Raw genomic sequence first — 288,358 nt, forward strand, 5'->3', positions numbered from 1 at the left:
TCTGATCTCTACATGTACCAGTTTGGGTTGTCTTACTACCCAACTTGTGTAAGGACCCTTGGCTTGTATGACTGCCCGCTACATGTACCGGCCCGGCTATCCTGACTATCCAGTTCGTCTTAACCCTTGGTTTTCTGAGAAACTATTAGTGAAATCTGTCCTTTGTTGGAGCCAGGAGCCTTGCTATATCTACTCAGTACCAATACTTAACTGCTTGCTGTTGGGATCCTCTAAGTCCTGGTTTATTCCTACCGAGGGCTTCTCCATTTGTGGTCGTATTCTGGGCAAAACGAACTTCCGCGGTAAGTGCCTCTGGTGTGTGCAGACATCACAGAGGCCATCAACGATCGCCTCATAAGCTTTAAGGGTGTCGCTGAAATGATTCGATAGGTGTGCCTACTTTTAGACATTGATTTGATGGGGTAAATCAAAGTAGTTGGGTTCAAAGATGTCCCAAAAATAGGACATGGTCACTGACCGATCAGATGTTGAAATTCAAAAAATGCACACCTTCCATGCACACATATCGGGGTGTTTGATAGAGACATATTCCAGGAAAAACATACCTAAATTTTTTTTTTAACTCAGGACAAATAGTAGAATCTATTTAGCAGGTATTTTCATTAGCTTTTTGTTTTGCGCAATCAATGAGGATAAAAAAGGCAGCACCACACACAATTGTTTGATCAAGCAAAATTTTAATATAGAATTCTCACTATTCATTTGATTGCTTAGTGAGTTAAGCAATCAAATTAATCAATAGTACAGTAATACGTCATCAAGCCAAGCATTTCTCATTCTCCTAGCTGATCAACTCAGCATGGACGGGGAACCACCAAAACAGTCTTTTCGAAGAGCCTCTTGTTCTCCAAAGCAAGGACCCTGGGCTGACCGTGCACGCGTTCCGACATCACAGGAAAGGCTTCAAATTTTAATGTGTTGGCCTTAGTCCTTTATACGTATCCACGGAACCTTCAATGGGCGAGTGTTATATGGAGCAGGCTTATGTTGTGTGATGTAGGTTGATCCTTTATTTTGTCGTACTGGCCAGTTTCTTTTTGGTTGTTTACTCTTGAGTGGCGCCTTATCTTATCGATAAAGCAAACTGAACTGTTGACACCTAAACTTAGTTATAGAACTACACCTTACTAGTTAACTCTATTGTGACCTGGCCCAGTAGTCATATAATGAAATTCCAATACACTTTTGTATATCAGTAAAAGATTTTTCAAGTAAAAGTAAAAAAGGTCATTTTTTTCTCTTCTTTTCTTTTTTTGTAGATTATATGATACAATCAAAATAATGGTATCTAGGAAAGCCTTTTTGTCCCGAAAAAATATATATATATATAAATGTTAAAGCCGTTGTCACAAAGGGGTTAAACCAAAAATCACTGTTTTTCTGTACATTGCCTCACAGCAATTTTAGGCTTGTGAAAATGCTTATCAACATATTGCTATTTAATAAATGTAACCAATCTTGCAAACTACTAATGCAAAGAAATTTTTTTTCGGATTAGGACCTTTTGCCACATGGTGACATCTTCTGGAAACGCAGTAGTCACTTGGTATTAGGGATGCACTGAAATGAAAATTCGGGACCGAAACCGAAATTTCAGGATTCACTTAGCCGAAACCGAAAATGACCCCCCAACCTTTAAAAAATAAATAAATAGCCACACTTTTCTTAAAAGTAAGTAACACACCAAATTTAGACAAAAAAATCAATACTATTAATATATATATATGATTAACAGCAATCACACGCCTATCATGCCCAGGCATACCCTAATTCCAGCATGTACTGGTTCACTTGGCTTGGCCAAAAAAATCATATATATAATTGCTAACAGCAATCACACTCCTATTATGCCCAGGCAGCCAGTACATGCTAGAACCTGGGTATGATAGCAGTGTGATTACAGGCTCCCTATACCATGCTATCCCCCCACACTTACACATCCATGCTATCACACACACTCATTTACAAACATTTATATACTCACTCATTCCCTCAATCACACATACTTGCTCATACATCCTCCCCCACCCCCTAACCTGAACTGCAAATCTCCCACTCGCAGACTTCTACAGGGTCCTGGCTGTACGAGCAACTTCTCTGGCCCCACCCCCAATGGAAGAAGGAACAGAGCAGAGTCACGTGATGCGCATTCACATGACTCCACTGGGCTCCTGCTTTTCCTGGCCGGTACAAGAGACACTGCTCGCACACTGTGTGACCAACGCACAGTTAAGCAACCCAGCCCCGATTATTTTCGGACGGTTTTTTTTTTTGGTTCGCCATTTTGCAGATAATGCCCTTTTCGGCCGATATACTTCGGCCACCGATATATCGGTGCATCCCTACTTGGCATGGTATGTCATCTGCATTAAAGTAATCGAGTACGCTAATGCACGACATTTAACATTGGCATGCGTTAATTGGACCAAAAAAGATAAAGCATCGTGTCATTGTATTGGATATTAGCATAACTGAATATACTTCCATAAAGGTAAGGCTATTAGTGGTATTCTGGTGCCACCTGCTGGCATAATTTGGTTTACAACATGTATCTTGTGCCATTGTGATTCTCATGGGTATGATGGTACTGACTAGGGCTGCAACTAACAATTATTTTCATAATTGATTAGTTGGGCGATTATTTTTTAGATTAATTGATGAATTGGATAAAAAAATAAATGTAAATTTTTTGTTTATTTAAAATAATTTAATAAACAAACTGGATGTTAAAAACAAACAGAATAAAACAATTTGAGAAAAATGAGTTTCTTGTTTTTATTTCCCAACCTTCCCCCCAGTTATGCACATTTGAGCCCAGGCTTGCCACACTGCCTCCCAGATATGCCTTATATCCCCTGTATGCCTTATACCCCCAGATATGCCACTAAGCCCCCAGATTTGCCTTATACCTCCAGATATGCCTTATACCCCCAGATATGCCACTGTGCTCCCCAGATATGCTATATACTCCCCTATATGCCATAGTGCCTTCTGATATGTCTTATACCCCAAATATGCCACTCTGCCCCCAAATAAGGGTTATACCCCCTATATGCCACTCTGTCCCCCTGATATGCCACTCTGCAGCCCTCCCCAGACCTGCACCCATGCTCCAGACTCTTTGGTGCCTAATAGGGGCAGCCGGTGAATGTCTACTGCTGGCCGGCACTTTTTCTGGAGCTTCTATGACTGAGCACCGGAAGGTCACGGGACGGGTAGCAGCAGAGGTTGTCTACGTGCATCGCACAGACGCCCACCGACTGCCAGAGAGGAGGATCCAGGTCCCCTGCAGCGCTGCGGCAGATCCTCCTCTCTGGCAGCCAACGAACGTTGCACAATGCGCGCAGACAAACTCCGCAGCTGGCTGGTACTTCCGCCGGGGCTTCTATGGTGGAGCAACGGAAGGTCATGTCATGCTGGTGCTCCATCATAGAAAGCCCCGGCAGAAGTGGAGGACAGTAGCGGAGGATGTCTGCGCGCATCGCACAGACGCCTGCTGGATGTCAGAGAGGATGATCGAGGTCCCCGGCAGCGCTGCGGGGGATCTGGATCTTAAGTGATTTGTTTGAGGTTGGATTATAAAACGAGGGATTTTATTCAGAGCAAATCGATGTAACTAATCGGCAACCGTATCTCCAGAAGGAGATATATAGCCTGGAAGAAAGACGTGACAGGGGGGATATGAAAGAAACATTTAAATAATTAAAGGGAATCAACAAGATAAAGGAAGAGAGTTTATTTAATATAATACCACAACAAGAAGACATAGTCATAAGCTAGAGGGGCAAAGGTTTGAAGGTAACATCAGGAAATATTACTTTACGGAAAGGGTAGTGGACGCATGGAATAGCCTTCCAGCAGAAGTGTTAGATGTTAATACAGTAAAGACATTTAAGTAAGCATGGGATAGGCATAAGGCCATGCTAGATACAGGATAAGGGCAGGTACTAAGGCAAGTACTCAGAGGTTGGCAGACTGGATGGGCCTAATGGTTCTTATCTGCCGTCACTTTCTATGTTTCGATGCTCGTCCTTAAATGGCAGAGGACCAGGATATTGTCACGCCAGGTCTATGTGGAAGGATAAGGATCCACAACACAGTACTAGTGGGCAAAACACGGCACAGGAACAGCAGGAGAACAAGAAGAATCTTAGTCAAGTGTACCGGAGCAGGGGTCTGGTACACAGTTCACAATCTAATGGTGATGGTACATTAGGATAAAATAACTTGTGGTCAAAGTAAGGCAACTAACTGGGAACTGGTGCAGGAGAAGAGGATTCCCAGCTGTGTATGAGCAGCATTTTTTAGCAAACTGTTTCCCTCTAACACTACAGTTTGCTGACAATCTCATTGTTCCAATGTAAAGCTATCCTCATGATTACCTGACAGTAGGGTACAAATTTAGCATAGTCCTGCCACATGGAGGAGCTGTCAATCTACAAGTAGTTATTAGCACAGTGTAAAAACTTAGATTTTTCAGATTTTTTTTTTTATATATCGTAATAGACACTATGCTGATATTAAAAAATAATAAAATGCAGATATTATCCGGGCCTCCTTCAACAATTGGACCCTGGGCAAGCATGAGGAGGAGACTGTCAGAGTCAATGCAGTCTTCCCACCTTCTGACCCTAATGACCCCCACAACACTATGCTGATTACATAGTGATTCTGAAACAGAGTGCGAGTTATACATTAGGGCTGCAACAACTAATCGATAAAATCGATAATGAAATGAAAAAATCAAATATAAGATGAGGGTTTTTTGCACATTGCCCGACGTTCGCCGGCTGCGATGCGCGCAGAAAACCTCTGCTACTACCGCCACTTCCACTGAGGCTTCTATGATGGAGCACTGGCGTCACATGACCTTCTGGTGCTCAGTCACAGAAGCTCCAGCAAAAGCATCTTGGGGAGATGGCATATCAAGAGCACAGTGGTATATAGGGGGTTATAAGGCATATCGCGGGGCACAGTGGCATATAAGAGGGCACTATGGCATATGGGGGTATAAGGCATATCTGGGGGCACAGTGGCATACCAGAGGGGTTAAAGGCATATAGGGTATATAAGGCATATCTGGGTGTATAAGGCATACCTGGGGAGGGCGGAGTGGCATACAGGGGGTATAAGGCATACAGGGGGGGGGGCAGGTTGGAAAATAGAAACAAGAATTGCATTTTTCTCAAAGTTTTTTTACTCTGCTGTTTGTTTTTAACATCCAGTTTCTTCATTAAAAAATTTTAAAAAAACAAAAAATATACATTTATTTTTTTATCGAAAAAATAATCGGCTAACTAATCGATTATGAAAATAATTGTTAGTTGCAGCCCTAGATATAAGGCATATTTGGGGAGGGCGGAGTGGCATACAGGGGATATAAGGCATATCTGGAAGGCAGTGTGGCAAGCCTGGGCTCAAATGTGCATAACTGGGGGGGGGGGCTGGGAAAAAAAAACAAGAAATGCATTTTTCTCAAAGTTTTTTTTTTCTGCTGTTTGTTTTTAACATCCAGTTTCTACATTAAATTATTTTTAATAAACGAAAAATGTACATTTATTTTTGTATCCAGTTAATCGAAAAAATAATCGGCCAACTAATTGATTATGAGAATAATCGTTAGTTGCAGCCCTAGTATAACGCATATCTGGGGGGCACAGTGGCATATAGGGGGTATAAGGCATATCAGGGGGCACAGTGGCATATAGGGGGTATAAGGCATATTTGGGGGCAGTGTGCTATATCTGGGGTATAAGGCATAACAGAGGGCACTATGGCATATAGGGAGTATAAGGCATATCTGGGGCAGAGGGGCATATCTGGGGTATAAGGCATTTCAGAGGGCACAGTGGTATATCAGGGGGTTATAAGGCATATAGGGGATATAAGGCATATCTTGGGAGGGCAGAGTGGCATATCTGGGGGTATGTGGCATATCTGGGAGGCAGTGTGGCAAGCCTGGGCTCAGATGTCCATAACTGGGAGGGGGGGCAGGTTGGGAAATAAAAACAAGAAATGTATTTTTCTCAAAGTTTTTTTATTCTGCTGTTTGTTTATTAAATTATTTTAAACAAACGAAAAATTTACATTAATTTTTTTATCCGATTAATCGAAAAAATAATCAGCCAACTAATCGAATATGAAACTAATCGTTAGTTGCAGCCCTATTATATATCAAATAAATAATGCACGGACACCCTAAATTGCAGAACTCCAAAGGCCAGCCCTGGCATCCAGAGTACATCCACAGGACCGGCCTAGCAGCCACATTGAACGCATAGGACTTGCCATTGTTATCCTCAAACTGCATGTCAGCGCCACCTTTGCCCTGCGTTAAAGATGGCCCTGGATATACTATCCATCTATCTATCAGCATGCACATCACAGACCAGCTCTGTGCTTCATGCTTTTATTGTATGTTAATACAAAAAAATTAAAAAGCTTACCAGAAGAACGATTCTAAACGTGTATTGTTACCAACACCAGGTAATTTAGGACAATGGATGACTTGGTCATGTATTATGCATAGCTGAAATTAAGTTACATTTCATACCATCACAGTTTGGTGAATGAACACAAAAAAAAGAGCAGGAGAGAGCTACAAAATGTTGCTGTCCACAGTGTGACATGTAGCCGCACATAACATGTCTTTTGGTGGCTGCTGGTGTTAAAGTGCCAGGACCATCCCCAGTCCCAGCCTGCAGAAAGTCACACTAACACATGATACCCAAAAAAAGAAGTGAGATACTGGCATATAATGTTACACACAGACTCGGGGGACCGGGTGGCATGTTTCTAATACATCCCAACAGTCCTGGTTTTTCAGGTACTGTCCTGACATCTGGAGTAGCTACCATTCTGTCTCGCTTTTGCCGGTAATGGGGAGCCTGGGCCAGTTGGGGAGACCCTCTAGATCACAATACCCAAGGTGTCCAAATCTGTGTATTCTAATTCTCTACAATAGAATTCCGCTGTCAACGGAATTTGCACCTACTTCACACCTTAAAAACTGCAGATCTCAAAGTAACCTATAATATAATTACTCCAGGGGCCCTAGAATTTGAGAGACACAAAATGCCCAGATACCGGCCTCATCAATACAGGACTTCACAAGCAAAATACAATTGCTATTCTTTTCATAGTGAATCTCACAGAACATCCACAGAAGAATTTTCATTACATTTCTTATTTCCTTGGGTTGAGGGGATGGCATAAAAGTAAAATGAATATAATTACACAGAGTGGTATGTGGCTGCCAGAGTTTGATAAGAATTTACAGGCTGGATTGGGGGAGGATAACTGTCCCCAGGCAGGTCCATACACTTTAAGCAGGGCCAGCCCAACTTCTTAATATCTTATCTTCCAAGGTTGGCAAGAAACCTCCCCAATCTCTTCTCACAATACAAAGCAGCTCACCTTACCCAGGTGTTTTTTTCTGGCAAGTCCTCACTTGACCTCCTCAAATTCTGTTTGCACTCCGTTAATCGGCAACCCAGACTCCCTCAAGGGCTTCTGATGTTAAACCTTAAAGAGATAGAAGCAAAATACATGTACACACATACACTGTCTGATGTTTAGATCCCTGATGTAGTTTTTCAAATACACACACTGTAATTTTGCTGATGCTTCACCATGATTAACATGGGAGCACTTTTCTGCCACAGATTGGTTACTTCAAGTAGCCAATCACTGGCAAGAGCATGGAGGGCACCAGCTTCTACATCAGTAAGTATGTGGATATGAAAATCTACTGGTTGCCATGGCAACCTGTCAATCTACCAGACTGCAATGTGGGAGGCAATCCAAAACATTGAATAAATGTCTAAAAAAACTCCAGTGTATCTTAGGTCAATACAAGTGTTGATATTTATCGGCTAGCGGTATGTTTATTTCAGGATTTGGGGAAATCCTTATAATCAAAGGTTAATAGGTAGATTTCTGCCACTTGCACTTTATGTTGTGATAACCCTAGACATAAGCCTCCAGTTGCCCCCAGATCTGTTGACCATAAAACTAATATGTGACCTACTTATACAACACAATGTAAATCAGATTTCCAGCCTTAACGCTACTGTGTGTACTTTGGCCAATGCAATATATTCCACCATAAAATGTGCAACTCCATTTATACTGGAATCATCTGTAGGTTAGCAATGTCTGCATGGATATGCAATAAAATAATGATTCATCCCTGAACATTTCCCACAATAAATTTATATATTTCCAGTGGCCAACTGCATTAAGGTGTGGAAGTAGGTAACACAACATTGTCAAACAAAGTTTTTGTTTGGAAGCCACTGGTGCTGCCAAGAAAGCTTGCAGGTGCTTTGGACCCAACTTAGCTTATCCTTTACGGCATCCTCCCACTCAACCACACATGTGTACCTTCATTTATTATTATTATTATTATTTATGGTGGACATTTTAGTTTCTTTGTATGGACATCTGCTCACGTTTCAGGTGGGGAAGATTTCATAGAAAAACCAATCATACTGAGTTGTGATGTAAAAAATATCAAATATATGATGAGTGAATATGAATTCAGATTTATTTTCTTTTTTCATAAAGATGCATACTAATGTAATGTAAACTATTGAATGTTCTGCTGTCTTTTAATTACCACCATGTTTAGTTTGTATTTTCTACCACAGAGACTGTAGGGGAAAGGGAACTTAAACGTATGAATGCCATACCAAAGCTTACGTCATACCCCAAAACCTCCAAGAATTTATATCTTACAACTTGCCCACAACAATGGTTTGTGTTAATTCATTTTAAAGAGGGCTATTCAGAATGAAACACAGAAACATTTCACAGGCTGCCCCTTCGTGTGAATGAAACTTTTTCATCATACTGCAATATGTGAAGATCTTGACAGAAAGGAAATATATACAAGTAGAAGGGGCACTGACTGTGTCCTGACTCAATCCTGAAAAATGTCCTCCATTAAAGAGAAAAGGACAGTGAAAGAGGTTTCTCATAGATGACCCTTTAGCAATTCTGTGAATTTAATTCTATAAACAGCTTGGATTTCAGTCAGGATCTTGTCAAGAGATTGCCTGCCTTTGGGCTGAGAAGAAATGCTTCTTTCTATCTCTTAATAGCTGACAGCGCTGGATTGTAATACTTTTATGTCCTGTGTACGACATGACCACACAGTGCTCCATGGAACTCTAACAATATGCAATTATAAAGGGCAACCCATTTGTCTCTCTCCTCCATGACTCCAATTAACTCATTTAACCAACTGTGATTAAAAAAAAAGACACCCATCATTGCGCATACAATTTAATTTAGGTTGGCAGGTGTCTAGAAAACTTCGATTCATCATAATCTCATAGTACTTTCTGCCTTTTGTAAGTGGTACACATATGAACTGTGTAGCTGTGATGTCCAACATTGTCTGGACTAACCAGTTGGTTTCCATCCAGTAAGGTATGGATGGTATTTACTAGCCACATGTTACTCTAAAAACATGAAGTTGTGTGCTCTGGTTGTCCTTGTTTCTGCAGATTGAAAATACTGTTGCTGAGTATCCTGCAAATGTTCATACCCATGGCATGGCCGCTGCTCCAAAAATAAGAATGCATTGTTACCCCCTCCTACACACGCTGTCTTGATTGTACTGTAAGATTTAATCATAGGACCATAGACACCCTTCTCCTAGTTCCCAGATGAGAGGTTGGCTTCTATCTAAGGTCTCAACAGACTGTTTGATTATGTGTTACACCCAGAAGCTGTATCCCGTATGCAGCCACTTACAAACATTGTTCTCCATTTTTTTGTATCATGCCCCATTATTTTAACTGATTGGTTCCACGGTGGGAAATGCATATTTGTGTTTCATATCTCGTCTCCTGTATCAACCACAATAAGGCTGCAAAAAGAGAATACTCACTAAAAAGTATATAACAGATAGATAGTTGGCCTGTATGGAAGTTATTTTGTAAGAGCCTGTAATCCTTTATCAAAACCAACTTTTACATCCTAGGCAGTAATTATTGTGTGTACAAATGGTGTCTCAATCAAAGAACACTAAATATAGACCTCCCTTCCACAAAGGTTAGATTACTATAATTTAGCTCTTTAATGAGTGACCAAAGTACTATATTCCTGACAAAATAAGAAGCTGTCTGCTGATACATTTCTTTCAGGAAGAAGAACCACTTGAAATGTACAACCTGTAATATGTGAATTATCAGTGGTGGAGCCCTACCTGAACTCATGAAAATGGTGGACCAAGGAGACGACCATTTAGGTGGGGTTTGAGAAACACACCAGGTTTTGAAGTCAATTCTGAACAAAAAGGAGAAAATCATTAAACCCAACATCGACCCTTGAGGATCAACTATTAATCTAGAACCCCAAGTAGTTAACACAAAAATATCTGTTCTATAACAAAGTTATCTTTCACAATAACGTGTTCCAAATATAAGTTAAATTTTCTGATTTCTGATATGCAAGTGAATTGGATATAGTGGCAATAGATATAATATAGAAAATATGGAATATGGTACATGCGTGTACATCTCTGATGATGTAACACTGTGATGCATCTTTATCACACCTACATCTTGCTCATTACTTGATTACAGGGAAAGTTAGAAAACCTGCTTAAAGCTTTTGGTAAAACAGGGTTTCCTTCCCAAGATTGTGTGATTCAGGGCACCAGGATAATACATCTGCCCAATAACGTTTAACAAATTAATTGCAAAGGTCCCTTTTTTTTTTTTTTTTTTTTTAGATGTTTTTGTTGAAAAAATATTTTCAATGTTAAATTATGCTGAAATAAAACTCATAAAGTCCTAAAAGCATGGAGCTGGTATCTCCTCTGTGCGGGTGCTAAAGGCATCCACCTGATGTTAGACGTGTGTGTGGTTTACTTTTTGTCTTTGTTCTTCTGAGATTGTTGTGCTGTCATACTCCGCCATTGCTACTCCCCAACCAAAGTAGGAACATCGGCAACTGTCCATCTCTATAAAGAGCTCCATGGCTGATATATTAAAAACTCAGATGACCAAAAAACATGTGCCCTGTTGGTTCTTGCTAGTGATGGCTCCACATTTAATAGAACTAAATCAAAAGTTAAGCTGGTGCAAGACACAGCTTGTTTGAAAAGACGTGAAAGGCCCAGGGCCTCCCGTCAGTTTCTCTGGCTATCCTCAGTTGAATTAGAAAGGACGTAATTACACTAAAGATAGCCTGCCAGAGTCTGGCTCTTGCGGTCACTTAATTGTGTTATTTACTGAGTAACTTAATTAGACATTTCATTTAGTGAACAAATGGTGAAACTGCCTAGTCTAAGGCTTTGACGAGTGCCAGAATAAATGCTGCCACAAAAATAACGCTCTGCCCTGTTGTTGGTTTGGTAACAAAAGGAAAGGCTCAGACATGATGGCTACAGTAAGCATTTTAATGATTCCGCAATCTATTCTGTACCAGAGAACGCACACAATGCATAGGATGCTTACATGAAATATTATATCCATATATATAGATATATATATATAGATATATATATATATATATATAGATCTGCCCTAAGCTGGAGGGGAACAGCCCAGGAAAATTCGCAGATGTGTGTACATACAGTATATATCTGTATACTATATGAGCAAAAGTATTGGGACACCCCTCCTAATTATTGAGTTTAGGTATTTCAGCTACACCAATTGCTAACAGGCATAAAAAAACAAGCACATAGGCAGCCATCTCCATAGACAAACAGTAAAATGTCTCATTGAATGTCACCTTTGCCACAAGTCAGTTAATTAAATTTCTGCCTTAGTCCACTGTAACCGCTATTAGTGGGAACGTCTAGGACTAAAGACAGCTCAGCCGCAAAGTGGTCGACCACACACTCACAGAGCGGGGCAGTGCCACTGTCCTTACTTCTGCGTCAAGATATAACGTCATATCTCGGTGGTCCACTTTTAAAGGAGGTGCAGCACGGAAGGAAACTATGGAGAGCTGTGCTGATTTGGCAAGGCTCTCCATGATGTTAATGTTCTAGTTGAGGAGATCAATGATCTCCCCTTTAACTGGCCCGTTGAGTAGTGGTATTGCAGAGAGCGTAAGTCTCCCTGTTTTGCGACAGAGGATCTGCCACCCTAGTTCTAGGCCAAGTCATCCTAGGCCAAAATACGTCTAGTAACTAAACAGTACTTTAATATGAATTCTTCTAAAAGGAAATAAAAAGCACTTACCTGGGGCAGCAGACGTGCTTGGTCCAAAGATTTTTGCTACTGAAAGTGCTCTCGTCGATTGAGCAGCCAATCAGTAGCAAGAATCTTTGGACCCCCACCCGCACCGTTCAAGCCAGTGCTGGAGCTGACTGTAAGTATTTCACACACAGGGAGAACTAGCTGGAGGGTGGGAGAAAGGGGCAAATGCACATGGGGGATTCTGTAGCATCCTTCTGTGCATTTGTAAAAGGGACAAAACGAAGATGTAAAGGGACCACGCAGCATTGCAGTGTATACGATGCCTGGAGTGACCCTTTAAGTCTGAACAGCCCAGACACCCTGTCCCATTTGCCAGCCCTTCTCTGCAACTACATCAAACAATATGTGACATATAGGAAACAGATCCAGTCTTGGGTACAAAAAGGGTTAACAAGGAATTGCTGTTTCCATGTCAACGCATGATTGGTGTTCTTAGGATTTGTCATTGATGCTATACTAGGCAGAGGTGGATAATCAGCATTTAATAGTGAATAAAGTAATACAGCTCCCTGACAGCTAGATTCATTGCCCCTTATTTAGTTACATTTAGTCCACAACTAGTTTGCTTAGTAGTCAACAACATATTTAGAACTCCCCCAACTACATTTCATTTTTCCTTTCTGTTTTTTACATGCGCAGATAACCTTAATATCTATGGGTGGAGGTAGTTATATATAAAATCATTCAGTACACACATAAATGGTCTAAACTTAAACAATAGGTATAGATATATTTATAGTTACTAAACACAAAGGGTCCAATTCATTAATAGCAGAATGATGAATGTGCTAATGCTAACTTTAGAAATAGTAATGGGAATGTGATGGGTTCTTCTTGGTATGGGGTGAGATTGACATCTTCAGATCTCCAGACATGAAAGCAAAGCAAATCACAACAGTTTATTCTGGCCTGGAATAGGCTGTCTGGTTTGTCTGACTAGCCATCAGTATATCTGGAAGCTCTGTAGGTGAAGTGCTACTTCCTGGGGTCTCTGGGTCACATCTCTCTTTCTCCAGGCAGAGGAAGCATTATTTAGCCAGGCCTACTCCCTGATGACTTTCCATCCTAGCCAAGAGTGTCTGGGGTTGGCATACTTCCCAACTTCTGCCCTTCTGGCTTGGGAGGTAGAGTGTCACTCAAACTGGCAGCGCTACTGTGCATGCACACAACTCTGAGAATATGCGGTCCAGAATCCCGCTGTCCCAAAAAGCAGGACAGGGGTAGAGCTGGGTCGGACAGCAGGACAGAGTGTCAAAATGGGGACTGTGAGTAAATTATATTTTCTCATCACGTTTTTTGCGATTCTTCTTTCCGCCACCAGAAGAGATTTTATGGAAACAGATGTGGTTAAGGGAAAGCACATTCAGTAAACCCTACACTGAGACTGAGGCTAGTGAAGGGGAAACCGGGGAAAGAGTGTGTTGTCCCAGGCTAAGGGAGCACAAGTCAGCAGAGGTAGTCGGTCGGACTATCCAGCTCCGTGACAAGTGTATCTTTAAATAACGCCAACTTAAGGTTTCCATGAGGACAAGTATTTGACCCATTTGGGTAACACATGTGATGAGACTTAGATCTGCTTGATGCGCCATTAAATGGTTAGTACTGAAAGGGTCTCAGGGTAAGCTCATTTAGAAATTTCCCAGGTAAGCTAATGACTGTACCTATGAACCTGACACATTTTACTCAGGGCCTCTAGGTAAAGTGCTGCTTCTCTGGAGATTAAGGTTAGTAAATTTAATCTCAGCCCAGGTGAGCAGCATTTAGCCATGCTGACTCCCTCTCCAGGTTTTGTCCACTCTGGTCATCTCTCTTTTAATATCTGAACCTTCCCCTATCTGTGGCTTGCCTTGTCTTTGATCTCAGTCACACCCCCAGGTATACCTCCCAACTGTCCCAGTTTTTGTGGGATAGTTCTGAGTTTTGGGCATAGTCTCACTGTCCTGGTTAGCTGGCCTGCTTTGTGGGCAGTGGGGAGCATAGGCAGGTTGAGGAGATTCTCTCATTTCCTTTGACCAGCCAATGAAGGTCTCATTTGGCCTCCTAGCAACGCTAACATTGTGAGGTGGCTATATGGATAATGCGAACAGGTAGCCACACCTGCCTACTTTGAGCAGGCCCTAATCCTGCTTTCCTAACATACGTGGTCCGATTTGGACACCTGAATTGTTTACGGGAATACTCCTAGGGGATGGGAGGCTCTGGGTGGCCAACCTTAGGTATATGAAGCAAATTTTTTGACTTAAAACACTATGTACCAGACTGAAAGATATGTCCCATTAGAGATACGTCATCTGGTTACATTAGTGGAAATTACAGAGCTAAAAAAACACATAAAGAAAATAACTAACATATCCTGAGTGAGAATTTTTAATATTAGAGTATGCTTAAATATGCATTGAGCCAGTAAATACTCAGTTATTGTTTATCGCCTTTCTTAATTTTTTTAAAATAAAATGGGTCTTGGTCTTCTTAGCTGCGAGAAGTATTATAAAAAGTTAGTGGGTTATCAGCTCTAATAAATTGCCATGGAGCCCTACAAAACCTACGTTTTCGCGTTATGCGACATACTACTCCTGGCCCTTTAAATGATACCTGAAATGGAGACAGAGATTATGACATCAGAACAGAATACATCACAGCAGCAAAGTTCCCAGAACAAGTAACCAATGCAGGTTCCTGCATTGATGTTTGAACGTGATCTTTGACTGTTTGGCTTTTTAGGCTCGTCTTCGTTTGGTTCAGGAAACTCTACTGGACACTAACATTGGAGCATGTGCTACAGGAAGAAGAATATTTCATGTGAGTGTTCAGATCCTAAGAAATGTAATGATCTCAAAGGGACATCCCATTGACTCTGGCTAGTGTCCCCTAAAGAAGACCTATAAATATGTTTGCTGTTATGTTTTAAAGTGAAATGTTGTGTTTGATATAATAGTTTAATACTAGACTGTGCATTTAGCTAAGCATGTACCTCTAAGATCTGCAGATAGGTATTTATAACATAGGAGTGTAAGCTCTGCTCAGGGTTTCTTTCATTTGCACAGTAACATTCATACATAATATAAGTTTGGCAGAGTGTTAGTTCTGCTGACAGAGACCTCCATTACTTGTATGTCATCATTTTAAAATGGGATTTAAAGGGAGCAAAGAAGTAAAAGTGTCATGGAGGATCTTGGTGAAGTGACATCCTGAATCAGCAGCCTTGCAGCAATGGCTCCTTGTCTGACTGAAGCAGTTGGATGCCGTTGTGGCATGCAGTGCTTTGCTACCAAACCAGTGAAACCTGTGTTCAGGGGCTCAGTTGTGTTACTGTCCTCCAATATCTTAGTACCCAGTTCCATTCATGACCGTGATCTGCTTACCCATTGCTTATATTTAGCTTGTCTGACCTCCTCTTAAAATGGCTGCTTACCTTGGTGTGGGTGCTGCCTTCGGATTTTATTTGTGGCACTGCTGCTATTTGGACTGCTTAACCTGAGACCTGGCCTCTGGATTTCCGGATCTGGGTGAAAGAACCGGAGGTACCGGTAAGTCTGAACTGACTTACTTCCTGTTCCTCTGTCACCATGGTTACAGCTTCTCCAGTACATCCTCTGAGGACCCTTCCTCTACTGCTTCTGTGGATCCTGTTTGCAGCTACTATGCCTGCAAGTGGCTCCTGCTCCTCCCTCGGTTATTTATGTTTCACTGCGTTATCCACTTGGAATGGTGTACTCCTTGGACGTCCTTGTGGTCCAGGTAGGTCCTTTACTTCCTAGACACAAAGGCCCCTCTTAAAGTGGCTGCTTACTGTGGTGTGGCCACAGCTTAATTTAGACAGCTTAACTTGTGACTTGGCTGTGTACCTGCCATTGGTGTGGCAGAGGGGGCTATGCCCCCCTACTTAATGCTGTGTTCCCCCACGTGCCCCCCTACATCATGCTGTGCCCCCAACGTGCCCGCCAATTGAAATGTCTCAGATTGGCATAGAGGAGAGAGAGGGGCGCCAAGCAGTCGCTCATGAATAGGTTTTCAGCAACCGCTTGGCACCCCTCAATATCCTCCGCGAGGTCTCTGTGTCGGTCGCGGTGCCGGCGGTTAATGCTGTGCGCCAGAATATGACTTCATATACCGGTGAAGCCCATATACCTGTGTGCTGGTCAGGTTCTATGTGGGCAATGTGGACGCCTGGGCTGGCTTTTGGGGTGTGCAACCTGTGATCTCTGCCTGTAATTTAGGGGGGTTTTATGCTGAGTTTTTGTATGAATTCCAGTTGATCTATAAAGCTACTTTATTGTGTTGTTCTGTTGATCAATATCTCCTATGCTATGTTTCCATACATTATTATTGTATATCTGCAAATACAGGATTTGTATGTCTGATTCTATTTATTTGATTTATACTTTCAATGCTGAGTTCACATTTTTTTAATTGATCTATACATGAAAAGCTGCGTTTGTGTGTTATTCCACTGATCTATATCTGCTATGCTATGTTTCCATACATTATTTATGCATACCTGCAAATGCAGAATTTGTATATCTGGTTCTAATTATTTGATCTATACTTTCAGTGCTGAGTTCACATGTGAATTTTAATTGATCTATACATGCAAAGCTGGGTTTGTGTATTATTCTCTTGATCTATATCTGCTATATCAAATGTGAATTTCAATTGACCTATACATGAAAAGCTGCGTTTGTGTGTTATTCCACTGATCTATATCTGCTATGCTATGTTTCCATACATTATTTATGCATACCTGCAAATGCAGAATTTGTATATCTGGTTCTAATTATTTGATCTATACTTTCAGTGCTGAGTTCACATGTGAATTTTAATTGATCTATACATACAAAGCTGGGTTTGTGTATTATTCTCTTGATCTATATCTGCTATTCTATGTTTCCATACATTATTTATGCTTACCTGGAAGTACAGGGGTTGTATGTCTTATTCAGTTGATCAATACCACATGTTGTATGTTGTGTATTTGAAATATACCTCCAATGCTGAGTTTAAAAGTGATTTCCATTTCTTCCATACCTGAAATGCTCGGTTTGTGTGTTCCTTTAATCTATAGCTGTTATGCTATGTTTCCATACATTATTATTGTATACCTGCAAATACAGGATTTGCATGTCTGATTCTATTTAATTGATCTATACTTTCAATGCTGAGTTCACGTGTGAATTTCAGTTGATCTATACATGCAAAGCTGGGTTAGTGTGTTTTTTCTGCTGATCTATATCTGCTATGCTATGTTTCCATACATTATTTAGGTATACCTGCAAATACAGGGGTTGTATGTCTTATTCAGTTTATCAATACCATGTGTTGTTTATTTGATCTATACCTGAACTACAGGGAATAAGTAAAAGAGAGGTATGGCTTAGTGAATGAGGGGACACTGGGGATGATTACGGGGGAGAGGACCTCTCAATGTCACGGTAGGGTCAGAAGGAGGGAAGACTGCACTGACTCTCACAGTCCTCCCCTAATACAGGGTGGCACTTTTTTTTTTTTTGGTGAGGGAGCAGGAGGATTGATTGCATGTTAGAGAGCGTGGAGGGGGCCCAAGGAAATGCTTGCCTAGAATTTTTTCAATATAAAATATATTGGCAGCAGGGTCTGATAATATATATTGGCAGCAGGGTCTAATATTAATATATATTGGCAACAGGGGCTAATATTAAAGAATTAAAAATAACTGCCAGTTCAGCTATCTCCTTGAAATAAAGACTGTGATTGAAATATGATTTCAAATTGATTAACTACAATTATGTGGTTAAAAATGCATGTCTAACACAGAAATATATATATATATATATATATATATATATATATATATAGTATATATGTATCTTTTGCCCCCCTACTTTGGTCCCTGTCCCCCCTTGTGCCCCCCTAAATATGAAAGCTCGAGACGCCACTGGTATCTGCCCAGGCCTCTGAATTTTCTCACCGATGCAACATCTTGTGTACTCTCTCTGAGGAACCCTCCATTACTGCTTCTGTGGACCCTGTTTGTATCTACAGTGCCCCCTAGCACCTCCTGCTCCTTCTTCGCTGGTTTATGCCTCACTATGTTGGTGTACCCCTTTAACTGCCTTCTGGTAGGTACGTGGAAAGTAGCAGCTTCTAAACAGCGGCTCCAACCTTATTTTCTTGTCCGGGTAAGTCATTTTCCTTGACCCAAAAGGCTTCTCTTAAGACAGATGCTTACCTTTATGTGGGTACCATCTTTGGATTACATTTGTGGGACTGCTATTAAGACATCTTAACCTGTGACTTTAGTCTATACTTGCTGACCTCTGAATTTTCTGATCATTACCTGTCTTATATTCTGTTTCTCTGTTATTCTCACCTATTCAACATCCTGTGTAGACTCTCTGAGGAACCTTCCTCTACTGCTTGTGTGGACCCTGTTTGCATCTACAGTACCTGCTAGCAGCTCCTTCCTCGCTGGTTTATGCCTCACTATGTTGGTGTACCCCTTTAACTGCCTTCTGGTAGGTAAGTGGAAAGTAGCAGCTTCTAAACAGCGGCTCCAACCTTATTTTCTTGTCCGGGTAAGTCATTTTCCTCTCTTGACCCAAAAGGCTTCTCTTAAGACAGATGCTTACCTTAAGGTGGGTACCATCTTTGGATTACATTTGTGGGACTGCTATTAAGACAGCTTAACCTGTGACTTTGGTCTGTACTTGCTGACCTCTGAATTTTCTGATCATTACCTGTCTTATATTCTGTTTCTCTGTCATTCTCACCTATTCAACATCCTGTGTAGACTCTCTGAGGAACCCTCCTCTACTGCTTTTGTGGGCCCTGTTTGCATCTACAGTACCTGCTAGCAGCTCCTTCCTCGGTGGTTTATGCCTCACTATGTTGGTGTACCCCTTTAACTGCCTTCTGGTAGGTAAGTGGAAAGTAGCAGCTTCTAAACAGCGGCTCCAACCTTATTTTCTTGTCCAGGTAAGTCATTTTCCCCGGACAAGAAAATAAGGTTGGAGCCGCTCCTTCCTCGCTGGTTTATGCCTCACTATGTTGGTGTACCCCTTTAACTGCCTTCTGGTAGGTAAGTGGAAAGTAGCAGCTTCTAAACAGCGGCTCCAACCTTATTTTCTTGTCCGGGTAAGTCATTTTCCTCTCTTGACCCAAAAGGCTTCTCTTAAGACAGATGCTTACCTTAAGGTGGGTACCATCTTTGGATTACATTTGTGGGACTGCTATTAAGACAGCTTAACCTGTGACTTTGGTCTGTACATGCTGACCTCTGAATTTTCTGATCATTACCTGTCTTATATTCTGTTTCTCTGTCATTCTCACCTATTCAACATCCTGTGTAGACTCTCTGAGGAACCCTCCTCTGCTGCTTTTGTGGACCCTGTTTGCATCTACAGTACCAGCTAGCAGCTCCTTCTCCTTCCTCACTGGTTTATGCCTCACTATGTTGGTGTACCCCTTTAACTGCCTTCTGGTAGGTAAGTGGAAAGTAGCAGCTTCTAAACAGCGGCTCCAACCTTATTTTCTTGATCGGGTAAGTCATTTTCCTCTCTTGACCCAAAAGGCTTCTCTTAAGACAGATGCTTACCTTTATGTGGGTACCATCTTTGGATTACATCTGTGGGACTGCTATTAAGACAGCTTAACCTGTGACTTTGGTCTGTACTTGCTGACCTCTGAATTTTCTGATCATTACCTGTCCTATATTCTGTTTCTATGTCATTCTCATCTATTCAGCATCCTGTGTAGACTCTCTGAGGAACCCTCCTCTACTGCTTTTGTGGACCCTGTTTGCATCTACAGTACCTGCTAGCAGCTCCTTCCTCGCTGGTTTATGCTTCACTATTTTGGTGTACCCCTTTAACTGCCTTCTGGTAGGTAAGTGGAAAGTAGCAGCTTCTAAACAGCGGCTCCAACCTTATTTTCTTGTCCAGGTAAGTCATTTTCCCCGGACAAGAAAATAAGGTTGGAGCCGCTCCTTCCTCGCTGGTTTATGCCTCACTATGTTGGTGTACCCCTTTAACTGCCTTCTGGTAGGTAAGTGGAAAGTAGCAGCTTCTAAACAGCGGCTCCAACCTTATTTTCTTGTCCGGGTAAGTCATTTTCCTCTCTTGACCCAAAAGGCTTCTCTTAAGACCAGGCCCGGACTGGGACAAAAAATAGGCCCGGGCATTTAAGCCTGAGCAGCCCATATTTATTTATTTATTTATTTATTGTTAAAGCCCACCCTTCATGTACCATCTTTGCATTTAATCATTCACACAAATCATTAACACATTCATTAATGCAGTCTCACAAATCATTCAAGCAATTCATCCTCACATGAATTCATTGTCATACGCATTCACACAATTCATCCACACATTCATTCATTCTCATACGCATTCACACTACCCCCTCTCTTCATCTTATCTGCCCCTTCTCACTATGTTCCCCCTTTTCACTATGTAACCCCCTTCCCCACTTCTCAATATGTACCGCCTCTATCTATCCCCTCTCCCCCTTTCTCACTATCTAACCCCCTCTGCCCCTTATCACTGCACCCCCCTCCCTCACCCTACTTACCTTGTTGCCGGAGCAAGAAGCAACTGCGACCGCGCCTGTGGCAGGGCAGGATTGACTTAGGGGCTGATGGAGCTGCAGCTCCAGGCCCCCACCTTAAAATAGGCCCAGTCAGGACCGGACTGACTGGTCCTATATGGCCGCATTAACGCAGAGCCCCTTAAGCCCGCCGCAACTACCCCCTCCTAACTATCTATCCTCTCCCTCTTTGAAGTTCACTTACCTTTCAGGAGTCCTGCAGTGGGGGTGCAAGGCCTCTGCCTCCCAGCTCTGCCACTGTATAGAACAGTATAGAATGATGGGAGTTATGATGTACTTTTAGAGCATAATTAGATCATGAAAAAGACATTGGAAATGGTACAGCATAACACCCATCACTCTCACACACTTGCCAATCCACACATATACTAATCCACACGTATATACCAATCCACACGTATACCAATCCACATACATATATACCAATCCACACATATATACCAATCCACACATATACACCAATCCACACATATACACCAATCCACACATATACACCAATCCACACATATACACCAATCCACACATATACACCAATCCACACATATACACCAATGCACACATATATACCAATGCACACATATATACCAATGCACACATATATACTAATCCACACATATACCAATCCACACATATACACCAATCCACACATATACACCAATCCACACATATACACCAATCCACACATATATACTAATGCACACATATATACCAATCCACACATATACCAATCCACACATATACACCAATCCACACATATACACCAATCCACACATATACACCAAACCACACATATACACCAATCCACACATATACACCAATCCACACATATACACTAATGCACACATATATACTAATCCACACATATATACCAATCCACACATATACACCAATCCACACATATACACCAATCCACACATATACACCAATCCACACATATATACTAATGCACACATATATACTAATCCACACATATATACCAATCCACACATATACACCAATCCACACATATACACCAATCCACACATATACACCAATCCACACATATACACCAATCCACACATATACACCAATCCACACATATACACCAATCCACACATATATATACGAATCCACACACATATATACCAATCCACACTCATATATACCAATCCACACACATATATACCAATCCACACACATATACACCAATCCACACACATATATACCAATCCACACACATATATACCAATCCACTCATATATACCAATCCACACACATATACACCAATCCACTCTCACTTAATGCTTTCCTACCTTTCCTTTCTTCTTTCAGCTTCTTTTCCTCTTCTTCGCTCCTCTTCTTCAATTCTTCTGTCTTCTTCCTGGTTCAGAGGGCACGGACAGCGGTGGGCGCGGCTTCAGTGCTGTGCGCCGGGATCTTACAACAAACCCCGGCGCACAGCAGCTGTTGCCGCGTGGATCACAAGGGAGCGGTATCGGAGGTCTTTAACAGACCTCCGGCTCCCTTGAGTGATTTTAAGCCGGGTTGAACCCGGCTTAAAATCACTCAAGGGAACCGGAGGTCTGTTAAAGACCTCCGATACCGCTCCCTTGCGAGCCTGCTCCTCCAGCGGCGGACATTACTGTCCGTCTCTGGAGGGGTGCCGGGTGCCGCAAGTTGGCTCCCCCTGATGAGCGGCACCCGGTGCGGGCCGCCCCCTGGAGTGTGGCGCCCTGTGCGGTCGCACACCCCAAAGGTCGGCCCTGCTCTAAGGGGCCGGGAAGCCCCACCAGGGCCGGCCTTAGGGGTCTGCGGCCGCACAGGGTTGAGATTAAAACATCGGGGTTTTTTTTTCAACTTTATTTAACATCCTCCATGTTAAATAAAGTTAAAAAAACTTTATTTAACAAGGAGGATGTTAAATAAAGTTAAAAAAAAAACCCCGATGTTTTAATTTAAACCCTGTGCGGCCGCAGACCCGTAAGGCCGGCCTTGGTGGGGACTTCCCGGCCCCTTAGAGTGGCGGACCCGGTCGCAGTTGCGGCGGGCTTAAGGGGCAGGTGCCCCTTTTGCCCTGCGTTAATGCGGCCGTAGGTAGGGTAGGGGCCTGGAGCTGCAGCTCCATCAGCCCCTAAGTTAATGCGGCCCTGCCGTGGCCCGGCCCACCGGGCAAATGCCCGGTGTGCCCGATGGCCAGTCCGGGCCTGCTTAAGACAGATGCTTACCTTTATGTGGGTACCATCTTTGGATTACATTTGTGGGACTGCTATTAAGACAGCTTAACCTGTGACTTTGGTCTGTACTTGCTGACCTCTGAATTTTCTGATCATTACCTGTCTTATATTCTGTTTCTCTGTCATTCTCACCTATTCAACATCCTGTGTAGACTCTCTGAGGAACCCTCCTCTACTGCTTTTGCATCTACAGTACCTGCTAGCAGCTCCTTCCTCGCTGGTTTATGCTTCACTATTTTGGTGTACCCCTTTAACTGCCTTCTGGTAGGTAAGTGGAAAGTAGCAGCTTCTAAACAGCGGCTCCAACCTTATTTTCTTGTCCGGGTAAGTAATTTTCCTCTCTTGACCCAAAAGGCTTCTCTTAAGACAGATGCTTACCTTTATGTGGGTACCATCTTTGGATTACATTTGTGGGACTGCTATTAAGACAGCTTAACCTGTGACTTTGGTCTGTACTTGCTGACCTCTGAATTTTCTGATCATTACCTGTCTTATATTCTGTTTCTCTGTTATTCTCACCTATTCAACATCCTGTGTAGACTCTCTGAGGAACCTTCCTCTACTGCTTGTGTGGACCCTGTTTGCATCTACAGTACCTGCTAGCAGCTCCTTCCTCGCTGGTTTATGCCTCACTATGTTGGTGTACCCCTTTAACTGCCTTCTGTTAGGTAAGTGGAAAGTAGCAGCTTCTAAACAGCGGCTCCAACCTTATTTTCTTGTCCGGGTAAGTCATTTTCCTCTCTTGACCCAAAAGGCTTCTCTTAAGACAGATGCTTACCTTAAGGTGGGTACCATCTTTGGATTACATTTGTGGGACTGCTATTAAGACAGCTTAACCTGTGATTTTGGTCTGTACTTGCTGACCTCTGAATTTTCTGATCATTACCTGTCTTATATTCTGTTTCTCTGTTATTCTCACCTATTCAACATCCTGTGTAGACTCTCTGAGGAACCTTCCTCTACTGCTTGTGTGGACCCTGTTTGCATCTACAGTACCTGCTAGCAGCTCCTTCCTCGCTGGTTTATGCCTCACTATGTTGGTGTACCCCTTTAACTGCCTTCTGGTAGGTAAGTGGAAAGTAGCAGCTTCTAAGCAGCGGCTCCAACCTTATTTTCTTGTCCGGGTAAGTCATTTTCCTCTCTTGACCCAAAAGGCTTCTCTTAAGACAGATGCTTACCTTTATGTGGGTACCATCTTTGGATTACATCTGTGGGACTCCTATTAAGACAGCTTAACCTGTGACTTTGGTCTGTACTTGCTGACCTCTGAATTTTCTGATCATTACCTGTCCTATATTCTGTTTCTATGTCATTCTCATCTATTCAGCATCCTGTGTAGACTCTCTGAGGAACCCTCCTCTACTGCTTTTGTGGACCCTGTTTGCATCTACAGTACCTGCTAGCAGCTCCTTCTCCTTCCTCGCTGGTTTATGCCTCACTATGTTGGTGTACCCCTTTAACTGCCTTCTGGTAGGTAAGTGGAAAGTAGCAGCTTCTAAACAGCGGCTCCAACCTTATTTTCTTGTCCGGGTAAGTCATTTTCCTCTCTTGACCCAAAAGGCTTCTCTTAAGACAGATGCTTACCTTTATGTGGGTACCATCTTTGGATTACATTTGTGGGACTGCTATTAAGACAGCTTAACCTGTGACTTTGGTCTGTACTTGCTGACCTCTGAATTTTCTGATCATTACCTGTCTTATATTCTGTTTCTCTGTTATTCTCACCTATTCAACATCCTGTGTAGACTCTCTGAGGAACCTTCCTCAACTGCTTGTGTGGACCCTGTTTGCATCTACAGTACCTGCTAGCAGCTCCTTCCTCGCTGGTTTATGCCTCACTATGTTGGTGTACTCCTTTAACTGCCTTCTGGTAGGTAAGTGGAAAGTAGCAGCTTCTAAACAGCGGCTCCAACCTTATTTTCTTGTCCGGGTAAGTCATTTTCCTCTCTTGACCCAAAAGGCTTCTCTTAGGACAGATGCTTACCTTAAGGTGGGTACCATCTTTGGATTACATTTGTGGGACTGCTATTAAGACAGCTTAACCTGTGACTTTGGTCTGTACATGCTGACCTCTGAATTTTCTGATTACCTGTCTTATATTCTGTTTCTCTGTCATTCTCACCTATTCAACATCCTGTGTAGACTCTCTGAGGAACCCTCCTCTACTGCTTTTGTGGGCCCTGTTTGCATCTACAGTACCTGCTAGCAGCTCCTTCCTCGCCGGTTTATGCTTCACTATTTTGGTGTACCCCTTTAACTGCCTTCTGGTAGGTAAGTGGAAAGTAGCAGCTTCTAAACAGCGGCTCCAACCTTATTTTCTTGTCCGGGTAAGTCATTTTCCTCTCTTGACCCAAAAGGCTTCTCTTAGGACAGATGCTTACCTTAAGGTGGGTACCATCTTTGGATTACATTTGTGGGACTGCTATTAAGACAGCTTAACCTGTGACTTTGGTCTGTACTTGCTGACCTCTGAATTTTCTGATCATTACCTGTACTATATTCTGTTTCTCTGTCATTCTCACCTATTCAACAGCCTGTGTAGACTCTCTGAGGAACCCTCCTCTACTGCTTTTGTGGCCCCTGTTTGCATCTACAGTACCTGCTAGCAGCTCCTTCTCCTTCCTCACTGCTTTATGTCTCACTATGTTGGTGTACCCCTTTAACTGCCTTCTGGTAGGTAAGTGGAAAGTAGCAGCTTCTAAACAGCGGCTCCAACCTTATTTTCTTGTCCAGGTAAGTCATTTTCTTCTCTTGACCCAAAAGACTTCTCTTAAGACAGATGCTTACCTTTATGTGGGTACCATCTTTGGATTACATTTGTGGGACTGCTATTAAGACAGCTTAACCTGTGACTTTGGTCTGTACTTGCTGACCTCTGAATTTTCTGATCATTACCTGTCCTATATTCTGTGTGTCTGTCATTCTCACCTATTCAACATCCCGTGTAGACTCTGTGAGGAACCCTCCTCTATTGCTTTTGTGGGCCCTGTTTGCATCTACAGTACCTGCTAGCAGCTCATTCCTCACTGGTTTACGCCTCACTATGTTGGTGTACCCCTTTAACTGCCTTCTGGTAGGTAAGTGGAAAGTAGCAGCTTCTAAACAGCGGCTCCAACCTTATTTTCTTGTCCGGGTAAGTCATTTTCCTCTCTTGACCCAAAAGGCTTCTCTTAAGACAGATGCTTACCTTAAGGTGGGTACCATCTTTGGATTACATTTGTGGGACTGCTATTAAGACAGCTTAACCTGTGACTTTGGTCTGTACATGCTGACCTCTGAATTTTCTGATCATTACCTGTCTTATATTCTGTTTCTCTGTCATTCTCACCTATTCAACATCCTGTGTAGACTCTCTGAGGAACCCTCCTCTACTGCTTTTGCATCTACAGTACCTGCTAGCAGCTCCTTCCTCGCTGGTTTATGCTTCACTATTTTGGTGTACCCCTTTAACTGCCTTCTGGTAGGTAAGTGGAAAGTAGCAGCTTCTAAACAGCGGCTCCAACCTTATTTTCTTGTCCGGGTAAGTAATTTTCCTCTCTTGACCCAAAAGGCTTCTCTTAAGACAGATGCTTACCTTTATGTGGGTACCATCTTTGGATTACATTTGTGGGACTGCTATTAAGACAGCTTAACCTGTGACTTTGGTCTGTACTTGCTGACCTCTGAATTTTCTGATCATTACCTGTCTTATATTCTGTTTCTCTGTTATTCTCACCTATTCAACATCCTGTGTAGACTCTCTGAGGAACCTTCCTCTACTGCTTGTGTGGACCCTGTTTGCATCTACAGTACCTGCTAGCAGCTCCTTCCTCGCTGGTTTATGCCTCACTATGTTGGTGTACCCGTTTAACTGCCTTCTGGTAGGTAAGTGGAAAGTAGCAGCTTCTAAACAGCGGCTCCAACCTTATTTTCTTGTCCGGGTAAGTCATTTTCCTCTCTTGACCCAAAAGGCTTCTCTTAAGACAGATGCTTACCTTTATGTGGGTACCATCTTTGGATTACATCTGTGGGACTCCTATTAAGACAGCTTAACCTGTGACTTTGGTCTGTACTTGCTGACCTCTGAATTTTCTGATCATTACCTGTCCTATATTCTGTTTCTATGTCATTCTCATCTATTCAGCATCCTGTGTAGACTCTCTGAGGAACCCTCCTCTACTGCTTTTGTGGACCCTGTTTGCATCTACAGTACCTGCTAGCAGCTCCTTCTCCTTCCTCGCTGGTTTATGCCTCACTATGTTGGTGTACCCCTTTAACTGCCTTCTGGTAGGTAAGTGGAAAGTAGCAGCTTCTAAACAGCGGCTCCAACCTTATTTTCTTGTCTGGGTAAGTCATTTTCCTCTCTTGACCCAAAAGGCTTCTCTTAAGACAGATGCTTACCTTTATGTGGGTACCATCTTTGGATTACATTTGTGGGACTGCTATTAAGACAGCTTAACCTGTGACTTTGGTCTGTACTTGCTGACCTCTGAATTTTCTGATCATTACCTGTCTTATATTCTGTTTCTCTGTTATTCTCACCTATTCAACATCCTGTGTAGACTCTCTGAGGAACCTTCCTCTACTGCTTGTGTGGACCCTGTTTGCATCTACAGTACCTGCTAGCAGCTCCTTCCTCGCTGGTTTATGCCTCACTATGTTGGTGTACCCCTTTAACTGCCTTCTGGTAGGTAAGTGGAAAGTAGCAGCTTCTAAACAGCGGCTCCAACCTTATTTTCTTGTCCGGGTAAGTCATTTTCCTCTCTTGACCCAAAAGGCTTCTCTTAAGACAGATGCTTACCTTAAGGTGGGTACCATCTTTGGATTACATTTGTGGGACTGCTATTAAGACAGCTTAACCTGTGACTTTGGTCTGTACATGCTGACCTCTGAATTTTCTGATCATTACCTGTCTTATATTCTGTTTCTCTGTCATTCTCACCTATTCAACATCCTGTGTAGACTCTCTGAGGAACCCTCCTCTACTGCTTTTGTGGGCCCTGTTTGCATCTACAGTACCTGCTAGCAGCTCCTTCCTCGCCGGTTTATGCTTCACTATTTTGGTGTACCCCTTTAACTGCCTTCTGGTAGGTAAGTGGAAAGTAGCAGCTTCTAAACAGCGGCTCCAACCTTATTTTCTTGTCCGGGTAAGTCATTTTCCTCTCTTGACCCAAAAGGCTTCTCTTAGGACAGATGCTTACCTTAAGGTGGGTACCATCTTTGGATTACATTTGTGGGACTGCTATTAAGACAGCTTAACCTGTGACTTTGGTCTGTACTTGCTGACCTCTGAATTTTCTGATAATTACCTGTACTATATTCTGTTTCTCTGTCATTCTCACCTATTCAACAGCCTGTGTAGACTCTCTGAGGAACCCTCCTCTACTGCTTTTGTGGCCCCTGTTTGCATCTACAGTACCTGCTAGCAGCTCCTTCTCCTTCCTCACTGCTTTATGCCTCACTATGTTGGTGTACCCCTTTAACTGCCTTCTGGTAGGTAAGTGGAAAGTAGCAGCTTCTAAACAGCGGCTCCAACCTTATTTTCTTGTCCAGGTAAGTCATTTTCTTCTCTTGACCCAAAAGACTTCTCTTAAGACAGATGCTTACCTTTATGTGGGTACCATCTTTGGATTACATTTGTGGGACTGCTATTAAGACAGCTTAACCTGTGACTTTGGTCTGTACTTGCTGACCTCTGAATTTTCTGATCATTACCTGTCCTATATTCTGTGTCTCTGTCATTCTCACCTATTCAACATCCCGTGTAGACTCTGTGAGGAACCCTCCTCTATTGCTTTTGTGGGCCCTGTTTGCATCTACAGTACCTGCTAGCAGCTCATTCCTCACTGGTTTACGCCTCACTATGTTGGTGTACCCCTTTAACTGCCTTCTGGTAGGTAAGTGGAAAGTAGCAGCTTCTAAACAGCGGCTCCAACCTTATTTTCTTGTCCGGGTAAGTCATTTTCCTCTCTTGACCCAAAAGGCTTCTCTTAAGACAGATGCTTACCTTAAGGTGGGTACCATCTTTGGATTACATTTGTGGGACTGCTATTAAGACAGCTTAACCTGTGACTTTGGTCTGTACATGCTGACCTCTGAATTTTCTGATCATTACCTGTCTTATATTCTGTTTCTCTGTCATTCTCACCTATTCAACATCCTGTGTAGACTCTCTGAGGAACCCTCCTCTACTGCTTTTGTGGGCCCTGTTTGCATCTACAGTACCTGCTAGCAGCTCCTTCCTCGCTGGTTTATGCTTCACTATTTTGGTGTACCCCTTTAACTGCCTTCTGGTAGGTAAGTGGAAAGTAGCAGCTTCTAAACAGCGGCTCCAACCTTATTTTCTTGTCCAGGTAAGTCATTTTCTTCTCTTGACCCAAAAGACTTCTCTTAAGACAGATGCTTACCTTTATGTGGGTACCATCTTTGGATTACATTTGTGGGACTGCTATTAAGACAGCTTAACCTGTGACTTTGGTCTGTACTTGCTGACCTCTGAATTTTCTGATCATTACCTGTCCTATATTCTGTGTCTCTGTCATTCTCACCTATTCAACATCCCGTGTAGACTCTGTGAGGAACCCTCCTCTATTGCTTTTGTGGGCCCTGTTTGCATCTACAGTACCTGCTAGCAGCTCATTCCTCACTGGTTTACGCCTCACTATGTTGGTGTACCCCTTTAACTGCCTTCTGGTAGGTAAGTGGAAAGTAGCAGCTTCTAAACAGCGGCTCCAACCTTATTTTCTTGTCCGGGTAAGTCATTTTCCTCTCTTGACCCAAAAGGCTTCTCTTAAGACAGATGCTTACCTTAAGGTGGGTACCATCTTTGGATTACATTTGTGGGACTGCTATTAAGACAGCTTAACCTGTGACTTTGGTCTGTACATGCTGACCTCTGAATTTTCTGATCATTACCTGTCTTATATTCTGTTTCTCTGTCATTCTCACCTATTCAACATCCTGTGTAGACTCTCTGAGGAACCCTCCTCTACTGCTTTTGTGGGCCCTGTTTTCATCTACAGTACCTGCTAGCAGCTCCTTCCTCGCTGGTTTATGCTTCACTATTTTGGTGTACCCCTTTAACTGCCTTCTGGTAGGTAAGTGGAAAGTAGCAGCTTCTAAACAGCGGCTCCAACCTTATTTTCTTGTCCAGGTAAGTCATTTTCTTCTCTTGACCCAAAAGGCTTCTCTTAAGACAGATGCTTACCTTTATGTGGGTACCATCTTTGGATTACATCTGTGGGACTGCTATTAAGACAGCTTAACCTGTGACTTTGGTCTGTACTTGCTGACCTATGAATTTTCTGATCATTACCTGTCCTATATTCTGTTTCTATGTCATTCTCATCTATTCAGCATCCTGTGTAGACTCTCTGAGGAACCCTCCTCTACTGCTTTTGTGGACCCTGTTTGCATCTACAGTACCTGCTAGCAGCTCCTTCTCCTTCCTCACTGCTTTATGCCTCACTATGTTGGTGTACCCCTTTAACTGCCTTCTGGTAGGTAAGTGGAAAGTAGCAGCTTCTAAACAGCGGCTCCAACCTTATTTTCTTGTCCAGGTAAGTCATTTTCTTCTCTTGACCCAAAAGACTTCTCTTAAGACAGATGCTTACCTTTATGTGGGTACCATCTTTGGATTACATTTGTGGGACTGCTATTAAGACAGCTTAACCTGTGACTTTGGTCTGTACTTGCTGACCTCTGAATTTTCTGATCATTACCTGTCCTATATTCTGTGTCTCTGTCATTCTCACCTATTCAACATCCCGTGTAGACTCTGTGAGGAACCCTCCTCTATTGCTTTTGTGGGCCCTGTTTGCATCTACAGTACCTGCTAGCAGCTCATTCCTCACTGGTTTACGCCTCACTATGTTGGTGTACCCCTTTAACTGCCTTCTGGTAGGTAAGTGGAAAGTAGCAGCTTCTAAACAGCGGCTCCAACCTTATTTTCTTGTCCGGGTAAGTCATTTTCCTCTCTTGACCCAAAAGGCTTCTCTTAAGACAGATGCTTACCTTAAGGTGGGTACCATCTTTGGATTACATTTGTGGGACTGCTATTAAGACAGCTTAACCTGTGACTTTGGTCTGTACATGCTGACCTCTGAATTTTCTGATCATTACCTGTCTTATATTCTGTTTCTCTGTCATTCTCACCTATTCAACATCCTGTGTAGACTCTCTGAGGAACCCTCCTCTGCTGCTTTTGTGGACCCTGTTTGCATCTACAGTACCTGATAGCAGCTCCTTTCTCGCTGGTTTATGCCTCACTATGTTGGTGTACCCCTTTAACTGCCTTCTGGTAGGTAAGTGGAAAGTAGCAGCTTCTAAACAGCGGCTCCAACCTTATTTTCTTGTCCGGGTAAGTCATTTTCCTCTCTTGACCCAAAAGGCTTCTCTTAGGACAGATGCTTACCTTAAGGTGGGTACCATCTTTGGATTACATTTGTGGGACTGCTATTAAGACAGCTTAACCTGTGACTTTGGTCTGTACATGCTGACCTCTGAATTTTCTGATCATTACATGTCTTATATTCTGTTTCTCTGTCATTCTCACCTATTCAACATCCTGTGTAGACTCTCTGAGGAACCCTCCTCTACTGCTTTTGTGGCCCCTGTTTGCATCTACAGTACCTGCTAGCAGCTCCTTCTCCTTCCTCACTGCTTTATGCCTCACTATGTTGGTGTACCCCTTTAACTGCCTTCTGGTAGGTAAGTGGAAAGTAGCAGCTTCTAAACAGCGGCTCCAACCTTATTTTCTTGTCCAGGTAAGTCATTTTCTTCTCTTGACCCAAAAGGCTTCTCTTAAGATGGATGCTTACCTTTATGTGGGTACCATCTTTGGATTCCATTTGTGGGACTGCTATTAAGACAGCTTAACCTGTGACTTTGGTCTGTACATGCTGACCTCTGAATTTTCTGATCATTACCTGTCCTATATTCTGTGTCTCTGTCATTCTCACCTATTCAACATCCCGTGTAGACTCTGTGAGGAACCCTCCTCTACTGCCTTTGTGGACCCTGTTTGCATCTACAGTACCTGCTAGCAGCGTATTCCTCACTGGTTTACGCCTCACTATGTTGTTGTACCCCTTTAACTGCCTTCTGGTAGGTTAGTGGAAAGTAGCAGCTTCTAAACAGCGGCTCCAACCTTATTTTCTGGTCCAGGTAAGTCATTTTGCTCTCTTGACCCAAAAGGCTTCTCTTAGAAAAGATGCTTACCTTTATGTGGGTGCCACCTTTGGATTACATTTGTGGGACTGCTTTTAAGACAATTTTACCTGTGACAGGGTAGTTTGTTTGTCTCCCTTAAACCTGGTGTGTGCCAGACCCCAGCACTCACCCAAATGTACTGCTTTCATTCTCCTCTACTGTTGAACCTTAGTATGCTTACTTCACTGTCTTCCATGCTGACACGTTCCTCTCTATTCTGTTAATTCTTACCCACATCTAGAGCCTGAGCTTCTCTTGTTCCTACAATGCATTTTTAGGTCTTCTATACTGTCCTAATGGCTTATTGTGGTATTACCTGTCATTTTCTGCTTTTAGATGTCAATGATCTGAAAACTGCTGTCAAAGATCTTAAAACTGCTCTGTTCCTGCTGCGACGTTTTTCTTGATATATGAGTTTTTCTTCCAGTCATATTCCCTGCTGAGGCCTGTAATGTTCCTGGTGAATTACCTGTAGGGTTCCTATCCTATCATGGCTCACTGAATCTTGTTTCTCTACCATAATACTATACCTCCCAACATTCCTGGTTTCTGCAGATGCAAATGAGTACAGACAATAGGAAACCTGGGCCAGCTGGGGAAGGGTATGCCATACACTTACACACTCACTCACCTTCCACTGCTTGGATTCCAAAGAACAATGAGTAACCACACACCTAGGTACCAGCCATGGCAGTCAAATAAGAAGCTTCACAGGCAGTGACCTACTTTCATTCTGTAAATGTTTGCAGTTAAAGGTGTAAGGCAGTTGATCCAGGGAGAAAACCGACCGCCATACTTGGGGTCAGGAAGGAATTTTTTTCCCCCTCATGAAACATAATTGGCCTGAGTTTCATCAGGGGTTTTCTTTGCCTTCCTCTGGATCAATTATGTCGTAAATATAATTTGTTATGCTCCGGTGAAAAAAATAAATAAAAAGATTTAAAAATATAATTTTGTTATTTCTGATTTCTTTCAATACATAGTACATAAATTAATACAGTGGGATGATGATATTTTGAGAAGGAAACAATATAAGTAGTTCAGTCTGGATTTACAATCAATACCTGTGAATCACATGGGCCGAAATGATTGGTGAAGTCAAAAGTGATTAATGAAGATGAAGACACAAATTTATGAGTGATATTTCCAGGTGTACCTTTCTGCTCCTTTTTTACCGCTGATGGAGTTTGCAATAGATAATGTCTGCTATAAACCTCCAGTTACAGGTGCCCGTGGCTTTTCTACTAAGCAGCAGGTCCTCAGGTCGCCCTATTTAATCCATGGGAAATTTGCATTGCTGAGCTGTGCAATTACATAGCAGGTGTGGAATTACCATGGCTGGGCTGTAGGATGGGGATATAATAAGGATAATACTTGGCTCATATGCCTAGTCCCATAATGTCCATAAAAATTTACATGTGTGACTATCATAGGTTGGACTCTCTCCTTGTGGAATTCTGTAACTCGCTGGCAAAAAGCGATAAATCTCTGCATCATGGTTGGGTTTTGGGAACCCTGCTCCCCACCTACCCCAAGCAAGTTTAATGTGTTTGGGGTTAACTCCAACCCCTCACTTGGCTAATCCCACCCCATGCAAAGCCACCACCTTTGGGAGGGCTCTGGAAAGATATATCCAGCAGGTTCCCAGGTATGGTGGTAATCAGTATTTTCAAAAAAAGTGTTTTATTTTTACTTATGTATTTAAATAGACAAATGTATGTGTTATTCCGAAATAGAAAACGTACACCAGAGGCTCCAAAGAAGAAATTAGGTTAAAAAGGAAAATTTGCTGAAAAAGAAACTAGGTCAAAAAATGTTAAGTGTATAAATAGCAAAAAGTTGAAAATTGAAAGTGAAATCAACTTTGTGAGGTTGACAGGCCCAGATTCAACACATTAACCCCTGGATGGCACTCTGGGCAAACTGACTTATAGGGCCTTTATACTTACCAATATTGCCTATCCAGCGGCAGAGCTGGTGCTGCTCGATATGCGCAGACACACGGTATAAAAACACAATCCATTTAGCAGCTGCACTTATGTAACTGTGGTGGCCGCTGGCCTGAAAGTGCCAGGGGCCACTAAGTCTGTCCCTGCATAAACCCACAACACGTTGCTAAGTGACATGGTGCGTTTACATGTCCCACTACATCATGTCTGCCTACTTTTGAACTAAATATCTCTACCTATTATAAGACTTTGTTATCCTGATTAACTCCTTCTCAGCCATTTAAAACCTGACACCTATGAATGCTACGTACCACAGGTCAGGCTGACAAATATTGCCCGGCGGTATGTACAGCGTACCCTTCACACACATCGAATGCAGAACGCTCATTGATCTCTTTTTAGACCGCAAATCTTTTTTTTTTTTGAGAGTGAACATATTCTGCAGTACTGTGCGATAGGCAGCCATGGCAGGCAAAAGAGTTGCATGTTTTGACATCCTGGAATGAAAAGGTAAGGATCCTGCTGCCGGTACCTTACAGGTCAGAGGAAGGATACACTTCCACAATGATGCTGAAGAAGCAATGCCTCTAGGTGAGGATGGAAAATGATGTAGAATCAGGTGCCTGGAGAAGGATGTTTACTTCTGCACTATGATTTAGACACCGAGCAGTTAAATAGATGAGAAACGGGCCATCTGGCACAGCCATTGGTGCCCCATACTCATTGGTGCTGCTCCAGACGCAGATCAGGTGCTGCTCCAGACGCAGATCAGGTGCTGCTGATCCAAGTTTGCCCCCAAATAGCACACTTGGTAATTATTATTATTGTTTTATATAGTGCCATCAAATTCCATAGCGCTGTACAATGGGTAGACAGGACATAACATGTATGTAACATAACAAATTGACTAACAGAGACAACAGGTGAGGAGGGCCCTGCTCAAACGATTTTACAATCTAGAGGGATTTGGGGTGTATTACACAATAGGTAAAAGTGTTAGGGATAGACCAGCCACAGGAGAGGGACTAGGAAAGGTGAGATAAAGGAATACGGGAGAGTAATCCATAATTACATTGTTAATCAGCAGCCGATTGCATTATTGGCATCTTCAGGTAACCTCTTGTATATCAAGAGGACTTGGAGGCTGTCTTTTCTTAACGAGTAAACATATTCCAATTATCTTTCATAAATATTTTGCTAAACAAACACTTAAGTGAACGCGCCAGCTTTACAACCACCATGGCAACAAAGTTAAGGATCGGTTTGACATCAATTACTAATCTGCAACAAATACTCGCCCTTCTAGCCGAGACGTTGCAATTTCTGTAAAACAAATCCAGTCGTGTTATTAATCGTTTTTATATATTTAATTAAAGTAGAAGCGAGATATGCTCTGTGATGGAATGCGAGCAGTGGTGCCGTCGTGTGGTTTCCATGGTGATTACTCCACATCTGTGAGTGTAAGTGGGAATGGGTGCCACATGGGATAGGAGGCAAAGTATCTTGATTAACTCTTTGCGCTCTATTCAGTAAATGGAGAGCTGTGTTTCAGACTTCGCTTTACTTTATGGGAGTCCAACCCCAGTGAGCTTCAGCTCCAGGAAGAGCTGGGCTGGCCCTGGATAATGTATAGTTAAGTGAGTGAGATTTCTTCAGAGTCTCCTCTGTGCGTTATACAGAGCCAGCTTACTCTGCGTGAAGAGAGAGAGTTAAAAATCGCAGCTCTCCCATTGACGCGCCCCTCTAGGGGTTAATTGCGCCGGGTGGTTGGCGAGCTGGGCGGGAGCTGTCAGAGCTCTGGGTAGGAGGTGTGGGCGGTGACCGGGCTCCGTGGGAGGCAGCGGCCGTGAGATCACAGGCCCTTATCTGAGACCCCCCCTTTCTACTGCTCATTTCCTTCCCCGCGCGCGAGACCGGAGAGCCGGATGCCATCACAGCCCCGGAGTGACGTCATCACAGCTCTGTGCCTGCCCGGTGAGCTCACTGCTCCTCCCAGCGCTGCAATCAATGACTGCACAAGCCTTAGCAGTGCGCGGTGGGGAAAGTGCATAAGCACACCCCAGATCCTCTGCTCTCCTGGGATGCCGCCGCCGCCACTGCGTTTAAATGCATAGGATTATTGGCGCATCGTTTTAATTGCAGATTTTATTCGGGGGTTTTATTTATTTTATCGTCCGACATGGGATTACCTCCTCTGGAGTTCAGCGATTGCTATCTGGACAGCCCGCAGTTTAGGGATAGGCTGAAATCGCACGAAAGTGAGCTGGAGAAGACCAACAAGTTCATTAAGGAGCTCATCAAGGATGGGAAGTCGCTGGTTGCAGCCCATAAAAGTAAGTGTGTGTGTGGAGGGGTGTAACTGGTGAGGTGCCTGCAGTGTGGTCCTGAGTCAGGGTTAGGCAGGGGGGCAGATCGGCAGTGCTGGTCCTGAGTCAGGGTTAGGCAGGGGGCAGATCGGCAGTGCTGGTCCTGAGTCAGGGTTAGGCAGGGGGGCAGATCAGCAGTGCTGGTTATAGGTGTGATGCTTCCATTGACACACACCTGTCCAAAGCAGGAGCTGCTGCAGAACCTCCATGGAGCTGTCACCTTCTACTCATTCTTCAGAACCCTGAGACACATCTGTGGCTTCAGAGCCTTTTGAGAGTTGCTCTGTTATCTTGCCCCCTGCTCCTCTTTAACCTACCCTTAAGACAACCTGTAGCACATCAGCTGCTGCAGCAGTTCTTGAGATGCCTACTTGTCCCTCGCCGGGCCAGCCACGCAGCCCACTGGCATCCAGGCAGTTACACACTCCTTTACGAGGCACTTCTCTGATAACAGATGTTGCACCAGGGATACTGCTATAGCTTGTGACCTCAACCTTTAACGCCAGGCTGGCCTGATGCTTGGTATGGGGCGCAAGTGGACGGGGTTAAATCCGATCACAAAATAACATTCCACAGCCTTCCTTCCACATTACAGCAGGGAGGATAACTGGTTTTAGTGGGTATCCCAGTTGCTAACTGGGCTGCTTTTCCTCCCGATCCTGTGCAGGATCCAAAATAACCCTCTCACATTAAACTGCCCCTGATCTTCCAAAAAAATGTTTGTTTGTTTTATGTTAGCATTGTCGTAATACAAATCAAAGTACCAGAATTAATCAAACTCACCGTGATTATCCAGTTTTCCAAAACCAAGCTGTTATCTCCTTTTGCAAATTTGTTTCAGTCAATTTTCATGTTAAGCTTCAGACCTTTAAGCGGCCGTTGGTCTTGTCTTAGATTCAGGATAGCTTTATGCCAATCCCATGCACGGGTTAAATTCCCCCACAGTGTAAGCCTCTACCACCTCTGCTGGGAGGCTGATCTGTTTATGTATTATTCTAAAGCATTCATCACAGTTCTGAACATTTGCAATGCACACCTCCCTCTGGTTACATCTATTTTGAGATGTCATTGCACCTTGAATTTTTGCTGCAACTCAAAGGTGGCCTTAAGTGTCCAAAATAATCCAATCTTACTTTTTTGAGAAACGTGGCTTTTTGTTCCACGGTTTTAAAGAGAAATACAGAGCACAGAGTTTTACTCGCATAATTTGTATACCATGGGAACATTCTATGTGTTTCCACTGTTATTCCGCCCCAATAACTTTAATCCTCCCTATGTAAGGTTACAATCCATCCACTATACCCTACATTCCACTTTGGGATGCAGGTGGGCGGTCCTACTGATGTCTGTGGGTGGTCTGCTGATATTGTGGGTGGTGCCAATGTCAAACACACAATTGAAAATGGCAGGAAGGAAAGTGGGCGGGGTGTGGGCGTGCCTCGACGCTGCCCCTGCGACCCAGACAGTTCTCGGGTATGGTGATGCCCTGGAGCCTGCTCCAGCACCGGATCATGTGATGTTCCCAAGGGGGGGGGGCGATCAGACCCCTGCGGGAATGTGCAAAAAGTATAGCCATTAAATTAAGTTTGAGTGCTTTTCTGCCATCTTCTATTCTATGGATTGGCTGAAAGCATAAGTTACAGATGGCAGGGCCGGACTGGCAACGCTGAGCCTGCTCTGGTGCTTTAAGGCCAGCAACCGTCTGATGGCGTAGGTGCAGCCGACATCTGGATATGCGCGGCTGCGCGCTACATCTTTATGCTTGCTTAGCGTTAAGTGGGGCACATCCATCCAATGGCTGTTTGCTAATGGCCCAGATCTGCTGCTGGCGTGGCGGATCCCGGTCACTTGCCCGGTTTGCCAGATGTCCAGTATATTATACTGAGAGCCGTGACATGCGCAGTTGTCAGCATCGGTGTTTAAGTGGTTGTACCTGCCGCAGTGAGTAAAATAATCGCGGGTATTGGGGCGTATGGGCGTTCTGACATCTTCTTGCATCCCAGATAATGGAGCCGTTGTGTAGGGCGGCTTTATCAGAATGCTTAAAATAACTTGCTGCATGATGAATCAGCCCCAGAGCTGCCGAGCGTGACATGTTATTCTATACCTCAGTCTCCGAGTTCTGGATTCATTGCTTAATAGGCCGGGTACGGCGTAACATCCTCTTTCAAAGAACCGTTAAATATTACCGTTTGGTTTCTGTTAATACACGTTAATTAACTCGTTAAGGATGTCAGGAGTGCAAGTCATCCAGGCCCCAGTAGCGCACCTCAGGTATGTTAATAAGGCCTGGTCTCCTAAACTTCAAAGGCTGCTACCGTCACGTTAAGGGGATTAAGGTTTGCCGTAAAATCCCGTCTGTAACGCACACGTATGTGTAACATGCATGTAAAATCACGGGCTAAGGTCACCGGATAACTTTACATACAGCCTCGTATGTTTAATACATACCCGCTGTCCAATTATCCAAAACTAATATGAGATAAATTTGTTGGGGGGGGGAGATTGTTGCTCGGTCATCATATATATATATATTTTTATTATAAATAAGCTACTATAACATATTCAATATTCATATTCCCTTTTTCCTGGCACAGTCCTCGGATTTGGGAGCTTGCCCCTCGGTTGTGGGTGTGCAAGGGGTGCATTGCGGCTGGGGGTGGCCTAACCGGGGAGACGCCGTTGCAGGCCCAGTTGGGGAGATCAAGGAGACCTCTGCTTCATTGCTCCCTAGCTCTGTGTGCTGGCGATCGATGCCGAGCTCCAGGATACAACTCCCGGCGCTCAGTACTGAAGCCTGCAAGCTACCTGTCGGAGACTCCTCCTTCATCAATACCCGAAAACTAAAAGTTATTCTTGGGACAACAGTTTGTGTTTTGGGGGGAAAAAGGCTAGGCCTTTGGAACGGCTTCTTCTACGGCTTCCTCTAAATACTGATCTTTAGTGAAATTATTAGGAGGTGGGGAGTGCCTTTTAACCAAACATTCAGAACATTTTTCTAAGTAATAAAGGCAACTAAAGCTACCACTCGGATATCGCATGCGTTAGTTTGCATAAGAGGGCTCTAGTGTACCTTTTAATGGTGCTTCTTAGCTTTGTCTTATACCTGGATTTTGCTAATAGGTTGGATTTTGCCTCAATGCCAATTAACGTTATTATAGCAAGGATTAAGCCTCCTGAGCTGTGAGATCTAGCATAATAATCACAGATAATACTTGGTCTGTCATTCATTGTTGATGTATGCATTTCCCAAAATAAAGAAGAAGCCATCAACCACATTGCCTTCTGTAGAATGTTCTAACAGCTTGGCTAAAGGGAGTCTCTAGCCATCATATGCACTTTAATGCCCAGAATCCTAAAGATGGGGATCCCTCTTATTTTGTGAGACAGAAGAATGAATTTCCTGTGAAGATCATACCGAAATCATATCTGGCCAGTATGTTGTGTATGCGCGGGCATCGGTGACCTTCTGAGAGCTGGGCCTTGTCCAGTTCTGATGGTCCTGCTTGGTCCTGGTTTGGTCGTTTCTTTTTATTTATTTATTTATTTATTTTTTGGAGTATTGACTATATTGTTTATTCTGGGAGATACTTTGTTGGCTCCTAGTAAATAAATACAAGCTAGAATTGTACGTTCTTTGGTGTTTTGTTTTTAAACAGAAGAACCCTTGGAGCTTTTCTATTCTTATCCTAATGTAACCAACACGACTTTCCATCACGCGTGACTGGAGGTTCCTTCTCTGTAAACTTTGGTCTTAAAGATACAGCCGTATTTATCTTCCCAGGAGGTCCTGAAACGATCTGGTTTTTACGGGGTACTTTGTGGTTGCCATTCCATTCCATGCCATTACAGCTTCCGGCACATACTTGTGTATTACGTGCCTTTTAATAAAACCGTATTTTTTTTATTATAATTTCGGTGTTGACTCTGGATCTGCGCTGTATAATAATTACATTTTAATAAGAGACAAGCTAATCAAGGAGAGAGCAGGTGTAAAGCCACACGTCTCCAAGATATTCTGCAGGCGGAGGAAATGAAAACTCAAATCGCAGGAGGTAAGATTTGATATAGGAACCAAAAGGGTTGAATGGATAGTTTGTAGGAGCAGCCGGCTATAAGGGGTACATTTTCGTATAAGAGCAATCTTAACATTTAAGTAACTGGCCATATAGAGGTCTGTTGGCAATGATTAAACTTTACGTCTTGGGGGGGCTTTTGATAATATACTTGTCCTGTTTATCTGCTATTAACACTCAGACTTTATCATTATTAATAAAATATTTTGTTTCTTCTAATTATAAAATGCATTTCTTGTGTTTATAGAAAGTACTTACATGTGCCACATCTCAGTGACTTCCTTCCCATAAACAGAACTTAAATTTTTGCTACATCCCATACATTTTTAATATATATCTGTTACTTAGGGTTCACTTGTATCTGTTAGCCAGGCAGAAAACCTCTTTTTCAGCATCATTATCTACAAGAAGACAGAAAACGTGACATAGCATAGTGTACAATGTCACAATTGCCCACCCCACCCCATCAGCGTGGAGACCAGAAAAAGGGAAGTGAAGCAAATGCAGCCAACAAAAGTAGAGTAAGAGGGGAATCCAAAAATCTACTGTTTTGTTAGAAAACTGTAAAATATTGGATCCTCAGTGGCCAGCTGGAGGTGGTGTCTGGGACGGGCAGATCATTTTAGAAGATGGTTTATGAAGCTGCTGACAATGAGTACCGTTGTTCGTCTGCATCCTACTGTCGGAACACGCCAGGTGCATTGAAGTTCCTGCTGCGGCGTCAATAAAACCACTCATGGGGATGGAGTATTGGGTGGGTGGAAAACGCCACTGGGTGCAGCTACTATGCAACTGTCAATACAATGCGAGAGCAAAACCTCGCAGATGTTTCCTGTCTCTTTGAATGTCTAAAAAATGAGGAGTTTGGGATGCTGCTGCGTATTATCTAAGATTCTGTTCCTATGGAGAGGAAATCTGTCACACAGAACTGCCTTTTTCCTGAATTATTTTGTTTTTGTTTAATTACCCCCCCAATCAGGAGTCCTTGTATGGGTAATCAGATTTCTATAAGATATTATGGTAATATCTAAAGCACCTTATTAGAGCTGAAACAACGAATCGATAAAATCGATAATAATCGATAACGGAAATCATCGATAACGATTTCCGTTATCGATTAATCGAGTGATCAATTCGTTGTTGGAGCACTCGGCTCCTTTTACTTACCTCCGCGAGCGTTCCCCGCTTCTGCTACACGCTCTGCAGTCTCCGCCTTCTTTTAGCTACGTGACGGATGTGACGCGTTCCGGAGGTAAGTATTCTTCATGTCTATGTGCACGGATCGCACAGAGCCACTCGCACAGAGCGAATCGCTCTGTGCGAATGGAGCCACTCGCACAGAGCGGTTCGCTCTGTGCGAGTGGCTCCACTCGCACAGAGCGGTTCGCTCTGTGCGAGTGGCTCCATTCGCACAGAGCGGTTCGCTCTGTGCGAGTGGCTCCATTCGCACAGAGCGGTTCGCTCTGTGCGAGTGGCTCCATTCGCACAGAGCGGTTCGCTCTGTGCGAGTGGCTCCATTCGCACAGAGCGGTTCGCTCTGTGCGAGTGGCTCCATTCGCACAGAGCGGTTCGCTCTGTGCGAGTGGCTCCATTCGCACAGAGCGGTTCGTGAGTGTGGGTGCAGGGCAGAGTGGGGGTGGGGGTGCAGGGCAGAGTGGGGGTGGGGGTGCAGGGCAGAGTGGGGGTGGGGGGTGCAGGGCAGGAGACTGGGTGCAGGGCAGAGTGGGGGTGGGGATGCAGGGTGTGAGTGTGGGTGCAGAGCAGAGTGGGAGACTGGGTGCAGGGCAGAGTGGGGGTGGGGATGCAGGGCAGGGTGTGAGTGTGGGTGCAGGGCAGAGTGGGTGCAGGGCAGAGTGTGAGTGTGGGGGCAGGGCAGAATGTGGGGGCAGGGCTGGGTGCAGGGCAGAGTTAGAGACTGGGTGCAGGGGCACAGTGCAAAGTGCTGGGTGCAAAGTGCCAGGGCTGGGTGCAAAGTGCCAGGGCTGGGTGCAAAGTGCTGGTGCAAAGTGCTGAATGCTGGGTGCAAAGTGCTGGATGCAAAGTGCCAGGGCTGGGGCAAAGTGCTGGGTGCAAAGTGCTGGGTGCAAAGTGCCAGGGCTGGGTGCAAAGTGCTGGGTGCAAAGTGCTGGGTGCAAAGTGCTGGGTGCAAAGTGCAAAGTGCTGGGGCAAAGTTTCTTGAACAGTAATAGTCCACCTCTTTTCAGAATGTTTGGGGTTATTTTGTTTCATAAATATTGTGTTTGGGTTCTTGTACTTTGAAAATATTGTTTTTTATTACATCATAACAAAATAAGAATGTTAATGTAAATTTTAAGTTGTTTTTTAACATCCAGTTCATTAAATTCTTTTAAATAAACGAAAAATTTGCATATTGTTTTTTTTTATCCGATTAATCGATTAATCGAAAAAATAATCGGCCGATTAATCGATTATTAAAATAATCGTTAGTTGCAGCCCTACACCTTATATGCTTCACAATGTATGTAGTTATCTATAGCTGACCAGAGCATATACATTGGATCTTGGGGGGGGGGGGTAGGCTTAGACATCATTTTATTTAGTCTTCACATAGCTCTGTAAGATGTTTTTTGGGTCCATATCTCATCCATCACATTTTGGTATGCTCTTGCTAGCACCATAGTTAATGGTTTTATGTTGTGAATTGTCTTTCATTCTGGCAACAAAGTGATTGATATATAGTATTTTGAAAGATTATTATAGAAAAATTGTTTTAGAATTATGTATCCTTCTGTATGTTGTATACCGTGGAACTTCCTTTTTCTGGCATCGGGAAGCTGGGGTGGTGTGGGTGGCACTCGAAAGGGAGTAAGCATATTCAAAAGCCACCCTCACAACCTGTAGGCTCTTGGGTGTTGGGTAATAAGACATGGCGCCCGTAGCCTCTGGTGCAGTCCTGGAGGGTTTCTGGATGTGCGTCTGTAACTGTAGTCATACTTACATTTCAGGCGCTGCTTGTGTGCCATGTATTCACTAGGGAGGGTCTTCCGTATACATGACAACACCCTGTTGACCATAGGTAGACCACCAGTTTTCTGAAATCTGCATTTTTTGTTTTGTACTTGTTTTCAACATTGCTTTATGGGATATTGTGTGCAATTTGTGAACGTAAAGGCTTAATGAGAGCACCATTTCTTAACCCTTAAGGACAATGGGCGATCCCTAAACCCATTGAAAACAATGCATTTTGAGCGGGCTTTGTCATTAAGGGTTAAAATAGGTTAATGTTCTGAAAATAGTCTTAAAAGATTCTAGTGAACTGGAAAAGCATGTTCAAGTTAAATGCAGTTTTCTGCTAAATTATGCATATACTTTCAACATGTCTACTTTCCTTTTAAAACCATTACTACCTACCCTGTGCGCATCTATCACTTTATATTAAGATCACTGTTCAATCTGACGTTTTGTGTTTTCTTCTTCGCGTGTCGGAGCTTTGTGTCCTAATGCATGTTCATAGCAATCTTCTGGTTAATCTGTTTAAAGTCACAGACACAACATTATCTGTGAGGGCGAGACACCTGCTTGGTTAAAGTCACCAGCATGATCTCTGTAGTAGTCTCACTTCTGATATGTTGCCTTCATGAAAGATTCTACTTGATTTTAATTTAAGGTACAGATCTATCATTGGGCAGTGAAATGATTCTCCAAATAAACTTGTTCTAAAAGAAAGTTGTGGAGCCAAATGACAGCCAATCCTTTTCTACAGATGAGAGTTCACTTGGACCTGTTTTTCTGGATGTGGATGGTGTCTCTGGACATTTGAGATGTTTTCTTAGCAGGCTGATGTATCCATAGAGTCAGCTGTAGGGTCAAGATGATCTGAGTAATCCCTTCTTCAGGTGTAAAACTGCTGTACCACTAGAAAAAAGTCAACTACTGCTAAAACTTGCAAATAAATAAAACAAAAGAAGAAAAAATATATGGAGCTCTTGTATTTGCCTTACCTGTCAAAAATTATGTTGGACTAATCTCCAACTTGACTCCAAGGAACTCCTTTCCTGCACCAGTGATACGTTGAGGGAGATTTCCTCTCCTTGGTCGTCAGGACCTGTGTGTGTGTTTTTACTTGGTTGTTTACTTGCTTTGGCAAAATTCTTGGTAACCCCTTCTTGTGATCAAACATAAAGCATGAAGGTGCTGTAACTGTTGCTGAGATCTGAAGGTTGCTTGAATTGAGGAACTGTGCTATCCTGTTACAACATGTGGGAGCTTGTTTCTTAACGGTGGAGGATCCGCTCTGGACGTAGAGTTGTGAAATCTAAACCGTGTAAGTGATGGGGCTGCTATGAGTGGCCTTTAGCCAAAAACATTTTACATAAAAAATCTTGTTATTCTAGTTGTACCTCTTCACAGCTAAGACAAACCTCCTTTTTAACACCAGTTTCCAGTGAAACGGAATTTCGTTTGAGGTAGGAGAAATGAAATCCTCTTGACATAGAGTTGCCTGCAACTTTGACGTTAATTAAAGGGCAAGTCACCCCACATCTTGAAAGTGTAGCGTTGAGAATCTTTTGTTGTTGAGTGAACAAGGATCTCAATAAAGGGGAATGGTGTTGCTGATCAGTGTGAGAAACTGATGGAAATAGAAATGTCTCCGTGTCCCACATGGGTGGAAGCGTGACATGCCAAGCTGTCAAAGGTCCCAATAAACACTATGGGTAGCTATGGATGGAAAGCATCTTGAGCATTTTTATTTGTTTTGAAGATTGGAGGATTTAATATTTTTCTATTATATATATATATATATATATATATACCGTATTTGCTCGATTATAAGACGAGGTTTTTTTCAGAGCAAATGCTCTGAAAAATACCCCTCGTCTTATAATCGGGGTCGTCTTCTAATCAGACCTCAAATAGAGGTCTGATTAGGAGACTAAGATCCAGATCCCCCGCACCGCTGCAGGGGACCTGGATCCTCCTATCGTCGCCCCCCCCCCGCACGCACGCACGCACGCACTTACCGGTGCTTCCGGAGGTGAAGTTGGCAGCGGGGGTTTGTATGCGTCCGTCGCAAATACCTTCCCCGACTGTCAGAGATCAGAGTTCCAGAGTTCCTGATCGCTGACAGCCGGGGAAGGTATTTGCGACGGACGCATACAAACCCCCGCTGCCAACTCCACCTCCTCCCGGCTGCCGCGGAATGAGACGTCAACCCGCTGCCCCGGCAATACACCAGGAAATTGGAAGCACCGGTAAGTAAGTAAGTAAGTGTGTGTGTGTGTGTGTGTGTGTGTAGGGCATTTCTGGAATGCCTTACACCCCTATATGCCACTCTGGCACTTAGGGGGTTAAAAGGCATATTATGGGGCAGAGTGGCATATAGGGAGGTATAAGGCATTTCAGGAGGCAGAGTGGCGTTAAGGGGGCATTTAATAGAGCACTCTGCCTCCTGAAATGCCTTATACCTCCCTATATGCCACTCTGCCCCATAATATGCCTTTTAACCCCCTAAATGCCAGAGTGGCATATAGGGGTATAAGGCATTTCTGGAGGCAGAGTGCTCTATATAATGCCTTTTAACTCCCTTAATGCCACTCTGCCTCCTGGAATGCCTTATACCTCCCTATATGCCACTCTGCCCCATAATATGCATTTTAACCCCCTAAATGCCAGAATGGGATATAGGGGTATAAGGCATTTCTGGAGGCAGAGTGGCACATAGGGGGTCAAAAGGCATACCATGGGGCACAGTGGCATATAGAGGGTTAAAAGGCATATCATGGGCCACAGTGCCATATTGGTGTGGCAAGCCTGGGGGCAGATGTGCGTAACTGGGGGCAGGTTGGAAAATACAAGGAAATAAAAACAAAAAAAATATTTTTCTCAATCATAGCTTTTATTAAAAAAAATAGTTTACATGAATTAACATTTACTGGTAAAACTTTTTTCCTTTAGGGTCGTCTTATATTCAGGCTTTTTCTTTTTTTCCTAAGTTAATATTCAGATTTTGGGGGGTCGTCTTATAATCAGGGTCGTCTTATAATCGAGCAAATACGGTATATATATATATATATATATATATAATATTATACAGAATATGTAGAATCAGCTCCAGGATTCTACTTCACTGGAACCCCTCATTATTTTGTCCAGTTTCCAAGTCAACCATATATTTGTAGAACAACACATTTCCTGTGTTTTCAAATGTGAAACGCTTTCAGCTAGATTCGGAGGTGTTTATAAAACATAATTGTATTTGTTACCTTGAGATCCCCCCCCCCCAGCAACTCGCATGCAACGTTTATTATTTCATTTCCAGGTTCTGAGGTCACCGTTCAGCTGGTCCAGATTAATACTTTGGACGCACAAGGGTGAGGCAGTGATTTTTCTATCATGATAGGTGTGGCAGAGTTCAGACATTCAAAATATTTATTTAATCGGTTGGAAATAATTGGTGCGAATAATGTGTTGCTATATTTCATCCAAATTGCTCCAGAGAACCTTTTTCTACGCAGCACTCTGCTATTCAAATGGTTTTCAGTACCCTGAAAACCAACGCTATGTAGTGTCTTGGAAATTGTTTGCACCAAAAAAACTTGTGTTCGTCAGCATTTTCTTTTTACTACGTGACAATTGTAAAAAGATTCAAGAACTCAACATATTTCCCCCTTCAGGGTTTTTTCAGATTTTTGTGCAAGACATTTTCACCTGGAACTTGAGTGCTTGCCTGACACCGCTTTCCTTCTTGTGCTTCCCCCTCCTGTGTATTTTGTAAGACATTTATTTATTTTTAAGCAGTCAAGGTAATCATTGCATGCATATATAATATATGTTTTTGTTTTTTTGTCAAATGAGCAAAAAAATAAATAAAAAAAATTCATTTATATCTATGAATTCTGCTCTGGCTCATATGATTTTACCATACTGTGCTTGTAGCAATGCCAAGGAATCAAAAAGTGGTATAGCTGGTGTCGGTGCCAGACTCTTTAAGGTGGCCACCTGATGACGTGAGTGCGGCCAACTGCTGCATATGGGCGGCCGGCTGCTAGTTTCTTTTCTGCTCGTGTAGCGTGTGGCCGGGGATAGCCGGCTGCACGCTGTAGCATCTGATCTGCCACCGGAGATTATGTGGTGATGATGGCCAACAGCCCACTTGGCATTCGCCCGGTGTCTCAGATGGCTAGTCCTGGCATCCTTTATTAGCATGTTTCCTTCTTTAAGAGCGTTGGAAACCTTTCACTTTTTTACACATATCCATATAATAGGTTTATTGTATATATTCTCCTTGTTGTGATTCTTTTTTTGTGATTTTATTTATAGAAATGTATTAAAGAAATCCTTTTCAGTTTGTTTTAGGATAATTAAATTACCTATCTATTTTCTGTACACGGTAAAGTAAGTCTAAAGAGGACCCTTATCGCAAGTCTTGTCTAGGCAGTGGTGGTGTACGAGTTTGGAAGGCACGATGATTATTTTTTTTTTTTGTTTTGTTTAACCCCTTAAGGACAATGGGCGGTCCCTAAACCTATTGAAAACAATCCATTTTAAGGGGTTAAAATTATCCACCAAGGATTTACCCTGACATGTTCGCACATGACCTACTAACTATATCTTCCCCAAATCACAAATACAATAAGTGAAATTCAGGGAGGTAGAAATGCATATCTGTGGACAGCTGTATACCAGTGTTAGAAATGTGTATAGGGTATGACACATTTAAATTTGTTTTTTTTATATTTTATATGCAATTCTAATAAACCGAAAAAACAATCATTTTGTGTGTAATCTATGGGAAGGGCTCACTATTTCTTGTATGGATATTTAGATGCATGGGTCTGTGGATCATGGAAAGCGTTGAGTAACTGAATAGTAGAAGTTGGTGGTAGAGTTAGGAGCCCCCTTTCTTCTTACTACCGGAGGGGTACCTGTAATCAGGTAATATAGAATGAGGTTTCCATGACAAGAAACACAAGATAACTTCTGCCTGTGTCTTGCTTCAGAATGGTATTTGTGTGTATCCATGCCAGGTATTTTAAGCACTTTGTTATCGGCTTCTCTCTAATCTAATGGTAAACACACGTTCTATAAATATCGGCAGTCTTCCAGGACCTTCAGAAGCCAGGCAAGGGGTTTGTATGGATTGCTATATATTCTGAATGCTTGTAAAACAGAACATGCCTTTGCAGATGTTTCATGCTGCTCAACAGGTGAGAGTTTACCTGTCCATCATGAAAGAAGATGTATTACAACAAATGACTGGAACAAAAGAATGTTCCGTAGGATCATTCGAGGGGACGCTTTATTGTCCCATTCAGCCCCACCAACCAATAGGTACTTTTACTACTGCGTTCATCATTGCATTTGCAAGGGAGACCCAATTAAAATTTAAAGAGGCTACTTGGCGATCATGTGAATATGATGGCTGCAGTGTCCCCTTAAATAGACTTTATAATTTTATCCATTGAAAAGAATCATAACAGTACAGTGGACATTCAGAAAAGCAAAGACAAGAGGTAATTCCCCTAAATGTCCCTAACCTCAAACAGATTCCATTTATATTGACCTGCTAAATAAAGGTGACCTATTTAACAACCATTCTATAGTTTAAAATATCCTTGTAATGTGAAGTAGAACTTCAACGTTTGGCAAAATGTCATCTGTAGGCCCGATCCGGTAAAATATGTGATCTTTGCACTTTGGCTATGGGATGAAAAGGGACATCTCAGGCCTTCTCGGAGGAGAAACTTCACACATCCTAAGAACTTGGCAGGTTGTCCTCTTTAAAAATAGCATGTGTTGTGAGTGGGTGAAGATTGAGGAGAAATATTAATATACTGTGGTTTCATTTTCTGAACAGTGCAGATTAGATGTACTTATATATATAATTTACAGCTCTCCTAATTATTATTGAGTTTTGGTGTTTCAGTCACACCTATTGCTCCTATCTCGGTAGACAAACATTGGCAGTTATATGGGCCATTCTGAAGAGCTCAGTGACTTTAAACATGATGTCTTAGGATTCCACCTTGGCCACCAGTCCTTGAAATGTCTTCCGTAGCAGATCTGCTCCAGTACACTGTAAGTGCTGTTATTGTCAAGTGGAAGCCGTGTAGGAGTAAAAGGTCAGCCACAAAGTGAGCCATGCACAGAGCAGGGCCTGTCCTCTATAGTATAACTCGCTACACAGTTCAAAACTGCTTCTTGAAGCAACATCTGCACAAGCACTGTTTGTAAGGAGCTTCATAAAATGGGTTTCCATGGCTGAGCAAAGATCACTATGGGCAATGTCAAGCGTCGGCTGTAGTGGTGTAAAGTCACTGGGCTCTGGAGCAGCGGAAACTGATGGATGAATCGGGATTTGGGGGATGCCAGGAGAACACTTTGTTTTAATGGCCATGGTTTTGTAATGGGCTGTCCAACAAGCTCTTTATTATTATTATTATTTATTATTTTATTATTTCTATCTAATTTTTTTTTCTATAGGGCCATCATATTCCGTAGCGCTGTACAATGTGTAGACAGGACATAACAAGTAGTGAAAGTACCTTAAAGTTTTTCTTTGGTCTCTAATACCTGAAACCAGTTACAGCTGTAAACATTGCTATATTTTTTTTATTATTATTATATTTTATTTATAAAGCGCTGACAGATTCCGCAGCGCTGTACAAGATGAAAATTTTACAGATAACGACAAGTACAATACAGCAAATGAAATAGATGCAAGAGGAATGGAGGGCCCTGTTCCTGTAGGAACTTACAATCTAGGTTTTCAATGCTTTTCATTGTATGTGTATACATTTAGGGATATTATACAATTCAAACTGAATCATTGGACAAGCTAAAACTTGTACATGGGATCCTAAAAATCTTTTTCTGCTTGTGTGTCAAAACCAAAATAAAGGCAGATTGATAGGTTGTAGATATGGGCACACGTTAAAGACCAGTGAATGTTTAACACAAAAAGCCTTTATCTCATGGCTGTCATGATTCCACCGTCACCTCTGATGGGGGTGGGGGGGGTGTTACGGGTGGTGGGGAGGATCAGAAGTGTGCATCGTGTTAAATATTTCTGGCATTTCTCGTTCTGAAGTTACAATTTATGCTAATGTGCTGTTTTGGTGGGTGTGCAGCGAGTATGGCACGGTAATTAATTGATCGTTTTAAGATTTGCAATAAATAGAGTAACATGATATCTCTGTTTTCCGCCCCCTTCATCCATATGGCTCATTTTCTTTGCAGCCTAGTTATCTAAAACAAGTATGTAATTATCAATTTATTGGAACTCCTTGAGCATTTTTAAAGTACAAATACATTAAAGTCATACATTTTTATCTCCCGGGAGAATATCCACTGCTTCTAGTTTAGGATAAAAATGTTTTGTGTGGGTGAGGAGCTGGAACCAACTTCATATTTAGTGCAATAAACTGATTTAATAACATTTACAGGATAAAATATACACTATATGTGTATTAGAAACCCACCTTATGGGACTACCACAGGAAAAGCTTATTTTGTTTCAGGCTATGCATGGTTATTTCTACCCTTTTGGTGGAAGATGGCAGTGTGGAAGGCAATGAGGCCAAGAAAGGGTGAGGGATGGGCAGTAGAAGTAACTGTATTGATGTTGTCACCAAAAGGTTAGATATGTGTATTATTTAACCTTTAAACTAAATGTAATATGTCGCTCATTGGCTACTGAAAGTATCCAATCGGTGGCAAGAGTCAACGGACCATGGTGGAGGAGGGCAGCTACAGTAAACCGTCCCTTCAAATAGCTCCAGGAAATGAGGGTGAATCTCTCTTGTGATTTAACACTGGGGGCGATAGTTTTAGGTCCTCCCCATGTTTTAGAACCCTGTAAAACCTTCTGATGCCTCAATTAGCTGGGTAATGCTGATCATACCTGGAAACTCTTATCTAGCAGGGCGTTTCACCACCCTGTATGATGCTGCAAAGTATCAAATGTAGTATTCTCACCATGCAGTCCTCTTGTAAAAACTCTAGCGCCTATACTTATTTTGACATGTAGTAGAATTTTTCTCTGAAAATACGCTTTTCCTAAATCCATGATGAAATGATACATTATGGTTGAAGCTGATTCCCTTACAAGATAATAGTGCACACCTCCATATAATCTGTACATGTGTGATTAAAGTGATGGCGAGGCTTCACCTTCTCTTGTGCGATTGCCTTGTGATGTACCCCTGTGACACTGGTGGTGCGTTGGACTGCTGCTGCCCTAAAGGGGAATCTCCACTGAAGGAATAAGTGATGGACAGCTTCAGAGATTTGTGGCGGAAATACAGCATCAGAGTCTTCTTTTGGTTCTACCCTTTGAAACACTGGACTGCAGCCCCCATGGCATTGACAGCGACACTCTTGTGTATCTGTAAATTAAAATTAGGGTCATAGATGTAATATTTGAGGTAGCTGGTTACCCTCTAATACATACCATACCCCTATTCCATACAATAAATGCTAGCGTGATAATTATGACATGTCAAACCTTCCTCAACCAGAATGAAATATATATTTTAAAAAGCATCTCATAAAATAGGTACTGGTACCACAGAAGAGCAAAATGTATATGGCTTTCTATATAATATGTCAGCATAATCCTGGATGTTCTCGTTATAAGCGTTACTCTCGTAGAAAGCACTCCAATCATTTATAGTGTTGGAAATCTCCCACTTCTTGTGTGTAGCATATAAACAAAGCAGATGTCCGTCACAGATTTTGTTTGTGCAGGGAAGTCACTGACATTCTTCTTGAACAGAACTGATCATCACGTTTCATACAGGGTTGGCTCCAAATTGTAATATTATCTGGTATGTTTCATGCTACGTCTAACAAAGAGAAATGATTGCGTAATATACCTTATTAAATACGGTAATTTACGTTGCCTTAGGCTTTTGTCCCAGAACAATTGACTCAAGTTATTGTACCTCAAGTCCTTTAAAACTCTATACGCGTTACTTTTGTGCAGGGGTTTGCTTGCTAGCCATTTTAATTTATATTGTATGATTAGTAATGATACGTTATGAGTGATGTATTTTTGTATTCTTTTACTTTCCAAAAGGTTTTTTTTTTTTTTTTTTTTTTAATTCTCTCTGTAGATTTATATGTGTAGGTGTATAGATGAGGCTTACCGTTCTAGGCATATCCTTTGCCCGTTATATACGGTAGTTCTACGACGCACATCCCTGCAAAGTAACATTTAGAAAAGAATAGAACGGCAAGATTATGCACGTCAAACAATTTCCACTCCAAAGTTATTCCCAGGGTTTTAAATACTGATACAGAGGGGATATTTGGCAGGAGTAAAACGATAATAGCTCTAGTATCCAGAAGGTCTAGCCACAAGCAACAAGCAGCATCCACTTCTTGAAATACCAAATTACACCACTTATTCATTCAGAAGGAATAAAAGCACTAAATAATAGAAGACCAGATGGCGCCTTTGCTTAGCCATTTGTTAACTGTGTTCACATACTGCCTAAGTGAATATACATTTATTAATGTGCCAGTGTATATTTTCAGGAATGTTAATGGTCAGTGATGTGCTTTTATTTCAGTATATGCTTTTTATATTTTATTTTAGCTACTATCTAAACAATACATTTTTTTTTTTTTTTGGCCATCATGAATTTATATGAATATTAATCCATCTGACACCAGTGTTTTTTAACCCTACTCTAGATCTGAAAGTCTGATCATTTTGCCATTTAATTAATGGTACCCCCTGCTGCCACTGTCCTCACAATAGTCAAGGTGGGAGATAATGAGGGCATGGACAAGGGCATTAGTGGCATGCTGTGTTATGAGCATACCTGGGAACTCCCTGGGTTCTCCGGGTCGCAGGAGCAGGGTCTTGACGCGCCCTGCTCCACGGCCGTTTATTCCTTTACGTGGGGGTGTTGCCCGCCGACGTCGGTGTGCAGTCCTGGCCACATCCTGCAAGGGAAGGCTCCGGGTAGCCGGAGCCGAGAAGTTCCCAGGTATGGTTATGAGGGGATTCTTTAGACAGACTTGATATGTGTGGTAAATGAGACGTCAGAGTGACATGAAGGCAGAGAGCGCAAGGGGACAGGGTGGTGATTGCACCATTGACATTAAAGGAATGATGGAAGATAAATGCTTGGCCAGCCAGCTTTTTTTTATTTATTTATTTTTTTTTAATACAATTTAAAAAATGTGTAAAAGTACATAACTTTTATACTTTCTTCTTTGAGGCTGTCTATGTTCCCCTAAATTTCAGGAAATAGTTGACTAATATGTTTTTTTGTTCCTGAAATAGCAGAACTACAGCTAATACAAGGAACTTGTACTTATTGACCTTTTTTAAATGACGTACTGGAGGTTTTGTTGCCGAGTTTCTCAACTTCATTTCCCAAGTACCCCACAAAGTAAAAGATCTCTGCTGATTGCGACTGGAGGTGTTTGTGTCCAGTCCTGGGCTAATCAATGGTTGTCATTACTGTACCAGATTTCTACTACTGTGAGCTTGCAACAGTATTAGTACATTGTCCTCATACACTCTAATACTACGCTCTTATACACATGCACGCACTATCCGACAACATACACTAACACATGCAGCATAGGTATGCACACTAACTCTATAACAATAGTACACACACACACACACACACACACACACTGTAATCTCTACCCTTTGCCCAGGAACTGATTTCTGGTTGCCATGGAGCTTTGTCAAGCCCTTTTTTCTATAAAGATAAAGTTCTCTGCAAATTTTATTATATATAATTATTTGGTTTCCTTTGTGCTTTGGCGTAGAAAATTGTGTCAATATCATTGCTATTATTATTATTAGGCCAGGAAATTAGATAGGAACTCTCAGTAGTTTGATAACAGATCCAAAGTCCTTTCATGTACAGTTCAAAATAAGTGCTATCAAAATGCGTATCTAAGTCACTGCTGTGCCCTTGCTTTCATGACTCATTGTAATCGCTCTGTATGCAGCCAAACAGTCTGCTTACTATGTGCAGAAAGATACTTTTATTCCAAAGTAGAGATATACTACTGGCATACCTGGGAACCACCCAGATAGGGCTACTTGGTGCTCTGCCTCATCTTGGAAGTGAAGGGTCAGTTGTGGCCACAGAAGGGGTATGGTTAGAAGTGTGTGTGGTGGGACTAACATTAGAGACCATTACATGGGTTGTAGTAAAAAAGGGAATTGGGCATTAACTGGTTGTGGCTAAATACTACTCTACTGCCCCGGGGGAAGGAGGAGAGCAGTGCTTTTTCTGTAGAGTCAGAGTCAAATCCAGGGAGTTTCCAGGTATGACTACAGGGAATCAAAATAGGCAAAAATTGAATGGACATTCACCAGTCCTCACTTATTGCCTATAGGTTACCTGCAAGTGAAACAACGTATAATGAAATTCCGCAGTCTCCTTACCTTCTCTGGCCGCTTCAGTGTCCCTGTCCTTTCCTGCAGCTCTGCGTCTGATCTTGCATCTCCTTGTTCTTGAGTCTTCTGTTTTCATCTGCTTCTCCCCATGTATTCTTTCTTAGTCCCTGAATAAGGACTCCCGTTTTCTCCCAATTGGATTTTGAAGCTCTGCCCTTTTTGGGAAGAGCGATGGGAGGCCTGATTCACTGATTAAGGACCAAGCAAGAAGACATATTGAGTAGCGGACTAAGACGGACGAAAGAAGATGCACGATCGGAAGCATAGGTGCTGTAAGAGAGATGGGGTTTCTGAAGTGGAGAAGGTAGGGAGACATTGGCCAAAAAAGTGAGTGAGAGTGTGAGCATCAACATTATAATGTAATAACATTGAACGAAACAACGTTATTCTCTATTCTGCATATGTTGCCATACATAAAGTGGAATATAGTTATATTTAATTAATACGAGCGTATGTTTGCCTGTTGTGATCAGCAGCATGGTGTGAGCTTCTCCTGTAAGGGTTGTGTTCTATTTTGCTGGAAGTGATTAGCTAGTGTGAGACTTTACTGCCACTGATAACCTTTAGTCTCTTTCTACATTTTGCATTAAGATCAGGATTGCAGACACGTCCCCATTGGCTTTGGGCATTTTATTTTGCTTGCTATGCTCTTTTCTATTGAAGGCGTTTTGTACTTTTTTTATGCTCCATACGCATATGATATCTGTGGCAATAAACCATATACTAGCTGTCCTTATCCTGCACTAATGACATATGTGGCTTCTACAATTTTAATTCTGTGCTATGAATAAAGTAGGAAGCCTATGCAAACAGGAAGGATCCTGTTTAACCCTGTAATGAATCAAAAAGTGACATACCTGCATATGCAACCTTTTTGAATCCAGGCGAGTGTCCACACTAGGGTTGTAAATATTGCCGGTCACATTACTGCTTTGATCAGGGTTGAAGTCTACGCTTAACTGGGCAATACTTACAGAATAAGGACAGAAAAGTGTCTTGTATATCTTTCTCTCCACAGATTTACTTGCCCAGTTAGATAAGTCTATATCAGCTTTTCTCGGAGTAACGAGTATATCACACTCTATAACTATATACTATAACCCTATGTTTTGTATTTTCTCTTGAAAAACAAAGCTGAAAACTCCAACATTGTGGTTCCACAACCATTGACTTATGATCAGCCATAAGCACCTTGGATTTTTCCAGATTTACTGGAACACCTCAATGTTTTCTATGTCTACTTATATTGATTAATTGAATAAGAACCCATGAAGCGTCCAGCTGTTGCAGTCCTAGCTTGATACATCATGCTGGTCCTGACAGGTCTGTGTGTGCCAACAAAACGTTGTACAGTTTGTACAGTTTCTTCTTCCATCTGACTGCAAACCGTTCATTGTGGATTTATCCCCCCCCCCCACAAAACAAAGTGTGCGTTGGGCTGTTTTGGAATTTCTGTCCTGAATAGGTTGCTGAGAACTGCTACTTCTGCATTTTAGTGTCGGGACATAATCTGCCCTTTTTTCTCGTTTGTAAGCAGTTACACAATCGTTCATTTAAATAAAAGCAAAGTTAAGCTGGTAATTTGATGACCGCTAAACAGTGGGGAGGTAAGCAGATCTGTGGATCTCTCTGCAACTGTGATCGAGGTACCTGCAGTCAACAAAAACTACTAGACAACCAGAGTAGTGTTAAGAATGTGTGTCACCTACAAACAAACTCATTTCATGCAGTTAGCCTTGGATAAAGCGCTGAGGGTACTTCTTTGTATGTATAGATTTCAAGTTATTTTGAGTATAAGATGACTCCTCATGAAGCTACTTGTAACATCGCTTTTCCTCCTACTTGAGCCGCTCACATAATACGGCTTACTAAGTGGACACAACGTTCGTGTGCTGGGGCACATTGTAACACCTATTGAGCTGAGAGCGTTTTGTGGTTTAGTTTAACTTCAATAAACAACTTTCAGTATGAACAGCAAGACCTGTTACATTGTTTCTGAGTTGTGGGCTGGTGTTTTTGTGTTGACTTACAAGAAACGTATATAATTAACTGTGCTCTACAGGGACAAGCAAGCTCTTCTTGCGGAAGAAACTTATGGTTTTGTGCCCTTTTATAATGCATAGTGAAGTTGGGGTGGGTTAAACTGCGACTTGCCTGTAAACTTACTTTCACATTCATATATGATAACGGGCCTTTTTGGTTTGGAGAGGTATCAAGGAGGGTACATGTGCTAAGATTTTATGGAATAATTCATTCTTTAGTGGGTTTGTAGTACTAGAAGCAAAGTTGCTGTGCACAAAGAGGATCTGAACTTCACTCCTACCATAGATTTATTTATGACACTGTGATCTGAGCTTCTTGGTGGTCATTCTTCTATTACTTCTCCTTTTCTTAACTAAACCACTGTGTGGCGAATTGTGCACCGTAGTGAGTGCAATCTGAATGCAACAGAACTTAATCCTGTCTGTGCAGAGACCTTCTTTTTAGAGTACCAGCGCATGGCTTGTTTTCTATAACCACACACCCATATGAATGTTTATATGGTTCAACGTAGCTTTGTTTTTTTTTTGTTTTTTTTCGTGAGGCATACCATCTTTCACCAGATTACGGTATTATCTCACTTTCTGCTCAAGATGTCCTTCACCTCAAAAAGAACAGTAGATTGAAACATATAAGGAACATGGATACTTATGTATAAATCCTTTAATCACTGCTCTATATCTCTGTAGTTACAGTATATCATCAGCACACAGGTTTGTTTTCTGGTGCCTTCAGCTAAATCAGCTAAAAAGATTTGTTGAGTGTGTTTGGGGTGCTGTAGAGCGCAGTGTAACGGCTGTTGGCCTTGGGTTCCCTGTACTAGAGCGGTTTTCTGCAGTTGTTTTCTCTAGAAACAGCACTTTTTAAGTGGATTACCTTAGCACTTCCAAGTAGCTGGACAGAACATAATGCGGGAGAGTCTACATAACTAGGTTTATCCAAACGGTGAGGTAAATCTGTACACCTTTCTGTAGGTAAGGGATAAGTCGATAAATTGCTTCTACGCCACAGGCTGTATTTGGATTCTGGATCTCATGATCGGATAATTATGGTGGCCACGTTAGGCCTTTTTACTTGCAGACTGGGAAAGTCTCGGCTGTGCCTCTAGGTGCTTTGTCAAAACCGGTTTGGCTTGAATATTTGTGAGTGTTGCAGTCTTTACACCACCTTATTATCTTTTTTTATTTTCCTTTGACACCGTGTCCCATGATCGCCATGGTAACTCCCAGACCACATTCCTTTTCAAGACCTCTTGTTCTCAAGTGTGGACAGTGCAGCCTTTTCTTATTTGGAAGCAACAGCTAGACTTCAACTGCACGTTGGTTCTCATCTATAGTAATCAGACAAACATTCCTTCTGGAGGAATTTGAGAGTCTCCGAAACAAATATAAATAAATACAAGCGGGATTCTATTGCGTTAGTCCACTAGATGAAAAGACTATAAACTATCTTCAAATGTAATACCATAAGTTCATAACTGGCAAGTGTTCTACTGCCAAATTACTTTAGGCTCCCTATCTCCAGAAAGCTCCAATTCAAAATGTTTTTTTAATCCAGATATTTATTGAAGGGCCGTGCCTCAAGGCTTATGGAGTCGGCCCTTCTATAGAGCCTGCCAATGAAGGGAGTCTGTTTTGCTGTTTCTGTGGCCTAATGAGTTAAGTTTATCTGAGGACTGTAAATACTGAATCACTTTGGGGAAATGTTTTCCTGACCACTTTCTACTTACATTGTTAACTATCATTTAGCCTACCAGAGGAATCCTTAGAACTGATGAAGTGTTATTGAATTTTACTGTAAATACAGTGATTTATTGCCAAAATCTGAAAACCTGCCATATGATGTGTTGAGAAATGTTAATATGGCAGCTTTGATCTCCTTAAAATCTCTAATGGGACCATGTGGCCATCCCTAATAAAATCCAGTGGCTTCAATGACGTGTGGAGATAAGCTGTCTGTTGCAGTCCTAAGCGCACATTTTCTACAGAGACGGGGAAGCATAATCGTCGAACAGGATGCATGTAATTTAAGTATTTGTTACTATGGGGACAGTTTTAGAAGGAAGTATCTTAATAAAACAATGTTTTGATCAAAAGAGATCATGCTGTAAATCTCATCTATACTTAATTTTAGTGATTACTGTAACCTAATCCATTTTTTTATTATTGTTATAACAAAATGCAATTTTCTCTTGACTGCATCTTCCCCAACCCTTTCATTACCCTTTTTTATATGGAAATTTGCAGTAGGATTGTGGTTTCAGATCCCTCATATAACTTTACATTATGAAGCGCCAACACTGACAGGTTTCTCCAGCAAGATGGACTGAGACACCCAGACGATATTTTACCATTACCAACCGTTGGTGCCGGTGTAGTAAAATAACGGTGAAATGTGAATGGGGGGTAGGTTTCCTCTAAAGGATGGAGCCTCAACTTGCACCTTCTCGCTGTTTGGGGAAGCAGGAGAGAGCCTGTCTATGTGGTCCCTTATATGAAAGACCTGGTCAACGGAGCTGATACCAAGGAGAAGCGGATACAGGGAAGCAGAAGCGATCGGTGGAGAAGGTAGAAAGACATTGTGTGAGAAAGTGAAAAACCAACATAATTCAAGCGTAAATGGTGATGATGGGAGATGGCAGTTTTGTTATACCATCCTCTGTGTCTGGATCGCTATATATCGATAGGAGTAATGCTGTACCATCGTCAGTGTCTGGATCACTAAATATAAGTGAAGCTCAGTCTTGTAGGGTCATGCAACATTCAGTAGCTCTGCCCTTTGTGGCTTCTCATTCGCACTCTCTCTCTCGTATGGCATGTCACTGAAGTCACTAGTTAATATCTGTTAATGAGGATGGGTGAATATTACACTTGGTACATGGACAGCCTTTGTTGAACCACCTGTATGTATTGAGCTATCGGTATATAAAGTCCTGTTTTCTTGCCATGCTATATCATTATTTTGAAGGCTACATGATGGTGTATATTTTGTAGAGACTGTAGACGTTCTTCTGCGAGTCTGCAAGAGCAGTGGAGTTTACATAGTTAAAGGGACACGTTAACATTTTCTCCAATTTGCAGAATCTTCACATATGCATTTCCTCACTCTCTGACTCTCTTTGTGCAGTTCTGCTTTTTTGGTAGCTTGTGACCTATTTTACAGCTTTACCTGTGTCGACTTCCTTTTTTTTTATAAACCAATGTGCAGTTTTCCTTCTGTATTTAACTTCTGGAAAGTATTTATTTTAGTAATTTTGGGGAAATGGCATTCTGTATGGTTTTAGGTTTACCTTGGAGTGTATTGACTCCCTTGTCATACTTTTGTTTGTCTCAATTACTGTGGTTTCAGTATCTGTCGGCAGCTTTTAATTCCTAGCGCAAAGTCTGAAAAGCTGTGAAGGATCTGCCTGTGCATTTGGTTAGTGAAATACTCTCTATTCATCAGTCGTTGGTACTCAAGTTTGCTTTGGATGACTGTGTTCGCTCCTTCCAGTGTTTGATATGCTTTTGTTTTAGCTATGTTTTGTGTGTTGTGAGGAAACTTATAATTGGAGTCTGCAACCATAATGTTCATAGATTTATAATGCTTTTACTCCAAATGGCAGAGCTCAGGCAGTTCAGGCCAACAGACCATCGAGGCTTTGGGTATGGAGCCAAACAGAAAAAGACCCCTAAATAGTTAAAAGGGCAGGAATGTAAATCAGTTTTCCCCCCTATACTTATTGACAATATATTTTTTAACATACATTTGGGAATTCCAGTATTTCTTCTCAAATAAACAAACTAAGTAATACAACTGCAAATAACTAGCGCAGGCATGTCTTTCTGTGTCAAAAAAGCTTCGTAGAGAAATGTTCCACTCTTCTGTCTCGCGACTGACAGTCCGTTGGATTTAAAAACAATTCTGTGCCAGATGGAGGTCGGGAGGGGAAAATCTGGATTACAAAAGGGTTTTTGAAACAAAGTAATTGGACTGTTTTCATCTGTAAATAACCTCTTAACAAATGTCAAAAAACTTGTTCTATACTACTGGATTTTAATGTCACTAAAATTGTACAAATTGTTGAATTTATAGAATTAATAACAATATCACACTGGCTTTTCCTAGAGACAAAATGGTTAGAGATTTAGTAATCTAAATACATTTTCTTTTTCTCATGAGGATAAAGGTTAATTCTTATTAGCTAACATTGATAGGTCGTGATACCATATAAGCGGATTAGGTGGTTGCTTAGGACGGTTCAGAGTACGGAGAAGGGGTGTGCATGTTATTGATTTTACGAGTTACATCACAACTCAGCCTATGCATTGTATTCCTTTGTTGAGCCACCTGTATGTATTGAGCTATCGGTATATAAAGTCCTGTTTTCTTGCCATGCTATATCATTATTTTGAAGGGTGCATGATGGTGTGTATTTTGTAGACATTGTAGATGTTCTTCTGCACTACCATGAAACAAACCAGTCTTATAAGTCTGAAAGACCAGTTGAGTTTACATAGTTTAAGGGACACTCCAGCTATCATATGCGCTTTAAATTTAATGTTTTCTCCCATTTGCAGAATCTTCACATATCCATTTTCCTCTTTTCCTGCCACCCAGCTCCTAGGCTTGCTAGAAATTTGCTTGGCCAAACAACCAAAGAACACACGTGCTTTGCAGTACTGTCAAAGAGAGAGAGAGTTCCTGGTGGTCTGAGACCACTGGCTAGTGTGCTGGCGCCTTATGTTTTACTTCCATGTTAAAGAATGCATATTTAAAGTACTTACAAAGTTCTTTAATATGCATCATTCATTGATAGAGCTGTTGTGGGACACTGGAGTATCCATTTAAACAAAGAAATAGGGTATTCCTTAAGTTATCTTTTGCTTTCCTCTTGACAGTATGTTGGCAAACAATACTAAGTAGAAAAACTGCTTACCTTAATAGAAATCATATAAAGTATATGTAATGTTCCTTATAGCAAACAAGCAGACCATCAATGGTAAATATAGAATTCTCCTTAACATGGTATAATCTACTTGGTTTTCCATTGCTTTAATCCTTTTAACTTTCACATTTTGACGATGTGATTTATATGTGGTATCGTTATCCTCTTTTACGGATTTAGTAAACCAAGGCACTATATGTGTAGCGGCTTTCGACGGCCAAATAAAACAAACTACCTGTCACATTTGATTTGACGTTTAACTAAAGAGCTTGTGAGAACTTCATATTAAGTAGTGTATTGCTACAAATTCTAAATCTAAGCATGGCTTAACCCTGAAGCAGCATCACATAAGCACTAGTGATTTTATGGCTTTTTACTGCTTTTCGCAAACTTGTCTTTGACAGATGTAGCATTTAATAATTACATCAATCACATTATAAATAGATTTTAAGCTTGAAACAGGAAGGAAAGGGAGGAAGGCTTAGAACACAATCTTTAAGTCTTCTCATCAATCTATAAATAGTTTTATATCTCATATTTGCAAAATCGGACAAATCTTTCATATGTACGCATTTTAACTTGTATTTTGCAGTGTGTGTGTATGTATGTGTGTGTATGTGTGTATACATTATATATATATATATATATATATATATATATATATATATATATATATATATATATATATATATATATATATATATATATATATATATATGTATAATATTAGTGTGTGTGCAATCCCAAAAAGTAATATAGATGTGTTTGCGCACAGAACTGTGGACTCATCTGTAATGTAGACAGCAGATTATAGTAGAAAAGTGGGGGAACATCCGAACACACTCAATGTCTTTCCCTGAGAATCTGAACAATAGTTTTCTAAAACCTTATTTTGTGTGAGTCTTTCTCTAGACACATAACCTAGGAAGGACTCTATAGGTTTCCATGAAAGATCCAGAAGTAGTGGGAGCAATGGGGTGCTCGCTGCTAGTTGCCCATGATGTTCTATGCTCTCTCCTTCATCACTGGAAAGAGCATCATGAAGTTGTGAAGGGGTCGTTGCTGCCTTCTCCTCTCTTGATGGCACAGCGGTGAAAGCTGTAATGTATGGCAGGAAAGCAGGAGTGATTACTTGGCGAAGTCTGAGCTGGAGGCATGACTTGCTGCCAGAGACTGCTTTCCAGGAAGGCCCGTGCTCGCAGTTTGCCAGGTTTGAATGGGTTGGAATGGGTAAGATAGCCGAGAATGTGTTTTTTATTTGCTTGGCCTCAGCTGGAGAGTAATGCATGACTTAACACTTTGGGCTGGTCGGAGCTTTCAACAGCTTAGATGATGTGTATTCTTGTTTCTGTTGAAAACACTCTCTATTCCCATCATCATGCCTTTCCAGTCAGATGAGATTTAGAAGAGTGAAGGCACTTAAATAGGCACACATGACTCTTAAAAACAAAGTTTTAGTTTTAAAAGTTTTTTATTTTATACAGTTCAGCAGTTCTTAAAATGTGACAAACTACCTGCCTGCTTACCCGATTTGGTGCACTGCTTGTGGTATACCTGTTGGCAATTATCTATGAAAAGTTTTGTTTCATTCAAGAAGTCACTACAAGCAGGGGGTTTGTCTTCCAGAATGAGTGCAATCTTAACATACTTCTAGAGTCTAATATTCATATTGTGATTACTGTGATTATTTGGTTAGTGCAATTGTCATTAGCTCTGGGTTACATGAATCTCTTTTACACTTAAGAATTCTTTATAGTGGATCAAAATCCCTCCACTGTGCAATGTAAGCAAAAAAATAAATGCATTTATGTCGACCTGGACATGTGCAAGACGCAAGGTATATCACAGATATACTTGACAAATTTGTTGGGAATCTAGGCGCCAGGTAAAAAAGTTAGGAGCCAGGATTTTTTTAAACTAACAGTTGGTCAGGAGTGATCTGATCACCATCAGCCCACTTACTAAACTCACAGCGTTTGACCTGGAAGCACCCTGGACTTTCAGGTCAGTGCTGTTTTTTTTTTTATTAATTTTTTTTTTTAACTCTTTCGATGCTGATGTTCCATTGGAGCACAGCATTGACTGATATTTAGTCCCCACAAGCTTGTGGGGACAAATGTTAACCCCTGCAATGTGTCATACACAATTGTGGCATTGAAGGGGTTAACGCTGCACTGTCGCTCTCCTGGAGCGATCAGGCAGCAGGGGGGTGTTGGGGCCTCTCCCCCTGTCACTGAAGCTGCCTCTGGCAGCTGGGAAGCAATTGCTGGTCTATAGACCAGCCATTGCAGGGGGGAGTCTCTGATGACTGCTGTAGGCTTCCATGCCTACAGGAATCATCAAAGGGCTTGTGGGGGCTCGTTAATGCTGTTGCTGGTCTGCCTGGGCTTGCAGGCAGACCACCAGCAGCATAGCCCTGTACAAAACGGGAATTAACCCCTAAATGCTGCGATCGCGGCATTGAAGGGGTTAACGCTGCACTGTCGCTCTCATGGAGCGATCAGGCAGCTGGGGGGTGTTGGGTCTGGGGACCCAATCAACACACAACCCCCTTTCCTGAAGCTGCCTGTCACCTGAAAACACAATTGCTGGTTTTCCAGCAACCGCGTTTTCAGTCTACAGAATCACTCCGTGGGAGTGATCTCAGGCTCGGGGACGGGCTCTGAGTGGCTGTGGGCAGACAGCAGCAGCAGCGCCCTCGTGTGGTGACTCAGCCTCTTACATCCACAATCTTTTCTGGATGTAAGAGGCTGACAAAACCTAGGCGCCAGGACAAAATTCTCTGTCGCCATGGCGACCTGGCGCCTGGGATTTGTCGAGCCCTGGTATATCACTTCTAAAACTCCATTCTGTTACCTCTAGAAGTTGCTGTTTCTTTAAAAAGAAGAAAAATTAGAGGCTGACAAACATATATGGATTTTTGGAATAGGTACATTATAAAAATATTTGACTTCGGTGAGTGGGGAAGAGGTTGAATTGCTTTGGCCTGCAGCACTTCCTCCCTATTGTCTAAAGAGCGATTTAGTTGTCAGAGAGACTGTGCCAATGTCGCCAGGAATCCCATCCATCTGTAAAATATAAACTAAGTATTTATTCGTATTTGGGCCAAGACGGCCTGCCTGCCTCCTGGCCGCACAGCGCCCCTTTAGCATTCTTTAGTTGATGCTTCTTGCTGAATCCTGACGCATCTTAATTTTGATTTTTTTTTTTTTTTTTTTTTATATTCAACATCATCCACACACACACACACCATAGTAAAAAGTACATATCACGCAACCCCCAATGTTCAAGCCTCCCCAAGCTGTTCATTTGACTTTTTAAAATGAAGCTGTGACATTCTTTGCTTAAGAATTCTCCTGCTTTTACTCATTGTTTCCTGGGAAGACTCTGCTGTGGACAAAAATTCCTAATCTTCTACTTCTCAACAAGTTCTCAAGCGAGGCTGAATATTTGTGCAACTTCACAGTAAGAGGTGCCGTTGTCTATTCATTGGGAAATCACTTCTTTAAGGGGAACCAACACGATTTTTTATTACTAGTGTCTAATTAAAACAGTTTGTTCTAGCTCTGAAATAAGCCCAAGTTTTTGTCACATCTCTATAAAACAGACCTTGGTAATGAGTAATGCCCAGTGATGGCTTTAATAGTTTTTTAACTCCTTAAAAACCTTCAAAAAAAAAAGGCCAAAAAATATATCATGGCGGCATAGAAAGTAGCAGTGTGCACTCCCAAGCACGCCACTACTTTGCGCTTCCCTGGCAGTCTTCGGGGACAGCCGTTGACCCTTTTTCCTGAAATCTTGCACTCATTTGATCAACCAATACTTCCAATATGAATGAATGGCTCGCCTCAGATGCATAAGCAGCATTTAAAAAAAAAAAATAATAAAAAAAAATATATATTTTTTTTTATTATTTTTTTTTTTAATAAATATATATATATATGAGAACGTATGCCATGCTGGATCGCTGTGATCGGAAATCTCAGGAAACGGCCATTCATGCTCCAGTGTCAGAAGTCTTAAGTGATCGCTTGATCAAGCAAGACTTCCATTATGAATTAATGGATGCTTTGCATTCTTAACGAACGCGATGCTCCATTCATTTGTGAGACATTTACAAAAAAAAGACCTAGGCATCACAAACAAAAATGTTAAAATTCCAAGTCTGCCAAAGGGAATGTGCTTGAGCTATTTTGTGCCCTGTAACTTATGCACGAAGAAACCTATACACGGGGGTATTTCTGTAGATGCAGCCGAATACATTTGGTGGGTTTTTCTATATTTGCATGTAAACTGTGAGAACAATACTAAAAAAAACCATGGCAATTAACATTATGGCTCTCTTTGCCAAGACTGGGTGTAAATACATACCATGCATGATACAGAAGCTGTAGCCAGCGGCACTGTTTACAGTAGCATGGATACCATGTTGATTTGGTGCCCTCAGAAGGGTAATTCCCAGTACATTTAAGTTTTGCAATGAGCATAAACAAAAATCAGAGTCAGACGTTAAGCAAGGTTGGAATATGAATTTAGTCATGGCCAGTAGTATGTTGGCTTTTCTACAGGTACAGCTGAGAAGGCCTTCAAGGTGACAATTCTTCATACTCTCACCTGGGGTTGCTTGGTACCCTAAAGTAAAACAGTTTATACCCCAAATGTTATTTACAAAGAGATTTGTCTTGAATGATCATCCCATCTGTAATACTGGGGGCTTTAGTAACTAGTTACTGTATACAGCAATTATTTGGTGGCCTTGGAGGTAAAAAAGTCCATTGGACTTCACCTTTAAGAGCCATATATGTATGATTACAATTGTATGTTTCTGTAACAAGGACTAGTCTGCTCTACATAATGCATATTTATATATGAGAAGTTATCTCAGGTTTAACTGCATTATGTATGGTCCTTCTTGCAGGAGTAATCGACAAGCGTTGTCAAAGACAAGCGTCTTTGAAATTCCGTTGAAAGCTTCTGCTTCTTACCTAAGCACACCCTTAACATTACACAGTAAAATATTTTTTGCTTACTCGATATTTGCTCATTATTGTTGTCCACCAGCATTGTCCTGCGCTGCTTAAGATTAGAGTAATTGAGTCTGTTTTCACATCTGTCATTGAAACCTTTTGTGGTTTTTGAAGCTGTCCAGCTCGTAGGAAGATACTATATTCATTCCTTATTCTCTGTTTACATTCCAACTAAAGAGAATACATGTGTTTTGTGTACTCTGGCAACAGCTCTTCTAAAAGGGAGGTGTCCGATCCATTTGTTTGAAAATGGAATTATATTAGAATAACATGCGTGTTTTTATTAAAACTTGTAGGTGTTCTTTTTGGATTTTGAAGCGCCCGTCATCACAGTTGATGACAAATTGATAACATTTTAACAGCTAGTGAAAAGAAGTCTCCCAGAAAGATCGCGTAGCGTGTTCATGGTAGGTCAATGACTTTGAAGACCTACTTTCTATTAATTATCAACAGCAGGATCTGAAACTTGGTAACTTTTCATGAGAACTTTTCCCTTTTCATGAGAATGGCGCAATTATATATTCATTAGGGTAATGAACTATAAAACATGGTTTGGAAAACATGACAAATCCCTTTTCTGAAATCATTTTATGGTGGCTTATAGTCATGTGATTGTATGGATATGTTCATACGCGTTAGGAGAAATCAGTAGATTAGAACTTTTATGTTGGTTTTCTCAGCCTTTTCACTGACGCATCGTTTCTGTATGTTTTGTTATTTGCATTACCTGTTTCTTATATAAACCATACAAATCCATCAGATAAACTGGAGCTAGCCTACTGCATTGCCATATTACTATATTCATTAAGGGTGCCGTTCCGCTTACACAAAACATTCCTGGCACTTTCTAGAGTATTACGTGAATAAACTTAAGGAAAATGCCATTTTCATTCACACAAAGACTACATGGAAGCCTTTTAAAGGACAGCTGTAGTGAGGAAAAAAATGTTTCTTAAAATTCCTTTAACACCAATAACAACATAATTGCAGTAAAACTTTAATGAAGGAAATGCCTTTATCCCTAGCTCGTACACTCCCCATATAGCATCTTGGGTGCATCCATATTGCATAAGGTATCGGTTGATCTGACCGAAATTTGCGAATCCCCAGCTGTATGTGACGTTTTGAACATATGTGGTGGCCATTTTTGTTACTGGCGCGTGACATTACTTGAATAGTGGAGGTGATGTGGTTAATTGGTGGCAGTGGCACAAAATGGACTCGTAATGTCCGAGACAGGGACGCACATCTTTGGTTGAAAGGAACCGATATATCCTTGCAGGGTGTGTCCAGGGCTACCCGCCAACATCAGTAGGTGGTCCCGCTGCTGTCATAAGAGATGGGCAGGGAGTGTGGCATTTCAGGACCCCGTTCCTGTGACCTGGTGGATTCGGGTGTTTAATTGTCTCCAGGCAAAACCCGTAGAATTCCCAGGTATGTATATGGGGAGTGTGAGAGCAGGAAAAAGGTATTTCTTATATCCTTTCATTAAAGTTCTAAAGCACCTATGTATTTGTGTTTGAGGGCTTTCAAGATTTTTTGTTTCCCCATTACAGTTGTCCTTTTAAGAAGCTTTTTAAGTTTCTATGGCAACAACCTAGCAGTACATGTTCACGGGAAGGGGTTAGACATCTAGCAGTACCTAAGAATCGCATTTCTAAGTCTGATTTAAACGGTATAAATGTTAAATTCGGCAGGTGGAACATCTTTGAACTACATACACCCATGAGCTGGATTATTTTATTTTAACTTGGAACTTGCATTTAGTATTTTTTTTCAAATAGTTCTGATTAGATCTGCTGTCTAATCGTAAGGGCGGGCAGTCTTTTCTAACAGTTGATTGCTAGGTCCAGGTATTATCTTTGGATAGTTTGGTCACCATGGTGTCTCTGCCTATTCCTCCTGATACATCACTAATCAGTCTGTTGGGATCCTTTACCAGACTCTATAATGACTGAGAAGAAACTGACAGTAGAGTTGGCAACAGAGTTTGTGGTTTTTAACGCCACTCTTCAACATGAAGAGCTAACACCAGCAGGTTTATCCAGCAGGGATGGCCCTGTATAATGCATAATTTAATAAATGAGGAGACTTTGGAGAGATCTCACTGTAAACACATTATACGGGTTCAGCCAAGCACTTTCTGCATCAGAATCTCGCTGTGGTTGGCCCTTTGTAAAATATAGTCAAGTAGCTGAAACACAACTCTCCCTTTAGTGAATAGACCTCAATATTTTGCTCCATTGAAACACACTTTCGCTACAATGTTATCTTGTAATATATTTGGGACTATTTTGTACTGCGTTTTGCATTACCTGTCACAATACCTTAGAATGTAAATGATTTAACCTATTATTTGCACTTTAGTGTGTTAACGAATAGAACATAGCTTTGACTATTTCCTATGTTCTTTGTGAACCCAAAACATATCTGTATTTCACCAAACTCCCTGTTTGAAGGACAGATGAACATAATGTCCTCCAATAAAAAAAAATAAAGTATTTGGCTCACCTGAGCGCAGGCAATGAATAAAAACCTGGATTTGGACCAAGGACCACAAATACATTGTTCTAAAAATTGGCCCACTGCCTTTATTCATCAGGGTCTCCCCAGCTTGCTTTGCAAATTTACTGTTTTATTTTAACGCTTTTGCAACTTAATGTCCGACGCCTGCATTATAATTCACGGGGTCCTCGCAGCCTACTGGATCCACCACAGGTCCAATATTCAGGATAAGGATTACCATTTACATAGAAAACTCTTTTTCCCGTTATTTGATTAACAACTGGCAACTCTCCCCTCATCATCCAGAGGTTGTTTCTCCTTAAAAACCCACCACTCCAACCAGGACAGTAACCACTAAGAATAATCACCAGGTTCTGTTGCTGATTCTCTAACAATGTTACGTTTAATCTGTACCCTACCTCTTAAACCGGGCTGTTTAATTGTTTTTGACACTTTGTTTCTTTCACCACACAGATCTAGCCGCTCTGTTGTAGAGTTTGACTGGGAATATAACCCAACAACCGAGCAGACAAATCATACCAACCGTCTGTTAGCGTGTCCAGAAATATTGGGCAAATAGATCCACTTAATAGACAACAGCAGTTGATTTCTTCTGTAGTCCACTAAAGGTCCAATAATGTGAAGATCTTTCGACAATTTAGAAAATGTTAGGTTTTTTATTACTATGCATGTCGATAAAGTTGGTGTTCCATCTGTTCTGTCTACTCTGCTTAGTTAAATACTTTAGTAACTCAATGCACCTTCAGAGACCTCATTCCTAGCACTTTTATATTCCCAAACCTTTTCCAGAAATCGTTTATAGTCCTGTCAAATTGCTGCCTCGTTGATAATGTTGTCCTGTCATAGATGAATGCATAAATGATTTTGTGTTTTTGCACATAAGCCTTCAGGTCAAGTGATGAGTCTGCTAAGCTTTGCTTATCAATCAAGAGAGTATAACTTAATGTGTGGGAAAGCAGTTTTAAAGGATCCGTCAATACATGATTATTTGTTGTTTAGAACAAATGCCTTCCTCCACCTAAGGGGAGTGTTTATAAGCATGAAATCTTTAGGAATATTTTTTGGGTATTTACATATTTTAGTTGGCATAGGTGAAAATTGGGAGGTGGGAAATTCTTTCTGCAGGCTCCACAGCTTAACTTTGGCTCCCAGAAAATGGAAATAAATGTTTGGATCCAAAGCGCATTCCCTTCCCATAACTCTGTGATTTACAATGACTTACTCCCTAACTCTTCATTTGAAAGAAAAAAAAAAAACTATGAAATTCAGCTTTGAGTTTAGTAAATAAAATGTAGGACCCTTTTGTATGGTCTATAACCTAGTTCCAGTTGTGTGTTGCACACCTTTTTGGTTACGCTGGCTTAAGGTAGAAGATAAGATGCTTTCTCATCATAAATAAGTCAAGCATCAGAAAATCAAAACTGATTGTTCCTTTCATCTTACAGCTTTTATCACCGCTAAATGAATGTATTAAAACTAGATATTGCTTGTGCTTTTTGTTTCTCAGTTGGTGTCATTGGTTTGAAGACATTTAAGCTATGTTCGGGTTTTGTCTTAGGCGCTATGGCATCCGTTTCCTCCAAGACACGTGATTTCTTGTGTTTAGTTTGAATCCTGATACGTTTTTGATCTAGAACATTGCAAAAGTATTCCCACGGTATGTATTAAAAATAAAAAAAATATTGTTTTTTTTCTATAGAGGTTAGGGGCCACATCAAAGGGCAGATATCGTTGCTATCTTGTTATAGCCAAGAAAGAGATCTGCATCACATTTGGTGTTGATTGTGAAGCAGTGGCTCATGGGATTTGCCAAACAAAATGCTGAAGTGAATATTTTGAAAGAAGATTTGATTCTGCATAAAACGAGAGGATCATTTATGCATCACTTGGTGACTTAAAGGTAGACATTTGTGGCAAGTAGTTAATGGACATAGTATTTGTATGAATAATTAGAAGGGTTGTTATTAACATTTTTTAAGAAGCTGCTCCATGCTATTTTGACATTGAGGTCAACTGTAGATGTCCACCTGTCCTCCAGGGAAATGGCCTACTTTCTCCCTGAGGAGAGAAGAAGAAACATTGTCCAGTTGAGGTTCTGCAGCGCGGTCCTTCATAGGTAGCAGGATTAACCAATGAATAAGATTCTACATTGACTTATGACTTTGGATGTTTAATATAGTGTTGTTTTTATGTGTTAAATATAATTGATCCTTTTTAATGTAAAGCCATAGTTATCATGCAGTATCTGCGTTGACAGTGACAAAATCCCAGATTTTTTTATTTATTTTTTTACTATGATAATTCTACTTATCATTAAATTATTTCTACAAATAGGGGTGGCATTCTGGCTAAATATTTGAAGAAAATTGAATGTGGATGAGACGCAGGATGTTCAGTAACGCTTAAGAAGAAACCCAGTTCGGCCCTTTGCAAAGCAGAGGTTCTCATACATTCATTCGCAACCGCTTGTGTGAAATCCCTGATCAGTGACTCCTTTTCAACACAGCCCCTCAACATTATTGATGTCCGTAAAAAAGAAAGTGTTACATTCGTCCAAAATCCTATGATTTCATTTAGTTCTGCTGTCATGTAATATGAGTCAGTGGCTCTTAATTGGGTGGTAACCATAGTTACTTGTATAGACACTTGTAAATGGATCTGCTTTTTATCAGCGTGTTTCTTTCCAGTAATCCTTACTTCTGGCTTCCTGCCATAGCAAGACTGCTGTCCTATTGCAGGAGTTGAAGTGGGGTGGGGGTGGAGGGGTCACCCTGTCAACATAATCTCACCTTGGATTCATTTGAGGTTTTCAGTCCCAATGATTTTGGCACTTAGCTCGGCCAGCACATTTGTACTCCATCATTATGCTAGTTTTCCGTTGCGCTCTCCTGCTATTGGAAGGGGTCCACTAAACCAGCGGCCCCCTGGTCCATCTCAGTGAGAAGCCAAGAAATATGTCTGCTGGCTTATCCCTGAAAGTATAGTTCATATGTTTTCGTGCAAGCATGAAAGTAGTTTTGTGGGAAGAATGAGCAACCATCTTGCGAGTGGGTCAGTACAGAGAATATCTATTTGTGAAATTGTCAGTCATTTGGAAGACAGCCTAAGCATCTTGTGGAAAACTAGGTTACATTCTTAAAAAAAAAATAGATATTACACACAATACTGAAGTGCTGATTAAAATACCCAGTGGGAAAAAATGGTGTAAATGCATGTGTGTATAAACAGAGCTTTTAGGATGAGATGTACAAATAGTGCCGACAAAGCAACTATTAACGTTCGTAGAGCATTCGTAGAACATTGAATATTGTAGGAGCAGATTGGGTCACACTTGCTTAGATATTTTACTAATTTGAACAGTCAATGATCAGAAGTTTTGCATTTTGAAGAGTTTTCAAGAATGATTCGCACATCAACACTGGGAAAGAACCTACTTTTACATATAGACAAACTGGCCTAGAATTCCAGTGGGTAGTCTGTTTTTTGTGTGTCAAAATGCCAAACCTCAGGATAAACTGACATTTTGATCATTTAACAGGAATACGTGCCCCTCTAGGGTTGACATGCCTTTATACCATGCCCCTATTACATTGGTGGTATTTCTACTGTAATCCATGGGAATTTGTGATGGTGTTTTATTTTCCCTTTCATGCTAAATGTAATATTGCGTTTTTGTTGATAGTCTTACTTACTCATCCTTGCACTCAGTCCTGGATAGATAAAACACCTAACGAAGATGTATTTTTCTTAAAAATGTATTTATTGAAATACATACAAATGCAGAACCCCCCCTGCCTATACTGTATTTTCCTTCTCCTTACAGTATGAGTGGTTTTCTCACAAAGCTTAGACATCAATAAATTTAAAGGCAAGAATTAACAGGGGGTCGTGCCAATGCTTTTTGAATTTTGTGCAGTTCCTATACCTGGTTCACAGGAGATTTTCGGGTGCCAAATGCGGACAGTGTTCCACTGCAGTTCTGTTTGTGCTTTCACATATATATGAAGATCAAGCGCCTTAAGGACATCTTACTGGGTCTTACCAGCTGTTGCCAACTCACATACTTTGGGTCATATCTTATTCCCACTTATCACAGTCTTACAATTTCTGATCTGCATTTTTTTGGTTATATTAATACAAAACCCTTCTCTCTTTTGTTTAGTGAAGTTTTTATTCTGTGGTTTTATAACTTTTTTTTTTGGTCTTCTGTCACACACCCAACCACTCCTCTTGTTTCCCTTGTCTTTGAATCTGTCTGGGTTACCTTCTTTCCTAGCTGTAGCCAGCCATTGTCTGACCGAGTAAACAAACTTTAATGACATAAGAACCCATTTCCTTATACCAAGCACATACTCATTCTTTGGCTACAGTGCGTATTTGCAAAGCATTTTCTGTCTGTACTCTTTAAACATTAGAGTCGTAATAATATCCTGAATAATAGTCTTTTGTCCCGTATCAGACTGTGGCCTTGTGTCGCATGCGATCTCCAAAAGTTAAGTGAGCTGGTAACCTGCTAAGCTGCCATCTCTCTTAGAAGAGTGAATGACAGCTGTCCTATTGACCACAAACCAAAGGATTGCTTTATGACCGATCCACAAGCATTTGCTCCGGTTCTGTAGTAATGTCATGCTCACAAGATATAGCAAGACTGTAGAGTGGAGCATGGATGCTGAACCCTACATTTTCAGATGCAGATTTTCTGTCACATGTTCAAAACGACTGATGCCACCTGGACAACTTTCAGGATCCCACTCCACCTTACATATAGAACAATGATAATAGGACCATGCATTGAACCTGGCTGACATCAGTCCACAATGGACAAAAGTATGCAAAAGCGAACAGAATGTTTTCAGTTCACTAGGGGAGTCCAAGGTTCTCAAAAAAAAAAAAGCCAGAGGGCCACCCAGAGCCCTTTATGAAGTTGAACCCTTCTGTACGTTACGCATCTATTGAATGTTCATCTCTTGAAAGATATAGTGTTAGGCTAGTGTTTCCCACAATGATGGCCTTGTTATAGTCCTCTCAGTTTCCCGGCCTGCAGTGAACCCTAAGTAACGCAGCCAGTGCTAGAAGAGGAAGCAATGTCTTAGCTCACTCCCTTGATACTGTAAGGGTTACTGACCCTTTAAGAAGAAAAATACATGAAAAGCCCTCTTTTTTTGAACAGAATTGTTTGTGTTTCCAAAACATTGTGACTTCCTGTTGGAGGCCCTGAGCTCTTTAACTGCAACATCTGCTCCTATGCTATATATAGCCGAGAGCACTTCCTTGAGAAAGCGCGCTGTATATTTAAAGTGGTGCTTCTTCCAAAATTGTGTAAAATAAGGAGGTCCAGTCCATTGAGAACATTTTAGGATTAAATAGACTATGTTCGGAGTTCTTATGGCAAGATATACGTTTCATTTGGCCCTTTTACATCATTTAATCTTGAGGAGTCTTGTAAGAACTCCATGAGTTGCTCTGGGTGGGATGGAGGGGTTGAGTGTCCTTGAACAACTTGTAGAAGCACTTGATCTTGTTTGATTCATGATTTGGTAAATGTACTTCTTAGCTTCTAATTAACTGATTTTTTTTCCACTGCAAACCAGCTCGGAATTGCCAGTTCACCTTTAATAATAGACTTTTGTGTTTTGGGCTAATTTTTAATACTTTAATAGTTCATGTATGCAAAGGAGGGTTTAAGGGGGTTGAAAACTGAGCAGCAGTGGCACCAGTTGAATGTGATAATTGATCGGTTTCCTTTCGCCCACATGCCTGAATCTGTTTCTTCTTCTCTAGATTTGTCATCCGCTAAAAGGAAATTTGCTGGATCGCTGAACGAATTCAAATTCCAGTGCATTGGTGATGCAGAAACAGATGATGAAATCTGCATTGGTAAGAAAAAGAGGTCTCTTACCTGTCGCTGTCCAAGGTCTCCCTAAGGAAACGCTTGTCTAGGCAGCATTACTATTCCATTTTGAACTTCCATTCAGCTAAAAAAAATATTTAGCTTTTTACAGATTCCTGGCTTAGTGACAGTGCCATCTTAATCCAGCATTACATTATCCAGAAACCTCTTGATTTGTGCCAGTATTCTGGACACATGTTGATGTTTCCAACGTCGTAACTACTGCTTTGGCCTGATTTCCGCAAGTCCTAAATGGATGTTTTTCTTACTTGCAGATATTAATTCCGGGCAAAATTTTAACTCAATACAGGCCTGTCTTTTGACACCAAAATACCGGAATCAATTAATTTAAATTGGTATTTTAATCTGTGTATAATTTTAGATTACTTAGTGGCATTTATTTGTATACATGAAATGAAATATGGCATAAACTTTTATTTTTTTTTTCAATGTAAAATGATCAATAGCGATTGGTTGCCAATAACATTTCGAAGCAGGAGATTAGCACTCCCTAACATAAAAATAAATGGATCCAAATTACAACGAACATAAAATTAAGTGCCACGACATGCATAACAAAATGTTCCGTAGGTCAACATGTTGTGTTTGTTAGGTTCCCAGTCTCAATCCAATGGGATGACTACTTACAATAAGTGGGATTCATTGCCAGAGATGCGTCTTATCACATGTAATTTAATAGCGGTCCTTTCATAGATTGCAAAAGAAAATAAATTATGTAAAAAAAGAGTATTTTATTTTATTGTAAGGACTTATTACAATAATTGATTTAATAGTGTCCTGCATTGAATCCAGCCCATTGTACGGACTTGTACACACGTTTAAAAGTATGTGATGATTTTTTTTTTTATTCTATAGTTTCGTGTTTACTTACACTGTTTCAGATCTTCACTATGTTAATTCATGATTGTTTATGGATGCTGAATTTCGAAGTGGTTTTAAACCAATACCAGACCTCGCACCGTGAACAATGAGAAATGATTAAAAAGGGCCATTGCTATTTGCCGCAGTATTGCGGCATTTGAGTGTTTCACTGTTTAAAACCAATATGACATCAGGATCGTGAAGGCTTGGTTAATGCCTTATACCTTGAGGCAATCAATCAGAGGAGCGCGAGTGCCGACACAAGGAGGAAGTTATCAATATGACTGCTGTATGCAGACATCCCTTTCCACTTCAATGCATTGTTCTGATTTCCTTCCATTGCTGTTTCAGCGAGATCCCTGCAGGAATTTGCTGCTGTATTGGGGAATCTTGAAGACGAGAGAATGCGGATGGTAAGTGGTCCCAGAGATAAAGCTATTGCCTGCAAAACATTATGCAGAGCAAGCAATGTTTACCCCTGTCATGAGAGAATGCTGTAGATGCTCAGTGGTTACGCAAGGTAGAAATGATTTGCCAAGCTGTGTGTTTTTTGTTTTTTTATTTTATGTAAAGACATTACAAAGACAAATTATAATTGTAATATGAATTTTTGTAGGTAATGAGATTAACCCACACTCTGATACCCAATTTGCCCAAATGTTTGCAAGATCTTGGTCTACATAGAGACCTGAATCATATCATGGCTGGATAGTATAGAAACATCCTTTTAGACCATAAGATTTTAGAATTGTAGATAATCTGAACAGATGTGTGTTTTTATATTTTTTTTGTCAGATTGAGAATGCTGGAGAAGTTCTTATAACTCCACTTGAGAGGTTCCGTAAGGAGCAGATTGGTGCAGCTAAGGTAAGCAGCACGTGGTGTTCATTTATTTTCCTTAATTGAACATCAGCTACATATTTGCATGTATCAAATGTACAGTATGTCTATTTTGAAAACAAATATTTTGCCGCAATTTTTAAGCAATCTGAGACAAAACTATAAAAAAAAACTTTTTTTATGGTATAGCTCCTCTGTCTGACTTGTACCCCAGGCATCCAGAATTCATGCTGAATCACAGATTTCATGGGGCAAATGCTCATATTGTAAATTGTATACAGCAACACGGTCTAATGATGGTTGCCAATTATTATCACTATACAAGAATAATGAGTTGAATAGGTTGGTTGGTGAGAGGCCCAGCTGGATTAAAGGAAGAGGGAGGAAGGTTGGTTGAGAGATCATGTTTTGGTAGTGAGAACATGTCTGTGTGTGGCACGTTTTGCCTGGCTCATGTGGTGGTGGTTCTCAGAGCTTCACGCATGCTTACATTTTCATATAACTGTGGGAATTCACAATTCAGACTCCGTTCACAATGTTAATGGAAATGATCTCTTGCTAATAAGGTCTTCTATCTGTTACCCAGTCCATCGGTTTGCTCTCTTAATATCGGATTCCGTTTCCTAACTGTTATGAAATTGGTTGACCTTTCAATTTCTTTTTTTTTTGGTAGGAGGTGAAAAAGAAATATGACAAGGAAACTGAAAAGTACTGCAGTGTGCTGGAAAAACACACGAACCTTTCATCCAAGAAGAAAGAAGTTCACTTGCAGGAGGTGAGGTTTATGCGGTGGCACCGTTTCTAAATGGGAGACCGCACAGGGACGCTGTACCTGCCTGAGCACGACTGTGATGAACGGGTACCGAAGAGGACTTGGACATTTCTTGGTCTGTTTGTGATTGGCAGATCATGTGGTGGCCCCTGTACTTTTCTGCGCACATTTGTTATTGTCGGACCTTTCAGCTTCTTGGATAATCTTATGTGCTCTACTGGCTCTGTCGGATGGCAGTTTTATTAGACACGTCATACAAACCAATAGCTAGACAGCCCTGTTTTGTATAAACAATGCATATCTTTGCATCGGTAAAACAAAAGGGCGCATTCCTCTTCCGCTGAATTAGGTTTCCCTTAAAATAATATGTTGGGTAGTTTTCTGCTCCTTTTACAATGCTTGTAGAGTGCACGAGCCTTTCCCATCTCCGTGCACCCACGCATTCTGTCTTGTAGCGGGCCTTTACGTTAATGACACGCGCCGTTCGTAGCAGAGTTCGTTGGTGGAACCACGGGTGATGCCACTGCCCCTTTACACTTCTCTTACTTAAATATTATACAGATAATGACTAGATCTGTTTAAAAGAAGCATATGTTTCCGATTCGTTAGATCACTAAAACAAAGATGTTTATGAAAGCCCCCCCCCATCTTTGTCCATGAAGGACCAACTACTCCTAAGTTTACCCTTTATTTTATTTTTTTTACATTTTTTTTGCCTTTTCGGGGTAACTCCATGAGGTGCTGGCTTTAGATATTTCTTTCCCGGTTATTAGCCGGCCTAAGTGAATCATAGCATGTAACATAATGAAGGCCGTCTGCTTTGGCTGTCTGGCCTGCACTTTGTATCTGACTATAAAGGTTTAAATAGATAGGCAGATAAAGATGTGACTCACTTTGGAGCTCGCACAGATGGTAAAACATTTAATGGATTTCCACAGCAGTAGCCGTTCCACAATGATTAAGCACTTTCATTCTTCTTTTACTTTTTTAAATGACCTTTTATGTTTTTATAGCCGATCAACTGAACATGTAGAGAAAAAGCTGCAGAATTTTGAGGGCTTTTTGTGGTAGCTTAAGAAAGAAACATACTTTTGTACTAAATGGATGAACAGTCTTATTCAAATTATTACTAAAACACGGTTTTCAGATAAGTGCGCTTCTTTTGCAGGAAGAGCTTGGCTGACCCTGTATGATGTATAGTTAAATGAGATTTTTCTCCCCACCCAACATCCATTCTTGCTGGAGAAACTTGGCAGTTTTGGCCATTTTTAATGACGTTGAAGCAAGGCTGTGGTGTACTAGTATAGTGTATTTAATTTATATAAATGTATTCATGCCACTTACAGGGTAAGACACAAAAAAAGATTTGTGACAGATTTAGGCTTTTGACTGTGTCTGCACACAGTGTGTTTTAGTTGTTTATTAAATACTGTCCTGTTCCTGAGTAGAATTTACTCTGCTGGCTAAACTTCTAATTTGTGAACAACACAAAATAGTTTCGGTTAACCTTCTATTTTAACATATATTCTTCATCTTCATTGATAAATATTGCTGACAAAACCAGGCCAGGGTCTCTCAGTTGTCTCTCAAACCTGTTCCTGAGTAGTTTAATACAGTTTCCCATTTACTCTACCGCCCAAACCTCTACTTTGTTAAAGTTGGTAAAATAATAAAAATAATTTTATTGATAAGTAAATATTAGTGACAAAACCTGCCCAGTTCCCTGCTACTACTACTGCTGCTTCTCTTTGACCGTCTTTACTCTGGAGAAGCCTTTATTTTAATATTGAGGACATTCGCTGCAGTCATTCTTGCTCCAAGGAGCTGCATGTGCCTATCATCATTTTCAACCTCCAATCTACTTTGTTGCTTTGTTTTCACTTGCAACAGAGTTGAAAAGATACTCACAAACAAAGATACTTCACCACAAATGGAAGCAATGCATGGATAGCGCGTTCTCTTCTCTTTTGTGTAGAAATCGCACATCAAGGGAACAAAATTCTGTAATTCGGGAGCAAAAGATATGTTCCATGAGAAATCAATCGGTCTTCGGCTGCAGAAATTCATCTTGACAATCATCAGGAACTTTTTCAACTGCCAATGGATTCTGCACTTAATCCAACTCTTCATCACTCAGTTCAGGAAATACTGGCTTTTTTTATCTTGATCTTTTCTTCCAATTTTCCGGTTTGCTCATGAAAGCTTTCAAGAAATCAATGAAATTCCGTGATGTATTTCTTCCTTGCATCTGAAGATTTAGTTTATTCACTTACTCCAAAATGTCACCCGAATTGGCAAAGCACATGATCAATTCCTCACCATTCAACCCTGAACTTCAAAAAAATAATTTAGCCCATCTCTAAGCTCAGATGCTCGCTCAGTTATATTTTCTCTGGAAAGCCACGCAAAAGAAGCAAATGATGACCTGCATCCATGGCAATAGATTGTAAGCTCCTTTGAGCAGGGCCCTCCTCACCTGTTGTCTCTGTAAATCAGATTATGTTACATACTACTTATGTCCTGTCTACCCATTATACAGCGCTACAGAGTTTGATGGTGCTATATAAAACAATATATAACTGCTTGAAAAGTATTGAGAGCTCCTCAACAAAAATTCACAAAGGTTAACAAAAATATCTTCCCTTTTTACAGCTCCCTTTTTCACACTAATGTGTAATCAATAACATAAGCTTTTGTCTTCAACACCCATCCGTACAGCAGCCACGGACATTATCCCACAAAAGATCTTCTGATTCAAAAGAAACATTTTCCAAAAAATCTGAGTCCTTGGTAGTTGTTTTACGAGAACAAAAGAGAAACGCCTCTTCAAATGAACCTGAGTGAACAGCAACCGGGAACACAATGTCACATCTGTCAATGTATCAAGCTGAATTGAAGATAAGACTTGATATCCTGCACAACTTGGTCCTTGATGTCAATGGCCATGTTGCAGATTCTCCTTTTGATTGTTGCAAGTTTTCCCCCCAATCCGTTTCCCCAAACAGTTCCCACCATTTTAACTGCGCAAGATTTGATTGGAGTTTCCCCAATTTCTGTGTGTTCTTGGAATACCCCTGTTGAATCCAGCTTCATCTTTTTGAGAGCGTTCCCATGATGTACAAAAAAATCTTTTGTCCTTCTGTTCAGGATGAACATTCTGCAAATGTTGCTTCAACTTTCTTGGCTTCATAGAATATTTTGATTTTAATTTGAACTGTGCTATACAATAAAATATCACACCTTATTGTATAGCAAAGATTGAATTACAGATTACGTGATATAGATTCCGTACAACTTGTAGAATTGCATTTTGTAGAAACTCCAGTATTCCTCCCTGAAACCTCTGCGTTAGGCCAGTGAAGCCCCTGCGTTAGGCCAGTGAAGCCCCTGCGTTAGGCCCCTGAGACCACACACTGGGTGCATGGTTTCATGATCACAGGCTTATACTAAGATTAATGTAACCAGAGTCCTGCGGTCTGTGAAAAAGCTCTGAAGACGTTCTACTAAATGACAACCGATATTTATTCAACTAAGATGAACGGTAACAGGTACATCACATGACCAGTCCAAGATGGCCATTTCTATTGCCTAGATACATGACCGTAGTTCTAATGAATCTTACCTGGACATGCCTGATATTAGACTATGTAAGTAGCAGCACAATTCCAGTTGAACTAAGTGCTGGTTGCTGAACCGATATTGCAGAACAATTTTTTTTTTTTTTTTTTAACGTTCTTTATTCAATTAAACAGTAACTTTCCAGTAAGACTGAATATGACCTCGAACTCCCTTCTCTTGCGAAAGCTGGACACCTATGTTGCCCTGCTTAATGTATAGCTAGTGTGGAGAGATCTCGTTGGCTATACATCATGCAGGGTCGGCTCAGCTTTTCCTGCAGGGGAAGCTCGATGGAGTTGATGTTTTATAATGCATCACCAAGTCAGGGAGCTGGACTTTACATCCTGTAGACTCCCTGTTTAGTGAGTAAACCCCTGCCTGTGCATGTGTATACTTATTTTGTGTAGAATGGCCGTCACAAATGAGTGTAAAATCACATTATATTTGGACAGTTCAAGATACAAGCCATGTGCATTCCCAGACACCTCGCCTGTGTTTTCTATAGCTTGACCTTGGACAGCTGCCCTGTGCAGAAGGCTGTGCACCGAGTCTTCCCATAACCCGGGAATGAATGTGGAGTTGTGCAGTGCACTTGGCAGTCGCTGTATGCAGGCTGGTTCAGGGTAAATTCCAGCTGTTCACTTCCCTGGGAGCGCATCATGGCACAGGCCACGTTTAAAGAGCAGTAGATCTAATCCCCTATTAAGTTATTGGCACGTCGTCTGCATTCTTTTTGGCTGGAGTTATGTTCCAGTGCACAGCAGATCTCTGCGTGCATGAATTCCTTCCATGAACATGATGTATCCTGTAGTTCAGGGGGGTTAATCTATTTTGCTAATTAAGACACATTGCAGTGTTTCTCCTTTGTACATCTGGACAACTATATGATATAGACGTCCTGTACATCAATTTTCATACTGACGCCATGTAAGAACTTTGTGGGTTTATAAAGAAAATTAATTGAATATGAAACCCAAAGGATGAAATAAGTAATTAACATACTTTTAAGGTTCAGGTTTCATTTGTCTTGTATAACATGGAGCACTGGCAAAAATGAAATAAATTAGAATATCCTAATTGTTTTACTTTGCCTATTTCTTGCTTACCATGTCTTTTTTTAAATGTTAGTGCTGCCACCTAGTGGGGAGAGATGAGTAAGCAGAGACCTGCTTCTGTATGCTGTAGCTGAAGGAACATTTACATAGCAGGTGCAAACGGGCTATAGACTGCCTTTTAAATACCCTGTGCTATGTGCACAGACCTCTGTGCTCTAGAGGTCTGTGTCCGCATTCTTCCATTCTCCTGTTTAAGACCTTCATCAAACTTTGTCTCCTATTTCAGGCGGATAGCCAAGTGGACCAGATGAGGCAGCATTTCTATGAGGTGTCCCTGGAATATGTCTTGAAGGTCCATGAAGTCCAGGAACGGAAGATGTTTGAGTTTGTTGAACCGGTAAGTTTTCCTCAATGCAGTTCTCTGAGCCCCTCAATAATAGCTATGTTGCAGATATTTAACAGAACAAGGGAAAATATAGAAGTAGCTCCAATTTAAGGGTGGAAGAACATTTTTTTATTATTATTGTCTGTTTGTTTGCCATGAATATAAGCAATAGGTTTGCACCACATTTTGGGCTGAATTAACACAGCTGTCTTTATTTTTCTGCCAGTGATACACGTTCTCCGTCCTAAGCTTTTCCTTGTGCTCATTATTAGTAATCTAAATGGCTGTACATGTTCATATCCTCTGCTAGATGGGCATGGTTCAGCTGGTCTCTGTATAGTCGGTGTAATTGGGTTACATTGATCTTGCAATATTTGTGTACCATTCTTATGATCCTTTATGGTTTGGAAAAGCTGGATTTATTTCCTCTAAATAAACAAAGATATCTAACCCTCCTGTTCTTATCGGATGCATTTCCAGCCAATGTTTGCCTAAAATTAATTTTTACTGCATGTTCAAGATGAGGTCTTCAGCAATTATTTATAGAGGCAATCTTGGACATCCTGTGAGTTTAATGTAGTGCACTACAGTGTAATTTGCAAACCTGGACATCTTCGATATCGCAATGCTTTATGAAGGTCTGTCCTCAGTGACCTCTGCAACACGGGCAGAACCGGCCTTGCATAACGGATAAACATTGTATGGTGGGTTCTTGGTGCGTTAACATGTCGTTATGCTTCACCATCACAATCGTCCTTCCAAGAGAAGCTTGCCAGCTTTTTTTTTTTTTTTCCCTATTTTTTTAGTGAATAGCCCAAAAGAAGAGTCCTTTAATTCCTTTCTGTCCTGGTTGCAGACATTAGTAGACCTAATCAAAGGTCAAAACCAGAAAAGCATGTGATCGATTGCAGGTTTCGGGATGTTAATATGTAAAAACAATCTGTATCCAGTGATATATTGCATTACTAATGACATTAACGGTCCATGGAGCTATAATGTCATGCTTTCTAGTCTTTGCACATCTCTGCATCTTAATGCATTGACCTCGCCATGGACCTGAAATGTACTTTACATTATAATACCATCATTTTGCAGAATAAGTAGTGATGTCAATAATTGGCATGATTTAAGTAATTCAGCATTCTATAGCCTTCTTCTCATCACAATGTTTCTTATGTAATTGCTCATATATACCACTTTTAAATGATGGTTGGTCAGGTAACATAGCATATTTATGTTCTCTTTGGTAATCCACATTTTAATTTCAAATTAAAGGACATTTGCAGCACTAAAACTAAAATAATCCGTATGTACCAGAAGAGGAACCTGATAGCAAAACCAAAAAGACTTTGTCATCGGGAGGTTTTAGTATCTTTTTGTCTTGATTGCTAGGATGAGAGCTGTCAACTTCTGTCCTACTATCCGGGTACCTGTTTTAGAATGGATCCTTGGTAGTGGCCACCAATCAAAGCTCCTCACATCATACTTCTCTGTGATGGGGGCAGCTCGGGTGCTATGTTTGCCCCTTGGGGTTGGATGGGCTGTATGATTCTTTCTTTAAAATATATTTTATGAGGGACAGCTGCAAGTGCCTAACGAAAACAGGCATCTGATGTTGGGTAATAAAAAAAAAAAAATACTTTGATTAAATACGTGACTAAATACAGATATGTCATCTATCAAAGAAAACATTTTATTCCAGTAAATGTTGGTTTTAGGGCATCCTTACAAAAAAAAAACATCCTGACCCCTATCTTGTAGGCCCTATCCAGTCCTGAGTTGACTTCTGGTTGTCTCCAACATATAATTGGGGGGTTTAGTAAATTAGTTTCTGCTATAAGGTGTAATTGTTGATCTTTGTCTACTGCTGACTTTACCATATTAATATTCATTGAATTCTTCTTGTCTCCCTTTTTATTTTTAGCTTCTCGCCTTCTTGCAGGGGCTCTTTACGTTTTACCATCATGGTTATGAACTGGCTAAAGACTTCAGCGACTTCAAGACACAGCTTACCATAAGCATTCAAAATGTAAGTGAAAAGACTGCTCGATATGGGTCTGTTCGTTATCCAACCAGCGACTCTAATAATTCCTTTGTGGACATTTAGTTAACTTTTCTAACTAGCTTTTCTTTTTGTCAAGCTACATACCCTTTATAACAATATTAAGTATTGCCTGGGAACTGTCCTGAGGGTTATACATTGTAGCTGAGCACACTAAATAATAAAAATAATAAGAAGAAAGATGTGTATGTGAAACTCACATGGTGAATATATCTTGGGAGCAGCTATCTTAGCTTCCTTTTCTCCAAATCTGCATCATCATAGTTATTTCTCCCCTGTGAGTGGATGACTGCTGACGAGTATGGATCCCACTCATTGAGCGTTCTGATGTGGCTTTCGATAATGTCGCTAGAGGTGAAGGCTTAACCCGTCTCTGGATTTCTCTCAGGGAGATGGGTTTATGTTGTATTTTAGTTCAGTAATCTGGCCAGGAACAGCAATATGGTATTATATTTCACATCATTGTAATATTCAAGCCTGGTCATGGTTTCCCCATGGCTGGATTTTGTAATCCGTTTGTAATATTTTTTTTTTGTACATTTTAACTGTGATTGCTGTTCCGTTGTTAGACGCGGGACCGGTTTGAAGGCACGCGTTCTGAGGTAGAGTCTTTGATGAAGAAAATGAAAGAGAATCCCCATGAGCACCAGACGCTTAGCCCTTATACCATGGAGGGGTATCTATACGTCCAGGAGAAACGTAGGTACCGTGTTGTGTGAGTTTAATAGCATTAGTGCCATTAAATTTAATGTTTAAATAAAAAAAAAAAAATGAATTATAGCTGGCCACTTAGATAAAATAATGAAAAATTACAGAACTTCCTATGGTGGTGTTGCATCTGGGTGAGTTCAAGAAAACCGGTTCCATCTTGAACTGGGTCCATTTGGAAAAACACAATAACTAGCGATTTCTACACGCACTTCGTTTTATCGGCTAAACCATTTTTCAGATGACAAAATCTTATATGGTAGCCAAGTGGTAAGTCAGTCCTGTTTGCCAAATAATAAAAAAAGAATAAACTACGGTTTCATATAAAGGCTAAATGTTAACTGTAAATATATATTTTTTCTTTCCTTAGCATACAATCAACAACATCTATATTCCTAACTGCTTACATTTTTTTTGGTTGTAGGGCACTTTGGAACATCATGGGTTAAACATTACTGCACTTACCATCGGGACACACGGCAATTTACTATGATACCATTTGACCAGAAGTCTGGCGGAAAAGCAGTACGTTGTCTGTGAAGCTCTCTATATAGACTTTAAGTCTATAGAACATAATTGAATATCAGTAGTTGTATAAGTCGGGATCTGAACTCACAGCATAGAGGCCATCTTTAAAAAATAAATATATATATATTATTGTTTTATATAGCACCTTCAAATTCCATAGATCTGTACAATGGGTGGACAGGACACAACAAGTAGTAGGTTTCATAACAATTTGATATATATATATATATATATATATATATATATATATATATATATATATATATATATATATATATAAATATAAATATAAATTAGTGGATTTATTAAGTTGTGTGCAGCTGGTCAATTGAAGCAAAAACAAATAATGCTAGAATGATAATGACCAAAAAGTATTTTAGAATTGAAATAAACATTGGAGATTCCGTTGCGCTATATGGCCATATACGCCACTGCGTCAAAGTACCCCATGTCTGACTAGTCCTATCTAGTTTTACATGGTTATATTGCGTACCAAGAAGCTTTGTATGAAAGGGCAGAATCCAGCTAATGCTTTCCTAATCTAATTTCTAATAAATTATGCTGTACTATTTATTCTAAAGTATGTTTCTTTTCTTTTTAGGGGGAGGAAGAGGTTTTTTGTTTGAAATCCTGTATACGCAGGAAAACGGACTCTATTGAGAAGAGATTTTGCTTCGATGTAGAAGGTGTTGATCGGTGAGTAAGATATATAGAACCTGGTGCTCCTTCGGAGGATCCCTTCCCAAACTGAAGCCACGGATTGATAATGATCTGACCGAACACTCTACGCTCTTCGTATTTAGTAGAATGAAGAAATGACCGTAATACATAAATGAACATGCGTCTCAACATTTAATGCTCCCGTTTAATCTGTTAAATTATTTGATGGAGGAACAAATGAACCCGCTTGGTTTATTTTGATCTTGCTGTATATGACACGTGGGAAATGGCATTTGCTCTGCAAACTTATTAGCGCTAAGTGTGGCTTCAGTAATTGAGATAATCCAGCTGTGAGAACGAAAAGGGAGATTTTAATACTCAGAGCAATTATAGAATAATACAAAGAACCCGGGAGCAATGGCTGTCAAAAAAAAAAGTAAAAAGCTAAAACCTTAATTTCATGCTTGTTCAAAAACAATAAACATACTAAAAAGTGTAGTCTTTTTCGGCCAAAATTTACTGTTCCCCAGGAGGATAGCGCAGGAGAATGTCAATCTTTTACCAGCTATTTGAACAAACTCCAGCAAATCTGGCTTCTAGGCGTGCATCATTGAGAAGCCATCAAGAAGAAACCGTAATATTTTGGCACAGCACCCTAGTTTTTTTTTCATGTGAGTGAGGGGATAGGTGGATAAGTGGAACAGCCTCCCAGCAGGTGTGATATAGGCTAACACCGTGAGGGAATATAACCATGCATGGGATGTCTATGAAGCTATCCTGAAAAACAAGGACTGAATCTCTACATCAGGAATAATAGGCAGACTCGATGGGCTGTTGTAACAATACATGGTTTTCCCTGCTGTCCCTAATAACAACTTACTACGCAGTGATGAGAAACTTAACACACCTTCTAACTGTAGCAACAGGAAGAATTACATCCTGCCGCGCACGAGCTCTAAATAGAGAAATAGATTTTTATGGAAACGTGACTTTTCACAGTTTTCCTATGAATTGCCTGAGCTGGGCAATCTTTACCTTCTGTACCAGTTTTGTGTTACAATTTATGTTTGTTGTACCCCATACTGTGTAAAGCACCGCATAAACTGTTCTATAAAATAACAGTTATTATTATTCTTTGTGTTCGAATCGCACGTCAGTACCATTTGTGACCTCTAGGTGGTGCTAGTGACCGAAAAGGATCTTCGTACGGTACAAAGAATTATTGAACAGTCCGATGGATAGTATTGGAATAATGGAACCACTCTTGCCTGCGCTCTTGCTTTTTTGGGGGGGCCTGAAGCTAAAACACATATGAGTCTTCTAATACATGCAGTGAGATTAGATACATGCTTAGGAAAAAAAGGAAAGACAATGATACAACATGGCAACGGTAATTCTAGTATACAGTGCTTCGAAATACAACAGGGTTATTTAACTTAATAAAATAACAATGTGATGGGTACAGCAATAGTTCTCTATAACATATGCCAATAATACGGGTCAGAGCTGCTGGTTCTGAGTACAGTGATGGTGGAGAAAGCATTAGGACCAAAGTACTCATTTGTTCTTCATTTCCTCAGTCTTTGTTGAGAAATACTGTTTTTTTTAGGTAACAAATGGACTACGTTAAATAAATAATTTAATTATTACATCACTTGAAAATAAACATGGAAGTCGTATCGGTCAGTTTGCTAAAAAAAAGAAAACTCTAGGCATGGTAATGTTTCTCCCGAAAGCTAATGTGTGATGAATTGCTTTCTTTTGTGGCTAGAGAACATTGATATAAGAATGCAAATAATGCTTTTGCACTATGCATGGGAAATATATGTGGAATCCCAAGCGCAGAAATGCTATCGCTGTTTATTAGGATGCATGCATTTGTCGTTTTGAGAATATTCAATGCTTCGGCATCCAGTATGCATAAACAATGGTTACATTTATTAGCATTTCTGTGTGCAGGGTTGTGTACAGGATTTCCTTGAGGTCCATTCTCTATCAAACATCTAGAGTCAGGGATATCTTTCATAACAATGTCCAAACTAGGCAGCATTGTACGAATATGACATTAGGGAGCCCCTTCTATGTTGGTGCAGAGCATGGTGTCTCGGTCCTTCATGATTCCAGATTAAGCTGCCTGGAGGTAAAGAAAAATCCTTCTCTGAGTACTCTGGAGTAACCCGCAGCAACAGACTGAATATTTAGGTTCTTCAGAGATTTGTTCGTGTTATGGTGACTGTTTTATGTCTTGTTCCTGTATAGCAGTACCTAGAATATGATTCTAAACGTCTGCTAATCTAAGCATGTCTTTATAACGGTTCTGGGGTGGATCAACTAAAATAAAGGTGACCATGGAAAAGCCCCTGATTGTTTCTAGATGATAACCTCTGATTAGAAATCTCCATGTGTTGGTATAGATTTACTGTCTAAATTAACTAAACGGCGTTCAGCACATTCAGGGTTCCTGATCAGTGCCCCTCACTCATAACTGTATCCCAGTGCAAAGATGCACCTAGTGCCTTCTATCACGTGTTCCGGTTCTCTGCTGTGTCCCAGGCGGCTGCCGCCATTCACACTCGTTATACTCCAGCATGTGTCTACATCTTTATATAGTCCTGGACCAATAAACTTGGTGCATGTTACTCCATGCTTATAATCCTTATACCCGGTTACCCTGGCACACAGAACAGTGTACTATAGATATCCCAATAGATGACAAGGACTGTGTCCACAGTGCTAGATGTTGGCATTCAGAGTCCTCATCCTCCCACAACCCCAGCTGGCTGCTCCGCATCACTAATGGAAAATCAGGAGATAAATTTCAAAACATGTTTTCTTGGCTCAAATGACAAGTGGACATCAGTAACGTAAGATGTTCATTTGATCTCAGGTGTCACAATCTGGTGCTAACCATCCCCTGCATATACATCAGATTCGTACAATATATTTTTGATGTAAGTTTTGATGTCGGCAATCTTTGTTTTATTTGTTCATACATTTATTATTTCTCGCATTTTGCATAGGCCGTCTGTCATTACAATGCAGGCTCTTTCTGAAGAGGACAGGCGTCTGTGGATGGAAGCAATGGATGGTCGGGAACCTGTAAGTATACATTTGAAACAACCGTCTTTTCGGCGTCTGTAGATGTGATCAAACAGCGATTATGCTAACTGCAGAAAGATACGTAACTGCTAAAGGTTCTTGAATCATTAACAGTTCCTATGATGTCATTTCCTTGTAGCCTTTTGATTTTAATAGGGCAAATGTGTCCTTTGTCACTGGATATTATTATGGTAAATCCTGATCAGGGGGAGATTCTGCTGATCCCTGTACATGATACTCAATAACCCAGCACACACAGTGATTTGGCTGTAGTAGAGCAGGACTGAGGTTAGGAGCAGAGCCCTGTAGTTACGTCCTGGTTACCTTAATGTATGACTCTGCTTTAGAGAGTCTGGTAATAATCAAGAGATGTTTTCTGGTTTCTCGGTTACAGACAAGCCATTATTTTTAATGGTTTGTGTACAGTATACGAAACAGTAACTGCCACTGTCTGGCTCATGCTAAAACTACCTTTTAAGTATAAATGGCATAATTCCAGCTAAGTGGCGGTCTGTACGGCTATTAAAAGTATAAGTCCGTCAGATTGCACCATAGTGGAAGTTTACTGTAACTGAAGGGTAGAAATAAATTAATGGGACACGTAAGCCATGATATTCATTTTTAATGCAGATGATATCTGACATGATGTCTCCCTTACATCCGCCTGGGGGTATTTTGCAGGAACCCAATACATGTTACCTGCTCCCCACTAGTTGCCATGCAGGAGATTTGTGCTTCTGTGTGGAAAGCCCCTCCCATGGCGTTCAGTGGCAGCACTTTCCTGCCACTGATTGGTTGCTTCAAGCAGCCAATTGGTGGGAAGTATTATGAGACCTCGAAGGAGAATGACAGCTATACGACTGTCGTTACCTCCTCCGGTAAGTGTTATTTAAAGAATGTGTACTTACGGTGTGATTCCTTATGTCAGCAGAACTGCCTGCCGGTGTGACAGATTAAACTGGGCTGGTTAAGTAGTAACTCGGGATTTGCTGGAATATCCTTAGACAGATCCATAAAGACCAAGGGGTCGATAATCGCTGCACCATGGCATCTGACCATGTTCTCCTCCTTTTGGACACCTTTACTGCCCATCATGCTTCCTGCAATGTATTGCTTCTCGTTTTACCTTGGTTTATCTTTTATGGACTCTGTTAAATACCATGATTATTTACATTTGTGTAATGTAACCTTTTTCTATACTCTTCACTGTGCCAAAGCACACAGAGTACATTGTCCACTAGATGGCACGCACTGATTAAATAACCCACTTCAGGAGCATTTGTAGTTTTACGTAGAGGGAAAAGTTTTTTATTTTTTCCCCATTCAATGATGTCCTATTGCATCCTTAAGTGTGTTAAGTAAGCCAGAGTTGTCCCAAGTTTTTGATTCTGGTTTTGTTTTCCTTTCCTTTTTGCTTTTCATAAAATCATGGTCCACCCACTTGTCATTTCCTCGCTACTCCATGTTTATGAAAATGCAGCATTATGAAACTGAAGTACATGGCAAAAGATAAAACAAAAAGCCACAGTGTTTGAACGTTCCTGCAGTGCTGATCGTTCAAAGCAGAGTTCTGTGGGGTCTTCAAAAGCAGCCTTTCATTTCCTAGCTACTGTGGCAAACTAAAGTGTGTGTGTGTGTGTGTGTACATATATATGTGTGTGTGCTTCTGCACATAACAAATACACTTCAAAGCTATTCACCTGAGCATTCTCCATCTGCTCCGAGGTAAATCACGTCGCTGTATAACGTGAAGTGCCAAACTGCCAATCCCGTGAATGAAGAGTGGTTACTGTTTTAATAAAATGTGAATTTTACAAGTGTTTATCCACATATCCAGTCTCATGACCATTCTGTAAAAACACATTAACCTCCAAACCAGTCACTTGCCCCAAATACATGCTCTGGAAGAAGAGTGAGGACCCATTAACTTCTTGAGACTATTGTCACTGTGCAATTGGCAGCGATGTTGATGACATGCTTGCTTTGGGGCACCATATATTTTTATATATGCCAAGCCACAAGCACAGAGGCACATGTAAACTGAGTATGGTATAGCTTTAAAAGCCAGAACACAAGCCAACCCAAGAAAGTAAACAAAATACTGTCTGACCAGTGACATCAAATGATGAACAGCGAAGAGACAGACAGGCACCTGAATCCTTCACACTTTCTTCCAGTGTTCATTTATAGCGAAGTTGATGCCTTTACATTTTATGTTAATGTTCTCGCTATAGTTACAGTTCTAGGCATACCTAGGAACTTTCTAAATGAGCTGACCCTCTAATGGCCTATCATGCAGAGTTTAGGGACTCATCAAATGTTGTACCCAAATGACTCTTCTAGCAAATGATGCACTTAATTGAGTAACATGCGTTTAAACAGGGATGCTAACCATGACATACTCGTAGCAAAAGCACTAATCAGGAGTCTTGGATATCATCAGATTAATGTAGAGCATGCATGCGTCTTCTCCTGACTTTGTGACCCTGAGCTTTTGCCCCTTCACCCTGAGATTGGAGAAAAACTCTCACACTCGGAGTCAAACCCTATCCCTCGCGTATGATAACAGGTTGATATTTTACATGAGCAGTGGTTTTGGTTTTCCCTCAACATTTATTAAGCAAATATAGCCATAGTAAAGCGAGTGTGTAGGAAATAACAAGCACATCATAACTAGCACTTATGGATTAAGCATTAGGAAGCTATAGTTAATACAGCATATTGTAAAATTTCATCTGAAGAAGAGAACTCTTTTGGTCCCAAAAGCTCATACGATCTACATCTTTTTCTGTGTTGGCCTAGTAGACGGTATCACCTATAGCTATACCTGGGAATTCTCCAGGTGAAGCCCTGCTTCTCCGTGTACCTTTCTTCTTTCTCTGGGCAGGAGAGTGCCCCATAGAAGATACTTATGAAGAAGTACTTGCCCCATCTTTGTATAGCAAATATATATTAAAGAATGCAAAGCCTTACAACATTCTCACTAGCAGAGAACTCTCCTTCTGTGTATATATGTGCTTTTAAATCATAATGTCTCTTCAAAAATGTCCATTTTATAACTGCTGTGTCCCTTTGTGTATAAGTGAACACTCATCATAATGAGGAAATCCTGTGTTTGTTTCCAATGAGCCACCACTGGAAGTCTCATATTTGTGGCTCTTGATGATCATATCTAAATGTACCTGTTTGTGTTCTTCAGGTGCAGGTTTTGAACCAGAATTTTCAATCATAGCAAAAGGGGGGCTTTCCAACAAAAATCCTTTTGTGTATTTATTTAGCGTGTTTGGTTTTGTTTTCCCCGTATAGGTATATTGAGGTGCTAAAATAGCTGTCCTTCAGGATTAACAGTTTGTGAGTTGCTGAGAAGTCTATTATGCACCATCTGGCTGCCCCACAAGGACTGACGCTGGATAGCTCTTATAACTTGAAAATGCAGATTATTTAATTTTCGTGCACTTCTAAAATATCTCAAGTTTGTCTTCAGCGCCAGTCATAAAGAATAGTGTCTTCAGATCCATTATTGGCCTCCTTTTGGAAAACATAACTTTTTATTGGAACCTTTAAATTTCTAACAATTTGGTTCTCTGCATTAACCATTAATTTATTGCATCCCTTTTACAAGAGCACATCTATACAAAAGTAATATTTTTTATTTTCTGAGTAGCTTAGATGAGCAGTGCTAAAAACAAAGTATCGTATCACCCAAATGGTAACCTTAATGAATAAGTTAATTTACCATATTGTTATTTTAAATTCTGGTTTATGACATCATTCCATGCCCTAGTGTATGGGACTCAGAGGTAATAGGCTATATAAAAACTGGTTGATTCCAATAATTACCATGGTGTTATGGCTTTTTCCCCCCGTACGTTGCCCCCAGTTTTACCAAACCTTGTAATGTATTTAGTAAATTCTTTGGTTAATGGGGACGTCCTGTGGAATTGATCTCCGTGAGCATAAAATACAGTGTCGTGTACAGTAAGTTTTTGTTGACAAAAAAACCTGTTTTTGATCTCATTTTACTCCAATACTCTTCCTTTATTTGCAGGCCTGGAGTTCCTCTGTAGACTTTCAATATTGAGAGTGTTTGGCTGGGTGATTGAGACCGAGTCATTCTAGTGCTTACCACAGGCTGTATGATAAACAGTCAGGGAGTTTATCTAGTAGATTGGGCTAAAATAGCAGACCTAGAACGCATACAAATGGCTAATATGGAGCTACCTGAAAACGTCATTATGCAAAAAGTGTTAAAGAAAACTGTCTGCAGTGTTTAAAAATAATCTGATACTACTAATAATAAACAGGTTGGATTTTAAGCAGTGTAACTTCCGCATGATCTACATCACTAAGCAATAATATGGAAATCATGGTCCTATAAGACTTCTATATTGATTCTAAAAAATACAACAGAAAAATGTCAGGGCACAAGAGGGTCGGATGTAATAGAATATAAATCATGACGTAGCTGGGAGCGCTTGCTGCCAGTGTGCCCACCGTCTTGTATTTAATCGGACTTCCAAGGGATCAGATTAGGAAGATATATGAAGAGGGCCGTCGGAGGGAGCGATGATTACGTTTCGATATTTTTAGGCATCGCGAGCTGCGAGTCTTCTAAAATTAGGTTACAGTTGGTGTTTGCCTTGGTGCCTGCGTCTGGCTGCCTGACTACAGTAAGCAAGAGACATCTGTGTGTGTGTGTGGGTTGTACGTAGAAGTAAGGGGGGCCGGTGGTTGCTTCTGCCAGCTATGTAGGAGAAGGCTCTTTAATTTACTTTTATTGGACAGCCTCTGCTGCTATACTTAAATTGTTCCATGGCACTTTTTAAATATGCTTTCTATAGTAAAACAAAAAAAGAAAATTGCGTTGTAAGACCTATTGGCTGAAGGTGAAAAATATCGCTAGTACCTTGTGTATTCCTTATTTTTTTATTTATTTTTTTATAATCTATTTTATCTCTCATGGTAAATTTGGGTTGATGACATTTCTCTCTCAATAATTGAGACTGATAACTCCATTGCTGTAATTGAAACACTTTTTTTCCACATTTTTATAAGATATTTGTTATATAACTGTGCTGAGAGCAAACGCCAGATGGCTGGCAAATATCCCAGGCAACTTCTGCTTTGGATGCACTAAGGGTTTCCTGCCCTTGTGCTCAGACGTGGTTTTGGTTCTAATTAGGGAAGTGGGTTTTTTTGTAAAGATTTGTAAGGGCACAGTCTTGCAGCAGAGTGTTGGTAAGGGCTACATTTAGTTAGTGTTTCATTCAGCAGAGTTGGTGGGACAGCAACTTTAAAAAAGTACTAGCAATCTTGCAATGCTGCGCAGCTGAACGCTGCCAGGTGTTTTTTTGGTTTTTTTTACGCTTTCAACAATATATTTGATTTATTTCCTTCTCAATATTATATATATATATATATATATATATATATATATATATATATATATATATATATATATATATATATATATATATATATATATATATATATATATATATATATATATATATATATATATATATATATATATATATATATATATATAATATATGCATAGGGTGGACAAATTTGGTTTGGTTATAGGAGCCAGACCAAAACTGTAGGAGCCAGGTTTTTTTGTTTGTCAACGATACTAACACACACATATGCAGAGATTAACATACTTACACAACTAGCATACACACACACTGTACAATACTTATACACGCATTAACATACTTAAAACACTAATACAAACACATTAACGTACTAACATACCCACACACATTAACATACTAACACTCAATGACATACTTACACACAGAGTAAAGTACGGATACACACTTTTGGTTTGTCTACCTCATAACCCTCACACGCTGGTTGCATCGGAGCGGTGGGAAATGACATCAAATCCCAGTACTCAGATTCTACATGTGGAGCGGGGAAGGGTTTGGCGTCACTGACAATGCGAGATGCTGATGTCGGTGCTCCCAAGGTGCCAGGAACAGCTTTCTGGTCACCGTGCTCTCCTGGTGTTTGTCAAACCCGATATATGTATTAGGTCCTGGTAGAGCTCTAGAGTCCACTAGGTTTTGGCATATAGGGAGCAAACATCTGTCGGAGGTTTAAACGATATGTGACATCATAGCGCAACGCAGCTGTTACACATTCCAATTCAAACATTTATTAGCTGTTAATACCGGCTTCATCAAATGGTTTTCATCATTTCATTATTAAATACAATAATTGCCAGCAGTTAAATATTTCATTTTTGTTTTTGCTAGTTATTCCAGAGGTATAGCGAACTAAAACACCCATGAAGCTCAGCCAGCTTAAACATCTGAAACGCCACTGGACAGTTAATCTAACCAGTAACAGCCGGCCAGTGCCCCGGTTAAATGTATCATACTAGTGTTCTTGGTTCTGGACACATCTTTAGTACAATATGAATGTTGCTGCCACGTGAATTTAACACTTTTGTCACTAAATGCTGCATTTGAATGTTTCTAAGTATTGCAGAATGTCCACGCGTTTACAAGAAATCTTTACTGTGCAAACTTTTGCCTCGTTCATAATTCTTCTTAGAAACACTTAATTGCCATGTGGGGAGAAAAGGGCACGGATAGGTTGTTGCCATGGAAACAGAAAATGCTTTTTTTCTGCGATATTAAGCCGTCAGGAAAAAAGACAGCTCTGCTAAGGTTGATTTGCATAACATACTATAGAGGACGATATGTCTTGTGGTGCATTACCTTTAACCATTAACCCCGAATGGCGCGTATACCTGTCAGCACTTAATACCAAATGGCCATTCAGTGGTAATGGGTTAAAGGGGCTGTTCCAATTAAAACGATAATTGTGCTTGCCAAACAACTAATCCTTGTTACTTCTATGAATTGGGTGGCTCTGGGAGCCAATCATGTGTTCACTTACGGAGAACGAGAACAAAATGGGAGAAAGTCCTAGTGAAAATACTGAAACCGCTCTCACCTTCATGTGTGAAAAAGCCTTCTTCCGTGAGATGTTTATACTGCATTCAGAATTGATTTTATTAGTAATCAGATGCTTTATATCAGCAGATAATGAACGCACTCGATTCATTTTTACAAAACGGCTGTTTTAGGACACTAGAGGGTAAGAAATAGTAACTTGCAAGAAATTGCCTGCCTTTCTGGAAAATAACTTTCCAGATGTTGTTTTTGCCCAAGACACCAACAGCCGTTAACAATATGGGCGTGCGTTTTAACCTGATTTCACTGAAAGCATTGGTTCAGCGATGCACTTTTGATTTTTTGGTAGTCTGACAAAGAAGTGGTATATCTGTGTATACTGTATATGCCATGGCATTTTCTCTTTTGGTCAGACTGTATTAATGAGGAAAATTAAAGAATGGTCTAGGGCTGCATAAGCACAAAAAGGGGGCCCTCACTCAACCAATTCTTACCTTGAAGTAACCCAAGCAAGCGGGCAACTGCTTTGGGAGGATTGATTGAGAAAAGTTCTAGGAGGTTGCCGATTGCTGTGTTCTTTTGGTAAAACTGGTACCTGAAAGCTGTTTTTTTTTTTTTTTTATGCAAATTGAAAGCGAAGCATGCATTTCCAACGCATCATGCTGGTTGTTCCAAAGTTTCGCAATTATTCGCATCTCTGCATAAACCAGAACCATAATAGGCAAATAAATTGGATTTTACGGAATTAAGAGATCATTCATAATCAAGATTATACATTTGTATAAAAATGAGCCCCATAGCGCACAGCACTTGCCTGTTTTATTTAAGTCCAAGAAGAACAGATGCTTTTCCCTTTTTTAATTTTATAAAGTATTTTAAACATATGGCCTATTAAGTCCTGTGAGCCCAATTGGGCAAAGCAATCTGCTGTTGTTAAAAATCATTATGGAAAAGGTGTCAAATTTATATTTCTGGAGTTCCTGAACAAGTTTCTGGTTTAAAAAAAAAAAACCCTCCCATTGTGCTTTATATGAACCATAAGGACATCAGATTCCAGTTCTTGATTCCAGCAGCCTAAGACACTTTATGTTAGGAAGTACACAGACCCTCGGTGGAGCTACAGCCGGTAAAGCATTGTATGCAACCTAGAAGTATATGAATGAGAAATAGTCTGGCTTATTCACTAAAAAGTGTGGTTGACTACAAAATTAAAATTAAAAACTGGAGGAGTTTTAGTTATATAAATGTAGCCTATTGGAATACAACTGCTAAAGAGTGGGAGGTCTAGAGCATTTTTAGCTATGTTTTAACAGGTATGTTTTTCATGGCATTATGCTTTTTATATTTGATGGATGGGGGATCTATTACCAAGCTATAGAGGTTCTTATTTAATCTAATAAACGTTAATTTTATTATATGATTTTTCTTTCTTTCTTTATTTGTGTCTAGATAGACGGGGTATTCTCAATGTTTTTAATACTCTGAGTTCAGTCTATTTTGTGGATATAGCACGATCTTCAATATTATTGGAAACATTTAAAGCCTGTTGAAAATACATCTGGAGTCAGCATTTCTTCTTTATAGTCTTAAATCATTTCTTTTGGGAGACTTTTTGAAAGGAGTTTGTTTCCTGAAATTCCAAGTTCAATATATGTTTTTTTAACCTGATTTCACTGAAAGCATTGGTTCAGCTATATGCTTTTTTTTTGCAAACTATTGGAGTCTTCACATCAGACAGTACCCTAGAAAAGTATTTACTGTAGCTCAGAAATAAATTATACAAGCTATGTTTGTAATACCTCCATACAGTAAAAAAAATGAGTGTAGTCACAATATACAGACTAGCCATGATGATCATTAAGAGATGGTTATTGGGGGTGTTATTATTCTAGGGGACATGTCACACAATGGGGAAAAAAGCCTCAGCTGGGTAGCTTAATAAAGTACCCCAAACAGTGCAAGTTCCTCTAGAACAGGTGGCTCTCGGAATTATTTGGAGTTGAGTGACAGACACTGAATGTATCTGCTTGTCTGTAGAGATCACACTTGAACTTGAGGACCAATGTTGACATGCTGCCGTAGAACACTTAGCCCATCTGTTAAGCCATTACAGATCTTGAGATTCTGCTAAATTCTATAATGCTCTTTTTAAAATCTGACTCTTGATTTTCGTCTTTTGTTTTATTTTGTAGGTTTACAATTCAAACAAGGACAGCCAAAGCGAAGGAAGTAAGTACGATCCGTTTAGTCTAATTATATAGATAATTATAGCTGTTGCCACAGATACACGTGCTATGGAAAAGTAATAAGATGCAGTTTGAGGAGAAGGCGAAATATTTGTTGGAATATCAAATGAATAGACACTGGGACACTGACCAATTGGTTAGCACGGAGTTATTCATTTTTTTTTTTTTTTTTTTTTTTTTTTTTTTTTTTGCATTATAAGGTTCCTAACTCAAACCAATACTTTCTACATACAAACCCAGCTTGAAAGCCTTTACAAATGTTTTGCATATGCTATACTGTGGTACTTTTATTAGTCGAGTTTTGTGTTACCAACTGCGTTCCTCAAGGTTGAGGAGAAACATTTTCTAAGGAATGAAGCCAAGGGTTCCATTTATCTCCTGAACACTCTCGTCTTTCTGTGGTAAAAGGTGTTTGACGGTATTTTCTCGTTAAATGCATCTGTTCTTAGTTTTGTTGTGTGTACTTTGTTTTATGATGAATAGATTAAAACAGTGAGAAGTGCATTGACCCCCTTCATGACCAGCACAACAAGGGCTATTTTTGTACCTAAAGACCAGAGGTTTTTTGGCAGTTTTGCTGTTTTTTTCCTTCAGGTGTAATTTGCCACTTTCTCATTTAGTGTACCCCGCATAGTTTATACTTTTATATAACCCATCATTTTATTTGTATCAGACAGACATACAAGTTTGAAAAAAATACACACATTTTCGCAGCTTTGTGTCTAATACAGTAATTTCTTACTAAAGCAGCCGAAGAAAATGACCTCAAAACATAATCATTGCCTTGTCCTGATTTGGAAAGTACCTTGTATGCATATTATCCTTCCATTCTGGAAATGACATGCCAAATATTACAAGCTGCACATCACTTTTCTTTTTTTCATTAGGTGTGCGGCAAAGCCTAAAAAAAGAAATCACCCCACCCCACAAATGTTTGTTTCTGCAAAGTAGCTATTTCACCACCACACTCTTCCAAAGCTTCAGGGAAGAAATGTTATATTTTTCATATACCTAAAACAAGGCGAGAACTCAGCTCATGCCTGGTGATTACCAAAAGACCTATCTAAGGCTTAAATATTGGGGATTTCATCACTCTATACGGCCATATTTTGCCTATCCCAGCACTACGTCAAAGTTTGGCAAGTCTCATTAATATGTTTCATTAAAAGTTACCCCTAATTCTGTCTACTAAACTATCACTAATCCCTATGCCAATTTCTCAGATCTAATGTGTTATCTTCACTAGGGTTAACAGATCAAGAGGTACATTTAATAATACTGCTTCACATTTTTAAACAACTTAACTCTTAAGCTGTCTCAGCTTCACTCCTAGTGTGAAGCAAGGAGAGGGTGTGAGATTTGACAAAGGCAGTGATTATAAGCATTGACTTTAGCATGTGAATACATTTCTGGAATTAGTGATCATGTCACGCCTCCTGAGTGGTTCCTTCTGGTCTGTCTTGGTTAGGAGGCAGAATACCTCAACTCGGGCCAGCAGCCAGACTTACCACAGAGGAGCAGCGAGTGATAAAACAAAGAATGTTCTATGATGGCCTTATGGTCATCAAGGACCACCATTTTAAAGATGAGATAGAATGTCCTCTATCAAAAAGTGTTTTAAACCCCTTGTTTCTATGTCTTAACATCACACATCATGACGTATACATCTTGTGATCGCTCAAGACGTCATGACATCACTGCCTGCTTTTAAATTTTGCATGGCTCTATACCTCAGAGGTCCCATATTCAAACTAATGAGTGAGAATGCATCATGAATAAAGAAGTGGTAGGTCGATTAAATGCATTGCTACCCTTTTGACTACTGTTTTCCTTCAGTGAGGCCCTTTATTTATAATTATGTTTTGACCACCTGGTTTGTTGTATGGCCTTAAAACTGCAGTTGGAATTTTATATAATTAATTGTAATGCATTGCTTGGAAAGTGGTCTTATCATCGTAGCAACTAATGGAATGGTCCAGACAGCAGACTAACAGAATTGATTGATATGAAGAGACCACTTTTGAAATACAGCGCAGACGTTGTTAATGTTGAAAATTACTATCGTAGTTGAAAATGGCTGACTTTTAATGAGTTATCCTCGTAGTTATACAGAGGTCTTTTTATCCGCAGCCATCTAGTTCCAGTGGCATGTTGTGTTCACTAATCCAGCTTTAAGTTTAAAAGGCTAATTGACCATTAGAAAACCATTTTTCATTTATATTACACAGCTAGAAATAGCCTTGTTTTCCATGAAACCAGCTAAGTGACCCCAAACTTTTGAATGGTAGTGTATGTATCCAGAGTATTATGCTGGACAAAAAAAGCATGAGTGGATTATTGCACTAATAGCTTTCCTCATATAGAACACTTATAAAAGATAAAAACAAATACAGACTATAAAGAGACACATAGCTCTTTGATTATTTTATTTATGAGGGGCTTCAAGTCACATGCAGATGGAATGGACTATTTGGCGTCTGTAAACAAAATGGTGGCCTAAAACTTGATTTGTGATTATGCAGCCCTTAACTGTGCTAGTCACCTGTTTTCCACACATCAGGTCTGGAATGAGACAGGTCCAGATCCTAGGAACATTAAGTGTTGGGGAATTTAAATAACCACCTAGGAGATCCTCTGGTCTGAAGTCTGTATCCAAGACATGGCAATCAAGCTTTTTTCTTTATTTCCTTTGCATTTATGGATTAAGAGACTTCAGTTGGATAACAGCCCAGTGCAGGATATAGGCAGAAACGGCAATCGAGGCAGTACACATGTTGACTGGAAACTCAACGATTCCATTACTTAATGGGCTTGTCTTAGAGATGCTAAGTGTTCCTTTTTGGGGTTGTCTACTTTTCCTTTTTTGACATTACTGCAAAAATGGCACACATTGAAGGCGTCTGGCCTTCCAGCCCTTAATGGGTAAATAGACTCAGACCAGGTTATCTATACATGGCTACTCCCTTTTTTGAGCTGGTTTTAAAGATCATCGCTTGTAAAATGTTACTAACCCGGGCCGATCAGATCTTCTTACGTATAATGGAATTTTCCCCGGTGTTCTTGGAACAGAGCAACAACCTGTTATAACAACACGGATTACTGGATATCCAGGGCTAAGAAAGCAATTCTTAAAGCAAACAAAATGGCATTTTATTAGAATCAATTTTCAAAAGTGCAGTGAGCCTTTCATCGCTGCAGGGAGGCATGTTTTCCTCTTACTGTGGACACCCTGGACACTGACTTACTACAAAAACCTTTTTCAACACTAGAAAAAATTGTGTTCAAGCTTCTTTGACTCTCATGAGATAACCGTTTTTATTTTTCTCATTTTATTCCACTAATACCTTTTGGTATTTTGTTTGACAGCTTTCACCACTGTTATCAGTAATACGTTTGTATAGTAATTTGGGGCAGTTATATAAAAGATTTGAGACAACTGTGGAACATTAATAGATCTTGTGTACGGGTCCCTGGGGTGGATCATTTGGAGAGCAGGGTGGGCCAATGCTCCAAATTTGCAACAGAGTGGACACCCAATCTGGGTTTGAAGGATCCAGTCCAGGACGTTATTAAAGAATGCATCAGACACTGGTGCTGGACTTTTAAACCTGGGGGGGGCACTGTAGGGAGAGGAAATTCCCCTGTGCTCCCAGGGCAAGGAGAGGCCAGGTGTGGACTGTTGGGGGGGGGGTTTCTAGACCCTGGCTTGGTGTTCCAGAGCCTTATTGCCCTAGAGAACCATGCTTAAGATCTCTAAAAGTGACATTCATGACCCTGGACAAAAACAGTTTGACAAATACATGAAGCTTGCTTTATTTTTCTGCCATTAAAAGCTGGTGTTTAAGCTTTTGTCAGCAAAATACATGAATACAAAAATACTGCTTAGCTTGGGACCCCAACAACCCTTTGTAGTATCCTGGAGTTGTTCTTGAAACGTATATATAATTTATTTTTTTAAGTAGAGAAATGTCTCATTAGCTTTCTGGGAACTATAGAATCCCTTGACATTTTTTTGTTTTTCAAAGAGTACAAAAAAAGGTAAACTTTTTTTCTACAATAACTGCACAGCAATTAGAAAAGTTTGCATGTTCTTGTTTATACTTTCCTAAAATAGCGAAGTGTGCAGAATAAAACAAAACTGATGAGGTAGGTCTTGGAGAAAAGGCATGGAGCATCACTCCCTCTGCATCTTGTTCTTCCAGATTATACCTGACCCGATGATTAACCATACTACCATAAGATACTTGTGCTCAAAGGGGTATATCCAAAAATTGAGGACTATTTGTGGCCCTTGTGGCATGGAGTTGTAAACCACTGCTCAAAAACATTTGTGATAATACCTTTGCAGAAGTTCTCGTGGTTAACACTTTCTAGCAGAACAAACTAATAACAGTCAACTAAAAACAATGCTGGCAAAATCCAGAAAGTGTGCTACAACTCCAAAGATGGTTCTTGGTAAGATTCCACTGAAACCAAATGATTGTGGAGGGTAATAAAATGTACATTACCCTGGCATTAAATTTGGTTGGTGTAAAAGATACATTTAATATAAACATGGGATATTAAATAAGTTAGAATGCCATTATTGATAGATGCGATTGCGAATCCTTGCACGGTGCATCAGGGCAGTAATATAGATGTTCTATACTTAGATGCATCCATTAATAAGAAGAAAATATATCCTATTTATTACAAAGCCTTTCTAAAGCTTCTATGTTCTGTTTCTGTGCAAGTATGTTCCAATAAGCCAATGGAACTTATTTATACAGTAGCTTCCCATGTGGAACTGTATCAAAGGGATTTGAAACAATAGGCCATGTCCATGTACTCCTTTCATTTGATCTGATCTGTTTATTACCATTTAACCACCCCCTTTACAAATGTTTGTCATTAATCTTGTTTTACTTTCAATTTAAGAAGCTGAAACTTCTCTATACCGTCCATTACAGTCTGGTCCACTGCTAATTCCATCTTGTTTTGGTTTTGGCTTTTTGGAGATTGCTTATTACCGGTTTGTAGGAGGGTTAGCGTTTTTACTTCACCAACTTCACATTTTATTATGAAGAACCAACCCCGGAAAGCATCTTCTGCTAAGAGGGTTGAGTTGGCCTTGTGTTATGGCTAATTAACACTGTACGATAGCATAACAAATATTGCTGTATAACCAGGCATTATGCAGGACCAACCAAGAACATAGTGCAGAAAAAGCTGACTGGGGTGGCGTAACAATCTCAGAGTCTGTAGACAGATCATTGGGCGGTCTCTAAACTCATTGAAAACAATGCATTTTGAACGGGCTTTGTCATTAAGGGGTTAAGGAAATCCTGAGGGTACAGGTCTACAGCCTACAACAGTCATGTACCCCTTCAGTTTAGGTACTGTGACCAACACAACTTAAAGCCTGCACCTTAAGAACCAAGGTAAACCCTACTCAAAAATACTAGATCAGTATAAAGAGTCCTGGACAGAATTCAAGCACAGTAAAAAGCAAATGGTTCGGGCAGACAGAGTTCTAGAAGGTTCCAGATAACAGTAATATTGATCAAAGTGACACAGGAAAATAAATATGATGTGAAAAGTACTCTAATCGCTGAAAAAATCACCACGGAATATGTGCAGTTTGCAGTTACAAAATTTGCTTCTTATTCTTGGGTGATCTAGACAGAATAGAGTTCTTGATGATGGGCTTAAATCTGTGTTGCACAAGTACAACATGTTTTTCTCCTGGCCGGTGGGTGTGAAATAGATCTTATAGAAGCTGTGAAAGTGACCGGTCCACTTTAATTTTGATTCTACATACATTTATTGTTACATTGTTTAATATACCTCTAGTGTGAGCACCCTAAAATGTCTGGTCTTAAATGGAGTTCACAATGCATGGTGGTTTCAGTAGACTTTCAAGTGGTGCTGAATAAGATGTACCCTTAGGGGTAGGTGTATGTGATGACCTCCTTAAGTACGGAGTTTGACTTCTATTTGCTAGCATTCAGTACGGTGTACGGATACTAAATGTAAACGTTATTTAGCATGGTAAGGGTCTTGCGGTTGCTGTACCTACAGTGTGTCGGCACTCGTCAGTAGACCCAGTGACCTTAGAAGTAAAAATCTTCAACTGAATGAGATTCCGGCTCCAGGGAGACAGATAAAGTCAAATCATTTGTACTGGAGCTTACAAAACAAACTCTCGGATATAAGCCCTTGTCCCTGCGGTACCTCATTAAAAGTCAAATTAAAGGCCGGTAAGAGCTGCTTGGATATTTAATTAGATATTTTTTGTGATTAAAAGGCTACGAGGACTGCAGAAGAATTCATGACCTTTTTGTGATCTGAGCTGAAAAAGTTGAATAGATGCTGTTACCTGCTTGTGGGAGTTATCCTTCTCCTTTCTGTCTGTGAGGAATTTAACACTTTGCGAGCAAATGTGTGGTAGGGACTTATTTCAAGCTAAAAGGCAAAGCATCTACTGTATTTTTTAACATTAATATATAATATAATGAAATAGCTTTTAAATAAGTACTGTTCTTGAACTGAGCAGGAACGCTGCTACTAGCAGGACCCATTCTGCATCGCTAAGTAAATGCACACAACTTCCTTGACTTAACCAAAGTTAATATTTCAGTGAAAGTGTGCCCTTTATTGTGTAATCGTACACAGAGGCCCGGGGAAGGTTTTTCTAATGGCCTGCCTTGGTCTTCTGATTGTCAAGAAAATAGAACTTTATTTATAGATTAAATAATCTATATGCTGTGCTAGCTAACATTCTAGCAAAGAGATTTATCTTCAAATAAGCATAAACTTTAAAAATAATTGGCTTCTTCAAAAGACAATGATCCTGGTTCCTTTTTAATGCATTTATCTGTAAGGAGCCATGTCCCGTTGACGTAGAATGTCCTGCATCCTACTTTTCTTCAAAACGAGCGGTGACTGTTTTGGGTATTTTTTCAGGTGGTATCCATGTATAGATTAATATTGCATCATTCCTTTTTGCCAGTAAAAGTTCCACTTTCCTGTCATAAGTTGGAAAAATGAAGTTTTGTTAGCAAGGTACAATGCTCTAGGCCGTTGAGTAAGTGTGCAAGTGTGAGATCTTGTGCAAAATGCAGAGGATCTACAATAGCTTGCCAACGTGGATGCTCGTTTTGTTTTTCAGTGATCCTTAAAATTTGGTTGAGGAATAGAGTTGCAAACCTCGTTCAAGTGAAGACAGAGCTTCTCTGAGCATCATATAAAATAACTACAAGAAATAATACTTTTTATGCTTACGTTTGGAATATGATTTTCTTTGGAGATAAAAACCTTTCCAAGTTCAAGAAGTTTCATCGTCTTCCGTTGCCGAGTATGGCTAACAAAGATATAAGGATTCCTCGAGGGCAGAAGATGGTATTAATTCTGTATATATTATTAACCTCTTTAAATTAAATTTGGAGAAAAAAAAGAAATGAGAAAAATCCTGGCACAGTTCTGCTTAATAGAGTCTTATATTTCATTACTTTGACTGTTTCAAGTCTCGCTTTCAGAATCTGAGCTGAATGCCTTCGGGGTGTCATCGTTTTGCACAAAATAAATATTTTATCTGGCACTAATAAATTCCAGGACGAGACTTACGCTTTGCAGCCTTTCAGAATAATAGAGGTCAGGCAGGGAAAGTAATAAAATCCCTGTTGCTGTTCCACAGGGATGAATAGGTTCGGTCATACAGAGCTTGTACTCGGGCTCAAGCAACATTCAGCTTTCTACAGGAAACGTTAACATGGATTGTAGATCTCAGATAAAATCAATGTATTTGGTGTCGATGCCCATGTCTGCATGCTCTGCTCCAAGTACAGACTGCTTATCTAAACTCATTTAAGATAAAATAGCTATATACCTTATACATTTGCATAGTGTAACTGTGGCACTGACAATGGTTTTAACATACACACTTCTTATTATCTTTTATTTATAAAGCTATATATATATATATATTATTATTTTTTTTATTTGCTTATAGTTCTTAAGTTTTTAACCCATGAAGGGACTGGACTTCAATTGTACTTATACTAGCAACACGTCAGTGTTCAGCTACCCATACAGCTACTACTCCAATTGATTACAGTGGGCACTCGGCTCAATTGACTAGAATGGGAGTGTTGCTGAGCATGTGCAAGGAGCATACTAGAACTGCCTCCTGCTTTCAATAGAGGCAAGTGGGGGTAGGGTTAGAAACCTCATTTTCCAGCTAAAGAATGCCTTGACAGATGTTCATGCGGTAACATGCACTGGAAACCATGCACATTGACTCCAATATGTATTTAACATTAAAATATGGGTCAATTGGACATTTAAATGATGTCTGACTGGTGATCCTTAAGTGAATTCATAGATTCTATGAACTTAATGAACTTATGTCACTGATATAATAGAATACCCCCCCACACACACACACACACACACACACACACACACACACAAACAAGCACACATGTGCTACTGAAAGGTGACTGCTCCCCAACTAAAGAATAATATACTGGCGAAATCTAATCCACAAACTATGCCATAGTCTGTAATAACTACAAAATCTATAAACAAGCGAAAATGAAGTAAAAAATGGATCAATTCTTGCGTGTTTGCACATGTTGGGTGCTGATAAGGGTGTTCATCTATGTGAGGAAATGTATCAAATAAGCAGGGACTACTGGAGGACAGCTCTGTATAAATTATCTAACTTGCGTTCAAAGCAATAGCTTATTTCCAACTCTTCAAATGGACATGGGTACTTTTTAAGGTTTTTATTTTTTTTGGTAGCTATATATATATATAATGTATATAAAACGAGTATTGAGCATCATAAATCCGTTCACTTAATATGCTCTGTCCCAGATATCACCCACTAAATAATAATTCATCTTGGTTTTCTTTCAAGCTGCCCAGCTGGACAATATTGGATTCAGCGTCATCCGGAAGTGTATCCAAGCTGTGGAAACGAGAGGTGAGGACAAATCCAGGCGTATGAGCAGATGGCATTTTGCTTAGGTCAACCTGAGGGAGTCAATCAAGGTTACGCAGCTGTCTGCACCATTGTGTGTTGCTTGGCTGCCAGTGTTTTATTGTCTTTAGGAAAGATACGATATGTGTCATAGCAAACATCTGAACAAAGTTGACTAGTATGGTTTCAATTGTCTCAGGATTAAAATAATAGGAAAGCAAAAAAAAAACCCTTCAAAATGGAGTTGCAGTGGCCTGTGAATCCTCAAAAATTAATATTCAAGACAACTCGAGTGCATTCAAAAATTGATAGAGGTTGTGTCAAAATATTGCATAGTATTGCAAATAATTGCTATGCTGACATACATTTTGGTCTGTATCTATGCGGCCTTCTTTAGGACAGCAATAAAATACAAATACAGGCAAAAGGCAGTACTAGCTATGACCTAGTTCCATAATAATGGATGTGTGCATCGAGCTCTGACCTCAGCAAGTGCGGGAAAGGAAGCCTGTGGTGGCCATTCTTACTTTTCATGCGCCTATAGATCTGGTTGGTCGGTGTGAGACAATATGTTTTTGGGGATATAGTTTTGGTTTTCCATGGGTGATGGTAAAGAGAATCCATTGGATACATATACTTCTTATAAAGAGAAACAGAAAAAAAGGCCATAAAATATGCACCAAATAGTGTTACTTTATTATTTTATTATTACACCAAATCGAAGTATTACCCTTCTCGTGCCCAGTTGTAAAGATACATCGAGCTGCTTCTTCTCGCACAGCAGCTCTTCCTTGGTCTCCGGGCCTCTGCACCTCGGTTACTCTCCTGATGCTTTTAGTCTGTGGCTAAAGCTGGAGAAGATGTCTAATGTTACAGCATGAATAGGATGTACAATACATAGTGGCAGTGATGGCTTTCAGAACATGTGGCAGTTGATGGTTGCAATTAGCATTTTAAGCAACCAATTAAGTCTGCTAAAAAGCAACTTGACCTTTTGAAGACCTTTTTTTGAATGCATAGATAGGCAGTTGCCATTGTCTCTGTGCTTGACATTCACCATCGCAAAAAGATTCTACTCTTCCAAGGTTTGTCCTTAAAGTTAGAAATTGCTCAATGTGATCAGTTGACTTCAAACTGGTAGTACGAGCACAAAAAACCCTTTCTTTATCTCATGTTGGGAGGGCAACAAAGCATTGTGTTCGATGCTTCAGCCTAAAAACAAAATGACTGAAACATGTTTCTTAATTAACTAGGTCATTATAAATGTGTAAGAGCAAAAAGAGATGTTTCCTGTTATCTTTCTAATTAGCTTAAAATATCTATTTTCTACAGGGATCAATGAGCAAGGGCTTTACCGAATTGTTGGAGTCAACTCCAGAGTTCAGAAACTCTTAAGCGTTTTGATGGGTAAGTGGCATGTTGCAGCGAGTGACCTGGAAACATAACAATTGGCATGTCTCAAAATATACTCATTAGACACGTTTCATCCTACTAGTGTCCTTTAATATTTTTTACAGTAGTAGAATAGGAACCCTGAAAAGTTGACTTCCATAAATCACGACTTTAAACAACACTATTCACTGTAACAGGTTTTTTTCTGTATATTTTCCCCAAGTTCTGTTACAAACTCTTTCACTAATTAAAACCTTTACGATATTGAGTGTTGTCTCATTTACACGATAGGATTATTTGATAAAGAATTATTTTTGCAATGCGATTGTTTAATCTTCCGTAAAAGTGATTAGCTCCAATAATTGGATTACCCTTTCTAGGTTATTTTCCTTCAGAAAGCCTTTAGGCTCAACAGTGGATCAGGATATTCAGTAATCTTAACAAACGTTGACGTATCAATGAGGTTAGCTTTAAAAGTGTAAGTTAGTGATGGACGACCCTGTAGCGCTTTCATCAACGCAGCCAAAAGTTCACGTATAAGACTCGCAGACTATAAATGCAGCCAGTTTTTTTCTGAAACGTTCTCAAATCTGCTTGCGTTTTGTGGGAACCGTGTATTATGGAACAGACTGGGTGCCGTACATAGAAACTAGTGGAAAAGTTAGTCTAAAAGCAGACATTGAACCAAATATAACCTTGGTATTGATATGTAGATCTAATAATTGTCCATATCAATGCTATTTATGTCGTTTTTTGGCGGACAAGTCATAAAATGTCTGCCATCTTATTGTGCAGTTCATTCTGTTTCGGATATATATAATTTATAAGTCGTGTTTCTGTAAAATACATACCGGTATATAGTCATACAAGATAAACAGCCAGTCTGCATGGGGAAGAATGGCTGCGTGTTGCGAAATATCAGATGCTCAGCAGAAGAGTCAGCATTCTTTAAGCATTTTTACATAAAAGCCACCATATGTTTAGCGTAGTGTATTTAACGCAACATGCATTTGATTTTTATGACCTTCTGTGTGGATTTGTGAGTGAGGGAGATATATAAACATGGGCATGTTGTAAGAACTAATAGGAAGTATACAAAGCTGTGAATAAACATTGACTTGGATAAAGGAGAGGCCTATCTCCTTTGTAATCCATATGATGGTGTAATTTTGCACCTTTTTCTTTTAACCTTATAACCTTTTTGTATACACTCATACGTAAAATGCTGGTCCTGGGTTTTTTTCTGGTCATTCTCGGAGTCTGGTCACTGTGACAACAGAGGTAATTATGTTGCGTAATCGTCAGAGGCTGCCCGACTCCGTGTCGCAGTGTCTGACTCCCAGAGTAAAGCCTGAATATTGAGAGACAAAAGGTTCCCTCTTTTGGGAAGATAGTACTCTTCTGTCTGTATTCCTTCTTCTGATGTTCCTCTCTTTTAGGAACTCAGGATGTTTGGTGTGTATGCGTGTCTCGCCGTGTTCTACAGCCCTACAACACATATATATGGAAATGTCAAGGGATGTGTAGATAACATATATTATTTATCTTTGCATAGCAATGAAAATAAATCAAGCCTTAGTGAGTAAGTGGGACCTCAGTAGGTAGGAACCTGCAACATAACGTAAATCTACAAGTGTTTGGAAGAATAGGGCACACAACAATAAAAGTGTAAAGAGGTATTTGTTAGGAGACACATGCACGGCCAAAAAGTGCGGCCGGGTGCTGAGTGCAACCTTCTACTGCAGAGGGCAGCAACGAGCCTGTATCTCGGAGCAATATGTCCCAGTGATCTCTGCAGATCTGCTGTAGATAGGGATGTGTGTGGACCATTCATCACACCCCAATGTATTATCTGTTTAGTGAAAGGACGCAAAAGGCAACTTAGAAACGCAGCTTTCTTTGATGTATGTCAGAACCGATGGGGACATGATCTGTGGCATCCGGAGGTTATAGAACGGCTGTTAAAACCGTGATGGGAAGCTCAGATGATCTATCCGTATTTCGTGCCCTGAACAGCCATGATTCAGCTATAATAAAACCCGATATATGTTCCTAAGGCTCACGCACAGCGTTTAACACATAGTTTAACATCTAATCCTATGGGTTGCTTTGACCCTTTCAAGGTAGGCCTCAATGTGTTTTTGTACAGGCCCTTTGAAGAATTAAAGGGACACTGCAGCCAGGTTTTTTCCCCTTCGCCTGCCCTCCAGCTGTTTCTTCATGCAGGAGATGTGTTCGGCAAACGCTGCAGGCGAGTTCTGGTCAAACTTTGTGCCGCTAACAGAAAGAGCTCTCATGGATTTCATTGGGAGTGCTTTCCTGCCACTGATTGGCTGCTTCAAGCAGCCAGTCAGCGGCAAGAATTGTCAGACCAAACAAAGGAGAAGGGGAGCTTCAGCTCAGTAGCTGCAGTTTCTGCCTCAATTAAGTGGTTTTTTTTCAAGAGTGCATATTAAAGTACTTGTGTAGACTATAATAATGCAGTTTAAATTAGGACTTTATATCTCAAATTGTTTGCTCACTGCAGTTACTGTTGTCTTGTTGCCAGAGTTTGTGTTACAAACATTTTGGCATGGTTAGACGCTCCATTTCATAAACCAGTAGATCTGCCCTTGCTTTCTAAGGCTTTTCGTGTTTATTACCATTCATGTATGTCTGCGTGTGTGTGTGTATAATATATATATATATATATATATATATATATATATATATATATATATATATATATATATATATATATATATACACACACACATTAAGTTTGAAGAGCGTTGCCTCTATACACCTAACAGAATCGGCAAGGGAATAAGACAATAGGAGTATAGATTATTTGGCAAGATAGGTTAGGATGTGTGTAGATAAGTGAAAGATGGACATCCCAGAGACAGGCAACTAGTATGGAATGTGAATGTTCTCCTTGTTCCATGCATTATGGATTCCTTGTTTTAAGGGCAGTTGAGGACAGCAGAGCTCCCTGGGGGAAGAGATGAATGTGAAATTTCTATATAATGCCGGATGTACCATCGTAAGACATTTGAAATTGGCTACAACAATCCAATGTAGGTTCCCTCAATTCCACTAGGAATTCCATAATGGGATCCGTATCTGCTGGAGTTCTAGAAAAGTACTAGCATTAGTGGAGATTCTTTAATGTTTATCTCTGGACATAGACCATTTGCAGTTAATCAAGTGAGGATTATTTATTAAACTGTGCATTTTAGGTGACCTCCAATGCATTGTAATAGTGCCTAGTAATTGAATATAAGTTACATAGTGACTGCCTCTTGAGTTTGTCCTGCACGTTCCTTCACAATGAAAGGTTGAATAGGACAGTTTGGTGCGTTGTTTTAGCAGTATGCATCAACTCGTCTTACAGGACAAGCTAACTGAGGCTGGCCCTTCATAATACACTACAGTATATGGACAAAAGTATTGGGACACCTGACCATTACACTCACAGGGATTTTATGACCCTTACTTAGACATTAATATGTAGTTGGTCCCCCCTTTTGCAGCTATAACAACTTCCACTCTTCTGGGAAGGCTTTCCACAAGAGTTTGGAGTGTTTAGTGCTGGAATTGTGGCCCATTCATCCCAGGGCTTGACAAATTTGTTGTGGATCTAGGCGCCAGGTAAAAAAGTTAGGAGCCAGGATTTTTTTAAACTAACAGTTGGTCAGGAGTGATCTGATCATCATCAGCCCACTTACTAAACTCACAGCATCTGACCTGGAAGCACCCTGGACTTTCAGGTCAGTGCTGTTTGTTTTGTTTTTTTTTATTAATTTTTTTCATTTTTTAACTCTTTCGATGCTGATGTTCCATTGGAGCACAGCATTGACAGATATATTTAGTCCCCACAAGCTTGTTGGAGCTGGTCTCCACACTCATGGCAAGACCAAAGAACCCTCTCCCCCTGTCCCTGAAGCTGCATCTGGCAGCTGGGAAGCAATTGCTGGTCTATAGACCAGCCACTGCAGGGGGGAGTCTCTGATGACTGCTGTAGGCTTCCATGCATCAAAGGGCTTCCAGGCAGACCACCAGCAGCAAAGCCCCCAAAACGGGAATTAACCCCTAAATGCCACGGCATTGAAGGGGTTAACGCTGCGCTGTCGCTCCCATGGAGCGATCAGGCAGCTGTGGGGTGTTGGGTGAGGTCCCCAGACTTGTGTGGGGACCCAATCAACACACAAACCCCTTCCCTGAGGCTGCCTGTGGCAGCTGAAGACACGAGTGCTGCTTTTCCAGCAACCGTGTTTTCAGCCTACAGGATCACTCCGTGGGAGTGATCTCAGGCTCGGGGGCGGGCTCGGAGTGGCTGTGCTGTCTGCCCAGACTCCTGGGCAGACAGCAGCAACAGCGCCCCCGTGTGGTAGCTCAGCCTCTTACATCCACAATTTTTTCTGGATGTAAGAGGCTGACAAAACCTAGGCGCCAGGACAAAATTCTCTGTCGCCATGGCGACCTGGCGCCTGGGATTTGTCGAGCCCTGCATTCATCCAATAAAGCATTTGTGAGGTCAGGCAGGGATGTTGGACGAGAAGGCTTGGCTCGCGATCTCAGGGTCAGGGCTCTGTGTGGCCCGGTCAACTTCCTCCATACCAATCCATCCATGTCTTTATGAACTGTGGTAAACTGGGTATCCAAATTCTCATTGGCTCTCAGAGAGGTGTGGAAATTAGCAGCTTGACATGCAGATGACTGGAGAATATTAATTATCTCTGCACAGGCTAATTATGAAATTGAAACGCGTTTGAAAGAGTGGACTGCATCTTGAAGACGTGTTTCTCTTACATGCTATAAAAAGCCCCCTGGCCTGGCAGACATTTGAGAAATGCTTGGTAATGTTACATAACAGGATTGTAGTTGGAGGCTTGGCATTAGTCAAGATAAACAGTTTTCTAAATGTGGCTGCTGGATTTATTCTGCTGATGGAAAAATCCTTCCAGTTTGGCCGCGAGGACATTACGGTGTGATGTAGTGTTTGTATTGTATTCAAATATCTTACTGTACTGAACAAATTAGAATTTAATCCTAAATTCCTAGCTCACAGTGGTGTAGGATTGTAGGATTCCGCTCACATAATTAGTAAGATTGCAGCCTTTCCCCGAGCTGCTTATATTTGTATGTATGTGCAGTATTCCTGATTTCTTCTATTTTTGCTTATTTGTCATATGTAAATGTTTCAGATCATCCATCCATGCCAGATGTCACTGGACCCATGTCTTCCAAAAAGTTCCACTTTTGACTTGGGGGTCATCAAGATGATGTTTTTGGTCTGCAGTAGTTCTTGTCTTACATCCCATGGATGCCTTTTTCTTATTCTGGAATCGTGAACACTGACCCTTACTGAGGAAAGTGTGGCCTGCAGTTCTTTACATGATAGTGTGGATTCTCTTGTGACCTCTTGATGAGCTCTTGGAGGTATTTTGCTAGGCCAGCCACTCCTGGGAAGGTTCACCACCATTTTAAGTTTTCTCTATTTGTAGATAAAAGGTCTCACCATGGTCCCCTGAATACCGGTATGGTTCTTTTATCGTGTTGCATTGTTGTGTTCCTGTTCAGACTGCTTAGAATGCTGGAGTCTGTTGTGAAGATACCTGGTGAGATATGTCACAAATCCATGGCCTTGGAGGCTTTTCATGTGCTGCAAGTTACACACAGTTAGCTAGCAAACAAGTCAGTAGTCTTCTCCTTCTGTAATTGAAAATTTTCACTGTCCCCCTGTTGTCTATAGAATCTATTGACAATCTATAAATAGATGTAATGTTCATGTTTTTATTGTTTTTTTTTTCCCTTGGCATGATTCACTGAACATAGTAGCATTGTTGTGTTTAGCATCTCCTGAAGCCCTTCAGTATTCTGACGTTTAAAAGGTATTAACAAAGCAAGATGTCCAAGAATCTGCCTACAGTGGGCATTAGTAGCCCGCAAGACTCGTTCCAGATGATTACACATATATCAACTGAAGGGGAAGCTTTATGGGTATGCTAGCGAGGGGGAAATTGTCCCCAAAGTAGGCCAGAATTCTTTGTGCAGGGTCTGGCCCCCTTAACACGAGGCTGGCCCCTGCTAACACCATGGCATTTGGAACTGTATACTAGCAGAAGTGGAGCTGAGCTTGTGAGTGCATTGGGTATGGTATAGAGTTGGGGAATAGGGACAGGTATACTTGGCGAAATGGGCTTTCCATCCTAAAGTCCTTTGCTCACCAATTATCTCATTGTGGTCTGTTGTTTACCTTGGAGCAAACATCGATCAGGAGCTCATTTGCAGGAAATATGCTGATAACTCTTGCCAGAGAGTTGTCCTCTTAGTGTGAGCCCTAATGCTAATGACATTTACATTATTGCTGCAGTTGTCTGACTATATAAACAGAGAATAGTCTATGGATGGTCATTTTTCATTCCTAAATCAGGGCTACCCAATATGTAGCTTCGCAGCTGCTGTTAAACCACCAACCACCATGATTCTGCATGTGCTCTGGCAAATACCATATGACGGTTGTGGGAGCTGTAGTTGGCAACTGCTGGATGGGTATCTGCTGGATGGGTACCTGCTGGCAGCCCCATCCCTGAGTAAAGCTAAAATTAAATGAGGCCACCACTGTAATTCGTTACCAGTGATTGGCTGGAATTTTAAGGGTTTTTCTGCTTGGCATTAAGAGAGCCAAAAGATGGCAGATATTTTCACACTATTGGCCTGGATATTAGTGTCATTTTCCCCTGAATTTATCACTTCTAGTTCTAACCTGTGTCTTATACAAATGCCAACAACATGCCAAGTACTGCTATTTACCTGTGCTTACCGTATGGCCACAAGGCTTGTTACAGTAACACATGCTATTTTGCATGGATTATATCACTCTTTCTCCATAGAAAACTGAGTGTGTTGCGCCATTAATTATTCTTTGCAGTAACCATTTCTACAGCTTCTACAGTTCCTTTTTTGTGTATATTTCAGATCCTAAAATCATCCCGGAAGCTGATGCTGAAATATCATCGGAGTGGGAGATAAAGACAATAACTAGCACATTGAAGACATACTTGAGGTTTATTAAACATTTGTTTCTTTGAGTCTCTTTAACTGTTGCAATCTTTATTTCAGGTATAAAGGTAATTTTGCCACATTAATCACTTGACTAAGCAAGTGAACAACAGTCCCAGAAACCAGGTTAACTGAAACTAAATAAATGAATGTAATTATTGGCTCCTGGGACTGTTATTTTTGTGGTATATCATATCAGTTGCTGAACCCCATGTAGAGCTTATGCTTTACATGTTACGTTTTTGGCACCATTACTCCTAAGCAGTGGGTGGATAAGTTAAATTGTAAAGGTAATTTTACCTTCTTATTAAGTACTTCAGAAATAGTCATCTGTGGGCTGTGTTGTACGACCTCTTTCTTTTGAGAAAGAGGTTGCACATGATGTTCATTGACTCTTTGATCTGCTTTTTACATTCTTTCAATGGTGGTCTTCTTGAACGGTTTTGTTTAACTTCAAGAAGCAGATAATACTGATCTTGTATGAACCCTATACAGTATAGTAGAAGCCCAAAGATGAGTTTTAGTGATCCCCCCCCCAAAAAAAAAAGTAATTTTAACTCTGTTATAGTATAATAGTTATGGGTCCCTAGTAATAAAAATTAAAAACAAAAAACTCCCATGGGTGTCTCCCCTTTGCCTCACTGCTTTTATATATATATATATCAATGCAGCTACATTTTCTTTCATAGGTTTTCCTTTCTCTGTAATTCCATTTTAGCCGAGGACGCTGGTTCTATGAGCTATACTGGCAGGATAAATTGGCTTCTGTACATTTACATGAACAAGCCAGCAGACTGTTTGGAAATGTGTATTTTTCTCTGGTGTATCCACAATTCCCTTGAGCTAGCAGTTCATGTTCTTCCATTGCTCACTTTTATGTATTACAGGATGCTTCCAGGGCCACTCATGACATACCAGTTTCAAAGGAGCTTCATCAAAGCCGCTAGTAAGTTTCCGATGCGATGGCCTTTCCTTCCTTTTATTCTTTTTGTAAATGCAGCTTTTGTGTCCGGCACGCAGCCATCACGCAACCATCGCTCCTGTGGTATTTGTGTCTAACCTTTCTGCTGTATGTGTAACTTTTGCAACACATGCAATTAATTGTACGGTGTAAACGGCTGATGAGTCAGCATAAATGATCAGGCAAAATACCACATAAATGGCAAAGTCTGTCTAGTCGAAGAAACGGTCTTGGGACTGGTTGTTTCGCCAGACTGAAAAGGTTCTCTACTTTCCCCCTTTCAAATTATGTTACTTGTCTCAACTGACCTGAACTTTTCCCCCTTTCTTACATTTTATAGGTCATTATACTTTTGTATTTGTGTTAATATGGGCATGTAACTATGTTAATGGGTTAGAAATGTATTTTACTCTTCATTAATGGGCTGAGCCATCTCACATATACACTCACTGGCCACTTTATTAGGTACACCTGTTCAGTTGTTTAACACAAGTAGCTAATCAGCCAATCACACGACAGCAGCTCAATGCATTTAGGCATGTAGATGTGGTTAAGACAACTTGCTGAAGTTCAAACCGAGCATCAGAATAGGCAAGAAAGGGAGTTAAGTGACTTTGAAAGTGGCATGGTTATTGATGCCAGACAGGCTGGTCTGAGTATTTCAGAAACTGCTGATCTACTGGGATTTTCATCTCTAGGGTTTACAGAGAATAGTCCGAAAAAGAGAAAATATCCAGTGAGCTGCAGGTGTGTAGACAAAAATGCCTTGTTGATGTCAGAGGAGAATGGGCAGACTGGCAACAGTAACTCAAATAACCACTCGTTACAACCGAGGTATATGGAATACCATCTCTGAATGTACAACACTTTGAACCTTGAAGCAGATGGGCTACAGCTTTGGGCCCCTTAGTACCAATTGAGCATGGTTTAAACGCGACAGCCTACCTGAGTGTTGTTGCTGACCATGTCCATCTCTTTATGACCACAGTGTGCCCATCTTCTGATGGCTACTTCCAGTGCGATAATGCACCATGTCACAAAGCTCACATCATCCCAAACTGGTTTCTTGAACATGACCATGAGTTCACTGTACTCCAATGGCCTCCACAGTCACCAGATCTCAATCCAATAGAGCACGTTTGGGATGTGGTGGAACGGGAGATTCACATCACGTGCAGTGGGAAATCTTCTGGAACTGTGCGATGCCATAATGTCCATATGGACCAAAATCCAGCACCTTGTAAAAAAAAAAGCATGCCACGAAGAATAATAGGCCGTTCTGAAGGCAAAAGGAGGTCCAACCCAGTACCAGCAAGGTGTACCTAATAAAGTGGCTAGTGAGTGTATATTTTGCAATAAATACATCCCTGTATGTTCTTCACCAGGACCGTATTGGAGTTCTCAAGGCCCCCTGTCGCTGTAAGGCCAGTGGCTGCCTGTTGCTCACATAACGTGTGTTTGGGCATATCCTGGGCATTTGTCCAGTGGGCCAGATGGCCAGTCCAGTCCAGTCCTTCTCTTTAGAATTTGATTGCATCTTCTCTTTGGTGGAAGCGTAATGGCTCTGAAAGCTGTAAGGAAGGAGTGGGAAGGAGGAAGTTGTGGTTTATTTTGTTACCTAGATTTTGGTCCACATGACATAACTGTGCTAAAAAAAAAAAAAAATACCAAACAGTAACATTGACATACCTTTAAAGGCTCCTATCTTTTGCGAGACAGTTGGGCACTGCTTCTTCAATGGAGCTTGGTGTGTGGGGCCATCTTGCAATGCTGCGCAGCTGAACGCTGCTAGGTGTTTCTTCTGGTGGGGTGGGTCTACAACCTCTTGCCCTGTTTACTTCTGTACCAGCCCAACCCACAAATCCCCATTTGGACACCTGAAATGTTGGAGGGGACAAATTTAAAGCAATTACATAGTTTAAAAAACACAAAACTAATCAATAGATTTTTACCATCAATAAGTGTTTCAGATACTTAGACTGTATTAATAAACATACACTATAATATACTTGACGTATGTCATATGTGTTTAAAGCAATTTTGTTAACATTTTAAATGTTATATATTATATAACATAAATATTAAACATTACAATAAGTTCAAATACAAAGCAAACGGTCTGTGCAGATTTTATGCTGTTTTTCCAAGTATGTTATACTAATTATATCAAAGGACATGAAATAGGATACTGTAGTATTTCACAGATGGTTAATTAGGAGTACATTCCTTTGTATACATAGCAGCTTGTTTTGCCAAACTGCTTAATAATGAGCAATTTACACTTTATTCGTTAGCGTGGGGCTATTTTGATACTACTGTATAGTATATATTACTTTTAAGAGCACGTTTCCCACAGTAGAGCCATACCAGGAAATCTAATTTTATGTATGAAACCAAATGTCTTGAGTTTATCAGATTATTTTAAGGATAATTTAAAATGATTTACAAGTAATTTAAAAAATATACAGTTTCCATTTTTCCATTACTTACTCCTACCTCCTACATTGGATAATATGTTTTTTTATAAATGTACACTGCAGTCCATCGAATTCTGTAAAATAAATCAAAATCGAATCAAATGTTATATGCGGAGTTTAATGTTTCCCATTTCTAATCATGATCTCTCTTTTCATTAAAGAACTGGAGAACCAGGAATGTCGAATAAAGGAAATTCATTGTCTTATTCACCGTCTCCCAGAAAAGAACCGTCAGATGTTGCATTTAATAATAAAACACTTAGCAAAGTAAGTTTACATTCATATAAGTTTTATATAAGTAGACTGTTGCGTACTTCCAAGCAAATCCAGTTTAGTTTTGGTAGTGCTTCTAAGTGAGCAGAAAGGAGAACTACTTAGATCCTTCCATGTGCTTTGAAAATGAATGGCTTAAATGTATTCAGTTAAAATAATTTTAACTGTGGACGGATTACAGAGGAGCTGTCATGGAATACCGAGTACAAAAATCACTGCGAATAAGAATGTTATGATTTTTAGATGATAACATTTAGTGTAGCCTAACCTGAACTCTCCAGGTTTTGCAGCCGCTGCCATTGAGAGACAGCTTAGTTCAATGTCTAGTACGAAACTGACAAAATGTGACATTTTTGGGCACGTTTCTTTTAATTTTAAGATCATAGATTAACATGAGATGTTTTGGATCATTGTATTGTAATATTCAATCTCTTCTCAGCCTCGGTTTCTTCACATTAGCGTCAAGGATTTATTGATAGTTTTGGCAATCCAATCCTTTGTGCTACCCATGTAATGCTTCCTGTGCCACTGGCTGCCACGCAAACACAAAACATATTAGATCCACCCCATGCTTAACAGTTATCGATAGCTTCTTTTCTTCAAGTGACTTTTTATCCAAATATACCTTTTAGTGACTATATGCATAGAGTTCAATTTTAACGTCATCAGATCGTTGCACTTTGTTCCAAAAAGCTTCTGGCTTATCTAAATGTTTTGCTTACTTCAGATGTTCGCTTTTCTGATTAGATTGTAGGTAAGGTTTCCTTTTGATGGAGATCCTGTACCTTTGCCCGATAAATGTGTCTGCAGGCCAGTTGCAGTGGAATTGGGGGTTTTGCCTTACATTCCTGACCGTTCTGCAAGTAGTTTTATTGGAGATAATCTTCTAGATTCTATCATGACCCCGTCCCTTCTAGTTCTTAATGCCATTACCGACAGAATGAATTCCAAGAGGAAGTGTTTATCTATTTTCCATACTTAAGTCAACTTTAGAAACTGTTTAGAGGAGCCCATGGCTGTTGAGTGTAAGCGCATTGCCATGGGAGATTTTAAAAGTCAGAGTAACACCTACTAAGTCAATAATAGGCCTAAGAGTAAGGTGGTTGGGTTTGGAGACCTTACCAAAAACTAACAAGTCAGCTAAAATGTGCACATATTGCTACGTAGCATGTGCTACATTTTCTGTTTAAATTCAGGTGACAATAGAGGTATCGACATTGGCAAAATATTTGAAGATTGTTTATTCACTGCAGAAGTTGTGTTAAATAGGGCAGTCTAGTCCTCCAAAGAACCCCACCAATGATCAAGACATTCATTTTTAGAAAGTATTTAATACGCATGTTTCTATCAGGAAGAGTTGCAGTGCTTGGAGAAGCCAATAACTGAAAGGAAAGTGCATGGGAGTAGAAGTCTTCTTGCACCTGTGATTGCTGGAGGTGAGAACCTCACACCTGCGCACCCCAGAGCAGGTCAAACATATTTCCAACATGGGACTGGAGGTTGTTGGGGAAACATGTCATATATATCTATATATATATATATAGATAGAGAGAGAGAGAGAGACATGAGGAATCTGTTTGTGCGTCTGCATGGAAATAACACACAGCTATATGCATTAACGTACATAAATGGACTGCAGTGTGTACTTAACAACAAGTGCTCCTTAAACACCATGTTGTTTCTCCCAATTATCTAATCATGGCCATTGGGTCCAGGAATTGCCATACTTTATCACTATGAATGAGGCTTTGTGTGCTAGGTTATGGGAATGGTTTTATATGTATTACATTTTGAGAATATCTGATATTCAGAAGAAGACCGAGGTATAATCTCTTATTTTGTTCACCCATTCATTCAGATTGGGGGAGAGTTGCGGATCATGTCAAGGACAAACAATTATGTTGAGACATAGTACAGCTTGGTGAGCTGGTCCATTGCATGAGACAGGCCATGGTTGACTTTCAATCCACATGCTGTGCTAGGTAAAAGAAGGAAAGTGAGTTTGAACGTCCACAATAATAAAAGAGTAGGAGTTCAAGGCAGCTTTGCGCTTGCTTTTTACGAGCAGAGCAGGGCCAAGCATTGGGCTTCGGTCCAGGATCCCCCAGCTATAATACAAATCATGGTATATTTCAAATGTCATTATTAAAATAACTAATTCTAGAAGAAATGGGGCCGACTTGGTGGAAAAACAGTTTCTGCAATGAAGTTCTTGTGCTCAAGTCTTGCACGCATTGACGATGAGATTCTTCGGTGTGCCAAGATTAACAATAACATCTTAAACCTTATATATATGTTTCAAACCTTGGCGTTATGAAGGTTGTTACTTTTGGACATCACGTGCAGAAGTTAATTTCATTTCTTTTGTGTTGGCGCCAGCAATTAAGCCAACTGTCAACTTGCTGTTGAAGACGCATTCATGCCTAAGACATCAACAGGTTCTTTTCTCGCCCTACAAGCTGTACAAATAAAGAATGCCTAAAAATGAAATAAAGCACAGTTGGCCACACACTAGTTTCTTTATCCTGAGGTCGAGGGCTGGCTTTCAGATGTATATACTAGACCAGTAACCTTAGGGGTATGACTGGACATTACCAGGTGTCCACAGACTATGGAGAAATTTAGGGTATTTACGGGATTCAGGGGGCTATGGGACACTGCGGTTCTTTAAGCAGAAAAACTGTGATTTATGTTTTATATAAACATGTAGATAATACTCATGATATATATATATATATATATATATATATATATATATATATATATATATATATATATATATATATATATATATACATATATATACATATACATATATACATACACGCACACTTTGGAAAATGGAGATGTAAAATACTAACATCCCTAGTATGTATTCAATTATAGGAGAGCTATTTTCTCCCCAAAAACTTTACCCAAAAAAGCAGATGAAGGTTTATGGCAAAGAGAAAACTGACAATACATTTTTTTTTTTAATAGAAGGTAGCAATTTCAAAAACTCTGTTTAACTGTTGTGAAATGATACTACAGGAAAAAATGACTTAATAATAATAACGTAAACACCACAGAAATCAACTACCGCATAGTTTATATGCTGAATTACAGGGAAAAAACTTGCGTGAAAAGATCTTGGAGTATTCAAGTGAAACGAGCGTTGTGAGTGAATGTGCACCTGTTGATGGTGCCATCTCTTTATCTGTTTCTACATATGCTCAAATTTATAGGTGCTGTTCCACTTAGACAAAAGTTTTAATTGCATTCTTTATTATTTTCTTTGAAGGGCTAATCGCATAAAACACTGGAGCTTTTCAGAAACTTTTTACAATTTCTGTAAAAACAACCTCTGTCTGCTTTTGTGCTTTTCGGTAACGCACCCTTACAAGATCAGTCAACACCTTAGGCATACTCTGCAGGCGTGTCCGTACTAACTGCCTTAACCAGACGCATCTGGTTAATTTACATCAAGTTATTTAACACCTTCTTCATAACCCACGCATGGTATGCGATATACATTACATGCTGTATACAGTACCCATAAGTAACTCTCCAGCCCAGTTAAATGTGATGGTGGTCTGTAAGGCTGCTGGATAATGTCTCTGGCATCCTCTTTGACACATTAAACCCATTGCATATGAGGTTTATGATATAAATATGATGTTTATGTGCCCCGCGGTATGTTTCTATGAGAAACGCTCTGTAAAGCTGCTAAACCCCCTCCTAAACGTGACGTACCTACTGGTTATATGATGCTTTGCCTAGCCATGCTCTGTATACCCTTTGGTAGAGCTCGGGAGTTGATGGAACAAATACTGGATGAACTTGAATTCAAGTTAGAGGACCACTGCCTGCGTCTCAGTAGCCTGTGATCTCTGTCACCACCTCACCAGAAAGACCAGCGCGTTACATCTGTTGGAATGCAACTAATCCTCTTAAAAATTACTTTTTATTTGCATTTTCAAGTAACAATATACAATCATAGTTGGAGTGATAGCCAAGTGATAATTATGTGTAAATCAAAAATAAACATATAACAAGTATCGGGCAAAAATTATACTTTAAAAATCTAAAAATAATAAAATATATAAGTAGCAAAAAAGCACTTTTAAATTTAAAATTTAATTTATCATTTTTGTTATATATTTTTTTAAAACATTTTATTTATCTTTGCAGACAGGAGGCACATGTACAATAAATAAACAGGTATACAAAGATCAAAATAATAATAAAAAAAAAAAAGTTACAAAGTTTGGATTGAATAATTGTCAAAATGCTACAATAGTAGACAATCTGGACATGAACGTAGCAGTGGCGTCTCCAGCTTTCATATTTAGGGGGGGCACAAGGGGGGCCAGGGACCAAAGTAGGGGGGCCAATTATAAAACGGTACATATACACTATATATATATATATATATATATATATATATATATATATATATATATATGCGTTAGACGTGCGTTTTTAACTACATCATATGTACTTATCTCTTAATAACTTAATCTGAAGTGATTGAAATATGATTTATATTTGAAATATATATGAAATATACCGTATTGGCTCGGATATAGGCCGCCCCCGTATATAGGCCGCACCCTAAAAGTTTGGTGCTTTTTTAAAGAAAAAGTTTTTTTTCTTTAAAAAAGCACCAAAAAAAACATGCTGCCACTCTGTCCCCCCCCCCCGAGATATGCTGCCACTGTCCTCCCCCCCGAGATATGCTGCCACTGTCCTCCCTCCCCGAGATATGCTGCCACTGTCCTCCCTCCCCGCGATACGCTGCCGCTGTCCTCCCTTCCCGCGATCCGCTGCGCTCCCTCCCCGAGATCCGCTGCCCTCCCTCCCCGAGATCCGCTGCCCTCCCTCCCCGAGATCCGCTGCCCTCCCTCCCCGAGATCCGCTGCCCTCCCTCCCCGCGATACGCTGCCCTCCCTCCCCGCGATACGCTGCCCTCCCTCCCCGCGATACGCTGCCGCTGTCCTCCTCTGCCCCCCCTCCTCGACTTACCGGAGCAGACTCCCGGGTGTCTTCAGGGCCGGCGAGGGACATCTACGCAATACGCGTATGCAACTTCCGGTACCGTTACCGGAAGTTGCATTTGCGTATTGCGTAAATGTCTCCCGCCGGCCCCGCAAGACACCCGGGAGTCTGCTCCGGTAAGTCGGGGGTGGGCAGAGGTAAAACGCTTAGACAACCTCCCGTGCCGGCACACCCCCCCCCGTGGGAAGTGCTGGCAGGGGAGGCTGTCTGAGCGTATCGGGGAGAAGGATGCAGGTCCCCTGCACCGCTGCGGGGGATCTGTATCTTTGCCCGGCGCCCGGGACTGCATGTCCCGGGCGTCGGGCGCTAGACCCCGAATATAGGCCGCACCCCCACTTTAAAAACTTAAAGTGGGGGGAAAAAGTGCGGCCTATATTCGAGCCAATACGGTATATATAAATATTAGACCCTGCTGCCGATATATATTAATATTAGCCCCTGCTGCGGATATATACTTATATTATACCCTGCTGCCGATATATATATAAATATTAAACCCTGCTGCCAATATATATATAAATTGGACCCTACCCAAGCATTTCCTTGGGCCCCGCTCAATGCTCCCTTGCATGCAATCACTCCCTCCGCAACCACACCAAGAAAAATATATTTGCCACACTGACTGCAGATCAGGGGAAGACAGCGAGAGTCAGTCCTTCTGACTGCACCGTGACATTGAGAGGTCCTCTCCCCTGTAATCATCCCTTTGTCCCCTCATTCACTAAACCATACCACTCTTTTACTTACACCCTGTAGTTCAGGTATAGATCAAATAAACAACACATGTAAACAGCACGTGCATGTATAGATCAACTGAATAAGAAATACAAACCCTGTATTTGCAGGTATACATAAATAATGTATGGAAGCATAGCAGATACAGATCAACAGAATAACACGCAAACCCAGCTTTGCAGGTACAGATCAACTGGAAATCACATAACTAAGCATGAACGGTATAGATAAAACCCCCTAAATTACAGGCATAGCTCGCAGGATGCAGCTCACCAGCACTGGTGTCCACACTGCCCACATAGAACCCGACCAGCACCAAGATAACATTAACAAATTACAGTCGAGAGTGAGCCAACTTTGTCCCCAAACAGCCCAGCGTGAGCCAATTTTGTCCCCAAACAGCCCGCCCTGACACCAGTACAGGCTCTGCCACATCGACACCCAAACAGACACACCAGGACAGGCTCTGCCACAGAGACACCCAAACAGACACACCAGGACAAGCTCTGCCACACGACACCCAAACAGACACACGGAACAGGACACTGGGCGGCACTGTGCAGGCACGCTGGCCGCTTAATGATTTTAAAGCGGCCAGTGTGTCTTACCGCCGCTTAAGGACTCACAGCCACATCGGCTGCAATGGCATCTCGGTGTGCCGGCCAGTTCGGCCGGCCCACCGCGGATGCTGCAGGCATTAAAGACGGCCCTGGCGTGGCCAAATCGGCCACTTAAATGGGCGGCTGTTTAATGTAGATTCAGGGCGGCCTGGGGGGCAATTACAGGGATTTCAATTGAGGGGGCACACGGGGGGGCACAGCATGCTGTAGGGGGGCCATGGCCCCCTCTGCCCCCCCATTCCGACGCTACTGGAATGTAGCAATACTTGTAATTTTCAAAGACACCTGTATTTCCTAACTGTGGAAAAAAACGTTATTGCTGACTGAGCAGGTACGTCCTGCAAACGCTCAGCACCCCTCATTGAAATCATTGAGATTTGCCGCAGACCATCACTTGCATGCTACTAAACCATCGGCGTTCAGATAGCTTACATGTGATTGGCTGCTGCTACGTGGTGTCGACGTGCTACTGAGCATGTGCAAGAAATGTACCAACAAATGCTTTCTGCGCTCATTAAAGGGAGCCATGGGGAGGAGTTTAATGAGAGTCTAATTTTCTAACTATAGAATGCACCCAGTAAAATAAATTTGAGTCGATCCAAGATGGACTCCAGTACGCAATGGACATGAAGACAGGACTGTAGCGGCCTATAAATATTAAGAAAGTATTGTGTTTTGGGGAGCAGGAAGGCTTGTGGAATTGAGAAATAACCAGAAACGTGTGTATATATATATCTGAAAATAGATGCAAAATTATCCTAAATAATATGCCGAAACTCCCGTAGAGAATAAATGCTGCTTTGTTGAAACACAGTTTCCATAATGAGTTATTTGGGACTTCTCTGTAACTAAATATTAAGCCCTGCAGCTTATCTTTTATTTTGTTGTAAAGAGCTTTTAAATCGTCGCCGATTTAGTCTTCAGTCAAACCTGATTTGTTATTTAAATTAGAGGACGATGTTGGTTTATTCTCTATAGAAAATTCTGCTATCAGCCCTGTATTTTAATATCATTAAACCACAATAACATGATATTAAAATACATATAAAAGTAGGATTGTGCTGTGTGGCATTTTTCCAGGCGCATCCAGCAGTCCAATCCAGTTATACAAAGAATATGGAAACCTATTCATAGTACCTCTTATTATTAAGATAATATTATATTATCTTAATATTATTATATTATTATTATTGTCCTACCCCCACAGCATTTCGGGTCTCCAAATTGACACATGTGCTTGGGATGTGGTTAGACACAGGAGGGGCATGATGTGGACCTCCTGACCACCATACCTGAAGCACCACCTTACCCTAAGCATTGCTTTAGAGCATTGCAAGGTGGCCACGTGGAAACTTGTAACCGCACAGACCTTTTGGTTTTACAGCTTCCAGGGTCAGACCCATGAAGCCCACTGGCTGCAAAAGCAGGACCGTTGGCCACCTCCACAGAATAGTGGGACACAAAAATTGGGACGCTTGGGAGGTATATGTTGCGTGATTATAGCTTCAAATTATAGATCAGCTGATAGTTCTATCACAAAATAGATTAGAATAAATTATAAGAATGTTTGGATCCCAAATACACTTTAGAGTATACAAAAATATATGCTCATAAAAAAGCTGGTAGAGGCAGATTTTTTTTTTTATAGTTTTGCACCAATAACGGAAGCACAAGAATGTATGTGCATTTTTTTTGTACATATGCAAAAAAAATTTCCGTCTGTTGTCAAAATGTAGTCTAAAAAATAAATAAATAAATAAAAAGTAATAAAAAATGGAAAAACAAGCATGACATGTATGATAACAAAAGCATGTTTGGAAACCTGTAAACCCTGCCTCTGATGGCAGCAAATGTTGCATGCAGCTAGCTGTATAATACATAGACCAGGGGTATCCAACCTGCGGCCCTCCAGCTGCTGCAGGGCTATACCTCCTCCTCAGCCAGTCCCTTAGCTGAAAGAGCATTATGGGAGATGTAGTCCTGCAGCAGTTGGAGGTCCTTGACATAGACCTTCACAGCCGAGAGAATTATATTTAGGACTGGCACAAAATATGAAACAAGATATTTTTTTATGCTATATATTTGTGAATATATTTCATATTTCTTTTCAATACAAGTGCACAGACCCTGGCGGTTTCAGCTAGGAAATGATCATCCTTGCTAGTTTATTTTATTACCCTACTGAAGAGCAAAGGGTTACATTGAACAAGCCTCTGTTCTTACATTACATCACAATGTCACTTCATGATTTTTTTCTTTTAAATTTAAACCCCTATAGATTATAATACTATTTATTGCCCAATAAATGCATTCTTCAGCCACTCGTTTCAGACCAAATACATTTAACGGAAACCAACAAATTATCTGTAATATTGAGACATGAGAACCCCTGTTTACGTATGTTGACGATTTCTTAAACAACATGAAATCCCAATTTACCAACTGTAGCAAAACACTTGTGATGGAAAGTGCTGTCCATGTTAGTGTTTTTTTCTCCTTAGGTAATGATGCCTTTTGAAATCTCGGCTCTAGATGTACCATGAACTATTAACCTTCGTAATCCTTTATTTGCGACAAACCAGGCTTTGTCATGGCAACGCATACCACCGCAGGCCTGTTTAGATGGCTAAACATTGTCCCCCTGTATATGGCATTATATGAAATCCACTGTGATTTCTGATTTGGAGCTCTGTGCTGCATTTCACTTAACAAATCGGATTTATTAATAAAATATCCTGATATTTCAACATGGTTAACTACAATCATTTTTAAAGCCCTTTGGTGAATAATCTTTTACCAGCAGTTAAGGGGCAGAGTTTTTATTTCAATCAACATATACATTATGAGTCTGGTTACGCTATTGTCTAGCTGTGAGGGACATTGATGTACGTCACAAGGCAGGCCGGCCAAGTACATTACATGCATAGAGGAAGTGCAAGAAAGCATGGGGCTGGCCCTGGTGGCCATATTGATATTCGCACAGCTAACTGTGATCTTAACGGAAGTCCCATGAGTCTGAGCTCACGAGGGACCACAGATCTCCTATAAAAAGGCTGAGTTAATCTTTTAAATGATTTAGTGAATGATGGTCCAGCTCAGCCCAGTTAGTACATGATGTAATGTCCATAAGAGAAAAGACCTTTGGGATTGTTGGGTTGAACGGTACAACAGACATATACACACCTATGTCAGTTTGGGACAATATACTCTGCTCTCCTACTGTGCCTGATTAGTTTCCCAATTATACTTTGTACTTGCAGAATCTCCCTGTCCATTTGAAAGGGGGACACCAAAAAGGACCACAAAGTACCATATTAGCCAAAATCAATTCTCGGGCTTCAGCTGGACTTCCGGACTCCCCAGAGACTCACACTGGAGATTAAGAAAAAGATAGTCCCTACCATAAAATAATTAACTGGGGTGTAATTGTTCCAAGCTCTCGCAAAACACAGAGCATTTTTTAGTTTTTATTAAGCAAGGTTTAAAGCCATATGGTTGACGCAGTGTTTTTGCTTGCTTCTTGTTTTTCCATCAACAAGGTTAATAGGTTCTGCGTATTCCAAGCGTAATTGTGTCGGGTAGTGTTTTTTTTTTTTTTTTTTTTTTTTTTTTTTAACCCCTCTTCATGCCAGAGGGTCATAAAGCCCTGAAAGAGCTAAAAACCTGAATATATTTCCAGTTATTTGTTCCTATGGTAACAAGTGTTATACTAGTGTGTGTCTAGCACTGAGGAAGATTGCTGGATCTATACGACTGATAAGTGTCATTTATTTTCACACTCTGCATTTTGAGGAGGCTTCATCGAGGCTGGACACCATTTTGCGTAGCTCTTGTATCGTGCAGGAGGACTGGAGCTTTACATTTTGTTGTAACTCCTTGTTTTGCAAAACACACTATTTCTTTGGATATTTTTCAAAGGCGCTTTGAAACTTTTTCCACAAATGCAAGGAAATCACCGAGTAAGTTGTAAAAGGTCTTTAGCTATTTGGTATATATAAAGACAAGTTACCAGATGTTGCTAAAACAAAATGGAGATAATGTTCCTCTGCACGTTTATTGATGGCCTCACCAAATGAGAATGCATATTAAAGGACTTTATTAATTCTATTAAACAGTCCACGCAAGAGGTGTCTTAGACACCCCCCCCATACAATATTCTGACTGGCAATAAGTATATCACATGCCAGAAAATAGTGTGTGGGGGGGTGCACAAATGGATAGGGTCGGATTCTGCAGAGTTTGCATTTGCAAGGGGGACCCCACATAAATATTAAAGGACCACTCGGAAATCATGTACATTAAAGTGCATATGATGACTGGAGGGTACCTTTTAAGAACATTTGTATAAAATAGATGTGGAACACCCCGAAGCCATGGTCTCATTAATAAATGGGCAAAGCCAGCTCTTACATGAGTCCATGGGACCCAGGTGGCACTTTGACAGGGTCGGCAATTTGCTGCCCTAATACATACCTTATTTGCTCGATTATAAGACGAGGTTTTTTTTCAGAGCAAATGCTCTGGAAAATACCCCTCGTCTTCTAATCGGGGTCGTCTTCTAATCAGACCTCAAATAGAGGTCTGATTATGAGACTAAGATCCAGATCCCCCGCACCGCTGCAGGGGACCTGGATCCTCCTGTCTCCCCCCCCCCATTTAACACCCCCACACACACGCTTATCGGTGCTTCCTGCTGTATTGCCGGGGCAGCGGGTTGACGTCTACGCAATCCGCGTAGACAACGTCCGCTGCAGCCGGAAGGAGGTGTGGCTAGCAGCGGGGGTTGTCGGTGCCGCACCGGTGCGGGGAACTCTGATCTCTGACAGCCGGGGAAGGTATGTGCGACGGAAGCAGACAAACCCCCGCTGCCAACTCCACCTCCTTCCGGCTGCAGCGGAAGGAGAGACGTCAACCCGCTGCCCCGGCAATACAGCAGGAAATTGGAGGCACCAGTAAGTGTGTGTGTGTGTGTTAAATGGGGGCATAGGGCATTTCTGGAATGCCTTATACCCCTATATGCCACTCTGGCACTTAGTGGGTTAAAAGGCATATTATGGGGCAGAGTGGCATATAGGGAGGTATAAGGCATTTCAGGAGGCAGAGTGGCGTTAAGGTGGCATTTAATAGAGCACTCTGCCTCCTGAAATGCCTTATACCTCCCTATATGCCACTCTTCCCCATAATATGCCTTTTAACCCCCTAAATGCCAGAGTGGCATATAGGGGTATAAGGCATTTCTGGAGGCAGAGTGCTCTATACAATGCCTTTTAACTCCCTTAATGCCACTCTGCCTCCTGGAATGCCTTATACCTCCCTATATGCCACTCTTCCCCATAATATGCATTTTAACCCCCTAAATGCCAGAATGGGATATAGGGGTATAAGGCATTTCTGGAGGCAGAGTGGCACATAGGGGGTCAAAAGGCATACCATGGGGCACAGTGGCATATAGAGGGTTAAAAGGCATATCAGTGCCATATTGGTGTGGCAAGCCTGGGGGCAGATGTGCGTAACTGGGGTACAGGTTGGAAAATACAAGGAAATAAAAACAAAAAAAATATTTTTCTCAATCATAGCTTTTATTAAAAAAAAATAGTTTAGATGAATTAACATTTACTGGTAAAACTTTTTTCCTTTAGGGTCGTCTTATATTCAGGCTTTTTCTTTTTTTCCTGAGTTAATATTCAGATTTTGGGGGGTCGTCTTATAATCAGGGTCGTCTTATAATCAGTATTATTTCAGGATAGATTCTTGGATAAAGAGAAACATTTCTGCACCTCTTTCTCTGCAAATCTGTCTGGATTATTCTGGTCTCGTGTTGCACTTCCGCAAAGGGATGGAGCCACGGGGACAGCCTCTCCGATCGGGGCAAAGCTCCTTTTGCAGAAGTGCACCGGAAGCACAGCCTGTCTGACCTTTTTGAGCAATTTTGGACCAGCCCAGGGGCAATGCTGCTCACAGATGTGGGGGTGCGGGATGGAGGGTAAAGTAGATAGTATGCATGTTATAGTGAGAGTGCACAAGTGCTTGTGTGTAAGTATGTCTGTGTGTGTGTGTCAGCATGAATGTGTATGTATAAGTGTGTGAGTATAGATATGTTGGAAACACAGTTGGGTATTGGTGGGTATTTGCAGCTGATTACACCAGACCGACTTACAGCTTCCAATCTGTTCAGTTATATTTATTGAAATGACAAAAGCGTTTATCAGAGTGACATGTACCGATAATGAAAAACTGTAATGGCCGCTGCGGTAATGACTTTCATGGATCAATAGTCTATTAAATAATCACATTTAGGTCACAAACATATAAATAGCTTCGACGTCGGAGGGATGATCAGTGTCTGGTGTAAAACTGAAAAGTGAAGAGAATAAGCAGACCTTGGGTTTTAGATTTGCATTCCCTTAACGTCTAGAAGGGTACGTCCATGAAATTCAGGTGATGATTTGATGAAATATCATTGCAACTGAGCTTCAGCTATAGAAGAACATGAATATGTTTGTGCTCAATCCAATTTACTGCATACTTCCAAAGGGGCATTCTAGCAGTCATGAAAGCCGTGGGATGCCATTTGGTTTGTGTGGTCCATTTTGCAAATTCATGGGGGAATTCTAGAGAATCCTCCCCAAATATATTAGTCCCTCTCCACACTCCCCAGCAAAATACCATGCACATGATATACTTCCAGCTCCAATGCTGGCTTTTGGTAAGGGTCTCTGCAGACCCACGAGCACATGTGTGGAAAGTCCTTCCATTGAATTCAATAGCACTTTCCTGCAACTAATTGACTGCTTCAAGCAGCCATTCAGGCAGAAGAATAGTTAGACCACAGAGGAGGATGGCAGCTTCTTTTGTGGCAGGTAAGCCCTTGATTGTTTTCTTGTTAAAGTACTTAGTGAATCACTCACAGATATGACTTCATATGATGTTGTGCTTCAATATATCATAATGCGGCTCGACATGTAAGTTAGGTTGATGGACCTACCACAACCCAAGAGTGAAGGTAATTTAAGATATGTAATACATATACCAGTGCAGAATCACAATGTATGACTACCTGCAGCAGCCAAAAAGTGTCAAGGACTGCAGCTAATAACACCGCCCGTCAATAACAGAAATATTACATATATTACCAGTTATCTAATATGTGATATGTTTGGTTTGCAGAATAATAACATGTATAATAACAAAGTGTATTCGATTGTTATCGGGTTAAATAATCTTTCACCAGACAATACCTTTATGCACAGGTTTATACATGAAATTGTGATCTGTGATAGCGATCGTAAAACATGCCTCATGGATTTTATGAGATTGTATTACACAGATTTATTACATCTGCTGGGCAAATTGTACTTTTCCACTGAAGTTCTACCAAGCTGAACTCCATACAACGTTTAACGTCTGCAGGTCTTTGTATAGCATTGTTCTTGGGTTTTCGGTTATGGAGACTTCCACATTCCCTTTCTATCATGGCTTGCGTGTCTTGTTCGTTTATTAAAACACGTATCTATATATAAACATATATGTCTTTTCGTTCCAGTGTTGCTGCTAACCACAAACAGAACTTGATGACTGTGGCCAACCTGGGTGTGGTTTTTGGGCCTACGCTTTTACGTCCACAACAAGAGACTGTGGCAGCCATCATGGATATCAAATTCCAAAACATTGTGGTTGAAATTATAATTGAACACCATGAAAAGGTAATGCCAAATGCAAAATGTCTTGTTTTCATCCTTCTAACAATTCTATTAAGCAGAATTGTCAAACTTTATACCACAAAGGGCCACATATGCCTAACTCTGAGGTCATGGACGAAGTTTATTTGCAGTCATCGTTGCATTACTTAGTACCTCGGCTAGAAGGTACATGTTTTTGAATAATGAAACCGCACTTCTAAGCTTTAATCCGAATCAAATGAAAGAGCATTTTGAAAGTCAAGCAGTGGGGGTTGCTGTTTGCCTACCAGTCGATGTTGGCGTATGCCTGCTAGATTCTTTCAACACTTAGTTGTGTGCAAGAAAGTATGTGTATTATATTGTGTGTGTATTATATGTATATATGAGGTTATAGTTCCATACCCGGGTAATAAGATATATCATTTCCAGCGGTAGCCAACAACAGCTCTTCTGGCCTAATTAGGAGGGGTTAAAATGAAAGGGTGGGTGTAATTCTCTCTTATTTTAGCCAAGAGAGCTGGGTGATCTCAGACTGCCGGATTGGTTTGTGTACCCTAGAAGTAGTTATTAGGGAACCTTGACAAACCCCTTGTGTTCTCCCCCCCACTCCCTCTCTCTCTCTCGTGATGTAGAACTGTAAAAGAAAGATTTGTGTCCACTGAGAACGTAGACGGTATTTGTTAGTTTGGTGCGGTTACATAAACCCGGAGACAGGAATTTAATGCACTTTATCTTTTCAGTTTTAACATACTGCAGTTCTGCAACCGGAATTAAAATAATCTTCTAGCGAGTGTTGACACTGGTACTGTTTTGTAAGTAGAAACAAGTTTTCCAGAATATCATGAGGATATCTTAATAAACTGGTAGCCTGGGCGTGTGGCCAGAATACGCACATTGTGTTGTCTAGATCAGTAAAAAAAAAAACACAAGGGCAAAGTTATTTAAGAAAACAAAATACAAAAAGGGATAAACGAAGTAAACGGGCAGAAAAGTGTTATGTCTGGGTGTTTATGCATTCACATTGCCAAAAGCTATATATATGTTCAAGAGTTCCTCTGGAGAGTTGTTGGAGGATCTGGTGGCATCAGCTTAAATGTCCATTATTGATTAACTGGAAATTCAGCTTGCATTTTAAGACTAATATATCTTAGATGAATCAATGCTAGCTATTAACAGAGTTCACTTAGGGGCGCCATCAGATCAATGTGTGGGTTTTGAGTCCATCAGCAGACAAGCGTCAGGAAATTACTGCTTCTGTAGATTGCCTGAGCTTGTTGTGTAAGCCATAGAGTACAATCAGCAAAGTAAATTCATCGTGGACTATTGTTTATTATATTGCAATCTTCTCTTCCAAAATTTTATGGTGTTATCAATAACACTAATAAACAGTGCATCCAATGAATAGTCTCTCAGGGCTCGTTCTTGTTGATGGCTTCAGTATATCCAGTTTCCTTAGTCCTTGGGACTTGCCCTCATTATAAAGTCTTTTTTTTTTGTTTTTTTTTTGTCGTCTTTGGACGTCATCCTAATCTTTTTTTATATAAGAAAAGGCATGGACACCCAGGAACAGAAGTGTACCATACATTGGAAATAGTAGAGGATTTTAGCTCTGGCTAGAAAGATTTCAATACATAGTGTTCATGGATGAGCCTTCTAAAAATGACTGTTACTTGCGTTCTCTCCAGGTGGCAAATCTCATTTTGTGGCTTATTGGATGAGCTGGCCCACAAACATGTACCCAGCTTGGCTCTCTACATAGAAACATACAATTTGACAGCAGATAGGAGCCATTCTGCCCTTCCAGTCTGCCCATTTTCCTGATATATAGCCCCTGACCTTAATCTAGTCCTTGGTCTTGTTTTTAGGCATAAAGTTATTGTGATTCTACCCCATGTATGTTTGAATTGCCTCACTGTATTAGCCTCTACCACTTTTGCTAGGAGGTTGTTCCATTAATCTACCACCCTCGCAGTAAAGTAAACCCTCGGTATGTGTACACAAGCTGGATAGGCACTCCAGATAAAGTGTGCGGTTTCAATGACTCAAAACAGAAGGTAGGAGGTATTGTAGCATCTCGTGCTCGCTCATCCAGACCAGTCAAGCTTTGGGTGCAGACTAACCGAAAGGATTATTATAGAGTACATGATAACCTATTCATTGGCGTCTCCTACACTCTATTGGGTCTCGGCTTTTCTATTCTGACCCAGTAGGAGGCTCTGCGCTGCCTTTTGAGTCTTGCTTCATATTAGCTACGTTTTATCATAGCAATAGGCCCAGCCTGATCTCCTAATGCTCCAGCATGGGGACCCAAATATGTTGTGAACTATAAATGCATTTTTCCTAGTTACCGCAACATCTGCATGGGGCAATCATACTATGCCTCGAGATAGTCTTCATCTTTTCCTCTCTTTAACATTGTTTGCTGTGATCTTTTATATTGAAAATCTATTGTTAGAGAACATTGCTATAGTACATCAGTGTCTTAAAAAAATAGAAGAGATTCTTTGATGTCCATGTGTTAGGCTATAAGCATGCATATTACATTAAACTTTTAATGACAAGGTGACCCTCAGCCGAGTGACTTTCTGTGCAAGGTTATCTTTATTGATGTAACTGATCTCGGTGGAAACTGCAGATGCCAAGATTTTCTATCTCTCCAGAATATTACGCGTCAAAATGTATGATTTATAGTCCTCCTGCTTTCCCAGAATCCCTTGACAGAAGCGCACTCATGTAAAATATGTTTTCCTCGCTCCGCTTCTATTAATCTTCTATTAGGAAGATATATGGCATTCCCTGGGCGCAGGGTCTAAAAGACAAACCTGCGTTAACAAGTTCTTGTATGTTTTCTAACGCCGCTTGTTAGGTCTGAGAATTAAGACATTCTTAAGCTAAAACCATTTTTTCTTTAACAACAATCGGCTTTTGTCATGGGAATTTTTTTTTATTGTACTTCAATGTATTGCTCTGATCCCTTGGAACGTTATTAAAAGGTGTGCATGCGTTGTGGATCAAGAGGCACGTATTATACTTGGGAGTTTCTCTTTCCCTATGGTAGCCAGATCAGGGACTGAGTGAAGCCAGAAGACACCCAGAGATCAAAGAAGATCCAGTAATATGTTGAGATATAACCAACAGCTGCAAGGGGAAATTCGTATTTCCCTAGATTTATTTTATGCAACAGTACATGAGTTTAAATATTAACTTTGAGGTTAACAGACCTCTATCTTCTGCAGAAGCCCCCTGTGCATTGCTAGGGGTAACCCACGATCATTTAAACGGGCCTCTCACCTTTCATATGAATTAAAGTGGATAATGATGGCCGCAGTGTCCTTTTACATGCAAGTATTACTCATGCCCACCTGGAACAGCCACATGCCCATTTGCATGGCAAACAGCCTTAAATAACCAGCAACATTTGGCACTTGTAAAACCTCGATTACTTTAACACACTGGAAATATGCTTATATTATGATAATTTGGTCTTGCATCAGTAGAGATGAGACAGCTGTCTCAGTTTGTGTTTTGTATCTTATTTCCTTGGTGCCACTGTGTGAGAACCAGGACCTAAGCCTATTACTCCACGCGCTTAGGAGACATCTGCAGAGTAGAGCCAGGTGGATTAACGTGCACAATGAACGCTGGGTCTGCGCTGATTGAATCTACAGATTGTCAGTGACAGACACAATGACATCGCTATCCGATATCAGCTGACCTATATCACTGACAATTAAAAGAAGGCCTCGCAAGCCACAATTCATTACACTGAGGTAGCGCGACTGCAAAGATCTGCATATCTCGCGCTAATTAAATTGGTAATCATGGCTCTCAAATTAAATTAACTTCTGGCAAATGTACGGGCAAGAATTTATCTATGTTTTTCTATGCATCCTCTTAAAGCTCATGATTTCTTTCATTGTTACTCTTCATAGCGGAAAGCAGTTTGTGTTTTATCCCATTAAACACACATAATGATTGTTGAACATTCTTTACCTATTACACATAATGATTTGTCTATGTGAAGAAACACAAAATGAAGATTTACACCCCCCCCCAAAAAAAAAAAATCTTTCTTGTGAAACAGAGAGTTTGGCAAAGTGCTCCCTTCTTTCCTACGAGGATGTAAAACTCCCATGATCTTCTACGAGCGGTTGAGTCAAACTCCGAGTCAGTCATTCTTTTTATTTAATCCCTCTTGTGTAGTTTTTTTCTCTTCTTGTGAAAGAACCTTGAATCAGATAAAGCCGTAGGATAAAGAGAGGGCCTTTTCATAAATCATCAGTATTTTTTTCTGTTTTATTACATTTTATAAAAAATGTAATGTTTGGGGGCATTTCCCAGATGTTAACTTTTTTCAGGACATGCCCATATTCAAATCTGAGAATACAGTACCCTGATAGTGATGGATGAGCTGTTTTTTTTATGCATCCTTTATCATCTTTATCCTTATGGATATGCATCTTTTTATATAGTAATTAGAAAAGAATGTATTGTCCAAATATACTTTACCTACCTGCTGTTTTAATTTTTTTGGAAAATAGTGTTTTAAATAGTCCTTTTTAGTTTACAGTGTCATCTCCTGTGTATGTTCTAGTTTGGAAAATGGCACTTTTAAGTCTACAATGTGAATGTATAAAGCTTGTGTGAAGTCTTCTTCCCCACTTCTTCCCCCTCTTTCCCACCCCCTCTTTCTCATCCCCTCTTTCCCACCCCCTCTTTCCCTCCCCCTCTTTCCCTCCCCCTCTTCTTCACCCCCTCTTTCCCACCCCCTCTTTCCCCCTCTTCTTCAAATCCCCCCTACATGTTGCATTCTCAAACATATCTGCGGATATGAAAAAAAAAAAAAAGGAAAATACTTTCGGTGTGAAAATGTTTGATTTGTTTCAAGTCTTCTTACTCATTTTATTGTTTTTAAACTAAAGTTGTCAACTTTTGCTGCTAATGTGTTGTGGTATATTACAGCATTCTTTTGGCAAGAAGCTTGTTCCACCTGCATTACTAAATATTTCTAAAGGGCTTTAACCAGAGCTCATGGTATGAACTGATAAATATTTACAGCTTTCATTTTTCTAAAAGAATTTTGAACAGGACCACCTCAGATTTTGACTTTACTTGTATCTTCTTCTCTTGTCTGAAAATATTTAAGTGCATTCTTCCTCCCCCTTGAGGCAAATTATTATGGAAAAAAATAATTCATTATAAATACGATGTAATAGAAGCCTCCAAAACTCTGTTTTCCCTAATATGGTACAAAACTTTCAACAAATGGAAAGCTCCAAGCCCAAAGGAACAAGCGTTTTTAGTCTGGAACATCTGAATGAGAGAAAACGTTCCGTGGCGCACCCAATTTATTAAGGTGTTTTTTGTTTTGTTTTGTTTTTTTGCAGTTAAAGATTTTTTTTTTGGAAGTTGAAAGCACAAATTTGTTTTTGAACTACAATGAGGCTTTCCAATAAATTTCTACCTGGTATGGTGCCCAATTCTGTGTATTCAGGGAATTAAAATAAAGCAGATAAATAGCGTAAGAAAGAATGTAGCCAAAGTCCACAAAAACTCCGAATACCAAGAATTTGTGGTGCTTGAGGGATGTGTTTGATCCCGAAAAACAAACAAGAAAAAAAAAATAGAGAATACGTATAATTAGAATATAGCAAATTCAAATATTTGCTGTATGCATTCTTACAAAAGATACGTTTTCTTAGAAATCTCTTCTTTGTTTCCTGGCACCAGTTTATTACAAGATTTAGGAGACATACAGTATAAAGGGATAAGTTCCAGCCGCTCAAATAACAGTGACCTGTTCAATATGAATTGTAGAATAGTTTGCTGACTGTAGCAAAGGATAATGGTAATAAGCATCGGATTGAGTGTTTTCAAAAATTGGAGTGGAATTGGAATAAGAAAGCAATAAAGGATAAATGAAATGAAACTACCAAAGTTCCAGCAGAGATACATAAAAAATATAAATAAGTGTATGTGTAGAAATTATAACCCTTTAGACTTTGCTGCCGCCACCATAAACCTTACTGTCGATGGACATGACCTTTTCCAGACCAAGGAGATCAGACTCGGATGGGACCCGAATATTTTTTTTTTCTTCTGCGATGTAATCTTTCCAAATACACAAATCAAATTATTTTTTATTGGTCCACAGGCCAGATGTGCCCAGGAGTTGTATGGGCACATCTAGCAGATTTTTGAAATCCCTCTGAAATGTAACACCAATATGCAATAGCCTCTAAGGCTTATGTCCAAGGTCATCTCCTTGGGAAACGATGCTTTGCCTAGGCTAGCGCCGATGGGGTTAAGCAGGATTTACCGTGTAAGCACTGTGCTTCAGTGTAGTTTTCAGCCATTTGCCTTATGTGTTTTATCACCAGTTGACCTTTTGAATCTCATTTTATTTATAGATGTTTTCCACCGTGCCGGAGATGCCACAGACAAACTCCCAGCTGCATTTGTCTCGTAAAAGAAGCGCGGACTCAAAGCCGCCTTCCTGCAGTGAGAGGCCCTTAACGCTTTTCCATGCAACGCATTCCTCAGACAAAGGTGGGTATGTCCATTCCCCCCCCCCCCGCCGGAGGCTGGAGAGAGGCTTGGTACTTGCATTTCAGTCCCTCTTTTTGTTTTCCCTCTCACTAATTACAGCTTGCTTCCTTTTTTACATCTAGCCAAAGCTAGTGGCCCAAAATAGATTAGCAGTTCATCTGCCAAGAGGCATTGAAACTTGTCCATTTGAAAGCATAGCAAGCAGAGTTATTGGCTGGTGGATTAATATACCCCCACTTCTGCCAGTGTTTAGGGATCTGACATAAGGTATCGTGAAAATAAGTCTGTCCATCTGTATTGGATTCATAGGTACCTGTACACTTATATAGCAATGTTTATATCGAGAGATATTGGACTAAAAAAATTAACGGATGGTGATCATTGTAGTAATGATAATAAAAAAAAAAGTTACCGTATATTCCGGCGTATAAGACGACTGGGCGTATAAGACGACCCCCAACTTTTACAGTCCAAATATAGAGTTTGGACTATACTCGCCGTATAAGACTACCCCTCTACCCAGCGTACAACAACCAGCCAATCACGGCAAGCGATGTACCTTACCGGTGATTTGCTGGTTGATTTGCTGACATATACATACATGCACTGCCCTTACACACACACACACACACGCATATATAATATATATATCTATATATATATATCTACACATATGCCTGTCCATACATATACATTTATACACTGCCCTCACCACACACCCCTGCCTTTACACACACATGTATATGTGTATATATATATATATATATATATATATATATATATATATATATATATATATATATATATATATATATATACATATACACACCAGTGTGTGTGTGTGTATATATATATATATATATATATATATATATATATACATATACATATACACACCAGTGTGTGTGTGTGTATATATATATATATATATATATATATATATAATATATTTCTCCCCCCTTTCTGAAGTGCCAGACCTCGGGCTTCCCTGCTCCCTCATCACTACGCGCCGGCAATTGATGCCGGGCGCCGGGACATGACAACATCCCTGCGCTCAGCATCAATAGCCGGCGCGTAGTGATTACAGAGATTGGTGGCTTCGTGGGAACCTCCGGCTTGGTAAGTACCCGGCGTATAAGACGACCCCCCACTTTTAAGAAGATTTTTTGGGGTTAAAAAGTCGTCTTATACGCCGGAATATACGGTACTCGTGATTTAAACCTTAGTCAACCTCTTGGAACTTTGTCTCCGAGGTCTAGCAATCTCCTGGAGCTTCCAAGTCAGAGTTTGATCTCTGGGGGACCGGTGCTTAGCACCACTCGCTCATCACCCAGGTTCTGCCCATCCCTTTCCACAGCTATTCAAGGATAACTCTAGCCCCACGTGACTGGTCACCTCTCTTCGATTTAGCCTCACCCTCCCTCTCCTCGGGACAAGGGAGACCTCCAAGGAACCAGTGTTGGAAATCTCCTAAGAACAAATATAATTGATATCCCCTAGCATAACATTTTTTTTTTCGTTTGTGAAGGGCATAAGCATAAAAACCTATGAGCAGGAAGTGGACGGTAATTGCAGAAATGTGCTGGCCCCTAGGTGGACAGATTTATTATACACAAATATAAGAATGTATGGGAATCAATATAACCTTAAAGGGTCCACATTCCTGATTATCCCAGATTCTAATTCTTACACCTAAAACAAAATTTTATTGTTTTTATTATATTACATATAAGAATAAGAGATGGTTGTCACTGCTGGATTCCGTTATGGGTTTATCTCAGAATTCATCATTTCCCTTAAATCTTTTTCCAAAGCTATTATATTTTGTTTTTGTTCATCTGTTTTTTCTGTGATCCCTTGGCTGATGTGTTTTAATCGTATTTACAGCCATGCATTTTTTTTCCATTTGCGTTCTTATGCATCATATCACTGATTTGGGTTTCTGTTCTTTTATAGTATTTTGTGTTTAATATTTGCATTGAATTTGTTAGTGACGCATCCAGCGTAGATGCAAAATGTGCAAACCAGGAAGAGTTCTTGTAAATATGGTTGGTGATTTTATGACGTTTGAATACCCAGTAATCTTGTGTGGACAGAAACAACTGGAATTGGCACTATTGTCGTATGTACGGCGATGTTCTGATAAATTGGCGAAACTACATATAATTGCTACTAGTAGTAATAAAAGCTATTTTGTTTAAGAGCATATAATAAGGCGATGTTTAGGCCTATTAGAATAATACATTTCCTAAACTGTTACTTGTGATCCTAAGTGATTTAATGCGCCATTTCAATGTACAGCTAATGGTATTTCCTGTTTGACTTTGCATACATTAGATGTAATTTACATGACTGTGCTCTTTTACATACCATGCCGAATATAAAGCTAAATACGACATTAGAAACCATCTGGCTGTGCAGAAAAGATGATTCGGCTACAAGCTTTGAAACCCAGATTTAAAACATGATTTTATCTCCATAGCATCCACTGCAATGTTCCTGTTTATTGGATGCCAAAAAAATCACTTTTTGAAACTTTGCATCATACATAACTTAACGTGCCTAGTACTTTTAAATGCCCAAACCCTGCCCATTTTTCACACGTTCTTCAAGTGTAGTCTTGGTGGCTGGCGGCCACTTTCACAACTTGTAAAGGATAGTGTGTGTATAGGTGTGCGTGTGTCACAGGAAGACATAATTGTCCCAAGCTCTGTGAACCCTGTGCTTTATTGGATAATCCAGGCCCACCTTCTACATAGGAGCAGTAGTCCTCTAGGCTACCGTAGTTCGAAAATAAACCCCCAGATGGGTCATGTAATGTGACACATCAGTTTCTTCTACAGCGTGCCAGGAGAAGTGGAGCCACATGCCTGACGTACACCGTACACAAGGAGCTAAAAGCTATGTGCTTAGGGGCCCCAGTAGGTCTTAAGCTGTCACTGTACAGTGTAAGTTACACTACATGGAACCACTTCACCAGCATTAATTTGCTTTATGTGTCCCTTAAATCAGATTGGGACTTTCAGATTCCCAGCAGTGAAACTGGAAACTGTGAAATCACCAGACTGTGTGCAGGAATTACTCCCCAACCTGAACGCAGAGAAAATAAATTAAGGATGGAAGGTTGAAATCACGTTTTTATTTTCTGCTTCTGTCTTGGCATGATTGCTAGGTTAATTGGGGATTTAGAGCTATCGTGGCATGAAATGGTTGCTAAATTAGCAGACAAGTATCTCCCACAGTGTGGAATGGTCTCTCTAGAGAGAAGATCGGCGCATGAAAAAGTTTCTTCATTTTACACAAACTAATATTAGTAGTGAGAACTGCAGAGAACCGGGTGTTTGGATTCCTCCCAAAACAAACGGGGAACCGATAATGATCACTTGTAGTAGGGGGTTGCTGAAACATAAGGAAAATACACAAGGCCAGCATTCTCTGAAAGTATCGCAAAGTATTAATAGTCAAAAGCACCTGTGTCCCAGTGAGAAAAATCACTGTGCTTTGGCCGAACCCCAGCGGCTCAGTCTCAGAATCTGGACACAGAATATCCTTTTCCTTATTCATGGAAACAAGTGTTCTTCAGCGCTCAAACGCGAGAGCTGGAACTGTGTCTTGGCCAGTGACAAGTCTTGAAACGGCAACTGACAGGTGGGAAAGTAAAGCTGAAGCACCTCGTTCACTTTCCCATCATTCCCAGGCCAAATGGCACACACTGGATCCCCAATGCTGTGCGTGTTAACCCTAAGCTGATCCAAAACCACCCTCTCTCTGCGGGTATATTGTTATTTTTTTGGATGGAGAGGAAACACTCCGGACGTCTGTCCCAGTGTATTTTTACAATTACCCTTAAGTCTGAGGCTGGCCAACGTTTTCTTCCTTTTTTTTGCCACGCGTTATAAAGTAAAAGAATCTGCAGATTTAAGTACAGTCCAGACGTGTGTACACTTTCAAACCTTAGATTACCTGATGTCTCCTCAAAACATGTTTTGCATTAAGCGCTAAAGTAAATCAATGTCTAGACGAGGAAGTCTTATTGTTGTAGACAGTGACAATGAAGACACATAGCGTGACTGTCCCTTTAAAGACAGCACTGGTACCGTTGGTTCTCCCTCAGTTAAATGGCATTGATAATTTTAATGTAAGATACAAGTTAGAGAGATGTGAGTTATAGGTTTGGTTTGTAATTCATTACCTTTAGCCGAGACCCAGGCTTGAACACTTGCCCATTAATATTGCCGCCTTTGGCACTCTCTGGCCATCCATCTCCCTTACTGAGCTGTTTGACTTCACTCCTGAAAGACAGAGTTGTTTTCAGTTCCAAACAGCATACGATCAGGAACTATGGAGGTTGTTTTTTTTTTCTTCCATATCTCCATCATCTTTTCTCAGGTATATTTGTCAGGCAGCGAGCTCTGCAAGCCCTCTTGGCTAACTAGACTGAGAAGAATGATACAGGTGTCCCTACAATCAGAGATCATGATTCCACGGGCTGTGTGTAAAGAAGGAGGCTGCTGCTGCTGCTGCATGCCAAGTGCTTTAAATTGTGGCAGCTGCCTACCTGTGGAAGCCTAGGTGATGTATGGCATGGAACTGTTTTATTGCTTTAGCAATAGATTGCTGTCAGACTGTAAAACAAATGGTTGTATACCGTAGGTCATGGAGTCTTGTATTAGGTTAGAACACACAACAGAAGAGTTTGTCGGGAGCTTGCGTTGGTAGCACAGCTTATGGTTAACTGCATACATTGCCAAAGTAAGCGTTTATTCTAATGACTTACAAGAATTCTAACGTGGTGTTGGTGCTTAGTGGTCCTATTTACCAGCCATGAAATAGAAATTGTAAACGTTTGCTTTAAAAATAAGTTGGATATATTCTTTTGTAGTATGTGAATATGTTAACCTAAGACACCTGTGCATTTTATTCTCAGATTTGCTGGAGGCTAATATCCTGTTACACAAGCATTATCCTATTAAGCAAGCATTCAGTGCATACCCAGTGGATACCATTAACCCCTTAAGGACCGGGCTCATTTTTCGTTTTCTACCCTGTGGGACCGAGGCTGTTTTGACGCTTTTGTGGTGCTTGTGTTCAGGTGTAATTTTCTCCTCACCCATTTAGTGTACCCACATAAGTTATATATTGTTTTTTTCAGGACAAGATGGGCTTTCTTCAGATACCATTATTTTGATCGTATCATCTTATTAACTATAAAAAAATAAAAAAAACATGGTGAAAAATTGAAAAAAAAGACATTTTATGACTTTTATTTGAAAAATCTTTTACTCACCTAAAAAAGCAAGTAAAAAAACTAGCTAAATAGATTCTACTACTTGTCCTGAGTTTAGAGATACCCAATGTTTTTATGTTTTTTTGCTGTTTTTTGTACGTTATAGGGCAATAAGTACAAGCAGCGTTTTATGATTTCCAAATCTTTTTTAACAAATCTGATCAGTCTGCCTACATCTCCTCTTTGGAGCATCTTTGAAGCCGGTTAACTCAATTTAACCCATTCAAACCATATATTTTTGAAAACTAGACACCCCAGGGTATTCCAAATGCTGTTATTTTAACCCTTTCCATGCACCAATTATACAACTACACTTTGTCAAACTTTGTAATAGTAATTTTTTTTAATTTTTTTTCCACACAAATTGTACTTTAGTTATAGATATACAGGTTCTGGTATATGTCACGATCAAACAACACCCCAATGTGTGTTCAGGAACATCTCCTGAGTACAGCGATACCCCACATGCATGGGTTTGTCAGATTGTTTAGCTGGTAAAAGGCTACTTTTGGGGCATGCGTAATTCAGGTGGTCATTTGGTCATTCTGCCTCCATCTCCTCTTTGGAATATCTTTGAAGCCGGTTAACTCAATTTAACCCATTCAAACCATATATTTTGGAAAACTAGACACCCCAGGGTATTCCGAATGCTGTTATTTTAACCCTTTCCATGCACCAATTATAGAACTACACTTTGTCAAACTTTGTAATAGTAATTTTTTTCACACAAATTGTATTTAGTTATAGATATACAGGTTCTGGTATATGTCACTGTCAAACAACCCCCCAATATGTGTTCAGGAACATCTCCTGAGTACAGCGATACCCCACATGCATGGGTTTGTCAGATTGTTTAGCTGGTAAAAGGCTACTTTTGGGGCATGCGTAATTCAGGTGGTCATTTGGTCATTCTGCCTCCATCTCCTCTTTGGAATATCTTTGAAGCCGGTTAACTCAATTTAACCCATTCAAACCATATATTTTGGAAAACTAGACACCCCAGGGTATTCCGAATGCTGTTATTTTAACCCTTTCCATGCACCAATTATAGAACTACACTTTGTCAAACTTTGTAATAGTAATTTTTTTCACACAAATTGTATTTAGTTATAGATATACAGGTTCTGGTATATGTCACTGTCAAACAACCCCCCAATATGTGTTCAGGAACATCTCCTGAGTGCAGTGATACCCGACATGCATGGGTTTGTCGGGTTGTTTCAGATTTAAAATGCCACATTTGGGAAGTGCGCTTTTTTTCTCCATTTTGGTCAGTCTGTACCTATGCCCTATCTGTGAGCTAGGCCACTCCAATTTACCCCATCAGCCATTTTTTTATATATTAGACACCCCTTGGGTATTTGAAGTGGTTTTATTTTAACTCTTTGAGATTTTTGAGAAATTTTAGCACTTGCTCAAAATAATAAACTTTATTTTTTTATTTTTTTAATACTTTTTTTATATTTTTTTTACACATTTTGCTGGTACTGGATGGTTCATCTAGTGACATCACTGCATAATTATTTTTAAATGTTAGCACATTTTTTTTTTTTTCCATTATTTTTTTTTATTTTATTTTTTTTGAATATTTTACTAATCACATAGTGATTAGAAAGCTGGGCTCCATTGACTTGCATGGTTGAATGCAGTACCTGTATTCAACCAGCAAGTGGAGCCAGTTCTCTAGAGGGTCTGGAGACCATCTAGCAAACTTTTTCTTGTTTGTTTTTTTTACACAGCAGCGGCCATCTTACTTGATGGCGAAGATCACCGGCAGCTGCGGCTGTGACCGCTCTCCGGAGCGGTCACAGCCCACCTAAAGGTAAGTGTTTGGTGTCGCTGGATGCCTCCTGAACGAGGCATTCCAGCGACACCATTTAAGTTTAGGAGGCGATCGTTGATCGCCTCCTAAACGCTTTTAAAACGGGCGTCCGCCGCCATACAATGTATGGCGGCTGTTGACGCCCCGGGGAGGGGCCAGACATGGCCCCCGATGCCGATCTCGGCCTTGCTGAATGCCTCGACATCGAGGCATTGCAGCAAGGCCGTTTAAGCGAAGAAAGTGATCCTTGATCACTTTCTAAGCTTATTTAACTTTTTGACGGTTCAGGACCGTCAAAGGTCATTTAGTGACCTTCTTGTCATGACGGTCCTGAACCGGCAAAGGTCGCGAAGGGGTTAAAACACCCATCTAAGGCATAAATATTGGGGATTCTGTCACACTGTATGGCCATAAATTGCTTAGACCGCCACTTCATCAAAGTACCCCAAGTTTGTTGAGTCCTGTCTAACTTTTTCATGGCTGTATTGCTTACCAAGGAGGTGGATCAATGGGACCGCACTGTATTTTAACCCAAATGAGACTGTCCAGCAATTTAAAGCCCTCTCTAGACATGATTAATGAGGATCTGTGAGGCAGGAGGGCTTCTTAACCCTAGTGTTTGGCCAGAACCTGTAAATACACACAGCAGAAAAATATATACAGAAAGGGGAGCCCACAATCATAAAACATGTATCCTAGTGCAATAACAAATTAACAATTACTTAAAATGCCAGAATCCCAGTTTATCTCCTGTGTTATGTATCGAGGAGATATTTTTCAAAGAGAGAGAACACTCAACAAGAACGTCTGAGCTATATTGTGCTGCTTCTTGAAATAAAGCGGTGCTTATCAGATACCTGTCATTGGCCCAATTTGGTAAAGATGTTTCTGTCTGAGCTTCGGTGGGGCGGTCACTATCTGACAGCCCCATCTCCCAGGCATCAAAGTCAAGGTTTGGGATTCTCATATTGTGAGAGGATGAACATTGCTAAATGATATTGGAAAGAGAATTGCTGTCTGTAATTTCATGTAACATTTAATTCATGCCAAGTTGCACTTCTCCCAGTTCGGTTGATTTCTGGTCAGAAAACTGAGGCAGTTTGTCTCTCTTCTTGACCTGTAAATGTATCAGATTTATATAACTTACATGTATTATTGACGGAAGAAGAAGTAGAGATTGCATCTACGTCAGTTGTACAGAATGACACTCAGAGAGCATTACCCTGAGAGGTCGAGCAAATCAACAGCACGGTGATACACAGCCTTACACACGGACTCATTTGTGATGGGCTCCACATGCGACTTTCATTTACAGCTAATATGGGAAGCTTACTTAGCACGCAAAGAATGCAATAAAAGAAAGATTTTGCTCGGTAGTTCTCTCTGAAGGGACAAGTAAATACAGTTTTAAACAGTTGTTTTTGATGGAAAATGTTCTTTGTTAAATCATTAAGGCGTATAATGTAATGTTAATGCGATGATGTCAACCAAGGAATGAACATAAATTCAAAATACTGGCGTTTTTATGCGGTTCTAAAGTAAGGCATGGCATTGTGCTTTCAAGGGAAATCATATTAAAGTCTGTTCTATGTAATGACCTAAATGCACCCTGTTAATTGGCGGCATACGATTAGAATGTGCGTTAGACAATGAAGTACCAAAAGGTCTTTCCCGTAGGATTTCTTAACTGTATCTCCAGCAGCCGTGTGCTTATTTATCCTATGGCTTGGACAAGAAAAGGGTTAAGTTGAATTAATAGCTGGACTCACACCAGCCGGGAATAGACACAAAGCCAGTGCTGGCAAAAGTCCCTGGGAGGTAATGTAATACAGTGTATACAAAATGCTTTAATCTTCCATAATAGTTTTTATTTCCCTGGAGTTTCCTCTGAGTTTTCCCGAATTATCCAGCAGCAGCTGCAGTGATTTTTCCTTGAGCATGTCAATTGTCCGTTTTACCTGTGGATTATTTTTCATTGGTTTTGAGGACAATGATATGTTCGCTGTACCCTCGTTTTAATTAGAGACAATTACATGTTTGTTTGTTTTTTTGCTGCTGGATGTTAGTTATTCTGAGAAAATTGTGTCTTTAGTGTTTAATATGGAGTTTGTAGTCAAAGTTAATTCCTTAAATTGGGACGTGCCTTTCCAGCCGCCCTTGTAGCTCACCTTGCCAGGGTGTGATGTTCTCTTAAAGACATTGGACATACTTTTACGACTTCAGAGGGGTCTTATTAATGTTTAGTATGAGATGCAATTAGCATTGGAAAGCAAAATCGCCATTTATTTAAGTGTTTTTATTAGATGGAAATTAAGTTTTAGTTTTTCCACCATTATAAAAGGGTGTTTGCCCCATATGAATGGAGGTGAAACATGCAAAATATGTTATGTTATTCCCCACAGTTCAGAGGAGGGCTACAAAAATGGTAAATGATTTGCAGGATAAAAATATCAGGAAAGACTAAGATCTTAATATATACAGCTTGGAGGAAAGAAGAGAGGGGAGATGCAGAAAAACATTTAAATACATAAAGGCATTTAAGTGCAGGAGAGAAGCTTATTTGGAGTAGAAATGTTAGAACAAGAGGCCGTAGTCTAAAACTGGAGGGTCAGGGGCTTAGATGCAAGGCAAGGAAGCTCTACTTTACTGAGAGAGTAGTAGATTAATGGAAGTCTCCCAGCAGAAGAGGTGAATTCTAATACAACGAGGGAATTTACGCATGCATGGGATAGACTTTAAGCTATCCTCACTGTGGGACCAGACCAAGGACTGACATGGATTTGAATCCCTTACATCAGGAAAAATGAGCAGACTAGATGAGCCAAATGGTTCTTATCTACTGTCAAATTCTAAGTTTCTGTAATCAAAGTATGGGGAAATCTATAAAGCATTGAAAATCAAAATGTCTAAACATATGTTCTGACAACCAGAGAAATTGTCGAGAATCATATTAAATTAATCTGACAGCATTGATCTTCATGTCAGAAAATGGCAGATTGGAGAATTTAGTAGATGGGTCATTGACTTTATTTTACTGAGGGAACTTTGTAACTAGTGGCTTGGATCTCAGATTGATATGTCCCAGTACCAAACAGGAAATGTTTGGGTTTCATATTCTACTGTTTTAGGCAGAGTGGTGAAAATGTATCCTGTAAAAATAATATATTTTTTTTTTCATAAACATTAATGTAGGAGGTTATTTTTGCTTTGTACTATAATTGTTGATTTGAAGAATTTTCTATAAATATGGAGATGTAGCGCATTCCATGTCCTTCTGCCATTACCACTCCCTGCCTGTGCATAAAAGAAACCTGATGACCAACCTTCTACAAATTAGCATCAGTTCACTTTATAGGGGTAGTGGCCATGTAAAACTCAAAGTGGCCGGTACCCATTTATAGTTCGGTGGTGCCAAGAACTATGCATTCATTTTTCTAGTAATTTAACATGGTCGTTGGGGTTGTTTTGGGCAATCAACAGGGTTTCCATGTTGATTGTTGTACATTTACACTTTGCCCCAAAGTTGCTGTTTGGTCCTATTGTGGTCTTGGAGGCCACCCTGAAGCCATACAAACGAAAACATAAATATATGCGGATTATAAATCATTTTCTTTAAATGCCTTTTTTTTGTTGGTTGTTTTCAGATGAGAAGAGGAACAGTGTAAATTCAAGTGCAGAGTCTGTCAGTTCGTCAAACGCGAACAGTTCAGTGAACTCGGGCTGTGCGCAGCGTTCCAATCTGAATAACCTAAACTCTAGCGACCCTGACCTGGAAGTGATTAAAGTGAACAGACCAAATTCCCTGTAAGTATGAAGACATTTATGTGATTTAGTTATTAACGTTATTAAAGTTATTTTTATTTATTTTTACAGAAAAGAGACATTCCAGCCCCATTTATATAGAATCTGCTTTGTATGGCCCTATTGCACCATACTGCATGCAAATCCATGCAGACATTCTTTAGTTTTTGGAAGTATAATTCCAGTAACTAAAAAAATGTTCCACTTTTGAGGGCATGATTGTTCCTTGAAATATGTAAAACACCTACTGAGAGGGGGGGGACAACTCAACCCAGATGTGACTATTTCTAAAATCAAATATGTAATAGATTGCCAATGTCCAGAAGGCCATATAGGTTCTAAAGGCACTAATTAGTGATTTGTTTTAGCATCAAAACTCAGCAGCCAGGTAGAGAATTAAGAAATTCATCCGGAATGAACCTCAAGGTAAACATAGTAAGCACCATTTTAGGATTGCTGCATTCAGAAATGTGAAATCAGACTTTAACTGTTTACCTTCTGTTTCCATGACAAATAAAATCAGGAAGCAGATTGTGTAACTTGAATTCTTTCGTCAGTACACATTCTTCTGATTAACTGTTTTATTTTACTAGATGGTGAAATCATGTCATCAACAATAGTCTCAGAAATAAGATATTTCCCCAGAAATTGTGACAATGCTGCTCTATTTCATACCTTTCCTCATAAGACAATCACAGGGCAATCTACTCATTTCATGGGTCTAGGACACAATGACTTGGTGCGGTTTTTTCATTGAAGCTATAAATTGAAACCACCAAGGGTAGTTTAATGAGAACCCATCAGCCTCTGTGTTTTTAGAACTGAAAAGAAAATGTAACTGTTGCGTCTCTTTCGATTACATAACTGACGAGTTTTTATGTGTTAAGTCGGGATGGGTGGTCATTTCCTTTATTTCCTCTTAGCAAATTGACCCAAAGTAGAGATGTCAAACAATGCATCTTCCTGTTTTGTACGGCTCCCTAACATATAAAATATGTTTTGCGTTACATGTAAGCCCCTCTAAGCACTTAAATCGTTAACAATGGTTAACGTGATACTTATGTTTGTCGTATTTCTTTCCTACTATCTGTATTACACCCTGACTTCCCTAATTTACGAGGTATCCAAAGAGCATTCAGACTGTGTGTCTAAATAGCTGAGTAATCTGTATCTGTTTTAGCGATGAAATGTTTTAACTCTCTGACCTCCATGTGCGTTATGAGGAGCCAACTCTGAGTTTTTCCTGGCCTCAGTGCAGCATATTAATAACATTGCCCCAGAGGTCTTGCATGTTAGCATCAGATGTTGTAGGCTCACCTCAGCCATCATATCCATGTTCATGTGGTCCCCATTGCAAATGCATGGAGGGATTCTACAGAATCCCTTATACTTTTTTGTGTGAACACATCTTCTGGCATCTGCACCCATGTGCACCCGTTTACACAAGAATTCCAGGGGGCATAATGCAACCCCCCCTACACATATTTCGTCCCACTGATTAGCTGTGGTGTAAAAATAGGAGCACAAAGGGGCAGTTCTGGAGCTGCAGCGTCTTCTGAAGGCAAGTTGTCATGCTCAGGGTACCATGCCCTCCAACTGCTTCCCCCTTCAGGTTGAGCCTTTGGGGTTTGAGCAGCTGTGGGACCTTCTGATCATCCTCTGAGACCAAGGTCAGATTCCGCAGTAAGGGTGCAAATATTCAAGACGAGCCGTATTCAGGAAGATGGAGTTCTGGGTAATCAATATTTTAGAGCACCAAGATCAGGAAGCCAGAGTTCAAGGTAATCAATATATCAGAGCTGAGCTGAGGTGAGGAAGCCAGAAAACAGATAGGCTCAAGTTGGATCAAAAACACAAGATCAATGCCGAAATGCATCTCCTGCATTTAGCTTGGGGATGGGGAAAGGGGCAAATGCATTGGGGAGGGGGGGGGATTCTCCATGTGTTTGCAAAACAGACCAAATGCATATAATGGCAGGGGTGTCCCTTTAAATGTAACAGTACTCCTGTGCCATTGTTACTTTGTGTCAATGCAGCTTTTCTACTGTCAGAGAGACCAGTCTTTCAAAATACTACCTTCTCTCTTCAAGAACCTTCTCTCTCTAGAGTTGGTGAGGATTACGTTAAAAAAACGACCAAGCTTCTCAAATATAGGGCACTTGTGTTTTTTTTTTGGGTGGTTAGGTATTGCCCATTGTCTTGGTGGAGAATGATATCCTAAGTTTAAATCTTTATCTCTCTCTTAATTCACATATACACGATTCCCAGAAGTTAGTTTAAATAATAAATGAAAAGGAGTACAAATAATGGCCTCAAGCTCAGTCCGGTCACTTACTAAACTTTTATAAACACATCCTCACTAACTTCTAGTATAAGAACAACAAAGTTTGGCTCCTACCCAATTTTCAGTTTGTCAAAGTAGGACTCCCAATCCCCAGCAAACTCATCATGTTTGGTGCACTCGGTCTCTCCTCCAGCAGGTCCATCTAGGTCTCTCTGTCTCATTGAACTGTGTGTCTGAATGTAGCGTTACTTGGTGGCGTGCAATGAGTGTATTGATGTATATTTTCTGTGTATAGAACTTTTTGAAGGTATATGTTTATATTTATTACGGCTGTTGCCAAAGAGCCGTTTTGAAAACATAGCCTGGTAGGAAGCGAAGGTAGGTGACTGATTTCCATGAAGTGGCTTTTTAGTAGGTTAACACAGAGGCATTTTCTGTAGCTTTGTTCTTGGTGAGCGTTCACCACAATTGCTATTACTTAGCTGTTTTTTTTTATCGCATTCAATTTGTAACAGATTTCCCAAGCTCCACATGTATTATATTCAGTGCTTTTTTTTATCCTGCTCCTGGCACCAGTGGAGAGCAGGTTTGTTATAATGGGAATGTAATAGCCGTTCCTTTTATTTTAACATCCCTCTGTGGGAGGCATCCATGAAACACAGGTGGGGTTTACGCCTGCTGGGAATGAAAACTGAAATTGAAAATATAGCGTGACCGTTCCCACGACCATTCTCCTTTTTGAAGGCTTAGAAATCAGCTGGCACGGCATACATAAAAAGTAATTATAGATGAAATAAGTGTCCGGTTTACTAAACATAATGTGTGTCTATGTATGTATATATATATATGTATGCCTGTGTGTATAATATATACCGTATTTCCCCATGTATAATACGCACCTTTTGGGGTCTAAAAACTGTGTGTGTCTTATACAGTGGTTGTAGATTGTAGAGGGGCGGCACATTTCAGGGGAGCGGCAAAAACGCCGCCCTTAACGCCCCTACAGCAGTTACTACTTCCCAGTCCCTGCAGCCATGCTGATGATTGGCCCCGCCCTTTTCCTTATTGGATTCACACTGCTCAGCAACTCATCTAACAGTGAGTATAAAATTAATATTTGGGCTGCTGAAAGTTAGGAGAAGTGGGGGTTAATTTAGGGGCAGTTATGGTTAATAGGGTGTTTAGGGTTAATTTAGGGGCAGTTGTGGTTGATGGGGTCTTTAGGGTTAATTTAGGGGCAGTTAATGAATGGGAGTGATGAGTATGAATTTTATGATGAATAAAACCTGATTTCAATAGCTTTATGTAATTTTTTTTTCAAATTCAAGGTAGCGTCTTGTACGTGGGGAAATACGGTGGTCTGTTCGGTGTAACCGTGCATTCACACATACACTATATGGACAAAAGTATTGGGACACCTGACCATTACACCAACAGGAACTTTGATGACATTGCATTCTTAATACATAGACATTAATATGTAGTTGGTCCCCCTTTGCAGCTATAACAGTTTCCACTCTACTGAGAAGGCTTTCCACAAGATTTTGGAGGGTTACTGTGGGAATTTTAGCCCATTCAACCAGTAGAGCATTTTTGAGGCCAGGCACTGATATTGGACAAGAAGGCCCGGCTCTCAATCTCTGTTTCAGTTCACCCCAAAAGTGTTCTGTGAGGTTGACGTCAGGGCTCTGTGGGTGGCGGTGAATGTCCCCTTCAGCATACCAAGACATTTTGGGCAATGCTATACTTCCAACTTTGTGGTAAAAGTTTGGGCAATAATTGATCCAAACATTGATGTTTAAATTGTCTTGCTGGCCTGTTGCCTATTCGTGAATAGAATATGTTGGTGTCACTTGTTTTTATTCCCTGTCTCAGGAACAGAAAATAACCACTGATATATATGTTTTATACATTATAGTCATTTTATACTCTTTGTATATTTGGTCACATCTGTAAGACGCATGCCGTTTCCTAACATACAGTGTTTGTATGTAATTTTATATATACTGTGTATATATAGACAGATAAATGTGATATGTGTGTATGTGTCTCTTAAGTGAATATTTTTCTGTGTATATTTGTGATCCTGCCTCTATCGTTAATGTGGTGTTGTGAAATGTGGAAACACTGTTCTCCCCATACCCGACATTCGCATTTTCAGGAACCATTCTTAATTGGCAATAGCAAGTCAGGGAGTAAAATGAGTGACCTGCTTTATGCATCATTTAATTACACCCCATTGGATATTAAAACGAACAAGAAAATGAATATTCTGCTGAAAGCGTCTCCAAGAAGTTTAATATCTATGAGAAGGAATTTTTTGAAACTTAATCCAATATTTGTCTTTTTTTTCTTTTTCTTCCTGTTCCCCAGATTGTGTTGAAGTTTATTATTGTGTAGATAACTGATTCTTTAAAAAGTTATAGAGTTTGGCCAAGCGTTCGTTTTGTTTGCTCCTGTGATGTAAGCCACAAAGCACAGTGTCACTTTGGATTATGATAATACTGCTCTCCAGCGCACGGCTTCCTTGTGTAAAGGGTCTGCCACCTTGTATATTTAGACAGCTGCCAATTTAGCTGAAACTTTACCTTGCCTGCTCTGGATTCAATTTTCGCTGACATTTTTTTTTCTTTCTGGCAAGATCCCCTGTTGAGTCAGACTATGGCAGAACCGTTGGAATTAAAGCAAATATGACAGTCACGCGAGCAAACATTACTTAAGGAGTGCATAGCCTACATGAGTTTCATTGTACATCAGTTCTGCCGTTTAGAGCTTTTAGCATAATGCAAGTTCATTTATGAAAACGCTCGTAATTGTTTTGGAGACATTTAGTTTGGAAGTTTTCTCTTAGGAGCTGGGATAGATGGCAGTCTAGCATTATCTGATGAATTACCTTCGTTGAAATTCACTTATCTCCTCCACCATTACTAAAGCGATTGGAACCAATCAACAACCATCAGCAACTTAATGTTTCTTAAATAACAATGGAGGAGGAATCATTGTGCAGATCCTAAGAAAATACTCCAAATAACCTAACTGTATGTATTTGTGGGCACCAAATTCATACCGGCATTTGAAATATAAAATTGATCTAGCGTATACTTTTAAATCACACAGTCTAGACAACTGGACCTATTTTTTCAGTTGAGGTCAATATGACCAGCGTTTACTCATGGTTTTTTTTAAATGTCCTAATATAGCTTACCAAAAATCTGCCAAGAATGCGGTGTTTGCGGTGTCAATAATCTAACCGCTGAGATTTCTCAAACTAAAAATCCATGCATTTAGCACGCCGAGTGACTAAATTCTCTCCATGCTGATAGTGTGCATGAGTCTCGGCTCAGCGTAGTTTAATACTTCATGAAAAGAGCTTTGTAATCAAATGAGCAGACTTGCTCTTGAACTCGTGCCAACGCTTTGCTCAGAGAAATAAATTGCTCTTCCTGTTCGAGGTAAGCGGCGAAAAGAAGGGAGTTTTTCAAAGATCTCTCCCGAGGACCTTGTCAAAAAAGGGAAGAATGACAAGCCCGGATGTGTGGTGTTAACAGCCGTTGCATCCTGATGGTCCTTCCGTGTTACTCACTCTTGTGATAACTTTCTGATTCTTTACACAGTGGGACTTTTAATAGAGTAAATGATTTATCTTTATTAATAAAAATTCAATAGAAATCTACAGGATACTGCATTGGTATTATTTATGAAGTAACATTATGAATTTTGTTATGGTTAAATATATTTTTTATGCTTATTTTGTCCCTTTTAGCTTTTTGTTGCCTGATCACGCAAACCTTCCCTCCAAATTGATGAAAAGGTGACATTGGCGTTTGCAGTGGTGATCCATGTTGCACACACATATCCAAAAAATTATTAAAATCATCCATTTCAGTAGCAATAATCTTTCTCAACAGTGTGTATGTGATATTAAATGTATATATTGTATACACATGCGTAAAGGCGCTCAAAGAAAACTGGATAAAATGGATTTTACTGTCCTTTTACAAACATCGTTGAAACCAAAATTTAAGAAAATGATTTTGATGATTCATTGGAAATGCAGTTGTGGCAATTCTTGGTAAAAGTACAGTATGTGGTTAATCTTTTCAGTGTTTGGTGCTCTTTAATATGCGTTGGCTGCATTCATTCCAGGCACTCCAATATACACGCGTTTTATGTTAGGTACTCCTTTTTTTTTATTTTATTTTTTACATTTAACAGCAGTATCCCTCCGCTTTCAATTATATGTCTGAGTTAATGAAACATGTTGACATGTTAACCTAGTAATTTGCAGTGCAAATGATAATGTCTGATTTAATTTGCATTAGCTTTAATGTATACATTGTGCACAAAACATGCAATAACAAGACTCGCCACTAGAGGCACTGCAGCACCATAATATGCAGCATTGTTGCAGCTAAAACATTTGAGAATTTGTCTATTCATTGGCATAATTTACCCAAAAAGTGAATAGGAAACTGTTTTTAGTTTAATTTTTTGGGGGAAATTCTGCAATTCTGAGTTAGTTAAATTATCTGTAACATATCACGTGTTTTTACCATTATGTAGGCTGTAACACTAGAGAGCTGTAAAACTTGAGGAAAATCTTTCTTTCCTTCTCCTTATATTTTTGTTTAACAGTCTGTTTTTAGAAATCTAAAATAAATCATGCACAAAATAATATATTTGAATGTATGATAAATAAAAATGTCATTAAGGAATGTACAGCATATGCATTCCTATGCAGTGCAAATGAACCAAAGACAGCATTAAGCGGTGAAATTTGGGGTCTTAAGAGAGGGAGAGAGAGAGAGGCTAGACATCAAAAGAGCTACATGTGTAACATAAGACTGTTTGCTCTTTCATAAAGGGACCTCTGCAATTTACACCCCCCTACCATCCATCAGATATTTTGGAGGCCAGCTCTGTTCCAGGATGTCAGTGTCACTTCTGATTTACATCAGCTCCTTCCATGATGAGTCAGATTTACCGGTATCTGGTGGATTTACCTCAGATTACAGGTGAAATAAGGACCTTTAGTATCTTTTGCCTTATCTGACTTTAAAAAATGTCAGCGACCAGATGGAATCCTCAAACTGTACCTAGAACTTAAGCTTCCATCTCTCCAACACTTCTCGTATTGAATAAACAAAGCTTGCTACCCCGCTCTGCCGCAAATCTAGAATCAACAATTTATCGTCTTTGTTAAACACGTGAATTTCCAGGGACAGCATGGTGTCCGTATCAGTGAGCTAATAAAGCACGGTAATTAATTATCAGTCTGCAAGCCGTGTCTATGGCTACCAGAAGTCTAATAAATTAACGAGTATAACACATCATCAGCCTGCCCTGCTTGTTTTCCGAATCACTGATTAACACCTAACAAGCAGACGCGCACACACACAAAGCCCGGTTATAAATGTACATGAAACCAAAAAAAAAAAAGAATTTTAGTGGCCATCGTCTCCAGCATAAAGATTTGGAAACGCTATTAAAATGAAACCTTCCATGCCACCTCTGGAACCTCGCTGCACTAAGTTTAGTTATGTACAGGGTATAAAAGGCAGGTAATTTACTAGTTGTAGCTTATTGTTACAGATTAGCCATACAAACGCCCTGACTCCTTATGCTACCTGTGAGAAATTAGAATAGCTTAGTTTCAACAACTCTGCCTGAAACCCTGAATAACCGAAGTCTTTAGATGAAAGGATTTCATTGTACAAGCATTGGAGTAAACAGTCAGTTAAGTGTGCAGTCAGTTAAGAGGACCCAAAATATCACATGGTTGGTTGGAGCAAAATCAAATAAAACCAGGTTTTTGTCGATGCTAAATTACATTACTGTATGCAGCACCGAATGTTATGCTCAAATTTTTTTTGTCTATGAGATTTCCATTTTAACCATGAGCTGAAACTATCAATGCATTATTAATGGACAACCCTACGGAGTTTCTCCAATATGGGTTGAGCTGGCCCTGCATACTATAAATTGGGCCTTCATAATATGTTAATGCTATGAAGAAAACTCCAGCAAACCTATAGTTTAGTGAATAAACATGCAGAGATTAAAGACTTATCCATTGGAAAAGTGCGTTCATCAGATTTAAACCCAACATGGCCATGGCTGTGTGTGTACACTTTGTTCACGGAATAAAAGCCCTCTATGTAGGAATAAGTTCCCACCTGTAGCAGAGTAGTCATTATTTACCATCTTAAATGAACAGCTGGAAGTTGTCTGGGAAAAATTTGGAAACGTGTATGGAATTACCCATGAGTTCTGTACTTTTCATTGTTTATTGGGACATGCACGTGCCTGATTGTAATAAAAAAAACATAATATGCAAATGAGAAACAATGACATGTTCCCATATGTACAAAGCATGTGAACAAGTGCATTTTTTTGTCTCAACCTCAGCAGATATAATTATTAATGTAATGTGATAAAGACGTTTTTTCCACCCTTAGATTTCTAAGATTCTTCAGTTTATTAACAATAATCAGACATGCCATGAACGTCTCTTATAGACCGTAGAATATACATCTTTATTGTGCACACAGAAGCCACTGATCTCAGTTTGCCGTATGGACATCCAGTCGTGTCTTAAGCTTTGCAGAATTATTTGACCCATCAGCGTATGATGATATACATAGTTACGGGTTTAGCTTTGTCATGTTTTTTTCTCACCAAGCCCGGGTATATAGATTACCTACACCTGGAATGAATGCAAACGACTTGGGTTTATTTCGGACTGTGATTTATATGACCGGTGTTTCTGTCGACGTGTACGTTCCTCACTCTGTGCACAGTACCACATACTAGAACACTGTGGGTGTTTCATGTTCCACTTTTAATATGTTTTGCAGATTGAACCCGAAAAATATATCTGGCTTTTTGTCGAGGTAAGTTTTGGAACTGAACCTCTTTATAGAATCATGGTTCTTTTTGTGGTTTACTTTATTTTTGTGGTTTGTGAATCAGATGTATCTTAAAATTTACAAGGGAACCATAAATGTATATATTTTTTAATGTGGGCCTGGAAGTCCTTGGCATTTTAGGGGTGAAGGTTTTGTCGTGGATGGATGGCCTTTGGTCAGAAAAAAATGGTTGATCTACCTTAATCAGCATGGATGTTTTAAAAGTAACTCACTGAAGGCTATGGATATGCACAGCAGATTGAGCACCCAGGGATGATGTTGTGTACCTCAGGGCCGAATGCCAACGAGCTGCTTCCTGGGTGAAAGTAACACAAGCGGCCATTTCCCATGCAAAGAGAGCGATTATCCCTGTCCCTACATGCAATGCTACTATGTGAAGCTGAAATATTCATCACTACAATTTAAGAATCCATGGGGAAAAAAAAGCTTACCTGCATGGAACTATAATATGATCAATTGCTGGCTTCAACCAATTGCCACAGGACCTCTCGCAGCAGTATTATAACTAATGCACACAAATACATTGTAGTCGATACTGATAAGGCTATATATTGTGGTTTTTGGAAGAAATTTGTTGTGGCTCTTTCATACTGTTGGCATGATTTTGTATTTACAAAAATGCAGAGAAGCCTAGAAACCAGTCCATTGCTTATTGACGTGACAAGGCTACCTTTTTAAGTTGGCACCAGGTTCACTTTTTATACATAACCCCCATACCTTTTGAGCTGTTATGAAGGAATAGTTACTTTTTGCATTGTGCACCCATTACCTTATACAACTTACCTCTACTTCATAATTGGTTAGCAATTTGATACGTCTTCAAAAGGAGCATTAAAGATGACCAAATTGAGCCTTAATTTGGAAGCATTTGGGTATGAGGGCCTCGTGCATCAGATTTATTTCTGGTGTTGGATCGTTTGGTCTTACGCTAGAAGCGAGCTGGTTTTAGAAGAGTCTAAGCATGAAGGTTATGTTAGCGGACTGGTAGGACGCTTGTGCTAGACTCGGAAATCTGTTTGCTGGGGTCAAGTGGTTGATTTAGGTGCGAGCATCAATGACACAAACTTGAAATAGATTATCAGAATTTGTGTGAGAAGTTTAACAGTACGGATTGTTTTTATGCGCGTTCATGATTTTTACTGGGTTCTAGTAATTGGAAAAAGCAATCTTCAGAGAATTGCATTTTTTTTATAGTGCTGTTAGGAAGGTAACACTGTAAAGAATATAATCTTCTGTCACTCCTCAACACTATGCCTGTAAAGCTCTCATTCACAATGTGCCCTCTCTTGAAAACTCTTTTTTCTTGTTTGCTTTTCATAGGGACCTTATTGCTATTTTGATAACAAAGGAGGTTTGATTTCATTGACGTTACTTTAGTCTTTTTTGTATACTGAAATAAGGTCTAGCTACTTGGTGCTCAATGTGCCAGCAACACAGGTTACTCATGACTTTCCTGCCTTCGTTACCTTCACCAAAATATTTCTCTTTTTACTGAATCACATTGTCTAGTAGTGTCCAACACACATGGAAATGAACACGTTTGTTCACATGTTTTTAGAGAATGGTGTGTAAAGCTGTTACAGGTGCTTTGGGTGTCCATTAAGTTGTAATGAAAGATAACCTGAGTAAACAAAAAATGCAGTTTTAATGAATGATGATTTTACGTATAGAATAACAAATCTACCCAACCCTACCTGGGCCTTTGTGAAAAAGGACCCCCCTTAGTTACTAAATCATCCAATTAACCAAATATAAATGGTAGTTGTGTTCAGTTTCACTACACACTGAGGCATGATTACTGCCACCCCTGTTGAACTTAAACATCAATTTAATTGAACCGGTCTTGCAAAGTCAAGTACGCTAAAAGGTCACAAAAAGCAGCACATGATGCTGCGATCTGTCAAAATTCAAGAACAGATGGGAAACATTGATGTCTGTCGCTCTGGAAAGGGTTACAAAGCCATTACCAAGGCTCTGGGACTCCAGTGAATCACAGCGAGAGCCACCATCTACAAATGGAGAAAACGTGGAACTGCGTGAACCTCCTGGAGGAGCTGGCCTACCAAAATTCTTCCAAGAGCACATAGACGACTCACTGGTGGTCACTGGTGGTAGTCTAATGGCCTGGGGGCTGCTTTGTTGCTTCAGGGACTGGGCAATTTTAAATAATTAATGGAATCATGAATTCTACTCTCTACTAAAAAAAAATTCTAAAAGAGACTGTCCAGCCATCAGTTTGACTTAAGCTCAAGTGCAGTTGGGTTATAGAGCAGGGCAATGACCCAAATCGCACAAATAAGTCCACCTGGCTGAGAAGAAACAAAATTAAGATTTTGGCGTGGCCTAGTCAATGTTCCGGCTCGAATCCAATTAAGATGCTGTGGCACGACCTTAAAAAGGCAGTTTATGCTCCAAAACTCTCCAGTGTGGTTGAATTAAAACAATTCTGCAAGAAAGAGTTGGTCGAAATTTCTCCACAGCGATGTAAAATTAGATGGATGATCTGAAACGTTTAAATGTGACAAATAAGCAAAAATAGAAAGAATCACAAAGGGGCAAATAATTTTTCAGCACTATATGTAAGAAATGCATTTGTACATCTCCTTCCTCTTGTTACACAGTAGTCAACCTTTGTTTAGATCATTGTTCCCGTGATGCTTGACTGTGTACACAACTTCGCACTTTGGCTGCACTGTACATTATTAAACAATCATACTTTCAATAAGAGAGGGCTAAAGGTAGGGCCAAGATTCCTGCTAGCCAAGGGTGGCTTGGCTTTCCAAGAGCCAAGATTGAAAGCAGCAGAGTAATGCACGCTAATTACAGGGCAGTCCAAGAGACAAACCACAGCCTCTCAGAAAATGTTTCATTACACTGTGGTCACTTTTTAGAGATTGTATTTATCCTGTGGCTTTATGCGTTAACGCCTTTTTGTTATTATTACTGGATTTGTTACCATCCAAAATAATCACATCAATCAATAGTTAAAAAAAAAAAAAAAAAAAAAAATTTTTTTTTTTAGGTGTGTAAGATTGAAACTTACCTTTTGTTAAAAACAATATACTGTGAGCGTTTGGGCCACTCATCTTTACTTCTTGCTTGTTTTATTTACCTGTTTTAAAGCATGTAGGGAGAAAAATGTGTTTATAAAGAAATGAACTGTCATAAACTGTGGTAGGAAATCATGGGCTAGATTGACTAAAAATGTTACTTTTCATTAAAATACAGATTGCATATTTTAAAGCATATTCACTTATAAAGTACTTAAGTCCTAGTTCATAGTCGAAAGCAGGGCTTGAAATAATGAACACCACATGGGCATTGGAATATCTACAGTTAAGCTATCTAGTTGCGAAGAACTAGGGAAATATTAGTAACGGAGAATACCATAAAATCTCGGATATTACACACACTTGTGTATAATATGAAGGTATAACTTTACACTCAATTTTGTAGGAAAAAATTAAGTACCTGTGTATAAGGTCATTAACTGACCATTGGGATCAATCTTCTCTTAAAGAGTCATTAATGATTTATCATATAATTTATTCGGTTAAAAGATCTGCAACAACTCGGATCGCATGTAACTGATTAATGAATTAGTCACCTAAAATGTCAGTAACCAGTAATAGTCCCTATGATGATTCAGATACCTATTGGGACCTCAAGAAGGCTAGATACCACTATGGCACCAACTCATGCTATATATTGTATATACGGGTGTGCTCGCTTGCTCATTATCCTATGTCTGTATAAAGGTATGGTTTTCATTTTTTATTTGGCAAGCCTCCCGGTGTTTCGTAACTTTGTATATACCGTATTGGCTCGAATATAGGCCGCACTTTTTTCCCCCACTTTAAGTTTTTAAAGTGGGGGTGCGGCCTATATTCGGGGTCTAGCGCCCGACGCCCGGGACATGCAGTCCCGGGCGCCGGGCAGGCAGCGGGGTTAAGATACAGATCCCCCGCAGCGGTGCAGGGGACCTGCATCCTTCTCCCCGATACGCTCAGACAGCCTCCCCTGCCAGCACTTCCCACGGGGGGGGGGTGCCGGCACGGGAGGTTATCTAAGCGTTTTACCTCTGCCCACCCCCGACTTACCGGAGCAGACTCCCGGGTGTCTTGCGGGGCCGGCGGGAGACATCTACGCAATACGCGCATGCAACTTCCGGTACCGGTACCGGAAGTTGCATACGTGTATTGCGTAGATGTCCCTCGCCGGCCCCGCAAGACACCCGTGAGTCTGCTCCGGTAAGTCGAGGAGGGGGGGGCAGAGGAGGACAGTGGCAGCATATCGCGGGGAGGGAGGACAGCGGCAGCGTATCGCGGGGAGGGAGGACAGCGGCAGCGTATCGCGGGGAGGGAGGACAGCGGCAGCATATCTCGGGGAGGGAGGACAGCGGCAGCGTATCTCGGGGAGGGAGGACAGCGGCAGCATATCTCGGGGAGGGAGGACAGTGGCAGCATATCTCGGGGGGGGGGCAGAGTGGCAGCATGTTTTTTTTGGTGCTTTTTTAAAGAAAAAAAACTTTTTCTTTAAAAAAGCACCAAACTTTTAGGGTGCGGCCTATATACGGGGGCGGCCTATATCCGAGCCAATACGGTATTTTTATGTTAAACCTGCATTATAAACTATATGCTTTGTATATGTGCCCTGTGTGTTCTGTATATCTAATGTACACGGTAAAAAGGTAACCATTAAACATATATATATATATATATATATATTAATGTAATTCAATTAGTTTACATCACAATTATTTTGTGTCAAAGCAATGTGTGGAAACAGAGTAAATGGGAACCGAAGGTTGTTACATTTATTAATATTTTTACATTGTTTCCCTGCAATTCTGGGCAAATACGTGTTTAAGACCGTGTAATTATTGTAAATTAAAATTAATGGTGAGTGAGCCTGTCTGTATGGAGCATTTTTGTTCTGCCAAGATGAGCTACACTTGACATGCTTCCGTGGACCTTGCTTACCCCTATTTCGGTCTCACTTGTCTGACCTTTAAAATTTATCCTTTTTATTTTACTTTTTCTTAATGTCAACATAGCCTCTATTGTAAAAAAAAACAAAAAAAAACTTTTTTTAACATGAAGATTCAAATGGCCTTAGCTTGTAATGGCATTGAGTATTGGGCTGTGGTATCCAGTCAGTCTCTATAGTATTTAACAAATACCTAATCTAATCTTTTCATGGAGATGCAGACAAATAGTTTATTCTCGGATTAGACTGTGAGCAGAATAAAGTATTAGACAATCCTAACAAGACGTTCGATGCCAGACATTATTTTGGGAGTAGCTATGAAACGGATCCAGCTGAATTATGATGCAACTTTTATATACACACTAAAAAAATCAGATTAAAATAACTGAGAATGGCAAGAAATCACAAAATAAAATCTGTTATATTTACTATTAGTGCAATGTATATCTGCTATAGCCATTTCAGCGTGGTGACTGTTTGTCGTTGTATCTTGGGATAGACATTAATTATCTCCACACAAGCGTTCTTTGAGCAAGGTAACTAAAGAACGTCCCCTAGCGCAGAGATTATCAAGTGTAGCCACCAGCCAGGACTTATGTGGCCCCCATCCTGGGAATGTTATTTAGGATCATTCTGTCACAAGCTGCAGGTATGTGTAGTCACCGTACATATTTTGTAACACAACAACGGCATGTGGCTGCTTTTAGATCCACTTTGATCCTCGAACACGTCTGCTTCTTATTACCTTCTTATAAGAGCACAAGAGGTTTGTTCAGTCTCTCAGACCGATCCACATGTCCATTTGTAAGAATTTACAGAATACCTGCCCTGTAGGGGAGAGCATGACAATTGTCATGGGGAGCCACTTTTTTAGAAAACTTCTATGTTTCAGTATTTTTCTCTCTTGTGGCTGTTATTACACATTAAGTCAATGAGGCTTCTACTGCACGCTAAGCCACTGAACAGCAGGTGATATAAGGCACATAAGTTATTGGCCTATCAGGCCTGTTAACGATGCCAGCATGTTGAAGACATATCATATAGAAATGTATTCAAGAGCTTTTTTTTTTCTGAAAACAGTTTATTTTACAAGCACGGTTTAAATAGGAACCGCATTTTTGCTCCATGAAGTAATTTTTCTATGACTTGGCAGCAATAATTTGTTTGTCTTATCAACTACGTCTTTCTATGCAAGTCCCAAAAACTAAAGCGATATTTAAAGAGACTGTCTATCGATACCAACACGATACTGTAGAAGAATGATGTGTGAGTACTTTAGTATACATTCTTCCAAAACTAAAAGTCTAAAGCCAACTAAAGCTCTCATCAAGGGGATGCCGCCCCCCCTTCTCCAGGATCTTTCCACTGATTGTTGCTTGCAGCTGTCAATCAGAGCCATTGAAATCCAGGAATTTCTTAACTTGATTGGTAGTGTGTTAGGTGGTTGATTTGGATGGGCATCTGGGGGACACTGGATAGAGGACCGAGCAAATCACAGACTAAGGAGTTTTCAGGCAGTAATTTGACATTTCCATTCCAGTAGCACCTTTCACACAGATTGATAGCAGTCTTTAGCAGGCATTTCTATGGTTTTCTTGGATGCCAGAGGCATAAGCTACTAATTGCTATTTAAACGGAAATGTTTATCATTTAAAGTGTCCAATTCATCCATAACAGTGCATTGCCATTTCCATTTGAATTATTTTCTTTCTCCTTAAGCTTTGAAGCCAAGACCAATTTCCCAGGTATTTACTGTATTCTACGCCATTTGATTTTCCAGTCTTGAGCATTTTAAGGAGATCATTTTTCTCGAGGAGCTTGCTTGCCATAATTGGCTTGTGTTGTCCAGAACACTGTTTAAATCCTAAGAGTATCGATCAAGTCTCTGATTTGTATTCTTAATGGAGTCTTCCAACTTTAAAAGAGAGGTCGTGGTATTTACTGATTGAAGGAGGACATTTAGTGATGATCTTAGAGGTACGAGTAGTATACTGTCTTAAATATGGATTGTGATGTAAAATGTTACAGGCAATGTTGGCCCACCAAATATATGTTTACCAGTTTGTGAATACACAGGTTTATTATATAGAATCTAATATATAGAATTTATATAGAATTTTTCCTGAAAACTTTTTTAGATTATAGTCATTTGACATTTGTCAGGCAAACTGGTCTATTCAATAAAACTGTCTGTATTTAGTGCATATTTGTGACTTAGAATTCAGCACTGAAGACCTTTTGTCATTTCATCCTACATATGGGCAATTGAGTTAAAATCTGTAGACTGAGGTACTAAAGTATGCAAAAGTCACAATAGTGTATTGATTAGGGTAGATATACTCCAAGACTGTATGGTATAAGCCTTAGCAGTAATGGGGTAAGTTTAAGTATGTCCACCATGATTGTTTATTCTTTATACAAATCACTTTTCTTTTTATTTGTGCTCATGGCAGAGTTACTAAGGGGTGGGGGTAATAGTAAAATGATTACATTTACTAATGTGTCCCTTGTAAAGAACGTGTGACTGATTCCATATTTTTCCTAACCATTAGCTCCCAGTTGTCATCTTCCCTAGATCATCCTTTTGTCAGCCACTCAACAGCTGACTGGTAGGGTAAGTCATTAAGTCGTGTTTGATGTTGGTGTGACAAACATCCTGCCAGTGATATGGACACACATGTCAAGGAGGAGGAAGAAGAACTGGTTTAGAGTAAGGAATATAAAAAAACTGAGAAACCAAATGACATAAATGTGTACCACTGCTGGGTCTTTGGCATAGCCGAGAACTATATGATAATTTGTGACTGATATTTTTCCATGTTTTTTTCTAGTGTAAATACATAGAGCAATTCACCAGATCCCCCCTTTATGCATCTCCAGCGTGTCCTCCAACCCATTGACTAGCAGGAGATGTATTTGGCCGCCACTGTTCACTCTTTACTGATAGAGTGGTGGATAAATGGGACAGTTTTCCATCAGACGTGGTAGAAGAGTCTAAAACAGTGAGGGAATTTAAACATTCTTGGGATAGACATACACTGTATAAACTTTAAAGCCGCGCCAACTGGTGGGAATTACAGACAGTGTAAGGGGCAGTGCACTGCGGCTTTGATCTTGTGGGTTCTTCTAAAGGTGTGGGTTTAAGTACCTTAATGCACATTCTTTATCTGTAGTGGGGAAAAAAAACATAAAGTGCTTTAATATGCATTATTTTGTAAGGCATTATGGGACACCAGACTATCCCTTTAAATTTTTTTGCTTTGTATATTGGTTCCTTCATTAAAATGCCCAAGCTATTTTTGCAGCGGTCTAAAGACACATGTCAAACTGATTAATGTACTCTTAGTTCAGTAGCTTTAAAGAAAGCTTTACCACCTCGGGTAATTTCATGACCTCAGCAAATAGTTTGCTCGCACGCAAAGATCCTGAGGTGATGACTATGGATTCTGTGCAGGAGACTAGGTCTTTAGACAAGTGTGTTCAACCTTTTTCAACAAGTAATGGATACTTCAAAGTACCTGTTTTTTTTTTCCTTTGGCTATTTTTTTAACAAATATATGTGCTAGCTACTTTTTCATACCAAAATGCAAACATGTGGAATTTTACAGGTTTAAGAGTTACTCTCAAACGACCAGATGTGCTGTAGGGCTATAGAAGTAATGAGTTGCGTGCCTGCATGCATTTGCAAGGGGGGTGTGTGATAATTTAAAGTAGACACTCGGTTATCCTGTGCATTAAACTCCATCTAATGGATGGAGTGTCCCTTTAACATGCCGCATTATAGCTCTTATATATAATTGGCTGTTATGAATTGCATCCTTCCCAGCATTTTTGATGGCCATTTTGGGGTGTGTGGTTGGTGGGTAGGACTTTACCAAGGCCCTTTTGTGACATATAGATGGTTATTTATGTAATTGACCAGGGCTTCTCGAAAAATAACTATTTTACTGATACACTTTTAAACGGTTTCTGGTAAACTAATTTTTTATGCTGTTTATATACACATTGGTGGGGATTTTATGGGTGTAAAACACATCATTACAGAATCCTAAAACCTACTAGCTTGTTGTCTTAGCGAGGGTGCAGATGCTTCCAGGAAGATCATACAAAAGAGGAAGCCAGTATGTGGTCGCCTGAATGCATGTTGTTGTTTACTTTACACAGCGCCATCATATTCCGCATAATAGGTAATCACTACACAACAAGTAGTAAATAACAATCCGACTTACAGAAACAAACGGTTAGGAGGGCCTAGAAGGAGTTTGGGTGTATTACACCAGAGGTAAAAGTGCCGCTGTTGGGGAGGACCCGCCACACTAGTCTAAGTATTGTCCGAATGCAGGTGAGGGACTAGTATAGGCGAGCTAAAGGAAGATGGGAGGAAGGACTTTAAGGCGTACGTTTGTAGGCATCTTTAAAGACATTGGTCTTGAGGGATTTTTTTAAGGAAGAGGAAACTTATATAGGTTGGGGGAGGACATTCCATAGGATGATTGAGAAATCTTGCAAGCTCTGGAAATCAGAGCACAGGGCAGACGATGATGAGTGGAAATACCGTGTGGGTGTGTGTTTGGAGATGAGTGAGGAGATGGTCACGGGTGGTCAGTGAAGATACTGACAGAAGGGGGGGTGGTGTTAGTACAGAGATGGGTGAGGAGATAAGTCTGAGGATGGACTATTAAAGTAAAATAACCGTTTGTTATTTCTGACAAATTAATGTTAACATCTTTTGGGGATACCGAATATTACATTGACAATCTCATCTAGAATTTAGAATGTAACCAGCAGGACCTGCTTATCATTTCTATAGGTGCAAAAACATGCCTCCAAACCTTTTGCTAGGAATAAGTTACATGTTTGCTCCAAAGTCTGCTCCCACATTTCAAAGTGTTGCAGGAAGCTTGGCAACTGTAATACATTAATAGCTTGCCCTTTACAATGCTAAAGCTTTCTAGTTGTATTCAGGAGGTGTTCAACGTTAAATATCACAATTCAAGGTTAACGGAAATATGACCCTCTGGTTTGAAGAGTTTTTTCCTCTTTAGGTGAAGCGATAAGACATGTTCTATCACTTTTGCAGTAACAATATTGTTCTGAATCGTGACTGACCTGTAAACTAAGATTATTTTTCAAATTAATTCCTGGGATATTTCTTATGCAGATATGTATAGACAATTGCATGTACTCTATTCTACCCTGGTTTAGTTGGGCATCACATGCTAGCGGGTGCTGTCTAACCCTTATCCAGCTGTGTTGCTTACCATAGAGCTCAGAGGTACTACTTTAAACACATATAGATCTTATATTAACCTTCTTTGGACACCATTAATAGGAGACACTATACATGTGTAGTACGCACATGGAAAGGGGCGCAGATATACCATGGTCTTCACTGATTTAAAGGATATTGGCTGGCAGGTCTTTTTGTGCTTTTAATAGAGTAAATCATGAGATTGAAATCTCACATTTTTACTTATCAAGAATGCATCCATGCACCAACTTATGTACATTCAAATGCAAAACAGAGACCACAAGCATTTACATGGAAACAGAGAATAAAGAAAATCAGTTAATTGAGAGTGATCTGTCTGTTCCGTACCCTGACAGCCCTGCAAATCCATTTCCGTCTACAGCATATTTAACTAATTTCCCCAAAAATGGCATTTTATTCCCAATGTGTTGCCATTTTAAAAGTAAGACACAATCCTGCTTTACATTATGTATTGCAAAAAAAAGTAGTATTTCATGATGATGATGTAAAAGGCAAAAAGCACCTTTTGCAGCTAATCATATAAAAGCTGCATAGCTCACAGATGATTTGTTTTAAGTGATTAGTGACCCCACTGCTACACAGTAAGAGCTTGTGGTCAGTAGTATTATGTAAAGCAGAGTTGATAGAGAAGCTTAGGAAAAGTCACAACAAACAGAGCGGAACTAATAAGAGCACTGGGGAAGCTGGAACTTGGCCATTTACCATCTTGTGCGTCTATCTGCAGCAAGCGTAGATCTGTTAGCTAGTCCCAGCTAGGGCTACAGTTACACAGCGATCATTTATATTTGGCAGATATAGACCAATTGTGTTTAGCTGTGGAGCATGAGTAATGGGCCCTGTATCTCCATTGGCTGAAATCCCATTATGGTTTGCGTTGATGCTTTCTTCAATATCCTTTCTAAGTTTTCAGAATAGGCATTGCATTCAAATCCAATCGTCTTTTGTGCCCAATCCCTCAGCGGTTCGTATAACACAACGGCTGTCATTCAAAGAGGGCAACTGAGGACACGCAGTAGACTTACGGTGGATGTCTATACTGTACGTCATTCACGAGGCTTTCAGCATTAACCTCCTGGCAACTTAAGAAGCCCTAGCTCTATATAATAAAACAAGTAGTTTCGCTTTGAACCATTGTTAGGACTGAATCGGTAATTGCAAATTAAACAATCTGGTTTATTTGAAATATGTTCCTTTTTGTTGGGTTTGTTACTGAAAGTGAAATCCCGGACAAAAAAAAAAAAAAAATTTAAAGAAAAAGCATAGTAGGTTTTTATGCCATATTGATGTAAAAAAAAATACATTTAAAAAAAAAAACACAGTATAACAAATTAACTCACCTTTAAGAGGAAGATACGGACTACGTACAAAAATAATAAAAATTTTAGACCGTTTTTAATTGAAAGCCTGCTTTTTTTTCTACGTTAATGTTTAATATAAACGTTTTTTTCTTTTTGATTGAAGTGGTGGCTTCATTTTATTAGCTATGCTACTTTTTAATATTCACCAGGTGCACAGTGTGAGACGGCATTAAACTGGTTGTATGCATATCTGCTGCTATAGAATATGAAACCTATTGCCTGGAGTTCTTTCCACAATCTCCATATCTTGCAGTGAACATTATGTTGTATTTTATGTGTGGCAGGGTTAATAAGACCACACGTAATGTTATACTTAGGATCCTTTGTGTAGTATCGTTCATATTATTGCTTACAATCGAAGTCTTTACCACAAATGAGTAATGACGTTCTGGTTAATTGGAACACCAGCTTATGTCTGGAGAAACCCAATTCTGGCTTCATTTCTGGGGCCCGAAAGCATGTCTCCAGCTGTTATTTGCTCCTTGTCTTATTTTTTGCTTGTAATGAAACTTTTTTTGTTTTTCATAGGCTATTTAGCCAGATGCCATTTTGTAAAAAGAAAATTAAGCTGCCAAAAGGGGAATGAAGAACTTATTTCATTGCGATGATAAATAGTTCTACTTTTTCCTCATATTCCTTTTCCTTTTTTTATTTAAGATTATAAAAATGACAATTTCAGTTGTTCAGCTTCTACAGAAAGGAAAAAAATATAATAAAACAACAACATTCAGGGTGTTAGTATTTTTTTATATATGTTTTTCTTTCTTTTAGTTCACTGAATCCTAGTCCGACATCTCCGCCAACATGCCCAATGTTTTCAGCTCCGTCAAGCCCGATGCCAACTTCCTCTACATCTAATGACTCCTCTCCAACAAGGTCAGTTGGCGTTCCAAAACTGTTCTTTTTGTTGGTGGTCATTGTCTTACTGACAAGTGATGCAAAAGATATTACTGTAGTTCTTAGTGTGTTCTTATAGTATTTATTTCCGTTGTCTAAATTAATTGCAGTGGAATGGCACAGTTTGTGGTCTAGTTGGACCCCGTTCTTAGCCTACTGAACCATACTTGCCTGCTGAATATGAAAAGTCCTCAAAGAACCCAGACGGCGAATGCGTTGAGAAGTTCATTGCAGTCTCTGAATGGTGGTTACTGGTGGAGCATTTGGTGCTAGAGATATGGATGTGTGTTGGACGTCTGCCAGTTAATTTCAGCGTGCACAGGCTGTGCCTGAAATCACTTTAATTTAACATGACAGAATTTTAGCACTCGCAAACCCAATGTAATTAAGGTGTAAGAAGGCCAATTCACTAGAGCTAGGTTATGCATGCATTCATTTAGGTAACCCTAAATATAACCCTTAATATTTATTTAAACATTATGCCTCCCCCAAAACTAAACAGATTAAATTGATTAAGCATTTTCGTTGTAAAATCTAATTTATTCTGACAGGATAAAGAAGCGTGAATTTGTCGGAATACTGCAGGTGCATGTTTCACAGGGACAGTATCTGCAAAAATAACAGCCCTTTCCAGATTCTTGCCTGGGAGCCAGGGGCATGCCTGCTAGAGAGTTGTAAACCATTCTCTTGCAGAACCTGTAGCTGGCAAGTTTTATACAGTCAGATTACAAGCAACAGAGGCTTAGAAAGAAAGCAATGGAATGCATTCTTGGCTTCCCGCCAATCGTGTAGGCCAAAACAAATGAGTAAAGGATCAGAACTGGTTCATGCCCTTGAAATCTCAGCAGGGCTTTGAAGGGTATTACAGTGGCTAGAATATCACAGCCCTGACATCACCTTGTAAGGCACGCCAAGATCCCAGGGACCCAGTAACGGTAACCACAATACAGATAAGGTCAAATAATGCTGGGGCACAGACATGGCCACTCTACACCTTGAGTGCTTTGTTGCCAGGTCTGGATGCCCTGCAGAATCCACGTTACATATTACACTCTGCAAGGGAGCCACGCATGCCATGCTGAGTGTGTGCGCCCCATGTTGTGTGTGCTGATTCATTCACTCTGCTGAGTGTGAATGTACATATTCTGAGTGCTGATATACATGCTAAAAATGAGTATATTAAGTTACTAGTGCTGACACGCTATGATTGCTGATTCATATGTATCTTATTTCATAAAGTATATATTGCGCAATATGAATCGTGTGACATATTTTATAAAAGAAAAACGTATTATCCTATAATCATTGCAATTGCTGCAGGTTATATGGGTGACTTTAACCTATCTCTGAGGGTTTTTTTTTTTTTATAAAAATCTGCAATCTTTAAGAATATTGTTTCTCTTCCTCATTCTCTTTATTCTACTCCTCCTCCTCTTCTTTAGCAACTTGGTACGCAATCGCTTTTTAGATGTTTAATAAATAATAAAAATCATTTGTCCTATATTCCTTTACTCGCCACAAACATTGAAGCCATAACGACACCTAAAATGTGCTGTTTTTTGTATTGTAATGCTATATTTTATCACTGAATCAGTAACAGAGTAAAATGATGGGTTAGTAACAGTTATATATTTGTATTACTATATCTGAGCCTCTTTGTATCTTCCCTCTGCTACTAAGGATATTGCTACATGACTTCTGAGCGCAACCGCCTGGAAAGATCTCCAAAGGGTTGGTAGCTTACAGAAAGCAGAAGGGGAAGTCATCTCTATTTACTGTAGTTACTTACATAACATTAGTTAGGTAATAAGAACTACAATTCAATGCGTAAAGCAGCATTATAGTCCCTCCCCGTGACTGAACACACTGTTTTATCTATTTGCAGAGCTTTTAAATTCAGACCATCTCCAATAAACTCCTAGCCACACGTGTTTCTATTCCGTTTTTTGTCACGTTCTTCCCCTTTCTTTAGCTGTCACTATTCTACCCACTAAATATTTTTGTATGCATATATGTAAAGGCTATTATTATTACTAGTTTGTGTCATCAGAAGGATATGGCATCAAATGGATGAAAGAGTATTCGCATTATTCCAGAACTCTAGATCTGGTGAATAATTATACTGTATATTATGTGCCCTTCTATAACCGCTATGATCTGTGCATGTTTGATTGATTTGGCATTCTAACTGCATTGACTTTTAAAAGGTCCTAAACTTAGGGCTCCAAGGTCTGAGCAAGATACAATCATCCTACTGTACCTTTAGTGTCTCGTCTGATCCTACCTACCACACTCCAGTCATGTAGCTAATGATTGATGTACTCTTACTTTCCCTCTCCTGACCTCTCGGCTTCTCTTCTAACTGCATCATGGGCTGCATCTCAATACCTGAAGTTTAAGATCTCAAAGACTGCTCATTGCTCCATCTCTGCTGTCCCCAATCCTGATATCTCCATTACATTTGAGAGTGACGCAATCTACCCAACAGCTCAAGTTCTCTGCCTTCATAATACACTTGACTCTGTCCTTTACTTAACCACCCATGTCCAGTCACTCATCACATCCCTTTCTGTCAGACTCTCCCGTACTTATCAACATTAAACCCTCACTAAAGACCCATTCAGAGATGCTCACAGTGTATCCTCTTCATAATCAGTATCCTGCAAGAAGCCACCTCTGTCTGATATATAATAAATATTATTAAATCACTTTAAAGTCAGTTATCTGATCATGTGCAGTTGATATTAACATTGTGCATAGTCTGACATGATTTAGTGTGCATGATGCAGCCTAATCCCCCATCTAGTTTTCAATGATCTCAGTCTCAAATAGTTACAATAAGGAGTGGGAGTTACATATGTAGTCTGTTGGTAAACATAGGTTACAATGATCCTAAACCATTAGACGTGTGCAAATACATCTCATCAAATCTCAGCAAATACAACACATCTCATCACCTGGTCATTCATTTCGGCCGAATATTCGGGGGCATTTTTGATTTGGGAATGAAATCTGTTGCCTGGTCCCCACATTCACTCTTGCTCACACTCTCATTCTGGTTTACTCTCACACCCTCTAAATGTCTTCTCTGCTGACCACTTCCGCTTTTGCTGACCACTTCCGCATCTTCCGCTTCTATATTCTATCTTCTCTATTCTATCTTCAATCCTTAATCGGCTATCTTCTTTTACAAAAAAACTATAAACTGAATTATAAAATTATGCTTTACATTCTTCAATGAATTGCCTAGTAAATACGTTTAGGTTATTGAACTTCCTGTGTGACTCGGTGAGATACTTTGAGTTGTCCTGTGACCTCCCGTTGCAAGGTCCTTTTTGTGACACTTTCCGTACACAGTGCAAATTGCCCTGGATTCTAAATCAATCCTGTTGTCATCGTGGCATATCTATTTGTAAAATGCTCTTCTGTGCTATGTTATGTATGAGAGCGTTCTATCTACTGAATTTCTACACTTTTTTTTATTAATATTGTGTTTTATCCAGTACTACTGACCTTGGAAGTAACCACATTTATCTATCTTTTTGGCTAGCTCATGTAGGTGGAAAAAGGAATAAAATCGCCTGATATAAAATGGTGTAACTATGAATCACCCTCTGTTTCCTGACTTTTTGACAGCATCTACTTCCATTGTCAATAATTACTTTTTTCCAATGTGCTGTGTTTTGTTTAGCAAGGAAGTAATTTCACCATTTTAATTAAAGCTTAATAAAACCAATTATTATGACATTTATTTAAAGGGGGCCATCTTTTTGATCCCTGAAGTAATCAGTGTCTGATTCACTGAAAGACAGAACAGAAAAAGCTGCTAAAATACCATTTATTAAAAATTAATGAAAAACGAAAGGTGAGTAAGTCTAAATATCCAAAAAGGGTAGTGCTAATAAAAATGATCTATTAGTCCAATTAAAGAAGGTAGTTCATGTAGAGTAATTCCACACATGATCATCAAATCACATATATTTATATGAGGTGCATTCAATACTAAAAAACTAGCCCTTATATACCCCTATTTGGAGAGATATTGATGATATTGTCCTGTCCTAACGCTCATAACCTAGATCAAGGGAGGAGTGAATGAGTCAATCTATCTGAGAGAAGACCATAAACGAACTAAAAAAACTTAATGGGCTTTGGCACAAGACGAGGCTCGGCTTCGCCGGGAGTATGGGAAGCTGACAGATAAGAACGCCAGATTTAAATGCTCCCTTAAGAGAGTTCATTGGTCGTGTTGCTGGGGCACGTCGCTGATACTGCCATCCAATCAGAGATGCCACTGCTTGAGAGAAGCAGGGCAGAGTTCTGTGTATACTACTGTATGCTACTGTAAAATATGTAATGTGCCCCACTTGATGTGATTAGTAAGGGGCAGGTGGCCTCTTGTTTTTTTTGGGTTTTTTGGCAACCAGTCTATTTTGGGAACATATACCTTAAAATGTAACGTGTCTCAGTGTGGCAGAGCTACTTTAATCTCATCAATCTTCTGTCCTGAAATTCTTCCTACTGCTCATTGTCCCAACGTCCCAATGGGAGCAAGTAACATCTTTTGAGTTGACCCCACTATCCTTTCACCTCTATGGTTGGATCGCCCCCCAAATTGGACAGGCCCTGTTTAAAGAATTGAGACTGGCCCAGGGACTCTGGGGCCAGGCAGCCCCTACATGGTCCGATTATTGTTGATTGATTCAGGCAGCCTTTGTGGTGGTTGGTTGGTAGAAGGGAGAGAACTTCAGGAAAGGAAAGTTTTGTATTGTCCCAGTTATAGTTTCAGACATTCAGGATTGCAAGGGTGCGTTTTTACCTCTCCTGTGCTGTTCACGATACCAGTGTGAGAACTGGTATCAGAGCCCGATAAATTGGAGCACTCGCACTTAGCACTCCTAATCTGTTATAAGGGGAAGGGTTGTCTTTCCAAAATACGGTTGTGATATTTGCTCCCCATTTCTTCTATTCTTAGTCTTTACTTAGTCTTCTCCCCATCTCTACTTTTTTACCTGTCCACACATTTCCCCTATTCTGTGAGCATATAACATATCCTGTCAAAAGCAAGACTAACTTCATAAACAATACCAAATATGTTAAACATTAATCTGTTCCTGTACATTAAATAAAATGCTGTTTTACCCTTCTACTAATGTGTATTTTTTCTTTAAAATGGTACCAAACTATAAGGGTGCAGCCTATAATTGGGACAATATGGTAAATAGTTTTAATAAGCTGTATTAATTGATTTTATTATTGTCAAAACCTGTTATGCGAACATACTTTTAACCCCTTAAGGACAATGAGCGGTCCCTAAACCCATTGAAAACAATGCATTTTGAGCCCGTATTGTACAGGCTTTGTCATTAAGGGGTTAAAAAATGTGTAAAACCTTTTACATTTGAGCTGCATTATTTCCGTTTTGATGAGTAAGACTTATCTATGTTTGATACATTTAACGTTTTGTAACACTTTGGCAAAACTACAATGCGGTGCAATCCAACTAATTTGGCTCATTGATTAGCAATGTAGCCGTGAAAAATTAGATAGGACTTGCCAAACTTGGGGTACTTTGACGTAGTGGCAGTCTAAGCAATATATGGCCATGTAGTGTGACAAAATTCCAAATATTTCTGACTTGTGTTTTTTGAATAGTATTCGCTGGGTATGCACTGAATTCTTGCTTTGTCTTTGGATATTTGGTGACCTGGATGACCATCTTGTCTTTAGAAGAAGATATGTCAACATACATGCTGAAAAAACAAAGTAGGCTTTTAATACACTTTAGACATTCACATTGACTGATCCGTCTTAACCGCAGTGGGAAAAAAAACAGGCAGACTAATTGGACCGAAGGGTTCTTATCTCCAGTCAAATTCTGTGTTTGTATTGACCTGTTATTGTTTTTTAGTAATTGTGTGTTTTATTTTCTAGTTTGCCGAGGAAAGCCAAGGCTTTGTATGCATGTAAAGCAGAACATGACTCTGAACTCTCATTCACAGCCGGTACTGTGTTTGAAAATGGTGAGTCAACAAAACCATATAGTGGGGTTTGCGGCCTGTATTTTTGTATGTATATGTTTTATGTATTTCTGTTCATATAAATAAAACTAGGAACTTCAAACGCTTTCCCAGCCTTAGAGTGGCATGCTATGTATATAAAGTGACTATAATGCAAGGATTTAGCCAATGTAACAAGTTGTCAGGGTTTTGTTTTCTGAGTTTTCCCCTAAAATTGATAAGGAAAACTATCGTGGTCAGTGACTCACCCACTTCTGTCATTAAAACCAATAACGTTAAGGACGGTCCGTTCACCTTCTAGAACCACATAGTCTGAAAAGGCCTTTTTGATTTCCAGCGTGCAGCCATTGCTTTGTGTTATTGCTCTGCGCATTAAAGAGATAATTGCAGTGTGAGAATAAAAGGTCACATCTTCAGTAAGTGTCTAATTTCCTGTACTCATGTAATTATATTTGCAGTCTTGTACAAAGATCAAGGCGGTTGTGCACAGCTGATGACGGTTCACTTTCACAGAAAATGGGGTCAGAAAACCTAGCCTTTATTTTACGGTCGCTCGCATCACCCTCAGCCAAAATCCTTGGCAGCCAACAATAACAAAATATTTAAGGGTGATTCCTGATCTAAAGGCTTTGCTTTTTATTGTCTTATTTTTGGGGGCTAATTTAATTTGCGAATAAGAGTTTAATATATGATCTCCTTCGCATTTATATACTATATTTTCTCTAATATAAGCCTCACTTTTGGTGGAAAAAGTTTGCTAAAATGTTCACCGTCTACCTAAATACCTTGCAAATGAATTACATTTTCTTAATTTTTTTTCAAGATTGCCATTATTTAAAATCAGGCCTGTTTTATTTTTTTTAGAAAATGGAATAGTTGCTGATTGCATGTTACAATTATTTACCTTAGAGAAAATAAATCCGCATGTGCACAGAAATGGTATTTTAACTGCATTTTAATGTCTGTTGGAATAGAAAAGCAGAAACTAAAGGCCTCAAATTGTATGAGGCTGTAAAAATGTGGCTAGAGGTCTTTCTGGGTTAATGAAATAAGCCAACGCATGCAGTTTTGCAACAGACGATCAGGGCTGAAACACAGGCACGTTCAATATAAATTTAATTTCAGTTGTTTTCATTATTATTATTTGTGTTTCGAAAAAGCAATTACTTAGAAACAAAAAAGTGTTTTCTAAACGCTCAAACTAGTTAACCAGCTAAACCCAGAATAACCATTACCTGCAGTGTTTCTGAATATCGCAAGGTTCATTTTGTAACAGCTTGTAGTTAGTCTAATCATTTGTTTTAAATATGGATATACATTTAGAGTAAAATTCTTAGTAAATCTATTTATCTTTAGCACATCCTTTGTTGCATAGTACTCACAATTATCCCGTAATATACACACACATAGAAAACCTATACAAAAACAAAATCTAATATAAGTAGTGTGTGTGTTTGTGTGTCTAAACGGCCGCTGGGTGCTGATGCCACCGGCCGGAGCTACTTTAATCCTTTTTTTTATTTATTTAATATGCCGGATCGGCTTGCCATATTAAAAATAAATAAAGTATTAAAGTAGCGCTGGCCGGCAGCATCAGCACCCATCGGCCATTTAGATTCGATTTCCAGAAGTCTGATGGCCGCATAGTGATGGGAGCAGCGTGAGGGGTGAAAGGTGAGTGCGAGGGGGCGGAGCTTTCACGCCTCACGCTGCTCCCATCACTTGGCGGCCATCGCATACGGCCGCTGGGTGCTGATGCCGCCGGCCGGCGCTGCTTTAATGCTTTTTTTTTTTTCATTTAATAGCCGATCCGGCTTGCCATATTAAATTTAAAAAAAAAAAGTATTAAAGTAGCGCCGGCCGGCGGCATCAGCACCCAGCGGCCGTTTAGATTAGATTTCGGGCGGCCTGGGGGGCCCAGCCCGTCCCTGACTGGCAGGTGAGGTGAATAACACTGATAATCTTGTTATCATGGCACCTGTCAGTGGGTGGAATATTTTAGGCACCAAGTGAACATTTTGTCCTCAAAGTTGATGTGTTAGAAGCAGGAAAAATGGGCAAGCGTAAGGATCTGAGCAACTTTGACAAGGGCCAAATTGTGATAGCCAGACAGCTGGGTCAGAGCATCTCCAGAACCGCAGCTCATGTGGGGTGTTCCGGGTCTGCCATGGTCAGTACCAACGGCATCAAAAGTGGTCCAAGGAAGGAAAAGGAGTTCATGCTCAAAAACACTTCAGTGTGGCTGAATTAAAACCATTCTGACATGAAGAATTCCTCCCCAGGGGTGTAAAATACTCATTGCAAGTTATCACAAATGTTTGATTGCAGTTTTTGCTGCTGGGGGTGATAAAACTAGTTATTAGATTGACAGGAATAATTACTTTTACACGTAGATGATATAAGGTTTGATTAATTCTTTCCCCTTTAAAAATGAAATCATGATATCAGGAAGGGGGGAAATACAATTTAAATGGATAATGCATATAGGCCATCTATGTGTGAGTTGCACACAAACCAGACAGTATTGCATTTAATCGAATAATACCAGCATGTGAATATAAAAATACTTTGAGAAAGGTAACTCAATTGCCAAAAGATGGGAGAGTCCCGTTGGTGCCTTGCTTTTTCATCCACTGCATGATGTTCTTTTTAATATGTACCTATGGTTCTTTAGCACACCCTCAGCATTTTAGTTATCCAAATTAGGACACCTGTGTCGGGGAGGTGAGGCAAGAGGCAAGGGAGTGGCAGAAGTAGGCAGTTTGGGGGAGAGACTGCTAACTGGGAACTCTCGGGGTTTGATCCTGAGTTTCAGCGCTTTTGCCCCAATCTCAGGGTGAAGAGACCGATTCTTGATGTCACACAGTCTGGAACTCACACCTGGTGCTTTTGCTACCAGTATGTTGATATCCCTGCTTGTTTACAGGTGACTATAAGTCTGTATTTAAAGAATGACAAGTCAAGCTTTCCATTCCACATTTGACTATTCACAACATCGTATCTTAATGATCTAACGATTAAAGGGTAAAAATGATTTAGTCTCAGGGTGACTAAATCAGTTCCCAGGTATGCTGCTCCCCTTAAAAGAGAACTCCGCTTCAGAGCATCCAAAGTGGCTGTGTGGAAACTAGGGATGTACTTTTTTTTGAGACAGAGTACGAGTACAGATACTTTTTGTCACGTACTCACTGATACTGGAGGCGGGCCAAAAGTCAGCGAATCAGCATTGGTATAGGAGCTGGGTGGCGAGCGAGCAGCACTTGACTGACAATGGCTGCTGCAGCGTACGCTCAGTGACTCAGGCAGGGTATCGGTTTCGGCATTGGAGCAGTTTGCACGAGTACGAATACTCGTTCAACTGCCGTGTATCGGCACCAATAGCGATACCAGTATCGGTGCATCCCTAGTGGAAACAATAATGAAGGGTGTGGGCTGCAATTGCACAAACCTCTATTGATCTTACAGCTCTATGGGGCAGTCAGGAGAGATCAAATGATCTCCCTAACTGGCCCATGACCCCTACTGCCTGCAAAAATAGAACAGTGGGGCAGTTACTGTTGGACTGTTGGTAGGTATGTTTTTTTTGTGTTTGGATGCTGGTGTTTTTGGATTAAATAATGCAATATTCTTTGGTAGGTGTGCAACTCATTTGGTATATGGTGTAGCAAACAGCCATATTTGTAGTTAGCTATTGATAAATTGGATTATATCAGGGTACTTGGCTGGAAAAATCTTCTATACCTATAGTCATAGCTGGTTAGGTAAAGATTGAAAAACAATGCAAAATGGCTGCCTTTAGACCACCTGAAGCATCCAGTCATCCCCTTACACATGACCATACCTGGGAACTTCTCGGCTCCGGCTACCCGGAGACTTCCTTTGTTGGACGCGGCTAGGACTGCCTGCTGACGTTTAAAGGAAAAAATGGGTGGGGAGCGGGGCCTGTCAAGACTCCGCTCTCGGGACCCGGAGGATTCAGGTCAAACCTGGAGAGTTCCCAGGTATGCACATGACTACCTGACATAGAATAATTAGCACCACTAAACATATATATGGGATGTTCCACTCAAGAATGAAATTCACTACCTCTGCTTTCATGTAAAGCAGGTTTCCTATATACAATAATTTTTGTCCACTAGCACAGTTGTATTGAACTTTTTTAGAATACAAGTTAAAGGCAGCCATAGTTCAAGGAGTACATTGCTGATTGCAAAGCTGCTGTTTCAACAAATGCCTTGAGGATACAAACATTGTTTAATGTGCCAAGTCTTAAATTGACTGTGACATCTAGAAATGATAAGCTTGGAACATTAAATAAAATGGTTCATGTAGGTTTGCAAGCAAATGTGTATAGATTGTTGTTGCCCAACTGCACCAAGGATAGAGGTTGGTGATCTGGTATAGATACCAAGCCCAACCCAAGCTCTTTGAGCCCTTGAGGGAAACACATGTGCCCACTCTTTGTGCATGTACTTGTATCAAGGATCAAATGAAGGAAGAGGAGGAAGCTGTTTCGTTTCCTCTGCATTATATTTCTCCTGTTCTACCAGGATAGGCGAAGCCATTCATTAGACTCAAACCTAGGTCGCATGTTTTTTTGCGTACGATTGCAGGTTCTGTTGGTTGACCGTTTTTGTGACCTCACCATCGTGACGTATAATACATGAATGAACTACCACAAACCTGAAGATTTTTTAAGCACTGCTTGCAGGCTGGAAGAGCTGGTATAGACACCAAGCCCAACCCAAGCTCTCTGAACCCCACATCTGCCCACTTTTTATAGTTTTGATTTTTGGGTACAGCTAATGTTTGTTTTGTTTCTTTCACAATATAGTTCATCCATCACAGGAACCTGGCTGGTTGGAAGGGACTCTTAATGGGAAGACCGGACTCATTCCTGAAAACTATGTTGAATTCCTATAGCTTTATTCTCAACTAGCACTGCTAAGCTTTACATGGTATCCATGACAACTGCTGACTGTGTCGAAGATCATCTCTGCTTCCATTAATCACAGGGTGAAGGACTTTCTAGAGACCATTGCAGTGAATATCTGTGTTAATAATAATGTACATGTTTCAGATGATTTATGGTGACGTTAAAGTAGACAAATGGTTATTTTTTTTAAATACTTTATTTTAAGGGACCATTTTTTTTCTATTTTCAGTGTAACTTTTAACTGAATGCCAATTTCTGTTTATTAATTCAATTAGGCACTTGCAGAATTTTTGGCTATATGACTGGAGGGAGTGAATTGCTTTTAAGAAAGCATCGACTTGCAGAAATCACAAAATCTCCACTTTGACCACTAAAAAGATTGAAAGTGTTGGACTTCTGAGCAGTGGCATTTTAGCCTAACTTTTTAAATCAATTCCCTAAAGTGAATCACTAATTATTTCTTGCTACATATACTGGCCCAGTAAATTCCTTTTACAATCTTCATATGGGAGCTGAGCCCCAGGAGTGATAAGTGACAGGGGGAAAAAGCGGATGGGATGGGGCAGGGGTTTGACCCTCTACCACCATGGAAATTACTGTGAAAGTCCTGGAGGCTTGTTGATCAGCTGTAATACCCAGATAATCTTAGATCTGGAGAATTCCCAAATATATAATTAAGTTTGATTTTACTAATGGTCTAGATTCAGCTTTTCATCTCGGAAGCAAGATCTTGTGCAGGTCTTGGGAGAGATTGCTTGAGTTTTCTCAACTGAGGCTGTGATGAGTAGGTAGCAGCTTTGTTTAGACTTGCTGGATTCGGAGGATGGGATAATTCCTCCTCTGAAAAAGGCTGAGGGATTCTTCATACTTCATAAATAATGGTCAGTAGAACGTATATGTGTGTAAAGTCACATTTTAATGTTTTGTATCTCTAGATTCTGATGATTTTTTCAAAGCTAAGCACAATACCAGTTTTTAGCAGTCTCCCAAAGAAGTTAATAATAAGATCTTAACGCTAAGATAATATTTTGAACCCATCAGATAATTGATTGATTATTTTGGATTATCCAAAAAAGTACATTAGCTTGCAAAATCAGTTAGAAACTGACAGCAATCCCTACAAGAAAAATAATCTTTTTACATGTCCCTTGTTCGTTACAACCAGTTCTCTAGTATGGAATATTTCTGTGTTGTCTAGATTACTGACTTATTAGGACAGTCCATAAAGAATGGGATTCCGGTTATTGTACACTATAGATGACCAAATTTAGCAAGCCAAAATATATTAGTTGTCTAGGGAATTTATTTATTTTTTAAGTGTTTTTTTTTTCCAACACAACAGATCTATCTGTGCATTTCACTGTAAGTAACCTGTTTTTATTTTGGGTTTTTTTAACTGAATTTATGTTTTTAATATTTTTGTCCATTGTAAGCAAGTACCTGAGTTAATAAATTGCTGTGTATTTTATTTTGTTACCAATGTAAATAGAGTACTAGGAAGTAAAGTTTTATATTTGATATTTTAGTGCACTAAGTCTGCTTACTGGGGGTATGGTCCACTTTTCCAAGTTTGTTTTTTGTTTTAATATTGCTGCAATATTCATAGCAATCTCAAACCCATACCTGTACACAATGCAGTTAGAGCGTATGGAACAGGCTTAGACCGAGTCTGTGTTTCGTACTAATTTTGGCTCCTTATAGCTGCCAGTCGCTGGCAGGACTGCTCTCCCACTGAAATGTGGGAGATGTGCTTAATGGAGACCATCTCTCACAAGAAAATTAGCTAGGGGGCAAGGCTGGAGAGCAAATAGGACATAGAGGATTTCGATGAATCCCTCTATACATTTATATACTAGGAATGTTAATTCTTTGGCAACATTCAGCTTTAGAGTGCATACGATGGCTGGGCTGGAGTGTATCTTTAAATGTCTTGGGTTTAGATACATCCGCCACTGCAATGTTTATGTTGGGAGTGGGTATTCAGTGGATTTTCCCTGCCATCATATGAAGTGTTAAACAAGTGTGGCTAATTGAGCGGTCTCTATCTTATACCTTTTGTCCACCCATTATTCATTACAAGCAGTGACTTAGGTATAGTGAATAGGAAATCGAGCCCCATTGAAACGGGAAAAGGTTCACTTATAACAGAGTTGGCATCTAACCCCCTGACTTCAGTGTGCATGATGTATGGCCAATCCAATTAAGGCGTTCCTGCAAGAAGAATTTGGTTAGTCCTGTACAGTTGAATCAGTTTGATTTCATGAAAGTCTCATTGCCCATTAAGTCACGCATTGCACAGGGCCAACTCAGCCCTATAGATCGGTCAGCTTTTGCTGTTCGAGACTTAGATGAGTTTATTAACTAGAGGCAGAGTTAACAGGAGAGTTTGCAGTTGTGGTTTCAATTCGTTGAGTTTGTTATACATTAAGGACCAGACCCGTTGAACTTCAGCTTCTCCAGGAGCTTTGGTGACCCTCTATAAAGCACAGTCAGTGAGATTTCCTCAGTCTTATAACTTAACTACGCAGGAATAGCTCAGCCCTTCTTGCAGGACAAGTTCTTTGGCCCTTCCTAATGAATTAAAGTGAGGATGTTGAAACCACAACTCTTCTTACACCCTTCTCTCTAGTGCAAAACCCCCAAAAGTGAGGTTTATGGGGTGAAACTCTAGCATTGGGGAATAAAACACTCTGTGGACAACCACGGGACTAAACAAGAATATTTCGGAAGAGATTATATATTAACTAAAGGTCTTCTAGTATATGAAATTTGAGTGGTTAAATGCCACGATCAAGCATTTCTGCTGTACAAGCTGCAAATAGCTTTATGTACAAGATTTAATTATATAGCGTTCATAGCGGATTAAAAAGTGGGCGCATCCAGTCATTATGGTGGTGTGTCCCCTTGCTGCACTAGCTGAAGTGCTTTTGGACAGACGATCATATTAACAGCTGCACTTTGACAATATTCAGTCGTTTGCTCATGACGCACACTTAGTGCTGCAGTTTAGTAACGTGACGTGGTATCACCGTGTAGCTTGCGCTTTATCAAGAGAACGTTTCATAATCTGGTGCCAAAATCTGTTTATTTGTAGCACAATAGTGTAAATGTGTTGGTGGATTTTAATTTCCAATGCCTCTGTTATTCCAGCCTGTAATTCTGGAATGTTTGGGACAGCCTATACTTTGGGAACTAGATTATTTTCAAGAAACTGGCGCTTACTCGTAACACTGTTGTAGGCACAATCAATTTGAAGGTTCTGGGTTTACAATTTTTCTGTGATTTCTACAAATTGCAAATAAATGTATACTGGATACGTTGTGTGTGTTATTTATTGAAATATACATGAGGTGTAGTTTTATTTTTTTTTGTGTACTTTGGGAACATGTTTTATTCCTTAGAAAATTAGTGTCTTTGAATAACCTGTATGTTTTAATCTAGGGTTTGCCAAAGTGTAATGTGGTTTTATGGCTGGCATAAAGGTAGGTACATATTGTGTGTCACATTAAAGAACATACCTGTGGCACCAACTCTGCCTGTAGCTTCACCAACATTGTATAAAAGACCTGGCTCTTTTGCAGTCTTGGCTCAGAAGTTCCTGTAGGTATGGTTAGACATGTAATCACTAGAAAAAGATCTAAGCAGTGTAAAATCAGTCCTCTAACTGTTGTCCTTTATCCGTCAATCATAAGGCATGCTGGGACAAGGGACCAGGCTATTCTCAATGAAAATTTGTACACAAAGTGGGCTTCTTGGACTGTGGGGTGATAATTATGTTGCACTATGGGGTGGAGGAAGGAATGAATATGACATTTTTAAACCCTAGGAAATCAGATCATGCACACAATCTGTGATTTCAATTCACTATGTAAACAGTTTAATCAAATCCATGCATACATTCAAATGGCCACTGCACATGTGCAGTCAAAGAAATCCCAGTCTGATGTGATATTGGACAGGACTTTTGGCAAATGGCCATGACTATATAATTCATATCAGGATTATTGAGAAAATAATATAATGGAGGGCACAACTTTAAGATTACATATAATACACAACATAGGTGTGGAAAAACTAGGAGCTTAATCTCCTCTAAACTGACTTAGAGCTGCTATAAGACATTGGACCTCAAGGCACTTCCATGTTGTCTAGGGACTGGAGATCTCTCACCAGGAGGATACACCTGCACAGTCTTTGACTGGGTACACAAGCCCATGTAACAAAAGTGAGAGGAAATGGAGGTCATTGAAGCAACTGAAGGAGGAAGCTGAAGATCAACACTGGGTTAATCGGGTAATATACATACCTACTGTAGGGGTGGTTTCTCCCTGCTATTGTCTAACAGCCCCTCATGATTGATAAAATAAGTGCAATCAATTGGTTATAACATATATTATTCAGCTGTCAATTTAATTAATTCTGGCAGCATGCGCTCAAAGGACTTTGACTCCCACTGGAAGAATATATCAATGCTAGTTATTATTAATAGATCATACAGCAGCTCCGACTACAATAAATCAAGTCTATTACAGGATGGAATCTCTTGGTCCCCTACCACTCTGGAGCAATTTTTCTATGTGTCACTTGGTCAATCCTACACTGGAGACTTGCAATTTCTGAGCATTGGCGAGCTGATGTATGGCAATGAATATATCCTGCCGAGAAGAAGTCAAGAGCCCAGATGCAGGGCGATACAAACAGCATAGGCTATTGATGTAAACAGGTTTGGCTGGAAGTAAAAATCCAAGCTGTGGTCTGGGCCCATTCCAGAAAATCAAGATTGACAGTTAACGTTTACAAACCAGAAGACAAAAGGCAAGAGGTAGGTAATAGAGGGTTGCCTCAGTGGTAGAGAGAAACCAGGAGCCAATAATCAAGCACCAACTGGGGATTTTAGAAGGTATTAATAAGGTTTTCTATAAAAGTAAAGTCATTATGCCTGTAATGTCCAGAGTGTTCCATCCAAAGGGATGACTTAGCAACAGGGGGAGCTATGTGCAAGTTGGAAATATTTTAAGAACCAACAGCATAGCGATGTCTAGGATAAAATCTACGGTTAGAAAAGCTAAATTGCTGTGGTCATTGTTTAGGCCACTGGCTGCATAGCCTCTTACAGTAGGTACGTATAGCCATTCTCTTAAAGCTAAACGAGGTTCAAGCTTTACCACAGCTCTTAACAGCAACAAGTAATCCAGTTGACACCACGCTCCAAGGCACTGGAGACTGAAGCCTGTTAGTTTTGGAATTATTTTCTAGACTCTCATCTTAAGCGATGTAGGTCTTAGACCTCCATCTAGATTGTCAATAAACAGGCCTGCATCAAATGGGGAAGTTTAAGTGCAGCAAAGTATTTTTATTTGTCTTCAAGATTCTCCTTGTGGGTGAAGGCTTGCCAAGCTGGTAACATTCTACTAAAAGGAATATGGATGGTGTGCTGAGTAGAGAGACCCTTTAATAAATGACCTTGGAAAGGGTGGACAAAAGCATACTGTGAAGCATTGGAAGTCCAATAATTACATATTCATAAATATTGATTCTAGGGATGTATGACCAAACCTAGTCAAAAAAGAGCTGATGACATTTAGTTTTATTCAGAGGAGAAAAATTCTGAAGAAAAGCTAGGCCATGCCCAGACTGTAGAATCTTATTTCAAATCATAAGATTACCAAATTCTTACTGAATATGTGTATAAATGTTCTCAGCATACCTGGGAACTTCTGGGCTCCGGCTACCCGGAGGCTTCCCTTCAGTGGTCAGTCTCGTGACATCGGTGGGCGTTCCCACTGACGTCGGGGGCGAAATGGGGGTGTTTCCCGCTCACATCAGCAGGAACACCCCCAACATCAGCAGGAAATACCCACATTTCAAGGGAAATGGGCGGGGAGTGGGGCATGTCAAGCTCCCGCGACCCTGAGAGTTCCCAGATGAGTAATTATTCTTTCTCAAGCAAGCTGACTTCACACCTCAACTTGTTTTACACATGGGGTGTCTTCAAGATTCAAATTACGAACTGGAATGTTTCGATTGTTTCCTCTCCTGACTTCCCTTTAAGCTAAACATGTTCTGGTATTTTTTTTTTTTTTTTTTTCTTTATAAAAAAAATCAGGTACAATTAAGGATAATATCACCAAATAGGGGCATATTGTCAATTCTGTGACCAAAGTTTTTATCCATTCTATACCTTTAAGGCCCACAACAGTAACAGTAATGGATAGACAGAATACGCATGTATGCACAACCTTTACAAAAGCATATCCATAAACATAATATATGCACATTCATGCTTGTCCCTACACACATCCTGGATTATAGTTGTCCTTGCATCCACACACTTGCTTGTCTTAAGACATTCTTGCCCTTCAAACACTTTAAAAACACAAACACGCTCTCTCTCCTCTGTCTCATGATTTCCCGCCATCTCATTATCTCTCCTCTTTCTTGTTACCTCTCCCTTTTCTCCTTCATCCTCGTCTTTCTCATTATCTCTCTTTACCTTCTCTCCCATTTCTCCCTTTTTTCTTTATACCATCTCTCCTTTTTCCCATCTCTCTCTTTTCTCCCTCTCTCTCTCTCCCCCTATTTATTATCTCTCCCCTTTCTTGTTTTCTCTTCAACTTTTCCCTATCTCATCTTTCTCGTTGTCTCTTCTTTTCCAGCTTTTTGTTCTCCTTATCTCTCCCCTATACCTTTCCATTTAGCCCCCCATTTTTTTTTTTACTATCTCTCCCCTTTCTCACCATCTATCTTCTTTTGTTTCTTATACGTACCTTTGTTCAACCACCACCAACAACTTGTGGGATGTCAATATTTGTATTACAAATAAACTTGATACAAAAGTAAAACCTGCTTGACTGCTTTCACAGTTAGTTTGAAAGAAGATGTCATGAATCACTGATGTGCTTGAAAATGATAGGTAAGCTTCATAATGGAGGGCCCAAGTGGATACATTTTCTTTTTAATTTATCAAATGTGCTATAGAAGGGTCTGAGTCAGGGTATCTGTGAGGTCCAAACATGTTCTTTCATACAACCAATATTTCAGTTCTGCTTGATCTCTTGGAATTATGAAGGTAACAGAATAGTTACATTTCTAAAACTAGTTGTGGAGGCCCAAAGGATTAGTTTCAGAAGTATGAAAGGTTATTCTCCCTTTTCAAGCCCTTAGATCTTTAACAAGTATATTTTATCTGGAGACAAATACTTTCACATAATACCGTATCCTTATACAAGCTTTATCGTTTCTGCATTGGGGCAGATTCTCTGTTCTTGTTGCGTGTAGCCTGGCATGACCGTGTGGTTATTGTGGCTTGATAAAAGGAGAAGTATAATCTAACAGGAAGTAAAATAACATTTATTAAACTAAGGAGTTGTAACAAAAATATATAAGCTTAAAAACAAAAATTAAAAAAAAGTGTTATTTTATGTAAATATTTGTGAAAAATTATTATATTGTTGCTATTTTTCTGTACCACTGAAGTTTTTGTTTTTAACTTGTATTTATATATTGTGTTTTTCTTAAGTCTCTGGTAGGTCGTATTTCAAACAAATAAAATGACATTTTTCTGGGCTAAAAATAATTGATTATAGGAGCTGAAAAAGCAATAATGCTGTTTGCCGAGTGTATTACGCTCGGGGAGAACACCTGCAGTCCAAGGGAAAAGGGCCTGGCACTCGATCCCGGAAGTAAATATCAAACTGAAAACCGTTAACACTAGCATAAGTCTCCTCTGAAACTCCACTGCATATAGTCGAATGTCATAACACATCCATCAAATCATTAAACTCAATACATAAAAAAGGGAAATCTAAAAACAATATGGATATTCAATACAAAAACTATCACTACTCCAAATGATATTCGGCAGCCTTTTGCTGACCATTTGCCAATACAAATTCAATGACGCATACATATAGTAGACCACAATAAAGTAAGAGCTTTTAATTTTTTCTTAATACCTGTGAGTGTGCCATTTTTTGGAATTGTGTGTGTGTGTGTATATGTATGTGTGTGTATATATATATATATATATATATATATAATTTACAATTGTTTGTGTATTTATCCGAACAATAATAGGCAGCACTTATATATGTGGTATGTGATATTTATGCTACAAGGCAAAAAGATGATATATTTTAATTCATGTTATTTTTCTGTATATAATAATAATAATGTGTATTTTACTATTAGACAATCCTTAAGTAGTATTTTGCATAGAACTCTGAAAGTAAATTGGAATTAACAATAGCCTAATATTATTGTGTTGTGGATTGGCAGCTATTCCTAAATGCAAACATATTGCAGGCATTTGGAGAATTTTTCCACTGCAATTTAAACAATGCCCTTTTTAATAAGAAGGGGGGAAAAAACGCCTTTGAGTCTCTTCTCTTTTCTCTACTTTAGCTAATCCAAGTCATAAATCTCTCCGTATGAAGTTATAATTTAGATTTTGCCTTTTTATTTTTTTTTCTTGGCTGGTTATGCACGTTCTCGGCAGACTCATAAGAAGATATTAAAATATAATTTGAAATAATGCTTTGTATTAAGCAAAGTGAAAGTTTAGCTTCACAGCTATTCCCTCTTTTATGATTATTATTATGAAACGACATAGCCCTGGATGATCCATTCGTATGCAAATAACACCAAGGTCCTTGTGGGATAGTAAAAATTATGAGATATACGTTTCGTTATATATTTCTTTGTATTACAGCTGACAGAAAAAAAAATGCATTTTCTGCCAACCAAAAAATAAATGAGTTTTGAGTCTGGCTGCTTTCTTGAATCATTCTACCTCGTTTTCAGAAATTTCAGATTGTGTGTATGTCTCTGCCATCGCCGTTCAATGCTTTTTGTATATCTTCTCCTAGTGTTTAGTGTACTTGGGTACAGTCCAATATGAGTATGCTGATTTTTCAGCTGGAATATTGTAATTACTTTATCTTGCAATAGCCTCGAATGACCCCCATTTGGTCTCCTATTTTCCACCTCTACTGTTATTTCCACCTCTACTGTTTAACATTAAAAAAATAAGTATTAAGATTAAAAAAAAAACAAAAAAAAAAAAACCTGCGATAACCGGGCATATAAATAGACTGTTATTTTTGTCATGTAGATTGGTTGGATAAAAGAAAAAAAAAAATACAGGCATGGCAATATGAGTTCTTTAATATGTAACCTTCAAAAATGAGAAAACGCTGCCCTCCTCCTCTGTGGTCCGACTATTCTTGCTACTGCTTGAAGCAGCCAATTAGTGATGGGAAAGTGGTAAGTTTATCATAGCGGTAAGTTTATATGCGCGGAAATGTGTTCAGCCAAACAGATCTTCTACATGGACAAAGTGGTGGGCAAGGGAGCAGTAAAGGAACCACACAGCTATAATATGCATTAGCGTTCATTTACCTCAGGAACCTCATTCATGCATTAGTGTTCATTCACCTCAAAGTTTAATAGAAAAGTAATATAATTGAGTTGGTGAGCAACTTGAGGCAGTTTTACGTGCATTAATCTCAGTAGGGTGCAAGTTGTTGAGGAACTGGAAGCCACGAGAAGGATTCATTTGGTAATAGTGTTTCATAAAGTCCGATTTTAAGTTCTAATGTCATCTTGTGCTCGAACCATTTCGTATTATATTTGGGTTATGAAATGTTTTTTTGAGAGCATCTTGGGCCCAAGGCTTCACACAGTATAAATATTCGTAAATTCTAAACATACACCAACACGCCATAGACACGTAGAATGCCGTATTGGTGAGATGCAAAGGAGCAGAACCATTTTGTTTACTTTTCAACTATTTTCTCTCCTAAACTGTGATAATTTATGCAGTTGACCTTTGTACCATTCGCTCTAATTTGTGTTGATATTTAATCCATTTGAAGACAAGTCTGTTAGTGGTGCTGAGTTTGACAGCAGAACAGATTGCCTCTGAAAGTCAAACATCAAGTCACTGTTTGCTTGTGATTTTCTCGTCGGCTTTGCATATGAAACTGTGCAGGCAACAACTGCTAAACAGTAAAATTGGCTCCGCAAAGTTTTGAGAAGCTCAGTATAGCAAATGCCTTATTAAAATTCAGGGCTTGAAATGTCATGGATATAACAATATGTCGGTCGAATGTTTCTTCCCAAAGGAAATTTCTAGCTGAATCCTCTGCAGACACACTGCAATAAACTGATATTTGTGTGAAATATACTAGAATCAGAGTCCCTTTCAGCTTTTTAATAGATCTTTTGTAAATTAATGTATTGTTTATTAAGAACGACATATCCTGAAGTAAATTGTTGTTACATAATATACAAAAATGCCTTGATCATGCATGTTTGGGTAAATTGGAATATTAAGCTGCCTTGGCAGGTATTTTTGGAAAACAAATATAATATATTCCACTGACATTGATGCACTTATATTTTCTGGTGCATCGTTGAAAGCAAAGTAAAAAGATGCAGGTTTTCTCAGTATTTAGTCTTTTGTCTGGTATAATGATGAGCTGTTGATTTTCTAGGAAGTTCTATAGCTTTGTATATACCATCATTTTTTTCCCCTGACTACTATTTTTCACATTAAAGCTGAAAATAATAGGGACACTCCAGTCATCATATGCAATTTAATACATATGGAAGCTCAGTGTCCCCTTTAAATAAAAATTGTCTCCCACTTGCAAATGTCCCAAATTACGCGTATGCAAATAACACCAAAGTCCTTGTGGTATAATAAAAATTATATTAGCTTGCAGGCGATATGTTCAGATGAGCACATCTCCCGCTAGCCAGAGAGCAAGCGTAGTATATTCACCACTGGCCAGCTCCAGCGCTGGGTCATGCTGGAGTTCCAAGGGGTCTAAGGAGACCACCTGCATGCTTGTGTAGAAAACACTCATGTTGATTTCAATAGAAGCACTTTCCTGCCATAGATTAGCATGGAAATCGGCCCATGGGGCAACTAATGCATTGGACAATAAACTGTCCCTTTAAACACATACAAAAATCCAGGCAAACATTAATAACATTATTTAAAGATTTATTACAATTGTATTCAATATAATAAAAATATACAGAAACATAAATAACATTGTTTTAAGCAAAAACCTGGGACATCTGGAGATAACGAAATGGTTTCACAAAAAGTGAATAAAACATAACCCAAAAAACACAAATAATCAAACCACATATTGAGCTCATTAATTATTATAGCAATTGTAAAAAAAATATTTGTTACAATTAATAAAATATCCTAAATTAAGCCCAGAAAAAAATCTCTTGAGTTATGAATAAACAGTATACATAGTTCATGTAGTTTATTTGATAAAATACATCATAAATAACATCCATCTCATAAAATCTGTATGTATCCATGATGGGAAAATCAACCCAATTTACAAGACAAATATTAAAAATAAATAGTACAGAGTCACTAAGACTCGATGTGAATACAAACTTTTTGTCTCAATAAAGGAGGTGAAATGTTATCACAAACATAAATCTTATAGGCTCCCTGAAAGCTGTCCCCATTCCAGCAATCACATGCACTTAAATACACAGCTTAGTGTTACATGATGACTGCCTTTTTTGCACCCATGTATGGAGGCATTCATCAGAATCCTCTCTATGAATCTGGTCTTTTCCCCACTCCTCCAGTTCCATGTCTTACTCCCCACCAGCCAACGCCAGGAGTTCTAAGGGATCTGGGACAGCCTGCATTCATGCACAAAACGTGCTCCCATTGAGCAGTGTCTGAAACAGCGTCAGCCTTCAGTTCCATAAACCTAGCTGATTGGGCATTAAAACTGTCCTTGTAAAGCTAATAAAAAAAAAAAACTCCCTGGCAGGCCCAGACTGGCTGTTGGACCCACCAGGCATATGCCCAGTGGACAAGTGCATATAATGGCTCATACTAACAGTTTAGTAAGGGAGGTAAATGTTTAAATGTAGCATTGTGTTACGTGTGCTCAGCAGATGACTTCTTGGCACGTCCACTGGTTCCCTGGTCAGCTTAAAGTCAAGCCAGGGTACCAATATGTCCAAGAATCCTGGTGTCCAAGAGGTGTTTGCACATTTAGTATTGGTAATTAAGCCAGTAGTAAGATGATCATTTCAAACCCATGTTCTGGATTTGTTCTAGGTCTGTGAGCTGCTACGCTATCAAAGAAAACTTCCTAACCCGTTCCAGGTCTATCCAAAGGAATCATTAACATGTTTTGTGGCTACAAACTGCAGCATCCTCTGGCTACTAACAGACCGTATGATTACTGGTAGTTGGCAATATGGTATAGCTTGAAAATAGATAACAAAGACAACCGTCTAAACTATTTCTACTTGTTTTTTAAATATCCATTTAGACAAAGGATTCTCAAAGCTAAGTCAGCATATGACAAGGGCCTTTTATTATGAGTGATTATTTAATTTCATCTAGAATATCGGTTTAAAAGCTTGTCACCCTAGAACTGTAAATGTCTTATTAACAAGGAGTTTCCATTCAATGTCCTACTGCATGTAAAATATTAGCTATATGCCTGGCATACAGATTTCTGTTGGCAGCTACCCAAATCAATACTACTCCATTTTACTTTTAAATTGGATCTGTGACCATGATAGTCCTTCAAGCAGTAATGCATTACTAATATGATTATTCTTATTGAATCAATATGCCGGGGAATCCCTCCAAAAGCTCATCCAGTGATTCATATTTTAGGCTTCTGACCAAATCAAGCGACTACATAACAACATTCCACTTTTTATGTAATTTTGGTAAACTTTTATATTTTACTACCACTAACAATATTTATTTTACCTTAACCATCGTACATTCCTAATAATAAAACTTTCTGATGGTCTGCTTTGCTTATTAACTGCCTGATCTGAATCTATGCTTGTTCTGTATTACCCATTAGTAATTTTATTTTTCCAAATCTCCCTCTAATGTGTTTTTCATTGAACATGCACGTTTCTAAGTCCTACCTGCTATAGTTCAGTATGCTGAATAAACCCGTGCAGCCCATTTATACCTTTATGCCAGTAAGAGAAGCCGCCTCAATTATTTTAATGGGATCACATGCATGGTAATCGCTCCTCATTAGGTTATTGTGCCCCTTATTGAGTGTGATGAAAGAGTGCAGAGAACAGAGTTGAGCTAAGGATACTGAGGTCATTAATGTAGATTAAAATGGAGATTTTGCCAAAATGTCTTGAAATCAGCTATATATTCTGAGATATGTCATTGACTTTTAACCTAAATATTTCTTAAACATTAGTGCTGGCGTGACCTCATTATTATATCGCATTTGTATCATAACCTGAATTAAATCTTTGCTTTTGTATGATTTCTGCAGGTTTTGCTATTTGTACGTGTAATCTCAGTAAAACGCTACTGAAACTGTTGGTGCTTTATAAATAAAAATAATAACTTTTAGAGTAAATGATGATTGCTTTGCTTTATTGCGTTTAGATCTGTGGTGTCTTTCAATTGAGATATCTCTTTGTCTCGTATAACACAATGTAACCTTAGACTCCGCAACCAAGAACAGCGATGTGGAAATTTCTCTTGGCTGAACGATCCTTTAGAAATGTGCGTCTTGGACAAGGACATAATGACTGCAAGTAATAGCACAATTTGTCATTCTGTGTATATAGTGGCAATGAAGTGATTGATTTTAATTTAATCTCGCAGTTTTCTTCAGTTTGCAACCTCTGAGCCAGAGAAGTGAATAATAGTAAAAAAAAAATGATATACAAGTCATAGAAACAGGGGGCAAGAAAAAAAATCTTTATCACCTGCCTCAATCTCTGTGTATTAGCCACAGGTTTGTACATGGTCAAAAATAGACCAGATGTTAATAAACAGACACTACCGTACCCCCTATTCAATTCATAGGAGTTCACTTTATCAGTCTTTGTACTTTCAACTTGTCATTATAGTTCAGTTTTATAGTATACAATAGTGACATTTATAAAGAGGATTTCTTTAGCAAAGTGCTAAGTGTGAAGCAATCACACAGCACATTTCCATTAGTTCCCATGGTTATTGTTTCATATTGAGTCTTTTTTCCTGGAATGTGTTTTTGTAAATACGGCTCATAGTACATTGTATATAGTATGATGTAAGATACTGCTTCCCTGAGCACACTAGGTATGATTAGCTCCGGGGGGGGGCTAGCATTGAGATGATCTCCAGTGCACTTTCTCTACCTCTCCTGTTTTTCAGCAATTACCACTATGGTATTTCAAATCATAATACACCCGCCGCTCTGGCCAGTTGATGTGTTAGATCCGGTCTATGGCAAAATGTACTAAAATAGTCCACTAGTTTCTTTAAGCAAGAAAAAAAATCCTCCCAACTTTATGTCAATTTGGACTCCTGTTCGGTCAATAGTCTATCTGTTGATGTTGGTTGATTTGTGTGGGTTGACCTGGGGTTTGTTAAACGTAAAATGCCGATTTCAGGAAAGTCATTGTCTGCAATCACCATTCCAGTGGGTGATTCCAGAGGGTATTCATTGTTTTACTTAACCCATGCCTTTTTATAGCTTAATAGGTGACATGGAATTGGATATTTCCCCACAACCCATTGTTTAATGCAGACAGTCTATAGTTTTTTGTTTTTTTTCTTGTTACCTGTAAGTCACTTCGGCATTTCTCTAAGTACTTAGTTCATCATGTAATGAGAAGTGAATGGTCGGCTGCAGTTTAATCTTGATAAATGTAAACAATGCACTTGTGACATAAAAATCCCAAGGCAGTATATAGTAGACTTGTCCATTTGGATTTACAGAAGTTTGGTAAATTCGGAGATCCATACAAAGCCCAGAAAACTAGATCAGACCCCTCCAAATTTTCATCTGAATTTCATAGGTCCACACTCTCTTACTTCTCTCATACTTCCATTCACCAAGTAGAAAATGCTCCTGAATTTTAAGATGAACTAGGTGGGCAGGGAATGAAGTTTGCTGCCTGAAAACAAATAGGACACAAACGAACTGAAAAATGGTCTAGTATGTCTAGTATATAGCATTGGGGACATTGTTGAGTCAATGTCAATGGAATAGAGAAATTTAGGAGTAATTGTTTATGGTGGCTTAAAGGTAAGCAGACAATGTAATACAAATTTTAAAAAAAAGCAATCCGACTGCTGGGTTGTATAGCTAAAGGCATTAGTGGCAGGAAGAGGATGCTGGTTCTGCTATTTTACAGATCTCTGGACAAATCTCACCTAGAGTATTGTGTACAGTTCTGGAGACCCCATCTCCAGAAGGATATTGACACATTGGAGAGAGTTACGAAGAAGGGCTACACAAATGGTAAGTGGTTTGAAAGATACAAATTATCAGATTATATATTATCTTAATATGTATATCTTGGAGGAAGGAACAGATAGTGGATGTAATAGAAACATTTAAATACTTAAAGCATAGTATGAATGCTTATTTGAAAGGGGGAGATATGTTAGAACAAGAGGTCATTGTCTAAAACTAGAGGGTCAGATGTTTATATGCAATGTAAGGAAGTAGTAGATAAATAGAACAGCAGAAGTGGTGGAGGCAAATAAAGTGAGGATATTCAAACATACATGGGATAGAAATAAAGCTATCCGCACTATGGTACCAGACCAAGGACTGATAAGGGTTTGAGTCCCTTACATCAGGAATAATGGACAGACTAAATGGGCTGAATATTTCTTATCTGCCATTAAATTCAGTGTTTGTATGTTATGTCCTCACTACACAACTTAGTTTAAACTACAACAGAACACAAAAAAAAACATATCTTTAGAAGTTGAACGTCAGCTGATTACAACTGTCCACAATGACTAAATTCAGCATTACAAAAATGTTTGCTAGTGCCTTTGAATAACCAAACCCTTCGGTAATAATTAATAATTTCAGAAATGTTTGCACTGTCACAAAATTATAGACTAATGACAAATTACCTCTTTCATAGTTTTTGCTTGTAATTAAGCAAATGAAATAATAAATCAAAGTTTGCCATCTCAAATCACACTGTGTATGTTTGTAAGGTTATCTTGAAGAATGGAGCTTCCAACTCTTATTCAGAACTTAATTGGGAGAAATAAACTCTAGTTATATCCTGTGTAATGCTGTTTCTTATAGCGACCATGTTCTCAAATTCCCGAGAGGTCATTACTGCATCATCATTAACATTAATTTAGTCATTCAGTGCACTTTGCTCAGAATTCATATATGTACTCAGCTATTGTCTACATTGTTTGTGAAATAATGTATTTTCCAGTGCCTTTTCAGCCACCACGTCTTGGGGAGAAAGCAAGTGTTAGTACATTTAAGATGCAAATTGCTTGAATGTGAAACGGCAGGTGTTAACGTTCTTGATAGCTGATAAGCATTAAGTGCTTAAAACTTGGCAAAGTCTATGATAACAATTATAAAATTAAAATATAAAAGAAAGAAGATACCAGATTAAGGATTGATGATAGAATAGAGAAGAAAAGAAAGAAGATACGGTAGCGGAAGTGATCATCAGAGAAAGTAGGGAAATGTTCACTCACTCTTTCACACTCCCTAAACAACAAGAGTGCGAATGAATGTGGACCCACATGCTTTTTGATTTGTTTTTGTCTGATTTGTGGGGGGGGTTTGGCCATGTTTTCAGGGTTTGAATCGACAAATTTACCAATGTTTTCAATTGGTACTATTAAACAGTGCTCGGTCCACCCCTGTCCTTTTAAATTACACATAATACACCTTTGCACATATCAGAAATACTGCCTCTATAAACATACCGAATACATTTTTTTTAAACAAATTACACATTTTAAACTATTGAATGGTGTGATTGGACTTGTGAGTCAAACATCCTTGCCAAGGCTGATTTTTGCTTCACTGAGCATGTGCAGTGTGATTGATTGGTTATTTTTACATTAGGCAGTGGAGGCTAGACGGAAGATTTGATAGTCTGAAATGTACGCGCAAAAATGTGTACGTTTTAGGTGCTCATACAAAGTGTGCACCTCATTGAATTGCTTTAAGAGCGATTTTCTATGGTTTCAATGTGGCATTTTCTGTGCAGTCATTCTGCATAATGTACGATCTTTCTGTGAGGTTTAATGAGGCCATTGAATAGCTTACTGTGTTTTTTTTTCCACTGTTGTTGCCAATTAAGGTTTAGTCAGGTCATTCAATCGACCCCCTTGTGTCTTTATGTGCATGTCCATATTGCTATAAATGTATTTTATTTCTGCTTGTTAATCAGCAAAGCAGCGGATAGTGTAACAGTTTTTGTTGCGCAATAAAACCATGAAAAAATCAAAAATGACAGATGAAAAAATAATCCTACTCACCCAATTTGATCATATAAATTATTATGCATCTGTATCACATCACCCACCTCACATATCCCAGGGGTTGTCGTGTATAAAAACCCCAAAACGCAGTCTTTCCACCCATTCTAATAATTATTATATAGAACTATTAGCTATACTTTTAAATTTTGTTTTTGGAGGGTAACGTCATGGTGGCCTGGGTGGTGATTTGTAATATTCCTTTACTTTTGGCGTTGACCCTAAAAATACAATGATTTAATCTAGTGGAGGCAGGCTGGGCATGGAAAGCCCTTGTGGGCACCAATTGGCCTACAGGCAGACATTAGGAGAGTTTTGATGTGGTTTAACATTTAACTTCTTATAGGTGCCAGTTCCCAAAAAATTCTACATATTAATGGAATAAACTAATCCTTGCTCTCCTTATTATGTCTCCATCCAGAACCACTTCACTGAGGTTGGCAACAAGAAGCTAAATAGCCAACAATAACTAACAATCATTCATATGAAACTAAAAAAATCCTCAAGCTGGACTTCAGCTGCCTTCTGAGTGGTGGATTTTTGGGCTACAAGGTGGCAATAGTATATTCTTGATCATGCAGCTGTGCATTAATGAAGCAAGATCATTCCGCAACATGTTATGGGTCCATTTCTGAGTTTCAGGATTCTTGAGTATTGAGTAATTATAGTATAATTTCAAGACTAAAGGGAAACTGGAAGATCTGCAAAGCCACTATTCATTTATACATAATTATTAGTGTGTGTTCTATGGTTGCCACATGATTGCCTAAAATATCCAATACTAAGAATACCGGTACATGTGCCAACATACTAGAAGTACAATTACTGATGTCTTAGCATCTATTTTCCACCCTCCACTAGACCAAATACTATCTCATTCAAACCAGGTACCTGTCGGACCTGCTGAAGTTGGAAACTATTCAAAAAAAAAATAAATTTAAAAAAATAATAATTATGGATGTGATTTCGTCTGGTTGCCTCATGGGTTTACTTGCGTAACCAAGTAAATGTAACACAGGTGTGCATGTGTTTGGTATACCATGTCTTCAGTCATAAAACCACCATTGAGGGGGTGACTTCCTAGGTGGGTAACTCATAAGTAGAAATACATACTATACTACTCTGTGAAGAGGTACATCAGTAGTAACATCATCATAGTTACCATTCATAGTGCAAACTAATAGAAGAAATGAAAGCACATAATATGTGATTTCAAATGTTTATGATGCTGCCATCTTGTACCCATTAGGTATAAAAATGATTTGACGTTGCTCTCTTTACAAATGACAGTTTTACCAGTTTAAGTCCAGGAACTGTTTATCCGTATCAGGTGTTTTAACAAGAAGAAATACCACCAGTTTTAACCAAATACATCTTCTTTCCTTCATTAAAAAGTAGTTAGAAGTGCTTTAAAGCAAACTTCTGGGACTGATGGATTAGCTAGAACTGAATCTCTACTTCCTTGCAGCAAACTCTTGCGGTGAAGAAAAACACAGATGAAATATGTTCCACTTACGTATTTTAATTTAGAATTTCCTGATACCTGAGACCTGTTTCTTTATTCAGTACCGCAATATACACAAAGTACAATGTTTTTTTGTCAGTTTCTTGCAAATGGAGGAAAAAAAATTATTTCTATGTATTTGTCCAGTTATTCACATCCTGCAGCCTTTCACTTGGGATTGGTTTTCTCTCTTGTGTTTTTCTCCATATTATTAATGGCATTATTATAGTGACCCAGCAAGCTGCATGGACTTGCTACAACAGAGGTGTCAAACTCCAGGCCTTTAGGGCCGTAAACCAACAAAGAATATCCCAGGTTGGATACTGGCACCTCAATCAAAATGGCTGCCACTGATTTAAATCACTGTTAGAGAGATAATGCCGTTAAATCATGTGCTACAGTCTTGATGAAATATGAGTGGTGAACGAAGAAGGTGACTAGTACATTTTTTTGGCCATTTCTTGGGGATCTCAATGGAACTTCCTGGCATTTAAGCTAGTGAGTTCACAAACAATTTTATAAATACTCTAAATTTACATTTTTGGATTATTCTTAGGAAAATGTTCTTCTGATTCAGAAGAAGACGTACATTAATCTGAGGACATCAGGGAACCTATCGTTCTGTAACTGACCAAAGTCCAGAGGTTACCACAAAATTATCCTTGCTTCTAATAAAATGTAAAATGTATTCTTAAATGTGACTGCTTTTATCCCTGTTTTTTTGAAGGTATTGTGGTTGTTATAATATATGGCCTTGGTTTCCAAACATGTAGAGAGAGGGGAAGACTATATGAAATGTACATAACATAAATAATGTGTTACATAATGGATATGTAACTAATTTGTCTCCTTTTTACAACCCATCTCATCCAATTCTCTAAACTGAGGCTGGAAAACAAATGGTCCACTAGCTCTTATCAAACATAATATCATCATCTTTTTTTGGAGGGAAGCAACCCTACAGAAGCTGACATTAATGTTGCTGTAAAACTTCAGAAGGACATCAATGACCATGTTAACATTATCTGGTTTCTCTGTGTGCTGCATTCAAGTGGTTGAAATCTTCCAGTGACTGTAAACCTTCATGTCTGGACAGCCTGGAAATAATACACTATCCTGATTAATTGGAAAAGCTCTATTTTCACAGCTGCACACACGATGTTAATGAAAGTATAGAGCAAAATATTTAACAGCATGCTGCCGCTGTCCACTGGTATGTAATCCATTCCCATGGAAAACATTAACATAGAATAAACAGTCAGCAGCTGTCATAGTCTGTGAGAAATCCATCAATGGTGCTAAAGATTAAATGGCACTTATATCCCAGGGGTCAGCCAAGGCTGTTTTTCTCTGTATGTATGGGTGATGTTCATTTCTGTAAGTGAAGAGAATCAGAACTCGTATGTGAGCCAGCTAATCTACACTTAAAATTTTTGTTATTTTGGCGCAAACTGGTAATGATAAAACTGGTGAAATCACCAAAACAACCAGTGGAATCATTCTTTTGATTGTTCCACTTTGTATACAACCTCATTGGAACCTCAGAGGTAATTTCTTCAGATGGAATGATGGCCTTTCTCTGAGCGCTGCAAAGCTTATGCAGTCTTGCGTCTTTTTCTATGTTGATCCAATAAAAAAAAGTATCAGCTTCAAACAACTAAATAAGGAATATTTAGATATTTGGATCAGTTCTCATTAAAATATAGTGTAACCGTGTGTTCACATCCCTGGGAACTTTTAGGCTCCGGCTACACAGACCCCCTCTTTGCGGGGTGTGACCAGGACTACTCGCTGATGTTAGTGGGTAGTCTCACTGATGATGGCGTTCCTGACGACTTTGGTCTGCATACCCCCATTTAAGAAGGAAATAAGCAGTGGGTGTGGGGCTTGTCTGCTTTTCACGATATTGGGCATATGAGACACACATTTTTACGTGCACATGTAAATAACTCAAGAGATTGCACCTACCTCGCATTTCCACGTGAAAATACTGCTGTGCAGAAATCTCTGAATGTTTAAGGGTCTCTTACAGCTTCTGATTTCAAAATACTCTTATGTAGGATTTATTTTGTTGTGTGTGCAGTGAAGGACACTGAATGCATTGAGCAGGCCCTTTCAATTAGATTAGTGTATAAGATAAATGGATGTGATATTGGTTTATGTTGATGTATGGCAACATAGATATAAGAGCCATCATCTTTTAATGAATGCTGTAGAAGGATCTGTCAGAAGATTTATTAATTTCCTGTGATTCATTTCTCTCCTTTTAAAGAAAAAAAAAAGTCAAACTTTATGTGTTTGATGCCCATGAAGAAATCAACTTAAAATCATGTAACGGTGGACTTTCGGTCGGCGGCCATACCTGGAGGCAGCATATTGACAGGGCTCCCCCGCGCTTATTACAATCCGGGGTGCATCACCCTTAAAAAGCGCCATCGCCGCTCCCTGAGAGTACCGGGAGGCGGCGGAGACTCTCCGCGATCTAACTACCGCTTTAGTGCGGAGAGGAAACAGCGGGGGGCTGCCGGCCGGGAGCCCGGCGGTTGAGGCCTACCTTGCCGACCACGCGACCAGCTTTCTGCCACACCGAGGCCTCGTTTCGGCGACGTTGGAGCCGGGGTTGATCGGTTACCATCCCCTGAGCTCGCCGGTACAGCTTCAGACGGTGGAGGAGGTGCCGTCCATCACTTTTCATTGGTTCTCCCGGAGCGCCGCGTGGCCGCCACCCGCTGCAGGACCCTGGGCTCATCATCACACCATTCAGGCCTGTATACACCACAGCATATATATGCCCACAGTGCCTGACCACTGTATGGGAAAACAGCTCTTACCTATATATTGATGGGCTATCAGCCATAAATTCATTATACGTATTTTTCAAGTTTTTTTTTTTTTTTTTTTTTTACTGGGCCCGGTCTGCCTAACGGCTCCTTTGTTTTGCTATATAACACATTGCATGAGGCTCATATCAGTCTTCATTCTACAAATTTTGTGCTTTATCACCGTTATCTTTAAGTGCCAAACTCAAAAATTCAAATTAACCCTTTACACGTCGACGGCTTATTGAATTCAGCAACGATTTAGGCGTTTTGGCTCTAAACTATAAGATCTCTGCTCTGGGCCGTTACTATATGATATATATTTGAATTTTACTACACAACTCTCTAGCACCTGTGCTGAATACCTGCTATATATTGGAGCCTTACTTCCACGACAAAGCGTGGCTCAGTATTTGTTTTATTTTCCACGTTTTTACATATTATCATTTCAAGCCTGATTTACTTACTGACAGCACCGTGAGCAACAGCGCATCGTGCATGACGCTCTTCAACTTTCACCTTGCAACTACAACACTTCATTGGCAATATTCTTTCCTAGCAAATTCTATTGTCTCCACTGACTCTTTTTATGTCATAGTGTCCTCACCCATTACAGTACCTATTCTTTTCTGCAAATAATCACTACACTGTTCAAGAAAACCAGACAAGGAGAGGTGACAGCCAAAGGCGACCACGTAATGATGGATAAATTCCTCAACTCTTCGGGTAAAACACCCGGCAAATCCTCTCAAAAAAAGCGTTTAACGAAACTACAGTCATCCCAACCGACAAGTGAAGACTCGCAGTCTCTTTCTCCCAAGGCTGCCTTCTTTGAGGTAGATCCAGAGGACAGCGCTTCCCCTCCTCAGGCTCTGGCACTGGTGAAAGCAGTTTCTGACGTCATGATGCCAATGCTGGACCAGCGTTTCCAAGACCTCAAAGAAACTTTACTCACTATACGGCAAGAAGTAACAGATCACACTAGTAGACTCACCACGTTAGAACAGCGCCAAAGTGACAGCGAAGACCTCATTGCCAAAATGGAAACTGACCTAACTACTCAGGCCCAACAGATTAAAACACTCACTGACAAGTTGGATGATCTTGAAAACAGAAGCAGAAGAAACAATTTGAGATTTGTAGGTATCCCAGAATCTGTCAAGCCGTCCTCTCTACTCACGACGCTTCAGAGCTGGCTTCCGAAAGTGCTGAAGCTGACTCTAGACAACGGCTTACCCCTTCAAATTGAACGTGCCCATCGTTTGGGCCCTGAGAGACCACCAAACAATAGCCGTCCGAGACCTGTCATTATTAAGCTGCTGAACTTTGTCGACAAAATCAAAATACTAACAGCTTACCGTAAAGTTCCTGATCTCCGATTTGAATCCTACAAAATAATAATTTTCCAGGATTACTCGGCTATGGTGGCGGCCAGGCGGCGCGAATTCGCTCCAATATGCAAGCGGCTGATCGAGGGTCAAATAAAATTCACCATGCTTTACCCGGCAAGACTTCGCTTCACAATCCACGATACGACCTGGGTCTGCGACTCACCCCAAGAGGCGGCGCTACACCTGGATGCGATGACGTCTTCGCCTACTCCATCTGCTTCACACAACTCTCCATGAACTCTGGCCTGTTCGTTCCATATTCACACGTATACACGTCTTGTCTGCGGTATTCCGAAGACCCGGCGATGATGGCACTCCTTATGGTTTTAAGGTTTCATTTGTTTTGTTTAATTCTTGTACTGCTCCTGCGTGGTGTGTGCGGGTATACCCGCTTTTTCTTTATTTCTCCTGTTTTTGGTTTGCCCACAATACCTCACTTCCTGTGTGAGCTGGGACACACAGGGATGCATATTGTTTCATTATCTTTTCAACAACTAAGTGACCTCTTTCTACCCCCATCTCTAGATATCAATGACTGCACCATCTGATCAGACTCACACACAATGCCCCTTAAAATTGGTATCCTGGAACGTGGCGGGACTTAATACCCCTGTCAAAAGGAAAAAGGTTCTAACAGTGTTACGTAGGTACAAACCCCATATAGTGTTTCTCCAGGAAACGCATTGGAAAGTAGGTTCCCAATCGACATTAAAGGATTACTGGATCGAAGCCTGCTATTCTGCCCCTTATAAAACTAAATCTCGGGGAGTGGCAATCTTAATTAGCAAATCCTTACCTTATGACATCCATAATACAATTATTGATCCCAATGGCAGATACATACTCTTGGATCTCACCATACACCGCCAGAGGTTTAATATTATAAATTTATATGCTCCTAACTACCCGAATCATTCATTTTATGTACACCTTTATGAAATGCTTATTAACCTCTCTTTCTCCTCCAACTTCCTCATAGGCGGTGACTTCAACACAGTTCTAGATGACAATTTGGACAGGACGGGACGGACTTTACATTCGTTAACCCCTTTGGAAGGTATTCACCTATTCACCAACTCATTACACCTAGTGGACCCATGGCGTGTCACACACCCTACACATAAAGAATACACTCATGCTTCTAGAGTACACCATTCTTTCTCTAGGATCGACATGTTTCTCACATCATCGTCGCTTTTACCGTTTATATCTACCACTCACATAGATACAATTGTAGTCTCGGATCACGCACCTATTCGTCTTACGGTCCAACTACCCAACACACAAAGGTCACATAGACATTGGAGATTCCCTGCTCACTATACCTGTAGAGACGATTTTACCACCATGTTACAAACATCTTGGGCAAATTACCAAGATGACAATTTGGAACACATTGATAATCATATGCTTTTCTGGGAAGCCTCTAAAGCAGTAATAAGGGGTAACATCATATCTTATGAGGCAACTCAACGTAAACGCTGGTATCAGAGGTATGATTCCTTACTTGCAGAAGTGCAACGCACTTTTCTTGACTACTCTGTCCATAAAGATGACTCTCACAAATCCAAATACACAGAATGTAAGCAGCTTTTAGACGCTTTGTTATTAGAGAAAGCCCAAACTCAAATAGACTACACAAAAAACAAATTTTTCCGATGGGGCAACAGAGCTGGTAAATTGTTGGCCAATATGGCGAAATCCCGCAAACCTAAACATATTATTCATAAAATCGTTACGGATGCGGGACATAGCGTTTTTCAACCTAAAGATATTAATCATGCATTCTCAACTTTTTTTACACACCTATATACCCCTGCACAAGATAACATAGAGTCAGGCATACAATTACTGCAGAAGGCAAAACTGACAAAACTCACCAATGAACAAAGGGACAACTTAAATGCTATCATAACAGAGGAGGAGGTTAAACACACCATTCACTCTCTGCCCAACGGTCGTGCTCCTGGCCCAGACGGCTTTTCCGCTGAATACTATAAGATCCTCTCACAACACCTCGTACCAGCCCTCACTGCATTATATAATGATATTTTTCAAAACAATTGCCCACTACAGTCTTTGACACGTTCCACTACTATACTGATACCCAAACCACACAAAGACCCTACAAATGTTCAATCATACCGACCCATCTCACTTCTCAACCAAGACTTGAAAATTCTCACTAAATTAATTGCCTCCAGACTGCAATCCTTCCTACCAAAATTATTAATACACCACCAATTGGGTTTCGTGAAAGGTCGTAATTCAGTCAGGGGTATCCGTACAGCCCTGGCAGCTGTAATAACATCCAACTCTGACTCTGATCGCCATCCTCGAGCCTTATTAAGTTTAGACGCAGAAAAGGCTTTTGATACTGTAGCTTGGCCTCACCTCTACAGGATCTTAAAAAACCGTTTCTTTGGACAAAACTTTTTAAACTTTATACGCAATTTATACACGTGTCCAGAAACGGTTATCATCACAAACGGGATGGCGTCTGAGTCTATTCGCTTGGGCCGAGGGGTTAGACAGGGATGTCCTCTTTCTCCTCTCCTCTTTAATTTGGCTTTGGATCCCCTGCTTCGTATTCTCATTTCATCCACTGATTTTCGAGGTATTTTTTTTGGTTCACTGGAACACAAACTGACAGCTTTTGCTGATGACATCCTCTTATACATCTCTGACCCCAAAACGTCCATCCCACACATTCTCTCTTTACTACACACCTGGGGAGAGGTGATAGGTTTTAAAATTAATGTCAACAAATCGGAGGCGCTTTATTTGGGCCCTTCTGTTTTGCCTCCGGATACCCCTAGTTTTGGCTTTCATTGGGCGACGACCTCAATTAAATATCTAGGCATCACTTTACCAAAACACCCACGTCTACTCTACAGATTAAACATTACTAGGATTATTAAGGAGGTCACGAATGAACTGAAATTATGGCACGCGTTACACTTGACACTGACTGGTAGGATTAATCTCATTAAAATGACTAGCTTTCCTAAACTCCTTTACACCATACAATCTTTACCCCTTTTGATCAAACCCACTGATCTCAAATTTTTGGATAAACAATTTAACCTCTTCCTCTGGAAGGGAAAGAAGCCCAGGATTGGTTTATATAAACTTAAACGCACACCACAGTCCTTGGGTTTTAATTTCCCGGATATTAAGCAATATAACATAGCTGCTCTTTCACGACACGCAATTGATTGGTTGTCCCTGTCCCACAAATTTACAGACACCTCTCTTGAGAGTCAATTATGCACCCCGCATATGTTATCTGTCTTATTACACACGCCATACCTTTTATTACCGGAAAATGTGAGGGAAAATCCTTTATTATACTCCACGATTAGAGCTTGGAAATCTCTTCGTACCCTCCTCAAACTCAATTGGCAATACACTTCTCACTTACCGCTTGTTCACAACCCAGCCTTTCAGGAGAGCCGCTCCTCACTTCCATTCACCATGTGGCACGCCATGGGTCTCACATCAATTTCTCATCTCATTGATGAGTCTAACCAACGCATTCTTACACTAAGTCAATGTCGAGACAAATTTCCTAACCTACAGATTCCTTGGTTTGCATACCTGCAGCTTCAAAGTTATGTTGGTTCGGTCACTGCTCATTTCACCCACCATGACTGGCACAACCTTCTTGACAGACACATTTACGAACACAGAGGACATACACCTTCCATCAGTTTTTTATACAAATTTATTCGATCTACATGTGACTCGACTGACAAGATTGGTGGACTGGACAGATGGACAAAATACATGCCGACTGTTACCAGAGATGACATATGTAAAGCTACCGTTACCGCCTCCTCTGTTCTGCCAGTGGCGACGTATAAGGAAATGGCTTATAAAATAACTCATGATGTATATTTCTCTCCTGAGCGTCTCCACAAACTGGGTTTGCGGCCAACCTCTAATTGTCCTAAATGCAATGCTGAAAATGCACACTCCTTTCACTGCTTCTGGCAATGCCCTTTAATTCAAATTTTCTGGTCCCAAGTACATACTTTTGTTTTGAACCACAAGATTGTATCGTTTCCGCTATCTCCTGAGGTGGCGATGTTTGGTATGGCTGGTCCTACTGGCCGTTCTTCTAAAAAACTCACACATATTGTTACTGCTGTGGCCCGTAAATGTATACTTCACCACTGGATCCGACCTCAACCACCCACTCTCACTCTTTTCCAAGACAAATTGTTTTACCTATTTCGGATGGATTGGGTAGAAGCCACGCTGACTAAAGAAAAATCCACCAGTAAATTTTTTGACACTTGGGGCACATTTATTTCCACATTGAAAACAGACACACAATTGTTGATCCAATCCGCTTTTCAACATACCTCGTGGTACAGTCTCCAACTTTTTCAAGGCAGAACTCCAATTGTACCTGCATAGGTTCTGTCGCTGTGCACAACATGGTGTTTAATAATGGGCAATCCCCCCCCCTTTTTTTTTTTTTTTTTTTTTTTTTTTACCACCACGCAGGATGAGCAGAGGGTTTATTTGTTCTTGTTTGTTATGTTCTGTTTCATTTCACACTACATTTATACACGTTCACGTCTATGGATACATAATGTCATATTCACCTCACGACGAGTACCTCTGTATCTACCCATATGGCTGACACACACATTACCATCTCACCTCCTCTTTGTGGACCTCTACTTGATATCATATCATTCTCCTCAAATGATGAGGACTACTCATGCTTTTCGTTCTTTTTGCTACATATCCTCAACTTATACACATTCTTACTTATATTTATTGTACGACATTCCTATTGTGTTGGATCTGTACCCTGTCACATGTACTGTGTGAATATGTTTGTCATTTGAAATTTACCATGGATCTGACACTGCATTTTATTTATTTTTTATGACCCCCCCCTTCTTTCTTTCTGTATCCTTATCGTGACGAACCAAAGAAAACATAAAAAAGAAAAAACTTTAAATAAAAAGAAGTTTGAAAAAAAAAAAATCATGTAACGGTCTATGGAATCCATAGATTTCCATCTATGAAATGCCATTTTTTTCGGAAAGAGTTTTGAATGCCACTTTTAAAGAGGCTCCGGGTGAAATAGAGGATTCTAGATTAATAACTCATTGCCCCTTATGTCTGCCTCCCACTGCAGCAGCAGAGCAGGAAGACTGAGGCGTTGCGCTCCCACCGCAGGACTTCTGGATGGTAAGTCCAAAACCTTTAACTTCTAAGGGGGAGAGGATAGATAGTGAGAAACGAGGGAGAGGGGGGTAGATAGTGAGAAACGAGGGAGAGGGGGTAGATTGTGAGATGGGGTAGATTGTGAGAAGGGAGGGCTAGATAGTGAGAAGGGAGGGTAGTAAGTATATTGGAATAAACAGCGAGAATGAGTGAGAGAATGAATGAATGTGTGGATGAAATGTCTGAATGAGGGAGATGAGTTTGTGAGAATGCATTAATGAATGTGTAAATCTGTGTGAATGAGTGAGAATAAATGATTGTGTGAATTAATTATATGAATGAAAGTGTGAATTAGTGAGTGACTGTAAAAGTGTTTGTGTGTATGATAGATGTATAATTGATTTGTGGAAAGGCAAAGATGGCAGAAGCAGGATGTTTGGGCCTTGGGGACCAAGATGACACAGGCAGGGTGTTTGAGGACAAAGATGGTAAATCCTATGTGTGTAATCTGGGTGCTGGCCAGGTTCTATGTGGGCAGTGTGGATGCCAGGGCTGGCTTTGGGTTGTGCAACCTATCATCTATGCTTGTAGTTTTATCTCTTGCTATGTTTGCATACATTATTATTGTATACCTGCAAATACGGGATTTGTATGTCTGATTCTATGCCTCCAGTGCTAAGTTCACATGTGAACAATAATGTTTATATATATATATATATATATATATATATATATATATATAAACATTATATATATATAAACCGAATATGACCCCCACCATAAATTTTTTTTAATTTAAAGTAACATACCAAAATAGGACAAAAAAGCAATCACACTCCTATCATGCCCAGGCAAACAGTACATGCTAGAACCTGGACATGATAGGAGTGTAATTGCTGTTAGCAATCACACTCCTATCATTCCAAGTCAGCTAGTACATGCTGGAATCTGGGTATGCCTGGGCATGATAGGAGTGTGATTGCTTTTTTGTCCTATTTTGGTATGTTACTTTAAATTAAAAAAAATTTATGGTGGGGGTCATATTCGGTTTCGGACAGTTAAATGCTGCATTTTCAGTTTCAGTCCAGAATTTTTGTTTCGGTGCATCCCTAAGCCAGACAATGAAGTGGTAGGCCTACACCACATCAATGTTTGGCTTAGTATATAGTGATATGAGTTATGCTGCACTATTGTCAATGTCTGGCTCAATGTATAGTGATAGGGATTACGCTGTACCACCGTCAATGTCTGCCTCAGTATATAGCGTTAGGTGTTATGCTGTACCCCGTCAATGTCTGCCTCAGTATATAGTGATAGGTGTAATGCTGTACCCCTGTCAATGTCTGCCTCAGTATATAGTGATCGGTGTAATGCTGTACCCCCGTCAATGTCTGCCTCAGTATATAGTGATAGGTGTTATGCTGTACCACTGTCAATGTCTTCCTCAGTATATAGTGATAGGTTTTATGGTGTACCACTGTCAATGTCTGCCTCAGTATATAGTGATGGTTGTTATGCTGTACAACCGTCAATGTCTGCCTCAGTACCGTATTTGCTCTATTATAAGAAGACCCTGACTATAAGACGACCCCAAAATCTGAATATTAATTTAGGAAAAAAAGAAGAAGCCTGAATATAAGACGACCCTATAGGAAAAAAGTTTTACCAGTTAATTCATGTAAACTATTTTTTTAATAAAAGCTATGATTGAGAACCCCCGGGTTATGGACATCTGCCCCCAGGCTTGTCACTCTGCCCTATAAATGCCTTAAACCCCCTATATTCCACTTTGCCCCATGATATGCCTTTTTAACCCTCTATATGCCACTGTGCCCCATGATATGCCTTTTGACCCCCTATGTGCCACTCTGCCTCCAGAAATGCCTTATACCCGTATATGCCACTCTAGCATTTAGGGGGTTAAAAGGCATATTATGGGGCAGAGTGGCATATAGGGAGGTATAAGGCATTTCAGGAGGCAGAGTGGCGTATAGAGGGTTAAAAGGCATTTCTGGAGGCAGAGTGGCATTAAGGGGGTTAAAAGGCATTTCATAGAGCACTCTGCCTACAGAAATGCCCTATGCCCCCATTTACCCCCCCTAAAAAAAAACTTACGTGTAGAAGTCTACGCGATTCGCATAGGCAACTTCCGCTGCAGCCGGAAGGAGGTGCGGTTAGCAGCGGGGGTTGTCTGGTGAGGGGAACGCTGATCTCTGACAGCCGGGGAAGGTCTGCGCGATGGACGCGGACAACCCCAGCTGCTAACTGCACCTCCTTCAGGCTGCAGCAGAAGTTGCCTACGCGAATCGCGTAGACGTCTACACGCTGCCCTGGCTACACACCGGGGTCTCAGAAGCACCGGTAAGTTGGGGGGAGACAGGAGGATCCAGGTCCCCTGCAGCGTTGCGGAGGATCTGGATCTTAGTCTCATAGTCAGACCTATCTGAGGTCTGATTATAAGACGACCCCGATTTATAAGACGAGGGGTATTTTTTCAGAGCATTTCCTCTGAAAAAAAGCCTCGTCTTATAATCGAGCAAATATGGTATATAGTGATAGGTGTTATGCTGTACCCCGTCAAATTCTGCCTTAGTATATAATAACAGTTATGCTGTACCACCGTCAATGTCTGCCTCAGTATATAGTGGTAGGTGTTATGCTGTACCACTGTCAATGTCTGCCTCAGTATATAGTGGTAGGTGTTATGCTGTACCACCGTCAATTATAACAAAATCAAATAATTAACAATAAGTGTAAAGTAAAGTGCAACTTATAACACACCTCGTGAAAAAACCACTTTAAATTTCCACTAAAATAATACAAATAACATAAACATAAAGGTGTAAGCGCACATGCCCCAATACACAACACAGAGTAAATCTGTATATATACTTGCATAAAATGTGGTTTTAGCCCTGTAACTAGAGACACAGAGAGATCATAGTGTAACCCATAAATGCAATAATGATTGTAATGGGGTATAGAATAGACTCACATGGGATAGAGCCGTGAACAGGCGCTATATAAACAGCTCCAGGTGCCCACTTGGGATGTAAACGAAAGGATGCCTTCCTTCTGAACCCACTCCAGGTAGTAAAAGGATCCACACATTTCTTTTCCTTCTGGATTATGGGATAGAGCCGTGAACAGGCTCTATATAAACAGCTCCAGGTGCACACTTGGGATGTAAACGAAAGGATGCCTTCCTTCTGAACCCACTCCAGGTAGTAAAAGGATCCACACATTTCTTTTCCTTCTGGATTATGGGATAGAGCCGTGAACAGGCTCTATATAAACAGCTCCAGGTGCCCACTTGGGATGTAAACGAAAGGATGCCTTCCTTCTGAACCCACTCCAGGAAGTAAAAGGATCCACACAGTTCTTTTCCTTCTGGATTCTTTTATTATTAAAATAAGGAAAACTAGGTATAAAAAAACTATATTTCCCCAAATATAAAAAGTATATTTAAAAACACAACGCGTTTCGACTTTGTCTTTTTGAAGTGTGAAAAGTGTCTTGAAAAAGACATAAAAACGCGTTGTGTTTTTAAATATACTTTTTATATTTGGGGAAATATAGGTTTTTATACCTAGTTTTCCTTATTTTAATAAGTCAATGTCTGCCTCAGTATATAATGATAACAGTAATGCTGTACCACCTTCAATGTCTGCGCCAGTGTATAACGATAGAAGCTATGCAGCTCTAAGGTGTTTGTGTGTATGGGGGTGCCACATACAGGATTCGCCCCAGGTGCCAAATACTCTAGGTATGCCCCTGTACCCAAACAAAATTCTCAGAAGCATAAACCGGGATTCACCCTATTAGATACCTATTAGATCAGCTAAGCCATCTGCTCGTTTGGATAACTGCCTACAAGCGTACTACCCTTTCCTATACCCACAACCGGAGCCGGCCTTAGGTGTTCTGGCGCCCTGTGCGGACTACTCCTCTGGCGCCCCCCCATCCCAAAAAAAGAAAGGAATAAAAACTTGTAACAAAACTTGTAACAAAACCCCAATCACTATATACTACGCCAAACATTGATGTGGTGTAGGCCTACCACTTCATTGTCTGGCTTAGTAGTAGGGATGCACCGAAACTAATTCTGGACTGTAACCGAAAGTGCAGCATTTACCTGGCCAAAACCGACTATGACCCCCCCCACACCATAAAAAAATCTAACACTTTTATTTAAAGTAAGTAACACACCAAAATAGGACAAAACAATTAAATAACAATATTATATATATATATATATATATATATATATATATATATATATATATATATATATATATATAATTACATTCCTATCATGCCCAGGCATACCCAGATTCCAGGATGTACTCGCAGACTTGGCATGATAGGAGTATGATTGCCCTATCTACCCCTTCTCACTCCCTTCTGCCCTATCTACCCCTTCTCACTCCCTTCTCCCTATCTACCCCCTTTCCCCTGTCTCACTCCCTTCTCCCTATCTACCCCCTCCTAACTATCTACCCTTTCCCTCTTTGAAGTTCACTTACCTTTCAGGAGTCCTGCGGTGGGGGTGCAAGGCCTCTGCCTCCCAGCTCTGCCACTGTATGGAACAGTATAGAGTGATGGGAGTTATGATGTACTTTTAGAGCATGAAAAAGACATTGGAAATGGTACAGCATAACACCCATCACTCTCACACACTTACCAATCCACACGTATACACCAATCCACACGTATACACCAATCCACACATATATACCAATCCACACACATACACCAATCCACACACACATACCAATCCACACACATACCAATCCACACACATACCAATCCACACATATATATACTAATCCACACATATATATACTAATCCACATTTACCAATCCACACATATATACCAATCCACATATATACCAATCCACACATATACCAATTCACACATATATACCAATCCACACATATATACTAATCCACACACATATATACCAATCCACTCTCACTGATTGTTTTCCTACCTTTCCTCTTTTCTCCTTACAGCTCCTCTTCCTCCTCTTCGCTCCTCTTCTTCTTCAGTTCTTCTGTCTTCTTCCGGGTCAGAGGGCACGGACAGCGGTGGGCGCGGTTTCAGTGCTGTGCGCCGGGATCTGACAACAAACCCCGGCGCACAACAGCTGTTGCCGCGCGGATCACAAGGGAGCGGTGTCTGAGGTCTTTAACAGACCTCCGGCTCCCTTGAGTGATTTTAAGCCGGGTTCAAGGGAGATCCTTGAACCGGCTTAAAATCACTCAAGGGAGCCGGAGGTCTGTTAAAGACCTCAGACACCGCTCCCTTGCGAGCCTGCTCCTCCAGCGGCGGACATTACTGTCCGTCTCTGGAGGGGTGCCGAGTGCCCCCCTGATGAGCGGCACCCGGTGCGGACCGCCCCCCCCCCCGCTAGGTACGCTACCGGCGGCACGGTACCCCGCGGCGTCGGACCGCGCGGCGGCGCCCCTTGGAGTGTGGCGCCCTGTGCTGTCGCACAGGTCGCACACCCCAAAGGCCGGCCCTGCCCACAACCACATGCCACCCTGCACTCCTAGCACAGGGCTTTTATTAATGGTGTTCAGAGAGGGGATTTTAATTGCAGTAGAGCCTCAGTGATTAAAAGAAGTGCAGTCCCACTGATTCAGCTGCATGGTAAGCAATACAGCTGTGTTCTCCTATAACTGTGCTGGTTTCTCATGGCCTACACAGGACATTTATCTTCTATTGATTTCTCTTCATTAATAAAGGAGTGAGAGAGGATAAAAGCACGTTGATAACTCAGGGTCAATGTAACAAACGGAACAAATGTCTGTGAGTGACGAGACCCTTGTAAATGTTGTTGGCTGTACAGATGCAGTACATCCCTGCTAGGCACCTTTCATAACAATCCCCTGTTCATTGACAATAATTGGGCCTAATGCAAAGTTCATACTGTATATGACGCTCAACAGCATTGCTGCCATCTTAGCGTATTACTCATTAATTAGTACAGATTGAAATACCAAATCAGCAGCTATCCACTTTAATCAACAGAAAGATTGTAATTACTAAGGTTCAAACCGTTTGCTGTTCAGTTGTAATTATAACAGCATTTTCAGTTAAAAAAGCATTCATTTAGACATTGATTTCTCAGAAGCTTTTTAAGGCATATTTGGTTATTTTTTTTTTGTTTGTTTTAAATGCTGTTTAATGTTCCCTAATTTTTTATGCTAAACCTGCTGTTGAGTTTATTTTCAATTTATGTACTAAGCGTAAAATTTAAAACAATTCTTGTAAATAAGTAAAATGTTTGGCGCATTCACAGGTCTAAAAAAATGTTTTTTGTGGCAAAAAAAAAGTGATCAATGTTTTAGCCCAGGTCACCTTGTCTCTATTCTCTTCTAAACCTATATTTAAAAATGTCACCAAACCACTTGTTGAATTTGTTTCTATTTTTCTTAGAAAATTCATATTATCAAGTAAAATGTAATTAAAGCCATCCACACAAACAGACGTGCTCTGCTGTACTTGCTGAACTGTCTTATGGGTTAAGGAGAACCTTTAGAAATAGATCAATGATTACCAATGTGAGATTTTTAAAAGGGGGGTGTACACACAAACACTGCTTGGATTGCAGATACAGGTACAGTGACAGATACAGAATTTGTTTCTTTGATCCCTAAAAAAATGGCTATGGTGACCCTTTAAGGAATGACTGGGCATATTTTACCATCCAACTGTTTGACTACCAGCCAGGGAGTTGCAACCGCCATGACTGCTTTTGCAGAATAAAGTAGAGACTTTCAAAGTTTTGTGATAATTGTTAACCTTATCTGCATGCGCCTACCCAGAATCCCTTGTGGTTGTGGCAGCATCATGAGATTTCTGAAGGAAAAACAAGCCTTCTGGCTTGTCTGGTGTCTGTAGATGAGTGTTTACTAAGGCTTCTATTACCCCCTAAATTTTAGTGTAAGGGTTTTCCATCACCTTTACCCACCATAACTTATGTAAAAGTGTTGTGAGAAACAATATTCCTGGCAAATTCAGCCCAGGGGAGAAGTTGGGTCTAGTAAGACTGGTGACGACCCGCAAATATTGTAAGGAATTGTTCTAATGACTGATTAGTCCTTTCAGTAATGCCATTAGTTTAGGGTGATAAGCAGAGAAAAAAGCTAAGGAGATCCTCATCGCTGAACAAAATGTTTTCCAAAAAGAGATATGTAAACCGAACTCCTCTATCAGATAGAATATGCATCATAAGATCATGAAGACAATCAGCTTCTCTAACAAAAATAGGTACTAATTCAGGAGCCAAGGGTAATTTAAGTGACCACCTTCCATCACTAGTATTTCCTTGCCAGGTGACTCCGTGGATGGTTAGTGTTGAGTAGAGACTGCTAGAAGACCCATTGGGAAGCTTTGCTGGTGACACAAGGGACACATGCCACAACTTAGACACAATCAGACTTGACCATGTGTCACCAATAGTATTGGAGTCCAGGCAACTCAGGCAGCTGTCTAGCTGTTAGAATAAGCATGATGGTTTCTTAAAATGACCAGTCCAGTCTACAAAATGTCTGTTATGGAATCACAAAGGAGGGTTGTTATCTTGTTTACACCAAGATCATAGAGACTTATCTCATTGATGCAGCTACCACGTTATTTGGATATTATCTGGTTCATTTGATTACTTTAGAATTTCACAATTTTAAAATTTGTATTTGGAGACTTTAAAAGTTGTCTTTCCTAATTATACATATATATAATTGTTTTTGTCTGCACTTGAGCCCAGTATATGAAAGCTAACCTATAAAAAAGCCGGTTAACTCACAAAATTAAAAGTATATAGACCCTTCAAGCTGTTATTACTGCTTAAAGTAATTTCTAATGTGGAAATGTTTAAGAAGCCATTGCACAGGAGACTGTGTAATGCATACGAAAAAAATTAATTTCCCTCTGTTTTTCTTGTTATTAGAACCAATTTGTTGTCTTTGGATCTTAAAATACTAAAATCATTCTAAAACATCTGTGAGCAATTGTCATGTTTGGTTCAATGAACGGCCTTAGACATTAGTGGATATGCTATAGGATTTGTATAATGATTGTAACTTTCATTCTGACACATGGGGCAAGAAGACCTAATTTAACCTAAGAAGTAACTCAATCAAACCCGAACACTATAGTAGGAATTAGATTTGTTTTTTTTTTTCCAAAAATACACAAATAAAATTGAAATGTGTTTGTAAATAGTAATTGCAGAATTAAGTAAAAGGCTTGATTGCTGGATGGATTAGCTTTGCTCCTCACTGATACCCTGGCCAATTTGTTTTTATGGCCCCCTCAAACTCATGCACAATGTGAACTTGACTATACCGGATGCCACAGGATTTAGCTTAATGGCAACTTTTCTGAAACGGTACCCTGTTGATTTTAACCCCATCCTGTCCACTTATTTAATCCCATTCTGAAAATCAATTGTTAACATTTATGTTAGATGAATAATGATTAATGGATCAAAAAGCCTTGATATTTGTATAATACTGTGTGATGTTTGAGTAAATACCTTATACCTTATGTACCTCCCTACTCCTTCAGTTTAAATATGTAGATTTGTAGATAGCTATACAAGGCAATACATATGAATGATGCAAAGTTGGTGTGGTAAACCCCCATACCAGACATTATTAGCAGTTTGTGTGATTAAAAACAAAGGAATACAGGTATGTATTGAGTTAGTTGAAGTTAATGTTAGCAGATGGGGAATCCAATTTGTAGGTGATCTTTTTCAGATCATATAAAAGGGAGCACAGAGTCTTGGAATATTTGGACTCCCATCATTGCTGGCAGCTTCAGGCCCCTTTCCCACATCTGCACTGACACTCATCTACACGCACACTCACACTTGGGCGGCAATCACCCCTCAGGCCAGGCCTTCCCACGTGCCACCAGTTGGCAATATTAAAAAAAACTATTCATACTGGGGGTACTATACATGGAAAAGATAAATTCTAACTTTAGCAATTAATGGAATAACCATTTGACCATGTTTATTACAGATCCCCAGTGCATAACAAAATATTGGTATAATGGATTAATGTTACCATTTCACAAGGGGCACTTGGGGCCAGAGCTGGAAACTTCCCTAGTTTCACCCTTCCTCCAGGTCAACCTCTGCTTTTCAGGGGCTCCTCTCGTAGACCTCAATCTTCAGGTGAAGGAACCACATTTGGTCGCGCCCACCTTTCCCCAGGTTCTATTTACTGCATAGTCTAACTAGGTCTAGCCGCCCCCTCTATGCATGACTAGATCCGCCCCTTTATAAAAGGTATTCCCACTTCTTACCTCCAAAAAGTATCAGAAGCGATGGATGCCAGGTAGCAGCCCATGGAAGTTCCCAGATGATTTGTTGTCACATGAATGCTGACTTCCTTACTCATACAGCTGCTTTTGAGTTTCAGACAGCAACCTTGTGATATGGTATCTACTTTTGCTTTGTGGCTTAATTTATTTGTTACATTCTACCATTTTTACATTTCAGAGAAATGAAAAGGCTATACCCCATAGTCCCATGATCATATAATGCTATCCTGCACAGGACAGTAGTGGTACTCAACATGCATTCACTCAATGGTGAGTCTTCCACTGGCTTCAGCCTATGTTATTTGGTAAATACATTTCATGACGTCATGTTGTGTAGCTTGGTTATTCATATACTTTTGTGAAACAATGGCTAAAACAGGCAAATGATTACTCAGACCAAAATTATGATGATTAATTTCTTGAAAAATGTTCCCACGTTAATGGCCACATTTTTATATGCAATTTAATATTATGTTACTCTTAAATGACCACTTATTCTCTAGACATATGAAGCATCAATCTTCTGCCATGTTCCTTTCAATATGTGTCATTTCACTACTTTTAAAGGGAAATTAGCTCCAAAAAGCTAAACAAAACAACGTTTTCTTTTTATTTATTTTTTTTTTTCTAACTGATCGTTTCAGCCACCTTTCAGCTATAAGATGCATTCTTCTCATATTGTGAAAATGGCCCATTTTCTGGTAATTGTCTGTGGAATGCCTGCTTTTGCGTCACGCAACAATTAAATGTTTCTAGCAAAAAATATGAATGACGCAAAATTTGACATGATTAAAGAACAATTTCTGGGAAATGCTTGAACATTTAACAGTACTGAGAATAATATTTCCAATGATGCTTTTAGTTCCAATAGTGTAAGATTCAGTAAAGCAGATGGAAAAGCATAGTTAAAGGTTCAGTTAGGCCAGGGGTGTCCAAGTTTTTTCTGCAGTGGGCCACTTCATCAGAAATGTATGTGTGCGTGGGCCGCACTCATTTTTCACTGAGAGAAAATATGTCCTTTTAGCTTTATAATGCATATTCTGCCACACCGACCCCCAAACACACATACCAGGACAGGTTCTGTCACACCGACCCCCAAAAACACACACACCAGGACAGGCTCTGCCATACCGACCCCCAAACACACATACCAGGACAGGTTCTGCCACACCGACCCCCAGACACACACACACACCAGGACATACTCTGCAGCACTTAAGCATAACAAATATTTTCTACACTGCTTTGTCATTAACTGCCCCTTTTGTATTTTTGCACCCTTGTGTATTGATGCCCCAGCACCCCCTTTACAACCTTGTCTTTTGCCCCCCTTTGTGTATTTATGCCCCCACACCCTTGTGTATTGATTTATGTGATGCCCCAGCCAACCCCCTCCCTTGTGTATTGATGCCCACACCCCATTTTATATTTATTTTGTAATGCCATAACCCAGCCCCCCCCCTTGAATATGGGTCAGCTTTCCTATAACCGCTATTTTTCTGGTAATACTTACATTTTTGTTCTTTTCCTTTTTCCTGTTCTCCTCCGATCTGATGACCCTCTCCTTGACACAAGGTTCACCTTCTGTGAGCCCCCCCCTCACATGTTCAAAGCAGCCCAGCCGCGGAGGCGGTCTTACAGCCGCACAATGGCTGCTTTGAACTTCGCAGCCGGCCGGTTGCCTTGAATGTGGTCTGCCATCCCACGGAAATTTCCCGGTGGGTCAGTACGGCACTGCTCACGTGGGCTGCACCTCGAAGTCTGGCGGGCCGTATTTGGATGCCCCTGCACTATGAGGTGCTTTTGATTATATTGTGGCACTTTTTGCATTAATTCAAAGCAAATGTGTGTTTTCCAGTTTGTTTAACATGTTTGCACCTATGGCAGCATTTCTCTCCATGTATATGTTAATATTGTGCACAGTGGCGTCGCTACAGGGGGGCAAGGGGGGGCAATTGCCCCCCCTAGGTTAATCCTTGCCCCCCCTGTTGCCCCCCTGCCGAATTTGGATCCCGTCTTTCTTTTTTATTTATTTTTTTAACACGGAGGAGAGAGAGGGTGCGGCCCGAGTAAGATCGGCAGCCAAGGCAACCGATCTTACGCGGGCCGCACCTCGAGCCCTGCTACTTACCTGTGGGAGGGTCTTCTGTACTGCATAGAGGAAGCGGAACCTAGCAGAGTTCACGTGACTTCACATGACTCTGCTCCAGTCCCGCTTCCTCTGTGCTTTACCAGAGAACGCAGAGGGAGGCCGCGCCCTCTGCTGAAGTCTGTGAGCGTCGTCCAGGAGCTGCACTGCAGGTAAGGGGTGGGGAGGGAGTTTGAATGAGAATGGAGTGCTGGAACCTAGGCATGGAACCTGTTAGCAATCAAACTCCTATCATGCCAAGTCAGCCAGTACATGCTGAAACCTAGCTAGCAGTATGGGGTCTGCACATCACTTAAAGCCACCCTGTACCAGCATGTAATGGCTGACTTGGCATGATAGGAGTGTGATTGCTAACAGCAATCACAGTCCCATCATGCCTAGGTTCCAGCATTTACTGGTTGGATGTGTAAGTGCTGGAACCTAGGCATGATGGGACTTTGATTGCTGTTAGCAATCACACTCCTATCATGCCAAGTCAGCCAGTACATGCTAAAACCTAGCTAGCTGCCCCCCTTGTGTATTGATGCTGCCAGCAGTATGGGGTCTACACATCACTTACAGCCACCCTGTACCAGCATGTACTGGCTGACATGGCGTGATAGGAGTGTGATTGCTAACAGCAATCACAGCAAGCACAGTCCCATCATCCCTAGGTACCAGCATTTACTGGTTGCCTGAGTATGATATGAGTGTGATTGCTGTGTGGACAGTGTGGACGGCAGGGCTGGCTTTGGGGTGTGCAACCTGTGATCTATGCCTGTAATTTAGGGGGTTTTAAATATACCTTTTAATGCTGTGTTTTTATGTGAATTCCAATTGATCTTTACCTGCAAAGCTGGGTTTTTGCGTTATTCTGTAGATCCATATCTATATATTTCCATACATTATTTATGTATACCTGCAAATACAGTGTTTGTATGTCTTATTCAGTTAATACCTGCAATGCTGTTTCCATGTATTTATTTGATCTATACCTGCAATGCTACGTTTCATATATTATTATTGTATACCTGCAAATACAGGATTTGTATGTCTGATTCTGTTTACTTGATATATACCTTCAGTGCTGAGATCACAAGTGAATTTCAGTTGATCTATCCATGCAAAGCTTGGTTTGTGTGTTAATGTGTTGATCTATACCTGCTATCGGCAACTGGGGCTAATATTAATATATATGGGCAGCAGGGGCAAAAACACTAAGGGGGGTATAAACGACAATGCAGTGTGAAAAATTTGGTTGTCGGTGTGACAGAGCCTGTGTTGGTGTGTGTGTCTGGGTGTCTGTGTGGCAGAGCCTGTCCTGGTGTGTGTATGTTTGGTTGTCGGTGTCGCAGAGCCTGTCCTGGTGTGTGTGTCTGAGTGTTGGTGTGACAGAGCCTGTGTTGGTGTGTGTGTCTGGGTGTCTGTGTGGCAGAGCCTGTCCTGGTGTGTGTGTATGTTTGGTTGTCGGTGTCGCAGAGCCTGTCCTGGTGTGTGTGTCTGAGTGTTGGTGTGACAGAGCCTGTTTGGTGTGTGTGTTTGGTCATCTGTTCCTGGCACTTAACTTACAGTAGGAATTATTTTATTTATATTTATCCAGATATCCATATTTATCACAGTTGTAGTGACTTCAGGGGACAAAACGTTCAAGGCCCTGAAATCATTTAGTGGAAAAGTTATTTATTGTGTTATAATATTTATTTCAAGGATTAGTCGCACTCAATTGTGGCTTCAGGCTTCCCATGTTGAATGATCAAGTATTATTTTAGCCCAATAACAAAAGTATAATTCCATAGCACATTACTTTTGGAAATTATGAATGCCCCCCCCAGTTTGACTGTGATATCTTGTGTGCCCCCCCTATATATTGTTTCTAGAGTCGCCACATCATACAATTCTGTTACTTGAATATTGGGCAATATCTGTAAGTTTCCATTGGTAAAGTGTGTTTTGGTCACATAGTTAATATCATAGACAGTTAAATATATCCTCAAGTTTACCTAAACCAATTTGTGATGTATTCTAAAAATACATTTGTTGGGATTTGGGTTGTTGATGTAGAAATTTTCTTCTAGACACCAGTGCTTGTGTGTTTTATATGAATGTGTGTTGTGTAGCTGAATTTACTGAACTCCTGTTTGATTGAATTTGTCAGGTTGTGCCATGTGGGTTATGAATTCCTATAATCAAGTGATGGAGGACATGAGGACACAGGGTTTTATAACTTTTCAAACAGTAGGTCTCATCTTGTTGGTGTCTACTTTCAGATGAAGTAGAATAGCTGTTCTGCTTTGTGATCACCGAGGAAGGAATTTTTGCCTGACAAAACACTGTTTTGAAAAGTTTTTTCCTGAAGGAAGATCTGGCACTGCTATAACAGTACCATCTGTGCTGCAAAACCCCATCTTTAGCTTGACAGAATTTGAAACTTGACCTGAGGTACACTATTACAGCCTGCTCATGAGGTTACTGTGTAGAGACTCACAGTGCAAGACCTAGGAAGCGTCTGGAAATCTGACACACGCTCTCCCCATCCTTTCCAGCCAGTCCACACTAAAGCTAGTCTTTTCAATGAAACAGATAGCGTAGCAATGCCAGATCTCCCTTCAGTTTATCACTGCTTTCACCGCCTCAAACAATGGACTTCCCTTACCCCTCTCCAGCTAATGAGCAAATACCAGTTGGAGGATGGGGCAGCCCAGCGGCAGAATAGATTTAATGTTGACAACCGCAAAGTTATTTACTCTGGGAAATTATGCCAGAAATGAAATTGTGTTATCAAAATCATTAAACGAGAAGGTCTTGGGAATAATTATATACAATAACATTAACAACAGTGGTTATTGCCCGTCAACTGCTGCAAGTGCCAGTAAGGTATTGGCATGTTTATACAGGCTTACAGGAGGAAAATATAACGTAGCCTCCGTATAACTCAATGGGAAGACCCCACTTTGAATATGCAGAGCAAGCCTGGGCACTGTTTTTGTAAAAAGACATCATGGAGCTTGTAAAGAATACAGAGACAGCTAAAAAATTAATAAAAGACGTGGAACACCTAGAGAAGTTGAATTTGTTTACATTAGAAAAAAGGTGTCTTAGCAAGGCGATGATAGCGGTATACAAATAGATACAGCAACAATGCCAGATGTTAATGAACAGGTCAACCGAGCAAGACAAAGGTCATCCATTCATACATTTTCACTGTTGTGCAGGTCTGAGTCACAGCTGCAGAAAACATTTGGTTGAGGTTATCGATAAAAAAAAGGTCAACCATTTATTAAATCCAAAGGTTCATTTTTTTTTTTACCCTGCACTGTGATTGTTTTCATGGTGTGTGTCTAATACATAAAAACGCATCATTTTGTATGTGTTATTAGTTGAAGCAGACCATGTCTGTCTATTGTTGTAACCTAGTTAAAGATCTGATTTAATGACAAATATACACTGACATCCAGGTAATTCCAAAGGGTTCACATGCCTTTTCCAGCAACTGCAGCTTGTGGATCCAGTGAAAAATCAGATTACTATCAAGGATTTTTCCACTTTTTGAGGCATTATTAAAAATGTCTTCTATGTGGGCTTTTTGCCTCCTCCTGGATCAATATGTTGAACTTTATGGACTTGTACCTTTTGTCAATCTATATAAATATGTAATGACACCCCCTAAATCAACTTTTACTCATGTCCATTATTTTGTTTTGCTTGTTGATGTGGAGGCCATTGATACTTATTACACATAATAATTTATTATGTTTAGAAGATAAAAAAAACTAACTATACCGACAACTTATGAGATCACTCAATCTAGTTACTTCTTGCTGGCCGGGCTGTGTCACAAAATCCTAGAGAAGTAGTCTTTTTGCCCTTTCTTAAGGGCAACCTTGGGCGCGAGCATACAGTATGACTTTCTATCATACTTACATACTATATGCATACAGGTGACCATACCTAGGAACTCTCTGGTTGAAGCCCTGTTTCTGAGTCAGTTTCTTCTTTCTACGGGCAGGACAGCACCATTAGGATATACCCATTCCACCTGTTGCCTGGGGCTAGTCACATCCCAACTGTGACTAGCTCTCGCTCCTTAACAAAGCCAGTAACCTACACTGGGAAAATCCCATGTACAGTATGTATTTGGAACGTAGAACCTCCATACTGCTCTGTATGTTCTGTGTGTTTATGCATGTATACTCGAAATACCAGACTATAGGGATACATTTTGCAGTGGCACTTTAAGGCCAGCAGCCAATAAATCACATGTTAAGGTAGGTACCAGACACACAAGATTTATTTATAAAACCAGATAGCCTTGTGCGCAGGTTCAATGACACAGGTACAAACATGTAAATATAAAGAAAAAAATAAAACAAATTAATTTGCCTGTAAATAAGTAAATAAGTGACCAACGAAGCAAGAGCCAAAACAAACATATGGAGAACATTAGAATGAGTTTAATGAAAAAAGCAGGTTTTTATTATGCGATTTCAGTTCTTTATTAAGAGTCACAGCAAATGTTTGACATCTACTGCAACCACTATACAAATGTGACTTAGTTTTACCCAAACAGCAAATTAAGATGAAATAAAATAAATGCTTAACAGATCCACACAAGAAAAGACCTTACGATCAACTAGCTCACAGAGTAAATAAAGACTTTATAACAAATGAATTAGAAATCATGTATAAAAAAAATATTTGTTTTTAACAGGGAGTTATCAGTTTAAAATTTTTGTACATGGTATACAATTACTCCGGTAAAAAAAAAAAAAAATAATACATACAAACAAACACGTTTACCCATTATTTCCTTATAAGGCCTTTTACCGTAATATTGGATTTATCCCCATTATACTGTATTTGTTTTTTTCATATACAAAATATAATATAGAAATACTGTTGACTCTGTTTATATAAGCATTTCATTTAAAGGAAGGGAGAGTGGGTTAGGAAAAAAAACATCTTATTTATTAAAGGAACCATAACAGGGAGACCAGATATTCCTTTTAATCGGGGACATTTTTGGAAAATGCATACTGCAGGGCTACATAGAGAATATCAATGCTGCGAATGATGCATTTATTATATGTCTCGAATAAAAGGGATATATACAATCATCCGAAAGAAATGCTAATGTATCTAACGTATAAACGCTTCACCCTTAATAGCTTATAATACAGTCAGACCGACATAGGACGAGCCGGGATCAGGAATTAGGTCAGAAAGCCACAAACTGCAGTCATTGACTATACAGGCCAATGAGAGTAGTGTCCCAAAGCATAACGTACATTAAAATAGTAATCCTGCCATAACTTTTAAAACTGTGATAGCTTTGATAGCGCCTTAGAAAACAAATAACTATTCCAAACAAACAGGGCTTTCCTTATTGACTAGAGGATTTATTCCATAATTAACATTCTTATATTTTGTTTCATAGGTGACACAAAACTAATTGTATTTATTTTTTCGTATCTTTGATGGTATACAGAAGAACAATACGGTATATATTCTGCTCGTGAATCTATGTGTAACACGTGACTAGGACAAAAACAAACTCCATTCTCTTCAGGTAAAAGAGTGTTTATAATGTTCTCCTGCTTAAAATCAATTGAAGTAGCTCATGTTTTCCTTGCCATGTTCCATTCACTTTCACTCCCCTAGACCTGGATTGCCTCAATAAGCTAGAATTGTGTGGCCAGTGGAGTTTTGTCATCAACCACAGGGTCATAATACTTAAGTTGTAATTCATCTTACCCACTGTTTTATTCTGGGTTTTACATGGTGGCTCGTTACACTTGAGGAAGGCATGCTTTTGTCCATACGTTCCTACGATATTACCTAAAAAGTCACTACAGTCAGAGGAACGTACTTAGACATGCTGTGCTCCCCTGAAATGTAAGCATGTAAGATGGATACAGTATGTCTCTAACAAACATAATAGTACCCCATAAACAATAGCCAAGGGGTGAAATACAGCTATAGTTCATATTAATGAACAATGGCCTGAAAGAATATGATGGAGAATCACATCAGCTTATAAGATGTGAGGCCTTCAAACATTTTGTGATTCTACATCTTACTCTATAACCGTTGGTCTACTAAAAGATTTCCAGGCTTATTCTCCACTGGGCCAATATGGCAATAACTATTTTGCATATCCATTTATGTATTTTTTGCTTTAGTTACTGTCTAAATGAATGCTCCAATTTATATGTTGCTTTTGGTGACTATTTTCTTGTTTGCTGTATTTCAGCAATTCCCCTTTCCTTTGTGCAAAACGGCATTTATTACAGGTGGATTATCATCACAAGGTCAAGGAATAAATTACCTGAGGAAAGTCATTCTGCCTGAACTTGTTAAGCAGAAGACTTTCTATACAATACCAAAGGTGAAACAGAAACAGGTATTCCGATTCAATTATATAAGTCAACATTTTTTTAGTGCTTTTTTCCCCGGGCCGGCATAATACTGCTGTGCTCAAAGTCAAATTAAGTAGTTGGTGCAGAATGCAATCCTACACACAAGGTCTGTGTCCTGAAACATCTCATTACTGGAGCAAGCTTACAGGTATCCAAAGCAGGCGGCACAAATATTAGAATAAAAGCTAAAAAGACACTAGGTATTAGCTATAATTTATATCTGAATCACAATCCCCTATAACAAAACCATATTTCATGTCCATCCTATAATATAAGGCACAGGGACCTGTTTCAAGGCAGCAGGACATGTGGAGGCATTCGCTAATGTTCTTCCAAATTTTTCTATTATTTTCTCTGTTTAAGCAGGGTTTTCTAGGCTAGACTTCTAGTGTCTACACCGACGGGCCATTACATTTTTTGTGTGTGGATGCCTTGCTGGTATGACCACTGATATGCGTCTTAGAAACCCGCACATTGGCTACAAGACTGGCTAAGTAGGCCAGCACAATGAAGTCTCTGGCTTGGCACAGAATCCACTTCCATCATTCCAATTGCTTTTTTTTTTTGCAAAGACCAAAATCTAATTGTAACTATGTTTTCCATTTTTGTTACATTGGGGACCTCTGATATCTAAAATCATTTTGCTTTAATCAGTTTGAGTTCTTATATCCTTTATTTTTATAGCGGTTATCTTAAGCACATATACATACATTTAATATTTCAGTGTTAGTTTCCTTCCAAAGGAACGTGGGAGATTCTGAATGCATCCAATAGCCCTTTCACTTCGTTTCCTTAAACCCCTGTGCTTACATCTACGTATATAGTGTTTTACTCAAGCGTATGCATTGAAATACGAATTATGAGCACAAGACTTCAGACTTCTTCTGTAGTCATTTCCCAGATGCTACCACTGGTGATTATAAATATATTTAACAAAACAAAATGATCATATATGGTTTCTGATCTAAAACATTTGTAATACATTATTAATGGTAACTTTTGCTGGTGTAATTGCCGTATATTGGCTATGTATTTTTTCTTGAAAATTTAAACAATTGCCTTTATAAAAAAAAAAAAAAAAAAAAATATCTATTGCACAGAAATAATAGGAAATGTTATCTCAAATAATATTTTTTTTTCTGGAAACCCTATGTGTTTAGTAGAACAATACAAGATTGTAGCACTAGTGGCCATTCAGTTCCTTCATATTCAAAATACATTCAGGGTCACTTACAGGACACAGAAAGTAGCTTGTGGTTTCCCTATATGCTTTACAGTACGGAGCAGATTCTTCCAACTGCTAGAGTGCTATGGCTTTAAACTGCTGTTATTTTTTATATCCACCTTAATTAACCTTTTTATGTTTAACCGCTGAAATTATTTTATATTTATCATGCATTGGTGACCTCGCAACTTTTGTCTCCGAATCATAACAAAAACAGTGCCTGTAACTATTATTCTGAAACTGTATTTTTTTTCTGGGCAATAGATTTTAGTGAGCTTTTTATGTTCGCTCTCTGTCTTCCATTGGTGTAAGTTGTTACATGTTAAAGGGACAATCCAGCTATCATGTAATGCATATGATAGCTGTGCGGTCCCATAAAGCTTTTCTGGTGTCTGCTTTGCAAAGGCATGGGGGGGGGGATACTGCAAAATCACATATGCATTTGCCCCTTTGCCTATCCCCTGGCTATTTTCCATGTAAATGTGTTCAGCTGCTTTCCTTCCACTGATTAGCTGCTCCAAGCATCCAATCAAATCTGGAGGAGAAGAGCAGCTGCCGAGCTGCAGCTTCTGCCTCAGATAATAACATTTTTTTTTATGAATGCATATTAATTACTCACATATGAGTACCTCAATGTGCTGCCCCTTAAAACGTATCTGCTTACACATCTATGGCTTTTGAGCTAGTAGGATGATAGTACGGTTCTATATTTGGTAACAACACATTTTAGCAATTACGGGGAACAACATCTGAAAACAAATCTAACTCTATATCCCAGAGATAAAATGTATTTACAATATTTTGGGGAACCACCAATCTTTATCTATAACAACATGAACTATACACAAGCATTAAAAAATTATTTCTACATAAAAAGCTGAAGGAGAAGAATTGGAAATAATAATTTTATTATTTTAAATGTGCTTTGTCTGCAAAAATAATAGAAACTTAGAATTACATTCTTAAAGTTTAACACAGAAAGAAGGCAAAGTGAACGTACTGTCTACCTATTTGAAGAGAAAAGCTTTTATTGACCAATGAAAAACGTTAGTGTGTTAAGCTGGTGAGTAGCGTATATATTGCTGGTACCGCTATACGTATTATTACAGGAACATTTTTTGTTCTGCTTCTGAAGTTGTATGAAAACATAGATGGAAAAAAATAATTTTCTATATTCCTTCTGCTTTGAGTAGATTTACTAAGGTGCTTAAATGTGAACACTGGTTAGACATTCACTGTAGAATTGTGCTGGGATTGTCCAAGGTTCATGGTACAGAAGAACGTCTAACGCAAATGTAACGGAACTGAGTTAGCGAAGATTTTTTTGGCAAAATCTAAAATTTTGGAAACAAAATATCATTCATTGTTTTGACTGCAATTGTGTTTATTTTTCCAAGACATATTTTGTACATGTATATAATAACTAAAATAATATTCAACTTGTTTTAATTTACATAGTGCAACTATTTTTGAATTTAAGTAATTAAAATATAACTTTAATGAAACTTTTATTTACTTTTATCAATTTAATTTTAATAGATCCTAACAAAAACTACTGGACCATAAATTCATGGTTACAGTAATATGGAATGAGTCTTTGCATCTTGTACCTTAGTAAATTAACTCTCTCAAGGTTGGCTTTATATCCCAGGCAGTAGAAGGCACAATTGCTGTAAATGCCTCCCATATCTGATAATTGCTGTGGAAGGGGCAGAGTGTGATGGAACTTGGCTAAAATTGTCAGGTATGTTCGTCTTTCTCAGTTGTACTCCTTGGCACTTATTAAAACGTGACTCTTTTGCCAAGTACCTCCTATGCCATATGGGAATCCCAGGCCTGGGCTAACCTCCCATTTTACATTATTATGTTCATCCATTCTCATAGACGCCACCTACACAACCCTATGACACCTAACAAGTTGCTTTAATGTAAATAATTACATACATGTAAGTTGCAGGAACCCTAAAAAGCTCTGGCAGATTTGCAGCTCTCGAGGATCAGGTCAAACACACTTGATCTGATAATTGAGTGCTCTTTTCAACATAATTTTAAGAAATCTGTTGTTGGAACACATTCTTTACGCATTTATAGTACTATACGGGATTGGCCCTGGTCAATACAAACCCAAGCTTCTCACCATACATATACAGGAGATATATATAACTCAAAAATGTTACCACAGCTATCTATGGAGAAAATAGATTATCCAAATAGCAATCTCAAAACAAAATTAAACAGAAACACTTATTTTACACTGTACAAAAAAACCAACACTATTATACAATAGTGGATTTACTGTATGGTTTACTAAACTGTAATATCTCTCTCTGAAAATAAGTGTGTATATATATCACTTTTGACTTTTTAGGACATTTTTATGTGATATATTGATAGTATGTGGGGAAAAAATTGGCTGTATTCTGAACTTAATGCGCCTGAGGATTATTGCAGCTTGTCAAAGAGTATTACAAAGCCAGCTAGTTCCCACTTATCAGATACCCAAGGCCTGCACAAACACGCTATTGATCTGACTATTCTACCAACTTTTCTTTTTCAATATTATCATTAAACCCTATCTGCTATATTGATATAAATGTGAAAAAGCATTTTAGAACAGAAGAAAGTCTCCAGGCCATGATGACGCTGTTACTGACACGCCAGAAACAGGGAAACATTTTAGTTTATGCAATACATTTTGAACCGTACTGTTCTGCGTGTTCCAGGTTTAACTGAAAAAAAGCCTATGTGTATGTAAATAATAATAATAATAATAATAAAATGGTCTTATTATTATGCTCACATAATCAGGGGATGTGAAAGGTAAAAGTGGCGGTTACTGCAATGAAACATTCATGACATTTTACATTGTTATGGGTAATAAGCTATATTCCTAGGGCTGAACTTCACTTTTTCTGCACTATTGGCAATAATTATTTTCTTACGTCGTCTCCCGTATGTCCGAGATGAAGGTCAAGTTGACCGTTAGTAATGTTGAGGTACTGTTTTAAATCTGATTTTAACTGAGTTTGGATCTTGGATTATCAGACCAGTCTACAAGTACTAGTCTTCTACATTTAATGGATATTCCTACTGGATCACAATTGGGAAATACCCGAACCCTGGATTATAGGTGGTCTTTGAAGATGGCTTTAAGACTTGTCTACACTAAACCAACCAAAAGTATTGTCTTCTACATTGGCTGATATATAGCATGTAAATTTGATTGTAGGCTTCTCTCCCTGTTTTATTTTTCTGCAGGCTGGGGCTTAATCTATAAGAGCTGAAAAAAGGGGAAAGCCACAAGCCCCCTATTCCTTTGGTATATGAGGAGTGCCAGCTGGAACATTTACCGAGATAGGGGATTAAAACATCTGTGACAAGATCTGGCTGTACAAATCCATGTAGAATTTAGGAGCCAGCCACAAAGTTAGGTCCCAGCAGTAAATATTCATGGCGAGCCCCAGCATAACATTTAAAATATGAACTCCAATACATTTATAACTTTATATGTAAACACAAATATCCTATATTAACATGGGATTTGGTCTGAGCTGGGTAGTCTTAGTATATATACATATATATATATATATATATATATATATATATATATATATATACTATGTAAAATTATAGTTTAGGGAGCTATACATTAACCATACAATATGCAATTCCTATTGTTGTGCAAAGACTTATTTCTTTTATATAAAGTCTATATTTCAAGACTGTTTTATAAGTTTGAAGGGCTATATTTCCATCATTCAATTCAACAAAACAGAAAGAAAATTGCAAAACATTAAATGTAGGTCTTTAAAGGACATGTAATCACTGATGCAATGGGCTGATATTACATATCTCAACCTTTTTGAATCTAAAAGGATTTTGTATTCTTTTCTTTTTGTTTGGAACCTTTAAGCCGTAAAGATCAACAAGTTTAAGAAAAGTCTGCAACATTAAGACAAAAGCTAAATTATGCACTACAGGAATACTGACAGAAGCAAGACAATACATCTAAGATACGTTAGTAATAATAAGTGATTGGGGGGGATGAAATGCATTAGCAAAAATAAAAAAGCTTTGCACTATATTACAGAGTTGTTCTAGTAAAAATGAAGGAAGGCGTGACTGCATCTGCTCTATTACATCCAACTTTCACCCTCCTCAGATTCTTCTGAAAGGCACGGACAGGCCCTGACCTCACCACAGCTGTCTATAGGCGGATACTGGGGATGATACAACTAATATGTCTCAGGCTCTGCACAAACAGATCCGTATAAAGGGTGACCAAGTTCTCTTTTCCAACTTTTGCATACTTATCTAAATGCCTTTTTGCTGCTAAAATACTCATTGAACACTTTGTTCTACAAAGCATACCATGATTTAAACTTTCCGCACACAACTTCTAAACTATGGTGGTCTTTCTACAACGTCTGTGACCATGAAGTTGCAATGGTTGAACGTTTCCAATTTCAATAGGTAATAAAGCAAATGCTTGAATATCGAATGAAGAGGAAGGGCCACTTAATGCAAGTTCATTCCAAAAAAAAACATTTTCTACCATTGAGACAATGAAAGGATCAACAGCATTTTCTACCATTGCTACTGGAAATCTAGTAGACTTGTCTTTCTCTACTTGATTTGGTATGTTAATACTGCCCTTGTATGGACGCTTATCAAGACAAAAGAAAGCTCTCAATACTTTTCTCAGCGTTAACTGATGGCAACTCAGAATTTATTTTTGATGAAATCAGGAGTATTCTAAGATTTTCTTAAAACAGTTTCAAGACACATTTCAGCCAGAGACCTTAGAGGTCCAGAAGTGTAAGGTGTTACCAACTACACCAAACACATCCTGCGCACAAATAAGTTGTTTGTATAAAGTTTTCTTTTTAAAAAAAGATAGTAATAATTCTTAACCAGATGTAGTTTTTTTTTACATAGAATATATAACATGCACTGGTAAAAAGTTGAACGTTTGCTTTTTAAAAACAATTATGAAATTGCCTCAGGTATTAAAACTGTAAAAAGTGTAAAACCGGTATATATTTGTACCCTGTCAGAATCTATGCGCTTTCCAATAGTGGAATTTCATTGAGATTTGCGTAGAAAAACCTTTCACTCTGCTCGGAACCTCAACAGGATGACACAAATAGATTATCTTAATGTGTTGAATTATAGGCCTTAGGACCTCTGATTAATGTGCCCTGAATGTTGTTAGACTATTGCAGGAAGTAGAAAAAAAAAATATACTCAAAACCGAAGCCAAAGTGCTTACATTCTAAAAAATTATTAAAAATAACAAACACATCACGCATAAAAACAGACATCAGCACTATTAAGCAATCTAACGCATTAGACCTTCTATGTAAATTTTATGGAACACCTAATCAGACACACTGGAATTTCAAGATGATTAAAGGTTAGTTTGCTTTGCACAGATTTAATTTGCCCAACCCAAAGTGCTAAAGCCTTTCCACGATATTTTTTTCCAACATTATATAAAGCATTTTATAGATAATATATATATATTGTCATTTCAAGCTGCAGTAGCCCTTTCATTTTCTGCCCAAACATCCAATTATACCAATATGGCATACAGTTTAAAACTATAAATATAAAGTTAGCTTAGACAAAATGTAAGTTGTAGCATAGTTTGAGAAAAGCTTTTTTTCCCAAGTATGTGTGTGTGTGTAGATATATATATATATATATATATATCTACACATACACACACTTATAAATTACTACTACTCTGTGGTACAGTGGCTTTGTAGTGACCCTGATAAAGTAAAAAATATTTTATCCGATTAAAAAAAAAAGTCTTAATGAATGGCTGTTAAAATCATTTTTATATATATATATATATTTTTTTTTACTCTTTACTTAATAAAAGCATATACATATACAAGCTATTGAAACGGCTACAGCAGCTTCTAATAAAGTCTCTTTGAGCATCATATGGCACATGTGAAAAGGGTAAAAAGTATCAATTTCTGGCAAGAAAACATCTATTTATTAACTGTCTTGCATTCAATGTCTATCACAGCACTAGAATGGTCGTTGCGGCCATGTCTGAAGCACTTCTTAAACGGAAAAGAGAGCTTAACGTGAACAGGTATCTACACAGAACAACAAGAATGGTGTCTCCCTAGTTAAGTCATTGTTTTTGGCCACAGAAATGAGAAATGTGTTTAGATAAGGCTAAAAGTAGCAAGTAATTTAATATCTTGGTTAGAGTAATGTTTAGAACCCTTTGGGTTGTGGGAACAATGTATGAGCAAAGCTTTAAGCTGCCCCAGTTTGCCCAAATCTGTACAACAGGTGTCATTAAAGAATTAAAAGGACGAAAAGATAAAATCAGTTCCTTTTTTTTAAAATTAAGGGCGTAAAACGCTAATCAAAACAGTAGCTTAAAAAAAGGCTCAACTTCCCTTTTCGGATATACACTTGTAAACTTCCCTCAGGTTACATGCATAAATCAAAGCTCTTTTTTTTCTTAATTACAGAATAAAGAAAGAAAACGTATGAAAGCAAAAAAAAAACAAAAAAAAAAACTCCCATCCCCTCCCTCCAACGATCTCGCAAAACATTTATCTAAATGCAAAAAATTACTAGCAGAATGTTCACAAAGCAGACTCTGGTTTATCTGTCTCTTATACTTCTCACATCACTCAATGTGAAATGAGGAAGTTCCCGTAGTCCAGAACTTGGCCCTCTGTAAACCACATGAACCGTAGTGCATAATTACAAAAGGAACACCATTGCAAGGACAATTACCATGTCTGATTTTGTTTCGTGATTTTTTTTTGTTTGTTTGTTTTATACAATACAAAGCTATCATTTTACTTTTTTCTTTCCTTAAGGCAACTTTTTTATATTTATATATATATATATATTTGTTTTTTTTTTGTTTTAGTAAGGCAGTCATTTCTGATGAAATAAAAGTCTTCTGATATTTCCAGATGAATATTTTGGTATCTGATTGCTGATGATTTCTTGTAACATCTCAGGAAACTCGACACTCATGGATTTATCCAGAAAGGAATGGAAGCAAAAGGCTAGTAGATTTTCAACCACCTGAAAAAAATGGAGACGATGGGTTTTAAATTGAAGGTAATTTGGTGGTATACACAGAAGTCTAATTTATGTATCTATCTATCTATCTATCTATCTATCTATATATATATATATATATATATATATATATATATATATATATGGAGTGTTTATGTATAGAAGGGTACTACTATTCTTGGCATGATGTAATTCGTAATTCTTCGTAGTAAACAATATTAGCTGTATTTTCTTATCCCAGTAGAGTTATTTTCTGAAAATTACCCAGTAAAATGCTGTTTGTTCAAGAAACTAAGATGGCGTTTTTTTGGATAACAAAGGAAGAGTACATGTATGGAGGCAAGATAGGATGGGACTGAAAACACTTAAATACAAAAAGGGGTTAAACAATGTACAATAATAAAAATATTTGAAGAAGCCATAGTCTAAAATCAGAGAGTGGAAAGTCTTAGATGCCATTACGCAGAAGTGCCAGGGTACTAGAGTGAAAGATGTGAAAGGGGAACTGTCAGTCTTTAACAATATTCATTTGCGTAAAAAAACATTTAGACTTTAGTTTGGATTATCTTAATCCTGGAGGCCCTAAGAACGAGACATTAATATCACTGTTCTCCAGGTACCATAGGCAGCATTTCTGACACACACATATTATTTCCTTTAAGCACCTGCAGGCATAATTCTGTTTACTAGTGTTTAAGATGGTAAAAAGGTAATGTTTGAGACAAGTGACAAATAAGCCCTTTTCTTAGGATAGTATCAAAAGTACAGAATCGTAATTGCCACACCACTGTCTGTCACGCACCATTATAGGCAACTACAGCTAATCCTGTAGGAAAAAGACAACACCTTTAGTGATGTGAAGCCATAGGTCACCCATTAATTAACACGTGCTATTTAGCCTAATAGAAGCTCAATCTACTACTATGTTCTCCACAAAAAAAGCTAATGACACCACTTCCAGGCCACTGAACCACACATTTCCAACTTAGTTTACATGCTTGCTTTAGCACATAGGGGCACATTTGCAGTAATCCGGATATAACGGCGTTCTTAGTGCTCATATCAATCAAACACATTTCCCTCAAACTCTGTTGCCTGTTGACCCACATTCCTGGCACGGTACACTGGCCTGATACAGAGTAATCGTGACCATAGCTACAGAGTCCAATAACACTTTTATATTTGTGAATTACCGACATCTCTAAGAACAAGATGTGTGCGTTGTAATGAAGATATTCCCTTTTTTCCCTGCTGTGGGAACCTTACCTCATGCATTGTATCCAATAGTTTTGTCAGTTGATAAAATCGTTGCCAGTTTTGGCTGGAATTTCCTTCCCTCTTTACTATGGCTTTCCCCAACTCTTTAATGTAAGTCATGCGGATTTCCTCGAACAGAGTATGGCTTTTCAGGCCATCCTTTGGAACTGACAAAAAAACAAACAAAGTTGTTCTTATTTAGTGGGCGATGTGGATAAGCATATCGTTCTGTAAGTATAGTCAATCAAATACACTTACTTGTACACAGAAGCAACAAGGCTTTCATGCAGAGATATTCTTCATAAGAGACCTGGAGACGTGTCAATTCATGGACTACTTTGAACATGTCTTGAAATCGTTCTTGCATGAAGGGCAGATTCATCCTCTCCCTTGAAAAGAGGGGGGGCAAAAGGTTAATATCTGGTGACCTAAAACATCTGTATGTGCAGAATCTAGAGGCCTTTCCAAGAAACAAAATCTAACATTTGTGGTCAAATAGGTGACACAGCAGGAGACAGCTATATAGTTCTTGAACTTCAACTTGGTGTTTGTTGTGCTATTCGATATCCAAGATATTCATCTTCATATAGATTTAGAGAACTATTTAACAAATCTATTCTCTTCACTACGGAACTTGTCCACCAACTGGGAAATTAGCTTCTGTAGAACACAGGAGATATTCCAAACTTTCACATTAAGTGTCATTTCCACCTTTTTTCACTTACATACAGTTTCTATCTACATTTACTCTAGATGCACTTCTTTATTTTTTTTTTCATGTAGCCGGTGCCAGTCATTAAGACATCAGGTTTGCCTCACAGCCATCATTTTATAACTATTCCAACAAATTGCATTTATAAAAGAGAAGAAAACGCATTTGTAAGCACTATATTTTAGAGAAAAACATTTTGTGCATATAAAGCTGTAGCCTGGTGCAGGCTTGAGCTAAGATGTCTTCTGAAAAGCGTGACCTCGCCACCCTACCAGCTGGTCCATAAGAGTCTTGTGTCTGCGCCAGGAGGCACTGTGTAGTAATCTACTATTATGTATTAGAAATTAAAGCAAATTTGTGTATAAAAAAATAAGTAAAATATGTATTTTTTTTAATAATACAATGTGCAATGTGGTTTATACATATATGCATGCTAGGTCCTGTAATTGGCATGACTGCAATCGTTTGTGATACATTAGTCCTCTCTGTGTAAGTTAAATCATCCTTTTTCATGTCAAGCTCCACATTAATATGTGGCACTCTGGAAATTGGTAGTGTGCCTGCAAATAATATGCAATACTTTATTACTAATTGTAAGCAATTAAGGCAGGGGGGAACCATTTGCTGATCGGCAGCCACGCAGTACATGAGGTTTTGAAAACATACTGAATGGGATATAAAAAACATTATGTGATGTCGTGTAATCTCTCTGGAAACCAATTAGGGGAATGGATTAGCTAGAATTGACAACTATATACCTGTTTTGCATCACTCTGGGTATAAACTTCATATATAAACAGCATATATTATAGGCATCATTACTTCATAAAATGTGTCTCTTGTTGGTAGTCCTTTATATGGGTTTACCAGTAACAAGATGCATCATATCACAAAAGGTATAGTCCTCTTGAGTGCTGTGGTGAAACAATATGATTTGCAGGAGGCGCAAGAAGGCATACCATGCTGCTATATGCCCCATATCTGGTGGTCTGGGAGAAGTAGGAAGACTTGTGCTCCCACCGACACAGATATACATTTATATACACGTGGATATATGCATGCCAATAGATGCACAGGTGTTATTGTAATTGTTTCTCAAGTAATGACTAGCGTTTACACCAAGATTTACATTTGTGACAGTTTTATTTGTTTAGTTTTCACTTTGAATGGGTCGCTAAATCGAGCCTAGGGTTTTCAGATATTCTAAGAGTGACTTCAGGGGTTGTAAAGCCAAGGATGTCAGACTGAATACACTTAATGCAGAGTCAAATGAGCTAGTTGGATAACATGCTGAAGAAAGTTCTAAAATTCTAACAATACTTAATTAGTATTTACTGAAGGTTTCTTCCAACTTGCTAGAACGTTTTCTGCCATAGCACTGGAAATACTAGGTTTTTAATTGCATGACATGGAAACTGTAACAGTATTTGAAGTCAACGTTTTCAACGATGTCCTCAGAGAGAAGTGCAAAGTGTTACCTTGGTTAAAAACAGGTTAAAAGGAAATATATGCTTTCTTTAGGTTGGGGCTACATAACCCACTGTGTGTTATCTTTCATTATTATATAGAGTGAAACTGGCGCAGGAAGGCCAGTCTCAGACCATGCACAACCCATTCAATGTTATTTATTCTGTCTCCATGCAGGAACTATACAAAGACTTTCAAAGCTCTACAGGTGACCAGAAAATGAGTGAATGGGAAGCTCTCTACTCCACATGCATTTACATATTATACATATTATAAAAGAGGAAAGCATGGAAATGCATTTGCATTAAACACCATTATCCAAGAGGTGTAATAACCAACCTTAATAATATCACCCTCACTACAATAAATGCAATCCCTTGAGGAACAACAAGATGCTAGATATTCCCAGAGTCCTCTTTCCTAAGGTAGAATATTATAAATAAATCTATGAATAATCCATCACCAGAGCTGGAGTCCTGTCTGCAGTCAGGAGACCATAGTGGGGTGGGGGAGAGAAAAAAAATGAGGAGAGAGTACACTAAATCACTATCACTGGGACAGTTGTACCTAGCAGACCGGAACTTGGAAAATGTATTAAACAAAAGGAAAAAATAAACAAACAATAACCTGGATGTCACAGGACATTTATCAAATAAGTATAATCCCCAATTTTCTGAATTATTCCTTACCCAGTTATATGATTTACTGTAATAAGTGGAGAATCATTTTAGAATGATCGTGAGCCTGTTTAACCCTTTGTTATCTAATGCAACCATTTATCATATTAATCATATGGTTAAGCTACTGGTAACTAGACCTTCTAGCTGTCAAAGGGTCCTATAAAAGATACTGTTGGTGCACTGTAATGAGACTGTACACCATTGAAACACTAATGAACCATGACCAACTGTTAAGATTTGGACAAACTATGACTACTTTCATTTGCAGAAACTCCTTCTAACTGAATTCACCTATACATTAATAAAGAGGCCACTGGACTATAAAATGGACTTGTAGGTAAGAAATGTGGTCTTACCACCAATTACACAGACATATTAAATTCCTCAGCCATGGGCTCTGTAAAGAATTAACCAAGAGGGTCATGACTGTAACGCAAAAGACACAATGAACCTGTGTTGGCTGAAGGAAAGGTCTCAGAGTCAGAATGACAATGTTCTGTGACGCAATATTTAAAACAATGAGACCTAAAACTCTTCGAATTGTCCTAACACCTTTAGATGGATATCGAGCTACTTTTCTCACAAATCTGCAGAAGCACAACATTCACAACCCAAACAAAACAACAAAAAGAGTAGTAGCTTTTCTCAATGCATTGGAGAACGATCATTAAATGCATTATCTACAAAGGAAGTGCTGAACCATCTTGGCCAGTGGGACTCCTACTGTGGGACGGCTGTCGCCGTAATATTTTATGACGCCACCTGCACTGGCTGTAAAAACATAACCCAAGGCACATACGAGAGCAAAGGAATATTAGGAATACCATTAACTTCAGATGTTCTTCATATAAAGAATGTCAGTCAACTATTTCCACTATTGTTAGGAAGTGCATGCAGGAGAGGGTGCTAGTGATCCTGGGAGCAGGCCTTAGTAAAGCTGTATATATCATGACAGTCAAACTCAGAAGGAATGAAAGTAGTGTGCAGACATTTCTATTAATTGCCACACCAAATTGCTTTCACTATAGTACTCCAGCTCAAGAGACAACTCTTACTATATACACCTTACAATTCCAATATGGGCTGATACAGTTGGGAGGAATGACCAAGTTCTAGTATCAGCCATAACGCCCGATTGTTTAATGCCTCTCCAGAGAAAGTCTAAAGTGCAATTAATGCAATCACTGTTAGGAAGGGCCCATGGTGTCTTTTACATAAAAGTGTAGTTTTTCCATTAATATTGAAACTCAATGGGAAGCTGGAAAAAATAATGCTGACAAGATGCCCTGCTGGTGCCGTGAAATGAGGCCTTAAAATTCAATTTCATCTCAATCCTGACTTTAACCCACAGGCATAGGAAGTCTTTGGTGCCTTTTCACAAACATACAGTACAATACATGGACAGATGTTCAGTAATTTGAATTCAGACTTCAAATTGGGAATTGTGTGCCGGAAGATACTTGAAAACAGCATAGCAACATTTGAAAATATTATTCATTTCAGGATTTTATGGTATATCTATACATCAAAAGACCTATTTATAAAATGTTTTACTTATATTCTTCATTACACTAACTTATGAGACACTTAATAAATACATTCATTTATCCTTTTTATATAAACACAAGTATTAGTGTCATTAAAATTATTAACTACCAATAACTAGCACTTTTTGGGGTTTATATAAGAGTAAAATGGGCAAAATAAAAAAAGATTTCTAGATTATATAGTATATCATTTGCTGAGGGGAAAACCCAATGTGTGTAATTATCATTAAACCAATGTTAGGATGGCTGCCCACTGGAAAGCAGTAAGTGTGGATTTCCAATTTATATCCTATGCTAAACATAAGATACTAAGTTATATTGTTATGGAACCATTATATATATCAGCAAGAAACGCTTATTGCTTTAATGAATATAAGCTGGCCTCGACCAATAAAGGGTTACACCTCACGCAGATACGTGAGAGACGCAAGTAGCAGTGTATTCAGTTATCTATATTTTACTAACTGCAAGCGCCATTCTGGCTATATCTTGTTGCAGGAAAGTATCTAATATTTGTTTCTAACGGTTTTCTGCCTTTCTGCCTATTTCCGCATAGTTTCAGGATTAACCAATTAATAAGCTTTACGTAACCTGACGTCCCTTTTTTTCTGGACACTATATAATCTATAATATAAACAAAATAAAGCAGAGTGATTTTGGACCTGACCCAGAGTGTGTCGTGTGTCTTATTTTTCTCTCCGTGCACGTACATTTATATTCACATAATTTGGAGCAGTTCAACAATTGAAGAAAGGCTTTATTGGAAAGCATCCAAAACAATATAAATAGGTCACTGTAAACTAAAACATTTTGTAACAGCCTGAAACAATTGGTTTTCTTCAACAGATTTCTGATAGATATGTATAACTTAGAAGTTGGGTTGCACTGCACAGGTACATAATGTAAATGATCATTTATTTATGATTATATACCGTATTGGCTCGGATATAGGCCGCCCCCGTATATAGGCCGCACCCTAAATGTTTGGTGCTTTTTTAAAGAAAAAGTTTTTTTTCTTTAAAAAAGCACCAAAAAAAACATGCTGCCACTGTCCTCCCTCCCCGAGATATGCTACCACTGTCCTCCCCCCCGAGATATGCTGCCACTGTCCTCCCTCCCCGCGATACGCTGCCGCTGTCCTTCCTCCCCGAGATCCGCTGCGCTCCCTCCCCGAGATCCGCTGCCCTCCCTCCCCGAGATCCGCTGCCCTCCCTCCCCGAGATCCGCTGCCCTCCCTCCCCGCGATACGCTGCCGCTGTCCTCCCTCCCCGCGATACGCTGCCGCTGTCCTCCTCTGCCCCCCCTCCTCGACTTACCGGAGCAGACTCCCGGGTGTCTTCAGGGCCGGCGAGGGACATCTACGCAATACGCGTATGCAACTTCCGGTACCGTTACCGGAAGTTGCATTTGCGTATTGCGTAAATGTCTCCCGCCGGCCCCGCAAGACACCCGGGAGTCGGCTCCGGTAAGTCGGGGGTGGGCAGAGGTAAAACGCTTAGATAACCTCCCGTGCCGGCACCCCCCCCCCGTGGGAAGTGCTGGCAGGGGAGGCTGTCTGAGTGTATCGGGGAGAAGGATGCAGGTCCCCTGCACCGCTGCGGGGGATCTGTATCCTAACCCCGCTGCCTGCCCGGCGCCCGGGACTGCATGTCCCGGGCGTCGGGCGCTAGACCCCGAATATAGGCCGCACCCCCACTTTAAAAACTTAAAGTGGGGGAAAAAAGTGCGGCCTATATTCGAGCCAATACGGTATATATATATATATATATATATATATATATATATATATATATATATATATATATATATATATATATATATACAGAAATACAGATTATTTACTATTCAAAAGCAAAAGACCCTGCATGGGGATTTCTGCCATGGAGTCCATCCCCTTGGTTTCACAGCATGGCGTATGAATGACTACACACTAAACTGGGTTTATTGCTGAAGCCATTGTGCTGGGGACGTGTATACTCATGCTCCCCGAATATGTCCAGTGTGTGCATGGGCAGACGTTTGCCATTGGGATAGTGACCAAATAGTGCCTCTCACTGAAATCATCATGGTGCAGGGAGTCAGAAGAAATGTGTTCTGAAGTGAAGGTAGGTAAGTGAAGGTAATTTCCTTCACTGATCCATGATAACATGGGCTTACCTGTTGCTTTAAAGTAAAGGCACCAATTACACCACTACTTTCACATTAGCTGGAAAAAGTACAGACCTTTGGGTCACACATTACCAATGCCAGAAATAATGATTGCTTTGACCTTCATCCACTGACCTTCCTGTAGTCAGTATCAAATTCATATTACTGTACACAGACATGCCAAGCTTGTCCTGAGAGCAGTCACTGTTTCCCTTCCAAGAGCATAGAGCTCCTTAGGGAAGGAGAACCACATACCATTTTCTGTTCAACCCCAACTTTAATTCAGATAAAAATAAAATGATGTTTAGCACCAGCCAATTTTGTGCACACAGCTGCCATAGTCTAAAAAACAGGAATGGAGTCTGTAAAACTTTGTTTAGTGGCTTGATCACTAATATTAACTGCATTTTAACCGATTTATTCATTGTTTTGACACAGGTGTAAAGGAAAATAATTTCTCCTGGCCTACGCTAAAACAGCAGATGAATGAGAGGCTTGTTTACTTCTTTCTTTACTATCCAACAAGCTAGTTTAGAGAATTAAAACCATAAGATGAAAAACGTGTTAAACAATGAAAAAATATAATTACTTACTCTGTGATGATCAGATCTGGAGCAAAATACAACACACTCCCATTGGACTGTTTGTAAGACCTCCACCCGAGAGCAAAAACAACTAGGAACATCCAGGAGTACTGAAGAAGGGTCATTTGATCATCCAGGTGCAAATTTCGGAAACCTGTAAATAATTATAGAGGAATTTAATGGGAAGTCATACATTTAATTTAATTTAAGGCTAACAAATGTGGCATCTTAAAGGGTTTTTCCAACAACCTCTGAGCTGTGGCTGAGTTGAGTTGAGAAGACAGTTCACCATTGCATTATGAAAGGACAACATTGATTGGTTTCTCCTACCCAATAGGCACAGCTCAAAGTTATATGGCCTGGAAATATATTGAACAACAAGACAGGAAGAGGCTGTGGGAGTCTTGTATACCTACGCAGTGCACATTACCTGGTATTGCCTTTGCCCATTTCACGACAGATACAACTTGCCGCCCTCCTAGCATGTTAAGAGTAGACATGAGTCTCCAGGCTGTTTCGGGTAAAGTACTGTCGTAGCCAGAGTACAACACTTCAGGTTCGATAACCTCCAGCAACGAGATCAGAGTGGGTGTAAGTTGAGCCACAGCCGCTGGGAGCATGGCCTTAGTCATGGCGTTTTCTGGAGACTCCCGTACTGCTACTGTGTTAGACTGCTGGACTCCTTTAATCTTCTTTTTTGTTTTACGTGCTAGGAAACAAGAATAAATACATTTTGTTCTCCGCTTCATTGTAATGTCAATTGGTATATATATCACAACACAAGATATATCTCCCCATTCCAATGTTCAAGGCCTTGACAAATTTATTTTGATGAATCACTCATTTATTGCAAAAATAAACTTAAGTTGAGCTTATATAAACTTAAGTCTAGTTTTAAAACCATAGTGAAAGAGCGAACGCCATGACCTGCTTATTTATATATGATTCAACCAGCGGTCGTTATAATTGGCTCTGGGCCAAACATTTAGGAGATGCAGTATTAATGTCTATGTGTTTCATATACTAAAATAATCAATATATGATTATTTACGCATAATTATCTAAAAATGAAAGATGTTAACGCCTGTGATTATTGTCTCCAAAGATTATCATGGCAACCTAAAATATGAAATATGGGAATGTGTGATCCAAGTCTTGATTTAAGACATGTAAACTGTGACTTATGTTAAATGGAAAACACAATCCATCTTTAATCAAAGCTCCATATGATGCCCACATTTCAAGAGGGGGTGAATTCAAGCTTTTAATACTAACACAACATATCATGCCAGCAAGTAAAATCTTAATCTATACCTCCCAACATCAAAAATGGCCAGCGAGTAAGGCATTAGAAGAACAACTATATATTTGTGTTTGTTAACCCTGCCAGTTGAGCGCTAAATGGGTTTATGTTAAGCAGCAACTTGGTTACCTTGAGAAGAAACAGCTTTATTTTGAAACATGCCCATTTCTAGCATAATAAACCACTGATTTTCTATGTTTTAAAACACTAGCACTTTTATTTCTCTCTGTAACTCTGTAGTTTAGAATATAGAAACTTTCATACCCCTATATTCCTAATGAAAATGATCTTCTGCACTATTTTGTACTATGAGGTATAGTATTGTAAATCATATATACGGTATTTAACCAAACAACAGAAAACTAAGAAAGAACTTTAGTTGACTAACATAACACAGGTGAATATTACGCCAGGTAATAAACTCAGCATAGCGTCACATAATTATATTGTGTTAAAGGCTGATTGCCTAATAGCAATTTTTGTAGCCTTCATTTATAACATTATAACACTCTATGTAGTGCATACAGTAATCCATACGTTATTATTATAAATAAATACATAGAAATAAGTCAGAGGCCATTAACTTCATATACTACGGCATCTATACAGATGAAATCGTATCAAAACACATGGCTTTGTAGTGAGGATGAAATAAATTATAATTTAATTAAAGAATATCATCTTTCTTCTGGCAAGATCTGCTAATACCCCCCTGTTTCTTCCTGGTTATCCTCAGTCACTTGCTATGGATTCTACCAATTGGCTTTACGACAAGGAAGATACTTATAAGTCTCCAGTAAATGGCACTTATATTGTTTTTAATGGCTCATTTCTGCTTTAATTAATGTTTATATATTTTCACAAGCTCTGCACATCAGGAGTTCTTAAAAACAAGTCTTTGTGTCATAATCAGGTATGTCATGCCAAGGTGTGGGCGCCTCTGGGAACAGGGCCTATGCGCTGTCAAATGGCAGTTGAAGGCTTTATTACAGAAAATAGGCACATAAAGACACGTTACTTAACGCATAGCTCCCTAGTGTCCCTGTGCTTGAGGGAAAGTCTTTTTTTGTGTGATCTAAATCCTTGTACCCCCTTTCCTATGAGTTTAGAATAACCACTAGGTATGCACGGATGGCTCACGCATAATATTTAACCTAACGATTGTCTAGGACAAGCTACAGAAGACACTTTTTAAACCTGATCATCATACCAGGGACTCTCCTGGTAAAGTGCTTCCTCACTGGGGCGTAGGAGTGATGTTTAGCCATGCCCACTCCTTGCTAGTCCTGCCCTTAACAGTGACTAACCCCGCCCCCTCATTAAGGCATTCGCACGCCCGACTCCTGTCTTCATGTACCATCACCCCCCCCTCGCATAGGTGACACTTAAACATGCATTATAAATGTCCCCTTTAAGGACACAAATCCCCCGCCCCTGATGTCCCACTTTTCAATGTGTTTGGAAAGTTTGCTGGGTGTATGAGTGCATCACAAAGCTCTACGGCTCTAAAATTTTACAATTAAAAAAAAAAAATTGCTTAAAAATGTTTTTCCGGCCTTGTTAGAATCTGAATAGCTGTGAAAACCCTATAACGTGAGCAGCATGTTTGCAGTATGATTGTGTTGTAAGTCTTCTTGAATGTATGTTGGCAACTGTTTTGAACAAAGTAATTTGGTTATTCAGATACCCCTTGCTGACTCAGCACGGCGTAAGTCGTATCAGCGGATGGATGCTTGGTATTAATTCGGTTTGTTGTTAACAATCCTTTTCTTCATTCTTAAAAACGGATATGTACACTACTGAGAATATTGCTTTATTTTTCTTGTGAAAGACGCCCTGGTCGCGATGGTTTCCTTCCAACCATTCAGTGTAAAAACGCATTGATTTCTCCATCCTGCGTCTTAAAAGAATAGGTGCTATTAAGCAAAAGAATAACGTACAATTGTGGTAACCAGGAAGCTATTTGAGATGTGTACTTCTCATTTTTATAGACTGGTTAACATTGGTTTAACCCTCTCCTAGATGGACAGCAATAAATAAATATACACTATATGTGTAATATTCCACATTGTACATGGATGCGTACTAAACTGTACACAGCTTCCTTAGAGACACAAATATAAGGAGTTTAGAGATGGTAGAAAACAGAATTAAGGCTCCACTAGTTTTCAGAAAAAATAACAGGTCATGGATATGTTCCGTTTGGATATGTATGTTCAAAAGCCTATTGCTTTTTCTTCTAGAGGAACATAAATGTCTTGTTGCTGCAGTGTAAACACAATGCGCTGTGGGACATTGTTCACCCAAGGGCTATGATGCAGGACGGCTTTAATTAGATCTATAAGGTACAGCAATCCTATTCTTCAGCTTTATACGTCACGTTTACCAGAAATCAATACTTAATTTGGTTTATTTAAAAATAAAAAAAATAAAATGAAAGCTAGCAAGGCTCAGGGGTCATGATGGAATCATTTATTGAATGGCATTTTTTTCTGACAAGAAAGAGTAAATGTTATGGATTGATAAGAAGTAATGATTCCTCAAGGGAAGCCAACATAAATATGCAGCAAAATATTGACAGTGCACAGTCAGCTTCTGTAAAAAAAAGTTCTTAAAGTTCTTTGAACTTATGGAACAGTGGTTACCACCTCAGTCCTCTCTAGCCGTCTAAAATATTCAAAGCTTCCAGTTGTTCTAAGATATGTCCACAAACCCTAGAGCAGCGATACCCAATGCTAGGAGTCAAGGATCTCAGGAATTCTGATTACCTCTATCTGAGAAGCGACTTTTGGATTCAACTTTAGTGGCCCTTGAGGACTAGTTTGAGTACCACTGTAGTAGTATACCAACAAAGATATTTTCACATAGTCGGATGCGGACCTTTGGAAATATCTACCATCTTCCTTATGTGGTTTCCTCAGCCATGCAGACTGAGGTTGTGAAAGTGTGAACATGCAGCCCTCTCAAACTTTTACCATCTGGTAAGAGAAGTATTGAAGTTTGGATCTGTCAACAGCTACGATGGGGCTGTTATTAAAGTATAGCGACGTGGCAATCAGGATTCCTCATTTTCCTTCATGTACCCCCTGCTGCAACGCTGATCTGCATGGGTATTTCTGCTGTGCATGCAGGGTGGTGGTGACACTAAGAATTCACAAACTTCTTTTTACACAACAGCTGAACTCATGGCCTTGGTGGAACGTGGCAGACAGACAAGTATTGAACCATGGCCTCCAGTGTGAATAGCAGTTGTGGAACTCTGGGAAATCCTGTAGTGCTGTTCAAGACAGTAACTAACAGCACAGCTACGGTGTGACATTTTCCAGGATGATTTTAAACTTCATGGGTATACAAGATTCCACAGAATCATCAAGCATCGCTGTATTCTTTGTTAGTCAGGATTTGTGGGATGTTCCAACAATATGAAGAGTGTGGAAAATAGTGTGCTGGCAGAATATTGTGACAGCTTGGCATAGTATAATCTGGGGATTGTGGAAATGTGTCAGAAATATCACTTTCCTGTCATTCTGCAGAAGAAGGCTGGGGTGAGCTCAGAATAAGGGTGGTAGGTTAGACTAGTCAGTGTTAGGTTTACCTATGTTTTAAAACAGATCTAAATTACAATGAACACAGACACGTCCAATCATCTGACAATTACCAGTGTGTGAAAGTGATGTTTGTTGTGCCTTCATAGCATGTTTACGTGATTAAATAAATCTCAGATCATTCTTTAAAGCTATTTATAACAACCAGTGCCACAGATGCCAAGCCCGGTCAACAGTTTAACCAAAACCAAATGTTTGATGGAATCTGCATCTCCGTGCAAACAGAAGATTAAGAATAGGTTTATCCGCCTTAATCATTTTTGCAGTAAATGTTCCATACTGTCCAAGAATATAAAGCAAGGCCAGAGCATACAGTATGTCTGTCTCCACCTTCTGGAGCTGGAAATACTGTACATATTTAATTTGGAAAACAGTGCTGCTTTTCATCGGAGCCAAAGTAGGATGATACTGTAAGTCTGCTATTTACTTTGGAAATCAGGGCAGGCAGCCGTTTCCATGCAAACTCTTTACCCTGAAATACTCAGCCTAGAAAAAAGCACATTCTGCTCAGGGGGTTCTTGTTTGTGCCAACTTTAGACCAATTCACAACATTTCAAAAGGGGAAAAAATTATGTAATCCTTTTCCATATATTCTATTTTCTCCCTCATTCCCTGCTCAGAGTTTGGCAAGGACAGACACTCGGTGCAGGCTGAGACAAGAGGATACACACCACATACTGAAATAGTTTTATGGATTCTCTTGTATGAGGCACACATGGGGTTTGGTTGAATGATCGCACTTATTTTTTTATTGTTTTTTTAACTTTTTGCTGCCCGGCTCTAGACTATGTTTCATACTGTTTTTTTTTGTGGTTCTTGGTGTCGACTACACACTGTCCTTTTAAGAATTTCTAGATAATACATTTGAATCAAACAGCTGCATGATTGTATTTATTTATCTGTAGATAAAGGTAGTCTCCAGATGCATGATAGAATGAAGAACCGTGATTACCATCAGGTACGGGTAAACCGTGATCCTTGCTGGTTGATGTTGGTGTTCAGAACGTCAGCTACAGGGCCAACACAGCAGAGCTATGGTTGAGAGGGATGCATTCCTAAATGACATGCTTCGTAAACACAGCAGGTTGTCCCTTACAATAACAGTCGTACCACATACACAATATAGCAGTTGGCATCTTATATCCAGCTGGGCTTACACCGCTTGGCAACTGGGAATTGTCACTAACCTCAGGTGCAACGCCACTTGCATCCCGCAGCTGAACCCGATAGCTAAAGATGCCCAGTGTGCTGATATGGAAGAATATACCACTAAACACCTGCCACCATGGAAAATGAGCCATATGGCCAGAAAAGCAGTCATGCAGGAAAATACAAAAATCACGGGAGGGCCTGGGGGACAAATCTCTCTTCTGCTATACTTGCTACAGCTAACATCCTTTCAGGATTCTGAAAGGGTTAAGATATGCACACATACATATATAAAACATCCAGATTGTTTGTTTTACACTGTATATATATATATATATATATATTATATATATATATTGTGACAGTGTGAACCCCAGGGAGATGATTAGCATGGCATCTGGGTACAGCTGCTATGCAGAGTATACGTATGGGTCCCTGGGGTGGAGCAATTGGAGAGCAGGGTGGGCCAATGCTCCATTTCCCCATTTTGTGGAAACTCCATGCCGGGTTTTCCATGAGGCAAGAAGTCCACAGGATCCGGTCCGGGATTTCTATGAGGCTGACATCAGGCACAGGTGCTGGACATTAAAAACCCCTGGAGCCTGATACTCAGGGAGACTGTTGGGGGAAGAGGAAGTTCCCTGTGCTCCCAGGGCAAGGAGAGGCCCTGAACAAGATCATCCCTGAGCCAAGTGAGGCAATACCTGCCTGGACATTGTGTGTGCTGTCTGGGGGGAGGTTTTCCAGAGCCTGGCGTAGCTGGGTCTGGCTGGGAGGTTGAGATAGTGGGTGATTAGGCTGGTCAGTCTGCACCAGCGTAGTTTAGTTAGAGAGGGCTCCAATTGGGAGCTAGGTTTTTGTTTTATGATTTGGTTTTGGGGTTTAAGCGGTTAAAATAAAGCGCTGTTTTATTAAACACTGGTGTTCCTGACTCTGATTGCCCTAGAGGACTGTGCTTAAGACCCTTAAAAGTGACATGTATGGCCCTCATGCTATAGGGTTTGTCACATATGGTGGAGAATGCGGGCAAAGCACTGCTATGGTCTGTGGGCAGAAAGCAGGAACCAAGTGAACAACTGAGTGGATGCTGGTGATGAGTGCTACACTGGATCCAGGAACCCCAAGTGTTGTGCGGCCTGAAGCTACCAAGCTGCAGTGGATGTGCCAGAAGAGATTACAGTTTAACCCGGAGGATTGAGTGGAAACTCTGCAAAGACGGTTGCATGGTATGTGCCCTTGTGTATTGCTGGCTGAAATACATATGCTTATGGAGGATGGCCTTGATGTGTTTGCCGACTTATTGATGATCCGGACGTGAAGTTTCTGTTTGCTGGGTAAAAGTATTGCATAGCTGTGAAACCTGCAAATGAAAAGCATTTTGTCGCTATCTTGATTACATACTGCAGAGAGAGCGATTAAAGACTCTGGGATTTGTGTATTGCACTGACTGTTGGTCTAATGCAAGATGGGAAAAGGACAGCAAAGCGGAAATAAAATGTCCTTTCCATATTTCACTTGCCAGCCAACCTGCAGTGGATATGTGGAACCACTGAAACTGGCACAAAAGGCATATATAAACTGTGCAGGGTCCTGTGTTGAGGCTCAAGAGTTAAAGGAGGAAATTGAATCCTTAAAGTGGCTGCACCAGGGTAAAGTCTCTGATTTGAACTTGCAGCTGAAAGAAGTAACAGATCAACTAAATGCTGCAGGAAATAAAGTGGGAATGCTACCTATGTCTTCCAAATGTGCACATGGGGACAAAATAGACTTTACAGTAGCTAGAGAAAGTCTTTCACCGGTTTTTCTTCAGCTTCAGGAGGAGAAACACAAATTACAGAAAGAGTTTGTCTTCAACAAACAAAGGTTTGATGATGCTATCAAACAGAGGGACTGTGAAATTAAGAGACTGACAGCGTTAAATGCTTCCTATGACAAACAGAGTCGTGGTGAAGGTAACAATGTGGCATGGACTACCAAGCTCAGGAAAGTGGAAGCTATGCCCAGAGATGAGCTGAATCAGTATGTGCTTGAGCAGTCAGAGTATGTTGGGAAACAGATCTGCAAGAACAAAAAGCTGACTGATGAGTGTTTGCTAAAAGAACATGAATTAATAAAGGTTAAAAACCAAGCAGCACAATCACAGGAGGAATTGCACCGAACTATTGGCCAGCTTGAGGGAGAGAACCTCACTTTGCAAAATGAAATGGCTGCTTCTAGAGAAAAGCATTGTGTTGACCTGTCAACAAAACTGCAAGAGATGCAACAGTTGCAGGAACAGTTGCTGGTGGTTGAAAAACGTCTCGCGGAGGTGTCCCAGAAAGGTAAAGAGGATGCAGAGCGTGTATTCGAGCTCCTGTCTCAGAATAGCAGTGTGAATTTAACACTTGCAGTTGAGCGTCTAGAAAAAGTAAAGCTGCAGGAGACCGTAAAACCACTACAAGATGGAATCCAGGTCTTATCTAAAGCCAGTAAAGAGAACATTGAACTTCATAAGGCCAACGTAGCACTAAAAGACAAGTATTCCCAAGAAAAGGCGGAACTGGAATCTTGCAAGGAACAGCTACAAGCCACAGAAGCCCAGCTAAAGCAAATGGAGGCAGTTATGCTTCTAAAAGAGGAGGAGTTAGCATTGGCTATCCGCTCCAGAGATCAAGCTTTAAGGGAAAAGGATACGGTCCAATGTAAGGTGGAAGCAATACTGACTAACACAGAGCGGGACAAGCAAACTTTATTGAGGCAGGTTGCTGATATCCAGGCTGAGAGAGACAAAATGGCAGAGAGTCTGGAGAACGCCAAGACTTCGAATGAAAAGCTGCAACAAGTTGGACTTGAACTGCAGAAAGAGAATATATCCCTCAGGCATCGACTGGAGGTATCAACCTTAGAGCTGAGTGAGGTGAAAATAACAAGTGTAAAGAACTGAAAAAACCCCAAAATAACACGTGTGTGAATCAATATAATGTAATACCTCCCTCAAGACTGCAGCTTCCAAAAATTTTTTATTGTATTTTATTGTATTTGATTTTAATCTACTCCTGAAGAAGCCGACGTGCGATCGGCGAAACGCGTCGAGGGATCTAATAAACCATTTTTTACAAGATTCCGGTGGAGTTTGATTTATATGCATATGCACTATTCTATTTGAGTGGTGCCACCGCAATTGTAAGTGTAAATTCGTTTTACTTACATCCGATCACTGAAGATATTGCACCATTTGTCCACTTCTATTTTTCTGCAGCACTAAAGACCTGAAAATAGGAATTTTTGACGAGCACACATTTGCAGTCCACTTGTGAGTGGTACTTATTTTTATATTTTATATTTTTGAACATACATATTGCACTATTGTGTTGTATTTTTGTTTTCTCCCTCATGTACATGCGCTCCATCTTGTGCTATTTGAGGTGAAAATAACCCTTGAGGAACAAAGGGTTACTGCAGTAGAAAAACATGGACTACTACAACTCCGGTTAGATGAACTGGGTATACAGCTAGCTGAAGAAAGGGAGGCCAAGCTAGCTCTACAGAAACAGATTAAGGTCCAAGAGGAAATGGACCCAGTATCTAAAATGTTACAAATTGTACAAGCAGCAAGTGAGCAGATACCGTACAAAAGAAGCTGTCTGGAGGAAAAGACTGTGATGAAGAATGGCATGGAAAATAACCGTTATGGCCTAAGTGACGGAGGGACTATTCATGGTGCTGGAAGTACGGGCCAACTAGTAGAGCAACATGGCAGTAAGCTGCTCCAGGGAGCAGGTGGTCCCAGTTCCAGTAGAAACTCTACTTCACAGATGGAACCTTCTACAGGCGACAGTAAGGTACACCGTTTACATGCATCTAGGGTAAATGGCCATAAACATGGGCTTGGTATTAAATGGACTGATGGTGAACAAGCTACAGGGAAACAGCTTGAAGATGGTGTGCACTTGGCTGTATCGTGGAGACCACACAGGGTAAAACTTTTGGATGAGCAAGCTACAATGGTGTTCATTTGTACAGAGAAGAGACGTGGCTATGCAGTGTGTTTCCCATTCACTGATGGTTGCAGAAACCCAGAAGGGCAGACGGATACAAGGAGAAGGTCTCCAATCCTGGGACACGTTTATGGTGTGTGGAAAGGAAAGCCTCCTGATGCCCACCTAAGAGGGACGTCATCAGCAGAGCTGCTTAGTCCCGTGGTCGCTCAGCCCCATGGTTCTGAGCTGGTGGGGAGGATATGTGACAGTGTGAACCCCAGGGAGATGATTAGCATGGCATCTGGGTACAGCTGCTATGCAGAGTATACGTATGGGTCCCTGGGGTGGAGCAATTGGAGAGCAGGGTGGGCCAATGCTCCATTTCCCCATTTTGTGGAAACTCCATGCCGGGTTTTCCATGAGGCAAGAAGTCCACAGGATCCGGTCCGGGATTTCTATGAGGCTGACATCAGGCACAGGTGCTGGACATTAAAAACCCCTGGAGCCTGATACTCAGGGAGACTGTTGGGGGAAGAGGAAGTTCCCTGTGCTCCCAGGGCAAGGAGAGGCCCTGAACAAGATCATCCCTGAGCCAAGTGAGGCAATACCTGCCTGGATATTGTGTGTGCTGTCTGGGGGGAGGTTTTCCAGAGCCTGGCGTAGCTGGGTCTGGCTGGGAGGTTGAGATAGTGGGTGATTAGGCTGGTCAGTCTGCACCAGCGTAGTTTAGTTAGAGAGGGCTCCAATTGGGAGCTAGGTTTTTGTTTTATGATTTGGTTTTGGGGTTTAAGCGGTTAAAATAAAGCGCTGTTTTATTAAACACTGGTGTTCCTGACTCTGATTGCCCTAGAGGACTGTGCTTAAGACCCTTAAAAGTGACATGTATGGCCCTCATGCTATAGGGTTTGTCACAATATATATATATATATATATATATAAAAACAAACACACAAAAGATATAGAATGTAACACACTCAGTTGCAATATGCCCGGGTGCTAACAATCCAAAAAATATATGCAGCAAATAAAGTTGACTCACTCAGCGGGACTTCTTTTTATAAAGTCGGACTTTCACCAAGTTAATACATTTTATAAAAAAAAGACCTGCTGAGCGCATCAACTTTATTTGCAGCATATATATATATATATATATATATATATATATATATATATATATATATATATATATATATATATATATATATACACACACAATATAAGTCTATATATAGACACACATATACACATACATACGTATTTTGTGAAAATTAGAATCTTAACTGGGTTCTGTATAGCAACACCAGGCGGCCTTAATATATCTTGTTTAGAGCATAGCTAAACTCTAACACCTCCTGGCAATTCACAGAACAGTGAAATTGCATCCTTGGTAAATTCCCCTCAGAGGTAATATGGCAAAAGAAATAATACACAATATACTACGATGCCAAGCCGTGAGAGTTAACACACAAGAAACAGTCCTTCTGGCTGTTCAGAAAGTGAAATGCCGAGCAGAGATCACGGGAGACACTGCTAAGAAAAAATGATTTAAAAAAAAAAGCAATGGGTGGAAATAATGGGTCATCTATGCGTTTCCTTGCTGTCTGTTAGTCGGCATTTAGGGCAAAGATGGACACTAGCTCCTATTGAATAAAGGATGATAATTCTGCACTATAGCACCAGATGCAATAAAGATATACATTGCTAAACACAGGAAGGGGAACATCCCCCTCCCCGCATCGATGATAAAGGTAATCTAAGGACGTATGAACACACAGCCAGAGTCTTTGTGCTATGCAAGGTATTTCTATAAATACTGTGGTGAACTGGTAAATGATGTTCTTTCATCTTGTGATGTGTTTTTCTCCCCTCCCTTTGTCATAAACTTGCATCAACTTCCCAGTGTCTGGCCACTGGCTTGGACTTCAATTCCTCGGTGGGATCTGTCATACGTCAATCATTAAAATGCATTATCGTTAATTCTCATTCATATGCAAAGACATATTCTTCCTGTACAGAGTGGTACACGTTGCTCACTGCAAATCAAGCCACTTAGTCCTCTGTACATAATAATCTGTGAACGGGAGAATGGGTATTTTGGAGAGGAATGAATGCAAGCCATAAGAGCATTCTTTAACCTCTTCTTGTAAGGACAGCAATGCATTACACAGCCACACAATCAGTGGGGGATTTTTCACAAAATCAGTAACTATCGCTTCCTAAAAACATATCAACATTTCAGAAAGTCTTACTGATGATATCCTTCCAACATTCACATATTCTCTAGATTACTTCATACCAGAGTTTAGCCAACGTCGTTGCTGGAAGGGCTGGGCCCAGTGATATAATAGTCGATGATTTCAGACAGCCCAGGACATGCAAAAGCCTTTGTGCGGCAAATCTGGATGTATTCTTTTATACAGCTTTATATTTCGGTAATCATTTATTTTTGAAACAAACTTGTGTTGTATTTGGGCAACACCATTGCCACCAAATTTATATTATAGGGTAAGACCAATATATTTTAAGAGAGGAAAACTGTTAACACTAATAATAGGATTTCTTTAATAGGCATTGCCAGGTTTGGATGTTTACAAAGCATAGTAAGCTCATTTTATCTTGTAGCAATGTTCTAAGCTCTGTAAATTATCTTTTAGGTCATCAATTTTTTAAATGGCTGAGACCAACTAAACGTTCTTTGAGATACTTTCATAAAGAGAACAAGTTTGTCTTGCGCAGGCATCCTGGAAATCTGAGGTTTAGCTCCTCTCCCACTGCTTTGTGATGGAACTTTTGCCCACATGCTACAAAATTGAGCCTTTGGAATGATGAAGCTCCATATCTTTTAAAATAAATATTAACATGGCCCAGACATTAAAATGGTAAATTTACAGCTCTGACAAGTTAAAATAGACTAAGTTACCACTTTTGTTATTTAAGCTATGCATATAAAATATTAGTTGTAGACGTTGCAGAGGGCAGTCATGTCCCAGAATTAAATTTGCTTTGATACAAGTTGTTGAAAAAAACCCTATGGATACAGTAGTTAGCGATACATGGTCATATGCTTCTCAATCGTAACATTTATGACATGTCTTGAATCAACAGTGGCAAAACACGTGTTCTTGTATTAGAACAATGATTCGTTTTTAATAATCGTCTAAGGACCACTTACAGATTCGTTCATAAATTCTTTGAAAAATGCCAAATTCTATTGAATTAGAAGTTCAATACATTTATCTTAGTTCCAAAGCTAACGTTATGTGTTAAAAATCTAACATACAAGATTGGATCATTTCAAGGTAAGACCAAATTCAAAATTAAGCTCTATGGAGGTAAGACCACCATCTTGTATCTGCATGTTGTGTGTCTAGATAGTGTCTCCACTGAGAAGACTTTCAGTTTTCATACCTTCCAGATTCATTCCAGCTTGGAGGCATTTCCGATAGCGACAAGCTGGGCAGTTCTTCCTTCTAATTTTGTCAATAATGCAGTCGTTCCTTCCAGCACAAAGATAATTGTGCTGACCTATAAAATAACATATAAAAATAAAACATTTAAAAGTAATGATCAGCAGCTCAGAGATCATGACTGAAGAATTAACATTGACCTGTAGAGATATTCAAGTGACAGTAATATAAGCTAAGTTGATGCGTTTGATACATTAATGTAGCACATAAGAAATATTTGCTTCTAGGGTAAGTAAGGGTAGCCAGATTGGCCATTTAAAACCTGGCACCTTAGAAATGTATATGCTGCAAGCCAAACTTTTACAAGTGCCAAGCAGCATTTAACAATTCATGCACTCGCATACTGAATAAACCAAGTGTATGAATTCAATACGTTGCTAAATGTCTGGCTTAGAACCATAGGTAAATGGTGGACTGGTGGCATTCGCAACAAGGGTGTCCATACAAGCGCATGTGTGGAACAAGTAAAAAGGTCACTACTGATCTCACTATGCGGCCCGGTGTGAAAACCACATAAAGAATAGTTATTTTGCGCATGAAAATGCACAATAATGTAATGGCTCTTTAGCTACATTGAATAGAGTGAACCAGAGCAACAATCAGATGACCTGCATCCACCTCTGGGTCTTGTGTATAATTTAGTAAGCTAAATGGAAGCAAATTCCTCAGTTGTTTAAAATATGAATATAAAATTCCACATAAAAACTTTGCACTGTTCCATATCACCCATTCCAAGCTTAGGCATGCAATGTATAAGCAAACAGTGTTTATTATAACAGGGCCAGCCAAAACGGGTAACGAGCCAAAAGCAACTCATAACATCATAGCAGAAGATCATAGAGGCCAATCTGTCCCATCAAACTGATCGTCCTGATGCTTTAATTGCATGCCTTGGTGTTTAGCGTAATATTTGGATAATGATTGTGGTTGGTCTTGAGAGAATATTGTGACTGATAACCATACCTGGGAACTTCCCAGGGCAGGCTACTCAGAGCTCCCTCTTTTCTGGAGGAGAGGCTTGCGGGGGGTTATCTGGTCATGCAGGTGACACTCCTGAGTAGGGTGGCGTTGGCTTTGCGTAGGGGCGAGGCTGGGCCCGGATAGCACTGAGTAAGAGGGAAAGTGGGTGGGGTGGGGACGTGGCTAAACACCCTTAATACCAGGGGAAGGTTAAATAACGCAACTGCCATATATTTCTATTTGAAACACAGTTTTATATAGCCATGTGGTGACAGTTGATACAAACTAAAAAAAGCATATTTGAAATTCTGATATTTTAAGTCTGTCCAGTGTCCAAATCCATTGGCAAGTGAACATGACTGATTCCTACACTTAGCTCCACTTCTTTTCTCTCTTCTATTTCTTTTTTCTTTATTCTCTTGCTACTTTTTTCCACTCTCATGTCACATCTCTTTTCTCTCCTGTCTCACCTCTTCTTCATTTTTCTCTCTTTACTCTCTTGCTTCCCTCCTTTCTCATGTTTCTTGTTTTTCTTTTTTGTCTTTCCTCTCTCTCTCTGTCTTTCTACTAAAGCAAAGATCTTAGCTGTCACTGGTAAAGCCACCCCCCTGGGCCAAACCCCCAACTACTCAAAGAGTGTACAGGAAAAAAACCTGCAGAAGGTGTAAGCCCTAGAGATTCTAGAAAATAATTCTTCTGAGAATTTTAACACCACAACTATCCAATAAAATCTTACCATTGACTGGACCATACCATTAGCTGCTATGGCGATAACACCACTTTTTCAAGGTATGCATAAGATGGAACTGTGTTTAGCTATTCGCCGTCTATTGTAGTAACCTCTGGGCATTTTTTTTAAAAAAAGACAAAATTTATTTTAAATTTCAAATATAGCCGGCTGCACAAACTGTGCTAAACACGAAACAGCTTTGAATATGTGCATGGACATAGGATGTGACCTATTTGTAAGGCCAACTCATTGCTTAACGCACTTTTTGCCATTCACTGTGTGCTAAGCAAATTAAATCATTTAATAAATTATCTCTAGCTTGTTGTAGTTGGCAATGATCTCCTTTGGATGAACAATGATGGCTCTGTGAGACAAGACAAGCTTTAGTTACTAGCTCAATTCAATTGCCGTATACGTTTCCTGTGTGCATAATATTGCCGGTTGTTACTGAAAGAAACATAAAGAAATATCTCAACTAGATGTACAGGAGACTATATTGATTCTGTATATTACAAACCCGCAAGCAAGTTTGTTATAACTGCCAAAACATTTGTCACAGATTCCATTTATTAGTAGGCCTTAAAGGGACAGTAATTTTGGCCTCTTCTAGGGACTTCCTCAGTGATGTACAATTGGTATCCCCCAAAAACCTGTAAGAAACAAGGTCTACATCTTAGACAGAGAACCTAGATTAGGGGCGTCCACCATGCGGCCCGCGGGACCTCGAGGTGCGGCCCGCGTGACTCACATCATATGACTCTGCTCCATTCCTGCTTCCTCTGTGCAGTACAAGAGAAGTTGCTCGCACAGAATGCGAACAGCGCAGAGGGAAGCAGCGGCCTCTGCGGAAATCTGCAAGCGGCACCGAGAGAGCTGTAGTGCAGGTAAGGAGGTGGGGGAGGGTGTATGAATGAGTATGCGTGGTTGAGGGAATGAATCTGTGAATGAATGAGTATATGAATGAGTGTGTGTGTGATAGCATGGATGTGTAAGTGGGGGGGGCATGGCACAGGGTGGCTGTAAGTGATGTGCAGACCCCATATTGCTGGCAGCATCAATACACAAGGCAGCTAGCCAGGTTTCAGCATGTACTGGCTGACTTGCCATGATGCCAGTCCTATCATGCCCAGGTTCCAGCATTTACTGGCTGCCTGGGAATGATAGGAGTGTGATTAGCGTAATATATATATATAAATATTGTTTTCAAATTTTTTTGGAAAAAAATATTAGCAATCACACTCCTATCATGCCCAGGCAACCAGTACATGCTGGAATCTGGGTATGCCTGACATTGCTGTTAACAATCATATATACCGTATTGGCTCGAATATAGGCCGCACTTTTTTCCCCGACTTTAAGTCCTTAAAGTGGGGGTGCGGCCTATATTTGGGGTCTAGCGCCCGACGCCCGGGACATGCAGTTCCGGGCGCCGGGCAGGCAGCAGGGTTAGGATACAGATCACCCGCAGCGGTGCAGGGGACCTGTATCCTACTCTCTGATACTCTCAGACAGCCCACAGGTTGTCTAAGCGCATCGTGCAGACGTTAACCGGCAATGCGCGTACACAGCCTCCACTGTCGGTACGTCTGCACGATGTGCTTTAGCAATCCCCCTTGCCGGGAATTCCCACGGGGGGAGTCACGGCAAGGGAGATTGTTAAAGCACATTGTGCAGACGTGCCGGCAGCGGAGGTTGTTTACGCGCATCGCCACAGCCGGTGAACGTATGCACGATGCGTTTTACCTCTGCCCCCAAGACTTACCAGAGCAGACTCCCGGGTGTCATCTACGAAATACGTGTATACAACTTCCGGTGCCAGCACATCCGCTGAGTGCCGGCACCGGAAGTTGTATACGCGTATTGCGTAGATGTCCCCCGCCGGCCCCGCAAGACACCCGGGAGTCTCCTCTGGTAAGTCGGGGGGGCAGAGTGGCAGCATATCTCGGGCGGGAGGAGGAGGACAGTGGCAGCATATCTCGGGGGGGGGGCAGTGGCAGCATACCTCGGGGGGGGAGGACAGTGGCAACATATCTCGGGGGGGGACAGAGTGGCAGCATATCTCGGGGGGGACAGTGGCAGCATGTCTATTAAAAAACGTTTTCTTTAAAAAAGCACCCAACTTTTAGGGTGCGGCCTATATACGGGGGCGGCCTATATCCGAGCCAATACGGTATTTATATATTAACAGTGTTACTGATATATTTTTTTTTACAATTTTGGAGTGTTACTTGCTTTTATTAAAAGTGTGGTTATTTGTTTTATTTTTAAAGGTGTGGGGGGGGGTCATTTTTGGTTTCGGTAAGTGAACCCTGATAAGTGCATCCCTAGATAAATAGAACTATTTAATTTTTACTTATCCAGAATCCTGAATTTGTAGTCACTTCAGAGGACAAAACTTTCTAGGCCCAGAAATCAGTGAGAGGAAAAGTAAAGGTTTTGTGTCATTTACTTTAATCTGCATATCTTATTAAAGGCCATATTTTCTCTCAGTGAAAAATGAGTGCGGCCCACGCACATATACATTTCTGATGAAGTGGCCCACTGCAGAAAAAACTTGTACACCCCTGCCCTAGATAGTCCCAATGCTTTTGGAATACAAAACAAATTTAAAAATCAGAAGACCTCAAAATCAATTCATTAAAAAAACATCAACTGTAGGCAAGAAATCATAAATGAATGAATTGAATGGATTTTCCAGAGATGTAGGAAAGTTATGTGCTCTCATATCCATATTTTAATACCTTGAATTACCTGAACAGCTGTCTAGCACATGCATCACAGATACTTTCTCTCTGGTGACCTGAGAAGCACTCTGTGAATTGAATGAAGTTGTCTATTTCTATTTGGCTAAATTATTTCATTATATTTTAGTCTTTATTTCACGAATCCCTTACCCTTTCTTTCTTTCCATTCAATCTAAAGTTAAGTCCAAGCGCATCTGTAGGGTAGGGTTGAAGCTTACAATGTCCCCTCCTCACATTATCGCTTTAGAGATCAGTGCAATCCAGCAGATTTACCAAAAGGCTGCATTTCCCAAAGTTGTTTTGGCAGACCAGAATATATTAAAACAGGCATGGCGCCCTTATCACATGTATGCTAACTGAATATTAAGAAAATATATATATATATTTCTAAAAAAAAATCAGTCAGTATATGTGTTAGGGTTCTAAAACAATCTGTCACCAACAGGAAACCAGAAAGGTCAAAATTCTAGTTCTCATTGGCTCCTTATAGGTTTATTGATATTGCAACATATTTCCTGTCTCAGTAAGTGCTAATGATAACATAAACACCAATATAACAAAAACAAAACAAAACATAGCTTGTACCTTCCACAGCTCTCTTAAAGAACACTTTGCAGCTGCCGCAAGTCAAAACTCCATAGTGACAACCAGAGGCTTCGTCTGAGCACACAAGACAGAGTTTGGGCGGTGGTCCGGTGCTGGTAGAGGAGGTGGACGGAGAAGGGCTCACATCAGATCTTATTCCCGGGCTAAAAGAATAAAACAGATCAAACTATTTATTATCAGTAATTACTATGAATACAAACATACAAGAACATACACAAGTATCTGTACTAAAACATGGTCACCATTTTAGTCGTCATGTACATGTTTGCCTGGTCGAGATATATACACATACAGAGAAGCCAAATATGAATCTTCGGTATCTCTTAACCCCTTAAGGACAATGGGCAGTCCCTCAACCCATTGAAAACAATGCATTTTTAGCCCGTACGGGCTTTGTCATTAAGGGGTTAAACAATAGAGGCTCCATGGATGCGTGTTCACAACCATTCAAGTAAGCAGTATCATTCTCAGCTTTCTTTGCTGCTAGTTTCCTAGAGGTTCAACATTGTCCTAAACAGCAGTTATCTATAGCATAAAAGGTATTATTCATTGGACAATGCAAATACTATTTACCCTAAATGTCAGTACTAAAGCTTATGCTTTTGAATAAAATAATTTAAAATATTTACCCAATGTACAGCACTGGGGAATATGATGGTGCTATATAAAACAATAAATAATAATAATGAGGCGTCTCCAGACAAATTTCAACTCGAAGACTACAGAGCGCATTATGATGGGCAACTTTGGAGACCTGTTCGTGGACGAAGTTTTGGGTTGGCCCTGGATAACACATGATTATAAACAGAGAAGACTAATGTAATCTCCCTCCATTAACCGTGCATTAAGCAGGGACCTTTTGGCAATAGATACAGTGGTACAGTGAGTAAAGCAACAAGAATGTCTACATCAAGCTTGGCTCATTAAAACGGGGAAGAAGATGTGTGTCCAGCGTGACAGAGGTCACACTGAGAGGCTGCCAAGTCTCGCAAAACTTAGGTGGCCCTAAGCAGTAGAGAAAGTATTGCACCGATGTCTTAACTTTCCTTATAAATAAATGTTTATATATATTATATATATTTTTTATATATTCATTTTATTTATTTCATTTTTTTTATGTGTCTGGTACTTAAAAGCTACAAATAAACTCCATCTTTTGGAAAACGTATCAAACTATGAAAACCATACAGACAGTCATGCATGGCATATAAACGGTCTATGATGTGGGATTAATACTTCTTATCACCCTACCAGTCTTCTTTAATATTTCTTAGTTTTCACTGTTCCAAGATGTTTTAAAAGTTGAGGATGAATATGTTGACTCCAGGAGTAATTAAAAGGGGGTTCACCAGCTAGTTTCACACCAGACTTCTAAAAGCTTTGGCCAACTAATAGAATAGTTACAAATCCTGGAGGATGGCGAGGACTCTCCCATTTATATTTATAACAAATGGTGTCTGACACAAAAACCGTATACATGTTTATTTAGCTGAAAAAGTCTGCTTCCAACCCAGTCCTAGAAAGAGTCATCTACTATATCCTCCAGCTTAGACTGCGGTAGCAACACAGAACTGATCGTTCCTGTATATTAAAAAAATAGGTTGTAAATCCAAAAATAGATTGATGCAAATTCTGTCCCTGGGTCCTCTGCAGACATGGTTGTATTGTTATGCAGTTTAAGGGTTAAGTAGCTGTATTTAGTAAAGAAAAAAATCCTTGAGGCATACAGTCATTCTAGCAGAAATACCTCAGGAAACCTCGCAGAGCCTAATGCACAAAAGGCCTTTGTAAGAATGCCGTTTATTTTTACAGCAAGATGAAGGGGTAAGGAGGTTCAACATATCACCTTTTCCCGAGGCTCCTACCAACAGACTTCCATGAACTGAAGTCACTTCAGCAAAGGAGTGTTATAGCTTTGAAAAGATCAGCGTTACGTGCCACCAGAGCAATCAGTAGCCCAAAAATTACTCAGCCATAGTCTGGCATGTTACAAGCAAAAACCCCGGGACCGGATTTACCACATTTACGGGGAAAAAAATACATTTCCACCATACACACCATTTTATAATACACAGGCTAAATTTAAGATTACGAGTTATAGGAAAAGATTGTCAACGTCTACTTGTGATTTCAGACACGTGGACTATACATAGCAACTGTCCTAACATAAGGAAAACGTGTGTGATTTTATACCAGTTCTGTCCGATACATTTTCATAGATGAACCATGTCCTGGTTTTTCATTTTTCTGTATCTCACACAGAACCGCAGAGTTTTAACGGGGTTTTAGTTACATTGTAGAAGGATGCCTATGACTACTTGACCACAGGCGCAGGTCTGCTTTGCTGGCATTGCTTCACATACACAAGTCAGTAAGGCATACCGTTTAATATTTTCAATTAAACATATTCTTATAATCGTATTATGAGGGGAGGTAAGGTTTAGAAATAATGGCTATTTTAAAGAAAAAAAAAAGTTTTCTCACGTGCTATTTTTTTCCACGGTCTTCCTTACCATAATCCACATATACTAAGAGGTCTTCTGTGGTTCAGCAGATACACTGCAGCAAAATCTCACCAGTTTATGTTCCTAGCCTAAGGATAATGGGATTGTGGTGCAGAACCTCCCATTAAGGCATAAGCTGTGGCATGAGAATTCTGATTCCGTCTCAAAACACTTAAACACTTGTCATCTGCTATGTATTGCTACGATATGGCAACATCTGCAGCACCAACAGCTGATTTGGTTCCTCGAGAAATAAACCAGATACATAAGCACAATGTGGGCAGCCAAAATACCTGTGACAATAGGCTCTCAGCTCTAATTGGCGAGAAGATATCCTTTTCCCATAAACAGTTACTTAGTGGTAACTGTCAAGCCTTAACGTAATTAGGTTCCACCCAGCACAGGGTTAGCTAGGTCTACGTGCACACATGGAAATCCTGGAGAGACAGCCAAAATCATTTCAATGGCAACGCAATTATAAAGGAGCGAGGGCTGCATGTGAAGGGATTTAATTGGGCCTCAGACGAAATTCTGAGAAGGTCTGTTTTACCTTATCACTGGTCTTTGAAACGCGAACACAGGGTGTATCAACCAAATCTATTGTGAGGGCCTGGCCTAGTCTCAGCTGACAATCATAAACTTGGTATCCAGGAAAAGCAATTACAAACATTGCATTCCTTTGATAACAAAGCACCTTTTTAAATGTACCATCCCATTATAAAAATTGCTTTTTTTTCTTTTTTACAATGTATTGTTACTCATTATCTGAATGCCTTGGTATTTTTAGTATCCATAGTATACTATATTTTTTTTGTCAGCCATTTTATAAAAAACACCAGCCATTTTGTACTCAAGACCATAAAATCCATATAGAAATGGCAATGCATGAAATCCAACAACTAATTAGAGATCACCTGCTTTTTATGGCAGCTGATATGAGACCCACTTCTGAAAAGGTTTAACACGTAAAAAGAGTGTATGTGTATATATTATTTATATATATAACATGTACTGGTAAATATGACTTACAGTATAAAAATAAATTATTAAATACCACAGTATCCCAGAGAGCCAGATCTAATTTGGGTTTTGGCATCTTCAGCAGGCAATCCATCTAGCCGACATGTCATGTTAGGAAGGTGCCAGATTCGATACTGTCTGTATGTACCAAGGGCAAAAAACATACAATAGTATTGCTATAAAGAATCGGATCTGTGTGGTGTTTCAGCAGGGAAAGGCAACCAAAATATCAAAACTGGCAACCCACACAGCCTCCAGGTCTGCAGACAAAGGAATCAGGCTTTAGTCAATGTTTACCTATATTACTGTATATAGTGCTGTATTTTATACTCAACGAGAAATATACTTTTGTCCATGAAAAATTCTCATTTAAGTGAGACTATTTAACATGGTATTCATCTGTCAGTAAATCACTGTAGAGGGTCCTTTAGTGAGACAACTGCGAGGTGCTCTATATAACCATCAACTTGCACCAGGTGATAGATACACAAAGTGTAGTTTAATTTGATATGACTGAGCTCTAGGTGTTTATTAACTATAACAATGAAATTCATTTCAACTCAACGCATCATGAAGGGACCAATGCATTGGGAGGTAGGCATACTTGAAGGTACAGAACACAAACATTTTATGAGGCATTCCATTCAAGATAAAGGATATATTTTACACAAACAAAAAAAACAAAAAACCTAAGTCAGGTTTCCAGACATACTTCTTTTCTTGTCCACAATAGTCACACAACATGATGTATGTACAGAAAGCCAGTAAAAAGTTGGAATCTAAATAGGTATAACAACTGGAGACCATTACATAGTTATCATTAATGACAAGTCAAGAAATCTTAGTTTCCTTTTGATGTGCTCTTGAAACAAGAATGACATCATGAAAGTGCAACTAAGCACCGTGGCGGTTTTGTAAGTGAATACATATGCACAACATGAAATTTTATATGGAAACGCTGAAACCAGGCACTAGGTGGCACCACTGAAGCCAAACATCAAAGCGACCAGCAGAGAACGATGCGAGTCTCCATATTTGCTTGGGCGCCAAGCTAGCAGCCTGTGTGTATAAACTGTTCAGCAAGATATAATATTTTTGTTCTTCTCTTTGTTTTGTCGGTGAATTATGTAACACCGCACAGTAACCAGTCTGAGTTGCATTAATTTTATTTTGTCTTACCAACATGAATAGCTCCAGACATCTGCTTTCCAACTAAAGCCCTCACTTTGTTTTTACTGGATTCTCCTATGATGTCGTGAATAATGATCTCCTTACCACTGAAATGAACATCACTACTGGAAACCAACCTAGTCTTTTTTTTTTCTGAAACATTTTGTCGTAATTGGCAGCATAGAATAAAAAAAGTAGCTTAGGCTTCAAAAAGGATTCAGCAAGGAGTGAAGTTTAAATTTTCAGGTGCAAACCCGGTTTGCAAAGCTATTATGTTTTAATTTATTTTACATAAACGTTAACGTTGTCGTTATGTTTATTTGTATCAAAACCCCATGTCCCTCTTTCCTCGGATGATGTCGCTCTTTTCCAGGAGCTCCGAATGTTTGCAGAGTATGTGTGTATCATACTCACACCCCAGCAGTCAAAATAATGTATATTATTGTGTTTAGAAATTAAGGTGGGTAAACAAATGACTCTTCCTCAAAATGTCTTACTTGATTACATAAACAGTATAAAATTAAGATATGTACACAAAATATTCAACATTCCTTAATTGATTACATACATCAATGGGTCACAAACTCATATAAAAACGCCATCAAAACTAAAAAAACCTAAAGCATAAGATCAGTAATAACCTTATCATCTATGATTGCATAAAGGATAGGATACTTTTTTCATATTGTGACGATGAGCCAGAGTACACATTGGAAGAGGACAGCATCTGCTTATCATTAGCATCCTTCAGACTATGTGGTTCCCTGCTGGCCATTTGAAGTATTTGGAATCACATGCTTATTATATAGGATGGCCACTATTTCAGTGATTTACAGGCCATGAGTGGCTAGCATTGGCAACCTCATATGAATTTGTGAAAATATTATTTGTAACTCACACCTGGACAACCCATTGTTCCTCTGGCCCTTAAGAGTGTTATCATCACCTGGCTAAAATCCCTGACACTACTGTGCCGCTCACATGACCATCTAGATGCAGCTGCCAGGGTTGTCAGCACTAGCCCTGGATCCATTAAGCTGAAAATGATATCAACGGAAAATGTATCCTCTGACAAGCTTGAAATGTTTGAGTAGATGCTGGCATGCCTTAGTTTTTGGGTGACACAATAAAAGCAATCGGCATAACATCTGTGAAAGATGTCAAAGGTTGTCAAAAAATATCCACAACAGGGCATGATCAATCCAAGGAGTCTGGCAAAAGTTTCCCCTGAAGCTCTATAGATGCTTCTAATAAAAATTATCAGACTCGCTCGTAAACATCTAGTGCTTGGCTGCTAAGATGGCCACATCAGCACCTCCATTTCCAAAAACTTTTATGTTGCTATTTTTGTAAAGGAACGGTCATACAAACCGATTGTTGGGAAGCTCACGTTGATGTGCACCATTGGAAGATGACATAAGCATCCCCAATTACAGAACACAAAGGTAACACAGTGAAGGACAAACAAGTTTAAAAAATAATAATAATTGTAAATTGGTATTTTTCTAGCCTATGTCGTCATGTTATAGCTATAGAACACATAGCCCGTGCATTCTTTAAACCTGACAGTAACCTGGTTGTTTCAGAGACTAGTACATAGTCTTCAATTGTAGACTTGACATGTATGCACAATTAAATGTCAAGGGTGACAAGTGTTACTCTGTACCACTTCAGCTTCTTAAGTACTATAAGCACTTCACGGAAACTAAACCTGCTCTGTGTCCTGCTAAGGAACAGATGTCTAAGACGGCTACTCCTGTAAACTCTGCCTACTGGACCACTTAGTGAGAGGTCAGCTGACATCTCAAAGCAGTGTTCCTTAATGGTTGGCCTATTCTGAGGTTATGTGGCCTTTATTTCTATTTATATCCATCAATATGGCAAAATTGTATTATTCTGAATAGCAAATTAATAGGAGAACCCAAACAAGCTCTGTTACAGTTAAGTCCAACGCTCTCATAGTAATTCAACGTGCTCTGACTTCTGAAAAGAATTCTGATGGAAATTCTGCTGTATCTTTCTCTGAAAAACGTGCACTGCGTGGATGCCAGTCTAACAATCACTCGCATAGAGTTAAGGTGTCTCACTACTTATAACCAGTACTCATAGAAGACATCAAGCTCAAGGAGGTCACACAACTGGAATGTAAAGTAAACAAAACATAAAAGAAAGCTCCAAACCAAAACTGAAATGAGGCAAAAATCATTTTTTTTTTAAATGTATTCCTAATCCTATGCCATGTATATAGTAGAATGAAGGCATTATTAAAGATCAGTATTGCAACATACAGAAACAGAATTGTCCATTTCAAATCTTGAGCACTACTCAAGCACACTACTTTTTATCATTAGGCAGGGCATCATGACTCAACAATGTGCCAAAATGGCAGCTCAGGAGAATTCAAAAATGTAAAGTGGGCTTTTTTGTCATAACTATTACTAACCAGAAACATTCCATTTTACTCACCTAGGTCAAGATGAAAGGTGTCTTTCGATTATATATATATATATATATTTTTTTTTTTTTGTTGCATATATATATACACTCATAAGCTGACAGGTATAGCCCAGGATAGGGTCAGTGGCGGCACCTCCAGGCATCTAGAGGGTAGTGTGATATTTGGTATGTTGTGCTTTATAATAACTTTACTGCATGGAAAATCATGGTGACTTCACACACACTTGTTAAACCTACAAACGTTTTATGGTCCGATGAGAGCTGTATTAAAGCCTTAGGCCATTACTGACATAAAGCCAAGGGAAACGCAAACCCTAGCTGAATCGTAAAGGGCACCAGTCAAGCAAGCGTATCCTTTGCTTTTCCTACTGTGGTTTATTATAGTTTATTTACACAGAGCCAACAATGTACGCAGCGCTTCTTACAGTACATACATTCAAAGGGTCTGACAAAACTAGAACTGACAGACTGAGGCAAACTGATACATTAAGTAACGACGGCCCGGCTGGCAATCTTAGAATCTAGGTTTAAATAATATTACATTATTAGCATTTCAGTGAGATCTGCCCAGTTCCGATAAAAACACATCCTGAATTCCTTGACACTGTATAAAATATCGACATTCACAACCATTTTCAAATAATAACCCACAGATAGCTGCAGGCTAACAAACTCGTACTTCTTCAGGACTTCTAAAGCTCTATCATTGCTGAGACTTCAAAGACAAACTTTTTACCCGGGATCATCTTGAAAGCATAAAGGGCGTAGTATTGGGGTTATTGATCGAATAGCAAAGTATATGCATAGGAAAATAGTTTACGGGGCAGTGACAGTTTTAGAACAGCCAAATAATGCCCCTTTAAAGATGTAAGGATTCACAGACCAATTCTGCTCAGTTATATTTTAAAACAGTGAGTGCACCAGGATTTCTCCATAGGGTGCAGCAGCAGTAATATTATAGGGTCACTATATTTAAGTCAAAATGCTTGTGCAGGGGACCAATGCTTAATAATTGCTTTCCGGTGACTTTCTTGGAAGTCTCCAAGCTGTATCTGTACCTGGATCTACTGCCATAGTTTGTGTGCTTTTATTGTGGGTATGCATTCATTTACGTTCACAACATGTATTCGTGTTGCTGGTGTCCTTACCATTGTGATGCTTAAGGCAAACTAAGTATTTTATTATTATTTTCCAGATCTAGTGTGTTTATGTATTTGTATGGTTTTTCATCACTGTAGCTGCCAACAGCGTGTCGAGAATGTCCTCTCCTGGTCTTCCTCAGAACACTGAAATTTGGATACAGATTTACTTTGCCTGCAAATAAAAATTACTGGAGTTTAAGTTTTTCCCTTGTTACCCAGTGCGAGAGGTATATACTACATTGAGATTAAATATATTGTTAGAAATATGTCCAAGTCAGCAGGATGTTGGAATCTCCAAACGGTTGGGTGCAGACAGAAGACGCTGATACAGACCATGTCATTTCAATGCAGTAAAAAGCGTTAAATGCAACATACGTCACAACTTGCCTGTGATCCATTCATCCTCAACTAAAAGCAGGTAAAAAAAAAGAAGCCGCCTGAATGTTTATGTAGCTATGCAGCATGCAAAGAACATTTATAGAAGAAAAACCTTTAAAGAATAGACGTGACTTCCATGGCTGTCTGCTCATAGGTATGCGGGAGAACAAACAAAGTTATGTTCTCGAATCAAGAGGGAAATATTCCTGTTTTGTATCTAAATGCCCCTGGAATGAGGTTGTGAAATGGAGTCTGCCCCCATTTTCTAAAGTTTTAGTAGAGGAGAAGAAAAGGAAAGCATTTAAAGCCAATGGATGACGCGGTATTTTCTTGTTATTATTATTATTATTATTTTGGAGCCTCTCCAACTTGTAATGGTTTCAAGGGCACCGAAAAAGTTACTTGGAATGAATAAATAAGTTATCACAGTTGCAGCTGCAGCCTGCTATCTCCTGTTGGGGTTGACAGCCCTGGTAAAGTCTACATCATTAGGATTGCAATTGTGCTTCAACAATTCTTTAAATACTGAAGAAACGGTATGATTATGCCCCAGAACATTCAACCATTTCCCCACATCCGTATTCGATTAAAATGTGTTCACTGACACACGGGGTTAAGACTTTTAACCTAATAAGCAAACCTACAAACTCTAGGGCTATTCACAAAAGGGAGAGTCTGCAGTAGACCTGTGGTTTTATCTCTCTCACTTTACTATTCATTTCAAAGGGCCAACACTGACAGGTTCCTCTAGTAAAAAAGGCCGAGCTTGCTCTGCATAATGCATAAGTTAACGGTTGAAGAGACTTTTGAGACAGCGCTCTGATTTAACTATGCATTATACAGGGCAGACAAGCTCTTCCTGCAGCAGAGGGTTATTGATGATAGGCCTTCATAATCTATTGTGAGGGCTTCTAGATTATAAGCTCGTTTGACGAGAGCCCTCCTTACCTTGTTATGGTATACTATACCTGTTATGTCATGCTTATCCATTGTACAGTGTTTGGGATTATGATTGTGCTATATAAACAATAAATAATGTTATGGAGTTAAACCGCAACTGCTCTTTGTTTTTTTTTTTGTTATTTTTCATTCACGTGTGTGTATGTGTATATATCTATCTGTAAGGCCCGGATAGGTAACCTGCGCCTGTAGATCAGCATGATTGACGGAATACTGAAATATAGTGGGACATCAGCTGTAGGGCCAGCCATTGGCTACTCCATCCGTAAAGTGTGAGTGGCAGCACTCAGCAAGCCATCTGAGCAACAAGACTAACATGCTCAATTTATACATTCAAAATATACCACAGCTGTGTACACATATGACCACACAAAAATAATTTTGTAAAAAGGTCTGCCCTGGGACTATAATTTCTTACAAAATACTGTATAATTACAATCCTGTTCCATCACAGTGAAGTGTCAGTTCAAATGGATACAGTGGGTCTATCTATGCCCCCTTTTACTGCCTCCAGTATCTATTTGGAGTACATGAATTCAATCATTCTTTACAAACGGACCAGTCGGCTCGGCACAAACCTAATGACAAACCAAGGGGCTTGACTTCACTAACTGCAACTGACAAGTTGATAAAAATAAATTGGTCAAAAAATATACTTTCCCCTATAATAAAATGATTACAACGTAGCACAATGAGATAACAGAAAACAGATACATAAATATGACGACACTTGACTGATCGCTATACACGAGCTCCAGTGCCATGGCCAGATTTCCATCAAGACATGTCCCAGCGGCACAGCGATGTCGGTCATAAGACAATATATTTTTGGAGAGTTGGGATTGCTTCCATACATCACAGACATAGACACAATCTTACTGTACTGACATGATGCATTTGCAAACCCTCTCTATAAGCCTATTTCCAACTGATCACAATTCCCAGACTTACAAACACAGCCCATCTGTAATTTTCAACCACTCTAAAGAGGCCACGTACCGCTAACTCCGCTAATTATTCCCATGTAACACGTTACACACTGTTAGAAGCTTGAAGCAATATATTACACTGACAAATGAACACGTGTACTATAAAATATGCTTTTTTTTTTTTTACAAAATGCCACAATTTAGTGGCGATTGAAGACCCCTGAGCCCCCACCAGCTATTGTACAGAAATTGGTATGATGAGTTATTCAGATTCTCTGAAAAGCTGATGCACAGCAATCATCAACCATGGACTGACTGCCCCATAACATTCCAGAAGGACAATAACCCAGGTGCTCAAGCAACACGATGCTGGCTTACAATATGGAGGCAATGGCCTTTTCACTGTAAAAAAAAAAAAAAACAGGCCATTCATCTTTAGCGTTCACTGACACTAGTCGCAATCAGAACGATGATTAACTCAAGACAAATAGTACAAAATCCGGTTGGTATGCAGGTATATCAATCGCCCATCCGTCTGGCACAGTAAAAGAAACCTTATGACCCAGCTGCCCAATTTCTGTTCTTGAGTTAGGCAAGCCTTTTCTATGAGCTATTGTGCTATAAAACATTACGTGCCCATGAGCAATTATTTTACAATATATCACTAATGATTTTAATCTGCTGCCAAAATGACGCAGATGAATTAAATAAAAATTGACAAACCACAAAATGCAGAATCAGTGCAGGTATGAATGACACACGGAACCTCAGAGAGGATCGCAGCTTGAAAGATTCAATACTAAACTCACAAAAGTACAGGGGTGTTTTAGGTCTGAATAAATATAGTTAAAAGCACGCTGACCACCATCCATAAACATCCTGGCTTCGACTCAATCAGCCATTTTTGTTTGCGGAACTTCTAGAACCCTACAGAAGCAGTTCAAGGATTCTAGAACCAGTCCAGCTATTTCAAGAGCCACCAAGCATTTTCTAGTCAGACATGATTGCTTCGGTGTCCGTATGTTACATCTAAAGCTCTCAGAAATTGCTCTCGCTCCACAACAGGTTACACATAGTGTGTTAAACAATGCTTTGCGTGTTACAAACTAATCATATGATCTTTTTGCAATGTAGCACTGTACAGAATAACTCCATTATTTCTAACACTTCCTGTTGAGGCCTTTTCGGGGGTAAAAGAAGATCAGACAGCATAAAAGTATAGCAATATAAAAAATCACGAACAACCAAATGCTGGGGTCAGTCAGAAGTAGTTGAAATGTGACCAAGCATCGCCAGAATCTATTACAACCAAACAAAAGCACGATAGTATGTACAATTTAACACGCTCCGCGACAGCTACAAAGAAATACAACAAAGTGCCAGAATATGATTCCGAATGCCAATATTTAAAAAGCAGTACAAGGCCGTTAGTACCTCAAGAAAAAAAAAAGTATATGGGGGCGAGAGCATGTTCAAAGCCCATCATTAGAGGCACATAGTTAACCAACATTCCTTAATGCTGTAGCTGGTTTATTATGTATTTGTAGAGGTTCTAAAAGCACAACAGGGTACTCTGGCAAAGCTTTTTTCTGGATTTGTAAAGCTGTATGGACAATACTGCTATCCATCGGTGCCAAAACACGGTTGTACACACGCAGAGGGCAAGAAAAGGATTTTGCAAACTAAGTCACAGAAGGAGGCAATTGTAACATGGGAAATGTAGGGTTATTGGATGATCTGAAATTAAAGAAGAAGCTAATGAACACAGATAAAGACGTAAATCTGTGGAAATAAGCACTCTGCTAGAAAAAGAGTTATCACCTTTGGGAAAAGATGGTGGACGTGCTAATTACTACAACATAATGTTAAAAGGGGTTGATAGAAGTGGCCAAATCTTCTACTGCTGATTCTGTAGGTCATCAGCGCCTGATAAGAAGGTGTTGTGAAAGTTCTTCATTGGAAAGTGTGATAAAGCAGAAGGCTGGAGTCTGGGAATAACAATACAAAAGGCTTTGTTGAAGTCTCAAAGTACTCAGCATTAAGCCACAACAGAGAATGTGTCTTCGGCGAGGAGCTTCCATGCCAATAGTCTTCAACACAAGCTGTTTCTATCAAAAAGGCTGAAAGTGAAGAGTTAAGAGAAGAACACCAGGAGATACTTCTAAACTTACAGGAAAACTCTGCAGACTGCTGGGAAGCTACAGGCATCGAGTGATGTGGCCTGTAGCGAAATAAGAAGCTGTGTTCAAGCAGGAAAGTGGGAATTGATGTCCGTTTTACAAGGCTCTCATTACCATTAATAATAAATCAAAGCAGGAATGAGAGCAAATCTGAGTAAGAAGTCTCTTACTAAGTTTATGTTTTTTTCCAGTAAAATCTTATCGCCTATGAGTGAAGGGCAGTATCTTTTTATTATGCTTTGGCCTCTGACTGGGGCTACATATATCATCACATTTAAAAAAAAAAAAGCTGGAGAAAAAAACATGAATAAAACAAAACGTACATGTTAAACTGACAAGAAATAAAAGCTCACAAAAATAAAAGGTTTCTGCTGTTAAGCTTAAAACAAGTAGGGAAAATGCGCGTTGATTGATTCTAATGGTTACAGTTATTTTTACACCAGACCGTAAGGGTTTATTTTTAGAAGCCAGACTTCGAGTTTAATGAACAAAAGAATTGGGATTCCAACAATCTGCTATATTTATACATTGAGGCCACAAAAGTCATTTACAAAATTTCACAATGGGCAAAATGCGGGTCTGCTTTTCCAACCACTACGGGTTATTGTTACGCAGCCACACTGAGCTAGGAACGCTAGGAGTCGTATAATTATATTCCAGACCAGAGCGTGGATTTCAGCTTGTGGCTTGTAATGTAATTAAGAGCTTCAAAGTGGAACAGTTACTTTTCTTGCACATATTCCCTGGGGTACTTGGCAATGAAGAGTTTATATGAGGACAGGGAGAGAGTATGCACAAAACCTCAAAAGTTCCCTTTTTATAACGCCATACAGTAAGCTAGCTAGGGCTGAAGCCGGGGTATCCTGTTACTACCTAGTTTAATGCAATTGGTTTACAGAAGAAACGGTTCCTGCAACTTCTCAACAGCGATGTGATGTAGCCTTCTGTAAACGTTATCATGTAGTTTATCATATAGTTTAAAGTTAGAACCGGGCCTAACAAGTAGATTTAAGCAAGGCATCTGGCTGTGATTTTGTCGCGATAGGTAACATCAAGCTCGGAAAATAGTTATTTAGGCCAAATAGGCTGCGTTAGCGTAGTAGAGATGGTCCATCTTTTGGACCCAAAAGCTCCTCTTTTCGAAGGGCTCAGTTTTGCAGCCCAGAACACACACTAACGCATATATACAAACAAAAAAATGTGTTTGATATATCAAATTGAGTAAAATACATTTTTCTTCTTACGATCGCATTATAAACAGCATTCATTAGGTCACAACGGGACAAAGAATCTCGTAAAGGCCCTTTAAGTCACTGGTGTCTCTCTTTGGTCATTTAAAAATGCTTGATATGTAAAGGTTTGATTTGATTTAATTTGTTTGATGTGCTTGTTACTACTCTATCTTTAACCCCTTAAGGACAATGGACCTAAGGAAGCGGGTAATGGCAGTTGTACAGAGCTGCAGAAGAAACGACGGCTGATGCACGTGGAATCAAGATTGGGGTTTGTTGGTCTTTTGAGCCACTCAGAAAATAATTATTCATTTAAGGTCCATGAAAAATATTTAGAATATTTTTTTTCTTTAAGGAAAATGCCTTTAATCTTGAATGGATTAAAATTCTATATTCTTCTAGGGTTATCCTGATATGAGCAGCTCTTAGAATAGTTTTGCCAAAATTCTGCCATTTTATACCACTATACCTACCAAGCCTTTCCTTCACTTCACAGCTACTGTATTCACAGGGGAATAAGAAATCTTGCACAAATCTGTGATGTTGGAGACAATCGTACATTTTCTATGGTTTATAACATTTAATGGAAATGGGGTTTTAAATGAACAGCATTTATCAGAAAAGGCAGTGCTGATGCATGCCTGTGCCTTAACTTACAATTTTTTGTAAATAAAAGTCTAATCTTGGTTATATGCACACAGGTATTTAAGGTTACCAGAAAATCACAGCTCTGCGTAAAATCTACAGCAAAAGAATCCCTGTTTAGTGAAAATGTAGGCTCCAAACGTGGGAATTTATGAAACTGCTCACGGATATGGTCTATTTTGAAGAGTTTATCAAGAATCACGCCAATGTATGGCTAAAATGCATGTTTCTCTGTGAGATGAATTTGTGTATCCAAAAGTTTGCATAACTACCCTGCATATTTTTCCTGAAATGAAGACAGATGTGACAGTATGGAGGGGGGGGGGAGCTCTCCGTCTTCCTCAAATGGCTTCCTTCATGAATTCTCAGCTGCAAGCCACGTTGCTGATTTTTTTTTTAGCTTTTTCCAATTACAAAAAAAAGTAATTATATTATATCTCTTGAGAGCCAAAAAAAATATTAAACTTTTTCAGACATCATTGTGTACAGCATTAAACGGTCTAAATGCCTCACTTGTTATTAACACTTCAATAACTGGATTATTGCACTGTAATAAGAAAAGAAAAAAGTGACAAAAAGACATTTGATTTTGAAGAAACCTGTATTGTGAAGGTTTATCCAGACACTCGTTAAAGCACTGATGTAAGATGGTATTAAAGGGATCTTATTTTAATTTTTTATTACTTTTTAAGTGGATGTATGGATCAAAAATAGCATACTTATAAGCAACAGTGGTTTATAGATTCACAGCACAGGAATAATGGTTTGTTACCTAAGTAAAGTCTTTGGATCAGCAATGGTCCCAAATGCAGATATCTCTGCTTTTTTTAATGGCTTTTTTTAAATTTTTTTAAATAGGTGTATTATTGCCTGAAAACATTATATGATGCAAAGAAATACACTTAGCAATGACTGAAATGCGTGGTTCTACCAGGGAAGTTTAGCCAGTAAGAATGTGTTGTGTTACTATGAAATAATTCACTTTTCCCATTTGCAGACAAGCTGGATCGTGCTTAACCTTTTCTGAATCTATAACAGACAGTGATTGATGATTACAGCATATCAACCTTTTAAATTATCCCACAATGTGGAAGATCCAAAGACACACCTAGACTGACGCACAGAAATGATTCAGAAAATAATGCGAACATTTTCAGCCATTTTCAGGGGGACCTAAACCAAATTAAATTGGCACCAGCACCAAACTAATTTTAGATTCTTATGTGATAATGCATATAAAAATCTTCTGTTCCAAATCGGGGAAATCTTCAAAATTCTTCCATGATATAACACAACACAAAAAAGAACAAAATATATATCATAACATATTGCAACCTCAGCCTTAAACTGACAAGTTCGTGTGTCTCCATTGCTAAAATTATTATAACAGAAATTCCCAGGGTAGGCTAACCGCAGCGCTACCTCTTGGGCTACCTGCATGCGGGGCAGGGCCAGTCCCTGAAAGCCTTAACCCTTTAAGGTCCTGGGCTAGTTTACACTACATGATCAGAGCATTTTTCGTATTTTTTCCGTCATTTCCCTCTTTTTCATTTAGTGAACCCTTGCAAATTATATATTGTTGTTTTCAGAACAAGTAGGACATTCTTTTGAGACCATAATCATATATAAGACATTATTTGTTATGAACAAAATATAAAAAAAGTGGTATTTTTATTTTATTTTCATTTGTTATTACCAAATATGTATTTATTAACTTGAGCTGATTTGGAAACCACCCTATATGCTTATATGTTTTCACTTACTTTAATTTTCCCAAGTTTTTAATAATAATAAAAAACCTAACCCTATTTAACAAATTCTCCACTGTGTAAAACATCCCACACTAACTAAAAAAAATAACTTTTTTTTTTTAATGTCTGCATAACAAAGAGAGCATAATTATGCAGTAATTCTGCCCCATGGGATACATTAACCGTTATAAGAAATACGTACATAACAAATATCCTAGAGAAGCAGGAAGCATCAAAAGTTTAAATTAAATGCTTAATTTATATAAGCATGCATAAGCACTATTGGATAATTCCTACAGGGAAATAAAGCGTCAGATTGCTGTCATGGTAACTGGAAATATGGAAGGAGTTTGACTTCCTTTGCTTAGCTCCTCTTGAGAAAGTTTACTGTTCTTCAGAATCTGCGAGATGCGTATTTCACCAGACAATGCAATGTCAAAATAGGAACGGCAACTAAAACTTTTTTTGCAACAGCAGGGTGTGCATGTAGAGCTCTGAACTTTTATATCCCACACTAGGTCTACTAAAAATATTGGGTTTTGCAATCATTCTTAGTAAAGATTTGGGATAAATGCGGCTTTGATTCTGCTCAAAAGAAATTCCGAGTCTACATGTAGTTGTCCTAATGGCTTTTAGCGTCAAAATGAAAATGAATTCTGCATGGAATTCTTGAACATAAACCCAGTTAAAAGACATCAACATCTGGCACGAACATGAGTTAAACGGGCATGCCTCATTCATTCGATTGATATGTAAATTGGGAAGCTTCCCATTACAAGGAAAAATGTAAGGCGAAAACGTAAGAAAATAAGTTAAGCTATTCAAATCTGTTCTGGGCACTGTAATAGAATATGTGCTTTACAATTCACCTCTTACGTGGCATTTAAGTCTGTATGGAGAGAATTGCAAAGATAAACGGTCTCTGTATTACGCAAGCAGCTAAATTCCACCAATCGACAAATATAATAAATAATCGCCATAAATGGCAGCCATAACGGCATAGCCTGCATACAAATGGGATTTCACAGACTATATACAATGAGTCATTTAGGCATCATAGCAGTGAATAATGTGTAGCTGAACACTTGAAAACTGAAAGGGTTAACAGCCGTACACTCAAACTGACGTAGACTAAGCTTAAGTAAATACCATACAGAAGCACAGACAGGGTAGCTGGTACAATTCAGTGCACATTGGGCCAACATTTAGTTTGCTTGATGGGCCCTTGAGAACATTAACATCACTTTATCAACTAAAGCGTATAGTGTATTATATGCTATATTTAAAGGGACACTTGCATATGATAGCTATGTTTCCTCTTTAGATTTTGGTGATGTCCGTTTTGCAAATGCATGGAGGGATCCTGCAGAATTCTCTTATATGTATCATTCCCACCCCCCGGCTACAGGTCATGTAGGGAGAAGTGGTCAGCATCTCACCTCCCGTCAGCACCATTGCTGGCTAGGAGAAGGCTGTGGGCAGGGGTCTGTTCAGCATATGTGTGGCAAACGCTGCCATTGATTTCAAAGGGAGCACCAACCTGCCACTGACTGGCTGCTTCAACCAATGGCAAGAACCACAGAGGGGGCTGCATCTTCTGTGTCAGATACGTTCATTTCTTTTTTTCCCCCCCATCTTTAAAGAATGCATATTAAAGTACTAAGAGAACCGGTTGGATATCCTTGGACTAAACTACTGACCTTGATCTCAAGCATACATGTATAGAACATGTTATCAACAGCTTATGAAACGTAACTAAAGTTCATGGGATCAAATTCCTAGTCTGTATCTGCTTTAGGAGCAGATGGGTTTATCCCGTGGCTCAATAATTTACAAACTCAACTGGAAGAAACTTTTCACATGGAAACATTTATGTAATTCTTTCATCTTGAATACCCTCAAACCAGTTACATTCACCCATCATGCCTTTGCTGCTATTATTATTTTGTATTGAGTAATCAACACAAAGCAGTCCATAGCAGCAACCATTTTGTCCTAGTAGACTTCAAAGGAAGAATATTGAAGTGTGGGTGAAGCCCATTCTTTGAAGAAGGAATAATGCTTACCTTAAGGAGAAGCAGCCTCATCCTGATTGAAGGTTTCAGGCTTCAAGCAGGCAACCACTGGCAGGAAAGCGCTTGCACTGAAATCAGTGGCATCGCTTTCTGCGCATTTGCACAGGGTGTCGTTATATTCCCACCTGGTGCGGGGGGGGCTGTCAGTAAGTATATCAGATGCCAGGAGAAGTGCTTGGCTGAGCATATCTCCTGCATGGCTAACCATAGCTGTGGGTAGGAAAAAGGGGCAACTGCGTATGGAGGGATCCTGTATTTGGGGGACACTAATGACATAACAGAGATGTCCAGCTTTCATATGTATTAAAGTGCATACAATGCTGGTTTGAAAAAATTGTGTGTATATTTATATATATTTTATATTCATATACAATTTTTTAAAAGCTATACAGATTTTGCACAATATTAATGTATTATATAAGACATTGATTTTCACTGCATGATACGGCTGTATGTTAAAAGCAGCAACCAGAACAATAATTACAATGATAGCTTAGGGTGGTCAAAAATCCAGCAGTCTTTGGACTGGGAGAAAGAAAGGCTGAAAGCCAAAAGAACAATAAAAACACAGAAACCCAATTCAATCTGCTGGAAAATTAGCCCAATTTAAAGAAGCCATTAAGCTTAACACGATTTGTGACTTTTGTAATTGTCCTTGTGAGCAAAATCCAGTAACTGAGCTGCCAGAAAGACCACGGCGGCAGGAGGGAAAACCGCTCCTTGCCATTATATGTAAATGCAGCAAAACAAGTCAAAGAGAAGAAACTAATTTTATTCAATCCCACATAATTACCCCAAATCCATTAAAAGAAAGGGAAAATCTAGATTTAGTATGAAAAACATTGGTGTATTTAGAAAATTGGACACAGGTGGTTACCATTTATGTAATTTTGCATTATATGTTGGTTAACAAAACATATAATTGCAACTTGCTCCAAGAGACTGAGAATTGGTTTTAAAAAATGGCAGAATTGGTATTATGCCAGAAATGTATGTATTTATACGTAATCTTCTATTACATGAGAGAGGTCTATTCACTAGAAGGACAGCTGGCTATACACAACGAGTTGTGGTTTAAACTTCCTTGAACTTAGCTGGCCCTGTATAATGCATAGTTCAAGGTACGTGGAGAAATCTCAGTGCTTTAACTATACATTACACATGGCCAGATAAGCCCTTCCTGAAGCAAAAGCTCAGTGGGGCCGGTTCTTCTTAATGTTTAGTCAATGAGTTAAAATACAACTCTCTAGCAAACTCATCATTTACTGAATAGAGCACAGAGTTGTACATGTGTCTCTCACTAAAATAAAGAACTTTAATGAACAGAGACAAGGTGAGGAGGTAGTAATACGCCTGCCTACATCTTCTTCCTCCAGTACACCAAAAATATGTTTTTTGCTTGTTTCATTAAAACTTGTAGTCCCTCTCTTTTTAAACCCTTTAGGCTGTTGGTTCCCATAAACCAACTTCATGAATACAAAATGTTCTTTACGAATACAAAGTGACTTCATAAAGTCTAAGCAACACACCTACCAAAAGAAAAAAAAATTGAAACATATGACCCAATCATTTACTTAAAACGCTCTAAATGGAAATAAAGATTTCTCAGGAAAAAAAAAAGTCTACTAGTGGATTCCAACCAAATTCACCAACTCTACGGTTATTAGCCCAGCTGCTACATACAAAAGTAACCTGATGCAGAGTACCAGAGCTAACAACCGACGTGCCTACCTTAAGAGTTTTTATAATTTTCTTGGCAGTTCTGATTTTTACCCCCTCCTTAGTTAATGAAAATAGTTTTGTTAATAAAGTCGTTGCGTGTGTCATTCCTTGCACATGGTCGGAGGCATTTACCAGCATGCATCACTTGTCTTTTGTCTTCTCTTCCAAGGAAACGGGGAGAAAAATATCAAACAGCATCATAAATTATACTTGAGTTTTTCCTACATGAGGTTCATTCAGACACTGGCACAAAATCACAGAAGTAATTTGTCAAAGGTTATATTTTTCTCCTCTTCTCTCCTTTTGGAATGCGATTACATCTCTCCTACCTTGTTAATACTCGGTAATTTTACTGTTCCTAGCAAAGTTCCCATAATCTTACACTGTTTGGTCTGATTGCTAGAGAGAAAAAAAGAACAATAGCAGCTTAATGCCCGGCTGTAAAGTTAGAACTGAAAGAGTATTACTCCGTTGAGTACCTCTCTCTCTCGCTGGGGCCGAATTTTGCTTTCATTTGGCTGTGTTAAAGTGTTTTAGTGCTTTTCACTCACTTATTTCTAACTCTTTGGAAGATTTCAAAATGCTCACGAAGAAGACTTTTTAAAAGGAAAGAAAAAACACTAAACAGAATGGCTAAAGGGATTAGGGAATACCTGTCATTTCTAGCATGTTGATTTGAAGCACCTTTATCCTATCTTATACAAAGCACTTGTGTTAAAAGAAGCAGCCTTGTACTTATTTTTCAGTGCAGTAGAAACTTTTCCTTACGGTTAATGGGACACACCAACCATTGTGTGTACTTTAAGGCATATGATAGCTGAGCTCCCATTACATTTATGTGTTCTTGCAGGGTCCCCTTCATCTTCCACCCCTCCAACTATTTTCTGTGTAAGATATTTCCCCCCCTGATCACCTCTCCTTTTATGTGATAAACTTATTGCCAGTCAGCTAAAGCCCTGACTTGGTGAACATGCCTTGAGTTTAATGAAAGTGCCTTCCTGTCACTGATTGGCTGCTTTAAGCAACCAATTAGTGCCAAGAACTGCTAGATCAGAGAGGTAGCTGCATCGTGCAGCTTCTACATCGGGTAAATCCCTTTTTTGTTTTCCTTATTTTAATCTGCATTCTTCTTTAATGGGGCTGTCAGGGACAGTAAACCATGCCTTTTAAGTAGTTAGTTTTCACGAGTAACCGTATGTTTAGTTCTCCCACCTTGAGATGATTGAGGCCTAAGAAGGGTTCACCAGCTGTGTGGGCAAAATGAAATGGTAGGGCAAGAATGGACACAATCTCCACCGCTGCCTCATGACAAGAAGCATCCACAAGGTTAGCTATCAGACACTCTTTCTCAGAAAACGCTGCTTGAATTACAGGGAGATCAATGGGGAAAAAAAGAAGTTTGGTATGACTCACTTTTAATGATCACAGAACACACGATTGGCCTTGGCACATTACCACAAATGGGGTGGTGGGTTGTATTGCATTATTGCTTCCTAGTGTTCTCCCTTCCTCTACAATGATTGCTCACATTTCATGATTTTCTCTCTTGGAATGCATCTAAATAAATAATTCCTTAGGATTAGCACTCCTGTTTGGCATTCATGAAAAGTAGTCAGGAGCCGGTTTTAATATTCAGACAAAGCAATGTGCATACTTCTGCATGTCCCCATGAACAGTTATATTTTTTATTTTTTAGCTTTTATCACCATTCAATGGCATGGGAAAAATTAAAGCACCCTAAACATGGATTTAGACCTTGAACGTCTTTCCACATGTGGTGGTGTTCAGTTTTCCTATAGCATATGATCTGTTACATTACTGCATCGCCCTTCAAATCTCTAAACGAAACTATTGTAACTGAGCCTTAATGAGGCCAAGGGACAATATACATAAGAGTACAATTCCCATATTTTAAAACCCACTTCCATTAAAAGAGAGGAATAACTGTATATACCAGAACTGTTTTTATGCACTTATTATTTATTTAGGGAATTGAGTATACTGGCCCATTAAATTATATATGTTTACCTTATTGTGTGTCCCTACGGTTTGCGGAACATATACTGTATGTATTTAAACCTAGTAAGGAACAAAATACATATCTTTCTCCAGACTTCCATTAAAGGGTTAACAATAAAGTCAAACAGTTGCGAGCTGGCCTCATATCTACCTACTTATGCGTTTTACAAAAGATCTTCTGGTCACTGCATTCAAGCATATGATAGGACATAGGTTCAATCGTCCCAGTGCTGAAACCATTCACAATTTCACACACTTTACTAGAGAATCGTTAACAAGGACCCTGGCGTGACTTCAGATGCAGGTGCATCTAGGTTGTTCAG

General features: G+C 39.8%; 2 protein-coding genes and 2 long non-coding RNA genes across 6 annotated transcripts in view; 2 read left to right on the top strand and 2 right to left on the bottom strand.

Annotated features, from left to right (window-relative positions):
• Positions 1-36,095: 36,095 nt before the first annotated feature.
• ARHGAP26 (Rho GTPase activating protein 26) lies at positions 36,096-185,077 on the top strand. 3 transcript variants are annotated; one of them, XM_053462087.1, is made up of 25 exons: positions 36,096-36,512; positions 75,321-75,416; positions 76,663-76,724; positions 77,107-77,178; positions 77,825-77,926; positions 82,883-82,993; positions 84,906-85,010; positions 85,613-85,742; positions 86,176-86,276; positions 86,881-86,975; positions 89,960-90,038; positions 99,163-99,199; positions 108,119-108,184; positions 109,514-109,588; positions 116,537-116,624; positions 117,508-117,566; positions 120,220-120,325; positions 134,267-134,426; positions 140,813-140,951; positions 151,705-151,864; positions 157,909-157,956; positions 161,003-161,038; positions 173,465-173,569; positions 179,525-179,613; positions 184,445-185,077. In XM_053462087.1, the coding sequence occupies exons 1-25, from the start codon at positions 36,359-36,361 to the stop codon at positions 184,531-184,533; spliced, it is 2,364 nt and encodes a 787-aa protein (XP_053318062.1). In that variant the 5' UTR covers positions 36,096-36,358; the 3' UTR covers positions 184,534-185,077. The 3 variants fall into 3 exon arrangements, with proteins under 3 accessions (XP_053318062.1, XP_053318063.1, XP_053318065.1); XM_053462088.1 differs by lacking the exon at positions 157,909-157,956; XM_053462090.1 differs by lacking the exons at positions 157,909-157,956; positions 161,003-161,038.
• A 1,686-nt stretch (positions 185,078-186,763) lies between these two features.
• LOC128490823 (uncharacterized) lies at positions 186,764-187,862 on the top strand. Its single transcript, XR_008353976.1, has 2 exons — positions 186,764-186,881; positions 186,920-187,862. It is a non-coding gene; the product is annotated as an uncharacterized LOC128490823 (long non-coding RNA).
• A 42,586-nt stretch (positions 187,863-230,448) lies between these two features.
• On the bottom strand, positions 230,449-233,200 carry LOC128490603 (uncharacterized). The gene is made up of 2 exons (XR_008353964.1): positions 231,166-233,200; positions 230,449-231,127 (listed from the first exon to the last, which is right to left on the bottom strand). It is a non-coding gene; the product is annotated as an uncharacterized LOC128490603 (long non-coding RNA).
• Positions 233,201-237,849: 4,649 nt separating this feature from the next.
• Positions 237,850-288,358, bottom strand: part of NR3C1 (nuclear receptor subfamily 3 group C member 1) — a 96,842-nt gene continuing 46,333 nt past the window's right edge. Inside the window, exons 3-9 of the mRNA XM_053462556.1 lie at positions 265,831-265,994; positions 260,753-260,869; positions 247,759-248,037; positions 247,338-247,482; positions 240,449-240,579; positions 240,200-240,357; positions 237,850-238,936 (exon numbers count right to left, since the gene is read on the bottom strand). Coding sequence (XP_053318531.1) covers positions 238,784-238,936; positions 240,200-240,357; positions 240,449-240,579; positions 247,338-247,482; positions 247,759-248,037; positions 260,753-260,869; positions 265,831-265,994 — 1,147 coding nt within the window. The 3' untranslated portion in view covers positions 237,850-238,783. The remainder of the gene's footprint in view (positions 238,937-240,199; positions 240,358-240,448; positions 240,580-247,337; positions 247,483-247,758; positions 248,038-260,752; positions 260,870-265,830; positions 265,995-288,358) is intronic.

This window comes from Spea bombifrons, chromosome 4 (assembly GCF_027358695.1).
Source record: "Spea bombifrons isolate aSpeBom1 chromosome 4, aSpeBom1.2.pri, whole genome shotgun sequence".
In the NCBI taxonomy this organism is placed as follows: domain Eukaryota; kingdom Metazoa; phylum Chordata; class Amphibia; order Anura; family Pelobatidae; genus Spea; species Spea bombifrons.

Excerpts from the sequence above, each read along its gene's own strand:
- ARHGAP26 (XM_053462087.1), top strand. The coding sequence starts at position 36,359 with ATGGGATTACCTCCTCTGGAGTTCAGCGATTGCTATCTGGACAGCCCG. Across the intron at positions 77,179-77,824 it reads AGCAGATTGGTGCAGCTAAG|GAGGTGAAAAAGAAATATGA; the intron begins GTAAGCAGCACG and ends TTTTTTTGGTAG. Across the intron at positions 140,952-151,704 it reads AACGCATTCCTCAGACAAAG|ATGAGAAGAGGAACAGTGTA; the intron begins GTGGGTATGTCC and ends GGTTGTTTTCAG.